Here is a 243,793-nt window from a genome sequence, read left to right as displayed (position 1 = left end):
CAGCGACACAATCACCTGGGGGACAGCCTGGCTGTTTCTGAAACAAACATACTGCCCACAGGTCCCCACTGCTTCCCTCCCCAGTCACTACTGAGAGAAAAGATGTGTCAACATAACGATGTCTACTGTCGCTCACGGCACTCTGACCACAGAGAAGCCACTTCAGGCATCCGTTGTTAGAGTAGCTGATGAACAACCCATAGCGCATCCAACCACTGATCCAAGCAACAGGAACAAGTGCCGAAATAATTATGCTGGGTGAAGCAAGCAAACTCCAAGGTGTGCCGAGCCTATGATGGACACACCGACACATCTGTAAAGATGTCAAACAGCATCAGGGGTCGTCCGGGGGGAGACTTGGGGAGGGTGACGGCACTTGGACACTAGAAGGGACAGAGGCTGTTATCTTGTAGTGTAAGGACATGAATCCTCCAGGCTTTGTATCTTCAATGTGTGGGGGCTGTCAGCCTCCGTAGAACCACTCATTTATTATTTTGTTTGACCCTTTTAATTAACTAGTTAATTAACTTATTTATTTATCTATTTATTTATTGCGTCTGTATGACTTGGTACAACTTGAGGAAATCAGTCTTCTTCCACATAAGGGTGGAGGATCAAACTCAGGTCCTCATGCTTGGTGGCTGGAGCCTTTACTGAGGCATCTTGCTGGTCGTGTTTTTTATTTTTATTGTTTTGCCTTGAAAAGGGGGTGTTAATTGATGTGTGTGTGTGTGTGTGTGTGTGTGTGTGTGTGTGTGTGTGTTGTGTGTGTTGTGTGTGTGAATGTGGGTGGCTTATGCTGTCATGATGTATGCTGTTGTGTTCTCCTGTGACTAAGGAACCAGTTGCAAGATTTTTCCCTCCAGGAACCAGTTGCAAAATTTTTCCCTTCCGGGCCCACTTTGCCTGTAAGAGGAGGAAGCAGCCACAGGGGGGCGCACCGAGACGCTGTCTTCTGGGGAAAAAAAAAGACTATCAACTTGTTTAGAAGAGGGATCTGCGGGCTTTCCCACGTGATCCGACTTGAGGACACTCATAGATCTCCACCCTGGAGAGCACAACAATCTCACATCTCTGACCAGGCTGACACACACTGTAGCTCTGGAATCATCAGCGGATCACCTCACTTCTTTAATGTCCATTGACTCACTAGGGGATTTGCTCAAATGCAGAGCTTGATTTGCACAGTCAGGGATATGGCTGGAGGATGCTCCTGCTATGGGCTGGAGGACCACAAGCTTAAGGTGTAGGTCACCATCGGAATCTTCAAGAGGATTGGATTCAACCGCAGGGACCTGGTCTGCTGTAATCACTCTGTCTCCAGTTGCCTGCTCTAAGTGGTCCAGGGTTGCCTTGGGAACTCACTCTCCACCCTCGAGGGTTTGCTCCATCCACTAGGACCAAGATATCACTATGTCACTCTCCCAACACAGTTGGGGATTGGGAGGGAGTCACTGGGGTGCTGTACAGCCTTGGCTCCAAGGTCCACACCAAGTGTGAGTGCATTCCACAAAAGGGCAAAGTGTCACAAAAAAACAGTGAGGCTATGACTACTGTTCTGTGACTGCGACATCCCCAGCTCTGTTACTGGAGAAGAGGGCACTACCCAAAGAAGCATGCCAGCAGTCCCCCAGAGGGGACGAGTTAAATAAACTATAGTGCACCCAGAAACTGGAATGCCCAGCCACCATGCAATGACGTACATCTATGGAGATGACAGTAGGGTGCCATTTTTTTTTATTTGGGGGAAAATAATATCAATGAGCCACACTTCCCCTCCAATGACAATGCTGAATCTTAGAAAGCATGGAGTGGAGGAGGGGTTGTTAGGGTTAGGTGCAGTTTGGTATTGGGACAGGGTTGTGTAATTGGAAAGGGGTCCAGGTAAGATGAAAAAGGATAAACTGCAGCCCTCACCACCCATGGGACTCAGGATATCTGATGTCAGGGGTCGGAAGGATGGAGTCACACAGGGGGCAGGTTAAAGCCACATCCGACCACACTCTTTCCAGTTAATGCTTATCCAAGTCAGCTAGGAGAGGTGGTGGGTCTGTTGCCTTGTCTGTACAGCACACCCTCCCATTTCTAGAAACTTCAAACTGGTTTCCTTCTAGGAACAACAAAGTACATTCAGTCCCTCCTCTGTGACTGGCGCATAGTTGAGCACATGACCCAATGGTCTGTGTCTGACCAAGGGAGTTAGGCCTGTTGTCAAATCTTTTAAGGAATCTCTGCTTCCTACTGGCCTCGAACGTTTGAAGAAGTCGCCCGAGCTTTTCAGGATCCTGATGGAGAAAACGTTTGCTAGAGAGTGAAGATAAGATGAAGCCCAGCCTGAGAAGCGACACTGAGGCCGCCATCTGAGTGGCTGGAGTCTGCGGGGACCGAAGCTTTGGATTCCGAGCCAGCCAGCCTTCTTGCTCAAACTAGTTTGAAGTGAGCAGCTCACGCTCCTGTGCCAACTAATAAAGATACTTGGGACTCCGATGCAATGCCCATTGCCTGTTGTTTTTTTCTAAAACTTATTTTGAAAGAGCGGACAGTTAGACCCAGACACTCTTTTCTCTTATAAATATATTCACTTTTTACTGCTCAAAGGCAGAATTGTACCTGTGGGAGAGTAACCTCACCGTGTGGCTGTGTGCAGTTCCTCCTGCAGGCACAAGACCACTTGAGACAAATTCCAGCAAGAAGGTGGTGTCACACACAACGTGAGGAACTGTATTAAAGGGTCGCAGCATTAGGAAGGTTGATCTAGACTTTGGGATTCCTCTTGACACATAAGGAACTCCGGTCACTCGAGACCCATGTTCTGAAGTTGTAACAAATACCTGGGAGGGAATAGCTGGAAAAGGACCTGAGCTGTCACCATCCGGGTGACAGAAATCACACTGGCTGGGCTTATTCACACCGTTGCTTCCACCTAAAATTTCTTACTGTTTTTAGTGATGTGTGTCTGCACCTGTGTATAGGTATGTGCAGGTTACTACAGAGATAGGAGGCATCAGATGCCCATGGAACCCAGGTTACAGGTGGTTGTGGGCAACCTGATGTGGGTGCTGGGAACCGAACTCAGTCCTCTGGAAAAGCGGTATGTGCTCTTAAGCACTGAGTCATCTCTCCAGCCTTGCTCCCATTTTTAAAGGAAAAATTTAAATACAGTGGCATGATATATCTTAAGCTATTCCATGGTTTTTAATGGTGGAATGCATCTGAAATCTCAGTGCTGGGGGCGGGGGGCAGAAATAGGTGGATCCCTGGAGTCCACTGGCCAGCCAACCAGCCGAACTGATTGATAAGTTCCTGACTCACTGAGAGAGACCCTGTGATGGCTATCCTTGGTTGTCAACTTGACTATATCTGGAATGAACTACAATCCAGAAATGGACAGTATCGATTCCTCAGGAGTCCAAGGAGCTTTGCTATGTCCGGTGTGGGATATCAGGGGGGAAAAAAATCTACGTACACTATGTTCTTATGTCTGTTAACTTTATTCCTCTAAGACAACATTCTACCAATTCAGCTATAGCTCCACCAGGCATTCAAGGCAGGAACAACTCTAGACATGACAAGCTCTATATCCATCTACTCTATTTCTCTGGGATGAAACCCTGCCTCCATAACTGCAGTTCCGTCCAGCTCCCTAGCTCATAGCCCTGCTAAGGACTAACTCCTATGCTTTCAGGCTCATCTTCGTCCTCTGTGTCCTCTTTCTCCATCTCTGCTTCTCTCTACTCCTGGCACTCAGAAAACTCTACTGGAGATCTGTTTACCCTCTATGAAACCTCTGTCATCCACTCTTCTCTCTCGCCATGCTGTTCTGTCCTTGTCTACAGAAAATGCCTGCCTTCTCTTTCCCTGGGCACCTCATTCCCTGCCTCCTGGGGAATGTTGTTTTATCTCTCACCTTGATATGTAAAAACCTCTTTTGTTCTCAGTCAAAATGCTCTGAGAAAATCACCAGGCCTCCTCAAGGCGAGGGTCTGAGCTTCGTTAGCACAGGAAACAAAGCTAGGTGTCTCCTGCCAGCTTGTCTCCTAAACTCAGCGGGGTAGTTAGTAACTTAGTAGGTACAGCAGGTCTGGGGAGATGAGCTGTTTACCAACTGGTCTGGGCACGCAAGGACAGCTGGAATATTAAAGGCTGGGTAACACCAAATATTCATAATAAATGGCTTTACCTTTTGACAGACCCTTGGCTGGTTAAAGTTCAGCTTTAATACACAGCTGAATCTCTATGATATATTCTTGCGGCCCTCGAGAGGACAGCACATTTTTTAATCTGAATTTTTTTTTTTTTTTGGTTTTTCGAGACAGGGTTTCTCTGAGTAATTGTTCTGGCTGTCCTGGAACTCACTTTGTAGCCCAGGCTGGCCTCGAACTCACAGAGATCCACCTGGCTCTGCCTCCCGAGTGCTGGGATTAAAGGTGTGCGCGCCACCACCGCCCAGCTTGATCTGAATCTTGAGGCAAGAAGACAACATGCTTTTGATCCAGACCTTAAGGCGGGAAGGCACATCTTTAATCTGGGTCACGCCTTCTTCTGGAATCCTATGTAAGGACAATGGAAGAAGGAGGGGCTTGTTCTTTGCCTGTTTGCCCTCACCTTGTCAGCACATCCATTCCAGCTGAGACACCCAGCCTCGGGGGACTGAGCAGCTACTAGATTCTGGGACTTTCCGTTCACAACCAGCCTTGTCGTGCAGGACTGCAGCCTGTAAGTCATTCCAATAAATCCCCCCCCCTCTCTATATATATATTGTATTTATATCGATATATATTTGCTCCGATTCTCCCGCTGTCTCCATCCCAGACTATAATGCGGTCTTTCCAGCCTTTGAGCTTCCTGTCACTGGGGCATCACTTTTGATGATGCTCTTTCACTTTTGAAACTCACTGCAGACATTGTGAGTCTGCATTGGCTTGTGCCTGGTTTGTTGTCGTTTGCTTTGCTGTGCTGCGGACGGAATGCAGGGCCTGGCACACGCTAGGCAAGTGTTCTGCCATGGGCTCCACCCAGTCCAGTGGGCTCCCCCTATGTAGCTCTTTAGAAAGGTGAGCCGCTTCCCTGCTCTCCTGTTCCAGGACTGCTGTGTGGGGGTGTTTGCAGGAGGCTGGTTTTCATGCCTCTTGAGGGGTATCTCAGGGTGGAACAGCTGTATCCCGGGAGATACGTTCACCTGTGAGGGACATCTGGACAGTTCTGTAGGTAACATACCTGGACATTATGTTAAGTACAATAAGCCAGACTCAGAAAGACAAACAGCCAGGTTTTCTCTCATAAGTGGAATTCAGATTAAATATATATATATAATATATATATTATATATATATGTACCTTTGTATATGACAAGGAAGTAGAAGGGACCATCTGGGGGATGGACACATTCATTCTATGGAGGGGCGGGAGGGAGGAGCAAGAGCGGGTGATGGAGGCAAAGACAGGCACCGCACACACAGGTTTCTTCTTGCATGTGGAACATGGGTTTAAACTTACATATGTGTATGTGGGGGTCTAGAGACTGGGAACGGGGGGGGGCAGTCTTGAGAAGAGTTCTTTAAGGGAGGTAGAGGGAAGGAAGAGCAGGCAAGAGGCCACACGTTACAGATTTGGGAGAAGGAAAAGAGCCAGCTAGAGGCAGGCAAAGGATGACTTAGATGAGTGCAGTGACACAGGTATGGAAACGCCATTGTGAAGCCCATTGCTTTGCATGCTGTCTTAATTTTTAAAATGGAAGAAAGTATGTGGGGCATGTAGGGAAGGGAACGTGTGTAAAATGGGGGATGGAGACCGGGGAAGGTGAGGGGGGTTGGTGAATGAAAGTACAGCATACACATACAAAGATGCCTCAGTGAAAGCCATTAACTAAAAGATATAACATGAACAAAAAATAAAAAAAAGAAAAGCCACAGAAGTGGGGGCGGGGAGTGTGGATCACAAACCCCAATAGTTCTCTCCAACGGCTCTTCTTTATCATACTGGGTAAAGGCAGTGACGTCTGGCAGTGAGAGCAACTGTCAGAGGTGACAGCCCTAGCCGGACAGGACACCTCTGGCCCTCACATGTGACAATCATGAGCTTTGTAGAACATTCCTAAAAGGGGCCTAAATGGTGACGCCTTTGAGGCGTGGCTATCCCTCCCGCGGGGATACGCGCTCTGCAGTTGGGTGGCACCTCCCCATGTCCTGCTTTGCTAGATAAACAGGCTTTCTCTGAAAGCTCTTAGAACCTCCCTTCCCTCCACAAGATGTGCTCAAAGAAATTAGGACTGGATTGGGGCTGCCGTGTGTCATCCACAACAACTCACTTCTGTCCCTGGTGCTGGGTCCTCCAGCCACCAATCACAGGCCCCTGACCTCCCTTCTCAGCTGCTCCTTTCTCTCTTTCGGTCTTTTTCACTGGTCTCTGCCCTCCGGACCAGTGCATAGTACCAGGTCCAGCTGCACACGTCTCCAGGCCGCTGCCTCGGCCCTCTGAAGACTCTAGAATTCCTTGCTCTGCATTTACACCTTAGCTCTGCCACTTGGATGGACTAGCTGGATCCTCACCTTTCCCTACGGCCAGGAAAATGGGCACGCTAACAGGACCTGCCTCGGAGTCTATTGGAAATGTCCACACACACACACCAAGCACTTAGACAGAACCTGGTGCGGACAGACATAAGCTTGCGTGTCTCTTGCCTTAGGGCTACTCTGGGCCGGGGGCAGGGACGGAGAGAGAGAATGTAGCCACAGCTGCACTCCAGCTGTGACTGTCTTGTGATGCATGCCTGCTGTGGCCAGCAATTTGTATTATTCCAGAAAGGTGGGATATTCAGGCTGGGGTCTCAAGCTACGTTTTGGGGTGCTGTGCCAAATGTACCTGGCAAAAGCAAATTAAGCTGTGGTGATGAAGTGGATCGAGCTACAAAGCAGCGGCGGCAGCAGCATGAGACCCTAGCTGTGTGGCAGCCACAGTCAGGAGGCAGAGAAGGATGAATGAATGTGCTCAGCTCACTTTTTTTTTTTTTTTTTAGTGTGTGTGTGTGTGTGTGTGTGTGTGTGTGTGTGTGTGTGTGTGTTGTACAATGTGTGTGGGTGCACTCACCCTTGTACATGTGGGGAAGCCAGAGGTTGAAGTCAGGTACCTTCCTCTATCATTTACTACATTATGATGATGATGATGATGATGATGATGATGATGATATTTTTCAAAACAGGGTCTCACTATGTAGCCCTGGCTGTCCTGGAACTCACTCTATAGACGAGGCTGGATTCAAACTCACAGAGATCTGCCTGTCTCTGCCTCCCCGGTGTTGGGATTAAAAGCGTGCACCACCACACCCTTCTGCTACCTGATTTTTGAGGCAGAGTCACTGAACCTGGAGCTCATTGATTGGTAGACAGGCTGGCCAGTGAGCCCTGGGATCTGCTTGTCCCCACCTCCTAGTGCTGGGATTACAGACGTGCATGTGATGCCCAGATCTTTACATGGAAGCTGGGGATCCGAACTCAGGTCCCTGTGCTTGCACAGCCCTCCTCTCATGCTTTCTTTTTAACTCATCCCATAGGAGGGTGCTGCCCACATTCAGGGTCGGTTTCCCGGGTTACACCTCTCTGGAAACATGCAGGCAGACACACTGGCAGGTGTCTCCTAGGTGGTTTTTAATCCGGTAACACTGACAGTGAAGATTATGCACAGCAGTCTGCAAATGCTGGTAATTAAATGAAAATGTTTGCAGCCCTGAGCTGCTGGAAGCCTTGCAGCTCTTCCCCTGACTATCCTGGAGTACTGACTCCTATGTGAGCTCTGTGCATGGCTCAGTACCTCCTGACGGTTTGTCCAGATGCTGTGGGCCTGCCCTGCTTTGGTCTGAAGAGACGGAGAAGCGTAGTTACTGCTGCACTGGCTGCTACTGGCAGTGGTTGGGGCTGGAAAAGTCCTTCTGGGCATGTCCCTTTTGTCTCCTGCACCCCCCTCCTCCCCCTGCTCCTCCAGCTGTCCTAAGGCTGCCTACTCCCAGAGTGGAGGGGAGGCGGGAGAGTGGGTGAGCAAAGCAGCCCAGTGCCCAGGCTCTAGTCTCCCCTGCCTCTCCAGGCCATGGGCCCCCTGCCAGGTGAGGGCACTGGCCAAGGCCCAGTGAGAGCAGGGCAGGCCCCTTTCCTCGCAGGGGCCTGCTCAGAGTTCAAGGGTTCTGGGGAGATCATCCAGGCTTCCTTTAAACTGCTGCTGCAGCCGAGGCTGGAGTTTGGAGTTTGACCTGTGTGGAACTTTCTCAGCAGGAAGGCAGAACCACCGCTACCCTCTGCCGCAAAGGACAGGAAATCCCAGGGGTGTCCCTCCTCACAGTCCCTGAGAACCTAGGGCGGTAGGGTCTGCATCCAGAAGAAGGTAAGACCCCTCTTCCCCAAGATGCCCACTCTTCAAGCTGGGAAGCCCTTTGGGTCTGAGGACTGGACAACCACTCTCACAGAGATCCCATCTGTGAACTTCATGGGAATCAGAGAAAGTTGGTTTGCTCTTGGCCTACAGAGGTTGGTTTGGGGGTGTCAGCAGCTGACAGTATAGGCCAAGGCATCTCAGTTCTTCTACCTCATCAAGTTCAGGGACATTGGGGGATGGGAGCCCCGGGTTCCTTATCTGTCAAATGAGGATTTGGAGGTCAGCCTGGCCCAGCCCCCCAGGTGTGGCAGAGCAGGCTTCCCAGAGTTAAGGAAAGGGAAAGGAGCCAGAGCGGCCACAGGAAGCTGGAAGGATGTATTACTGCTGAAAATGAGCAAGGCAAAGCCATGGCCCACCTGCACAGCCCACCTGCACTTCTGGGATCTCTTCCAACTGCACAGCTGCCAGGGAGGGTGGGTGCACAGACATGCCCTAAGGCCCTTGAACAACTTGCTCAAGGTGACAGAGCATAGGGCAAAGCTGAGACCCAGCCCCCTGCGGCTATGAGCTGGTCAGCTCTGGGGAATGGTTGATAGGCGACTGTGAACCTCTGACTTTGAGAAATGCTGCCCTTGGTGGGATATTTGTTTGCAAGACCGGAGTTTATGGAGTGTCTGCTTTGGGGGCATGAGATGAGACAGACAAATTATCCCTGCTTTCCTGGTGCTTACAGTACTGTGAGACAAGGAGTTACAGGAGAGTCCTACAAACGGTGTGCCAGGCTTCATTAAACCACAGAGTAAATCACATTTGATATGAAAGGAAATAACTTGGGGGTCTGACTTAAGCTGAGGCCAGGAGAAGGCAGATGGGATGTATGTCAGTTGGCATCTAAGTAATGAGGAGGGTTTTGTGAAACTAGGGGAAAGTGTGTCAGACAGAGTGAATGGGAGCCAAAGACCCTGAGGTCAGGACAGCTTTCAAAGAATAGACAGAAGCAAGCAAGTGATCTGATTTGTGTTCAAATACTCTTTGGCTTCCATAGAAGGGAGAGGTTAAAGCAATCTAAATTAGCAGTGGGTAGGAAGAGCGTAACTCCTTACTGTGGGCTGGACATGGGTGAAGGTAGCAAGATGTTGGCGATTTAAGGGAAATGAACAGGTTAAAGGTATGTTTTGGAAGGAGAGGAGAACAGAACTAGAGTTGGTTAGATTCAGGGAGTTGAGAAGGACATAAATTATTTGATCAATGTTTGTATGCCATGACATCTTTGGTTCTTAGACACAGTGCTTGGCACACCAAGATGCTCATATTGTCACTTGTCGGATGGATGGATGTACAGATGGATGAATGGATATATGGATGGGTGGGTGGATGGGTGAATGGGTGAATGGATGGATGGGTGGATGGATGGATAGTTGAATGGGTGGGTGGGTGAATGGATGGATGGTGGATGGATGGATGGATGGGTGGTGGATGGATGGGTGGTGGATGGATGGATGGACAGATAAATTCTTGGGGTGGGGTAGATACATGCAGGATGGATGAACAGACTGGTGGATGGCTGGATCCATGGATGGATTTAAGGACTTAAGGATGCTTTGGGCTTTGGGTGTGAGTGGTTAGTGACATGGCCAAAGTGGCAGAGGCACCTGCATTTCTGATGAAGAGTTTGGTCTTTGGCCTGAACATGCTAACTTTGGATATCTGTAGGCATGCATGCAAAATGTCATGGTGGCATTTGAATGAACACGCCTGGGCTAAATAGATGATCTTGTGACTTCCACTCTGGTATTTCAGGGCAGGGCCATTCCTGAATGGGATGGGTGGATGGGAAGACTAGTTTCCTGCACTACCATTTGTTACCCTCTGTGGCCTATTAGGGAAAACCACCTTGCTCTGCCATGCTTAGAAATTCTTCCCCCACCACCAGAACTGTGGTTTTTCCTAATGGGCTGGGATGAGCCAGCCCAAAGTCTCAGTCTACCCATCAGCCCTTTCCACAGTCCTCTGTCAAGCATCAAGAGGTCAGAAGCCACAGAGGCCAGTGAGCCCCCTCTTGCATCAGCCCTAGGCCTTCTCAGTCTTCTTGGCTTTGCAGAGGCCTCTCTCTCCCTAGCTAGGCTGGTCTACCACCAACTGCCGTAGACCAGGCCAGCCTGTGGCTTTGAAGTGACAGGTTCCTCCACAGCAGTGAGGAAGGAGGAGGTTGTGAGCGACTCCAGGTCAAGGCTTGGTGCCACATCTGACATTCTCCTGCCAAGGGTTCCTGTCTTACAGAGGGGTAGGGGCTGAGAGATTGAACCCAGGCTGGGGCCTAGTTCAGTCATTTACCAGTGGCATGGCCTCGGTTCAGGCCTCGGCTTTACCTGTTCAGTGGGGTTAATCAGAGGCCTGACCTTACGATGCTGAGTTGCAAATGAGATTCACACCGTAAGCGGCCAAGTCTCCCTGACCACAAAGTTCACACTCTCCTTTCTCCCCCTACTGCATGTATTTGAAGAATGTGAACGTATCAAACGTCCTGTTCTCAACTACATGGCACAGCTCACTTGTTTACCGTGATGGACACCTGACAGTTGATCTCATGTTGTAGATGGGGAAACAGCCTCAGAGAGCTTATTGCTCTAGATCTCAGCTAGAGGAAGCAGAGGAGAGATTTGAGCCAGGGCTCCGAGGTTCTGAAGTCTGCACAATTGGTTTACAATGACGCATCTATTTCCCAGGGAGTCTTTTGCCCATGGTTAAAATTTGTAATTAAATGGTAGTTGTTGTTTTTTTTCTTGGTGCAAGGGAACCACTTTCTGCCTCATGTGGGTTTTTTTTTTCTTTCTTTCTGGGAAACTTGGCAGAAGTATCAAGCTTGACACTTGATGTCCAGAGTGTCTCTAACACACAAGGAAGGCGTTAGGCTGCGAGTCCTGGGACATGGCTAACACTTCTTTTTCACCCATTGTGAAAAGTTTGGAACACACATAAATGATTAAAAATGTGACCCTCGTCAGCAGGCACACAGAGGGCCCAGGCTGAGACAAGAAACGGAGCGAATACAGTTGGCTACCTGCGGCCCTGACCTCTTAGCCTAGTTTCCTGGTTTGCTTTTGTTTGTCCTTGCATTGTGGTGTGGAAAATTTTCACATCTCCCCTAGCACAAGCATTGAGTAGAAGGGCAGAAGGGAAGGGTGAGAGCTGTCCCTGTTCAACTGAGCTTCCTTTTGTGCTCTGGCCACCAGGCAACCTCAAGGGCAGCCTGTTCCCCTAGCAAAGAAAGCCTTTGTCAGAACTCGCTGCCCTCACCCCACCCCTCAGGAAGGGAGCTGGCAGGGGCTCTGAGAAGAGGACCTCAGGGCCCACCCATCACTTGGCCCTCTAAGGCAGGCTGGGATCAAATCACCATGGTGCTCTGTGCAAAAGGAGCTGGATGGAGGTCATTTTACTTACTTAGTGGTCTGGGTAGCCACAGCATGGCCAGGGCCTGGGGTGAAAACCCGTGGGGTTGGAGGCAAGGCTGCCTCCCTAGGTGTCCAGAGCTTGGCACACAGCTAGTACCTAAGAAATACTTGCTCCACTGAGCCCCGAAGTCTGATAGAGCTCACCATAGAGAGCCTGGCACACAGATGATATCTAATGAACGTGCCATTGAACTTCTGGGGCCTAGCCCAGAACCTGGCACACGGCCGGTACCCACTAAATGTCTTACTGAGGGGCTGGAGAGACGGCTCAGTGGTTAAGAGCCCTTTCTGCTCTTCCAGAGGACTTGGGTTTGGTTCCTGGTACCACACAGTGGCTCATAACATTCTATAACCCTGGTGCCAGAGGATCCAGCAGCACTCCCTTCTGACCTTATGAACATACATGGTGCACATATGCACATACATGCATCCCAGCATGCACACGTGAAATAAAGTAGATAAAACACTTTGAATGTCTTACTGCATGTCCAGGGCATACCATGGAGCCTGCCACATAGCTGGTGCCTAACGAATACCTTACTGAGTCCAAGTTCTGGCGCAAATAAGACACCCAGTGGCACCTAATGCGTTTTTGTGGGAAAAGAGCAGAGCGAAAGGGAAGTAAGGAGGGATGGGGGGGGCAAGACAGATAGCTGCATGGAGACTCCGACCTTCTGTCCGACGTTCCAGTAGCACCTGTGGCTTTGACTGTGGCATATCCAGGGTCTGACCCAGCTCACTTTGGCGTCTTGATGTCTTGTTTCTCACCCACGAGGTGAAGGTGTGGCCAGGAGGATGAAATGAGAGGACACAGGTGTGCGACACACGTTGCACCTATGCTAGTCACAGTGAGGTCACAGTGAGGTCACAGTGAGGTCAGAGCGGTACAGTGTGTTGAACGTCAGGGAAGGTGCGGGGAAGCTGCAGGTCTGGGTTCCCAGCATCCGTGGTCCATTTCCTGTCCCCACCATGAAGATGCAGTCTCCCAGCTCCAAGGTCTCTGGATCACTTCGAAGCTGTGCCAGCCTCCCCTGCAGTGATGAAAGACTTGTTTATCTGCAGGTCCCCTCAGTGCCTGGCAGGCAATGGGCGGGAAGGGGCCTGGGGGGCGGGGCCGGGGACGTGGATGGCCCTGAGGGCTCCAGCAGAAGGCTGCTGACCCTTCTCCCTTCTCGCTTCCCTTCCTTCCCAGACCTTCGGTTTTCTAGATCCATCTACCCCTGTCCCAGGTACAGCAACTATCCCACCTGAAGTTGCATCCTGTGCTTACCCAGGGTTCCCTGTTTCTGAAGCAGCGGGTCAGCCGAGCTGGGTTCCAGGCCCAAGTCATTGGCTGTGTGACTTCAGACAGGATGCTACATCTTTAGGACCGACAACTTCCTCACCTTTAAGGACAGTGGGGTTTTGACCCTTGAGATAACTCCCAAAGTCCGTGGAGCCCCCTCCTCCTCGAGCCTCTTTCAGAGCTGGAACCTACCAAGCCCCACCCCAGCTCTGAACCTTATCTCTGCTTCTCTTAATACCACAGCTTAGGTATCATCATCCCATTCTGACAGGAGCCAGGGATCGTAAAGTAAAATCCTGACCTCGCTGGGCCTCAGGGGAGGGCAGCACTGGATGGGCGTTTGCCTGCTCCTTCCTTCTGTGTTAGGACCCAAAGCCTCCCTCCTTGCTTCCTTCTTCACCACAAGGGCTTATATCTCACTGGCTCTTGTCTTCTCTTCCCTGGAGGGGGCCTCCTGTCCTCGGTCTGAAAAGCTGGGAACATCACTGCATCGACTAAAAGCAAGGTCCTGCCTAGGGAGAGACAGCCAGGGCTGGCCGAGAGGGGCCTTGCAGGGCCTGGAGGACCCTGGAGGCAGCATCTCCTGTATGGGTTCTTGCAGGAGACCTACTTCGGCTGGGGTGTGTTGGGGGAGTAAGGGGATTGGGGGTTCAGGTCCCAAAGAGGATGTGTGAAGTTGGCGGGGGTGGGTGGGGTGGGTGGGTGGGGTGGGGGGTGGGGTGAGGAGGTGGGGTAGGCGGGGGACCACACAATTTGAGGGTGAATTGGGATGGCTGCCAGCAGTGTTTAGTTGAAAAAAGACTACACTTTTTATACTCTGTTGTTGCACCTAGAGGATTAAACGGGAGACAAGAGGCATGTGAGCTGGTGTGGTTTGAGGTCATGGGTCAAGGAATCTAGCATTGACACTGACAACAGGCGCCAGTATGTTAATGAAGGGCCACAAGTTCCTTTTGCTAGAGATAAGGAGAAGACTGCTTAATCAAGCAGGAACTTTCCTCAAGCCCCCAAAGGAATGGAAGCCCTTATCAAATCGCCTGACCCTGGGAAAAGGACTTCTGGGGAGCAGGCAATATATTACAATTTCTTAGTCTTACTAGATGGGCCTGTTCCCCTCACAGGCTCCCAAAAGGGAAGGTCCTGATGTCTTACTCTTTCCCCATTATACTGCACCATTCTGATCTCTCTACACTTAATAACTGAACTCTTGCCCTTACTGGCCTCAGGCTCGGGATCTGAATTGCAGGCATTTCATCCTTGGGATCAGGTGTGTCTAGTAAATATCTAACTTTCCTGTTCCTGGTGTAATTAGGAGGGCACAATGGGATTCCTGGTTCCACCGTGGTGGGGATTTTTTCCCAAAGAGTTATTTTGTTTAGAGAGGCTACCATTGTACACATTTTCATACTTTACCAAAGTCCACAGAAAATTCCCAAAGGGAAGGGCATTAATAGTGAGAATCATTAAAAATGAAAGTTAAAAAGGTGCTGGATAAGTGTGGTCTGCAATGTTGAAGTGCTGGAACTTTGTCAAGCAGCAATGCTCACCATGCAGCCCACGCCAGGTTCTCAAAGAAGAGCCTACAATTGAGGGACCATTTTGGCTCTCACAACTTGGAGGATGCTCCGGGCATGTAGGGGATACAGACCAGAGATGCTGCTGAGCATCCCATAATGCCTATGACATTCAAAATGACTTCCTGGTCAAACAAGATTCCTATCTCTTACCTTAGACAAAAATTGTTATACCCAGATCTTGGGAACCCCCAAAAGACCACCAAAGAGACCAAATCCCGCATGTAAAAGCCAAGAGCCTTTATTATCTTCAATCTCTGAGCTTAGTCTCTCTGTCTGTCTGACTCAGGAGTGAGAGCAGAGAGCCCAGAGTCCAGGCAGGATGAGGTTTTTATCATATAGCAGAGGTCTGGGGTGAGGGGATTTTCTAGGTTCGGAACCCTGACTGGATGACATTTGTCTAGGGGTACAGGGACTGTTTGGAATGTCAGGTATTTCCTCTTAGATGCAGGCCCCACTGGGTGGGGTCAACTTATGGTTCTTCCTGGGTCCATGGGTTGCCTGCCAGAAACTGTGTCTGGGCCTCAAAGCCCATCAGGGCAGCTGTGTGATCAAGCTGTTTTGGGGCCCTTCTACAAAATCAGTTTAAAAATTGGTCAAAGACCTGATGTAAGGCATGAAGCTCTGAACCTCCTGGAGCAAAACATCCAAGAGGCAGGAGCAGGCAAGGCCTTTTCAAAAGCACTTCCGCCATGCAGGCTGACAAGAGGGATCAATGAGTAGGATTGCATGGAGTTAAAAAGCTTCTGCAAAGCAAAGAAAACCACTAGAGAGAAGAGACAGCCCAGAGAGTGGGAAGAAATGGCAGGGGATTAATATCCAGAATATATAAAGAGCTGCAAAGATTAAACACCAAATTGCCATAATCATCAAATCAATGAACAGGCAAAGTGAGCTGAGTGGACAGTTCCCTAAAACAGAAATATAAGTGACCAATAAGTATTTGAATAAATGGCCAACATCCTTCAACTAGAAGGAAATAAAAATCAAAACTCATTTGAGATTCCATCCCACCTGTCCAAATAAAACAAGTGCCCACAAACGCTGGCAGGATGTTCCAAAGAGGAACTCAGATTGCTGTTGATGGCAGTGCAAACTGGGGCAGCCACTTTGGGTGTCAACACAATGGTTCCTCAGAAAATGAAAAGTAGTTTGAGGCCAGCCTGGTCTACAGAGTGAGTTTCAGGATAGCCGGGCTACACAGAGAAACCCTGTCTCAAAAAACCAAGAAAAGAAAAGAAAGTAGAACTACCATGTGCTCCACCCCTGGCATATACTCAAAGGCTCAAAGTCAGCATTCCACAGATTCACAAGCATGCTGCGCTTATTGTTTTCAAAAGCCATCTCAGGAGCTAGCCTAGATGTCCATCAACAGAAGAAGATATAAAGACAATGGAATTTGGGGGCTGGAGAGATGACTGAGCAAGTACGAGCATGTACTTTCAGGGGCTCCGTGTTCAGTTCCCAGCACCCATATTGAACAACTCACAACCGTAACCTGTAACCTCAGCTCCAGGATTTGACTCCCTATTCTAGCCTCTGAGGGCACCTGCACTCATGTGCAGATGCCCACAGGAAGACACACAGACATAGATGCATAAATAAATCATCAAAAAGAGGAAGCGAAATTTTACCTAGCCATAAGAAGAATGAAACAATAAGATCTGCAGGACAATGGATGGAATTGGAAATCATCATGTTAAGCAAAATAAACCATACTCAGAGGGTGGTCATTGCACATTTTCTCACACAGAAACCAAACTTCATAAATATTAATGTGACATGAACATAGAAGGGGGGGACTGTAAGAGGGAAGAGGAGGTCAAAGTGGGGGAGAAAAAAGAGAGTAATGGGGGATGAAAGACAAAATGTCACACGTTTTCTTTCATGTGGAATCAAGATTTTCTATGTGACAGGAAAGGGGAAAGTTGAGGGAAAGAAGGAAGCCAGTATGAGGGATGAGGGTGGCCAGGTGATATGAGCACAGTACAACAATATATGTGGGTGAGAATGTCATAGTGATGCCAATTCTGCTATAAAAAAAAAAAGTGGATTAGGTCTGGAGAGATGGCTCAGCGGTTAAGAGTGCTTGCTGAACAAGCATGAGGATCAGAGTTTGGATTCCAGCACTCTTTTTTTTTTTTTTTAAAGATTTATTATTTATTATGTATACAGTGTAATGTCTGCATGTATCCCTGCAGGCCAGAAGAGGGCCCCAGATCTATTACAGATGGCTGTGAGCCACCATGTGGTTGCTGGGAATAGAACTCAGGACCTCTGGAAGAACAGTCAGTGCTCTTAACTGCTGAGCCATCTCTCCAGCCCCTGGAGTCCAGCACTCTTGTGACAAGTCATTCCTACAAAGGCCTGTAACTCCACACATGCATAGACACGTGTACCAGTACACACAGGTGTGATACAGACATATACAACACATAAATAAACCAGCCAGGCTAACATGTCAATAGTAGGCTGGGCATGCTGATTCAGGATCACAGCAGATTTAGAGCCAGCCTGGGCTACACAATAACTTAGGGTGTACTATATAGCAGGGTCCATTCTAAGAGTCCAAGCAAAACAAACAAACCACTCAAAAAGTCAATAGCATTGAGAAAGAGAAAGCCAGTTCTAAGGACCAAGAACACCCTGCTGAGATGCTTAGACCCTTTCTAAAAGTCTAAGCAAAACAAACAAAGCACCCAAAAAGTCAATAGCACTGAGAAAGAGAAAGCCAGCTCTATGCACCAGGTGTATCCTGCTCAGGTGACCAGGCCCTGGACTCTGTGCAGCTCCTAGCAGAAGCAGGATGAGTCTCCCTGTCCCATTTAACAAGTCTTATCAGCAAACTCCAAATAATTCCTCCACTCCTCTCCCTGTGCTGTGGTTAGAATGTGTGTGTCTCCCTAAGAGTCCATAGGTCATGCTGGGTGGCGGTGGCACAGGCCTTTAATCCTTGCGCTCTGGAGGCAGAGGCAGGAGGATCTCTGTGGGTTCAAGGCCTGCCTGGTCTACAGAGCGAGTTCCAGGACAGCCAAGGCTGTTACACAGAGAAACCCTGTCTTGAAAAACAAAAAACAACAACAAAAAGAGTCCATAGGTCACAACCCAAACCCCAGTGCTAAGACGTAGGGCCACTGAGAGATGTTTAGGTCATATAGCAAAACCCTCATAAACAGGGCTAGTTCCCTTATAAGAGAAGTTTGCTGGAGGCCGCTTGCTCCTTCCACCCTGGGAGGATGCAGAAAAAGCATTTAATGAGGATCAGCCTTTGCCAGATAGCAAGTCTGTCATCACCTTGGTCGGGGGCTTCTCGGCCTAGAACTGTGGTCAACAGAGTCATGCTATTGATAAATATTTCCAGGGGCCGATGACTCTGTCGTTAAGAACACTGGCTGCTCTTGCAAAGGACCTGGGTTCAGTTCTGAACACCCATATCAAGCAGCTCACCACCACCTGTAACTCCTGTTCCAACGGATCTGACATCTTCTGGCTCTGTAGACACCTGCATGCCCATGGTGCACACACATACACTCAGGCACGAGCATGTACACCTAAAACAAACCTTTAAAAATGTATCCAGGCTAAGGTGTTTTGTTATGGCTACAATAACAGACCCACCAGCCTTCTCACCCACTCTGTGCATTGCCCAGGCAGAGTCATGACCTTCACACTCACCTTCCTGCCCACCTCGGGCTGCTACTTGAGCCTATCTCTTCACTCTCGACTGCCCACGTTATTTTCTTATTATCACCATCAGCGTTATACTGCAGTGCTGGGAATGGAACCTAGGGTCTCGGGCGCACTAGGCAAGTGCTCCACCCCCGGGCCACATTTCCAGGCCCTTCATTTTTCTATTAGAAATTCTTTGACATTCTTTAGCCTGGAGCAAAGGTGTGCACTAGAGATATAGGTCTTTCAGGTTGTGAGAGAGCATTTTGATTGTGACCGTTTATACCACTGGACACCTGGTGTTGGTTTTCAATGTGGCGCTTGTTACCATGCGAGAAAGGTCACAAGGCACGACAAAACCCAGTATCAGAGCTTTATTGGGGGTGGGTGGGGGAACAGAAGAGAGTGACCAGGCCTATGAAAGACATGTGAGGAGCAGGGAGAGAGGGGGGAGGAGGAGAGAGCAAGGAGAAGGGAGGAGTCTGTGACAACTTTTTAAGGATTTCCCTGCACATGCGCATGTGGGCTTATGGAGCTATGCCAGCCATGCATGTGCAGATTGCATAATCATGCAGTGCACTGATGACCTAAGACCCCTTGCTTAGCTACTGAACTGTGCATGTGCGGTCCTATAGCTGGAGGAGTGGCAGAATCCTAACACCTAGTATGTAGAGACCAGATGCAACACATGCTGCCATGTGCAGAACTATTTCATAGCTAAGGTTTCCAGACATCCCAGACAGTCCATGGGGGCAAAAGACATGCTTGCACTATCTAGAACCTTCTCCAGTTTATGGAAGACACTTGTGTACTTGTTTTGTTTTGTTGTTATTTTTTTCTGAGACAGCATCTCTGTACATAGTCCTGGCTGTCCTGGAACTCATTACATAGAACAGGCTAGCCTCGAACTCTCAGAGATCCTTCTGCCTCCCAACTGCTGGGATTAAAGGCATGAGCCACTACTGTGTACTTGTTTTTAATATTCACAGTATTGTCTAAAATAATTTTCCTAAGACTCTAAAATTAGAAGCAAGGTATACCACAGTGATACTTTAGTTGTAAGTTTAATCACTTTCTTTCTTTCTTTCTTTCTTTCTTTCTTTCTTTCTTTCTTTCTTTCTTTCTTTCTTTCTTTCTTTCTTTCTTTCTTTCTTTCTTTCTTTCTTCTTTCTCCTTCCTTCCTTCCTTCCTTCCTTCCTTCCTTCCTTCCTTCCTTCCTTCCTTCCTTCCTTTCTGCCTCCCTCCCTCCTTCCCTCCCTCCTCCCCCACTTGGTGCACATATAAGTTCATGTGTGTGAGTATGTGTGCATGTGTGTGCATATGCAAGTGGATGCTACAAGTCAATTTGGATCAACTTTAGAAGTCTTACCCTCAAGAACCGCCCACCTTGCTTTTTCGAGATGGTGTCTCACTGGACCCGTGGCTAGCCTGACTGGCAAGCAAGCCCTGGAGATACCTCCTATCTCTGCCTCCCAAGAGCCGAGATGACAAGATTGTATCACTATGCCCAACTTCAAACTCAGGTCCTCATGTTTATGCGGAAAGCACTTTATTGACTGACCACTCCCAGCCCGAGGGCTTGAATTCTTTTTTTTTTCTTTCTTTTTTTTTTTTTTGAGATAGGATTTCTCTGTGTAGCCCTGGCTGTCCTGGAACTCACTCTGTAGACCAGGTTGGCCTCAGACTCACCGAAATCCGCCTGCTTCTGCCTCCTGAGTGCTGGAATTAAAGGCATGGGCTAACACTGCTCCTCGAGAGCTTGAATTCTTTAAAGATCTGGTTTGTCTGAGTCTCTGCATTTGTACCACACAGACCATCACAGAGTGTTGCTGTCTCTAGGGGATTTGTCCCAGCCTTGGGCTGCACACTGTTGATGGTGGGGGCTGGCCATTCCTGACTCCACGACTGACAGGGAATAGCATAACCATGCCCATGCCCCCGTCAGAACCACCTAAGGGATTTTGCTAGTTTCTCATCACTGCTGCAGCCAATTATCCCAGACTAGGTGGCTAAAACAATACATTCTTACCTGGAGTTTAAAGTGCTCGATGCTCAAATCTAGGTGTCAGCAAACGGCCGGGGCGATAGTTCAATGGGTAAAGGACTTGCTGTGCAAGCATGAGGACCTTAGTTCAGATCCCCAGTGCCCCCGTATAAAGCTGGGTGGTGCATGCCTGTAATGCCAGCTCTGAGAAGGACAGAGACGGACAGACAGATCCCTGGGGCTCGCTGGGCAGCCAGTCTAGGCACTGGGTGAGATCCAGGTTTAATGAGAGACCTTATCTCAAAAAATAAGGTGGAGAGCCGGAAAATGAAGACACCTGATGGTGACCTCTGCATACCCCGCAGACCTGTGCAGCGGCACACATCCAGGCACATCCACAGCTTGCACACCTTCTACCACACGCACAGGCACTCAACAGCACAGCTTGTCTATCCTCTACCACACACACAGGCCTCAGCAGAGCTGAATTCTTCCTGGAGGTCCTGGACCAGTCTGTTCATTTGTTTTAGTGGCTTCTGGAAGCCACTTGCATTCCTTGGTTCAGGACACCACCATCCCCGGTTCAAAGCCAGCAATGCTGAGCTGGACCTTCTAACACTATCACCTCTCTGGCCCTTCTGATCCGGTGTCATTTGTGATAGCATTAGATGCTCCCGGCTGAGCCACGCACTAGCCTATTTTAAGGTCAGCTGGCTAGCCATCTTGTTTCTTTCTGTGAACACCACATGATCACAGGTTTTGGAGATTAGATATACATACCTTCGGGGCCATTTATTCTGCCTGTCACAGGACTCTCTTAAAATGTCCATGGTCCAAGTGTAATCTCCATAGAAATGGTTTCTTTCTTTCTTTTTTTTTGTCTTTTCTTTTTTTTCTTTTTTTGGTTTCTCAAGACAGGGTTTCTCTGTAGTTTTGGTATCTGTCCTAGCACTCTCTCAGTAGACCAGTCTGGCCTCAAACTCATAGAGATCCACCTGCCTCTGCCTCTGAGTGCTGGGATTAAAGGCGTGCACCACCAATTGCCAGTGATAAATAAAAAGACTTATTTATTATGTATACAGTGTTCTGCCTGCATGCATGCCTACAGGCCAGAAGAGGGCACCAGATCGAATTATAGATGGTTGTGAGCCATCATGTGGTTGCTGGGAATTGAACTCAGGACCGCTGGAAGAACAACCAGTGCTTTTAACCTCTGAGCCGTCTCTCTAGCCCTCTTCTTCTTCTCCTTCTCCTTCTCCTTCTCCTTCTTCTTCTTCCTCTTCTTCTTCTGTCAATTCAACACACAGACACATCTAAAAAGAGACTTTCAGTTGAGGAATTGCCTTCATTAGATTGACCTGGGGGCAAGTCTGTGGGATATTTTCCTAATTGATGTGGAAGGGTACAGATCACTGTGGGCAGTGTCACGCCTAGGTAAGCGGTCCTGGGTAGTATAAGAAAGCAGGCTGAGCAAGCCAGTAAGCCCCACCACTCTATGGCCTCTGTAACAGCTCCTGCCTCCAGGTTCTTGCATGAGCTCCTGGCCTGACTTCCCTCAATGATGGGCTGTGACATGGAAGTGTAAGCCAAATCAACCCTTTCCTTACCAAGCCGCATTTGGTCATGGTGTTTATTACAGCTACAGAAAGCAAACTAAGATACCTAGAAAGATGAACTTTCAATGGAGGAATTACCTCCATCGGATTAGCCTGTGGTCATGTCTGCAAGGCATTTTCTTAATTGCTGATTGCTGTGGGAAGGCCCAGTCTACTGTGGGCAGTCCCCTGGGAGGTAGGCCTGGGCATATAGGAATGGTAGCTCAACATGAGCCTGGGAGGAAGCAAGCCAGGAAGCAGTGTTCCTCCTGGTCTCTACTTCAGCTCCTGCGTTGAGCTCCTGACTTTTCTTTCCTCAGCATGTAAGACTCTTTTCCAAGTTGCCCTTGGTTATGGTGTTTGCCACAGCAACAGAAATCAGACTAATACAGAAAGTGTGCTGGAACTTTATGTACCCTATTCTCTTTTTGATAGCATCTTGCTATGTAGCCCAGGTTAGCCTCACACTCAGTGATCCTTCCAACTCAGCCTCCAGAGTGCTGGGATTACTAACATGTCCCGTGTTGTCTGTACTCTTCCAATTGTTTGTTCTTTATATTTTGATGAACAAGTAGTTGAACTGTTAAAATGAAAACCAGCAAATCCATTGCAGAGATGTGAGCGCCTTCTATGTATTTTCTGGGTGGGTGAACGAGCGAATGGAAGGGTGGTAAGAGGGTCAGGGTCGGAGGGCTGGTCTTGACTTCCTGAAGCTGTCTCCACCACACCTTCATCCAGGCAGGTCTTTGTTGTTGCTGCTGCTGCTCCATCGGGGGAAGCCTAGATGGAGTGAGGAAAGAGGTTCTGGGATCTGGACTCTAACATTGCTCTGCTCTCCCCAGGACTGGGAAGTTCATTCAGCACCATGGAGAGCGGCACCATCAGCCCTCGACCTCCACAGTCTGATGCCCTGGAGGCTTTCCCCCAGAAGAGCCTGGAGCCCGGGGACATTGCTGTCTTGGTTCTGTACTTCCTCTTTGTCCTGGCTGTTGGATTATGGGTAAGCCAGGAGATAAGGTGAGAGATGGGGCGAGGAGGGAATCTCTGGTCAAAACCCCAGACTAAACCCTATCCTTTGGGAAAACAAGATACCAAGAGAGGAAGAAATGAACTACAGTAATTAGGACTTAAAATATGTGGAGGCAAGTGATCTCCATGAATTCAAGGCCAGATAGGCCTACATAGCAAGTTCCAGACCAGACAGAGATATACATTGAAACCCCGTCTCAAAAAAAAACAAAACAAAACAAAAAATCCCCCAAACTATGTGGAGAGCCTGGAGTACACGTCAGTGGTAGAGCACACTTGGCTAGAATAGGGGAGACTCTGGATTTTTTTTTTCTTAAATGCTACTGTGTGTTGACTGTGTTGGACAATAAGTCAATGCATGTATTACTTATGTTATTTCATGTAATTTGCAAGGAAGATCTCTTTTTAAAAAAGCAGTATTTTTCTTACTCTGTGTGTGTGTGTGTGTGTGTGTGTGTGTACCCACAGAAGTCAGAAGAGGGTGTGGGTCTCCTGAGCTGGAGTTACACATGGTTGTGGGCCACCTGATATGGGTGCTGGGAACTGCAAGAGCCGTATGCACTCTTAACCACTTAGCCATTTCTCCAGTCCCTTAAGGAAGATCTTGTACCCATTTTACAGACAAAGAAAACCTAGGCCCAAAGAATTTAGAATATATATATATATATATATATATATATATATATACATATACATATATATATTAAGCAAATAATATATATATATATATATATATATATATATATATATATATATAAAGCAAATCAGAACAAATTACATGTACTTTGGAGAGAAGGTCTTGCTACATCGCCCAGTCTAGCTTCAGATTTGTGATCCTCCTGCCTCAGCCTCTTGAATGCTGGGATCATAGGTGTGTGATACCACGCCCAGCCAGAGCAAACATTAGTGTACACATGCATACACACACATACACAAACACAAATTAACACATTAATAACTGTAATTAAAATTTTTAAATAAAAAAATAACTACTTATAGGCTAGCTCAGTTGGTAGAGTGTTCACCTAGCATGCGTGAGGCCCCAGGATCTATCCCCAGTGCAGCATAAACTGGGCACAGTGATGCACAACTATAATGCGGACACTTGGAGATGCAAGCAGGAGGATCAGGAGTTCAAGGTCACCTTCAGCTGCATGGGAGTTTGAGGCCAAGCCTAGGCTACATGAGCCCCTCATGTTGGAATTTAATCTCTGTGTAGTGGCAGTAAGAAGCAGAGCCTTCAGGAAGTGGTTGTCAGGAGGGTGGCAGCCTTAGAAAAGAGACAGGGTACTAGTCAGTCTTTTCTGTGCCTCTTCCTCCCATCACATGAGGGAGGACACAGAGGAGGCTCTCTCTAGAGAGACAAGCCCTCTCCACAGGTTGAGGCTGCTGGCACCTTGACCTTCGACCCCCAGCTCTCCAGAACCGGGAGACAGACATTTTGATGTTGACAGATCCCTCTCTCTGGGTTGTTTCAGCAGCACGGATAGATGGGGGCTTGAGCCTTGGTCGTTTCAACTGTGACACCAGCCCCCAAACAGCAACCCCATAGGGGCGGGTGGGGATTAAAAGAAGCTGCTGTTATTGGCTATGTACGGTACATGCCTTGAATCTTGGCAGCCAGACCTCTGAGTCATGCCAGCCTGGTCTACATAGTGAGTTCCAGGCCAACCAGGGCTACATTGCGAACTCGTCTCAAAATTTAAAATTAGGGGTTGGGGATTTAGCTCAGTGGTAGAGCGCTTGCCTAGCAAGTGCAAGGCCCTGGGTTCGGTCCTCAGTTCCGACCAACAAAAAAAAAATTTAAAAATGTAATTAAAAACTGTAATTTTAGGGGCTGGAGAGATGGCTCAGTGGTTAAGAGCACCGACTGCTCTTCCAGAGGACTCGGGTTCAATTCCCAGCACCCACATGGCAGCTAACAACTGTCTATAACTCCAAAATCTGACACCCTCACACAGATGTACATGCAGGCAAAATACCAATGCACATAAAATTAAAAAAAATTATTTTTAAAAACCTGTAATTTTAAATTACAGTTGTTAATTAATTAATTTAAAATGTAATTGTTTTAAATGTATCTGAGCTGGTGCTTATGAAATATCTCATAGGAACAGTTTCTAGAACATTGAAAACAATGAATCCATTATGAGCGGCCATTAGCAAGCCACAGCTCAGATGTCTAGAGGACCATGTAGGTTATCCCAAACTTGTGAAGTGGGGACTGACAGGGACTGGCCAGAGAGGAGGTCTGCTTTAAAGATGTTCACATCAAAGTTTCAGTCAGACGAAAAGAATCTCAGTCCAAACGAGGCCTCCCAGCTCACAGCCTCTGCCCTCTTCAGATGCCTGAGCGCTGGCGTTCTCCTCACCAGCCCTCTTTTTTCTTACAGTCCACAGTGAGGACCAAGCGAGATACAGTGAAAGGCTACTTCCTGGCTGGAGGTGACATGGTGTGGTGGCCGGTAGGTAGTCTCTGGTTCAGTCCATCATTTCTCAGGCTGGGGTGGAATTCTGTGGTAGATGTGTGCCTAGTGAGCACAAGGCTTTGGTTCCCACTCCAGCACTGCCAACAAATACGTTATTACGTCATTTCTCCAAGGCTCTTCGAGCTCTGACACTGTTTGCTCCATGTTGTCTTCAAGGTGGAGTGAGAACTAAAGAAAGCCTTGCTCCAATTCAAATTGATTTACACAAAAAGAATCTGTCAGCTCACCTATAGGATGGTTGCAGAGGCCCAACTTATCAATATTACTAAGGCCTGATGACCTAGTTTCTCAAAATATCCCTCCACCATCTGTTGATCTCATCTACCTTTGTCTATCAACACTCCACCTGTCATGCATCTATCCATCCATCAGTCCATCTGTCACCTGTCAACTTCGCTATCACTTATGTGCCTAGGCTTCTCCCCTGTAAGATCTCAATAGCCAAACACTTTCAACTTCATGGCAACAAGAGGGAAAACAACATTCCAGACTGTTCACCCTCTCCAGTTTCAGGCTAGCATGTGTTCACCCTCTCCAGTTCCAGGCTAGCATGGGAAGAGCATCGGCTTCCCTGGCAGTATCTGTGGAAAATGTTTTATCTCTGACGGCATCTCAGGTTCATCACTGTACCAGTCACCATGGCTAGGGTAGACTTGTTGCTAGAGTTTTCCTGCCTGGCCCACAGTCAGGACAAATCTCTGTCACTCACCAGTCCCACAGCTGCTCAGACCCAACCAAGTAAACACAGAGACTTATATTGCTTACAAACTGTATGGCCATGCCAGGCTTCTAGCTATCTAGTTCTTACATCTTAAATTAATCCATTTTTATAAATCTACACCTTGCCACGTGGCTTGTGGCTTACCGGCATCTTCACATGCTGCTTGTCATAGTGGCGGCTGGCAGTGACTCCCTCCGCCTTCCTCTTCTCTCAATTCTCCTCTCTGTTAGTCCCACCTATACTTCCTGCCTGGCCACTGGCCAATCAGTGTTTTATTTTTTGACCAATCAGAGCAACAGATTTGACATTCAGACCATCCCACAGCAGTAGACTGCTGTACTGCCTGGGCTCAAGCCTCGCTGTCATGCTCAGCACCTGCCCTGGGGAGTACATGCTGGGCTGCTAAAGTCTGAATGAAAATATGAGTCCATTCCTGGGACCAAGTACAGATAACAAATACAACAGTCCAATTAGCTATTCCTTTAAAGTGGATCTACAGACATTGTCTGTCAAACACACACACACACACACACACACACACACACACACACACACACACACACACACACTTTGTTGAGTCTCAAATTATTATGGTCCAGCCTTAATAATCTTCTTCCCAGGGGCCCAGAAGAGAAGCTATGAACTGTGCAAATTATTTTTGGGAAAAGAATCTAATTACACCAAGCTCTTAGTCCGTCTACTTTATTCTTCTGGGATAAAATCCTATCTACACAGCTTCAGTTCTGTTCTCATGCCTAGCTCATTTCTTCCCTAATTTCTCTCTACATTTATCTGCTGTCCTCTCTAAGTTCTATCTTAAGTCTCTCATCTTAGTTCTGCCCCATCTTGGTCTTTCTCATCTCATTTGTCCCCATCTGGCTCTTCCTCATCTTCCATCTCATTCTTCTAGTTCTCCATCTAGTTCTCCAGTCAAAATCCTCTCCCAGTCTCTGAGGTTTACAGTTATATACCCATGCAATAGCAGTGCTCTAGCTAAAGCAAGGTCACCAGGCTTGAATTCTTACAGGGTCATAAAGGCAGACAAGAGTTTTCCTCAGGCAGTGACCATCGGTTTCTTTTACAACCCAAAAGGGGAGTGGTAAGGGAGGAGGTCAACTAAGAGCTAAAATCTGTTAATATATCAGAAAAGGGAATTTATGTGCTCAAACTACATTCCTAGAGGTGGTTAGGTAAATGTTAGGAGTCTATAATGTTAGTATAAATACCACTAGGGCTGTATAAGAAAGGAGGGTGTGAGCTTAGTTTACCTTAATTCAGGAGATCTTTTGGCCTTGGATGCTTGATAGGTATTTTAGATAAAATACACTGTTAGTAGTTCTTGGAAGCATACACAGCATACAAGGAAGTCATTGCAGGAATCGGCTAATATATATACAAAAGCTAAAATATCACCAAGACTTCTTAAGCCATCACTTGACCTTCTGAAAAGTCCTTGACCTTTCCAAGTAGTAGCTTTTGTGATAGTAGCTGAATTCCATCACATTTTCCTGTGGCTTGCAGCAGTTGAGTTGGACACCAGAGCTGGTTTGCATCATGAAGTATTTACCTGTAATCTTGTCCACCACTGATGCTACAGACAGTTGTTCAAGCTGTCTACTGCACAAATATGGCATGTAGGATAGAATGGTCCCACATTCTCTATTTCCCTGCTTGTCTGGGTCCCTTGGAAGAGTGGTCCAAACTGGGAATAGGGACAATTTCCCAGGCCCAGCTCCAGGACCCTTCCCATTCATTTCCCTACAGGTGGGTGCATCCTTGTTCGCCAGCAACGTTGGAAGCGGACACTTCATTGGCCTAGCAGGGTCCGGTGCTGCTGTGGGCATTTCTGTCGCCGCCTATGAGCTTAACGTGAGTTTTGCCATGATACAGACATCTCCCCTTTGTTCTGCAGTAGAACCGGGGGAGGTGTGGGAATGCTTGGCACTTTAAAAGTGAAATGCGGTTTTAGTTAAGCAAACAGGCTTCAAAGGTGCTCCTAGCCAACAAAATTTACTTGGGTCTCCCTGTATCTGCTTGGTGGGGACCCATAGGGCCACAACCCTCAAAATCATGAGGGTGAGGGCTCAGGATGCTTCCTTGCATAAGTAGAAAATAGCAGGTGGCAGATGACAGAAGATATAGCTGTATATTTTAAGCATCCGTTGGCCATTACTGAAAGAGAATGTTCAGTGATGTGTGGCCTTCATGTCCCTAGAGACACAGAGATGCATTCTTCTCCATAGCAAGCACCTCAGAGCAGCTTCTCCTGTGGGTGTTTGTGTCATTCATAACCATGAACACTTTTTTTTTAAAGATTTATTTATTTATTATGTATACAGTATTCTGTTTGCATGTATCCCTGCAGGCCAGAAGAGGGAGCCAGATCTCATTACAGATGGTTGTGAGCCACCGTATGGGTGCTGGGACTTGAATCCAGGACCTCTGGAAGAACAGCCAGTTCATGAACACTTTTAAAGTGCTTGTCCTGTGCCAGGCACAGACACCTATGTCACATACACTCTCAGGCTAGAACCTACAGGCTAGAACCAGGTGGCCTCAGCATTCATGCTTGCAAGCAGTGTGACCTTGGTCAAGTTACTTGACTTTTCTGGACCTCCTGTGTACATTAGGGGTAATCATGGTCCCTGCCATGTAACATTCGTGTGTGAGGATTGATTAAACTCCTAATTGTGAAGGGTGTGGAAGAGAGGCTGGTATGGATTAATTAATTGCTCATTCAGCACCATTGGACTGATTGATTCTCCTGAAGCAATCTAGTGACGTCCTCTTATGTCTAACCCATAAAAGAAGAAGATGGCTCTTGAGACCTGTGGTAACTCTCCCAGAATCCTCAGCTCCCTGTTGGTATAGCCCACCACTGCAGGGGAAGAGGAGGTGGGTGCAGAATGGACCAAAGAAGACAGTGTGGTATTTAGGAGACAGAATTAGATGTCTCCAAGTCTTTATTCTCATTTTCTTTTCTCCTACTTAATTCTCTCTCTCTCTCTCTCTCTCTCTCTCTCTCTCTCTCTCTCTCTCTCTCTCTCTCTCTCTCTCCTCTCTCTCTCTCTCTCTCTCTCTCTCTCATTGAGAGTTTCTGTTTCATTTTGTTTTGAGGGTCTCACTATGTTCCTCAGACTAGTCTCAGACTCCTTGACTCAAATGACCCCATCTCAGCCTCCAAGAAGCTGAGACCTCAGGCACCCTGCCCTATGCTATTAATCTCTCATCACTTTAAACATGGAGATATAAAGGCCAGGGAAAGTGAACCACCTTAGCAAGGGTGGAGCACAGGCTAGACCAACTCAAGGCACAGGGGACTGGCTCCATCGTGTGGGCAAAGCAGCTCTGATTGTGTTTTTTTGGGGCAGGGCTTGTTTTCTGTGCTGATGCTAGCCTGGATCTTCCTTCCCATCTACATTGCTGGCCAGGTGAGTGTGAAGGGGGGCGGGCAATATGGCGTGTGAACACCCTTGGGAAGGCTAGCCCGCATCCTCTCCCACATGTGGATAGTCATCAGATAGCCGCTAAGTCACCCGGCACCGGGGACAGATGGTACACAGGTGAGAAAGAAGAAAGGAACCCCATTCCCACACAGATCTGAATGGTACCCGATATCCATAGCACACACGGGGTACTCAGAGGCTGGCCTCAGAAACATCTTTTCAATGACAGAACACAAAGATAAACCATGTAATCCCTTACATGCATAAGCCATAACGTGTTGCTTTTAGCTAAAATGCACGCACACATGTATATATGTGTGCATGTATGTGACACAGTGGTCCCTTTCCTTTCACACTCAAATCTATAATTGAGCTATTTCTGACTAAGATGGAATATCAACAGAGTGTTGCACAGACAAGATACCAACTTGTGTGTATGTGTGTGTGTGTGTGTGTGTGTGTGTGTGTGTGTGTGTGTGTGTGTAAGTGTGGGTGCATGTGTGCCAGAGAGGTTGTGGAGGTCAGAGGATAACTTTCAGGAACTGGTTCTCTTTCTTTCCGTGGGTTATGGGGATTGAACTTGAGTTGTTGTGTTTTGGGCTGCAATCACCTTTACCCACTACTAAGCAATAATTTTAGCTGATCAGACTTGGGGGAGAAGAAGGGGTGTGAGATGCAGGTTGTTCTTCCGGGCTGAAGGGGATTGACAGGTGTTCTCAGCGGATGGATCCCATTTTCTCTGACAAACAGAAAACTCACCTGCTGAGGAGTTGGCTGTGGGGAGTGGGGTGAGGTTGAGAAAAGTCACAAAGATCTGAGGTAACTCAGGCTGCTATAGCTGTTTGTAGTAGAGAAATCATCAATAGCCACAGTGCCTTCCAACCAAGAGGGGCCATCCTTTCCATGGTACATAAGGCCAAGAAAAGGGACAACGTGAACAGAGCTGGGCAACGCTCATACTGTTCTATAACAAGATGAAGTAAAGACTGTGGTGCAGGCCAATGGTACCTCGCTAGCCCCAACATGAGGCCCTGGGTTCCATGCACAGCACCACAAAATAAGGAAAAATCAAATAAAATTCCCGGGACTTTTTTTAGACATCCTTTGGGCGGCATCTTCCAAGTATTCACAGGAGAGGGTGAGCCTATGCTGGGTGAGTGCCATGGGACTGAGAGCATAAACCACCATCCAGTTTGCTTTGGTTGGAAGTAAAGGCAGGCTGGCAGGAAACATCCAGTAGAGCCGTAAAGCACAAATGTGTCACTTAGCAGACTGTTGTAAAAGGAACACCCACATCGGGATGGAAGCCTGCCTCTCTTCTAGATGCTTTCTTCTCCTCTAGTCATGGGCACTCACCTCCTGGCTTAGTGTTAACAGTTTCAGTTATGCGCCCTGCAAAATGGAGTTTCAATCAGTTGCTTTCACTCCTTCAAGCTGTGTGTGGGCAGAGTTAGGATGTGTGTAGCCACCCTCAGCTACGTAGTGAGTGGGATGAGAGGCCACTGCCCTAAGCACTGTGGGGTAGGGTGGGCTCCAGCTCCTGCCATTAATCCTTCTGCCATGTGTGGGCGTTCAGTTTATGCTATTGGGACAGCGCTGCTTAATGACACCTTCTTACATGTTATTTTGAGACAAGATCTTGCTCAGGCTAGCCTTCCACACACAATCCTCCTGCCTCAGCCTCCTGAGTACTGGCATTGCAGGTAGGTTCCTCTACTCCTGGCTTATACAAGTCTTGATGTACAAAAATACATGCTGAGGGGGAGAATCTTAAATTCACACGATGCTGTCAATCTTTCTCACAGAGCAGTTCCACTCCCCACACCTCCAAGTGTCTGGGAGCCCAAGTTGTCCAGTGCTTAACATCCTTGCCAACACTTGGTATTGTCTGATATCAAAAATTCTGTGCGGTGTGTGTGTGTGTGTGTGTGTGTGTGTGTGTGTGTGTGTGTGTACAGTGCCCATGCCCATGGAGGCCAGAAGGAGTCAGTTGGAGTGACAGGTGGTCATGAGTCACTCGATGTGACTTGCCGCAGGAGCAGTAAAGGTTCTTAATCACACGGCCATCTCTCCAGCCCCATCTCTGAACTTTCTATTGCCAATTCACATGGCTTTCTGGCCATTTGAATGTCATCTCTGAAGGAGCAGCTGGTAGCTACAGTCTAGGTCTAGAATGTCCCCAGGAGGTTAAAGTGTTACCCAGATCTCCAGGGAGGTGCCGTTACAGGAGGGTTTAAAATGTAGAGCCCTTGGAGAGGACTGCGGGACCATGTTCTCGGCCTTTTCTTCTCCTCAGCTTCCTGGAAGTGAAGAGGGCACTTTTGCTGGGCCACGGGCTCCCACCATGGTGCTGCCGCAAGTCTAAACGGACAGGGACAACACCAAAACCGTGAGCACGTGGATCGGGGTTACACTGTGAGCCTTCACGAGTCGATCCCCTTGAGTGAAGGGAGCCACTGTAGTCATCTAGGGCATTCGCCCATTTTTATGCTATTAAGCTGTATCACTTGTTTTATTGATTTATAAATTCTGCAGTTTACAAAGTCAGTTCTAGAAATAAGCTGTTGGGGTGCTTAAGAGTTGCAAACATCTTTTCTACTCAGAGGCTGGCCTTTTTTGCACCCCCTTCCCGTGTGTGTGTGTGTGTGTGTGTGTGTGTGTGTGTGTGTGTGTGTGTGTGTGTGTGTGACACCAGGGATGGAGCCTGGCCTTGTACAGGCCAGGGAGATATTCTATCACTGTTACACCTAGCCATTCATTTCATTCCTGGAGCTTCTCCATAAACAGATTTCCATCTTACCATAGTCCCATTTATCACCTTTCATTTCAATGTCTTGTTTAAAAATGTCTTTTCCTAGTTAGGTGTGATGGTTCATATCTGTTATATTATAGCATTCAGGAGGCTAAGGCAGGAGGATTGCCATGAGATTGAGGCAAGCCTAGGTTACATGAGTTCCAGGCTAGCTTGGGCTGTAGAGTATATAAACCTTCTCTCATATAATAACAACAAAAATCTTTACCTACTCCAAGGTCATTATGATATTTTTCTATAATATCTTCTAGAACTTCCCCACTTGCTGTTATCCATTGAGAATTGATTATTTATTCATTATTTGTATGTGGGTGTATATGCATGCTTATGCACATGCAGGCCAGAGTTCAGCCTTAGGTGTTGTTTCTCAGGAGCCAACACCACCTTATTTTTTAAGAGAGGAATTTTCACTGGGATCTGGGGCTCACCAATTCAAATAGGCTGACTGGCCGGGATCTCCTGTCTCTGCCTCCTCAGTATTGGGATTGCTAAGTGTGCTTGCTGCCACATCCAGTTTGTACACGGGTTCTGAGGATCGAACTCTGGTCCTCATACTAGCACAGCAAGATAGACTGAGTATCTCCCCAGTCCTACGATGCCACTGTATTTTACAGACTGAGACCTCCCCTTAGATGTTACTGTATATTTACCATGTTAGAGGACAGCTCAAATACTTCTCATCCTTAGAGCCTAGCTTTGCTTACGGACATGGAGATTGAGTCGTAGTTCTCAGGTGCCCGCCAAGCAACCGAAGTGCTCTTGTGACATTTCCTCTGTGCGTTCATCTAGTGAAGAGCCATGCATTCAGCTTCATGCAGGTGTCCTTGATTTCACAGGAGTAGTGAGGGGGTTCCCATGGGCATGGATGAGGGGCAGACTGGATCTGATCTGGAGAGAGGACACAGTCTCTGGACCCCCTCCAAAGATTCTATCATCAGTGGAGAATGTGTGTGTGTGTGATGCAGAGCCACCATCAGCCAGAGCCCTGGGAGCTGGAGTAGGAATCTCTAAGAGCGGCCGTCTTTTGTTCAGTTCATTTTGTTTTAGTCAGCTTTGGGAACAGTCTCAATATGTGGCCATGCTGATCTTGAATTTGTGATCTTCCTACCAGGATTTTGGGTATGTGCCACTGTATCAGGCTGCTGCATTTACTTCTTCTGCCCATTTAGCCAGCACCAGCAAGAGGGATGTGGTCCCTTGGGCCTTCCTCACTGAAGTCAGCTGTGGTTTGAGTCTGTAGTCAGAGTATTGTGGTCTTGACTTTCTGACTCAATAGGCCATTTCCTGAGTGGCTTGGACTTTGGAATAAGGGCTACCTTTGAGATCGGAAAGCTTTTTGTGTAGTGTGCTAACGAAGCAAGGTCTCCTTTGTTCCTTTCTTCCTCCTCCTCCACTTCTTCCTCCTTTTCTCCTGTCTTTTAATAACTAGAAACTTCCTGTAGCAGCTGTCCTGGATTGACCCCAGGGTCAACTGATAGTCAGAGCCAGCAGCCAATGAGAAGAGTCTAGCTCAGGAAGCAAGCCCAGATGGCAGTTGTCTTGTCATTCACAGATTAGATAGTGCTTGCCCAGAGTATCTTTTTGGCACGTTTATCTGAATGGACTGGAGTGCCCATTGTACTCTCTGATTAGGGCCCGAGTCCCACAGTGTACAAGGCTGTCTTCAACTCTCCTCGCACCATGCCTGACAGTGTCAGAGCTCAGTATAAAATACTTCTGCAAACTTCCTGCTGAGCTTGCCATTCAGCAAATCAGAGGACTCATGCAGGACATCCTTGCCTTTTGAGGAGAAGAGATGGATAAAGCAGCTTTATTGACCCTATTAAAAATAGCTATTGCTATGTTTATTTTTTGCCAATATTTTAATATGAAAAATTCAAACATGCATCAACATTCAATTTATCTTACCCGAAACACTAGAACATCCAGTCAGATTCTACTATGAACTTACTAGTTTAACTTTTTTTTTTTAAGATTTATTTATTTATTATGTATACAGTGTTCTGCCTGCATGCCAGAAGAGGGCACCAGATCTCAATACAGGTGGTTGTGAGCCACCATGTGGGTGCTGGGAATTGAACTCAGGTCCTCTGGAAGAGCAGTCAGTGCTCTTAACCGCTGAGCCATCTCTCCAGCCCCCTAGTTTAACTTTTTTGGGACAGATTTTTACCAGATAGCCCAGGCTGGCTTCAAACTGATAATCCTCCTGCCTCAGTCTCCTAAATGCTGGGATCACTGCAAGGACTTGGTATTCTTGAAGCAGGTCTGGCCACTCAGCCCTTGTTAATCATTTTTCATCACTTCAACATCATACCTGAGAGAAGGGGAGGGTTTATTTTCACATTTCCAGAGGTTTCAATCTCTTGTCCACAGGCTTCCTTGCTTTTAGACCCAGGGCAGGGCAGAAACATCATGGAGGGGAAAGGTGGTAGAGAAGGCAGCTCACTTCATGGCACCCAGGAAGCAGAGAGACAGGAAGGGGCTCATGACAAGATCTATCCCTCAAGGCGGGTCTTCAGTGACCTACCCCTCCAACCAGGCCTTCTTCCTAGCTCCCACCACCTTATGATAATGTCATCAAGTTATGAACCCATTGCTGGGTCAAAGCCCCCAGGATCCAATCACTTCTCTGACTGGATCCATCAACTGGGACCAAGCCTTCCACATGTGAGTTTTTGGAAGATGCTGTGAGCTCAAACCACAGCACAGTGCGCCCCCCCCCCTCCAAGTGTAGACATGTACCCATGAGTATCGTCACCCCATCCTTGCCCACCTGACACTGGGGACCTTGTGGGAGAACATCGGCATGTCAGAAGTCCCAGAGTGGTTGAGAGAGAACATTCATTGTTTTTTGAGCAACAGGTTCTTACTGTACAACCTTAAACTCTCAGTCTTCCAGCCTCAGCCTCCTGAATGATGGGATTACCAGCATATACCACCTTGCTTGGTGATTTTTCCCCTTAATTTTTGAAGTGAGTTTTATTTTGCTCTTACCTGACATGTAATCACTGTGCGTTTCATCTTATCATGGGACAAAGGGCAAAGTCTCGTGTGCAGCTTGGATGCCTTCAGCACTTCAGCAATGTTCCTCTTGCTCCTCTCTTCTAAAATCAAAAGTTGTTCTTTGACAGTTTCATGTGTGAATACATTTATTCCCCCAACTCCCCACCCTGGGTGGCCCCAATGTGTCCCCTTACAATTGTGTGCTGCTGCTGCCCCTCCTCCTAATACCCTGCTGTGTCCAGTCAGTGTTGCCCATCTGCTCACGGGTGGCTTCCCTCTGGCCCCATGAGCGGCTCTAAGCAACAGGAAGTTGCTAAAAGGGAACAGATGATCTCCTTCACTGCTCTGTTGTTCCTACATTCGCTTTTCTGGGTTCCCTTAAATTTGGGACTGATTTCTACTTAGCAGTAGCAATTCATTTTCAAGCGTTAGCATTAGCTCAGGGGGAAGAACACTGACCTAACATGCAAGAGGCCCAGAATCCAATTCTCAGAACTGCTTTTAAAAAAAAAAAAGTATCATTTTGTTGGATAAAGTTATTTAAGTAAAAAGGCAAGTTCGCTTAAATAGAAAACACTACGTTAAAGAAATCCAGCATACAGCAGAACTAGGATGGAGAACTAACTCCGCCTCATGTTCAGAAGCACAGTAGTTGGGGTGGGGTTGAAGGGGCTTGGCCGGGAAAGGTGTCTGCCGCCAAGCCTGACAACCTGAGTTTGAGCCCCAGGCCTCCATGGTGGAAGGAGCGTCAACTCCTGCAAGCTGTCCTCTGACCTCCACACTTGTGCTGTGGAATGCACTGATCACACACACACACACACACACACACACACACACACACACACACACAAATAAATAAACCTGAAACAATAGTTAGGTGCACAGCCCTGTATAGAACCCAGTCCACCCCCTCCCCAAGTCCTCTTCCTCCTTAAAGTCTCCCGTGGAGAAGCCCAAGATGATGCTCTGCTCATCTGACTTTGTGGGGATGGAGGAGGTGGCCAGGGTTGGTGGCCAGGCGGAGGAGGCAAATGCCCACAGTCAGTTGGGTTCGATAAAAACTGTTTCAACCTCCAGGTAACCACGATGCCAGAATACCTAAGGAGGCGCTTCGGGGGCAGCAGGATCTCCATCACCCTGGCTGTGCTCTATCTGTTCATCTACATCTTCACCAAGATCTCAGTAAGGCAGACACATGGCCTGGCCACCCCCCTAGAGTACTGTGAGGAGTTTCCTCATATCTCCTTCTCCTCCCCTGGGGCAGGTTTGATGTTAGAGGGAAGTCGAGGTAAGGAGGGCAAAAGAAGCACGTAGAAAGGACAGACAGAGAAGGACAAGGGATCCCTCCCTATGCCTGCCAAAGCTAGTTTGGTGACATCTCAGCATAATGATGGGGTCACTGAATAGAGATCCAAGAACCACCCCCACGCCCCTGCTCTTGGGTAGGACTGTGACCTACCTCTAAAAACAAGGGCGTGGTCAGATAGTAATCAGATGTATTGAGGGCAGCCAGGGCCTGCCTCACCCTGACCTTTGGATGGGCTGATCGGCAGGAAGGTGGCAAAGAGCAGATGCACTGTTACCTCCAAGCACGGGTTGCTCACCAGGCATGGCTCTGGGGGTGGCAATTATCTAGTCCCACATGGGGCAGGGGCAGAAGAAATTCCATTTGGTGCAAACAGCAGCAACTGACTGTCCGTGCTGCAGACTCAAGGCACTCCTTCTAGGATGCTTACTTATAGCCTGGTAGGGGGTGAGTGTCATCTTTGAAGGAATCCACCAGTTGGAAATAGGGGCATTGCCATTCCAGATGGCTGGACCACCACCAGCCGAAGCTGGAAGATGAATAAAAACATAATATATTGGGAGATGGACTGTTTCTGAAAGCCTGAGCCCTAGAAACACAGAGTGAATAAAGAACATGAGGTTAACAGCTTGCCGACTTTGAAGGGTCTGGTGTAAGCTCTCCCCCAGCCCTACGGTGGATGAGGTGAAAGCCACACAAGAGCTTTAATGGGGAGAAGGATGATACCATCCTGGGTGGAGCAAAGGCTGCAGTGTGGAGGAGAGTGGGTAGGAAGACCCACAGCAGAAGCGGGAAGGCCATGAGGTTGTTGCCAGAGAGCAGGGCAGGGCTCTCAAACTTAGCTGCCCACGGGGCTTCATTTCGAGTCCCCCAGTTTAGGATTAGATGGCTGAGGAAATTAATGTGTGTAGCTCTTCTGTATTTGTAGAGTCTGGGAGGGAACCTGCCCCTGGGGAGTTGTTGTGAATGCCATCATCTACCCACTCCCTCCTCCGTTCACTTATCCATTCCTTGGCCCATCAACCACCCACTCCCTCCTCCGTCCACTCATCCATCCATCCATCCATCCATCCATCCATCCATCCATCCATCCACACACGACTTCATGTGTCTACCTATTCACTCCCTCCCCCATCTGCCCATTTAGTCTCTCCCCCATCCTTTCTCTAGTCCACCCTCTCATCCACTCACCCATTGACTTCTCATCCTACAGGTAGACATGTATGCAGGTGCCATCTTCATTCAGCAGTCCCTGAACCTGGATCTGTACCTGGCCATAGTGGGGCTGCTGGCCATCACAGCTCTGTACACCGTTGCAGGTATCATGGGACATGGGTGATGCTCAGAGAGTTGGCGGGCAGGGCGATGGGCCAACCCACTTTATTCTGGCACAACTTCTGGTGTTTTAGTTTGCTAAGGCCATCTATTCACTAAATCTCACCCCACTAGCCTGAACAATGACATTTTTAAAAGCCTTATCCAAAGGAAAGGGGGTTACTTAATAAGAAAAGGGATTACTTAAGTGTACCACACAGAAGCCAGACGAGGTGGTTTGTGTCCATCATCCCAACACTCAGGAGGCTGAGGCAGGAGGATTCTGCATTTGAGGCCAGCTTGGGCTATGTAGTGAGACCCTGTTTCAACAAACAAGCAAAACATCCCACAGCTACACAATGTTTTCCTAGTCTCATATTCCAGAAGGACTAGTTGAGAACCTACTAAGTGCTAAGCATGTGAGTCCACATGTACGATACAAAGCTGGGCAATGAACAGCTGATTTTGACGCCTAAGTTCAGGCAGCTTTGTTTTTTTTTCTCTTAGATTTGTGTTCAAGAAAATGCCTAGCACATAGTAGGCTTTCAAGTAGTTGTTTTTTTTAAATAGTCACCTATTTAGCTTTGCACTTCTCTGCCACCCCTTGGTATAATTCATTCCACAAATGTACATGCATATACACATATTCACGCATGTGGATCACCTACTATGTGCCGGGCACCAGAGAAAATGGTATGGAAAGGAACCAGGAAGACAGTCTCTACTGTAAAGCTGGGTGTGTTGGCTTATGCCTATAATCCCAGAACTTGGGGGCCTGAGGCAGGAGAATGTTGAGTTCAAGGCCAGCTTGGACTATACAGAGAAACCCTATTTCTTAACACCCTCTCCTAACAAAAAGAAAACCACCAGAACCAAACTAATTACAAAACCCAAAACTGTTGTATGTACATGTGCACATACACGCACACACACACACACACACACGTACTCTAGTGGCTATGAGGAAACAAATGGACAAGGAAATCAATTGGTAATGTCAGAGTATGTTATTATACTTGATGAATGCGATCAAGGGTGAACCGAGAAGCTGGGGACCAATGAAGGGAAGGCTTTTTTAAAAACATAGACAAAGGCAATCTTTGTCTTTCAACCAAATTTAAGTGACATGAGAAGTGTGGAGAATTCCAAGCAGAGGGAAAGACAATTCTAAGGCCTATGGAATGAAAGCACACTTCCCCCAGCCATGGACTAGCAAGGGGGTCAGTGGCAATGACAATGCGCCTTGTATCCATTGAACTCTAGGGGGCGCTACTAAAGGGTTTCCTCAGACCCTAACTTCAATCGCTCTGAATAGGAACCAGCTAGGAGGCAGGGAAGGGACCAGAGCTATGCAGGCAATGAGAGGATCCTGGATTTTGCTCCAAGTGATATGGAACACCACTGGAGACTCTAATCAGGGAGGGGACACACAGTGAGAGGCCCCTGATACAGAAAGCCTCCTGGAAGGCATGTGTTCAGAGCAGGAGCAGAAGAGGGAGCTAATTGCCATGGCCAGTTCCTTGTTTCGAGGAGTCTGTCCTCTCTGTGAGGCTGGAGGTTCTATGAGAGCAGGAACATGCCACTTGGTGGGCACACAGAGCATGGTAGCATGCTCTCCAGATATTCAGTGACCAATTAAATGAAATCTTTAATTGTCTTTAATTGTGCCACAGTGCCTGGTAAGTGGGCAATATTCAGTAAGTCTTGATATAGAAGTAAGATGGGCTCAGCGGTACCAAATTTGTGGGCTTTTAAGACTTCTGGCTCACTGAAGGGGCATCAGAGAACTAGGGTGGGATTGTAAGCCAGGTCCCCTGTCACTTGAAAGAGGGCTCCATTATTGCTGACCAGGAAGGGGACGTTAAGGATACCATATTCTTCTACATGTTTTTCTTTCTTTCTCTTCTTTCGTTCCTTCCTCCCTTCCTTCTCTCCTTCCTTTCTTTCTCTTTTTTCTTTTTTTGAGACAAGGTTTCTCTGTGTAATGGCCCTGGCTGTGCTGGAACTCACTTTGTAGACCAGGCTGGCCTGGAACTCACAGAGATCCACCTGCCTCTGCCTCCTGAGTGTTGGGATTACAGGTGTGTGCCACCACCGCCTGGCTACTCCACACCTGGCTCCATGTTTTTCTTCATTGCATAGCAATTGCCCTCATGTGAACACGTTTGTATCAGGTCAATGTTCCTTTCCCATATGGAGGGAGACACTGGGGAGAGGCTGGGATCTTACTCTGTCCATGTTGATGGACTTGCAAACACCACAAAGATGTTTTGGGAGGGCAAATTCAATGAGGATCCTCTTAGGTAGCCATGATGGTGTTAAAGAAGCCTGGGTGGTGTTCTGGATACCTAGAACTCACATTCTTCTTCCAACCTTAAAAATAAGGGTGTTGGACCAGAGAGATGCCTCTGGGCGAAAGGTGCTTGCCACCAAATCTGTCAGAGTGAGTCCAAGCCCTGGACCCCACCTGGTGGAAGAAAATACTGAGTCCCTCAAGCTGTCTTCTGATCTCCACACGTACATGCACACACAAATAAACGAAATTCAATATTTTGAAATAAAGTATAATTCTTATAAAGTAATCGTCACAAATGTTGAAGGTATTCATGTAGGAAAAGCTGAAGTAAGGAAGAAGGAAGGCAAAGGGACATGGGACACGAAAGCAGAAAAGAAGCTGTGGCTAACAGGGGGCCAGGGTGACGTGCGGGGGAGGGAGAGGAGAATTAAGAATTAATTCTATTTGAATATTCCATAGTCAAACCTAATATTTGGCATGTTAATCTAAATTTTTTTTTTTTTTTTTAGTAAAAAAGGAAAACATTCAGAGTTAGGCCTGTAGTCCAAGTACCACTTCCTGTATCACTGAGGAACTGCTGTGTAACAAGCTACCCACATGCCATGTAACAAGGTATCCACACAGTGAGGGGCTTAAACAATGGCCGGTTAATCCCCATAGTCTGTGGGTTGCCTGGATGGCTGATTTGATGGTCTCACCTGGCTTTGTGGAACTATAGTTCAGTGACAGCTGGAACAGCTGGCTGAAACAGATGGCCTCCCTGGTGTGGTAGGTGGTTAGCTTGGGCTGTGGGGAGCAGTTTCCCTTCCAATGAGTTAAGTGTGGCTGGGGATTGAACCTAAGGCTTGGCAAGTGCTCTAACCCCCCACCCCCAGTTCCTTCCAGCTAGCTACCTTAGACTTGTTTGAAGACGTGGTCTTATGTTTCCTAGCCTGGCCATGAGCAAGCACAGTACTCCTGCCTCTCCCGTCTCCACTTTCCACATTCTAGGATTCCAGGCACATGGTACCACAGTTTCTGAAGCTTCTTAAAGCATGCTGTTCTTAGGGCAACAAAGTCCCAGAGCTCCCTGAGGGAAGGCCTGGAGCTACATACAAGCATGTCCACCCTATTCTTTTGATCACAGCGAGTCACAGGACCAGGCCTATACCACAGAAGTAGAGAAATCAACTTCAGCTCCCCATGAAGGAGCAGCAAAGCAGTGCTGTTACATGTTCAGAGTGCACAGGGAGCAGCTGAGGTGGCCATCTGGGCGACTCCTCAATTCTCAGAGCTCTATGGGATTTCCACCTTCTAGGCTCCCTCCAACTCAGAGCAATCCTCCCATGTGACCTGACCCTACTCTGTGCTCCCCCCTCCAGGTGGTCTGGCTGCTGTTATCTACACAGATGCGCTGCAGACTGGGATCATGCTCATAGGTGCATTCATCCTGATGGGCTACAGTAAGTGGAGACTGCGGCTTTCGTCATTTTGACAAGCAGACTCAGGGATCAGGACGCATGCTTAGTTACTTACTACCTGGTCCCTCCTGTTCCAGTGTGTGTGTGTGGGGGGGGGGGGAGAGTGAGAGAGATCATTTGCATGTGCGGCATCAGAGTTCTTTAGTTACTCTCCACCTTAATGTTTGGAGACAAAGTCTCTCACTGAGTCTGGAGCTCACTGATTGGCCTACACTGGCTGGTGTGCTCTGGAGTCGCTTGTCTCCCCCTTCCCCATGCTCTGGGGTTATAGCCATACCCCCAGCCCTGGAATTTACTAATTTCCTTTTTTTTTAATTTAAATTAAAGTATAATTACATCACCTCCCCCTTCCCTTTCCTCTCTCAAACCCCTCCTATATGCCCCTCCCGACTCCCTTTCAAATTTATGGTCCCTTTTTCTTTTTTCTTTTTTGGTTTTTCAAGACAGGCTTCTCTGTGTAGTTTTGGTGCCCATCCTGGATCTCGCTCTGTAGATCAGGCTGGCCTCAATCTCACAGAGATCCTCCTGGCTCTGCCTCCCAAGTGCTGGGATTAAAGGCGTGTGCCACCACTGCCCGGCACCTTTTTCTTTATTATTGTTACACATATATGTATGTATATAAATACAACCTGTTAAGTCTGTTTTCATTGCTTGTGTGTATATGATTTCAGGGATGACCACTTTGCATTGGATAACCAATGGATTTACTAATTTTCAAAGTGAAAATTGATATTTTCTGATACTGGTATGGATAAATGTTGGCATAAATCATTTATATATGAAACGGAGGGAGGGATAACTTTAACAGTCAGTGATGTTTTTGACCTTTTGAGATTATTTAGACACTGAAGACTATAACAGCAGAACAGTGTTTTCATGTACTCTGCACCCAGGGCCACCACCGTCTTACATGACATGCTAAAGCATGTGACATTTAGATATATGTCCATGTAAAGCTCGGGACAGTGACATCAGGAATCTTGGTTATTCTCTTTCTCTCTGCGTGTGTGTGTGTGTGTGTGTGTGTGTGTGTGTGTGTGTGTGTGTGTGTGTTGCATGCACTTATATATGCATATTTGCTTGTGTGTGGGCATATATGTGGGGGTGTATGTACTTGTATGTAGAAGTCTAAGGCTGACATTGAGTATCTTGTGTCTACATCTCTTCACATGAACAATTCTAGTATGGCTAGTCAGCCTGCTACGAAGATTCAGTCTCTGCCTATTACATGCTGACGTTACAGGTGGGTTGTGAAACCCAACTAGTTCATCCATGGCTTCTGGGCATCCAAGCTCTGGTCCTCATACTTGTATGGCAAGTGCCTTAGCTACTGAGCCTTCTTCCTAACCTGTTACTCTTTTAGATTGCAAAACTCAAGGTGATAACTGCTAAACAGCATGGCTGGTAGAGTAAGATGGCAGCCAGGTGTGGCGATGCACAGCTGCAGTCAGGTGTGGTGATGCACAGGTGCAGTCAGGTGTGGTGATACGTGAAGTCAGGTGTGGTGATGCACACGTGCAGTCAGGTGTGGTGATGAACACGTGCAGCCAGGTGTGGTGATGCACAGGTGCAGTCAGGTGTGGTGATGCACAGGTGCAGTCAGGTGTGGTGATGCACAGGTGCAGTCAGGTGTGGTGATGCACAGGTGCAGTCAGGTGTGGTGATGAAAACATGCAGTCCAGGTACTTGAGAACCCATGCGTTCAAGGTCAGCCTGGGCAACATAAATAGACATAATAAATTAAAACAAACACAAAGCTAGGCCTCAAATCTAGATAAGTGCCTTCAGACTTCAAACCTCAATCATCTTGCCGCTGGAAGTGAAACTGCTGCCATTCGTGGAGACACCTGGGAGTGGATACTAAAGGCACGTTTTGCTTTTAGCATTGCACAGGGCACATGTCTGTGTTTTGGACAGATGTCACTTTTGACTTTTAAATGAGATTTCAAAGAAATAACCATGGAGTAATACATTTGTGTCATGATTCACACAACAAAACCACTTGCTAGCTTTTAGCCAGGCTGTTCTGCATTCTTGTGAGAAAAAAAAAAATTCTTCATTTCTATTTTCTCTCCCTCCTGTAGTAAATTTTCGTCTCTCTGAAAACATCCCTGTTTATTGATTACTTTTGAAAAATGCCTTTACTGTATATAATAACCTCGGCTGTGGTTTGATTTCCCAGTACATTGGAGGAGCCTCTACTGCCTCCCGTACCACAGTGGGGAGGTCCGCGATTCTTACTTTCATTCCTCTGTGTGCCGTGAGTCCAACCCCCTACTTTGGTTGCCTTGATGGAAATGTTTCTGCTTCATCTTTTTTATTTTTTAATGTTTAACACCTTTTGCCTTTTCTGACAGCGTAGCTGAGGCTGTCTCTGAATGTCTGACCCTCCTCCTTTTAGCCCCCCGCCCCCACACACACCAGTACAGGGACAGTAGGCATGAGTCACTGTGCCCGGTTCCTTTCCCTTTCATTCCCAGCATTTCTAGTATGATAGATGAAAATGGGGGTTGTGTTTATCCTGATTGAGAGTCCTGAGATTTTGGGAATTGTGATTTAATAGCCATTTTGAGAATAATAATTTCTCACCTCTCTTCTTGCTTCCTCTCTTCTTCTTCTTCTTCATCTCCACCTCCCATCAATGTGTTTTTAGTCTTTCATTTTGTTGTTTTTTGTTTGTTTGTTTCTTGCAATTTTTTTTTTTGAGACAAGGTCTCTCTCTGTGTAGTTGGGGCTGTCACGGGCTTGCTATGTAGACCAGGCTAGCTTCCATCTCACAGAGACCCTCCTGCCTCTGTCTCTTAAGTGCTAGGATTAGAGGCGTGCATCACCACACCTGGCTAGTGTCTTTTACTCTTGGAACTCCAGTGTCACCAAATTGCCCATATGACACCATCTCATGGCCTCTTTTCTTTTGTATTTTGGAATGAGTTATTTCTATTCACCTGTTTTCCAGCTTGCTGATGGCTTCTTTGGCTGTGTTGTCTGTTGATGGGCTGACTGATGAGAGATTTGTCATTTCTGTTACCATCTCCACTATATCCTTTCACCTTTTCCTCTCTCCCCCTTCTCATTCACTTCTCATTCACTTTTCAGTTATTGGGGGAGCAAACCCACCTCCTCACGCTCGCTAAGCATGCACTCTACCACTGAACTGCACCCCCAGTCCCATTCAGTCCTGCCTTGTGTATCTCTTTGCTGAGATCGTCCATCTAGTCATGAATACTGCCCATGTTCCCACTACAGCCTATAACCTATTAATCAGTTATTTTTCATTTCCTGTCTGACAGTTGCAACATCTGGGTCACCTATCAGTTTGCCTTTATCACTTTGTTTCATAACGGTAGGTCATTTTTCTTTCTTTCTTGGGTAACTCATAATTGTCTTCCATGTTGGACATAATATATAAGACAGTGAGATTGGGGTAAATTGAGTTTATGTTCAGATACAAGCATAGCTCTTTAGTCAAGTTGCTAATGGAGAGGTCAATCTGGTCAGGGGCTGAGGTGGAGTTTATATTTTTCAGTGATTGCTCTGGTTGCCTTTTGTGGACCTTCAGCTTCAGGTGTCTTGGGCATTACCTGTGCTGTGATAGGGTCTGCTTTTCCAGAAGTTTTTTTCTTCTTCTTCTTTTTTCTTTAATGTCTGTGTTAGCTTTCCTGTGGCATGCCTGACATGAACAACTTAGAAACAGGAAAGATTTGTTTCACAGATCTGGCTTACAGTTTCAGAGATATCAGTTTGTTATTGTGGGGAAAGCCTTGTGGAACACAAGTTTTCATCATTACAGTCAGGAAGCAGACATATGATCGGAAACAGCCAGGGCAAGAGACAGACACCATGCCTTGCTCATATACAGAGTGTGACATTAAATTTGACTCAGGATAAAATAGGAAACCTTGATAATCTTATTCCTAAAGAAGAAGCCAGACCACTTGACACTAGAAGCCTTCCTAAGTAAAGGAATGTTCTCATTACTTCATGACATATAAAATATAAGATACCTATTGAAATCAACAAGTAAAGTTATTTACAGATACTGATATGATTGGCTGTTTAAAGACCTGGAAAAATGACCAGGAAAGGAGTTGAGTAGATTAAAACTAAAATTCAAAACCATTATTCCTTACCAAAGTGGAACTTCATTTGGTACCCTGATAGTGCCTACACTGTTGCTACTCAGTGTTATCCATGGCCAGCAACCTCAGTGTCACCCTGAAGCTCATAAAAGGAATTCCAGCTGCCAGCCAGATCTGCTGAATCAGAATCCTCACTTCAATAATCAGATAGAATCCCAGGTGCCAGCCTTCCCTCTGGCCCATAGTCTGTACTTCAATAATCACCAAGTGATTCAGTGTTAACTTTAGGAAGCTTGATCCCACTCCTGTTCCAATTCTATACCCAACTGTTCTAGCTGCTGTGATCTATCTGTTCTCAAAAAAATTTTAATCTCTTTTATGTGTGTGGGTGTTATGCCTGCATGCATGCCTCTGTGTGTGTGTGTGTGTGTGTGTGTGTGTGTGTGTGTGTGTGTGTGTGGTGTATGTGTACATGTCTATGGGTATGCTTGCTCATGAGCATGCATGTGGAGGTCAGAAGCTGATGTTAGGTGTCTTCCTCAATCCCTTTCTACCTTTGTTTTTGTCCTCATGTTTGTGAAGCAAGGACTTCATCCTCTGAGCCATCTCCCCAGCCCACTGTGATCTGAATACCTCCGTGTGTGTGTGTGTGTGTGTGTGTGTGTGTGTGTGTGTGTGTGTGTATACACAATCCTCTGTGCTTTATATTATGCATTTAGAGTTGGTAGTCAGAGTCAGTGAGATGATTCATAAAGACACTTGCTGCCAAGCCTGATGATCTGAGCTCAATCTCTGGAATTCACAGTGGAAGGAGTATTGACTCCTACAAGTTGCCCTCCGATCTAACCTTGACACACACTGTGGCATGTGCACATGAATACAGCCACACACCCAAGTCTCTGCTTGTAAATAAATAAATTTCAGAGAGAAGTTATTCTGAGACACCATCTACAGTAGCTATCAAAGGCACAAGAGAAAAAGGACAGAGGTTAAGAACCCTTAAGGGGACACTGTTCCTCAGTAGCTCCGCCCCAACTAGGCCATCATCTGCCTCTACCTTGCTGCAGGCTCCACGAACTCCTGGCAACCCTAGACTTCCTCTGCATCCTAGGTTTTGCAGCTGTTGGTGGGATGGAAGGCCTGAAGGACCAGTACTTCTCAGCCCTGGCTAGTAACCGGAGTGAGAACAGCAGCTGTGGGCTGCCCCGAGAAGATGCCTTCCACATCTTCCGAGACCCAGTGACCTCTGACCTCCCCTGGCCTGGGATCCTATTTGGAATGTCCGTCCCATCTCTCTGGTACTGGTGCACAGATCAGGTATGAGAGCTGACTGACTCCCTGATGCTTCTTTGCCAGGCTGGCTGACTTCAGTGGAGTGACTTTGCTGTGTGTGTTCCTCTGTCCCCATACCCCCATTCCTTCCATCCTCTCCTCTACTCAGCCTGATGTTTTGCTTCTTACTCTTGCAAATGCTAATGGTGAGTCTGGAGCTGCTGATTTTTGCAAAAGGGGGAACTTAACATACCCTGCTTGCCTGGGAAGAGTCAGTCATAAACTCAATCGTATGAAGGAGATGATACATTTCATTTCATGATTTGCAACGCACGTCATTTGTCCAGCAGACACCCCAGATGCGCCTCTGGGTACTTGAGCAATCTGGAGCCCATATGGAGCTGCCCTGCTACTGCCTGGGAGAGACAGAGAGATGATAAATAAGCATCTCCTGTGAGACATTAAAGGGTGTCACCTTTTAAAAAGGAGGGTGAGGCAGAAGAAGTCCGAGAGTGAGGGAAATGCAATTTAAAATAGGGTTGCAAGAAAAAGTGGCTGAGGAGGGACCTGACCAAAGTTGCTCTCTGACCCCCTCCCCCCACCCCCCACAAACAAAAACAAAAGAACCACTCAATTGCTACAATTTCTATCGTTTTCAGAATCTGAAAGTCACAGACTGCTAATGTCCCGGTCATGACCAGGGCTTTTGTGAATTCTGAATGGATGAATCCCTTGAGTCCCAACACTTGTCCCCGGGCTCAATATCTGTCACTATTTCTGCAGTTGTATCTTTAGAGAGCATTCTGTGTTTAACTGTGAAACCTCTGGAAGTCATCTGATGAGGTTCAGGCTCTTCAGAGAAATAGGCCTCAAAGTGGCATCTCTTTTGCCTCATATTTGTGCACAGTGTACTGTGAAATCTAACAGAACTCAGGGGAGTGGTACAGAGGTGAATAAACCCCATCTCTGGACATCTGTAGCTGAAAGTTTTCCTGTGCCCGCCCAGCTCCTACGGCCTCGTGGTCCTGCAACTGCTCAGACCCAGATGAACACACAGAAGCTTATATTAATTGCGAACTGTATGGCCTACTGGCTCAGGCTTCTCGATAGCTAGATCTTACATCTTTTTTTTTTTTTTTTTTTTTTTTTTTTTTTTTTTTTTTTTTTTAAAGATTTATTTATTTATTATGTATACAGAAGAGGGCGCCAGATCTCATTACAGATGGTTGTGAGCCACCATGTGGTTGCTGGGACTTGAACTCAGGACCTCTGGAGGAGCAGTCGGTGCTCTTAACCTCTGAGCCATCTCTCCAGCCCTAGATCTTACATCTTAAATTAACCCATTTCTATAAATCTGTACTTTGCCACGTGGCTCATGGCTTACCATTATCTTTACATCTTGCTTCTCATGGCTGCAGCTGGCAGCGTCCCCTCTGTTCTGCCTTTCTCCTTCCTCCTCTCTAGTTAGAATGTCCCACCTATCCCTATTCTGCCTCACCATTGGCCAAACAGCTTTATTTATCAACCAATCAGAGCAACATATTTTCACAGCATACAAAAAGACATTCCCCCATCAGACATCCTTCTTATTAAGGGTGTTGATTGAGTGAAGACTAAATTTAGTAAGGAAAATAATAATTTAAACACAAAAGGATATTTTAAAAAAGCCCTTCCATGCCTAGAAAGCTAGAGACAAATTATGGCAATTATTATCTATGAGAAATTACTATGTGTTAGATGCTATCCTAAGTATTCCAAATGCTTCCGCTTTACTTAATTTCTTGCTTTTTGTTTTTGTTTTTCAAGACAGGGTTTCTCTGTGTAGCTTTGTGCCTTTCCTGGAACTCACTCTGTAACCCAGGTTGGCCTCAAACTCACAGAGATCTGTCTGCCTCTGCCTCCCGAGTGCTGGGATTAAAGATGTGTGCCGCTGCCACCAACACCGCCTGGCCTGCTTTACTTAATTTCAAAACAAGCCTAGTATTAGCCCCATTTGGTCAATGAGAACCCTAAGGCTAGAGGTGACACCCGGTGCTCAGATTCACACAGCCAGGCAGTGAGGAGACAGGATTTGAACCCAGGCTGGCTATCTCCACCTCTAAAGTGCATTCTGTAGCCAGAGCTAAATGGAAGGACTCATCCCACACCATTGGAAGCCCTTTCTCTTTCTCTGCCTCTCTGTTTTCCGAGGTCACTTCATTCTCAGAGAGCCTTACCATGTGACGTCAGGGTGCAGACTGCCAGTCCGTGTCACCTCCACAGTTAGCAACCCCACCGGAGGCTCTCCTTGCAGGTCACCTCTTTCCTTTGCCCTTCTAAGCATTTATTCACTTTTATTTTATGTCTATGTATGTTTGCCGGAATGTATGTCTGTGTACTGTGTGTGTACCTGGGTACCTGTAGATGCGAGAAGGCGTCAGATCCCCAGGGACCAGAGTTACAGATGGTTGTGAGGCAGCAAGTGAGTGCTAGGAACCAACCATGGTTCCTCTAAAAAGAAGCCAGCACTCTTAACCGCTCAGCCATCTCTCCATCTGCCCTTTGCCTTTTTTTTTTTTGTTAAATAAGAAGTTGTTCTACTGAGAGATTAAACTGGATTGTCTTCAGTACATGCTTTTACCTAACTCTGGTAGCCAAAGAAGTGGATTAATTCTGGAGTGAACTGTACCTGACAGGGTCTGTATATAATAGGGAGGGGACAGTGATGGCCACCCCAGTTGGACCTGGGATAAAGGTGAGGAGAAATGCTTTCTTATAAGCAAGGCAGGCAGACCCAGGCCTCAGTTCCACCAGGGCTACTGCGAAGCTACACAGGGCCAGCGAGCAAACCGTCCTCAGCTTCCAACCCCTTCACCCTGCTCCAGGTGATTGTTCAGCGGAGCCTGGCTGCCAAGAACCTGTCTCATGCCAAAGGAGGTTCCCTGATGGCAGCGTACCTGAAAGTGCTTCCTCTTTTCCTAATGGTGTTCCCTGGTATGGTCAGCAGAGTCCTCTTTCCAGGTGAGCAGGTTGCTGGGGGCAAAGGTCGTCTGTTTGTCCGCAAGTCTCAGGCTCTAGGTAATGTTCTCAATGTGTCACTCAATGTCCCACAAGAGTAGGATTAGAGTCCCGGCCTGGTGACTAGATAGAGGGTTCCCATCCATCTATTTACTTCATGCTGCTGTCCAGCACTGACTCAGCAGACAAGACCCACTGGTATTCCAAGATGAGGGAGTGGATGCTTCCTGGGAGTCTTCCACTGTATCTTCAAACCACAAACTAGTCCAAGGTTCTGTGGTTCCACACGCTTACTCCCACAAGACAAGTCATGTGCCCATGCTTTAGGGCTCAAGCTCAGTGTTCTGGTAACTTTGGCCTCCTGTGACAGGAAATATCAGGGGACATAAATAACTCTACAGGAGTGCATGTACACACACACACACACACACACACACACACACACACACATGCAGGAGCTTATGTGGCCTAGGCTGGGCTTGAACTTATGATGCTCCCATGTCTGCCTCTCAAATGCTGGGATTACAGGTGTGCACTACCATGTTTGGCTAGCTTTTTCTCTTTCAATGCAGTCAAGAGGCTTCTACATATACATAAACAATACTTCGTAGGTGATGTGACCAGGAGTCTCTGGTGTCAGGAGCTGGTGATCTGCACAGAACAAACCTGTTTCTTCTTTAAGCAGTGAGCATTCCTCTGTAAGCACCAAGACCATAAATCAGATCCTCCCAGAAAGCATCCTCTTGTTCCTCATCCCCACAGGTTATACTAGTGGTTCTCAAGATGTGGGTCGTGACCCCACTAGGGTTGCGTATCAGATTATGTGACATTATGACTGATAACATTAGCAAAGTTACAGTTATGAAGTCGAAATGAAAATTTTGTGGTGGTGGTCGCCACAACATGAGGAATTGTATTAAAGGGTCACAGCGTTAGGAAGGTTGAGAACCACCAAGTTATAGATGCAAAGGAAGAGTAGGATGGCTGGGTAGTAGTGGCTCACACCTTTAATCCCAGCACTCGGGAGGCAGAGGCAGGTGGATCTCTGTGAATTTGAGGCCAGCCTGGTCTATAGAATGAGTTCTAGGACAGCCAGAACTATATAGAGAAACCCTGTCTCAAAAAAAAAAAAAAATAGGGTGAATGACCATTCATTAGCCAGTCCAGTTAGGTGGAAATCATTCAGAATCTTTAGGAATTAAGGGGGAGTTGGGGGAAGGACACCGACCATGGTGTTGAATTCTGAAAGCTTGCCTCTTTAACCCAGATGGGGATCATGGGTCATGTCTCCACGCAGGGGGCACACAGCTTGGGAAAAGCGTGAGGGGGCAAGATCTGAGATCTTGGCTTCTTAGTGACTTGATGGAAAAGCACGTGACTGCTGTAAAGCCTGACAGATAACAACAGGCATGGTTTAAAGGGACCACACTGACTGCGTGCCTGCTAAGGGCAAGTCCCTGTGGACAGAGAGGTGCTGATGGTGGGCTCTGTTCTAGAGGACAGACAGGGGCTGGTGGTGGGCTCTGTTCTAGAGGACAGACAGGGGCTGGTGGTGGGCTCTGTTCTAGAGGACAGACAGGGGCTGGTGGTGGGCTCTGTTCTAGAGGACAGACAGGTGCTGGTGGTGGGCTCTGTTCTAGAGGACAGACAGGGGCTGGTGGTGGGCTCTGTTCTAGAGGACAGACAGGGGCTGGTGGTGGGCTCTGTTCTAGAGGACAGACAGGGGCTGGTGGTGGGCTCTGTTGTAGAGGACAGACAGGGGCTGGTGGTGGGCTCTGTTCTAGACTACCTGTGCTTGAGCCTCAGCTCTGCCACGCAGGAGCTACGTGGCCTTGAATACATCATTTCACCTTTCTTTCCTTTGTTTCCTCATCTGTAAGATGGGTGGGGATGAGGTCTGCATCAAGCAAACTTGTTACATATAAATTCTTGGTTAATTAACAGGTAACAATGTTATTGAATGGTGTGTTAATTATCACAGGGCTGCTGGAGTCAATTAAAACTTAGTTGAAAGGCCGGGCGGTGGTGGCGCACATCTTTAATCCCAGCACACTGGAGGCAGAGGCAGGCAGATCTCTGTGAGTTCGAGGCCAGCCTGGGCTACAGAGTGAGTTCCAGGAAAGGCACCAAAGCTACACAGAGAAATCCTGTCTTGAAAAACAAAAACAAAACAAAAACTTAGTTGAACCAATTAATTTCACCAAGGTGAACAATCTCTCTCTGTCTCTGTCTCTCTCTGTCTCTGTCTCTCTCTCTTTTAGTGTGTGTGTGTGTGTGTGTGTGTGTGTGTGTGTGTGTGTGTGTGTGTGTGCAGGCATGCGTGTGTGCAGCAATGGTTGATCTCTAGCACTCTCTACCTTACTTTCTGAAATGGTCTTACTGACCCTGGAGCTCACTGATTCAGCTGGACTAGGGGACACTGAACCCCAGGGATCTGCCTGTCTCTGCCTCCTCAGCTCTTGGATTACAGACCTGCACTGTGCTCAGCCTCATATGGGTGCTGGGCACCTGAACTCAGTCCTCATGCTTGTGAAGCAAGCGCTTTCCCAACAGGCCACTTCCCTGGCCCCGAACATACTCTAGGAAGAACACTGCGTTCTTCACTGAACGTGTAAACTTTGCTCCAGTCAGGTGTCGCATGCTTGAAGGTTGCATTCTTAGCAGGAAAAACCCTTTGTAGTTAATGGTTAAATGTCCGTGAGAGGACCCTGCTCCTTCTCAGTCTGCGTGGAGAAGGGGAGCTTCCCCAGAACAGAGTGAGGCACACAGGTTTAAACTTCAGCAATGGGAGGCTTCTGGGCTCCAGCAGTGAGAATGTTGAGTGTTTTCTTCTCCGCTGGTTTCCTCAAAAGCCCTTGATTTTTCTGAGGGGTGGAATGTGTATGTATGTGACATATGGGTGGATAAGTTTTTGCGTGTGTGTGTAGGCACACATACATATGTGTGCATGTACATGTGGTGGCCAAAAGATGATACTAAGTGTCTTCCTCAGTTGCTATCTTATTTTAGTAGAGACGGGGCTTCTCAGTGAACCTGGAGCTCACTGATTGGCTAGGATGGCTGGCCAGTGAGCTCCAGGGATTCTCCTATCTGCTTTCCTACCCCTCGTTCCTATGCTGGCATTACCAGTGTGCCCCACGGTGCCAAGCTTTTCACATGGGTGCTGGGAGCTCAACTCTAGTTCCCAAGCTTGTTCAGCAAGCATGTGACTGACTGAGCCATCTCCTGAGCCCAGTCTTAACCCCAGTCTTAACCCCTTCTGAGGGACACACCCCCAATGACCTCAGGACCTCCTACTAAGCTCCGCCTCTTAAAGGGCCCCCACCACCTCCCAATATTGCCACACTAAGGACCAAAACACCCAACACATGAACCCAAACCACACCCTAGCAACAGCAGAGGTGCACTGTGGAGACGAGCCAGAGAACCAGGATGGGTGGGCGACTTCACACTGGAGAGACCAGAGAACCAGGATGGGTGGGCAACTTCACACTGGAGAGACCAGAGAACTGCTGGGGAGAGGAAAGAACTGAAAAAAGATGCAGAAAGAAGGGGCTGGAGAGGTGGTTCCTACCGAAGATCTTAATGCATTTCCAGAGGACCTGAGTTCAGTTCCCAGCTCCCAGGCTGGGCAGCTCACAACTGCCTGTTGTAACTCCAGCTCCAGGACACCCAATGCCCCTTTCTGGCCTCTGTGGACACTTGCATTCACGAACACAAGACCATACACAGACACATACATGGACATATAATTTGAAAATACAGTATTTTTTCTAAGAGAGAAAAGATCCTCAGGGTTTGAAACTCACAATGAGCTTGAATCTAACATGAGCAGTGGGTGGCACCAGAACCCTAGAACAGCTGTGGGAGGCAGGGGAGGAGGGGGGTTGAAAGTACCGACAGGGCCGGCATGCATCTCAGTAGCAGTGGAGTGGGCACCCAGTGTGCACAAAGCCCTGAGTTCTGGATCCAATGCCAAGAAGAAAAAAGTTAAGCATTTTTTAAAAAGTATCATGGAGGGACTTCACTGTAGATCACTGTGAATCACTGTCCCCATAGCAGCTGAGAAGATGAAGTCTGAGGTAGGACTCTACCCATGACTGGCTATTAGGTGTCACAGCTCTCTTTGGGGTCCAATGAAAATGGTGATGTGTTTTTACTATGTCATGTATGATCACACTTGGGCTGAAGTTTTAATGTGCATTATCTCAGGCAATTGTCATACTCTTTTTTTCCATTGACATTATTATTATTAGTAGTAGTATTATTATTAGGTTTTTCAAGACAGGGTTTCTCTGTGTAGCTCTGGCTGTCCTGGAACTTGCTCTGTAGACCAGGCTGGCCTCGAACTCACAGAGATCCACCTGTCTCTGCCTCCTGAGTGCTGGGATTAAAGGCATATGCCATCACTGCCTGGTTCCATTGACCTATTTTTTAATCGTTATTTGTGTGTGTGTGTGTGTGTGTGTGTGTGTGTGTGCGCGCACACATAGGCATGCAAGTGTGCCATGTCACCTGTGTGAGGTCAGAGGACAACTTGCAGGAGTCAGTTCTCTCCTTCTATAATATTGCACATTAGGATTGAACTAAGGTCATCGGGCTTGCCGGCCCTTCATTTAACTTCTGAACTGTGTGTATATGGGGGGTGGAGTGGGGGCAAGTGTGTGTGTGTGTGTGTGTGTGTGTGTGTGTGTGTGTGTGTGTGTGTGTGTGTGCGCGCGCACGCATGTGCACACGCATGCGTGCATGAGTGTGCATGCATTATGAAATTCATGTAGAGGTCAGAGACCACACATGGGCTTTGGTTCTCTCCTTCCACTACATGGGATCTGGGGATCAAACAGGTTGCCAGCCTTGTCAGCACTGACCAAACATCTTGCCAGCCCCGTCGTTCTAACCTTATGGAACAGTTTCTTAGCAGTGTGGTTTCAGACAGCAGTCATGCTAATGTTACGAGGTAGTTATGTCATCACCCAGTTCTATAGATGGGCAGCAGGAGCTCAGAAACCTGAAGGGGCATGGAGTTGAGGCTCTTTTCTATTTCTCTCAGCTATAAGCTCATAGACCCTTCTTTTGGTGCTGGTCTGGTTCTGGCACAATTGTAGCCAGGCCCGGGCTCAGGACCTGTCTGCCTCACTTTGGGCTTACATTTCCTCCATAGATCAAGTGGCCTGTGCTCATCCTGACATCTGCCAGCAGGTCTGTAGCAATCCCTCTGGCTGTTCAGACATCGCATATCCTAAACTTGTGCTGGAACTTTTGCCCACAGGTAATGTCCCCTCACCCCTATACTTAGTCTCCTGGACCACCTAGAAAAGAGGATAGTGCCTGGGTGCTGATCTGAGGTAGGGACAAGATGTAAGAGCTACAGGCACCCAAAGGCCAGAATTTGGGAGGCCCACAAAGTCTTGTCTGACTACCCCACCAGCAGGTCTACCTCAGAGCTGAACCATCGGGATCAGCTAGCTTTAGGCCTGGGGTGACAGGGTCACAAGAGAAGGCAGAAGCTGTCAGGAGAAAGCCCAAGGCCTATAGACCTCCCTTCTGCCCCCAGGACTCCGTGGGCTCATGATGGCTGTGATGGTGGCGGCTCTCATGTCCTCCCTCACCTCCATCTTTAACAGCGCCAGCACCATCTTCACCATGGACCTGTGGACCAACATCCGGCCACGGGCATCTGAAAGGGAGCTCATGATTGTGGGCAGGTAAGGCCATAGAGAGTAGTGAAAAGCCCGGACACCTAGCAAGGAGGGAATTGAGCTCACAGACAGGCAAAGCCAATGTGCCCAAGCTTGCTCAGCCTCTGCTGTTGACAACAAGGAGCAGGAACTCCGCATGAGTTAGTCATACATTCAAGAGATGTCCTGTGAACACCTGCTGTGTTCTAGGACTTAAAACAGTACTTTAGAGCCAGGCGGTGGTGGTGCATGCCTTTAATCCTAGCACTCGGGAGGCAGAGGCAGGCGGATCTAATCTCTGTGAGTTCGAGGCCAGCCTGGTCTACAGAGCGAGATCCAGGAAAGGCGCAAAACTACACAGAGAAACCCTGTCTGGAAAAAACAAAAACAAACAAACAAACAAACAAAAAACAAAAAAAACCCCAGTACTTTAAAAAGGTTCCAGTATTTAAAATCAGTCCTCTAGTAGTAGAACACAGAACTAAAAGAAGTGTGTCTGTTGGCATGGTGCTGGAAGTAGGGGAAGGAAAAGTCAAGCAGACAATCAAAGCCCTGATGAGTGTTCCAACTGGGAATCAGGAGACCTAGACATTCAGATGGGAAGCACCAATCTGGGTTGGGATCTGGGGGATGGTAGGAGGTAGCTGGGTAAGACAGGGGTGGGGTAGGGGCAGGTTTCTGGAGTGTGGGGGACTGATTTCTATTCCAAGACTCCTACAAAGTCCTGAAGTCTAGTAAGAGAGCAGAAATGAGCGTCATGAAAATAGACACAAAAAAGCTGCTCCTGTCACTCAAAAAGATGCATGTAGAGGGATGTCTCAGCCATCGTCCAGGGAAAGAGTGCTTAGACATGACCCTGAATGTTAGCCCACTAAAGGAAAGCCAGATGCACTGCACTTGACCACTCGAGAAGACACCGTTAAAGAAATCTAAAGATGTGCCACAGATTGGTGAAATTATTTGCAGGCCACATTACATGCTTAAGAATCTAGAAAATGGGGGCTGGAGAGATGGCTCAAAGATTAAGAGCACTGGCTGCTCTTCCAAAGGTCCTGAGTTCAATTCCCAGCAACCACATGGTGGCTCACAACCATCTGTAATGAGATCTGGTGCCCTCTTCTGGCCTGCAGGGATGTGTGCAGGCAGAACACTGTATACATAATAAATAAATCTTTAAAAAAAAAAAAAAGAATCTAGAAAATGTAAAGAACTCTTGGAACATAATGTGACCAACCACCAAAACAGCGGAACAGACATTTCACCAATGAAGATGTAGAAATGGCTGCAAGCCCGTGACAAGATGCTCAGCATCATTTATTACATGAGGTACCACTTCTCCCCACTAGAACGCCAGTAACAGCCAGGCACAGTGGTGCATGCCTGTCATGCCAGCGCTTGGGAAGCTGATGCAGGAAGACCTTGAGTGTGGAACCAGCCTGGACCACACAGCAGGTTCTAGGCAGTCTAAGATGCACAGTGAGGCCCTGTTTCCAAAAAAAAAATTTTTAAACAAAAAGAGACAAAAAAGTGGAGATACTAGAACTCCTATACAGTACAGATGGGACTATGAATGATTCTATTTAAAAGCCTGTCCTACAGTTCCTCAAAACGTTAGGCATAAACTTACTAGATGATTCGACAGTTTGCACTCCTAGAAATGAGAACATATGTCCAAAGACCCGGATACAGACGTTTACACAAGTCGTTTACAGTTGCAAAGAAGGGGGCAGAAATTCTTTCATCAACTGGTGGAAGACAAGCAGTGGGAAGAAACGGTGTGTTCATGATACAGCACTTTTCAGAAGCGATGAAATGGTCTGGTGAGCTGGCTTAGCTGGTGAGGGCGTTTACTACCAAGTTCGATGGCCTGAGTTTGATTCCCAGGCACCACCTGGTGGAAGAAGAGAACCCATAAGTTCTCTGACCTCCACGTGAGGGCCATGCACCCTGAATGCCCCCTACAAAGTAAGATTTTGTTTTTTTCCTTTGCCTCCTGAGTGCTGGGATTAAAGAGTGTGCCACCAATGCCTGGCTCAAAATAAGAATTTTAAAGATTTATTTACTGTGTATGACTGTTTGGTCTACATGTATGTCTGTGCACCATGTGTGTGCCTGGTGCCCTTGGAGGCCATAAGAGGGCATTGGATCTCCTGGAACTGTAGGTACAGACAGTGGTGAACTGCCATGTGGGAGCTGGAACTTGAACCCAGGTCCTCTGGAAGAGCAGCCTGTGTTTTAACCACCAAGCCATCTCCCCAGCCCCAATAATTTTTTTTTTTAAAACTCAATGAAATACCCTGGTGAGTTAGCACATGCATGTAATCCCAGCTCTTGGGAGGCAGAGGCAGGAGGGTCATATATTCAAAGTCAGCCTGAGCTACACAGACAGTCCCTGTCTCAGAAAAGGAAGGGAGTATGAAATATGGATATGTGTTACCCCTTATATGGACCTCAAAGACCAATATGCAGCTGAGCCAGCAGCTGAAGGTCACATTCCGTATGGCAGAGAGCATTTGTAGGGAGCTCCAGGAAAGGTGAACACAGAGGGGGCAAGCATATTCATGACTACTCAGAGGCAGGAGGAATAAACTGTAAATTCTGGGAGGGAACATTTCAGCATGATGGGTGTGCTCAATGTCAATGGTCGTTTGGGTTGCACGACTCTGCAGATTTAGTGAAGGATACTGGATCATACACTCAGGACTGATGGGTCTCATGTAACTTACAGCTCAGTGAAGCCGTACAATAAAGGGAGGAAAGCAGGTGTTCAGAGGAGACAGCTGTGTTGCCCTCTCTCCTCACAGGGTGTTTGTGCTTGTGCTGGTGTTGGTCTCCATCCTCTGGATCCCTGTGGTGCAGGCCAGCCAGGGAGGCCAGCTTTTCATCTACATTCAATCCATCAGCTCTTACCTACAGCCACCGGTGGCTGTGGTCTTCATTATGGGATGTTTCTGGAAGCGTACCAATGAAAAGGTAAATCTGGATCGGCAACACAATACCCAGGTGCTGCCAATGAACACTGGGAGAAATGGTGGGAAATGGTCTGCCTGTGTGGGCTAGACTCTAGTGTCACTAGGGAGAACGAGCTCTGTGTGGGAACACGTAGGAAGGGGCCGTCAGGCTTTTGAAAAGATGTGATGGGCGTTCTCAGATGTGTCTTTATGTGTTTTGTTGTTTTGAGTCAGGGCCTTCCTATGTAGGACATTTCTATTTCTGTGTTAAAACATCCTGGCAAAAAAGCAACTTAGAGGAGAAAGAGTATGAGCTTGCAGTTCCAGGTCACCGTCCGTTACTACAGTACAGTCAAGGTAGCAAGTGCTTGAAGCAGGCAGTCACATCACATCCAGTCAAGAATAGGAAGTGTCTGAGGGTTTCTATTGCTGTGAAGAGACACCATGACCACAGCAACTCTTGTAAAGGAAAACATTTCATTGGGGACTGGCTTACAGTTCAGAGGTTTAGTCCATTGTCATCATGGTGGGAAGCACAGGCAGACATGGTGCTGGAGAGGTAGCTGAGAGTTCTATATCCGAATCTGCAGGCAGCAGGAAGAGACTGTGAGACACTGGGCCTGGCTTGAGCATCTGAGACCTCAAAGCCCGCCCCCAGTGACACACTTCCTCCAACAATGCCACACTTACTCCAACAAGGCTACACCTCCTAATAGTGCCACTCCCTATGAGCCTATGGGTCCATTTTCATTCAAACCACCACAGAGAAGATGATATACACATGCTGAGTGTCCAGCTAGCCGCCTGCTCTAATACAGCCCTGGGCCCCAGAACAGGAAATGTGCTGCACCTTCAAGATGAGTCTTCCTACCTCAAGACAATCCTACAGACAGACCCACAGACAAACCTGGTCAAGACAGTTCCTCACTGAGCCTCTTTTCTCAAGTGAGTCTAAGTTCTGTCAAGTTGACAAACCTAACTACCACACTCAGGTTGACCTCCAACTCACAATCTTCCTGATTATGGGTGTTACAGGTTTTAACCACCATACTTGGCTTCATGACACACTCTTGCCAGCACTAGAGAAGCCAAGTTAGAAAGGAGTGAGTGTGTCATATGTAATCAGTTCATTATAGTTGGGCATCTGCATCTGTGAGTTCAACCAGATTCAACCAACAGCAGAATAAAAATATTTGAAAGGAAAAAAAGTTGTGTCCCTACTGAGCAAGTACAGACATTTTTTTTTCTGATATTAACCTCTAAATTAATGGTTCTCAACCTATGGGTGATGACCCCTTTGGGAGTCAAATGACGCTTTCACAGGGGTTGCCCAAGACCATCAGAAAACAGATATTTACATTAAAATTCATAACAATAGCAAAAAAAATTATGAAGTAGCAATGAAAATAATTTTGTGGTCGCCACAACATGAGGAATTATATTAAAGGTTCACAGTATTAGGAAGGTTGAGAACCACTGCTCTAAATAATATAGTGCACTGACTATTTACATAATATTCACATTGCACTGGGTATTATATGTAAATTATATGTATCTAAAGACGATTTAAATTATGTAAGTGGATACGCATAGGCCACATGCAAACACTATGCCATTCTATACAAGGGACTTGAACAGCTATGGACTTTGTTATCTATGGGTCCTGACCCTTTAGGATACCAAAGGCTGACTGTATTTGTAGAAGATGAACAGGTATATAGTTCCACATCTTTGCAATATAGTGAGCATCATAAGAAAGACAAGCTCTTGAAATGGCTTCTTGAAGTTTTGGTGCCCTTGGCGTCCTTAAGATGGCTTTACTCTGGTTTTGCAGGGTGCCTTCTCAGGTCTGATCTTGGGCCTGCTGCTAGGATTGGTCAGGCTGGTCCTGGACTTTATCTACGTGCAGCCTCGGTGTGACCAGCCCGATGATCGCCCAGCTGTGGTGAAGGATGTCCACTATCTCTACTTCTCCATGATTCTGTCTTCTGCCACCCTCATCACTGTGATCACCGTGAGCTGGTTCACAGAAACACCCTCCAAAGAGATGGTACATTTGGGTTGACAGGCACAGCCTCTGAGACACACCAAAAGGGACAGAATGGGGACTCTGGGCTTAAGCAAGATAATTGAATGTTCAGAAAGTCCAGAGTGGGGCTTTGGGGACATGTCGATGCAGAACTCAGAAAAGATCATCAGACTCCATTTCTCATTTCTGCTTCAATTCTCAGGCCAAGGAGTTCCGAGGGCTGTGCCCCCTACCTTTTTTTTTTTTTTTTTTTTTTTTTTAAGCTGCCATTAAGTAAAGCCATAAGCAGTCCTGATCCTGGTTCTTAGCAGCTCCAATCAGCTCAGGTGCGACCTTGTTCTTGAACCAGAAGAAAGGCTGAGCTGAAGGGCCAAGTCTATGGCTCACACAGTACCCTAGGGCTAGGACAGAGGAGGGCTATCAGAGGACAGGGGAGCAAGAAAAAGGTACAACCTTTGGCTCTGAGGAGTGGAGGGAATTGAAGCTGCTTGGAGGAGAAGGCACACCATGAGCAGTCGGTGTCCAACATGAAGGCTGAGGTAGATGCTGGGTTGGGGGAAGGGAGGAAAAATGGCAGCTTCCATCTGAGTTTCACATTGCCTCTGCTTCTCAGGTCAGCCGCCTGACTTGGTTTACTCGTCATGAGCCTGTGGTCCAGAAGGAGCCAGTGCCACTGGCAAACCCCCTGACTACAACCCTTCCTCAGAATGGGACTACAGAGGCCGCCAGCACCAGCATCCAGTTGGAGACAATTCAAGAAAATAAGAGCAAAGCCCATAGCCGTGAGTTGCCTCTGGTCTCGGTTATAGTAGAGCTTAGGAACCATTATGCATTCAGGGAAGATTATGTCAGAATTTCAGCATCCCCTGGCTCTGATGCCTGGTCTTCCCCACCCACCAGAGGGGACTCCCCAGAGACACATGAACAGCAAACCCAGAGCCTAACAAGACTTCATGAAAACCTACACCATAGGGTGGAGACTACAGTAATCTTCAAATCACTTATTTCAGTTTAGCTCACTTATACAATGTGAGTTAACATTTTAAAATGTGGAGACTTCACATGAGATCCTAAATTTCCATCTCTTGAACCATGGGAAAATCTGGCGACACCAGGCTTCCATGTTGACACGGCAAGTTATCTCCATGGTATGAAGGTTCAGGTTATCATTAAAAAAAATATCATGGATACTAACCTATGTCAACTCAAGGTAAGAAACTCCACAGGTATTTTTTTTCTTGAACTTTTCTTTTTTTTCTTCCAATGCTAGGGATTGAACCAAGGGCCTTATGCATGCTCGGCCACTCAGCCTAGAAAACAGGAAACTCCAGGTCATAGATTTTCTTTGCAGAAGTGAAGACACTGTCATCATTTTCTATGTGTAAACAAACTTCCCCTCACTCAGGTGTAAGCTTCTGGGTGTGCAGCCTGAGCTCCACAGAGAGAAATAGCATTACACAAAGTGCCCCAAGTTCTTCATCCTCTCCCAAGGCATTGTGATACAGAGAGGAACAGAGCTAGGTCCTAAGCCCATCTTGGCCACTACCTGCCATGTGGCTTTGCTAAAGTTAGTGTGAGCCTTGATTTCTTCATCTGAAGACAGTGATAATCTTATAGACTTAAGGTACTAATGGATTTAGTTGTTCCTCAGTGCCTGAGAGAATCTGATCCCAGGACCACAGGGGTCCTCAAATCTGTAGATGATCAAGCCCCTTGTATGGAACGGCAAAGCAGGGGCTGGGAAGATAGATGCCAGTAAAGTGCTTGCCTTGAAAGCATCAAGATCTGAATTTGATGCCCCAAACTCATGTTGAAAAAAAAAAACCAAACTACAGGGTTACGGTGGCATGTGCACCTGGAAGGTGGAGCCAGCCCCTGCCCTCCCAAAATCAGTGGGGCTCATCTGCCAGTCAGCCTAACATACTTACTGAGTTCCGGGCCAGTGAAAAGGTGTCTCAAAAAACAGAAAGGAACCCAACTCCAGAAGAATGACATAGGAGGTTGTCCTCCGGCTCACGTGCAGGCAATACATATACACTCACACACATGTGCACCCACAAATGCCACAGCATTTGCATATACCATGTGTACATCCTGTGTATTTGAACTCATCTCTAAACACCTCATACAAGGTCAGTGCTGTGGAAGTTATGCTGTATTGTTTAGGGACGGATGATGAACAAGTCTGTACTCCTCTGAATTATCCTGCTCATGTTCGGTTAAACCTCCAAATACGAAGGCTGACCATGCCTTCCAGCAGAAGAACATGGATTCCATATCTCAGTGCATGAACACATGTTGTCGATCCTCTTCTTCCTCCTGAGGACAGGCAGCTCCCTTGTGACCTTCCTTTGCTGGGTTCTTTCTAGAGGATGTGTCCCGCAAACAGTCCAAGGTGCTGAAGGCTATGCTGTGGCTCTGTGGAATGGAAAAGGACAAAGAGGAGCCCCCAAGCAAAGCAGAACCTGTCATAGTTTCCTTGGAGGAAAATCCCCTGGTGAAAACCGTGCTAGACGTCAACTGCCTTGTGTGCATCAGCTGCGCCATCTTCCTCTGGGGCTACTTTGCTTAACACGGGGGAGTCCGGGGAATCCAAGCTCTCTGTGTGTTTTCAGTGCCTTGTTATTTTTTTTTTTTTAACAATAGAAAACAAAATGATAATAAAGCCTGTGTTTGTTTGTTTGCCATAAAGCTTCAGAGGTATTGCTGACGACCCTATTGGCATTTTCTTCTTGAAAGGAACGGCTGGCCCTGGAGCTTTTCTCACTGTGGTACTCGTCCTGCTTAGAGTTTGTGGGAAACACACGTGTGCAGTGCCCTGAAACCTCAGGCACTAAAACTCAGGGGCTGCATGGTGGCACGTGTCTGTAATCCCAGCCCTTTCTGAATTAGGATTCCAAGTTTGAGGTCAGTTTGGGCTACATAGACAGACTCTGTCTCAAACAAGAAACAAAACAAAAACACAAAACACCTGAACAGTGGTGCACATCTGTAATCCCAGCACCTAGGAGGTAGAGGCAAGAGGAACAGGAGTTTAGGGTCAAGGTCAGCCTGCCTGGGCTACATGAAACCCTGCCTCAAAATATATATATATAAAGAAAAGAAAAGGAAAAAAAGATGAGGTAACTGTGTGCACTTCTTGAATTTTAGCTTAGTGGCTGGAGAGATGTCTCAGAAGTTAGGAGCTCTTTGCTGCTCCTGCAGAGGACCAGATTGGTTCCCAGGATCCCCCAGTAACTCCAGCTCTAGGGATCCAACACCTTTGTGTGGCCACTCCAATGCATTTGCATATATGTGCACACACACACACACACACACACACACACACACACACACACACGCGCGCGCACACACACACACGAACACACACATGTACAAAAATAAAAATAAATCTTTCTCAAACATTCTAGCTTTGAAAAGTTGGCTTCTTAATTCCACAGGAAGAGCCTTCTCAGCAGACAGCTGGGAAGATCCACCTGCATGAAGCCTCTGGTTGGGGGCCTGGGATGTCCAGGACCTCGGTCTGTGTGGGGCCTTCTCCAGCAGCTTCTTTCTTCTGGGCCCTGATGGAATGATTCAGATTGGCTTTTGCAGTGTACAGGACAGCTAAGAGCAATGCCACCTCTGAGGTATCCCTCAGACACAAGCTGTCCAGACCTAATATAAAGAGACGATGGGTGGAGCTACTTACAGGCCCCACCCAACTCTCCTGAGACTCTAATTTCCAGGGATTTCAAAGGAAAACAGGAGTCACTTGGCCACCTACTCATCCAGTGAGTTTCTAGGTGATAGCCATGGCGACAGGGACCAGCTGGCCCAATGGGAGTCATTAGTCAGTGTGTACCTTTAACACTAATCCAAACAACAGTCTGGACAAAAGGCTCCCTAAGACCTCCCAGAAGGGCACGTGGGGAGCTTATGGCTTACACAATTCCTAGCCAGACCCATAAAGCTGGATCCTGGCAAGAGCCCAAGATGACTTGGGAGGCAAAAGGGCTCAAGGGTTAAGTCCACAGAAAAGAGTAAGTCTTCCTCTCCAGGAGCCAAAGGAGGGAATGGTCCTCGGTTCTCGGAGGACTGGCAAACTGAGATGTCTCCTGAGAATTTGCATTTGGCATTGTCTCTTTGGGGAGCTTAGATAAGAGGTATTGGTATATGGAAATTGATTTGTTAAAGGTGTGAATTGTGTAACAATAAAAAGGCCCTTTGCTAAGCCAGTGAGTCAGTCTGCCAGAGGCTGATCCCTCTGCAGCTGGAAAAAAGCTAAAAATAATCCTTAGAGTGCCTTTGTGTCTTTTTTCCACGGACCCACGTAAACCCACATCCAATACAACAATCCCTCCTTTCTCTTCTACCTAAATCCTACTCTAGGATTTAGACACGTACAGACATCACTTCTAGAAAGCCTTCCTTACTTAGCGCCCTCCGATGGCATGTGCATTCAAAATATACCAAGGGCTTGGGAAGAGAGCTCAGTCAGCAGAGCACTTCTGTAGAAACACGAGGACCTGAGATCACAGTCCCAGCACCCACCTTAAAAGCCAGGTGTACATCCATAATCGCTACATGTCTGCTACAGAGGCGGACAGGAGGATCCTTGGGGCTTGGTGACCAACCAGCCTAGTCTAGTCAGTGAGTTTCAGGTGCAGTGAGAAACTATATCTCAAAACATAAGATGGAAAAGCAATTGAAGAAGACACCTGATATTGGCCTCTGGATGCACATCTACAAACATGAGCAGCCATCACACACACACACACACACACACACACACACACACACACACACACACACACACACACAAATATTTAACTGCTCAAATGCAGTGAACATTGATTGCATGAAGGCAGAGGGTGTCATACTGATGTCTGGAATAGCGTCTGCTGGGTAAATGGGTGGCAACCTCAAGAACACACATGTAACCTGGCTCCATACCTTCTAGCTACCACCGATCACCTTTAGCCAGCCTGTCTTCTCACTCCTGCCCAAGTCCCTTATACCATGGAACACATGGTGGTGATATTGTGTTCCCCAAAATATTGTGCACCCTAATAAACTTATCTGGAGTCAGAGGACAGAACAACCACTAGATACAGAGGCCAGAAAATAGTAGCACACACACCTTTAATCCTATCACTTGGGAGCAGAGATACATCCGGATCTCCGTGAGTTCAAAGCCACACTGGAAACAGTCAGGCATAGTGACTCACGCCTTTAATCCCGGGAAGTGATAGCAGAAAGCAGAAAGGTATATAAGATAAGGCGTGAGGACCAGGAACTAGGGCAGGTTAAGCTTTTAGGCTCTGAGCAGCAGTTCAGCTGAGATCCACTTGGATGAGGACTCAAAGGCTTTCAGTCTGAGGAAATAACACACGCTGAGGCATTGGTGAGGTGAGGAAGCTGTGGCTTGTTCTGCTTCTCTGATCTTCCAGCGTTCACCCCATACCTGGCCTCGGATTTTTTTTTATTAATAAGACTGTTAAGTTTAGTGCTACAACTATGTCTGTGCCAGCGTAGTAACCTGTAGTCAGAGCTCATGGAGGAGACCTTCCAAGTCCTTCATTATAACTGGGCAGCTCTTACAGTCAACTCTCAAGTCTGGGGAGGGCTCAGAATCAGCCAGATCACGCTACTTCTGCCTCCCGAGAAAAGTGCCCAACTGTCCACTCCCCACTGTCCTTAACGTGGGCCAATGTCAGCACCAGTTCTAAAGGGGTCTCCCCATCCAGTCTCACCTCCACCCAGGTCTGTTTCTTCTACAACATAGGCTTGTGGAGATGTAAAATACAAACCTTCTCTCCCCAGCTCTTCACCGCACTCTCCTTGGGAAGCTGATAAACTCCCGGTACAGGCCCTCCATGCCCAGCTCCTCCTGCCCTCACCAGCCTCCTCCCTTGCCTTTTGCTGCCTTCAGCCACAGCCTCACCATTTTCTACCCCTTCTCCTTGGCACATTCGCTGTTGTTTCTGAGATAGGGTCCCACTGTGTGGCTCTGACTCACCTGGAACTTGCTTTGTAGCCCTGGCAGGCCTTGAACTCAGAGAGAGCCCCTTGCCTCTGCTTCTTAAGCCTACCACTTCTTAAAGATTTATTTTTATATATATGAATGTTTTTCCTCACGTACATATGTGTACCACCTGTGCAAGCCCAAGAGGGGCTCAGAACCCCTCCTCAACCACAAACTGGAGTTCCAAATGGCTGTCAGCATTCGCATGAGCACTGGGAACCGAACCCTGGTCCTCTGCAAGAGCAGCTACCGCTTACTCTAGCCCCTCCTTCTGCTCTGGTTTTACTTCCTGATTCCATCTTCCTCTGACCTCACTCCCCCCACCCCCCACCCCCATTGACTCCATCTCTGTCACTCATTGTCTTCACCACCTCTCACTGATTCCTCCTCTGGTTGATTCCATCTCCCACTCTGGTCTCATCTCCCAACTCTAGCTCCACCTGCCGCTCTAGCCTCATCTCCCTAGGTCCACTTCACAGCCATCCCTCCTCAGGCGCCACCCACTTGAGCTTTTTTTCTATTGTATATAGTTATTGTACTTATTATATATAGTGCTTCTTATATTAGTTATAACTTTTTCTAATTTTTTTTGTTTTAGACAAAAAAGGGGAAGTGTGGTGATATGTTGTGACCCCCAATATTGTGCAACCTAATAAAGAGGATCTCCAAGTGGTGAGACTGTGGCTGGCTTCTTTCTGCTTTTCTGATCTCTCAGCTTTTTACCCCAATATCTGGCTCTGGGTTTTTATTACTAAGACCGAATAGCAATTCATCTACATTTTTCTTTTTCTTTCTTTCCTTTTTTTTTTTTTCCTCACTCAAGTACAGTTTGTGTACAAGGAATGAACGTAGATTCAGGCAGAAAGGATGGAAACAAGCTTGATGAAGCACTCCCCTTCTCAAATACAGCCTCATGTGTCATTCGTGGTGACCTTTAATGTACTGGCGGATGGATGGATGAAGTTCAGTGGTCCTTTTCTGCCTTGTTCCCTTCCTTTGCATGTGGGAAGAACCTGTGACTTGCCTGTAAACCACAGACGATGGCAATGGCCATGGGATGTCACCGCTATGTCTTATGTGTAATGATTAGATTGTACATGACTGTCTCGGGCTGAGGAGACAGCTTAGTTCATACAGTGCTTGACATGAGTTTGAGCCCCAGAACCTGAATAAAAGGCCGGGCATGGGAGTGGACACTTACAATCCTAGTTCTGGGGAGGTGAGACAAGCAGACCCCTGGGGCTCACAGGCCAGCCAGCCCAGCCTATGCAGAGAGCTTCAGGCCAATGAGGGACTCGTCTTAACAAGGTGGACTGCTCCTGAGGAATGTCAGTTGTTCTCTGGTCTTCATGCCCACACTCACCCACACACACAAACACACTCACCTGCACGTACACCTGCACACACACACCTGAACACTCACCTGCACATGCAAACACACTCACCTGCACACACACACACCTGAACATTCACCTGCACACACACACACCTGAACACTCACCTGCACACACAAACACTCACCTGAACACTCACCTGCACACACACGGCCACATTAAGTAATGACAAAAAGCCTGCTGGGCTGGAGAGATGCCCAGCAGTTAAGGGCACCTGTGCTTGTAGAAGGTCTAGTTTGGGTTCTCAGAACCCACATGGTGGCTCACATTCGTAACTCCAGTTTCAGGGGACCCAATACCCTCTTCTGACCTCTGTGGGCATCAGGTACACATGTGGCAACACAAGCAGGCAAACACTCATACTCACAAAATAAATAAATCTAAAATAAAAACACTTAAGACAGTCTTGTTAGCTGACTCACTATGGAGACTCCTTGGCTTGCTGGATGAAGCAGTCACTGAGCCATGCAAAACAAGTCGAGGAACTGAAGCCACTTCCAGGAGCTGCCACCTCCAAATGAGGGCCAAAAAGAAGTCAGGGCCTTAGGCTTGTGGCCACAAACACCAAGAAATGAAGTCTGACAACCTGCCTGGGGTGGGGAAATCTTCCTCCCCCAGTACCGCCTCCCGATGAAATCCCAGCCCCTACCTGACACTTCACAGCAGCCTTGAGACCCCGAGCAGAGGTCCTAGCTGAGCTTTGCCTAGCCCCTGACCCCAGGAGCTGGGATGTATGTGGTCATCTGTCAGAGAACCATCACTGGCAGGTGTGAGGTGTGAAGGGGACAGGTTGAGCGATGGGGAGTGGAAGGAAGTGCAGGTGACTGATGGCTGTGTGGGGTGGACAGGCCACGGGAAGCCTGCAGATGGGAAGCCCTCAGTTTCTCCAGACTAGTGAGTAGGAGGCATTTGGTAGGCTGCAACAAGAACCAACGCAGCAAACTTTATGCAAAACACAAACAAAATAAATAAAGCAACTTACTGTGAGGAGATAGCACAAAACAACCCCAAGGACATGTGGAGACTCTTGGAAACCCCCTTCAGCTTTTCTACCTGCCTCCCAGTACAATTATAGATTCCTTCCTTCACAGGCTGGTTTTCTCTGGCATGCATGGTAAGTACTGATTGTTACCTAGAGAGCCTAAGCACTGTGCCAGGAGAGATGGCCCTGCCTTCTGGATAAGGGGCTTGTGAATGTTCACAGCTGTGCAAATCCACACTGGCCAGAGAGGTACACTCACTGGAGTGTGGACAGTTGGTACTGTGTGGCTGCCCAGGGCCAGTGGCTTCGCCCTGCCGGCCCATTTCTCCTCCTTCCTAGCTCCACCAACGTTACACAATAAAAGTGGAAGACACTGGTCTAGACGCTAGTGAAGACTGTGAGCCTGAGAGCCCATGTGGACTCTGGTGTAATGGGATGAAGCAGCAGAATCTGGAACAGGGTGGAGGCTCTACAGCATGGAGGGAAGGCTGAAGGCAGACCACAGACAAGCAACCAGAGGAAGCTTTGTCTCAACACCTTCAAATGAGCTCACATTGCAGGGTGGAGCCCTAAGAAGAGGGATCTATTCCCACCAGGGAACCAGTTCTAGGGAGCAGATCACCTCTGACATCTGGTGGCTTTCACTGAGTGGGATCAAGAGCAGGCTCCTTCCAGAAGGCCGAGTGGGCATTGGAGAGTGGGAAGAGGAATAGGTCCATGACCCTGGTGTTATGTGTGGCCATAGAGCATTCTGAGCACACAGCCCGAGCTCTTGAGAAACCGCGGAAAAGAGAGGGAAACCATCTGAAAGGCAGATTCCAGAAGCATCGCAGATTCCAGAAGCGTATTTCGGGAGACCATCATTTTTCTGAACTGCCGGAGATGCCGCCGCGGGACAGACGGGTAAGCACTCTGCTACGTGCAGTGCCATGAAAGGGCACAAGCAACTCCCTCTGCAGCTGCAGGAGGCATTGCAAGTCCTTATAGAGAAGGAAAGAGAGCCAGGTGCCATGCTTGGTTCCGCATCTGGAGAGCCTTGGGTGTAACTCTGAAGCCTGAGCGCTGAGCCGCTGGGTGCCTGGCCCTCGATGAGGATGGATGGTAGTAGCTTCAGGTTTGTTCGCTCGTTTGTTTGTTTGTTTGTTTTGACATACGTGGAGTCAAACGTTCATATTTTTCTGAGGACTGGGCAGCCAAGACTTAAGACTGGGTACCACAAGCAAATGATGTGAATGTGGCATGTTGTAGAAACACAGACAGCAGGCACGAGGCACAGGCAGGAAGAATGAGTATGACCTGTCCTTATCCTCAGCCCTGGCCTCTCCCCAGAGTGACAGCTGTGGCATCACAGTGGGGTTATCGTCAGGGTGCTGCCGGCACTGCCCATGCAGAGCTCTCCACGGAAGAGGGTGCAATGCTAAGTACAACCTGCAAAGAAACCCTCCACAGGCTTGGCTGGTTCTGTAGTAAAGTCAAAAACAAGGGAAGAAGAGGGAGCCTTCAGCAGACAGAAACTTTAAGACTTATCTTTTTACAAGATTTATGTGTGTTTTGTTTGTATTCATGTATGTACACCACATGGGTGTCTGATATTCGTGGAGGTCAGAAGAGGGCATTGGATCCCCTGGATCTGGAGTTACAGACGGTTGTGTGCGCTAATGTGGGTGCTGGGAATCGAACCTGCATCCTCTGTAAGAGGAACAACTGCTCTTAACTGTTGAGCCATCTCTCCAGCCCCCAGGACACAAATTTAAAAGGTGGAGAAAAATGTTTCATATCTTCAGTGTAATTAAAATGAAGCGCTTTAAAGTACTTTGGAAGTGGAGGGAACTTTGAGGGAAGAGAAATACGATTGTTCTTGTTTAGATGTGTGTGTGTGTGTGTGTGTGTATAAAATGACACTACATACACATATGTATATTTATTTTGTGGGGTGGTTACAGCTCAGACTGGCCTGAACTCATGATGCTCTTGCCTCGTGAGTGCTGGGATTCGAAGCAGGCAGGTACTGTGCCCAGTCACAGTGTCTTCTAAGCCAGAGGAGGTCACAGATTATCTCAATTAATACGCAGTTCCAGGCATCTAACTCTGTCAGTGTCTGCCCCTCGCTGTTACCAAGAAAGCCACCCTATGTGGGCCACGGGGAGGGGTCACTGACAGCCTCACAGGTCCAATCCCCCATTCTGCTCTTCCCAGGAGTCTTACTCTTAGACAGGGCAGGAGAACGTCCAGGTTACTGGAAAAGAGAATTCCCATGAAAGTCACAGTTCCTGACACACACACATAGCCCTGAAAGTCACTGGGAGTCAGCTTCTCTGAGTCCAAGTCTGTCTGGACTCAGAAAGAGACGTCAAGACTGTGGGACCCCAATGCAGTCTTAACCATGGAAGGTTGCTACGGGATAACCAGGCAGCTGGGTCTTGGCAGTCTTTCCCACCAATGTGACTTTTGTCTCTATTCTTTCACCTTTCTGAGACAGGGTCCCATGTAGTGCATGGTGGCCTACAACTCATTTCTGTAGTTGAGGATGGATGACCTTGAACACCTGAGCCTTCTGTCTGTATCTCCCAAATGCTGGGAAAACAGGCATGTACCACCATACCTGGTTCCCAACTCCCAGTCTAGCTATGTAACCCAGGCTGGCCTCAACCTTTTAACTCTCTCTTCCGTAGTGCTGAAACTATCATGCTAGTGTCTATTCTTTCAAATCCATACAGACGCATGGGAGCAACACACACACACACACACACACACACACACACACACACACACACACACACGCCAAAGTTTACCTCCAAGAATTAGCAGGTTTTCATATAAACCACAGAATATATTTAATTCAAATTAAACACGAAACTAGAATAACATTCAACTTTTATCAAGTAGCAATTACGTTGTTTTGTTTTGTTTTGTTTTTTTAAAAAAGAACAGTATATTTCTCTCCATATTCTGGCAATCCACAAGGCACGACTCACATCCAGTTTGATGAGGCGACAGAGCCAGCAGTCGCCACCAATGCTCGAGGTTCTAGGGGTTGGAGGAGACACAGACTGGATTTAATACAAAAGGATTCTGCAGCAAGTCTGAAGGAACAGAAGCTCCCTCTGGTGCGTGATGACCAAAGTCCAAGTAGCAGGAAGTAGGTAACTTGCATAATTAATGTGTTTTATTAAATAGATAGGTAAGTCTCTTCTTAGTCACTCCAAGTTGCTGTCTGTGTTAACAGCATGGGCAAAGGCTTCCCATATATTTCTCAGCAGTAATAATACTCTTTCCGCTGTAGGTATTTCTTTGTTCTATCATTTTTGGCATGATTTTCGTCCATATATAAAGCAAGCCAACTTCTTCACGACCCAGGTCATTCAGCTTTGAGTACTGGCCCTTTACCTTCTCCTTGGGCCGTGGGAGTCTAGTCCTGTAGAGTCAGACCTTCCTTCCCCCACTGAAAGCTTTTCACTGTTTGGTCTGCAGGGACAGAGGCTTGCCTGACCCAGTTCCGCTCACCGGGACGGAGGGCCAAAGGCTGGCGAGTGGCTCTTTTCACAATGCGGTACTTTCTGTGTCATTGTCTATGTCCAGCAGAATGTGGCCAGGCACTTCTTTGCTTGCCAAGTCTGAATGTATTTCAGGAAAGATGTTGCGAAGTGATTCTGAAACCCTAGAATTGGTGTCTGGACAAAAACATGAAGAAACATGGTATCAGTGAGGGTCAGGTCCAAGAGGTCACCAAAGGCAGAGAGAGAGAGAGGCTGGAGGGTCTGAGTCAGCCCATGAATAAACACAGTCCCTTGAGAGAGGCTTCGGCAGCCACGAGAAGTCAAGCCCTTGAGACCCTAGACACAGTTGCCTACTCTAGCCGACTGGTACTCCTGACAGCCTGCCTGGGCAGCCCACAGTGATGCGACCCTTGAAACACGCTTGCTCTGAGTAAAGGAAATCCACTTTCACCTAGACCTCTAATCACCAACTATGGGCTCCTAACAACATCTAAGTTGAGGGGAAGAGCGCCCCGGGAGAACTCACTTCTGAGGCTACAGGGATTTCCTCCTGGAGATAAAACTGCGACCTCAGCCTCTACCTAGTCAAAGCTTGGACTGAGTCATTCTGAGATGCAGGACTATCCTGTGTACTGTAGGATGTTGAGAAGAATCCCTGGCTTTTGCCCACCAGATGCCAGTGGCATACAGACTATTGACCCCCAGAGTGACAACCTGAAATGTCTTCAGGCACTGTTGAGTGTCCCCCCATGGGGCACACTCACCCCTTATTGACAACTTAAGTGGACCACCAAATCTCTAAATCTATTTCTTCTAATACTAATACACTGAAATCTCTTTTCACGTCTTCTTCTGTTGACTGAAAATTCCTTCAGTAAGATGGCAAATATATGGTCCTTAAGCCACTGCCCCTCCCATTCCATGCTCACAAGACCCCTTCATTCACCACAGCTCTCTTCCAGATGACCACATGCCAGGTCCTGCTCTGCCTGCTGAGGATATAATAGTGAATGAGACAGACACAGCCTTGATGAAACCCATAGGTAAGCCAGGAGACTGGTTTCTGCCCCTTCCCTGAAAGCCCCTCCTAGCCTCTGTCTCTATAGTTTTGGATTGCGGTCTACTTTTTCCTGGGAGTATATTCTTTTTCTCTCAGTGACTCCTAGATCAAAAGACTTGTCCCTGCACCATAACTGGGGGAAATTCCTAGATTATAGAGGTGCCAAGGAGTTAAAGGGTCCAGACGCTCAGTGCCATTTTGGACAGTTCAGGTTTTATAGTAACTAGAAAACCAACTGAACGGGTCTGAATCTCATGGTTCAGAGACACAGTCAAGAGCAGTCTGTGTACACAGAATTAAGGATGTCTCAGACCTGTGGCTCACCCAGGGCAAGGGCACATCTGTCTTGTTCAGTGTTTACAGCCATGACTGGCACAAAGCAGACACTATAAACCTTGTAGCTGGGTAGCTGATGGGCAGATAAATAGTGGGCTGGTGCAAACATCTTTCCAACCCTCCCTTGTCACAGCCTCAGTCATGACTCAAAGGCAGCAACAAACAAGAAAACTATTGCAAATTCAGCCTCTTCCCCACTTCTCCTACCATAGATGGTACCGCCAGTCCAGAGAGTTCACAAAGCCCAAGGAACAGACACGAGCTGGTGGAGCATGCAGAATGCAAAGACATCCCAACCAGATTCCTGCTTCTCAGCATCTCTACTTGTGTGCCAGCCATCAAGCCTTTCTAGAGGACAATCTGGCTCTCTCTTCTCATCCATCAGACAAAGGGAGGTACAAAGGGACACCACTCTATCAAGGTGACAAGTCAGCATGAGTCAGGATGCCTGGGCTCTGGGACATTATGTTTCTCTACCTCCCCAAGCACTCTGTTACTCTTCCATGAAAGTCCTGAAGGAGAAGATTTTATCTGAGGAGACATTGGCTGAAGTCTTGAACACCCAGTTCATTGCAGCCAAGAAAAGGGTCACTTTAGAAGACACCCACAGTCTTTTTCCCCCCTTTTAATGCTTCTATACATCTCTAGGTATGAATTTATATGCTATCTGTATTCCAAGAAAGGCTGGTCTATAAGTTCATTACTTGGTGTTAAGTTCGTATTACAGATAATTTAAAAAATAACAAGAAATCCAGAAGAAAGCACCAGATAACAGGCCTTGGCCCCAAGGCACAGTGAAGACAGAATGATGGACTTGGGGCCCCAACAAATGGAACCCATTCTTTGTTGAATGAGTGTCTTTATATGGGAGACAGGCCCTCCGAGGGGCAGGACTGGCACTCTACAGTTTAGGGTATGGATCTAGAAGAATTTTCACTCCAATAAATTTGATTATGTGCTTTAGGCTGTAACCCTTTTCTTCAAAAATGCTATTTTGATAATGACTCGTACAAGTATCAGATCCAAACACCCTGGAAAGCAACACAATGCAAAGTGAAGCCTCAAACACTGCTGCCACTGGCCAGTCTCTGTCCTCAGCTCTGACAGCCTGGATCTTATCCCTTAGCAAGCTCTGATCTGCGAACAACAGTCAGCCTCTTAATACTCCAGCCCAGTGGTTCTCAGCCTTCCTAGTGCTGTGACCCTTTAATACCGTTCCCATGTTGTATGACCCCCGACCATAAAATTATTTTGTTGATACTTCATAACTGTACTTTTGCTACTGTTACGAATCGTCACGTAAATCTCTGTGTTTTCCAATGGTTGTTTGGGGGTCGTGACTCATAGGTTGAGAAACACTGGTTCTAGTCAAAGGGGAGACTATACTCAATCTCCTGAATACCTGAATTCCCATGAATATGCCATCTACAGACTAAACTGCAATCGGAAGCAGAAGCCCCACAAATGTTCAGCTACAAGCAGTAACAACACACGTGGTTGATGAAATAGTGCTATGTTACTATGTGGGCAATGGCACGAGATGTAAAGGGAAAGAAATCACAATGCTGGGAAGAAACCCTACAGGGCAAATGAGATCATGGGCCACGCTGTCTTCAGAAAACAAAACGAGACATCCTTTAAAGGCAGGCTGTACGCAGACTTCCACAACTATAATAAAGACCTTAACACCAGGGGGCACCCCTGACCTCTGGCTCTCTGGGTCCTCGAAGGCCTAGTCTGGCATGTGACATGACAATAGATAACTATCATTCGCCCACCCACTGTCTATTACGGGCTGTTTGGGCCTTTCTTATTCCATCTAATTAAATTCCTTTACCACTTTGTGCCCAATGCTGGCACTTAACACATCAACCAGGTTGCGCCTTCCCAAGAATGTCTCCAACTCTACAGCACGTGCTCTGTCTACTACATCTGAAGCCTGCTGGACAGAGGAAGGAATGCAATGAAGGAGTGATGAGGCCAGCCCAGTGACCACCTGTTACAAGTCTGTGAACACATTTAGTACTTAGAACAATGGACAGCAAGCATGGGTAAGGCCAGCCCTCCTTAGTGCATGCACTATTAGTAGGGATGCAGGCAGGCAGGGTTAGGGTGACTGGTTAGTGACAGCCATTAGTGCACAAATATGATCATAAAGTAGCAAAAATGCTTTGGCCAATCAGTTGCCTTTTCCTTACCATTAAACATTCCAATTTCAGTTCTTACTGAATATGGCAGGTCATACATCTAAATTATTTAATAAAATGTTTAAATTAGAATACTCTTTGCTAAAATCCTCCTGCTTTGCAGAGTTATAATGAGAGTTTGACATTCAGAATGACTCAGAATCCTTCCCTTCTCCAGAGCTCTGATACTGAACTTTGGGGAGAGGACTACCAAGTCAGCTTGGCAGCGTGCTCTGCCCACAAGCATTCACCTTAATCCCTTAAACCTTACTCCAGCTCTTTACAATTAAATAATCCAAATAGGTGAGATGTTTTCAGGAATCTTTCCAAAGTTCTCCAAGCTAAAGCATAACAAAAGACTGTGCTGCTCTTTCCTTTTTCTTGAAAACCATCGGCTATATCCAGGAAGAGTCACTAACAGCATGGTAAATGCTAAAGGATTCCTAGATTCCAAATGCCGGCCTTGTGTACATTTCCAAGGGTAGGCCAGGGGATGTTAAGATACTTTAGGTTAATGCTACAGTAATACAAAGGAAGTTACAGGGACCTTGTATTTCTTGTGCTAAGAAAATTTATAGCAAAGAAATTAAAATTAAAATTAAAAAATATAGGTAACACTTTAGATCATTTTTAAATGTAAAATTCCACCTATCTAACTGACTGATAAATCAATTAAAGCAATCTTGGCATACACCACCACAGGTGACTATGGAGTCAATTAAAGCAATCTTGGCATACACCACCACAGGTGACTCTGGTATTACGAACAGGCATAATCCTGGTTTGCAATCTTCTTTCTAGTCTAGATAAAAAGGACAGGACTGAGTAGAATTTGGGTGTTGTAAGTATTAAAGTGTTAAAAGGCTCAGTCTTAACTAAAGTTTAGTCACTCAACTACTGGATTAATCACCAGATCCTGAGGAAAGCGGATGGATGCCTATATCCTCCTCCATCATTCCAACTTGAACTAAGCCGTGGACACATACTGTATGTATCCTACAAAAGGCTAAGGGCTCTGATTAAAGCAACGCTACCACACAGGAGCCTTCTGCTGGCCCAGTACATGCCCAGAGATATGTTCAGAGGAGCCTCACTGTTTTAAATGCCCGTACAGCTTAGGAAAGCAAATGTAAGCAAGCTGGAACACAAAGGGGCTTAAAGGGAGTTCAGGGGAGGATTATTTGGGGAAGTTTGGAGGGGCTGAGAATTTTATACATCAATTAAGAAGCTCCATGCAGTTACCTTGCATTTAAAATACAAAATTAAAAATTCAAGCACAAAACACAGGGATGCACGACTGCCTGTGCTGATGGTTACCCTGGTCCTCCTGCTGGATGTTGATAAGCCAGTGACAGGGAAATGGTGCTGGGAAGAGCACAACACTGGGAGAGGCTCACCAGACAAAAAATGGAGCAACACAGCATCTTACTGAGGGCTTCAAACCGCGACCTCTGCCCGGTGAGAGCCACCTCTTAGATTTGGGGAAAGCCAAAGCTCAAGTGCTGTGGATGGGACCAAAGGCATAACTCTCTGCTACAGAATGGACGGCTGACTGATGGCCACGGCATGGACTCAAATGGCCACCCTGAGCACAAAGTCAAAAGCACACACACAGAACATGGCTAAGCGGGAGCGTTTGCAGCTGCAGTTGAAGCTGCTGAGGGATTACAGACCTTAGTTCTGGAAACCTTCCCCACCTGTGAGGGCACTAGGAAGGGCATCTAGTGGGAGACAAACAGCAAACAAACCAATGTGGCTTCGTGCTAATCAAATAAACATCCTGCTGTCATAGGAACAGTTATTAACTACTGGTAACATGTGGGTTAAACTAAGCATTATGTTCCGGAGTCAGTTAACTCATTATTTTGGGTACAGTGTTGGGTCATCATCTGTCGAGAAGTCCACTTGTGAAGGCTGGAGAACCAGAGGTACAGTTCAGTGGCTTCTACTAGCACGCTTTCATACAGGACAACCCACAGCTAGGCTGCTGTAATTAAAAGCAAGCTGCTGTTAAGAAGTGATGCACAGCCCAAATGACCATTACAAACACTAAAGAACCCATTCCTTTTCAAATTAAATAGCAAAGTCCAGTACCTGGTGTAGAAATATTCTTGATATAGTTAAATAAAATGTTTTATAGGATATCTATAAAAATATCCCACAAGGTAGCACTATAGTCTGTATCATCAACCCAATGCCTAGGGCAGATTAAAGGGGATGACAGGAAAATCTCTGCTTATCCCTGCCAAGCCATTTGAGGCTAGCACAGTGAGGTGATCTGCTTGGGAGATCTGCTTTTCTGCATTTGACTTAGCATATATGGTGCTTTCTATTATACCCGCTTCTGAAATTCTGCACTTAGGATGTGCCTTTTTTATTTTTAGAATAGTAAGTTCAGGATGGCCCAGGACTTGCTTTGTAGATGAGGCTCCTGATCATCTTGTCGCCAAGTATGGGCTACCGAGGAGGAATTTACTATGAACTCCACGCCAATGTCGTATGATACCTTCTACCTGGACTTAAATGCATTAGACTTTCCAGTATGTGAACGAAGATAAATCTTACACCCAGAAGAAAACTGCAAGCTTTATGATCTGTGCCACGGGTATTCATCTCTGCTGTCTTGGCATAAAAGCTGTGCAGGAGATAACTGCCCTCCAGAGAAGTCTGAGGGAACACTGGACCCCTTGCTACTCACCAGTGACGATTCTGGAGGCTGTGGGCGCTGTGGGCGCCGAAGGCACGAGGCTGCCATCCCCCGCGTGGGTGCCAGGTGGATGCGGGGGTGGCGGCACGCTTGGCCGGTTGCGAGGCTTGGGCACCGGTCGCGGCCTTGGGAGGGTTCCATGCAGCTGTGTAGTCTCACTGTGCGAGGGATTCTGCTTGGCCAAGGGTGGGGTGCTGGGTGGTGTGGGGGTCTGCGGTGGCGTGGGGCCCGGCTCTGGTCCCTGCTCGCCCAGCCGGGGCTGTGTGGGGGGCTGTGGTGGTGGGTGGCTGGGCGCCTGGATGGGAGGCAGGCTGCTGGAGCAGCGGCGCATGCCTGGGGCCTGCTGCAGGGGTGGCGAAGGGCTGCGTGTGCTCGGCTTTGGGGATGTGCCTGTGCCAGGAGAGCTCTGACCCCCAGGGTGGCCAGGAGGTGGGTTTCCTGGTTTGGGGGGTGCCGGGGCAGGTTTCTTCACAGCTGCACAGAAGAGTGAGAACAGGGTCAGTAAGGAGGGGATGCGGCTCAGCAGGACCTCATGCCCCCACCTGGGATGTGCCAAGAGGGGGATTGCTGTGTGAGCCCCCACCCCACCCCATGTACAACTAACAGCAACAGAAACACAAGTAAAAACCAAGCCCTTCCCGGCCTGGAGAACACTGGAGCCTGGAAGACCTCTGTGCCAAGGAAGTCCCTTGGGCGGGAACTGGAATGGAAGATGGCCGCTATGAACAAATAGAAAACCTGAACCCAGCGTGCAGTTAGTGACTACTGTCCTTGGTCTCAGTTGTGACAAATGCAGTGTGACGTCAGACAGTAACAACGGGGGTAACAGGGCCAGTTGTAAGTGGGAACAGAACTTCCCTGTAGACTTAAACTAGTCCAACACAAGGGATTTATGTAAAAAGCTAAGGGCATGATATACGTATAGGCCTTTAGTGACCAGTCATTTTATGACTTCAAAAGGAAGAAAACGGAAAACTTAGTTTTTAGGCTATACACCCATACAAAATAGTAAACTGTGGGCCCCTCAGGAGCCCTTTCTCCAGAGTCCCCTCATGACTTCAGTGTGGGAACAAACCAGGAGGGAAGAACAGAGAGGCAGTCCACTGCACTCAGAACTCTGCCTAAGGATCTTCAATAGGGGCCAAGGGGGTGTGGGGAGGAGGGTCACAGAGGACTGAACTCAGTCCGACTTTGGTTTTTACTCATGGAAATTCTGCCAATTCCAGGCACATACATTCTAGATAGATTTGATTATAAATAAAGCAGCAGCTGTGTCCCTAACATGAGCTGAATCAAATCCCTACTCTGAGGCCAGCTGAGATCTGAAGAGAATGGGGCGGTAAGAAAGAGAGGGAGGGGCAGAGTGGGGAACCCTGAACACATTTCTACTTCTCCTGAGGTCACACTGGTAACACCAAGACAGGAAGCAGAGGACAGAAGGGAGCAGCTGCCACTCCTGTGCACACACACATCTCACGTCATCTCACTAGCTCACTGTGGGGCTGGCCCACTCCTGTGCACACACATCTCACGTCATCTCACTAGCTCACTGTGGGGCTGGCCCACTCCTGTGCGCACACACATCTCACGTCATCTCACTAGCTCACTGTGGGGCTGGCCCACTCCTGTGCACACACACATCTCACTAGCTCACTGTGGGGCTGGCCCACTCCTGTGCGCACACACATCTCACGTCATCTCACTAGCTCACTGTGGGGCTGGCCCACTCCTGTGCGCACACACATCTCACGTCATCTCACTAGCTCACTGTGGGGCTGGCCCACTCCTGTGCGCACACACATCTCACGTCATCTCACTAGCTCACGGTGGGGCTGGCCCACTCCTGTGCGCACACACATCTCACGTCATCTCACTAGCTCACTGTGGGGCTGGCCCACTCCTGTGCACACACACATCTCACGTCATCTCACTAGCTCACTGTGGGGCTGGCCCACTCCTGTGCACACCAGGCCTTTCATGCACATCTCATGTGCATCCCAGTAGCTCACAGTGGGACTGGCCCAAAGTGGAAAAAGGAAGCCCAGAGCAGGCAGGCTGTTTTCTAAGCAACCCCGTACCTAGTAAGTGATGGAACAGATTCAAACCTATGTCATGCGGCCTCCCTGGATTCTTTTTCCTCTTCTTTCCCATACTGCTTCTCTTCCTATTTACAGGGCCCAGAACCCAAGTGGTGCCTGCTCTGCTAAACCGGCGTAGAACTCTGAGCCTAGCCACTCAGAGACCTTCCCCCACAGAAACAACCCATCATCTTACAAAGGAAAAGCTCTCTGGAGTATCAGCCATACTCTGGTTGATGTAAGCAATGGGAGGAGGAGGAGGGGGAGGGGGAGGGGGAGGGGGAGGGGGAAGGGGAGGAGGAGAAGAAGAAGTAGAAGTAGAAGTAGAAGTAGTAGTAGTAGTAGTAGAAGAAGAAGAAGAAGAAGAAGAAGAAGAAGAAGAAGAAGAAGAAGAAGAAGAAGAAGAAGAAGAAGAAAGGTCTGGTTTTCTGCTCTAAGCAGTAATCACTGTAAACTCACACTGAAGAACCTGTCATGCCTGACATTTACAATGCAGGAGACGCAGGAGAGGAAGCCTGACAACGGTGTACAGGGCAGTAGGACCCAAGGCAGGCCTGGGGAAAAAAGGGTCTTGTCTGGGACCATGTGGAGGTGTTGGGTGCTGAGGTGTCCTGTGGGCAGGCCTGGTGCTGTGCAGCCAACTCTCTGAAGGCAGAGCTACAGCTGAGCTCAGGCAGGGAGGCCTATGGGAAGGACGGCAGGACAGGACAGGGGGGCAGTTAGGATGAAGTGGGTGGGGGCCTGTCACCACACCAGTACTGAGCTTGCCTTCCTGCCCCAAAGATGCATTAATGTATATTAACATTTGTGGAGTGTATAGATAGATACACAATGTTACGGGTTGGGGAGGGAGAGTGGCACAAATCTGCAATCCCAGCACTCAGGAGGCCGAGGCTGGAGCACTTTAGTGTGTGAGGCTAGCCTGGGCTACACAGCAAGACTCTGTCTCAAAAAACCAACAATGAATTTAATACTTGTAATGCTCCTCTACTTTTGATCCTCCTATATCTTGCCCCTCTCTGTATTTTTATTTCTCTTATATATATGCAAGATCCACTAGGAAAGGTCGAGTTAGCATCCTGTAACCAGTGTGTACCTTTAAGCTAAAGCCAGAACACACTGGAGTCCAGGGCCTTTTCCCTCTTCTACATTAAAAGGTGGCATCAAAGACACAGGCCAGACCTCCCGCATTCCTCTCCTGCGGCCACTGCCAGCTTCCATGGGTCACTGCAATGGTCTAGTCAGCTTTTCTGACGACACTGCCTGTGAACTGCCTGTCCTCTCCCCATCTCACCCCAAGCAGCTCTACCGCTCAGCTGCCCTGCGCCAGAGTTCAACTGGCTTTGTGGTGGGAAACATTCCAACCCTTCCCAACCTGTTCACCTTCTTACTAGTCTGGATGCCTCTTCCAAGCAGTCAGTCCTGTGCCTCTTGTGTTCTCCAGTACAGAATGGTGCCAGAGGCATGTGCTTACCCTTCCTTGCATGTGAGAATCAAATGGCAAGAGCGTGGCCAGAAAGAAAGGGAGCAGAGCAAGAAGCAGAGTGGCCTGGCTGCTGTTCCTGGAGCCCTTGCAGCCCACATGCCGGAGTGTGAGCACCTTCCATGCTGAACACACACACTCAAGTCATCAACCGAAGAACTGAGATCTAGCAAGGGAAGAGGCTCTCACGTTGTCATGCTCTAGGGGCCTGATCCTGGACAAAGGGCTGCAACTTCTCTGGAAGTATGGTGGTTCCTCTCTTCTCTTAACCTGCCTCTCCCCGAGGGCCAATATGCATACTCTCATGAGCACATGTGCAAGAAGTCTATGCTATGACTTCAGACTCTGCTCCTAGTCTGTGTGTTGGCATCTCAACTCACGGTAGCAATGGTGGGAAGCAAGGCCGAGCGGGAGACCTGAGCAGGAGCCTCATGAATGGGTTCTTGCCTTTCTGGAAGGAATAGGTGCACTAAGGGAGGAGTCTGGCTCCCTGGCTCTCTTCTGAAGTCCCCTGCCCTTCTGCTTTGCACACGGCCCTCACCATAGGCTGAGCAGAGACTGGCACCATGTTATCCATGGATTTCCAGCCTCCAGGACTATAAACCCAAAGAAATCTTTTCTCTTTATAGGTCAGACAGTCTTAGTCTTAACACCCAGTTACCCTGGTGTTACCCAGTTACCCTGAGGTGTGACTTCTCTGCTGTATCATGCCTATATCCTCCTCATCCTTCCTACCTGAAGGTTTTCCAATGGTAAAGGACTATCTTTCCCTAGTATTAATTTCAGAGAGATGTTAAAAAAAAATACAAACTCAGAAACATACGCTTCACACAAGTGCCCCTTGCTATGATAAATTCACTGTTTCTTGTAATCAGAATTACAGGATACTGTGAGGTGAGGATCTTTCACACTCTAGTAAGTACTGCTTGGGAACAAAGGGCAACCTGGTCAACATGGAATTTAACTGGCTTGACCTGGAGTAAGAGGTCCCTGGTACATCTTTGTTGGAACACGTCCCTCTCTAGTCTATGGTTTCTCCACTTTAATACCACTAACAGAGAGGCTGCAAATTAGTTCAGAAGCCTGAACACTCTGGTTGCTCAGTAGCATCCCTGGCCTTTGTCCCCTAAATGGTTGTTACCTCTCTCCTTTTGTGACAACCAAAACCAGCTCCAGACATCAACAAAGGTTCAGAGTCAGGGACTGTGGTGTTTTGAATGAGAGAGGTTCCCACAGGCTCATGTGTTCAGAATGCTTAGTCACCAGTTAGTGGAACTGTTTGAAGAATTAGGAGGTGTGGCCTTGTTGGAGGAGGTTTGTCACTGGGGGTAGGTTTTGAGGTTTCAAAAACCAACCTCAGGCCCAGTGTCTCTCCATGTGTCTGCTGCCTGTAGATCAGGATGTAACGCTCTCAGCTACTGCTCCAGCACCAGGCCCGCCTGCTTCCTGCCATGATGATAATGGACTAACCCTCTAAAACTGTAAGCAAGCCCTCAGTTCAACGCTTTCTTCTCTAAGAATTGCCTTGACCACGGTGTCTCCTCACAGCAACAGAACAGTGACTAAGGTAGGGATAAAATTAGTCCCAGTTTTTCTAGACCTAGGAGGCACCCAGAGCCCAGACTACATGAGCTTACTGAGTGCCATCTCTGTGGCAGGCACACGAGGGGAGGATGCTGAGGGGCATGAGACAGCTAAGACCTGAGCTCACTAAGATCTCGGAGAGAGTGATAAACTAAACCAGATTTAAAGATTCAGGCTAAGACAAACGCTCAGTACCTAGGACAACACCTCAGGCAGGTTAAGCACTTGCTCTGCAAGTGCGAGGACCAGAGTCCACGTAAAGCCAGGCAACAGTAGCACACGCCTGTGATGCCGGCTCCACTGCAGGATGGGAGATGGAGACGAGAGAATCCCCACACGTTCCCATGCAGCTGGCCCAGTGTACACAGTGGAAAAACAGGAGACCCTGTCTCAAACAGGGGGAAGGCAAGGACCAACACCCAAGGCTGTCTTCTGACCTCCACATGTGCCCTGCGGCACGGGGCTCAGAGAGAACTGAAGAAGAAAAATGCTCCGGCCAAACAACAATAACAACAACAACAACAACATCCCCCAAACAGTGGCATGAGTGAACGACTTGTGCCTGTGCAGAGATGGATCTGGTGGCACAGCTTCTTTGTGTTTCAAAGCAATGGCCCTGGCTGCTGGGTTGAGGAGGGCAAAGGAGACAGGTAGGAACTGGTGAGATGATGTTACTCCAGAACCAGAAAACCCTGAGCCCTGAAGCTCTGGCTCACAAGGGTCAGTAGCAGAGAGGCTGCGGTAGTTCCCAAACACAGCACAGCTTGGGACACCAAATCCCGAGAAATCCAGGAGTGACTCTGCAGAGCCTTCTTTCTGCTGCTAAGCTTTATAGTTCCTGCTTTCTTTTCTCTATTTTTTTTTTCAGTTTCTTCCGATGTTTTTTCCTTTTAATGACTGATTTGCCTGCTTATTATTCGGTAACAGCCATGAAAAAGATTTCTAAGAGCTTTCATAACCGATTCTTTGGAGTACCTGCAGGAAGTTCTTACACCCTCCCCAAGTACAAGGAGTACAGGTCACTTACCTCGACGCAGAGTGTGAGGGCTGGGACCAGCTGCACTGTGAGGTGTGCCCACTGAGAGCTGATGGGAGCTGCCACCTGCCTGGGCCTGGCTTGGGCCTGTGGTCACTTGGTTGTTGTTTCTTCCTGGTGCAGGGACAGCTGCAGACACAGTGTCTTTGGGTTTTGGAGGACTGAGAGGGGTAAAGGTGAAGTTAAGATTTCAGGCATTCCCTGGTATAAACGCTAAGCATTCCATAAAATACAGTTGTTCCTTGGTATGGGATTTGGGGGTGGGAAGTTCCAGGACTTCTTATGGATACCAAAAGTCAAGGATGCTCAAGCCCTGTATGTAAAATGGCATTAGAACCTAACTGTCAACACCCTTCTGTATACATTAAGTCAACTCTCATAATAACCAATACAGTGGAGGAGCTATGGGAATGCTGGATACGGGTATAGTCTGGAGAATGGCAATCAAAAAGTGTGCAATGCAGTGGCTTGTTTTTTTTGTTTTGTTTTTAAGGGGTGTGTGTGTGTGTGTGTGTGTGTGTGTGTGTGTGTGTGTGTGCGCGCGCGTGCGCGCGCGCAGGTACTCATAGAAGCTAGAAGACTAGAGTTACAGGTGGTTGTAAGCCTGTGGGTGCTGGGAACTGAACTCTGGTCCTTTGGGAGGGCACCAAGTATTTCTAGCCACTGAGCCATCTCTCCAGCCCTAAAGAAACAGTTTTTAAAAATTCTCTGGACCACAGTCAGCTGGACCTGTGGATACCAGAACCCAGGGAGATGAGGGTTATTTGAAATTTAAATAGTTTGTATCGGGCTAGTGAGCTGATATTTACTCAGAGACAAGACATTTTGAGAGTCCCTGCAACAGACTCAGTTTCAGCTACTCTGCCACAGAAATGAAGGCTAGTCATTTCAGCGCATCCACAAGAAACCTCCAGTTCTGTTTTGCATGTACTTAAACTGGACATTATTTTAAGAAAACAAGGCTTGGAGATTTTTGCTAGCTACTGTACAAAACTAACAATGCAAAGTAACACTGATTAAGAAGGGCCTAGCTAGCATCAGTTATGTGGATCAAGGGAAGAGAAATTCTGAGACCTGCTTGATGACTCAGTCTAAAGCTGAGAGCAGCAGGGGACGAGCCGACTCAGGCTTCCTACTTCCTACTTCCTGGCTCACAACTTTCTATACCAAATATTACAATCATTCTGTCAAGTTCACCAAAGGGCAGGTGTGAAGTGTGCACAAAAATATCTCAAGCATTAACACAAAAGGGAGACTGATGGCTGACACTCCATCCCTCTTTCTGCAGCGAAGACTAACTACTTCCTTAAATAGTTAGCTTTGGTTATATAAACCGACTGTCACGAGGAAATGAAAATATGTGCATTTGCTTATACTCTCTTTCTCACATAAACAGAAAAATATTTACCGTAAAAACCAAGCCATGTATGGAAGAGTGGCCACTAACAGGCCAGCATGGCACCTAGAGCAATGCATACAACCTGGCCAAGGGCAAAGCTTCAGATCTCCTGACTGAAGATGAACTTCCCTAAATTACGGGGATCAAGGAGGACTCAGGAATGCACAACAGCACTGAGTCCAGCTATCAGAAGAGAAGAGAGTCCTGCCTTGTGCTTCTTTCTCTTTGGCATCTTTTGCCATACCATACGTCTTACTTCTGGTCAGTGCTCTGCCCTGAGTTACAGCCTCAGCCCTGAGTTTTAGTTTTTTACTTTGAGACAAGGTCTCACTGTTACCCAGACTGGCCCTGAACTTGTGAGCCTTCTGCTTCCCAAGTACCTTGGGATTATGGGCTGCACCACCAAGACCAGACAGAGTTCTATCTTGTTAACAACTTCACTTCCCTCAACCAAAAAGATGCAATGAGAGTTCTCCAAGGACAATCCATCTGAGTATGGTAAACTATGCATGGGTAAACAGGTTTTGTTTTGTGCACATTAACTTTATCTCGTATATGATCATATGGCACTGTGTGGCTGGCCGAAGAGGATTAAAACAATGACAATTAAAACTTAAGCACTCTCTGGTACGGCTCATCTTCTACAGCGCCATGAGTTCTGAATGAGAGAAAACTGTGGCCGCTGCCTGATCAGCACAGAGAACCGAACACCAACAGAATGAAAATCTCCAATCTGAAGGCATCTTCTCTTGAAGGTGACTCCCAGTGGCTTGTCAAAAGTTCAAGTGACGGAACAGGCCTTTTAAGAAAACACGCCACCTTATTTTCTTCCTTGAACCCATGTGTCAGCTCCCCATAAAACTGAAAGCCCTGAGTGGTGGAGGGACACTTAGTCACCCAGTGTGCTGGTGGCCTGGTGCAACAGCAGCCACTGGTGAAACTGCGCAACTGAATGTAATTACTGAATGAGTGAATGGATGACAAATGCCAAGAAACTGTGACTCGGCTAGCTCACTGCTTTCAAATGCTTCCTAGCTAGCACATGGAACGACAAGAGGCAAAGGGGAGGTGGACACTGACAGTTACACACCGAATAGGCTGAGCACACCGTTAGACACCGGTTAGTCTCTACTTTCCAGCATCAAAGCACACACACAAGTGTTGCTTCTTCTGAAAACAGAAAAGCAAACAAGCAATCTGCAGTCTTTTCTCTCCCCTAACCAATGGTGTGAAAGCAAATCTGACTCACTCTCTGCCACCACATTCTTTGGGCATGGCTACCATGCCAAAGATTGCCACCTGGAAGAAGGTAGGGGCATCTGGCCTTGACTGCCAGCAGAAGTGGGCTCCTTACCTGCTGTCACCTGGGCTCAGCCCCTGCTCCAATATGCCCGCAGAAGAGGGGACAGGCCCACCCCCTGAGCTGCTGTCAGCCCTAGAGCTCTGAGAAGGAGGCTCTGGGCCTGCTGGAGCCAAGGCGTTGCCATCTGTGGGCGGGAGTGGCGGCTGGAAAGCAGGGGACGCGTGCTTTCTATTTAGAGTGCCACCCCGCCGGTGGGCCTGGAAGTCCATAAGCTTCACACCAAAGCTACACAGAGAGAAGAAACAGTCAACACACCACGCAAGCCAACTAAAGAGACGGAAGCCCTCTAGTCCTCACAGGTTAAAACCACAAACGGGACAGCCACCCACGTTGCCCAGCATGCAGTTAAGTGGCAAGGTTGTGTCAGTGGTCATCCCAGTTACCAAAGCGAGCGCTCAGATCTAGTTTTAAACCTTAGCAAAGCCAACACCTCACACTCATCAGGTTGGTGTGTGTAGCTGAAAGCGAACAGGCAGGCCTCATGTTGAGTGACATGATGTTCTGTGTCGATTGCCCTAGTACCTGATTCCCATCTCAAACCTGTGTGTGGGAAGGAGGTGGAAACCAAGCCCAGAAGCATACCAGTGCTGGCAAGATCACACCGCACTGCCTCTCAACTTGCATGGAATATAGAAACATTTGTGTGTGCACATGAGGACACAGCTGAGAGTTACATACGGCTGGAAAAAAGAGTTGCTTTTGGGAGGGTGGCACCTGGAGGACGGGGCGGAAGGAAGACACTCTTCATCAAGACCATTTCTGCATGGACTTACTTCAGAACCTTTTTTCTTTTTTAATTAAGTCTGGAACATTAAGATACTGGACTCCATTAATTTACTGGGGAATATGCAGAGAAGACAGCTGAGAATTGTGTGTCATGGGCTAGTGAGACTTGTAATACCATATGTTATAACTTAAATTCAAAGGACTAACTCTTCTAATAGGCCATCAGGGAAGAATGGTAAGGACCTGGATGATGCTCAGGTATCAGAACTCAATGATAAAGGATGACGGTGTATTTCAGAGGGAGAGACTAGAGAAGTAAAGCTGAACAAGAGAAGCCCACTGTGAGACTGAGCCTGCCAACTCTGCCATGTGTATGAGGACAGCATGTTGTTTCACACAGCTCTTATGTGGAGCTACTCTAAGTTGCCTCACACAGGGATACGTTGCCCTCTAAAGGTAAGAATTATACATGGCCTAAATTAGCACTGAACATCTCATAAATTGCCCATAGACAATAGGATGGAAACATGCTGCCTCTAAGTTGAAAACATACATTTCCCCCTCCAGAACTGTCAAATTCTGGGGCTTCTTCACCTAAATGTTGGATTCAGCAGTTAGCAAATGTAGTAAGGCCAAGTAATGCCAAAAATACGTTTCTTCACAGCTCACTGGGAAATGTGGTTGTCCTTATATGATCCTCAGCCCAAATCCACGTGCTAATTATGTGTCTTTTCTTGTTTCCTAACGCTCAGCCATTTAGGTGAATTTAGTATGTGTGAGCCATCCTACTGCGGGGCACATAAGCGTGTCAAGTAAAGCCTGATGCACAGGCTTGGATGCTAACAGACTCTTTATCCCCACCCCCACCACACACACACTTTGTGGTCAGAGACTGACAGTCTGGTTTCTGAATGATCTAGACTCTGTGAGGCAGGATGACACAGGGGCCATTAAGCCAGTACCAGATCCATGGTCTACGACTTCTGTGGAAGTAACCGTTCTACACATACCTCTCCTTCTTGACTAAGTCCCCTTCCATCACCGCCATGCTGGCAGGTCGCTTCCTCTCCAGAGTCCCCGAGTCAGAGTCATTTCCAGTGTGGGTTGAGTGATTAGAATTTGGGGTAGCAAGAGGAACAAATGCTTCTGATACATTGAATTCTATCTCTGTCATAACAGAAATAAATAAATGTGAGACTGGTACACAAGGGGAGCTCTCCAATACTCCAGTGGAAAGACAGCCTCCATATTCCACAAGGGCAGCTCAAGCACTTTCATCTGAAGAACGGATCCTGTGACCCCAGTGGGAGGCAAGCCAAAAAAGGCCAGATGAACACACAGCTCTACTGCTCTTAAGAGAAATCTAAGACTTGAGAAAGGGACAAGGAGCATGGAGAACTTACTGAATCATTTAAAAAGTGATGGAAATCAAAGTCTTGATATAAAATAGAGATGAAAAGCATTATCAAAGGCTCACTGCCTATAGCAATTTTTTTTCTTTTTTGCAAGAATCATTTTCTTGAAGGAAATCCCAGGCAGCACATCAATCTTCAGTCTCCTACCCATCTTCACTAAGCAACAGCAACAAACGATTCTCAGAACAGGAAGACAGAAGAGAAGAACTGAGCCCAGCCTGGCCTGTGTCCCAGCTCACACTGCAGTGGACTGGGCAGTTGGGCTGCACTGAGAAAAGCAGGGCTGGGACATGTGGACTCAACACACGTGCAACCAGTTCCTGAAGAGGAAGCCATGAGAACCTCTGTGGATCCAGGAGCGCAACAAGAGAAACTGGAAATTCCACCAGCTACAGAACGAAGCCCTGACTCTCTGACTGCACAAACCAGCTCCGACCAGCCCGAGCCTTGCCTGCTTGAGTTTGTGTCTTTGCATAAAGCAAACAATGCTGCAGATAGTCAGGAAGAAAGCCCACTGAGGCAGGGCCTCTGTGCGGTCCGCGTCACTCCTGAACACAGATCCTGGCTCCCTCTTCTCAGCATCCGAGTTTGTCAAACCTTTCTCTCTCCAATACCCTAATTTACTACGTTATAAGTTTATTTGATCCGTTTGTGTGGCTGCCTTCTCAGGGAAGCCAAGTTCCTTCAGAGAACACAGTATACAATCATAGCAACTAGTAAGCATTCAATATATACTGTCTGAATATAGTGAAACTAAGGGAAATGGAAAAGAATATAATTATCATTATATCAAAATATAAATGCACATGAATGAAATCTAAAGGGAAGTATGAGAAAATGAAACCAATACATAATCATCAACATGTTTTCTTCTTTTTAAAAATGTGGTACACTACTGTCACATAGCTTCAGCAACCCATGAGACTGGCACCATGATTACCTCCAGGGAAGAACCAATCTGCATGCTGGATGATAGGTTCAATTACCGCGACCACGTGGACGGATGTGGCAGCTGCTATTTCAGCCAGTGTTCTGCAAGAAGTTCACACAATTAAAATGTTCCACCTTGACAGTCTCACATTTCTGTAAACTGCCAGGGATCTCAAAAATTGCTGGCAGATAAAATATTTACATACAGACACACAATTTAAACCCATAGGTCCTATGAGTATGCCTGGAATGGCCCAAGAAGAAAATTTACCTAACTACTATCAATCCTTCCCCAGCAGATTGTGATAACCATCATGTCTGATGCCTGGGCACCTGGGCACCAACACAAAGATGGGCTTCAAGTTGATTGGAATAGGGCTTGCATTTCCACACTGTATCAGCAGCACAGTTGGTAGGCAGACCCAAGATCACCCCAAACTATTGCTGCCCATGATGTCACCAAGTGTATGGATTTTAAGTATCCTCAAAATCCCTGCCTTCCCATGGCAGGGTGACATACATACATACATACATACATACATACACACACACACACACACACACACACACACACACACACACACACACACACATATATATGCTCTGGTTCCAAGGTGACAGACAGTCCAGAAGCTGAAAGGGTTTGCTACCAGGGCTTCAGAAAAAAAAAAAAAAAAACAATCACTATTACTGCCATCAAACTCACCACCGAGCCACCAAATCGAACAGCTTGCAATGTGCCGGATGGTTACTATGCACCCACAAAGCTTTAGGTTCTCAACAGACCTAAACTGATTTTCACATGTTAAGTTGTAGTTTAGACATGAAGTGTCCCCAAGTGTTTAAGGGCTGGTTCCCAAGTAGTGGATCCAATCTTAGAGAGGGACTAGAAAATAAGGGCTCTGATCTAATCAATGGATTCATAATTTGATGGTATCATTAGGAGTTGGGGCATGGCGGAAGTTGGTCACTGGAGTGTATGCGTCATGAGTTACTATCTTCTGAGCCAAGCAACATCTTGAGGAGTTCAGCTGCTCCCCTACCTCCACCCTGGCAAAAGATCAACCTAACTGGGTGTGTTGATGATGTCTACCCCTGCACAGAGGGGTAGATCAAGGCATGAGACACTCACCTGAGTATCCCGCTGCTCCTGACCCACCTGGGTCTACCTGAAGTGGCCTGGAGTGGGGGTGGGGGATGGAGTATATATAGGCTGAAGATGAGCACTGGAGCTCCAACTATGCGGCTATGGCAGGAGCCCTCATTTCTGAAGGGTAAGGCTTTCCAGGTGCAGCAGAGTGGGGGGAAGTGCCCACACCCCTACAAGTAACCCCCACTGTAGCATGAATCTTAAAGACTCTTATTAATAAAATCAAACCTGAGAGTCAGGTATGAGGGTGAATGCTGGAAGATCAGAGAAGAACAGGCCACAGCCACCTCACCTCACCAATTCCTCAGCTGATCCTGTTTCCTCAGACTGGAAGCCTCTGAGTCCTCATCCAGAATGGGTCTCAGCTGAACTGATGCTCAAAAGCCTAAAAGCTTAACCAGCTAGTTCCTGGTTTTCACGCCTTATATACCTTTCTGCTTTCTGCCATCACTTCCTGGGATTAAAGGCTCACTTCGTGGGATTAAAGGCGTGACTCACCATGCCTGGCTGTTTCCAGTGTGGCTTTAAACTCACAGAGATCCGGATGGATCTCTGCTTCCCAAGTGATAGGATTAAAGGCGTGTGTGCCACCATTTTTTTGGCCTCTATATCTAGTGGCTGTTCTGTTCTCTGACCCCAGATAAGTTTATTAGGGTGCACAGTATTTTGGGGAACACAGTATCACCACACCCCACCTAGGCTCTGTAAGGAAGAAAATAACTCATTGGTTCCCCAGAGTGAATTGTGGCAGAGTCATGCCTCAGTTTGTTGCTGGGACCTTGGGAGAAGGGACAGACACTGCTTTACACCTCTGGGAAGGAATTTTACCAACAGTGCCTTTAAAGATTTCTGGCCCTTCCCTCTCTGGTTTGAGCTCTGCTTCCTGGCCAGTACAAAGTAGGCATACTTTCTGCCACACATTCCTGCTGCCATGAGGGTCTGCCTTATTAGAGGCTCACAGCCACGGAGCCAGCTGATACCTCTGAGACCGTGAGCCTAAACAAATCCTTCCTACTGGATTCCTAGGATCCTTGATTCTCAGGTCTGACTGCCTCAAACCAACCTCTCCTGTCTTAATGTCATTTTGACCTTGGTCCCCATCAGACATTATTATGTATTTTCTAACCAAGCAAAACATACAGATCCTTTTGAATTCCAGCATAATGCAAGCTCTGCTGGCAAATTACCCTTCTACCCTTCCTCATGTGAGGATTCCGATCAGACTTCATGCTGAAGTGCCACACCGGACTGGGGGAAGTGTCCACGTGTGTTCTATTCCAACAATTCTTTTTAAAGAAAACTGCTGATTATTCACAAAGCTTTCTTTCAGGCCTTTTGCAGATTTTTGGAGCATCTCCTTCCTAGCTTTTGTCTATGGTGTTTCCTGACAAGTTTCTGGGTGTTAGAGAGCTGTGTCTATTACTGTTAAATGTACTGATTTTTAACCAGCTGAGCCACACTGCTTTTTGAAGTTTGACATTCTTGTCCCCGGAGTTAAACATTTACATCACTTTCTATGATGGTGTCTTTGGTCAGGGTTTATTTGCCATATGATCTATGCAGTTATCCTGTCTTCCTATTTATGCATAATTTTGTTTTATTACCCTCTATGCTTACAACTATTTTTTGAAACCAGACTGGGCACACTGAGCAAGTGAATGACTGATTTGAATTATGTCTTTGCAAAGTTGGCCAGCAGCAATGAGGCAGTGAGAGGTAAGGATACAGACCCTGTGACTAGCGTTTGGACCCCACCACTGCCCTGCCCTACAGCCCTACAGTAACAGGCACATTACTGGTTCTTTTCAGACTCAGCATCCTCATCGACGGATCTGAGAACAGCATTTACTGCAAAAGATAATGTGTGAGGATAGAGACCATGCTCAGATGATGACTGCTCTCCAGTTGATCCCTTGTGCCCACCTCTTCTACTTAACCCACACTGATCAATGCCAGCCAAAGCTTCCTAAATGCAACCCTGTGAAGTCACTCTGCTTAGGGCTGTATCAGTTACTTTTACACTGCTAGGACAAAAAGACTTAAGGAAGCAGAGGTTTGTCTTGGCTCATGGTTTCCATCATACCAAGGTGAAAGAACTATGGCAGCAGAATTGTTTTGCGGAAGATGTTCACATGGAGGTGATTAAGCAGGCTCCTAGGAACCAGGGGCCAGGCGTTACCTTCAAAGGCAACCCCTAGAGACCTACCTGCACCAGCCAGGCCCCATTTCTCAATAGCTCTACAACCCCATAAACAATGCCATGAGCTGGGAAACAAATGTTTAAAACATGAGCCCATGAGGGACTGAAGTCACCTGCAGTCCGAGATCGTGTCTCCTGAATGCCATCACTCCCCATGCTAATTGCCAGGAAGAAGAAACTTAAGCATGAGGTAGAGAAGAATCACTTACCCTTCTTGTTTGGCCCACAACAGGTTAGGGCCCAGCACAATGGCAATGTTGCTAGGAGTCATTTTATTTACATCACTGGTCTGGGCAAGCTTTGCAAGGAACTTGATTAAATACCTAGGAGACAAACAGAAGAGCAGGCGCATTGTCGGACACTGCGAGTGTCCCTGCCCTGCTGTGTGCCTGGCACAGACGACTCAGGCCCTTACTACAGGCTGCTGCCGACCTGGGGCCTGGCTCACGGATGGTGCTGCTCACACTTCTTGTGAACTTTATTTTTTATTTATTTATTTTTTTTTTTTGGGTTTTTCGAGACAGGGTTTCTCTGTGTAGCTTTGCGCCTTTCCTGGAACTCGCTTTGGAGACCAGGCTGGCCTCGAACTCACAGAGATCCGCCTGCCTCTGCCTCCCAAGTGCTGGGATTAAAGGCGTGCGCCACCACCGCCCGGCTCTTGTGAACTTTATTATAGACAGATTACTGAAGGCTTGGAAGGAGAAAACAGGTCCAACACCATCACACTGATTTCACCATATCTATTTCTAATTTAATTTTCCTTTATAATCTATTTCCTTTACTCCTACATTAATTACACTGTGATTAATAGTGGGCTTAATATATATTTAATAAAAATTGTTTTTAAAAAAATGAAACTATAGTTGAAAACCCTCATTTTAATTATGAAAATATCCAATTTACTACATAGACATATGCTGTTATACGTTTAGTATAAAAATGAAACAGTATGAACAAACCAGGTATCTATTAACAAGGAACAGGTTAGGTAAAGTGTAGCTATGTTGATCTACAGTAATGTCCTATACATACAACCACAAAAATCATGTAGTGATACCGAAAAATCTACAAGATGTATTAAACGAAGATATGGAGCAAAGCAGGCAAAGGAGAGATGGCATGCACAATGTATCCTATCCTCCAGGCTAAAAAAAGGAGGTTCAGGGGAAGAGGGAGGCGGGACATGGTGAGTACAGCCACAATGCATTGTATACATTAATGAAATTCTCAAATAAGAAAATGTTATTTTTAAAAAAGTGGGCAATGAAAGAAAAAATATGCATTATGAATGTACTTGCACATGGGCACACACACACATGCACACAGAGGCTCTTGTAGAGTGGACAGATACTGAAGAAATTGTAGATTCTGTATCTCAGAAGAACTAGGTGGCTAGGGACAAGAGATTTTTCAATGTAAATCTTTTTAACTTGGAATCATAAGAATGTCCTTAATTATTATATAAAAAAATAACAACAAACAAAGAAAAAAACCCACAATTAGTAAAAGTTACAGAGAAAAAGAAATAATCCAAAAGGTCAAACCCCAACACACTAAGGACTGTAACTGAGTTCCCACATCACCCCGAGGAGATTCCCATTGTCTGCCATTTCTGAGCCAAGTCTGTTACACTTTATCAACAAGGGACGTTACAGATACCACCAGCTCACAAGGCAAGCCAACCCTTCAGATGTGGACAGGGAATATCAGATGCAGCTGAGACAAAGACCAAGATCAAGCTTAAGTCAGGTAACATTTCACACAAATCACCTGCAAAATGGATTTTAAACAAATCTCTTAAGAAAAAAAAACGTCTGATTTGAAAGGTGTGTTTTTAAGTTTTAATAACATTTATTCCTGTGTATTAGAGGAAGAGGAGTGGGAGAGTGAGAGAGGACAAAAGGACACATCTTGCGGGAGTCAGTTCTCTCCCTCTTTCTTGTGGGTTTCAGGAACTCAGCCTGTCAGGCCCAGCAGCAAGGGTCTTTACCCACGGAGCCATCTTGCTGGACCCTTTGCTTGGTTTTAACAGACAATTAATTCCCTGGCGCTCCCTTTCCTCTACACCTCTGCCGAGCTATAGAAGTCCAAGGGAAAACTGCAGTCCCAGAAGTTTATCATGGGAAGTTTTCTTAGAGACATCATTTACTAGCATAATGAAATGTACTCTCCACTGTACAGTGACTTGAGCACTACTTCCTATGAAAGGGCACAGAAACAGTAACTACTGAGTAACCGTGCATTCACATAGGGCAGCTCGGACTGCAAACACAACGTACAGCTACGGAAGCTGCTTACAGCAATGCCTCTGCTAACAGCTGCAGTGTCCACACCATCAGACCACCTGCATATCAACATCACCCAAATGCTAGTGCACAGCAGCGCATGCACACCCACCCCATCCCAGCAGCTCTGTATTACTCTGCAAAGCCTTCTGAATGTGCCAAGCACGCTTGAGGTAGGGTCACCTCGGAAGAAACATATCCACTCCAGCGTCACTGAAGCTTCCTTTACAGAATCATATACACTCTGATGGCTAGTTTGATGTCAACCTGACACACCTGGGAAGAGGTAAGGCTGAGGAAAAGCGTCTAGCGGACTGGCCTGTGGGCATGTCTCCGGTGCTTTTTCTTGATTAATGACTGATGTAGGAGGCCCAGCCTACTGCAGATAGTGCCATCCTTGGGCAGGTTGGCCCAGGCTGTGATAGCTAAGTAGTAAGGCTGGAGTAAGCATAAAACAGTGTCTCCCACAGTCTCTCCTTCAGTTTGTGCCTCCGAGTTCCTGCCCTGCATCCTGCCTTGGCTTCCCTCAATGATGGATTGTAACCTTAAAGACAAACCCCTTCCCACCCCAAGTAGCTTTTGATTACGATGTTTATCACAGCAACAGAATATATCATACACATACCTAAAGTTAACAAAATTTTGTGGTGGCAACTTCTGACATGTTGTCCATAAATATTGAAGTTTTTTGTCTTGATCCTGCACACTAGGAAAGAAATATACACAAGAATTTATAAATGCACACATTATTAGTACCCATATTAATGTGTTATTATAACTCAGATTTGAAATGTCTCTTAGAGGTACCTGTGCTAAAGGCTTGGTTGTCAGTCTGTGGTGCTAGCAGGAGATGTTGGTACCTTCCTGAAGTAGAGTGCAGTTGGAAGACTTGGATCCTGGAGGAAGGTGTTAGGACCCAGTCCCCACCTGCTCTCTACTTCCCAGCATGAAGCGAACATGCTTCTACCACTAGAACGTATGGCGTAGCCATAAGCCTGAAAGCAACAGGAACTGAACCTTGGAACCCAAGAACCACAGCAAACCTGCCCTCCTTTAGGCTGATTATGCCACGTATTTCTTATAGCAGAAAGCTAATGCATGTTCTTTATCAAGTGAAGCTTGTCTGCAAGATAGCAATGATCTGGGAAATGAGCAGATCTGGAGTCTAATCCCAGTTCCATGCTATTTGACTGGGAGCAGGTACTTCATCTCACCAAGCTTTGCAGGACAGGGAAGAATGCTGATTCTGTTGAATGACCTCAAGGCTAGAGGCAAATCCTGTGAAATCACCATGCCCCAGGCTTGGCACAAGCAGATGCCACTGAAATTCTGTCTAGGCATGTTTATGTTAATTAGCAGCATTATGAAGCCTAGCTTTCCTTAACATAAAGGCAGCCTGGCCACAGATCAACTCCCAAGCTCCCAGGAGCCCAGACCTCAGGTCTCTCTTGCTGTCAACTCTGCTCCAAAGCTCCAGGCTGGGGCTAATTCCCATGTGGAGCAGGTATAAGAGTTCTGGCTCCACACAACTTTGATGGACAAACTTCCATAAACACGAGACAGGAAGGAAAGAACCCACAGAGCAACCACTCCGTCCTCTAGAAAGAGTGTAGCAGGTGCCCATGATGCTGATGAGTTCCAGAACAGGGAGTCACCTGATTACACTGGAGAGGCCAGGCACCAAGTCAACAGGATGGCTTTTTTCAACTACAGTATCTATGTGCAGCAGACAGACACCTCCTCCTAAGGAAGAACTTTAGAGTCTAGGAACCTAGGAGAGTTGAGGTGGAGACTACCTGATATAAGAAACCCCATTCATGTGACTGCTGATTCATTTAACTCAGTCCCAAGACAGACTAAGAGCTTGTCCTTGAACTTAAAACCTCATGGTCTATCAGGGAGAAAGTGTCTTGGTCCACAGTGATTGCAGATTCCTGAGAAGCCACACAGCTTCACCACAAATGGCTCTATCTACTCTATCTATGGTCAGTTCAGTAGGAAAGTGACAGGGTGAGCCAAGGGGGAGGGGCAGGAGTGGAGGTGAGACCAGTTCTTCCTTCCTCAGACTGAAAAATTAGGCAATTAAGAGAGGAAGTGAAAGGTAACAAGGAGATCACCTGGCTGGCCAAGACGCTGAGAGCATTTGACCTGGCTGGCCAAGACGCTGAGAGCATTTGAAATACACTGTCCTGTTACGAGGCGGGTTGAAGCTGAGGGTGGAGGACAAAATCATAGAATGGGTGGAGCCTTTGGGCAGATAGGTCTCCATCTTGGATGCCAGCCCTGACAATTTCTTGGCCCAGCTCCTTCCGAAGCCCCAGTTTCTCTATCTATACAATGAAGATAACATGTGCCTATTTTGGATGCTTGATGCTTATTAAGAATGGCAGGAGGGAGTGGGGCAAAGCTTAGCACGCAGTGGACACTGTTTTACTGCAAGTTACTACTGCAAGTAAGGCTCCCATTCCATTGCTGATCCACTGAGCCTGCAAACAGCCAGGAGCACAGACAGCTGCCCTCTAATGCATGACCCCAGTTGCAGAACTGCTTTCACTATAAAGGGGTTTGAGATCAGCAGTTCATTAATGTGGGTGAAGCCATACCAGTTCGAACAAAAGCATAATCCAGGAGCTTTTTATCCTAGCAATACTGAGTGTGTTCACTCTGGATGCAGGCAGAACAGGGACACATCCTTATGCATGCTATTTCAGTATCCCATGATTCCTAGAATACAAGGACTTACAAATGGGGCACAGTGGTTCATCGCTGCTTTGAACTTTCCAAACTCTGAACACTCTAAACTTACCTTGCAACTTGTGTCCATTCTTCATACAGACTGAAAGTCATCAAGGGCTCAGGCAATTCCCGCAAATAGGACTTCAAAGCACCTGAAACCATGAACACATCCTGAGTATGCAGTGGGGGCCAAAGCTGCGGCGCTCTGCAAACGAAAGTACCTCACGTACAGTCTTCCAAGCTGCACAAAACAAATCATAATTTGGCAGCAGGGCTTAGAGAATGAAACCTTGCAAAAGAAATTCAGTTCCTTGCAAAAATACACCAAGAGAGCAATGGAAAATAAAATTCGCTTTAAGGTAATTCTATTAACATACAAAATTTCTCCAGGCAAACGTAGGTCATGAGTGTGACAGGAAGGAAGAAATACATCTTCAAAATAAATACAAGCTACATCTGAGCACACTGTCTCAACCGAAAAGAAATTTACTCTGGCCATGCAAAGCAGTGCTGGCCTCGTGGGTAGAAGATAAGAAAGAGACTCGACCACATAAAAGAAAGACAATCCCTGGCATTCCAAGAAGATAGTCACAGCTATCTTCTTCACCTTTGCTTAGTAATAGGGAGTGAGGGGGAGAAGAGAACCCAGAAAGAAGCGAAAAGGCGTACATGGGTCTCCATTACATTTTCCTGTGGCTTGCAGCGCGCGCGCGCGCGCGCGCGCGCGCACACACACACACACACACACACACACACACACACACACACACACGGTGCATGTTACGAGATTTCATGGGGGGTCCTTTCATTTGACCAATCACTCCTCAAACGACAACTGTTCTTTCAGCTCGTGAGCTCACTAGGATTTGCTCACCACTGAGGACATCTGGGTTTGCAGACAGTCCTTGGAGCTCACCTGCTACAGCATGAGGATCTGAATAGAATTCATCCAGGTGAGATGTGGAGCAGTCCAGAGCAGCTTTCAACTTCTTTAATTTGGAGGCTCCAGCCCCAATCCGAAAAAGGCCCTAAAGACAATAAAAAGCCAGCAGCATCAAGTCAGAGCTGAGTCTCACCCTGGGGAACTTCAGCTTGCTTATGAGAGCAGCCACACTCCCCATCTTACAACACCATTCCAAGGAATGAAGAGCGCTGTGTGTGCCTAGTGTATGGTGACAGGCAGAACATAGACCTTCTTAATGCTAGTTCTTGATCTATGGAAAAGCTTTTCTATTTTCACAGTACTGACTACTGACTACTACATATCTTATAAATTTAGTTTTTAGTTATTTTTTTAAATGACATCAGTGAAAACAGACCAGACTGCATGTAACTTTCACTGACCTAATTGTGACTTTTTTTTTTTTTTTTTTTTTTTTTTAAAGAAAAACACATAAAGAACCAACCAAGACAGGTAGGTGTATAATGGATAGTGGACCAGGATTTAAGAGACTTGGACTTAAGCAATACGTCAGCAGGCTTCTCAACACTTTATACACCCAGTGATTCTTCACTGGGAATGAGCAGGTAGTGGTGGTAGGTGTTGATGACAATCAAAAGTGTCGTCACTCTCCTGGAGAGCAAAAGCAGGCCCCTTTGAGAAGCATGGACTGGGGCTTTTCAAAGTTGATGTTAGGTACCAGAAGCCATCATGAGAGCTTCCAGGACGGTCTTGATTTGGGCCAGATTAGACACCAAGGTTTTATCTGTGAAAAATCACTGTGTTGTTCATCTACAGAGCCTCTGTTCTTCTGTATGCATGTGAGACTTCAACAAAAGATTCTTTTTTTTAAAGACAGGGTTTCTCTGTGTAGCCCTGGCTACCTGGAACTCACTCTATAAGAGACCAGGCTGGCCTCGAACTCAGAGATCTACCTGCCTCTGCCTCCCAAGTGCTGGTATTAAAGGTGTGCACCACCACCACCTGATTAACAAAAGATCCTTTAAAGGACAAAGAATTTTGCATTTTAAATCTAGCTCTGCCCTGGCATGAACTCCTTGCATGCTTCCCTCTATGTAAGAGGAGAAACAAGAGCTGCCCTGCTTGGTTCATGCCAGTATTTCTGGTATGGATCACATAAAATACAATACATAATATACCCTTTAGAACCACAGCACACACGAATGCAAGACTGTCATAAACAAGGTCACGGATGTTCTCAGCCACCAGAGCATTGTCCCAAATCATAAGCAGAGATGGAAAGGAAAGAGGCAGGATGGTGAAAGGTCAGAGTGCACGGCAAGCAGAACAAGTGCACCTGTTCTGGGAGCCCCACTTCATTTACTAAATAAGGGTCCCGGGACTCACTGGGAAATATGGATCATGGGGACAAAGGTTTGAAAGCCAATGGTCTATACCTCCACAGTGGCTATAGAATAAAAGTGTGTGTGTATCAGGGGTGATCTGGACAGAAGAGGGTCAAATGATTTGGCAGGTGGGACCTGGGTGCCCCTCACCTCCTCCTTCATGCCAGTCTCCAGCAACAACATGACGCAGGCCTCAATAGGGAGAGCAATCTCACGCCCACTCCTCTTCAGGTGTTCCTCCAGGGGTGTCCCGAAGGCTGGTTTCTCTGCCCACTTATCTAGAGCAGGAAATAGTTGGTAAGACCTCTGGCCACCTCATGAATCTCTGGGGATTTTCCTTCCATGGCACCAAAGGGCTCCCTTGTAGACTGGTGGCTGGGGCTTGGGGAGAGGAGAAACACCCAGAAATTGCGAAGCTTTTGTCATTTACCAACTATGGGAGCACAGACCATGTGTCAGGCTGGGACAATCACTGGGGGACAGAGGCTCCTAGCATGCCCTATGGCATGACTTGTCTAGGGGAGATACTGATGGTGGCCTTGGACCTGCACCACGTACCATCAATACATGTGGAGCCAGAGGCCTTGCATTACAATGCAGGCTACATCTGAGCACACTGTCTTTACTGAAAAGAAATTTACTCTAGCTATGCACAGCAGTGCTGGCCTCGTGGGTAGAGAACAAGAAAGAAACTCCATCATGTGAAAGGATAACCCTTAGCATTCCCAAGAGGGGTGCCATGTTTATCAGACAAGACCAAAAAAGGTCAAGATGAACTCAAAGTAGGTAACACGCTGTGACATGCAGTACTCTCCACCAATCCCATCAAGTTTCAAAATCTCTGAGAAGAAAAACTTTGGTGTATGTGGTTCCCAAGCAGCTTGGGCTGAAGGTTGTGCTGATGGTGGCAACAGTATTTTATGACTTTTGGGTCACAGGCCTTACTTCAGACATTACAGATCAGAGGCAGCTCCGCGGAAACATGCACAATGAAGCAGTCATAGAAGAATTTGGAACATGGACGTGCTGATTTAGAGTATGAGGTGCTTGGCTGGCCTGGCCCACCGTGGGCACTGCAGAGATCTAGTGCTGCCTGGAAAGCACACAGACACCAAAGAAAGAACCAACATATGATCCTGTGAGCTAAGGAAGAGTACACATTCCTCCCAGCCTCTGCTGCATGCCTTCCCATCACCACCCTGCCACCGGAGGGCCGGATCTGGACAGGACTGTCCAGTGACTTTTCCCTCACCTCCATGCATGGGACGGGGCCCCTTACACCCTTGTAGAGAGGAAGGGAGAAAAACAAAATGCCACGGATGCACAGGCCTAAAAAATGTTTAAAAGTTTAAAATGACAGCAAGAAGAAGTGAAGAAAGATGAGAGAAAGGGATGGAGACAGAAGGCAGTGGATAAAAACACAGACCAAAGTATAGGCCACTCTCAGCGTCTCGCTTTTCGCCAGGTCCTAGTCCTGGCCCAGGGAACTTTCTAACAGAAAAAGTATCTAGAGGGCCTGTCCTGTCCCACAAGACAGAGATCTGTGACAGTTCTCTAGAAGTCTAGATCTTACCTAGACTACTCTGTCCCTTTTACCTGAAGCAATGACGGCCAATCAGGCTCCAAGTGGTCATGTGACCATTCTCTTAGTGTATACACGCGAGGCACTTGAGAGTTTTGCATATGACACCTGTAATCACCTCTACAACATGTCCAACCCTGGATGCTGATGTCAACAGGAGATAGACACAGGCTGGGAGGAAGGAGCTCAACATCCTGCCCAAGTCCTGTTTCCTGCCTCTGTAGTCTATTGTAAAACTATGGTCCCGGCCCTCACACTAAAAAAATCTCCATTTTTAAAATAGCAGAATATCTTAACTGACAGTCTTGAGTTCAACCACGGACCTTGAACAATCTAAAAGGGAGTTAGGGATGAGGTAACCAAGAGAACTGCAGCAGCATTTGGTGGCTGTGTCTCCTGTCAGTCAGAATGCCCCGTGGTGAAATGTCCTTGAGGCTGCACATGGGTCATTACTGCTACATGCAACACTAGGAGGGGGCCATTCTCCTACATGCATGCACCGACAAAGGGTCTGCATCTCTGCCCCTCTGTGAAGTTGTCCAGCGGGTCACACAAAGAACCCTAAAAGGGAGATCCAATCCACCATGGTCTGGGATGAGAAAAGGGCTGTCTTTCCCCACAAGTGTGCCACCTACTTCCTAACATTTAAAAACTTCAAAGCCAACGACATGGGGCCCACCATGTTGCTCCCTGCCTTTGCACTGCAGTCTCTCTTTGGAGTGCTTGTCCTCCCAAATAAACTTCTGCTTCATCTTTTCATGACTCACTTTCCTTTGAGAAGACAAGAACTGAGACCCCCATAACACTGAGAGATGGCCACACTCCAGTCCTCTCTTGGAATGTTGTGGTAAACACTGAGCAGAGTATGGCTTCCCACCTACTTTGGAGTGTCAGCAGCAGAGGGAACAAATGAGAACTTCTGACCTAGATACAACTCCAAAGGCAAGTTCCAGCTCAAGACCTGGCCTTCAACAAACAGGCCTACTATGTGTCAAGTACTGCAGCAGACATACACAATTCATGAGGACTCCCCACTTTCACAGTAAGAACAACTAGACTGTGAAGGACACATAAGACACACACATGTAACAGCTGTTACAGACAGGACATATTGCTAAGATGTGGCAATCAATGGTATAGACAAGGGTCGCAAACGCAGTTGTTGGGGGCGAGAGGTAGAACAGGTCTGTGGGTCAGGATGGAGAGTTTATGGCTGCAGCCACTCTGAGAGCTTGACAGAGGTTTCCACAGGGGAAAGCATGGTGTGCTGAGACTTTTGAAATGTCCAAGAGAAGCTAAGAGGTTAGGACTGCTAAAAATGATCTGGTTTTTTACCTAATGGTGGCGACTAATTTTTAAATAAATTTGAATGAGCTATGGCTGTTTGCGACTTCCAGTGTAGACCATCAATGTGAGAGCAGCAATTCAGAGACAAGGTGCTCAGTGCTGGCCGCAGTGGTTAGAGAAGGCTCCTCAAAGGACATGAGTGAGGCAGGGGCTGATGGGTGTCAGGAAGGAGACAAGCACACACGTGAGGGAGTTGGCTGGGAACAGCACTGAGACACAGGGAAATGAGAGTGCAGGGGGCTGATGGGACAGGAAGAGGGTGGCACTTGGTGTCAACCCCCAGAACTGGTCACAGATATGCAAGGGGACAGAGTGATGGCTCCCAGCTTTCACAGTTGCTGAGTTTAAAAAAGGGCAGTAATGGAGGATAAGGGGGGAAAGACAGCTGGCGTAGGAGGTCTCAGGCGCTAAGGTCTGTTGAATGCAAGGGAGCACAGATCCAAGGAACTAACTGATGGTGTAGTGCAGTTGGGGCTGGGGGTGGGGGGAGCTGTCAAGATGAAGGATTTCTAGAGAAAAAGGATGAGAGGGGAGAACGAGAGAGGAACAGAAGAATGAGAAGGGACCTCCGAAAAGGCTGACTGCCGGGCGGGAACAGAATCAAAGACATGTGGAATCCTAACCATGAAGGAAGAGTGAAATCAGAAAGAAGGTGTCCTCAGACAGTGCTGACCTGGGCTGTGTCAAACACCAAGATTTGGGGAAAAGGTCGCTGCTCCTTGGGGAACTGTAATTTCCTTTAATGGTGGAGTGGGCACAGAAGTGAAACTGCAAAGGGTTATGGGTAGGAAGGTGAACAGCGAAGTAGATATTGGAGTCCTCCAGGTATGGGGGCAGGAAGATCCCATTGCATGATTTTTTTTTTTCCTATAGATATGCTGCGTCTTTCTGAGAGAAGGCTATTGAAGAAAAGACAGACTAAAAGAAAGTAGGTACAAAGACAGGTGGAGGTGAGGGGGCCAGACTGCAGCCCGTGAGCGAGTGACTGAAAAAGAGCACACCTCTTCCGAGTGATGCTAGTCACACTCCAGCTTTCCCTCTTGCATCCTGAGCTCTTCTCTGCTCCCCTGACTTTCTGAATACTTCTCTGAGGAAGAACACCGAATGGGGATGACTAAGAAATCCAACTTTCTTGCTTCTGTTAATATTCAACTCTTCCCAACAGAGCTTTCCCCATTCAAAGGCTAGAATGACACCAACATCTTATCCCATGTAGGGCCCAACCAGCGGTGGACATCTCACAAAGACATGTTCTCAATGCTCTGAACTTGAGAGCAGTCTGTCTCTTGGAAAGGTGAGCCTTGCTGCTGAGACTCAACACATTGTCCAGGACTGGGAAACTGGGTGATTGAGAAAACACAGGCAGCCTGTCCTGAAAAGAACAGCCAGGGGAGGAGACACACTGCACTGCACGTGGGATTGCTCAAGACCCCATGCACTCAGTCAGGCTAGAGGCGCTCTTAACTCTACAGTGCAAAGCATCCAGGCACACGGAATAACTCATCAGGGCTTCCTGAAACTCAGGCAAAGACATGGCATTCCCTAGGGGCCCAGCTGCCCGCACATGAGTGAACACCTCCCATTTGCCCACCTTGTTCAGTCACGTTTGCCACACTCAGCACCTGGCCAGGTCCCCTTGCAGTATAAGCTCAATGGCTCCACAGGGGATGTACAAATGTCAGCTCGATGTACCAAACAAAACTAGAATCAGCTCTCCGTAACTGTGAGCGAACAGAGTCAACAACTGCAGACCAAAAGTATTTGGAAAGGTTGCGGGCACAGAGCACTTGCCTCAAATATACATGACCTTTGTTCCATCCCAGCACTACAAGGGAAAAAGAGAGAAAAGAAAGAAAGAAAAAGACACTGGAAAAGGCTGATCTGTACTAAGTATTCATTTTCTTGTTGTTATTTTTCAACAACACAGGATAACAACTGTTTTTATGTAGCACTGCACTATTATAACAGACGCTGTAAGTTATCTAGAGATTAAAAAAACATGGGGTGTGTGTGTGGAGGGTGTTTGCAAATGGGACTTTTGTTCTGGAGAGCCAATCCCCTCATGGACACCAAGGGACAAATGCTGTACAACTCAAAGATGACAGAACACTTCCTGCCTCGACAACTTCCGCCTGTAGCTGCTGACTCTAATGGTACATCAGCGAGAAGTAACCGCAAGATCTGGCACATCCAGAGCCAACACATCCAACTCAGAACTCCACACCAGGGAGCGTTCAACACACCGGCAGACAAAAGGGCTCCGTGCTTCAGCAGAGCAGACAAAGTATCAGAGCTGGTAAGAGAGAGAGAAGTGGAAGAAAGAACCTTTCCAACAGCCATGGCCTTGTGATCTGATCACAGTGACTGGCCTGTCAAAGTCTTCCTCGGTAAGTCTGGAATACCTGTTCTAAAACGGATGGATGCTCCCTACGGAACAAACATAGGACTGGAAAGGGTAATCAGATGGCAGAGGTTTTCAAACCTGTACAAGAAGCAGAGAGGCTGTTTGTCTTCAATGGAAGGTGTTGGAAGTGCAACGCTCCGTTAGTGTGTTAATTTGGGTTTGGAAGAAATTAGAGAATGCAGCAAGAATGAAATTATGCTGGGAAATGCTAGGCAGAGAGGCTTCATCTCAAGGAGAGGCATGCAGAGGCAGGGTGAAGAAGAACAGAGGCGGGGGCAGAGCAAGTGGGGGTATCAGCAGACACGCAGGTTACATTACCTTGATGGGCGCGCATTTCGGGAAGGGCCTTTTCTAAGACTGCTAATGCTTTTCTATGGTAATCTGCTTGGGCTTCTAATAACTGAGAACAGACCCACATTCAAAAACAAAAGTAACGTTAGCATTGGATGGACACAGACACAATGGTTGAGCAAAACTGAAAATGAACTCTTTCCATAAAGCTTAAATGATTCAACTTTTATAACATGTTAACATCCAGTCAAGGGAAGGGACTTACCGTCACAAAGAATTTGCCGTACTCCCCTTCTTTGGCCATGAAGTTGTACATATCTGCTGCGAGTTGATCCTGGGGAGAAGATGTGTCACTAACGTCAGTAAAGAAACTGGCACCTGACCACAACCTCTGGGACTTCTTAGATCAAACAAAGGGGATGAAAACAGCCACAGGTGAGACGTCTACTGACCGAGTTACAACTGTGCACGGCACACAGAAAGAACTTCCAGGTGGTGAGATGGCTAGCTGATAAAGCACTTGCCTCCCGAGTCTGAGAACCTGAGTGCAGTTGGGCACTAGGCATGCATCTGTAATTCCGGCACTCCTACAGTGAGATGGTGGCCCAGACAGGAGACTCTCCGGAGCTTGTGGGCCAACTAGCTTGGGTTACACAGTTGTAAACAGAGCCTGCCTCAGACACAATGGAAGGCAAGAACTAACAACTAAGACTGTCCTCTGACGCGCCCCACCAACCTCACCCACACTCAACAAACTCACCACACACTCACAAAAAAGGAAAGAAAAAAGAATCGGAAAAATGTTCCGGATTGGCATGGAAGGAAATCCAAGTGTTAGGGTTAGTGCTAACTGTCAATGTGACAGGATCCAAAAACCTGTAAGAGACAGGCATCCAAGCACCACCACCCCACCACCCCTGAAGGAATGCCTGCGAAGAATTATGTTAATCAGGCTGGGGTGGGAAGGCCTACCCTAAAAGTGGGTGGCACCATGTTTGAGGTTTGGGTCCTAGACTGTATAAAACGGTTAGCTAGGCAGCAGCATGCATTCTGCTTCCTAACTGTGGCTGTGATGGGATCAGTGGTACCTTCAAGTGTGAGCCAGAACAAGTTCTTTCTCCCCTAAGTTGCTTTTGTCAGAGGATTTTATCACTCAAATAAGAAAAGAAAATAAGTTACCAAGATATTTGCTGGTACACCTTTTAGAGAGCCAAAGTATTGAGCATAATTTGGCATTTATTATCATTTGGGGTCTGGGTAACAGAAAGGGGGAAAAGGTCATACTTCTATTATCATATAAATATAAAAATATGTATGAAAAAACCAAGATACTAGAAACAGTAGTTCTGTGTCAGCGGCGGTAAATGCTGGGCAAAGAGAAAGAGAAATGGAAGAACTTCACTCTGTAGTGACCCTTTTTAATATGTGAAGTAATGTAAATTAATCACTTATGTAAAAACTGCTGCTATTTTTATTAACTTGCAGCACTGGATTGAGGCTCAGACCTTGTACATTCTAGGTAAGCTCTCTATCACTAAACCTGATTTCTACTTTTTATTTTTAGACAGAAAGTCACAGAAGTCCTAGCTGGCCCTGAGTACTTTCTATAGCCCAGATTGGCCCTGAACTTATAATCATTTTGTCTTAGCCTCTCAAGTAGCTGGGATTACAGGACAGAAATTTAAAGGACAGATTTGGCATTTGAATATATATTTCTAATGTTTCTAAACATGTGTCTATAAACATTTTACATATATATTGGAAACACAGATATTAGAAAACTATACATATAGGTTGAGTGAGCTTTTTTGTTTTGTTTTGTTTTGTTTGTTTTTTTGAGACAAGGTTTCTCTGTGTAGCTTTGGTGCCTGTCCTGGATCTTGCTCTGTAGACCAGGTTGGCCTCGAACTCAGAGATCCATCCGCCTGGCTCTGCCTCCCGAGTGCTGCTGGGATTAAAGGCGTGCGCCACCACCGCCCGGTCTTAAGTGAACTTTTTAATGCACTATCTTCTATTTTTCCCATCAAGGTACACAAAGTAATATGAGGGCTCTCTTATTCAGGAATGCACATTAGGAGCAACAAATATCCCTTTAGAATAAATTACAAAGCAAGAAAGTAGATGTCCTGAGACCTTATCTTGCTCCTAACCAGAAAGAGGAGGAAAGAAAAATAAACAGTCAAATGCTAAACACAAACTAAAGCTGGGGACACCATGCTGGAATATAGCAGTCATTTGGCTCAAGGGTCAGAAAACTGTTAAGCATGGAACCTGGTGAGTTAAGGAAGAACTGCACACCCATCAGGCATAACAACAGTCTATCTTTTCTTTTTTGAAACGGGGTCTCACTACATGGCTTAGCTGTCTTGGAACTCACTATGTAGGTCAGGCTGGCCTCAAACTCAGAGATGCACCTGCCTCTGCCTCTGTTTCCAGAGTGCTGCAATTAAAAGGCTTGTGTCATGTCCAGTTTGCCTAAGAACAGATTTCTAAAGAATTATATATATTCCAACAAAGGGGAGAATTACAGTAAGTTCACTCATCAGCACATGGAGAGAACTGAGCAGTGTCTGTGGTCTGGGCTGAGTCTAGGAAAGATCAATGCCTATGAGACACTCACCCCAGTTCCCAGACCCCAGAGACAATGCCTTTCTCTACTGGTAAGCTGGTGGATCCATGTCCCTCTGAACATATCACACTCTTAGCAGTGTCACTTGAATATGACTTTTTTTCACATTCTTTTTTTGTTTCTTTCTCTCTGAGTTAGTCTCGTGTAGCCTACGCTGCTCTCAAGCTTGTAGCCAAGATGACCTTGAACTTCTGATCCTCTTGCTTCTACCTCTCAAGTGTTAGGATTACTACTCCACTTTGAGTGGTTCTGGGACAGAACTCAGAGCTCTGCGCATGCCAGGTCAGCACTCTACCTACTAAGCTAAATATGATCCTTTAACTACGGTGCAACTCTGTGGGGTACATTTTCATTTTTACCTACTATAGTCAGTATTTAACAGTTTAGAGATCAATAACTGCTTTTTTTTTTAAAGACAGGGTTTCTCTGTGTAGCCCGGGCTGTCCTGGAACTCGCTCTGTAGACCAGGCTGGCCTTGAACTCGCAGAGAACGACCTGTCTCTGTCTCCCAAGTGCTGGGATTAAAGACATGACCACTACCATCCAGCAATAATTGCTATCTTAAGGGAGGGATTATAACATGGCCTGAACAAACCAAAATGTAAGAGTTCCAACACAATCTACGAGGAAATGATCATTTGTGGAAAAAGACAAGTAACAGCAGGAAAAAAGAAAATGAAGATCCCAAGAGTCACCAATGACTGATTTCTTTAGTGCCTCTAAAAGCATTTGAATGAGGGTTTATTTACATGGTTAGACATGAGGAGAAAAATATCACTTAATAATCTAATCAGTATGGAACTTCTGAAAGTATTTTTGGAATTACTTTTTTGTGAGAGAAAATTATTATTCTCCCAAATTACAAACCAATTGTTATAGAAACATTAAAAAAAAATTCTTCCTCCCTGGAATAGTGACCCATGCCTTTAATCCTAGCATTTGGGAATAAGAGTTGAAGCCAGTATGACCTACATAGTGATTTCTAGAACAGTCAGGGCTACATAGTGAGACCCTGCCTAAAAACAAACAAACAAACAAAATCCTTCCCTTACTAAAGTAAATATGACCAATTTACTATATAATAGATGTCGTGTTTATATCAGAAAACCTATACTATTATACTGCTCTGTCTTTATACCACCACCTGTCATTTTAATTATAACTTTATATTATATTTAGTTTCTTTCCCTCTCTCTCAACTGGTTATTTTAAATAAGCCCAGTCAAGTTTTCCTTAAACATCCCACTTGCATTGCTAAGATTTATTTTATTTATTTATACTTATGTTAGCTATGTGAATGTGCTGTGTATGGGCATGAGCATTTGAGTGCAGGTGTCTGCAGAGGCCAGAAGAGGGTGCTACTCCCTAGAGAGGGAGTGGCAGGTGGTTGTGAGTCACCCAATGTGGGTGCTAGGAACAGAATTCAGGTCCTCAGCAAGAGAAATATGTACTCTTTAACCACTGCGCATCTCTCCAGACCCCACCTGGATTTTTAAAAATGTATTTTTTGATTATAAAATAATATATAGTATTAGAAAATAAAAACTAAAAAAACAAAAAAAACAACAAAAAAAACTAAACTGTGGTCAGGATATAATGTATGAGAGAAGAACAAATAAAAATAATAACAAAATAAAAACTACTTTTCAGTACCATTCATAGTATTCTGATATGAACTAGGTAAAACACTGAAGAATTTATAACATGACATTTTGCCCATTATTTATAGAAAACAACAAGCAGCTAAAGGTCTACCCCAACAAGGGAATTCCCATACCTTGCACTGTTCGACTTTATTCCCAGCTTCATCCATCTCTTCCTTTAGGGTGTCTATTTTGGATGGAAGCCCCTGAAAGTTGGTTCCTGAAGACTTGTGTGCTTGGTTCCACCTGCAAAACAGGAAGAGTCAGACTGAGAAGGAGCTGTGCAAATTCAAACAGGAGTCAGGCCTTGAAGCGAAGACCCTTCCCCCAGCCTGACTCCCCTGTGATGGAAGCTAACTCAGGCAGCCTTCCTCCTTCTTATGTTTAGCCTCTAGAACAGCAGCAGGCAAAAACAGGTGCTAGCTTCTCCACAAGGCAGGACTCCTGCAGTGCTGAGGAGTGGCCTAACCAAGCACATTCTGTGTCACACAGCGCCACTGCTGGAACACAAACTGTGGAACCTCTTCTGTTCAGGGCCCAATCATTGAGTCCTTGCCATGAAGCACATCTGGAATGTTCCCTATATTCTGAGAACAAGTCCCTGCTCTTGAGGATGCCTTATGATGCACCTTTCTATCATCTGAGACCTGTAACTGCTTTTAGCAGTAAAAGCTAGAACTTCAACCCTGCGGCTATGAAAGCATTTCAGACACACATAGTAATAGCAGAGGGGCAGATGTGAATAATGGATCTATACCATTATCTCTGGTTTTCAAATATGCTTTGACCCTCTGAACATAGATGGTCGGTCTCATTGAAAATGTAAATATCGATAGTATGCACATACAGCAAGAAAACACACACTAACATCTTATTAAGCTTCTTGGTCTGCTGCCCTGCCCTGCCAATGCCATACTGTACCTACTCCTCATTCCCAGGATGATGCACAGAAAGCTTTCCATGTCTACAGAAGTAAAATGGCCAGTGTGGCTTTGAGAAAAGCACAGAATTTGGAGTGTTGTTTGAGGAGCAGTTCCAGCTTATGGAGCTGTGTGACCTGAAGTCTAACCTCTGCCTGGGTTGTCTGGTCTGTTAGGTGAAGCTGATGGACACTGTCTACCTTGCAGAACTAATACAGGGAGTAAAAGAAGGGACAAGCAGCCGGGCATGGTGGCACACCTTTAATCCCAGCACATCAAAAACAAAACAGAAAGGAGGAATAGGCACAATCATTTGCAGAACATGTATCACAGAGGCTCACTGCATTAAGATCCCATTTTCCGCAGAGCCACAGGAACAAGTAAAGGCAAGTAAGGAATACTCAGCCACTGCAGTTTCTCCAATACCCACTTGAGTTAACTAAGTGAGTATGACTATGGACATAAGAATCAGGGTTGGATATCCTAGGGCACATGTGCTTGAGATGTTGATGCCCTGACAGATAAACCTCTCTATTTTGCTTAGTCAAACACAGTGAAGGGCACACACAACCTCACTTAATTAAGTAGCAGACATTCTTTCTTCTGAGCAAAAGTGTAGGTAGGGAGCATACTCCTGGTCTCACTATCATGCAGGGATCTAGACACACATGTATACACGACAAGGACACAGCAGAACTCTCCGTCCGAGCACTGGTCCTGTCACCTGCTATCTCTAGGGCATGGAGTAAATCATACAGACAGCTTGTGTTGGTCCCAGCTTCACTGTGAAATAGTCCCCTTCACAGAAACAGAGGATGTTTGTATCAGACCCATCCTGGTCTTTCCAGCTAGTTACAAGGGGCCTCTGCACTAAGTGGGAAGCAAGTAATATTTGCTGAAAAAAAAAGAGGAGGAAATGGAGGACCGGTAGGGAATCAAATTAGTAACAGATGGATTGACACCTGCCACGTGGGAAGTGACACTCAACAACTACACCTCTTATCATTTATTAAATCAGACACAGTGAACCACTGGTTTATGACTTTTTTTCTCCTTCACCCACACCCCATCAGTGGGTCCTGATTCAGAGATGTCTGAGAAACAGAAATGCAGCACAGCATAGCCACAGACTCCAGAGCAGGAGCTGCTCTCCGAGGCACTGCTGCCAGAGACCCCTTCACCCCCGCCCAGAGCCACCATAACTCACAGCATTCAGTGAGTCCTTCCCTTCTTGATCATGGAGGTTTAAGACCTGGGGAGGCTCTCATGAGCTGTCAGGATCACAGGTCTATTATCCCTCAACTCCAATGTCTTGAGAGCTGTGATCTTGGAAGTGTCAGGCCCCAGCCCTTTTCCTGTTAATACACTTAGTTCAGGATGTTCTAACAACATCCCCATTGCCACACTTGGAAGAGGCTGTGACCTGGTCAGTGACTGAGGTATCTGTCTGACAGGCTTGAATGCTGATCACAGAATTCTGCTGCACTCATCACTACCCTCACAGCATCACCTTACCTCGCTCTGACTGAATCCCAGTCCAACACCAATCTAGCAAGCTGTTTCCTTTGCTTTTGGATGTTGGGAATCTCCACCTGGAAGGAAGAACAGACCACATAGATACACCTGGGGATTTTAGCTGAATTCTTCCAAGAGCAAAGGTTTTCTTTTAGATACAAACTTCCCCTACTTTCCCAAAGTTCTACATTAAAGCTGCTGATAACTTAAAATTTTAGGCCCACACTAACCGTTTACTATCTGATCCCCGCCCTGCTAGGCAGCACAAGAACCCACCTCTGCTATGCTGTAGAGAGGGTCTACTATCTCCTTCTCCACAAAGACTTCGTGCTGGGAGAGCTCAAGAGCCAGCTGATTCTCAGCATCCCCACAGGTCTCCAGCATCTTCCTTTAGGGACAAGATACCAAACAACAACCATGCACTCATTAAAGCAGGTCTGTCATGTGGCTGTATTCTGCTCTGTGACAGGAACACAGCAGAGCACTTCCCAATAAAGCCTTTACAATGTATGCATGTACACTGTCACCTAAAATGCAAGGCCAGCTTTGTGCTTTCAAAGGAAATGAACTGAGACTGAAGGTGGCTCACTGATGCAGTTCTTGTCTAGAGTGTAGGAGGCCCTAGCTTCCAACCTGAGAACAGGAGGCTGGAGGGAGGGAAGGACTAGCTCTGGCATGGACTTAATGTGGAAGGAGAGAAAGTATGTGAGGTTACAACTCAAAGAAGTAGGCTCTCAAGTCAGATGAAATGAGTGTTCTCAAAATACCCTGAAAATTTTTAACATGTGCAAAAGGTTACTCACTCTGTGTGGTTCTGGGTCTGTTATTGAGTCTAGCCTTAGCAATGCTTCCTCTAGAGTTAACACCAAAACTTGGTCTTCAGCTTACCCAGTACAGATGTGGCTTCCTCCCCAACATCACCCAAAGACAAGGTTCTCAACTGCACATGAAATGGCTGACCCCACGGGCCAAGAACACAGTGTCAATCAAACATCACTACTTCTTTTGTTTTCCTTAAATACACAGGTGATGTCACTCCAGTGGCTCAGTCCTTCCTCTTGCCTTTCTTCTGCACCATGCCCCTCCAGCTCTCTAGGGAGCTCACTCGGCTACAGAAAGGGTGTGGTGTGGTGAGAGGTGGCTGTGGTAGCACAGCCACGCTGACCAGTTTGAATACAGGCTTTGTACTCTGCAGCTGTGTGGTCTTAGGCAGTCTCCCTACCCTTCTCTTGTCAGCGTCCCTCATCTGTAAAATGGAAGCATTAGGACTGCCTGCCTCTTAGGCTGTAAAGGCTACGTGAACTAGGACTTGGGGAGAATTCAGCACTGGGCTTGTACACAGCATCACTGCTGTGAGGAAATGACAGTAGTACAGGAAGCAAAGATGGAAACCTGCACAGGCTTTAACTTCAAAAGACTTGGAGAAAAAACTTAAAATGTTCTAAACACACATGCACACACAGACATGTGAGTGTGCGCTCGCGCGCACGCGTGTGTGTGCATGTGGTGATAAGCATTCCAATTATCCAGATATAATACATCATACCACCATAACCTATAAGTATACAATTAGCTATATGTCAATTAAAAATAAAAGTATATTTAGAAAGAAAATAAACTAGGTATAACATTTTGAAGTTAAAACAACCAAATAATTCAGGAAATTCATTCCTTTGAGACCACCACCACCTTCTGTGTTTTGACGGCCACTGTGAAAGTAAGTGAGTCTGAAGGACTGAGAAGGACTTGTACGTACTAACTCTGAGCCTACACTGGCATGGGCAAGTGCACAAGTTCATGTGCAAGCACCGGGGAACAACCCTGACCCTTGGGTGTGGCCCCTTTTTCACCCAATTCCCCCCAAGCTCCTAGTAGAGAAAGACACCCCCAGCACCCCAGCTGCTCCCCCGACGAAAGAGCCCCCACTGCTGTGTTCCCAATTCCTAGGGTGGCTGCCAGACACAACAGCTGCCCACCTCCCCACCTCCAGGCCAAGGGTCCCCAGAAGTACCGCTCTTACCCCAAGAGAGACTCTTCGAGCTGGGCTGAAGCCTCCTGCATGTTTTGGGCGAGCGCTGTCAGAGGAAGCTTTTTCTGTAAGGCAAAGACAAGGTGGGTTTTTATCTGATGTTTTGTTCTCACTGGGCTGCTTCGGGTCACTCTTGGTACCCTGCCCTCCAGGCAACCTGCACAAGGAAGAGAGCTGTCGCTGTGGCTCAGCCTGTGGCTGTCCTTGAACTAAACCAACTTAGGTGCCTGGCACACAGGGTGTGTTCAGCACATGGGGAGTGCCCCCACATGGGGTGTGCTCACCAGGGGCTCAGTAGCTGCTACTGTTGCTGCTGCTATTACTGTTACTAATTAATCAGGTGCATAGAGACTGAGTATCACTTATCTGAAATCTTGAGACCAACATGTGTTTCAAATGTTTAGACTTTGGAATATGTGCACTGCCTTTACTGGCTAAACATCCCCAACTTGAAAATCTAAAATGTGAAATGGTCCAAAGTCTGTACTCATAAAGGTTTTGATTTCAAGGCATTTTGGATTCAGATTTTAATTTTTTAATTAAAAGTTAAAATTATTAAAAAATAATTTGCCAGGTGGCGGTGGCACATGCCTTTAATCCCAGTACTCGGGAGGCAGAACCAGGTGGATTTCTGTGAGTTCGAGGCCAGCCTGTCTACAGAGTGAAATCCAGGACAGGCACCAAAACTACACAGAGAAACCTTGTCTCGAAAAAACCAAAAAAACAAACAAACAAAAAAAACAAAAAACAAAACAAAACAAAAAAACCTGCACCAATGCCAATGTGGAAGTCAGAAGACAGAGTCTGTTCTCTCCTTCTACCTTGTGGGCTCCTGGAACTGAACTCAGACCATCAAGGATAGCAAGCACCTTTACCAGCTGAGCCATCTTGCCAGTCCTTGTTTGTTTTTGAGACAGGGTTTCCTAGATCCTGAGCTGGCCTTGAACTCACTAAGTAGCCAAGGATGACTTTCAACTTCTGATCCCGGGATGCTATAATTACAGGCAAGTACTGCCACACCCAGTCTTCGTGGTGCTGGGGACTGAAACCAGGGCTTCATGCATGCCAGGCTAGCACTCTACCAGCTGAGGTAGAGCCCTAAGCCCCCAGATTCCAGAGTTTCAGATTGTGTTCTATGAACAGACCTTGTTCTCTAAATATCATCACAAGTAAATGTAATAAAACGCTCAACTGCAAAACTTAGGCTAGAACATTCTTAATCTGGGTCTTGATTTGGCGACAGTCCTAAAACTCAGCTTTAAATATCTAAAAATATCTGAATAACCTTTGTGGTGTTTCTAAGCACAAAGCCAATCACTTTTCTATCAGAGATCTGTTCTTTATCAGCAGCAGGATCATCTGACCAGGGAACTCAGACCCAGAGGAGAAGTGGCTAGACTGGAGCCTCACAGAGGGCACAAGTGCAGACCTCAGTAGTGATCAGCAACAGGAGCCCCAGTCTGGCTGGTGTTATCTCAGAGTACATGTAGAAGAGGTCTGGAAAGTAACAGAGAGGCTGCTTCTAACAACATAGTGCTTGCAAAATGATGCTTTCACTCTGCAAAGCCATCTCATCTGTCTTCCCAGGGAAAAGGACACACGTCAGAGAGTGCCTATTGCCTGCTTTCCTGCATGCACTGGCTTGTGCCATTTGGGAGTACTTCTAGACAGCTATCCAACAAAGTACCAATAGTGGTGGTTCTGATAGGGGAGGGAGGGGACAAGACTGGGACAAACTTCACTCATGTTCTTTTGTGCATTCTGAATTGAAGTTTATCCATGCGCTGGCTGGGGAGATGTCTCAGCAGTTAAAAGCACTTGTTGCTCTTCCAGAGGACCTGGGTTTGATTCCCAGCAACCACAAAGAGACCAATATTGGCTGCCATGCGCTCAGAGCAGAAAGATATGAGCATAACTAAGGATAATTCATGGTTTAGGTGAGCTCTTTTCATAAAGAGATGAAACATAAGATAAATGTAGTAATCAAGAGGCGGACTTCGTGCAATTCTAGAACTCCATGGGTCTGTGGAGGGAAAAATTACAAAGAACCTATTTTGTAAATGTCATTCACGGTCCCTAACTCTATAGCCGAGATTCTGTTTCCTGGAACACGTAAACAAGGAAATTCTGCAGGACGAATCATCTTATTAATGAAAGCATCTATCCACACTGAAACTCCAGAGAAGAACCAGGCTTCCTTCCCAGGGGTGAACAGCTCTTCTGTCACCAGAGGGGACTGAAAAGCTCTCCACTGGTGACATATGTGCCAACCGTACAGGAAGGCCAGCTGGGCGCTCCTACAGGCTCCCTTCGTGAGTTCTGCTGTCCACGGAGGCTCACAGAGCTGAGGAAGCTGCTCTCCATCTCTCTTCCCATCCTTTGTCTTCTCCCATGGGGTGGAGCCCTTTCTGTGCCCTCGGGAGTTGTATCTGTTTCCTGGAGCCCCTCTCCACGGTTTATGCTCTCCTGAGGATTCCTACTTTTTCTCACCACTGTCATGGCAACTCTTCTTGACTCTTCAAAGAGCCTTTTCTTTGGCACATTTGCTTGAGGTTGTGAAAAAACACTAAGGTACGAGACATTTCAGAAATGAGGTTGCAGCCCCTTGCTCCCACTGCTGGCATGTTCCCACTACCACCAGTAAGTCTCCTCTTCACAGCCAGGCACCGAGCCCTCCAAGAAGCCCACCTGACTACTTCCTCTGCTCTCTCCTCTCAGCCCTCCCAGAGCATCCTATGCACATTGTATTCACTATGTTGTTTCACAGTTACTCAATGGTGGCATCCATCACCCAAATGGGCCATGAGCATTTATCCATTTTGTATCTCTAGCACTCGAACACAGTAGGTATTTGATAAAAAAAAAAAATTCAGTTTGTTTTTAATGAATAGGAGTGACAATTGGGCAGACAACAGAAAAAGATGGGACATGGCTGTGTAAAGGACATAGATTTATGTCAGGACTGCTGGGTATGATGTGGCTGGACTGCAGTGGGAATGAGAAGAAGCAAGGAACGAAGAAGCTGTGAGGCAAAATGGGATTAGAATACAAAGAGTTTAAGTCATGCCAAGAGTCTGGATTGTATTCTAGGCAATGGTAACCAGCAGACCCCCTTAAGAGGTCCCACTAGTTTTCTGGGCACCTCCATGTGTCCAGGTATGCTACCAGCACCACAGAATATTCAGCATCTTCCCACCTTGGCAACTGACTCTGATAACCAGACTGAAGACTGACTGAAAAGGATGAAAACTGGAGGCAGGAAATAGGGTTCAGAAGGGAACCAGGATGACAGCCCACACAGTTCAGTTCAGGTATTCATGATAACTAGGTCTCACCTTACAGAGCAGGTAGGGACGAGGAATTTAAAGACATCCACAATGAGAGTCACAGGGCTGACTAGCAAGGCAGCTACAGGAGGGCGGAGACAAGGATGGAAGGTCTGTGGTGCAGAAGCCAGGCTAGAAGAGGAGCACTGGGGACAGAAGCAATGACTCAGTCTGTCTCTGGGAGGCAGACCAAAGCAAGCATTCCTGGACCCACAAGTGTATGCAAATGTCCACTCAATTTACATAATGGCAGAATCCTAACTGTTGTGCAAGCCAGGGAAAACCTTGCGCCCTGTAAGTAGCCGTGGGAAACAAAAGAAGGGTGACACAGATATTTGCAGCCAAGCTCTTCCTTCTGTGATGTCTGGTGATTAACAAAGCCACAAACGCAGGCTTCCTGGTGTGTCACTGAACTGTCATTTGAATGTGGCTCCCAATGCATCTAATACTCACATGTCTCCTCTCGGCATCGGTGCCATGCTGACCCTGGAAGCATGCTATCAAACGCTTATGTGAATGGTGGCACATTGACCGCACAGTGTCCAGGCGCCGTTCGATCTGTCAAAGCAGAGACAAAGAGTCATTTAAAGGTCTTAAGGAGAAATTTAGTTTCTTCCACGTTTGGTGTGTGCATGGAGGTAGGAAAAGCAAGCTGCAGTGAAACTTCACAGCTCTTGGGTGTTGACAGACAGCTCCTATTCACTCACACCACGGTTCTCGCTGCTGACACTTGATAGTCCTGGGTTGCAGGAGGCTGTCCTGTACGCTGTGGTGTGTTCAGCAGCATCTCTGGCCTCTACCTATTAGATGCAAGGAGCACTCCACTCCTCAAGATGTCAATATCTCCAGGAAAGCACAGAGCTGATTTCCTTATACTTAAATGTTCTAGACCCCTCCAAAGCTGAATTTCCTCAGGCTAAAAAGACAATCATGACTATGTCTACGAGGCCAAATAGTGGCAGTCAGTTTCCCGGCCAGAGCATCATCAAAGTTCTGGTCCAATCAAACAAACTCCTATTTACAGTCACATGGGAAAAGTCAATAGCAGCACCAGAAGCATGGGCAATGGGGTTTTTCCCACAGGGCAGCAGACCCAAAATCCATGTAGCACAACCAAAACAAGATCAATATTCAAAACTTTCTTCCATATTAGGTTTCAGATAGGTTTTGGTTTCTGTTTTAAAGGGACCCCCTCAGCAGAATGGACACCCAGCAGTAAGAAATACTGATCCAGGGACCCACACATCTTGAACAGCCTCTGAAAATAAGACTGCTGGGATATAGCTGTTTATGGCAAAGAGGGCTGCTTGTTACAAGAAGGAATGCCAAAAATGTGTGTTCTGATGACTCATGAAGAGTGAGAGCAAGCCTCAGGGACGCTTTCTATTCTAATGAAAAGTCAGCAAATTCAAAGCAGAATACATTTGGATCCCTAGTCTGCTTTGTGCCTGTTTCTCAAAGGTACCTGGACACTAGTAGCTTCTCTTCAGGCCCAAGCCCCATTCATCAGGACTGTGACCTGTAGACAAGTTGACATTCAGGAGCACATGCCATAGCACCGCCCCATCTACAGTGGCCACTGGTCAGAGCATCAGAAACCTAGCAGTCTCCATCTGCCACAAGAGCAAATGAATCACTGGACCCCTGGACCTTTTTACCAACATGTCAACACCATGAGGACAGGAATCCTGTCTGTTTTGTTCACTGGTCTCCCCCACGTGCCTGGTCCAGTGGCTGCCACAGGATCAGAAGGTTTCTACTTTTGACTATGGTGGACAAGTACCTAGTACTCTCCTATGCCTGGTATTAGAAAAACAACAGGGAATACATTCCAGTCTCTGCCTGCTGAGATTCACAGCCTCCTGGGGCATCACCATACTACTAAAATAAAAGGCAGCCCTGGCAGACAGATGGGGGAAGAAGGCAGTGTTACCTTAGAGGCAGGCTGGCAATACATTGCTGGTGGCCTGGAGTATCGAACAGAGCAAAATCAAACCCCCTCTCTCAGGCTCCAATGTCAGGGCTCCCCACCATTTGGTTCATTTTCTCCTTAGTCCTCTCATTAACCCATGGGGCAGAGACTGTCAACATCCTCACTGGACAATGGTGGAAACTTAGACACTGGGGGACTAACTCAACCCTAGGCCACAGGGCCAACTGGAGGCAGACCTGGTAGTACAGTTAGCACTGGAAACCATTGGGTTTTGTTTTTTTTTTGTTTTTCTCCTTCAAATTAAAAACAGCAGAAAAGAGAGATGGAAAACATCTGTAGCACTTTAACAACAGACAACAAAGAACAGTCTATGTTATCAAACCAGTGTGTTTCAGAGGGGGCAAAGCTTTCACAGCCCACAAACAATACTGGACAGCTACCCCTGAGTGCCATCAGGCCTTGGTCCTCCTTCAGCTACAAGGGCCTAATCTCAGAACTTCAAGGATTAAATGAGATCATGTATATTACTGGGGCAGGATAGCATGAAGACCTAGCTAAAACTTGGCCAACACAAACAGTACTTCAGGAAGTCAGAAAATGAATTTAAGATACATGCCCAAAACTAAGAACTGTCAAGAATGTAATTCTTTTTTTTTTTTGGTTTTTCGAGACAGGGTTTCTCTGTGCAGCTTTGCGCCTTTCCTGGAACTCGCTTTGGAGACCAGGCTGGCCTCGAACTCACAGAGATCCGCCTGCCTCTGCCTCCCGAGTGCTGGGATTAAAGGCGTGCGCCACCACCCCGCCCGGCCAAGAATGTAATTCTTTAACAAATCTTTCTTGTTTTGTTTTCTGAGACAAGGTCTGACTATATAGCAGAGGCTGGCCTTGAACTTAAAACCTCCTTGCCTTTAAAAAAAAAAAAAAAAGAGCTTTTAAAAATGTACCAGGCTAGAGGGAAAACACAGGCTTAGACTGCTCTAGGTTCAATTCCCAGCACCAAAACCCAGCTCAAGTGGCCCTCCACATCCATGGATTTAACACCATGGATTAAATAACATTCAAAGAAAAAATTTTTTTTGCAAGATCATGTGTGTACTTTTGCTGCTGTTCTCTAAACAACACAGCATAAGAACTATGTACACAGTACTAACATCGTTTAAGGCTCTGTGAGTAACCAAGAGGGATTTGAAGTACAGACAAGGCTGGGGTGAGGCTAAGTGGCCGAGTACTTGCCTACTGTAAGTGAATAAATAAATAAGGATGCCATCAAAAGGATGTGTACAAGCGAAATTCAAATGTTGCATTGTTTTGTATGAGGACATCCAGAAATTAATCTGTCCATGGAAACCAAAATGACTATATTCCACCTGCAGGTGGCTGACACAATTTGAGATGTTTGACAGGCTGTGGTGGAAGCCCTTTCTGACTTATCCCAGCCTCCTTTTCTCCATGGGAATGGATAGACAGTCTTCTGGGGCCAGACTCTTGGTCTTTAGAGCCTCACTTGAGTAGACAGACTGCTGTGTAAGCTAAGGAACCACAAGGCAAGCAGACAGGACAAACAGCTTAACACAGACTCCACGCAGCCGAGGCTCGACCACCCTGAGCCTTCTGTAGTTGGGGAGATGTGAACAGAGATGAAGCATGAAAGGCCCCAGTGTCTTCTCCAAGACCAAAGTCAGGAAAACTTCTTGACAGACGGAATACAGTGGCCCTGGCCAAAGTCTCCTGACAGGAAAAGGAAGGAAGGTCTGAGCTGACAACACGAAGTGTCCCAGACCTCCAGGTGATTATGCTAGATCTGGCCATATCAACACAAGCCTAAGCTCCCAAGACCCAAGCAGCCCAGAGATGGGGAGGAAACAGCATGAACAAGAGAGACTCGTCAAAGCTCTAGGTTGGAGCCACTGGGGGCCTCCAGCAGTGGGCAGGACCTGTCCCATCAGGGGAAACATCACAGTAGAGGATCAGGGTGGCAGCCTGCCCAGGGCCTGTGGCCAGGCCACCATGCCAGTGGACTGACCGGGCCCCCAGCCCATCCCAACACCTGGTACTTGGGAGCAGGACTAGCCCCATGTGAACTCCACAACATGACCGAGGGTTTCAGATCCCCTTCCTCTCACCATCCCACCCCATGCTTCTCTGTCTCTACTCAACCCCATGCTAATTAGTTATTCTCTTCCACCTAGAAAGAAGAAGTGAAAGGCCTCACAAGTGCCAAGTCTCCTCATGTCTATGTCACCCCCGGCGCCAAGTCCTCCCTTCGAACTACCCTCCTTTGTTAGGTTGGGAACCCAGGGCTTGTGCATGCTAAGGAAGTGCTTTATCAGAGTCACACTGCCAGTCCTGGATCTACCATTTGTTTTCATTTCATGTCTTTAAAGAGACAGTTTTAAGACAACTTTATATTGACAGGCCTGGAGGTACAGACCTCATCAGAGGCTAAGGCAGGAGGACTCGAGTTCAAGGCCTGGAAGGGCACAGAGTAAGTTCAAGGTCAGTCTGGGCCAAGCAGTGAGACCCTGTCTTAAAAAAGAAAAGAGCTGGTGGTGTAGCTCTGTGGCAGAGCGCTTGCCCAGCATGCATGCACACACATGGCCTGGGATGTGATCCCTAGTCCGGAGGGAAAAAATGTATTTTGTTACCTGTAGCAGATCTTCACTGAGGACTTCTGTTTTCTCAGCTCTATGGGAAAAATGAAATTCAGAATTAGAAGTGCTGGAAAAGTAACCCGTGAAACTTAAATATGGGTAACTGGGGATTTCCAACCGAACAGGCAGGAGGAAATTTACATCAGAGGGCAACTTTAGCGAAACCAAACAAAAAGACTGAGCAGCAATCCAACACAAGAGGCCATGGTGTGGGGCAGCGGCCCTCCGCCTGCTGTGGAGAGTCACTCACAGCCTTTCTCCAGGGCTGGTCACACAGATTCTAGACTGACTCTGTGTGTCCAGAGTGCGATCCTGCATTATGGAAATCCACACAGGCGGTGCTTTGAGAACCATCTTCTGACGGCTCAACTTCAGGCACTAAAATGATCATATCTAAGTTTTCACAGCCAGCCCTACGAGAAAAGTCTGTCCTAAATCTCCAAAGCTTGGGCCTCACACACCACAGTAGCAAACGTTCTTCAATTTCAAAGGGAAAGAAAGCTAGTTGCCAGGGTTCTCTCTGTAGTGCCCAGAGCAACTACTAGATTCGAAGAACTTCACAGAGAATGGGATGCTGCCAGCTATCAGAAGAAGGCATGCCTAGGCTGCTGGAGTCCAAAGCTGAAGAAAACTGCCCACAGACCCAATTGCTAAAGGCTGGCTGCCATTTTTAGGAAGGTAACTCTTAGTAGATCTGGCCTAGATGGAGAAGCTAGGTCACTGGGCAGCCCTTGGGTAAGATTTGGGGATCCCAGCCCTTTCTCATCTCTCTTGTTTATGGTTTTGTTTTGTTTTGACACCATGCAGTGAGCAGGTCTTGCCTGTATTCCCATGATATTCTGTGCCACCACAGGCCCAAAGCAACAGAGTCAAGCAACCAAGGACTTAAACCTATGAAGCCAGGAGCCAAAATATGTGTATATGTGTCCATGTTCCCAAGTGTATGGAAGCACATGTGTGCACAGGTACACATGCATATGAAAGCCAGGGGTCGATGCCTAGTGTCTTCCTCCATTGTTCTCCACCTTATATACTGAAGCAGTGTCTCCCACTTGAACCCAGAGCTTATGGATCCAGCTAATCTAGCAAGGAGTCTTGTCCTGAGGATGCCACATCAGGCTACCACACTCACCAGTTTTTTTACCTGATGGCTGGGGGCCTCAAGTCTGGTCCTCACAATCCCTTGGCAAGCACCTTACCCACTGAACCATCTCACCAGCCACTCTTTCCTCAAAGTCCTTGCCAGTACTTTGTCACAAGCAGAGAATGCTTCTGTCTGCAGTTCACAGGGCTGCTTATTGACATATAAAACCCGAAATTACTAGAGTCTAAAGTATTATTTTGGGATTGTGGTTAAATTAATGATTTGAGAAATTGTTTGCAATACCTACCAAATTTCCATTAAAAATGAACAAGGAGAGTTTCAAGGAAAAAGAAAATTCTGGTTAGGGGAGTTTAGAAGAGGCTCAATGAACTAGAAACTGGAGGCCCTCCCTGACTTTAAAGACAGGGTCTACTATGGAACACTGGCCTAGAACTTAAACTATGTAGACCTGGCTGGCCTCTATAATTAGAGATCCTGACTCCCAAATGCTGGGGCTAAAGGCATGCACCACATACCTTGCAGTTTTGGTGCCTGTCCTGGATCTCACTCTGTAGACCAGGCTGGCCTCGAACTCAGAGATCCACCTGGCTCTGCCTCCCAAGTGCTGGGATTAAAAGTGTGTGCCACCACCACCAGGCAGAAATGACTTTTTAATAAACCATGGCAGAATGTAGGGCTGCATAATCTTAGTCTTGACCCAATATAAAAGAAGGAAAAACTGGCCAAAAAGTGAGGGAGACCATTAGAACGACCTGAAAACATAACTCAGAGCAGCCCCATGTGTGAGCAAAGGAGAGAAGTATCAGTGCCCCTCCAGCCTACGCTGGGGCCAGTGGCATGTTTACTGCAATGGGCACTGCTACAGAAGATTCCAGCACCAGGTGTAATGCAGTGCCCCAGTTAACCTAGAGAGGCCTAGAGGAGTGGCTCACTTACCACATTCTGCAGGTCACCAGAACTCTGCCCTGATTCAAAGGCCTCCCTGGACCAGAGGAGCAAAGGCTGGAGAGAGAGCCAAAGGCCCAGTGAGCAGAAGTGGAGCTCTGAACTCCATGAAGGAGGTCCACAGCAGCAGTCAGCACTCTTAGCCTTGGCTTGAGTGGCTTGGACTTTGCTGAAGTGCCAACACTGGTAATCATCCCAGCCAGGGAAGTGCAACAGCACACACACACACACACGCACACGCGCGCGCGCACACACACACACACACACACACAACACACACACACACACACACACACGGAAATCAAGCATGTACTTCAAAAGAGGCCTGAGGTTAGTCTTGAGGGAGAGCACCTGGCATGAGACCCATCTCTTGCCAACAGCCTCATCCCTCCTTTAGTAAAAGACCATCCTGGATTGTATAACTTCTCCTTTTTCCTCTCTCATCAGGACCCAGAAATCTGTACAGGGCCCTGTAAGCTTCAGTCTGAACCTACTTCAATTCTGAAGCTGCTTAGTCCCAAGGCCTTAAACAGTCTCACAAATTTAAAAGAAGAGAGTAAAAGCGAGAAGAGCAAATCTGTTGTTTTACAAAACAAACATCTAACACATAATAAATAAGCAGAGTGAAACTTGTTCTAATCCCACTGTGGGCGTTCAAAATAACTTAGAGGGATGCTTTAGCTGGTCCACTGTGTGTGGTTTTCTCCACTTCCTTGTTCAGTGACCTCCTGTGGGTAGACTTGAAATCAAACATGAGGGCTGGGTACAGCTTAGATAAAGCCTGGGCATATACAAGGTCCTGGGTTCAACCCCTAGGACTGAAAGTACAAAAACAGAAAAATAAATATAATACAATCACCACAAACAATTCAAATTATTCCTTTTTAAATTTTTGGTTGCTTGTAATTTTTTATTTTTAAATTTGTTTTGGTATTGTTTTTTGAAGCAGAATCTTACGGAGCCCAGGCTGGCCTCATTATGCAGTTAGTATGGTCTTGAACTTCTTTCTGGTGCTCCTGCTTCTACCTCCCAAGTGTTGGGACTATAGAGGTATACTATCATACTGGTCTTTTTTAAATTTTGGAGATCTAGGTTTTTAAGATTTATGTATTTATAAGCACAGTTCCTATGAGGAGAGAGGGATAAGAAACTTTTAGATAGAAAGATAGTGAAGAGGAGAAAGAAACACAGGATAGCTTCGGGAGGACCTGGATCAAAAACCAATGGTCCCTTCTGCCTCTTCAAAAGGGCTTTTTATAACAATGCCAAGGGGCGGGGCAAAAGACCTCCTCCTTGCTAGATCAAAGCACACCGCACAACCAAGTGTAGACCCTTCCAAATACCTGGTAACCACACCCGTGGTCAAATCATCCCCTTATACAGCCCTGCCTCATAAAGCAAGCTCAGATTCTCAGACCCTGAGTAAGTTCTCACTAGGAAACCTCTGTGAGTCTCTACAATGACAAATAAAATTAAGCATACATAAACACAAAGCAAATAATACCTTTAAAAAAAAAACCCTAAAAATAAAAGGCCTATTAGGAAGACAGTCACAATACACTACTATACTGGGCTACAAATGATTAATTCTAATAATTCAAATATCAAATAGCAATATAGCCAAAAACTATACCATGACTGTACTGGGAGAATGGCGGAGCAGAAGTAGGGAGAGGGTCTACAAGAGTCCTCTAATCAAAGAATAGCAGTTTACACATACTGTTTATAAACATAAACAGAAGTCACTGTCATAATAAATGGCTATAATTCCTTACTAGCTGCTTCTGGGGCTGGAGACCCTCTAGAAAAGTAGAGGGAGAACCTACTGTATTTGGTGACAAGTCTTTCTCTCTTACAATTACATGCTTACGTAGTTCTCTCTCTCTCTCTCTCTCTCTCTCTCTCTCTCTCTCTCTCTCTCTCTCTCTAGTTGTGTTGAAGATCAGGCTTGGGGCTTTGCAATTAGGCAAACAATTTATCAATAAACTATAACCCTCACCCAAATGGTGGAGAGGCAGAGGTTGAGGTCAGGTGTCTTCTTTGACCTCCACCTTATTGTTTTGGATCAGAGCTCTCCAATTCTGCTAGGCCGGTCAGCAATCTCTACCTCCTCAACACTGGCGTGAACCACCACATTTGGCTTTTTCTGTGGGTGCTTGGGAAATCAAATGTAGATCCTCAGGCTTGCACAGCAAGAGCTTTCAAGACTGAACCACCTCAACAGCTCACCCACAACGACATTTTAAAAACAGTGTGTTGCTGGGTGGTGGCGGCGCCTTTAATCCCAGCACTCAGGAGGCACAAGCAGGCAGATCTCTGTGAGTTTGAGGCCAGCCTGGGCTACAGAGTGAGTTCCAGGAAAGGTGCAAACCCTGTCTCAAAAAACAAAAAACAAAAACAAACAAACAAAAAAACAAACCAAAACCAAACCAACCAACCAACCAGTGTGTTACTTTTATTTTTTTTTTTTTTGGTTTTTCGAGACAGGGTTTCTCTGTGTAGCTTTGCGCCTTTTCCTGGAACTCACTTGGTAGCCCAGGCTGGCCTCGAACTCACAGAGATCCACCTGGCTTTGCCTCCCGAGTGCTGGGATTAAAGGCGTGCGCCACCACCGCCCGGCATTATTTTTATATGGTGAGCTTTGTATGGTTAGAATTACCTGTTGCAATGGGTGCAACTATCAGTATCTACAAAAGCTAACAGAGTAACAAAATACTCAAGCCCTCAAAGTACCCCAAATAGAAAGGAAATCTACAATATTAGGATCATTTGCTTTAAATTTAGAGATGGAACAGCAGAGATGGCTCAGAGGTTTAGAACACTGGCTGTTCTTCCAGAGGGCTTAAGTTCAATTTCTAGCGCCCACATAACTGTCTATAACCCCAGTTCCAGGAGATCCAATGCCCTCTTCTGGCTTCCTCAGGCATCAGGTAAGGCACCAGATAAGCACATGGTATATAGATATAAATACAGGCAAAATATTCACATACATAAAATAAAATAATTTAAAAATAAATGACTGAATTTAAGGACACTTGATCTGTAAAGTATTGGAAGCTGAGAAATACAATGCATGTATTATGTTAAAGAGTTAACAACAAGTTGGGCGGTGGTGGCGCATGCCTTTAATCCCAGCACTTGGGAGGCAGAGGCAGGCGGATCTCTTTGAGTTCGAGGCCAGCCTGGGCTACCAAGTGAGTTCCAGGAAAGGCACAAAGCTACACAGAGAGACCCTGTCTCGAAAAAAACCAAAAAAAAAAAAAAAAAAAAAAAAAAAAAAAAAAAAAAAAAAAAAAAGAAGAGTTAACAACAAACTGTTTAAAAATGAATCTGCCTGTTTTTGTCTTTGTGGATACTTCTTACTACATTTACAAAATTACTTTTAGAAAATGAATCAATGTGGATCTTAGTCAGATACTAGAGTTCACTGAAATTATTAAAAATGACTGAGAAATTAGGAAACATTGTTTTAAATTGTTTATCCTGTTTGTGGATTGTAATTGGGAAATGAACAGCTTCCTCCACACAGTGATTCTCTGCTGGCCTGCGCTAGCTCTACTTCAGTTGAGAATCACTAGTGTCCTCACCACCAAAAATGGTCCAATGAGCCAGTCTGCCCCTCATCAAGGTGACGATGGTCCAAGGCTCTATGCTCAATTGTTTTTCATTAGTGTATATTGGTGACACTGTCCAACGTGTGTATGAAAGACTTCAGTTTTACTTACACTACTCAATGCATATTCTCCAGCCCTTCTTGGTGGTCCCTTCCTATTTCCTAACAGTCTCCTTTCTGTTTTTAGGAACAATTACTTAAGGCATTCATCTTTACCAGAGATGTAAAATTCTTACCTGGGGAAGGCCAGCAATTATTCAGAATCCCGGCCAAAATGCACGATCAGTAAGGAAGCAAACCAGCTATAAAAATTTGCAAGATTTCCTAAGATGTATTGTATTTATTGACTATAGTGCTTTCTCACAAGGTAAATGTGAATTGTGTAAACTCTGACTGGTTGTCATTATTTTTAACTTGTCAGAACAAAGATTGGGAACAATGGATTGAACTAAGACATCTAAAGGTGGGAATAAAAAAACAACTGTACAAAACAAGCCAATTGTACAAGACGTTTGCTAAGCAAGAGTTTTGAGCCAGACATCTTGCTACAGACTTCAACTCTGTACTGTCAGAGCCTCTTTGTGTCCAATGTTCTGTGCTTGAAAATACTCCAAAGTTTCCTGTCTGTAACTGGAAACAATAACACTCAGGAAGGAACTTCCCACTCGCCATGCTACTCTGGGGCTTGTTTTTTCCTATGCAGGCCACTCTGCCGTCTCACAAGGCATTCACATACAGCTTATTCCACACAGAGGATTTTTTTCTTTTTCTTTTTTTTAAATTTGTGTGTGTGTTATATGCATGAGCGCATACATCTGTGTATAGGGAGGCTAGAAAAGGACATCAGGTGTCTTCTATCAATGAGACCTGGAGGTCACAGTTCTGGTTGGGTGGCAATTAAGCTCCAGGAATCTGTTAGTCTCTGTGCCCCCTTGTGGGAGTTACAGACTTTTTTTTTTTTTTTTTTTTTTTTTTTTTTTTTTTTGGTTTTTCGAGACAGGGTTTCTCTGTGTAGCTTTGCGCCTTTCCTGGGACTCACTTGGTAGTCCAGGCTGGCCTCGAACTCACAGAGATCCGCCTGGCTCTGCCTCCCGAGTGCTGGGATTAAAGGCGTGCGCCACCACCGCCCGGCTTCCTGCCTGGGGAGGTAGTAGTTTAGAGTGATGTATGGTGGCTCAGCAGATCAGAGCACGTACTGAACAAACATGACCTTAGTTTGAATATCCTCAGCAGCCACATAAAAGTCTGTAACTTACAGACTTTTATGTGGCTGCTGAGGATATTCAAACTAAGGTCATGTTTGTTCAGTACGTGCTCTGATCTGCTGAGCCACCATACATCACTCTAAACTACTACCTCCCCAGGCAGGATTTTTCCCGTAGTTTTTCTAAAGTCTTAAGATTTCTCCCTATAGAACTCTCAAGGACTCAGAGTACTGTTGTGTGTGCCTTCACATGCTTTCCAGTCCCTGGGTCAGGTCTGGGAACATTCAGCCCTCCAGATATGGCCAATAGCAAGCTTTACTCAGCCCACTTACTGGGCAAAGAGAAAAACATGAGTATTTCCAAACTGAAGCATTCAACTTATAAAAGCAGAAAATGCTCAGAGTGGTGCATAAAAACCTTCTAGCTGGTTTGACAATGCTCGCGTGCAATCATGGACTGATGTCTGGTGACACCCACACACCAAATGCCACTGTTGTAAACTGCCCTCTCGTCTCCTGTGATGTGCACCACTACACAAGCACTTGCTTGAACATCTGTTATGGGAACCACAGGCTTCCTAGTCATGGCTAGTGACCCGGAAGTGCACACTGGTGAGCTTCCAAGCACTGAGCACTGCTGACCTGACTGTGGCATACCGTCTCTGAGAGCAGCCGTCACTCCTCCCGTGCTGCCCTGAGTGCAGAATTTACCTGCCACACAGCAGGGGCCGAGGGATCCTCACTGGATGATGGATGGGTTCTGCCAAAAACAAACTTTTACTTCAAAGGAGGCAATAAAAGATTCCAATGGAACTAGGCAGAAAAGCAGACACAGAGTAGAGGACTGCCTTCCCCAGTAAAACCCACAATGACTAAAACCCAACCAGGGCATTCTTTTTCTTTTTTTTTCTTTTTTTCTTTTCTTTTTTTTTTTTAAAGATTTATTTATTATGTATATAGCATGTATGACTGCAGGCCAGAAGAGGGCACCAGATCTCGTTACAGATGGTTGTGAGCCACCATGTGGTTGCTGGGAACTAAACTCAGGACCTCTGGAAGAGCAGCCAATGCTCTTAACCTCTGAGCCATCGCTTCAGCCCCAGCATTATTTTTCAAAGTAAATCTGTTTAAAAAATTAGGAGCAAAGAAATGAGGATGGTACTGCAGGCCTGAATCCAGTGCTCACACTGGGGAGGCAGGAGATCAGGGGTTCAAGGTCATCCTCAGCTAATAGCAAGTTTAATGCCAGCCCCAGCTGTATTAAGATTATATCTATCCTTCCCTGTGTTGCTCTAAACTTAAACTAGTGATTCCCAAGCAGAAGTGACTGTCACCTTACCACCACCCTAACACTCTGAGGGCATCTACTTAGAGCTCGTGCTGGGAGGTTGCAACTGGTGTCTAGAGAGTGGAAGATGTGTTGGCCAATGGTCCCAGCAAGCTGCTTTCTGCTAATCAGTGCAGAGAACCAGGGTCAGAGTCACCAGCTTGCATTAGCTCCCCACTGCTGCAGGAACAGACTGCCACAAACTGAGTAGCTTAAAAATACACATGTATTATCTTGTAATTCTGAAGGTCAAAAGTTCAAAGTAGGGCTCACTGGGCAGAAATCCAGGTGTTAGCACTGCCAGGCTCTTTTCTGGACACTCAGAGGAGAATCCACTTCCTTCCCTTTCCAGCTCCTGGAAGTCACCCACATTCCTTGGCCCTTTTCCTGTACTGTTCAGGCCAGTAACATGCAATGTGTACTCTGTGCTTTTCTTCCCAGTCACAGCCTCCTACACAGAACTGTCAGTGACCTCCTCCTTCCATAGTTACAGACCCTCTTGATGACAATGGGTTCACCTGTAAACCCAGTGTAATTGCCCCTCCATATGTGGACATCCTTGGCTCCCTTCTGCTCTAACCAAGTCACACATGCACAGGTTCTGGAGATGACGGTGTGGACGCCCGTCGAGACAGCAAGCATCCTTTTGCCACCACAGATTCTACATATGGCCAGTGCCAAGGCTGAAGAACCTGATTTCAATGACACACTCACACAAATATGGAATCACGCCTATATGACACCTACCCACATAGGTCCCAACAGGCAGACACAGCTGAGGAGCATTCTCACGGGTCAGAACCCTCAGCCCTACCTCATTGTTTTCATGGCCTAGCGTGTAAATGCCTACATGTGCTATCACCTGTTGAGACGCACTGATCGCCACTGAATAATTAAGGCAGTGTTCCCAAGTCCTCCACCTTTCTGTGGAGTCTACCTGACTGTGACTTAAGTCAGGTCCAGAGTATCAACCTCCATATCACAAAGACCTCTACAAAGGCTGTAGGATACCTCTAAGAGCCCCACTGGTGGCTGAGACATCACAGCTAACCTCCTGGGTATATCTTAGGCCCTGATGAGCTGCCCCACCTCTGGTCTCTCACTCAGTTCTTACAACTCTATGAGGTGGCAGCTACTACTACCTCCATTTCAGGATGAGCAAAGTGAGACTCTGGAAGTAACTTGCCTACAGCCACAGCATTAGAGGCAGAGATTCAAATTAAACCCAGCACACCTCATCCTCAAGTCTTAGATAGTGGTTTGTTTATTCCAGAGTTCAGCAAGCTACATCTGCATGCCAAAGCTAGTCAGAGAAGCTAAGAGAGTTTGTATTTTTAAATAGGAAGAAGAAGGAAGAGGAGGAGGAAGAAGAGGAGGAGGTTTTATAGTACTTGAAATTCAAATGTCAGCATGCATGATTGTGTGTGTGTTTGTATATGTGTGATGGTGTTAAACTTCAACTTGCTACAACTTGAAATCATCTGAGAAGAACGCCTCAATCATGTCTAGATAGGGTGGCTTGTGGGCATGTCTGTGGGAGATTGTTTTGATTGTTGGTTGATACAGAAGGACCCAGCCCATTGTGGGTAGCACCATTCCCTAGGCAGGGGATCCTGAACAATGTAAGGGGAAAAGCAAGCCTAGAGCAAAAGAAACAGCAATAAGCAGACAACATGGGGCACCCGTGTCTCTCTGCTCTTGACTGTGGATGTGAGGTGATCATCTGCTTAAGCTCGCAGCTTGTTTTCTCCTCAAGGATGGACTAGGACCTGGAATTACAAAACAAATAAACCCTTTCCTCCATCAATCTGCTTTTGGTCAGGGTGTTTTTTATCACAGCAACAGAAATGAGGCTAGGACAAATAAACATGGTCTATAAATAAAGTCTACTGGAGCACTGCCAGGCCTCACTGCTTTATACTACCTATGGCTGCTGGGGCAGAGCTGAGTTAGTGTGTCATCAGGGCTCCAGGTACTCACTATCAGGGCATTTACAGAAAGCACATGCCAACCTGGTCCACACAGCAACTTTAACTGGGCTCAGCAGAGACCTTGAAAGCTAGCTTTCTTGGCATCACTCTGTGGACTGGTATACGGGGCTAGTCTCAGTTCTATTTTCTTTCTCAATATTCTGCATTATATTCAAGACGTGCCTACTAACTACGATGAATGGCGGTGGCTGAACTACTAACACAGCCCCAAAGCAGAGGCACAGCTCAGGGCTGGAGATAGTGGTGACAAAATGGAATGAGGAAGTAGGTCTCTCCTCATTCCACCTCCCCATCCTTCAGCACACAGACAGTAAACTGTTTTCTCTCTATTTATTAACAAACCAGGACAGCTAAGGACTCAGCTCATTTTCTTCTGGAAAGACCAAGAAAGAAATGTTCCAGGCCTGCAGACCACACTGTGCTACAGTTGCTCAGCGCTGCCAAAAGTAACCATAGATAACACATGGATTTCACTGCCAAGACTTCACCAAATTGACTCTTTTCAGAGTCGAGGCTCATATTTCCAGCCCTGATGTGCTAACTGGGGTAAGCAGTATACAGATGGGGTACCAATACTAACACCAAACATCAAGGCCGTCCCATTGTCCCCGAGACCACACAGCTGCCTTCGGGTTATATGCTCATATGTAAGATCACAGTCCTGTCCACACATCCACTTTGATATGTAATGAAAAAGAACTACCACAGAATATTGAAATAATTTTTAATACACTGATTTTAATTCTAGTTATCCATGAAGAACAAGGAAGCTCTAGCCGATCAAGGCATCCCAGTGCTCTCCACAGCTGGACACGGCACACATGATGACAGACTGTGAAATCACAGGATAACTGCACATAAAGTGGGTTTCAGCCCCTAGAAATTCAAGTTTGTGCAACATTATCATCTCCTGTTACAAACCCTTCCAAAACCCAGAGAGCTGCAGGCGCGGGCTAAATTCTCACTGGTTTCTCTCACCAGCTCTGATGTCTTCTTGAGCTGCTAGGAGGAATCTAAAATCTGCTTAACTGGATTTTTAAAAATAAAAGTCCCTGTCCTACTCTAAGCATCAAACAATTTGTTATACATTCCACTAAGTATTTCAAAGTCCTGAGTTCGCAGAACTCTAAGGGGTCATAAGGGGGCGGGGGGGGGGGGGAGGGCAGGGAGCTCCCATGCATGACGTGTAAAGAGGAAGGTGCTTCTCCTGGGAAAGAGCATACAGAAAGGATGTAAGCGATGGCATGGGCAGAGAGCTAACACTTCTAAACTCTGAATCCAAGGCATACTGTTTGGTCAGCTTCTCTACACTGGAGTTAAACTATTTTACTTTTTACTTTAAAAGACACAAAGCCTTATCAGCCCTAACAATCTTTTCAGACTATTATCTGAATCTCAGTGAATGACTAAGCCCAACAGTGACATTTTAGCGTTCTCTTACATATGTGAGCATGTCCACAGCTTTCTGTTTGCTTGCTGGCCTTTTCCCCTCTGGCACATGAAGTGGAATCTATTTGCTAGCTCTACTCTAACCATGTGGCCTAAGTCTCAAAGCTCCACCAAAACTTCTTGCCTATGGCAAGGTCCAGGGCATCTTCTCTGCCACCAGCACACTGCACTTTTCTTGGTGGTGTCCTAGAGGATTCCCCAAGTACCTCATTCCCTAGCCCATGTCAGCAGTTTGTGTCACCTGCCTGGCCCTGGATAAGATTTTCAGATTGCAATTTTTCTTCCAGCAGTCAGAACAGGTAAGAAACACACAAGATGCTGCAAGGCAGAGAGAACACGGTCACCATAGCCTATGGGTGAAGTCACAGGAAGGGGACCTATTTATTGCTATGTAAGGCAACAAGAGGCCAGGAGGAACTGAAAGCCACACAGAAAATCTCCAGTAGTCTCTTAGTGGCTGAGCAATTACCTAGTATAGAAGAGATATGAGAGGCTCTAGGGTGTACACACACACACACACACACACACACAGCCAAAAGACCACAAATTTAAGTGTTCAGCTGTCCACCCCTAAGCAGCTAACTCTGTGCTGGTACATCTTGACTTTGGAAAGTGAGTTTCCACAGAAATCACGTTATAGATGACCACTGAGTTCCCAATGCAGCTCACAAAGCTTTAGCACACAGCTGATGTAAATGGCAGCCCTTGGAGCGGTCTACTGTTTTTAGTGAGCCACTCCAGTCCCAGAGAATAGAGATGAAAAACTAAAGAGAAAAACAGTGGCTCCACACCTGAATTGTTACCACTCCTGGCACTTTGAAATGGCCAGAAAAGGCCACTGACAGGAGCAGTAAGTGGATTAGCAGTTGGCTGCGGGGAATGGTTATTGGGTTGCACTCTCAAAGGGCATGAGGGATCTTACTCAGTCAGGGTGATGGAAAAGTTACTAGAATTCAGAGTTGGGCATGTATAACAAGCGGCTGTTAGGATCCCTATACAACCGTGTGTCTCCTAATGGCACTGCAATCGCTGATGGACCAACCTCATGCAGAGGGAAGGAGTCCTAGAAGACGAGCTAAAAGCCCATCACTGAGGAACAGTGCACCGTGGGAGCATTTCTCACATATTTGTAGAGATGCTGCTGCAAACACATCCTTGCTGCCAACCACAGGAAAAGAGAGCCCAGGCAATTATGTCCAGGGCACAGGACTTGATGAAGGAGGGCGCTCACCACTCGATGGATTTACTGTTGTTCTAGTTTCACTTCTGTACCGTGATAAAAAGCAACTCAAGGACAGGAGGTCAGAGGTTTGTATCAGCTTACAATTCCGGGTTACAGTCCATCACTGAGAGGAACTCAAGGCAGTTAACCATGTAACACACACAGTCAAGAGCAGAAAGAAATGGATGTACACATGCTCACTGGCTTGCCTGCACTCAGCTCTATTTCTCCATCCTTACACAGCCAGGGATCCCAAACCAATGGAATGGTGCCGCCCTCACTGGGCTCGGTCTTCCCACACTAATTAATTTAGGACAACACTCTACAGAAACGCCCACAAGCCAAGCAATGCAGACAATCCCTCATTGAGATTCTCTCCTAGGTGACCCTAGCTTATGCCAAGTTATGATAATTCTTATGATAATTAAAGCTAATCATCACAACTACATTTTCATTGTTATTTTAGAATGTACTTCTTAAGCCAGGCATGGTGGTACACACCTTTTTTTTTTTTTTTTTTTTTTTCCGAGACAGGGTTTCTCTGCGTAGTTTTGCGCCTTTCCTGGAACTCGCTTTGGAGATCCGCCTGCCTCTGCCTCCCAGTGCTGGGATTAAAGGCGTGCGCCACCACGCCCGGCTCAAGGTGGTACACACCTTTAATCCCAGCACTCAGAGGCAGAGGCAGGTGGATCTCTGAGTTTGAGGACAGCCTGGTCTATAGAGTGAGTGCTATAATAGCCAGGGCTACATAATAGAGAGACCCTATCCAAAAAAAAGAAAGAGAGGGAGAGGGAGAGAGAGAGAGAAGAAGGGAGGGAGGAAGGAAGGAAGGAAGGAAAAGAACAAAAAGAAAAGGAAAGAAAAGAACAACTTCTTCATTTACTATGGCAGCAGCCTCCTGCATCTCAAGTTTACTGACTCTCGCTCTGATCATTTTCTCTTGGGATTGACTTAATCTCATAGTATATGTTGTACAACAAAAGAACAGGCCATACCACACAGCCCAGGTACATAGCAGGTACATCATCTAGATGTGTAAGTATGCTCATAATGATTCCACAAAGATGAAATCACATTACACTTCTGAGATGTGAACCTGCCCTTAAGGGAAACATGGCTCAATATCCCCATGCCTGGACCCAACACAGAACCACCGAAAATTAGCAGCATATCCTACCTGCCTCCCCCTTTTAAATGTTCACAGTATGTATACATGTGCACATGTGCACACATGCACTTGTGTACAGCACTTTGAGCACATGTGGAGGCCAGAAGTCAATGTCAGGTGTCTTCTCTACAGCCCTCCGCCTCCCCTGTTCCTTTCCTTTAAAGAAAAAGCTCTGCAGCTGGTCCCCCAGCACAGCTGGCACGGGGAGACACTGTAGTAGAAGTCTCGAGGGAGAGCAGAGTCCTGAGGACAGAGCAGCGGGACCCTGCAGAGGATAGCTACGGGTACAGCGCCAGCCTAGAGCCTCCCATACACTGGGTAGAGAGCATACTCTTCCCAGCTCAGTGCTTCCCGGAGTACATCTCAAGTGTGTGACTCATGGCTGGACTACTCTTGCCTTCTTCTCTTCCAGGAAGTCAACCAGTGATAAGAATCTGGCTATGCCAGAGTCTGAGTTTCATTTCAGGGAAAGAAGGGATTCAGCATGTGACAGGAACCAGGAACTAGATCTGCGGGGTCTGATACCCTTGACTTTGTGTGAGTGTCCATTCCACTGTTAAAATGGTAGTCATCATTACTCCAAGATAGAAACAAAATAGCATCATACTGGTTCTTTAGAAACACAATCTTTCTGGGTTTTTTTCATACTTATTTATTTTTATTTTATGTGTGTGGGTGTTCTGACTACATATATTATACATAATACAATGTGTGTGCCTGGTACCTGCAGAGCCATTAGCGGGCACTGGATCTTCTGGAACTGGAGTTAAGGATGGTTGTGAGCCCCCATATGAGTGCTGGGAATTGAACCCAGGTCCTCTGGAAAAGCAGCCAGTGCTTTTGAACACTGAGCCTTTTCTCCAGCCCAACACCATCTCTATGACTACGTATCTCATTTACAATAGTCCCTGGCATTGTCATGGGACTGTCAGCTATTCAGAGGGGTACAACAAATTTGAACACCCTTCATATTAAAAACCACATCTTACTCAAAGATGACCTTTCTCAAGTTACCGAGCCATTCGAGTTTCTCTTGGGAAGAAGGTACTGTGCAAACGGTCTCCTACGAACAAAAGACAAGCTCTAACAGAGGGCAAGGGCAGACCAGATTTCAAGGGAAATAGAGGGGTGGGTGTAATGACGCCTGTGGAACGGAAGCCACCACAGGAACCACTGGCACACAATAACCAGGACATGGAGAGACAGGACTGGAGGTGCAGTGCAGTCCTCCATTAAAGCCTCAACATCTTAAGCTGCTGAGAAACATCAGCTGGAGGAGGCAGTTCCCAGGTAAGTGTTCACAGGGCTAGAGCCAGACTCTTCCTGGAAGCACCAGGCCCAGAATGAACTTGCCCTAAGGCATTCAGATCTTAGATCCCCATTCATTCACCCAGTATTTATGGAGGACACTAAATGTCAAGAACTGGAGAGGGGGAAAAAGACAGAAGTGAGTCAGTCCCCACCCTCGAGAAGTTCAGTAGAAAGACAGAAATGTCAACAAACCACCCCATTCACAGGAGAGTAATGGTCTGTGTGGATGGGACAGGCTTCCGAGGCAATGCCTGCAGACTTCAGATGGCGCTAGGAAAGGGCGTGGGCAAAGCCCTGTGGAAGGTAGGAGTCAGCAGTGCAGAGCAGGGCTCTGGCTACAAAAGCCTTGTCTTCTAAGGAACCAGGTTTTGAGCTTTTGAATAAAAACAAAATTTCTGACGGTGGCATACAAGAACGGAGGTAGGAGACTACTAGGCCTCTGCAGCTCTCGAGGCAGATTCAAGAACACTGACCCAGAGCCAACTAAGCAGTTATTTCAACAGTCTAGTTAGTACAGCAAATCACTGGCTGCAAACTACTCACCCAAGAAACCCTTCAGAAAGACGGGGGTGGGGTGGGAGGGACTAAAAACTCATGGCTTCGGAACTGGGATTCCTGGGCTAAGGGTATAATTCAGCTGGCAGAGTTCTGATCTAATATACATAAAGCATTAGACTTGAGTCTTTAAGCCAGAGGTTCTCAATCTGTGGGTCACAACACCTATGGGGGAGTCAAACAATCCTTTCACAGGGGTTGCCTAAGAATATCAGAAAACACGGCTATTTACGTTAGGATTCATAACAGTAGCAAAATTAGTAATGAAGTAGCAACAAAACTAATTTTATGGTTGGAGGTCACCAGAACATGAGGAACTGTATTAAAGGGTTGCAGCATTAGGAAGGTTGAGAACCACTGCTCTAAGCATTACACAAACCAAATGTGATGGTGCATGCCAGTAATCACAGGATGTGGGAGGAACAGGTGGGGACATCAGAAGTTCAAGGCCAGCCTGAGATATGAAACTCTCTGTTTCAACAATAAAAAGCCACACACCCCACTTAAACCTAGAATTCCTATCAAGAGAGCTCCCCATTTACTATCAGACTGCCAATATTAACATTCAGAAAGGTCTCAGGAGCCGGGTATGGCTCAGTGGTAGAACACTTGGCTAGCACATACAAGGTCCTCCTATCTACCCCAGCACTATAAAAAGAAGTTTAAAAACTTAACATATGACATTTATACATTATCATCTTTTATGAGAACAACCAATACACTACTAAAGTGATAAGAACCTTTACAGCCCAATCCTCACTAGCTGAGGCAGACACCCACTAGAATCATACCACGTGACCAGCCTCTGCACCTCAGGAAGAAGGGACCTCAGCATAACACAAAGTTGGGTTCCTCTTCTATTCTCATGACAGATTCTGCTGGTGACTCCACCACAAACTAAGCATATGGTCTAAAAATATAGCCCTTCACCTTCCAGCCTCTCATTTTATTTATATTTGCATGATCATTCCCACACAAACTTTAAGAGACTACAATTAAATAGTCAAAAAGAGAATATCCAAACCCGCTTTGAAAATGCAGGACCATCTCTACAAACAGTTTCAAGATGTGAGCAGTACTGAGAACCTGAATAACTGAGCTCACCTAGGTTTCTACAATAACAGCAAGTCACAGAAGTAACCCAGAAAGTTCCAAGATGAACATGCTCACAAAATGAAAGGAAAATCTGTTCACTTGGAAAATCGGGGTGAGGCTGCTCTGGAGGGATGATGGGGAAATTCTGGGTGTGCAATACTATAAATCTTGACTCGATTTTTCTAAAGTTCAGGGAGCACTTGGTGGATGAAGAATTCTGTAGACATTCAAAATAGAAAACTCATTCCAAACATGTGGGATTTTTTTCTCAAAAGGACCCACAGAAAAACTTAATGGAAACGAGTGGGGCTGTGGATTCAACCACAGCTGCTGTCATGCACACTCACCACAACCCTCTCATGATTCAGTAACTGAATAAATATTTGTTTAGTTCCCTTCCATGAGCCATGAGTAAGAGATATGGCTCCTGTCCTACCAGAGTGCAAGGACTGTCGAGGAAAATGAACGATTTTCTTCCAGGCAATGAACACTCCCACAGGGAAAGTCATGGCGCCCTGGATTCTCTCCACCATGACAGCTATCTACTGGGCCCATTCTTGTGGACTCCATGTGACCTAAGTGCTCTGTTGGAAATAATTCTGTTAAGCCCAAAATAACTCTGTGATGTAGGTATTATTCTTCCCACTCTATAGGTAAGGAAACTGAGGCACAGAGAGGTGGCCTGCCCAGGTTTCACCAGTGGGTTCTGACTCTGGATGTCATCACTGCAGAGTGATGCTCTTAACCATCTAATATACTCACCTGTTGTGCCTCAGAATAGTCTTGAGAGTGACACTATTTCTATACTCAGTTCCCAGATGAGACACCGAGGCACAGACAAGTTAATTAACCTGTAGAACAGGGGATGTTCCACAGGGGCAGAGTACTTGCCTAGCATACACAGGCCCTAGGCTCAATTCTCTGTCGATAAAAAATAAAATAAAAAATCAAAACCACTTGCAGAGAAAATTAGAAAACAGGAGGAACCTTGAACACAGATCCCAGATATCAAAAAAGGTTTTCTGAAAGAAGTGATTTCTGAGGTCCAATCTAATGGGAGAGCTGGAAACGTGAACAATGGATAGTACAAGTGCCACAGCTGGTGCCTAAGCTGAGGTGCATGGGGCTACCAAAGTCAGAGAGCAAGACAGGAAAACTCAGAGAGAGCTCCTATCCTGGCCATGCCCTGTGCAGAGGTAGCTGCAACAGACTGCTGGGGGACTGGCAGCGTTACCATCAGTTCATGAGGCCAACTGAGGCAATGGAATGCAGAGCCTGCTGAAGAACAGTGGGAAACCTGAGAGAAACACCGTGGGGCTCTGGACCTTAAAGTGAGTATCAGGCAGCAGTCCTCTACTGCACAAGGGCAGCAGGGCTGAGAGCGCTCTCAGTGATGGACACAAGGCCTGCTCAACTCTAGGGTAAGGCAGCAGAGCAAGGACACACAAGACTGCCCAAAGCATAGGGAGACTATGCAAAGCAACAACAAAGCAAGACCCAAACAACTGCAAGCTAAATGAAGACACTGACAGCCTAGAAGGGGCATGTCATTCCCACTTTCCATACACAGCTGGAATCTGGTCACAAACAACCACAGGGAAAAAACCCAGAAGACAGTATGACAGTCAACAGAACTGAACTCAGAGACAGCAAAGGTACTGGATGCAATTATCATGCAGGAACTTTAAAATAATATGATAAATACATAAAAGGGGTTAGTAAGAAGATGAACAAGGCCGGGCGGTGGTGGCGCACGCCTTTAATCCCAGCACTCGGGAGGCAGAGCCAGGCGGATCTCTGTGAGTTCGAGGCCAGCCTGGTCTCCAAAGCGAGTTCCAGGAAAGGCGCAAAGCTACACAGAGAAACCCTGTCTCGAAAAACCAAAAAAAAAAAAAAAAAAGAAGATGAACAAAACACATGAGCTGATGAGGGATCTGGAAATGTACAGGAATTCTCCCAACAAAACCCCAGGGAGAAAAAAGTAGAACAAAGTGCCCAGGATCTACAGGACAAAATCAAGTCTACCATTAATTCCTGGTAGGGAAATGAGTGCACAGGGACAGAAGAAACATTCTCTAAAGCATTTTCTAAAGTAGCTAAGGAGAGGCTGGAGAGATGCACAGTGGCTAAGAGTATCTGCTGCACAATCATGAGGAGTGGAGCTCAGGTGCCAACACCCAGTAACAAGCTGGGTGTCCCATTTAGGCTTGTCACCCCAACTCTGAGTGGGAGCAAAGAAGGATCACTGGGGCTTGCTGACTTCCAGCCTAGCAAAGGAAACACAGGGCCAGGTTCAGGGAGAGACCCTGCCTCAAATGGATAGGTGGAAAGTGATAGAGGACACCTGATACCCTCTCTGACACCCCCCACCCAAACACAACCACAAGACAGACAGACAGACACAAGTAGACACATCTTTTAAAATAAGTGAAGGATATTAACCTAAAGATCCAACAAGACCAGAGAACCTAAGCTGGATAAATATAAAGAAAAAATGTCAGTATTATAAAAACTGTTGTTGAAATCAAAGACCTGGAGTAAGTCTTCAAAGCAGACAGAAAGGGAAAGGACACACAAGGAACAAGAAAGAGAATGATGGCTATCCTGCAGAAACCCCAAGACCAAGGGACATCAGAACAGCATCCTGAATAACTGGACAAAAACACCATATTTAAAGAGACAAAGGCCAGAAGGCCATCTCCAAGAGCCCCCATTAACCCCTGGAGTGGGGAGAGAAAGGCCAATGAAGAGAAGCCAGGAAGAGCGCACTGACAGGGACCTACTCTGGGTGGGAAAGGCTCTTAGGGAAGGATGGCAAAGAGCTCTTAAAACACAAGCCAACTCCACAGAGGCTGCACGTAGACTCCAGGACAGAAAGACGAGAGTGGGAGGGGAAGGGAGGGAGTTCCAAAGTGGGTATTTCTGTTCAGGCAGTCACTCTTGCTATCACACTTCAGGGCCAACATGCAAGCAGATACGCAGGGAACAATGAAACAGTTTAAAGACTTTATCTACCTTCCAGGAGTTTCGCATGGTATGGCTTTTGAAAGATTACCAATTTTCAACTCTCAAGACTTGAACGTCTCTGGTCTCTGAGGTCTTGGGAGGTAGAGAAGCTCGGGCTGCTAGCCAGCTAGGCTCTTTAGAATTTTAGTGTTTCTCAAACCTGACACTGCTGACATTTTGATCTAGGTAATTCCTTCCTGTGGGGGCTGACCTGAGCACTGTGGAATATTTCACAGCATCCTGGCCTCTACCCACAGAGGAATGAGTGACAATGTGTTCTATTCTCTCCTTCCCCCACAGTAGTCACATAAAGAATGTCTGCAGATATTCCCAAACATCTCTGGGAGGAAAGGGGGCCAAAACTGCCCTCAGCATGACAATATTCAGAAAGGAGGTGTCTGTCTGTGGGTCGAGGTAACTGTAGTGGCCTGGCTGTTGGGGTTGTGCAAATCCGGGAGCCCTGGATCCTGGGAAATTAGAGGATATAAACACTTGCTTTATTTTCTGTGCACATTCCATTTCCTCTTCTGAACAGGTAACAGTGAGTTAGTTTTTAATTTGCATTCTGTTTAGTTGCCCACTTTTTGTTAAAGCCTGGGTACAAGGGTATTTCTGAAGTATGTCTAATGTCTTCCTCCTGATCTGGACCAAGAATGAATGAACAATCTGTACTTGACTTCCTTGTCCAGTGACCCACTTCTTAATAGGCACACCTGGGACTTCTGCTAAATGGCTTCCACTCTTTTTTTTTTTTCTATAACTTAAAAAAAAATCTTTTATAACATTTAATAGATTTTAACAAGGGAGAAAAAAAATAAATATGTTTAGCCAATCATCATAAACTAACACAGTGATTGTCATCCCCTTTGGTGGTCAAACAACTCTTTCACAGGGGTCGCCTAAGTCTACCAGAAAACACAGATATCTATATTACAATTCATAACAGTAGCAAAATTACAGTTATGAAGTAGCAACAAAAATAATTTTATGGTTGGGGTCACCACAACATGAGGAACTGTATTAAAGGGTCGCAGCATTAGGGAGGTTGAGAACTACTAAACTAACTGTTCCCCAATGCCCTACACTCCTCTCCTCACTGGGTTTCAGAGATGCACTGATAAAGACAGCAAGTCAATGTACTGTGCAGCTGCAACATGCTACTGTGATCATTATACGCCTGAGACTTTGTCAAAAACACATTTATAGCTGGGAGTGGTGGTGCACACCTTTAATCTCAATGCTTGGGAGGCAGAGGTAGGTAGATTTCTGTGAGTTCAAGGCCAGCATGGTCTACATAGTGACATAGTGAGTTTCAGGATAACCAGGGCTACATAGAGACCCTGTCTCAAAACAAAAAAAAACAAAAATCAGTCCATGAAGTCAATTAATAAACTGGGGGTGGGGGGACAGAGTGCTTGGCCTCCACGATTACTGGGGAAATGTAGCATTCCAGCATGTGTTATTTGGATGCTGTACAAATAAGATAATAGTTTTCTCTTGCAATCATGAGAACATCTTCAAATGTTCTGGTACAGTGCTGGTCCTTGATCATGTTAAGCAGAAACTCTCCTTCCCACCAGCCCCTGAACTCTTACATCTCCTTCAAAACTCTGAAGATGGAACCTAAAACACCCATAAGTGCATCTGCAGCTCCCCCAAGCCCCCAAGAATGTACTGGCACTGTAGGGTTGAGATATATCTAAGAGTTAAGCCTGGAGCCAAGTCCAACCACCACCAAAGACCTGAGCAACCACAAGCATATTACTTGGTATCTCTGTGCCTGTGCTTACTAGAAAATGAAGCTAGGAAGAATGAACATCTATCTTACAGAATTGAAAGATTCAAGTAGATACATAGGCAAAGTGCCTACTTCCTACAAAACACAAAAACAACAACCACCACCAACTGTTTTTGTTTAGTTGCAACATAAAGTAATCAAGGCTCTAGATTCTGGAACAAATGGACCAGGTCTGTGACCTGTGCTTCTGTCTTACCAATAAAAAGGGGTAACAGCAATCATTTCCCAGGATTGTTGAGTCTAAAACAAGTTGGTACATGACTAATATTTGGAACAGCGCTAACATCTAGTAAAAATCTATTAAGTATTAGCTATCACTACTGTAGCTGATTTTCCAGAAAGTTCTTCCAGGCAACTGTGTGGAAGATATGAGCAGGAATCACATATTGGAGGCTGTGCTGGAGAGTTTGATGTCAACTTGACAAAAGCTAGGGTCATCTGGGAGGAGGAAACCTCAACTGAGAAAATGCCTCCAAAAGATCAGGCTACGGAGCTGGATGTGGTGGCACACACCTTTAATCCCAGCACCTGGGAGGCAGAGGCAGGCAGATCTCTGTGAGTTCCAGCCAGCCTGGTCTATATGAGTTCCAACACAGCCAGAGCTACATAGCAAGACCCTGTCTCAAAAACAAAACTGTAGTAGGTAGCTGCTCCAGCTTTGACCTGGAAGTACCACCCCCACTGAGGCTTCAGTAACTGTTACACCTACAAGGTGGAGCTGAGAGAGAACCCCTGAAGACCCGAGATCTGGATGAGCCAGCTCTGTTGGTTCCTGGATCCTGGATCCTGGATGTTGGAGGTAGACCGAGCAGAGTTCTCCAGAGAACACCGCTGGACTGCACTTCACCTTTCCCAGACCCTGTTACCTATCTCTTCGCTTGTAAGTTACCCCAAAAAATAAACCTCCCTTTTAACTACATGGAGTTGCCTTGATATTTAAACCAATATCTGTGCCCAACCTGGGGCTCGAACCCACAACACTGAAATTAAGAGTCTCATGCTCTACCGACTGAGCTAGCCGGGCCGTGGTGGTGAGAGCACTGAATCCTAACCACTAGACCACCAGGGATATTGGGTCCTCTCTCGGCTCCGCCTTGTAGGCGTGACAGTTATCGAAGCCTCAATGGGGGTGGTAATTCTAGGTCAAAGCTGGACCGGCTACCCACTACACTACACAAAACAAAACAAAACACATCAATCAGGCCTTTAATCCCAGCACTCAGGAGGCAGAGGCAGGTGGATCTCTGTTGAGTTTGAGGCCAGCCTGGGCTACAGAGTGAGTTCCAGGACAGAAAAACCCTATATGGAAAAATCAAAACAAACAAATTAGTCAAAACAAAATTTTAATTCCAATTGGTTTGGGATTCATTCACTAAAACGGTATTTGTTTGATCCTGTGGATACAAAAATAAGCCAAATGGGTGTCAGAGGTCAAGATGCAGGCCAAGATGAAGTCAGTACCAAGGAGGGCAGGAAGAACTGTCACCCGCTGAGAAGACGGAGTTCTGCAGGAGGGGCTGCGCGGAGAGTGAGTCAGGACCTCGGGAGGCGGGAGGATAAAGACACAGCTGCCCAAAGGACGAGAACAGAGTCCCATCAACCAGACCTGAGACCAACAGTGGGACTTCCAGTTTCCTCTGGAAATTGGGAAGGTAACCCAAGGGGAGCGGGTGTGCCTGGGGAGGGTGGAGCAGCTGTGAGAAAGTGAAAGTTTGGCAAAGGCACTGGGGAAAATGGACTGGGCACGAAGCCAAGGATGGGGAGGCAGTAGAGCGGCAGGCAGTGAGGTCTTGGCAGCCCCAACCTGCACGGTTGGACTGTCTTTCCGGCTACCCTCCACATCCCAGGTACAGGAGAGATGCCAGAGGCGGGCACTCTGCAGAAGAGGTGAGAGAGGAAGGCTGGCTGGACGGAGTCTTGAAAGTGATGTTCAAGAGGAAATGGCGTGACTGACTCAGGACACACAGAAGCTCAGAGGGAACCGCCTGGGAAGGGGACTCTGAGAAGGGACAGACTGTGGTCAGAGCAGACAAAGGATCAGAGTGAAGCTTCCCACCAGCAGTGTATGACACAGCTTCTCACCGCGCCCACCCCACGACAGTAGCATACCATTACCTTGAACTTGGCCAATTTTACAGGTGAAAACTGAAGCTTTGCGTTTCTGAAAGTCACAGCAGGCACAGTGGCCATGCCTTTAATCTAGCACTTGGGAGACAGGAGGTGGACAGAGCTCTGTGAATCTCAGGCCAGCCAAGACCACACAACCACACTTAAGCCACCATCTCAAGGAAACAACAAAAAGGGGAGAGAGTGAGAGAGAGAGAGAGAGAGAGAGAGAGAGAGAGAGAGAGAGAGAGAGAGAGAGAGAGAGAGAGAGAGAGGAGAGAGAGAGAGAAGTTTCATCCAGTCCTAGTCATCTGTATGCAGCTATGACCCTTCTGTTTATCTGCTCATTAGGCCAGTGCTCTTTCAATTGAGAGCTTCATATACGAGGGTATTAGCCATCCATCGATTGTGGCTACTGTTTTTCCCAACTAGCATTCACCATAGCATTAATTATGATACCACAACAGACAAAGTTACTTATTTTGTGGTGCTGAGCACCAAAACCTAAGGCCTTGAGCACCCAGAAGTGCTCTGCCCAAAATTTAATTGCTTAAATCTATTTTTTCCACACTTTTATGCCAAGCCATGAAGTACTTTACTTTCTATGATAAGCTGCACTTATTTCTATTAATTTTTTTTTTATGATGTATTTCTCCTTATACTGGGCATTGAACCAGGGACTCAAAGCATGCTGGGCAAGTTCTCTAACACTGAAACTGCTCCCAGCCACTGTGTAAAACTCTTGATCCATTTGGGATTTACTTTGGCATACAACGGTCAGGTGAAATCTAACCTGACTGGTCCCCAACCAATGCGAACCTGTTGTCTCATGCCATTTCCTCACTGTCTTGTGATACTTCTTTATCACATGTCAATGTCTTAAACATACCAGGGCTCGTTCCGCTGTGGTGTCAAGAGTCCTTGGAGCAAAGCACAGAGGCTGAACAGGTGAGAGGGAGAAAGGGGGCAGAGTGGGAAAAGAGAGGGGGAAGAAGGGGGAATGGAGGAAAAGAGAGGGAGGGAGGGGCGAAAAGAGAGAAGAGATGAAGAGGGGTGAGGGAAGAAGGGTGAGGGAGAGAGAGTATGTGCTGGCAAGCTGGGGATCAGAATGGTGGCGCCTCAGCTCCTCGGGCTCAAGTTCAGCACGCTCACTACACACCACAGCCAGAGTTTTAAAACACCTCAGTCAGCTAACTGAGGAAAAAGCCATTTCTGATGGGAAATACCTGGAGGACTAGGAATTCTCCTCCCCGAGAGAACACTTCTGCTTTGAGGGGAGCTCACATTTAACACAAGAGCACGTGTTCTAGAGACTAGTGGAAGAGAAGACCCCCAATGGAAGTGACCACCGCTAAGGCATCTCTCCAGAGAGCAGCCGCAGCATGGAGCTCTGGCTGAGTGTCTTTGAGAACTGCTGGGTTTGCTGAGCAGCCAGACTGGAAGAGGGAGTTTCCTCACCTTGGAGCTCTTGTCCATGGCCTTGATACCTCTGGAGCCTGTGAAATTACATACAGATCCTCTCGGAGTGTGGGAGGAGTTCTGGCCCAAGAACTGTTACAACCTCCACCTAAAATCTTCAGCAAAGCCTCTCTTCTTAAAGAATGCCCAAGGAGTCAGAGCCTACAATTAAGTCTATTGCCTTGTGACTTGCTAACCACTTCCTAAAAAGCAACACGAACACACCACCACCAATAATCCGTTTCAAGTCCTTTGCCATTGCTCATCTTCCCCCAGGCCCTTGTCTGAAGTGCATTTGTGTTCTCCTTAGAACCAGACTAGGACAAGCTCAGCATCCAGCCAGGCAGCCACCCAGAACAAGTGGGCCCATGTAAAATGGACTCGGCCCATGGGACTCTCAGAAGAAACGCATAGTTCACAGCTGACTACGGTGGTGTGTGGCTGAAGGCTGAAGCAGAAGGGCTGCCATGAGTGCTAGGCTGGGCCAGCCTGGGCTACATAGTCAATCCCAAGCCAGCCTGGGCTATACAATGAGACCGTGCCTCCCACTCCCACCCTTACACACACACACACACACACACACACACACACACACACAAGTGTATGGAGTACAGAGTTACCCTCTCTATCTTCCTATTAAAAATGCATATTCTAAGCCATCATCAAGGAATGGTTCCTGGAGAGAGCTGGATGAGGATCACCTGGGATGTGAGAGAGTAAGTTCAAAAAGCAAAAAAAATGTCAAAAAGTGAGACACAAATCTGTCAGCCCAGTGGCCTCCTTACCAGGTCATGTTACCATTTCCACTCTCTGAGGACTGGGATCCAGTCACCTTCATGAAGGATGTTCTCTCTCCTAGTTTACAAATCCCACTTTCACCTGCCTCAGCACCAGACTGTAGTGGCCCCTCTCTTCAGTCCCTCCTCAACCCCTCCAAACGTAGGCAAGATTTGAGAAGCATATCTGCTATGTTCATTCTCAGACTGTACCCATAAGAACACCTCATTCCACTTGCAAACATGTTGGGCTCCCCTCCCCAGCTGGCTCTGAAAGTATCATTAAAGAACAAGTTTACTTTCTTCTGCAAAAATACTCACCTGTCAGCCTTATAAAGACTCAAATAGGGAGACACACTCACGCTGTGTCTTTGAAGAGAATGGACTGGTGCTTCCAGACTTCAAAAGTAACCCAGATTATAACACTTGCATTTCAGTAGGATTTGTGCTGGACAGTTTCATGTCAATTTGATACAAGCTGAAGTCATATGAGAGGAGGGAACATCAACTAAAAAAAATGCCTCCATAAGATGGCAAGCCTATAAGGCATTTTCTTTATTAGTGATTGATGGGGAAGGGCCTAACCCATTGTGAGTGGCATTATCCCTGGGTCCTGGAGTCTATATGAAAGCAGATTGAGCAAGCCACGAGGAGCAAGCCAGTAAGCAGCACCCCTCTGTGGCCTCTGCATCAGCTTTTGTCTCCAAGATCCTGCCCTGTTTGGGTTCCTGTCCTGACTTCTGTCAATGATGGACTACGACATAGAAATGTAAGTCAAATAAGCCTTTTCCTTCCCAACTTGCTTTTTGGCTATGGTGTTTCATCAAAGCAACAGAAACCCTAAGTAAAACAGGATTGAAGTATTCCTTACCATGTTTCTGCAAAGCCAGGCAGGAAAAGACTCACAGACCTTCCACACAACAATAATACCAATAAGGATACAGCAACACGTATCTTGGAGCCTGAACAATTAAATAAAGGATGGAAAAGAAATCATCCAAAGAAATAACAGGAAAAAGCCAGTCCACAATGGTATGTTCTATACAACTACTCTGAAAGATAAGACATGAAGATCACACAGGAACAGGAGCAGCAACTCTGTTCCCAAAAGGAGGGGAGGAAAAAAGAGAGCAAAGGATAGAGGAAGAATGAAAGAAACCGAAGAAAAAACAGAAACAACAGATGATCACACACACACACACACACACACACACACACACACACACACACACACACACTAGTGAACCAGAGATATAATAAAATGATCAATTGTAACTAGTCAAATATACATAGCATATTAACGTCACTCATGTTAACCAATAAAAGTAGTTAGGTCCTCAAGAAATAAGAAAACACCTGGTGGTGATGGCGCACGCCTTTAATCCCAGCACTCAGGAGGCAGAGGTGAGCAGATCTCTGTGAGTTCGAGGCCTACAGAGCAAGTTCCATGACAGCCAGGGTGGTTACACAGAGACACCGTCTCAAAAAAACAAAAACAAAAACAAGAAAGAGAAAACACATGGAAAGCACATAAAAGTCTGTGTATATAAAAGCACCCTATGGCCCCAGGTAGATTTTCTGCCTCTACCAAGTCTCCCTGGGGCTCAGCCCACAGATTACTAAACCATACATCTCTGGAAAATAAATTAATTTACTTTTGTATCAATAGGGCCTTAAACAGAGTAGGTACCCAATAAATATTACTACTGGTTTATTTGTTTTATTATTCAGACAAGTTATCACTAGCTCAGGCTGCCTGGAATTTACCATCCTCCTGTTTCCGTCTCCCATGTCCTGGGATTCTGTCATGTATCACTACCACACCTGGCCCAATTAATATTTTAATGAATAAATCTCCAAACAATCAGAATTTTAAATTCCCTAGAGGCTAAAAAAGAAGCATTATCAGCATACTTTTTAAACAAAAATTAGGGGGGAGGGTCTGGAAAATGATCGTATGAAAAGGACTGGCTAAACCCAGACTAAAAATCAATACACCAGATTATGACCACCAGTCACTGAGACAGTGCAGAACTGGCCCTCACACATCAGCAGATCCTGAAGCAGTGGGAGCAAGGAGGGCCAGCAGAAGACCCAAAGAACACGTAAGAAAGAGGAGGGAGTATTAGACACACAACGCAGAGGTGAAGAGTCACCCCACGGCCTATTTCAGCAAGGAGCAGCCAACTGTGCCTCGATGTCCTCGGCTTGCCTGTCCCTCTTCCGCAGCCTGCACACCATAGTACTGTTTTCCCATCGGTCTGAGGTGCCTTCACCTCAGGCCCGCTTATCCTCACCTCTCAGCCTGGCGCCACAGCCTCCTAGCCACTCTCCTGCACATCCTAGCCACACCTGCTCCCAGACGTGGAGCCCAAAAGCAGCAGCTTCACTTTCTGGGCTGCACACAGAAGGGCCCCTCAATTCGACTGCGGTCGTCGGCAAACCATGACCTCTTCAAATTGGAAAAGGAAATTAATGACAGGTTACCAAGAGGCACAAGCCATCAACACCGCCTGTCTCCAGGGGTTGGTGTTGGTCCAAGACTGTATTTTCATTTCACATCTGGGAGTTCAGGGAGTACATTATTAACTGTTAACATCCCCAAATGCAAACACAATGAGGGTATTACAATTATCTGAAGAGAGGTATAAACCTGCTGAAAACTGGGTCAATCACCATCATGCATGGGGAGGAATTTGTGAGGCCCCACTCACCACTGAAGTACTGTGGGCAGTTAATGGCTACTAGCAGAGGGGATATCATTCTTTTTAACCTATTCCTGCTCATGCAAACAATCATAATTAAACTCAGTGGGTCACACACAAAAGTTATGAAAGTAGGGGGTGGGGCTTATTGAAAAGAAGGGGTTCATTGGGAGGGGAGGAGGAGCGAGAGAGGGTAATGGGAGTAATAATGACCCAAAATCCATTATATATATATATATATATATATGTATGAAATTATTAAAGATATATTTTTAAAAAAAACAAGTACAAAAAAATTTTAAAGTGCGCTATGATAAATACAATAATAACACAACAGAATTTCAATGAGCAACCAAATTTCTCTTTGGAGGAAAGATGTAATCGGTTAACACCAGGTTAAAGAAAGGCGGAGGAAGGTCACAGCAATTCTAATGTTTCTGAAACCTTTCAAGAGGCAAGCTACACTATACCGACGGACTGTCAGTGCACGCCAACAGCCATCCTCTACCCGAGGGACCTGAAAACAAGATGCTAAGCAGCAGACCCAGCTGTCTTTCTGACGTATAAGCGGAAGGTATTAAAGGACAGGACAGTGTCAGGTCCCCTATGTTTACTTCTGACCTGCTGCTGCAATTCTGTTGTCACTTACTATCGCCATCAGTCTGTCATCAGGATGCCCAGGTGTTCTGCATCCAGAGAAGCCCTAACTGAACACGTGCCCTCCCCCCAGGCACATGGCAGAGACCCCTGTACTACACCCACCATCCTCAATCCTAGCACCCCCATACACAGTGAGCAAAATACTCTGGTGTATTCCCCCAGGTACGGCTGGGTTTAGTTTTAATCAGCCACTCCAGTCCACACATCTGCAAGTATCCAATGACCATGTGAAATCCAAGCTGGTGGATTTCTAAATGTTTACCCTGACAGGTGACAGGAAGCTGGAAGAATCTCCATGCATCTCTCAACATTTGTTGATATAAATATTTGTGTTCACCTGAGTCCCTCTTGACTTGCTCTATGATTTGTGATTTAAGGCATTTATGAGCATACATCTGACTGACTTGTGTGAAATAATATGAGAAAGTAAAGAAGAAATGCTAATGAAACATTAAAGGAGAGATCAAATGGACGGCTAGACCAAAGGGCATCTCTGATAAGGCAGACACTGAAAAAAGAAAACTGTGGGAAGGGAGTGGAAGGGAGAACTTCTTCGACAGTCAGCACCCACTAACAATTCCAAACCCTGCAATCAATGAGTCACCAGCCCTCACAACTAACTGAAAGAGACGGACACCGTTTTCAAACAGTCTCTCATTCCATTGGCAGCAGCTGGGATCTACCTACTCAACAGTTTCTCGGCTGGCACACAAGTTTTCCCCAGATCTGTTCTATCTTCTGGAATCTGTCTTAGACTCAAACTAGCCCAGAACACATTGCTCCACACAATTTACTGCTGCGTCCCGTAAGCCAGCAAAACCAACTGAAAGACAATCTTCAGTCCAGGTGAAAACTGAGAGGCTGACCAAGGTGACAGGAAGGATGCCCATCAAGAGCAGAAACCATGCTAAAGGATAAGAACAGGAAGCTGGCTGGGCGGTGGTTGGCGCACGCCTTTGGTCCCAGCACTCGGGAGGCAGAGGCAGATGGATCTCTGTGGGTTCAAGACCAGCCTGGTCTACAGAGCGAGTTCCAGGACAGCCACGGCTACACAGAGAAACCCTGTCTTGAAAAGAAAACAAAACAAAAAAAAAAAAAAAAAAAAAAAAGACTAGGAAGCTCATGACAGTGACAGCAGGATATAAAATGTAGGGGAAACAGGACTTGAAAATGGCTAGGGGTTATGGTGGCATTCACGTCCTTGGGGAAGGAAGAAAAAAATTGTTCTCTTTTATGGTCACTGGGGACAGAACTCTGGGCCTCACAAATGCCACACCAGCATTCCACTAGTGAGCTGCTTCCCCAGCCCAGCAAACTCACTGTAAACTCTCTGGGTTCTAAGGGCCACCCAGGGCATCTTTTTAATCACTCAACCCTACTATTGCAGTGTGTGACTGGGCTAGTTGCCTTCTTTGACAAAGCAGGATGGATTAGACTCAGCCTGTAGGCAAGTCTAGTGACTCATGGTGTAGGGAAGTTCAGAAAAGGAGGAGAATTTAAGGATGAAGGTCATAGTGAGTTCAATTTTTGCAGCGCACTTAGCCAGAATGTTCAAGACTAAGATGGAGTGACAGGAGTGGAGTGGAATGGTGCTAGGCCCAGAGCATAAAACTGCAAACCATCAACCAAGGGTGCGAGTTATGGGGCTGAGGTCACCCAGAAAATGGTGAGAAGAGAAGAGATCAACCGTGCTTCCTGGGGCCAGCACAGTTGGCCTTCCTCTGTATTCCCATCTGCGGGTTCAAACAACCTGGGTAAGAGATATTGGGGGGAAATTGCTTTCGTCCTAAACAGATTTTTCCTTTACCATTATTCCCTAAAATATACAGAGTAACATTTATTTATACAGTATTTACAATGTACTAGTTATACTGAGTAATCCAGAGATGATTTAAAGTACATAGAACAGTAGCAATGGCTATATACAAACAGTATGACATTTTATATGAGACCTGAGCATCTGAGAATGTTAGCATCCTAGACCATCCTAAAGGTACCCAGTGACAAATATACAAGGAGTGTGCAGTGCTACTTAGGACCATTATGGTCCTGGAAAGGTAGAATAGCATAACACAACCACCTTTCTTAACCCATCCTTTTGTTTTTAAAGGGCTTCTCATTTTTAAAGATTTTTTTTATTTTATGTCTGTGAATGCTTTGCCTGCTTTGCATGTATGCATGTTTGTATGTATGTATGTATGTATGTACATCATGTGTGTGTAGTGCCTCAAGGCCAGAAGAGGGTACTGGATCCCCTGGAACTAGAGTTACAGATAGTTGTGAGCAGACATTTCAGTGCTAGGAACCCAGTCCTCTGGAAGAGCAGCAAATACTCTTAAGGTCTGAGCCATCTCTCCAGCTCCAAGGGCTCCTCTTTTTAAAGTAGGCTTTTCACTTCATAAATAACATTATGTCCAACTGGTGGATTAAAAGGAAAATATCCAACTGGCTAGGAAGTAAGGTAGCTCTAAAATAAAATACCTACCAACGCTTTTCTTTTCTTCTTATTACAAGGTATTTCATATAAAAATAACATATGTAAAAAATAATAATGACTAACAAATTAGCCATCTCCATCTTAAGAAGTAGCTCACTATACCACCACTGACAACTTTTCATGCCCCAAGCAGTAGTCTCTAAGCTAGAGGTCAAAGCAGACTGCCTAAGGCCACATAAAGTGTGCAGATATGTTTTCTTTGGCTTACATGATAGATTCTTTTCCTTTCTTTTTAGTTGCTAACCCTTAAGTATCATAAAACTTTACAAGAAAATCAGCATTCTGGCACATCACTAAAAATGGGAGGCGTTAAAAGCATGCGGGAGGCAGAGGCAGGTGAATCTCTGTGAGTTTGAGGCCAGCCTGGTCCACAAAGTGAGTTCTGGGGGTGTGAGGGGGCTGGAGAGACAGCTGGGGAGGTAAGACCACTTGCTGCTCTTGCAGAAGACCTGGGTTTAGTTCTCGGCACCCACATGGTGGCTCACAGCTATCTGTAACTCCAGTTCCAGGGGATCTGATGCCTTTTCTGACCTCTGAAGGCCCCTGCATATGTGGTACACATTTATATGCACAGGAACACACACTTACAAAATATATGTTTGTCCCTCTTTTTTAAAAAGGGAGATGTGGCTAAACTATATGCATACTCACCAAGGCAACAAGTGGCTGGAGCTAGAAGTGACCCCCTCATTTAATGGATAAGTGTTCAACAGTCCCCACCATTCCCTGTTCTCACACCCACCTCCCACTTCATTTTTGCATCTGCCCTGCCACTTGAATTTGCAATCCCTGCTCATATACTATTAATTGTAGTTTCCGATCTCTTGGAGTATGGAAGACATTATTTAAAAGACTTACAGACATTCACATAGGTACATTACTACAACTAAAATAGATCCACAATCCTTTTCACTGGGGGGGGGGGCAAAAATGAAAATACAATTGAAACTCATTGACTATGAACTTGACCTGTGATGACAAGAAGCTACCATGGCAGCTACATTTTTATATATCCTTTGGGGTAATTATATGCACACGTTTTGCTAAAGATACACGCTGGGTTTGAAGCTGTTACCCCCAGACTCAGCTGGAGGTTACCTATAACACCAGCATATATGCACACTCCTTCTCCAGACACTGAAAAGTTCTGAATTCTGAAACGCATCTGAAGCAGACATGAAGGCATGCCCATCATCACAGCACTTAGGAGGCTGAGGTAGAAAGATCAAGAGTTCAAGGCCACACTGGTCTATACAGCAAGAGCCCTTTGTCAAAACAAAAACAAAGGCCTCAAGGGTTTCACATCTGTAAATGCGGGTCCTTCGGCCTTCAGGAAATTACATGCAGAGTAGACGGAATGTAATAACTTGATTCAATGGATTTTTACTTGGTTACCATGGTATCCACCTACGTTTGAGAAACAGAATGATACATACAAAGTATTCCATAGTCTGGCATGGTGCACCATGGAGGGTTCTGCCCAGCACCAGGAACTTCTGTCATGGGGGTGACTCATAACAGAGTCCCATGTTGCTGTCATAAATAAAGTTAATGCTAGGTGACCACATCCTTCTGTGGCTATTTTTTTACACCCCTCTTTGGAGGGGGGTTGATTTTCATACACCTGTCGATAAGCGGTCTACCATTCTAGAATTCTGCAACCTGCAACCCACCCAAGGTGGCCTCAGATGATCCAATTAAGAAGATACCCAGATGTAGATCTTTTCCCCACTCCTGCTGTATCAGAGGCTGGATGGAAGCCACTGGGCTCAGTACCTAGCTCAGGTACCCTGTTCAGAGATCTCTGGGGGAGAGGTAGAGTGAAACCCAAGGAGAGGAAAGAGGCTGTTAAGTCAGTGAAGGGTAGAGTGTTATGGCAGGCAAAGCGAGGAGCAAGTATGTGACAGGCCTGCATAGGAAGCGTTGCCTCACAGAGAAGTTCTACACAACATGGTACCAGGGGACCACTGTGAGATCAGCAGGTAGTCATGCACTTGGGCTAAAGTGAATTCCTGCTGCTGTAATGGACAGCGGCTTCTGCTCCTAGAGAGAGTCCTTAGATCTCAATGATTAGGACGAGGTCAGCAAGGAATATAGAGGTAAAGCCAACAAGCTACGGTCTACACACACAGGGAGCTGATGCCTACCCTGATATGAAAGCTGTGGCTTGCTCCAGGACCTGTACTAGACAGGGATATTCGATACTGACAGAATTTCCAAGATTCTTCTAGAAGAAGCATGAGATCCATATTTCTCAGATGAAAAGTACCGATTTTTTAACGTTAACAATAAATGAATAAGCACTGAATAAAGCAAACAGAATACATCTATGACCTGCAAGCTGACACTCTGCCATCTTTGGCTGCGACCATTCATGCAGCCAGAACACTCAAGAGAACTAAGTCAGGTTTCTAAACCTCAGCACTAATGCAGCTGGTACTGCACAATTCCTAGTTGGCACTGTTCAGGAGGACTCATAATCTCAACCCACCAGATGCCTGCAAAAGATGCTAGCAGCAACACTGGCCCCACCTTCCCAAGTCATGACCATCAAGAAGGCTGAAATACGGCTCAGGGTACAGCACTTGCCCTCAGCAAAGCCTCTAAAAAAGCCTCCAGATATGGACCAGTGTTCCCTGAGGAAACACAGCCTCAGGTTGAGAGCCACTAAATTACAGCAACATCACAGCTTCCAAGATTTGATGGAGGCAGCTCTGAAGATGAATGAAGTACCATATATATCTGCTTCAACATCAGACACCTAGTTTGGATCCACAACTCCGTCATGTACCAGCTCCATGACCTCTTTGATCTCTGGCTTCCTTATTGTTAAATCAGGAATAAACAACATCACTCCAGAGCTAGCTGCTGGGAGAATGCAGTGGAGTTCCTCATGAGAAGTGCATTGGCTTAATGATCATGGAAGATGTTGAAGACGTTTGTTCATAAACATGACACCTTTCCTGGTGAAAAGGCAGCCTGAGTTCTATGGTCAGAAGTACAGGGGCTGCGGGGGCAGAAGGCCCACACCACGGCCTGTGTGGGTCACTTAGCTGTGCCAACCTGGCGAGTCATTTGTCCTCCTTCATAAAATATAAATGGCAGGCGCCATGGGTGAGAACCAGGCCAAACAATGAGGCACAGCCCTTGGTAAGTCCCACTGTAGAAAGGTGAAATGATTACTGTGGCCCTACTAAAGATCTCAGCAAATGAAAATGAGCTCTCCAACAAAGTCAGAGATGCAGCGATGCCATGCTATCGGGTAAAGAAGGAACCAGGTCCTCTGAGGCATCTCCTAACACAGAGCCACAGATCACATCTAGCCTCAAAAAATCTTGTGTAATGTCAAAAAAGTGCTTGCTTAACCTGAGTTAAATGCCATCTAATGTTCACCAAAATTTACACTTTAGGCATCTTCCTGAGAACGCCAGAGGTTGGGACCCACATGCCCATAGATGCCCCTTAGTGGAACATGCCTTCCTTCAGGTTCTCTGCAATTCTTCCTTGGCCCTGAGAAGCCTAGGTTTGTAACCTTGACTTACCAAATGAAAGCACTCAGACCAACTCCCATTAGGGCAGACTCTCTGCCAAGGATGTACTCCTAGTTACAGCCCTCCAGGTCCGCTCTTGACACATGCATCTCCTAACTTCATACTTATCCTCCTGTACAGCCTCCTCTACTCCAGACAACATTCCCCCCCACCACCACCACCATCCTGAGGCCCTCGTGCACCATCTGCCTCCACTAGATTAGCTGAAGCAGAGATTCCCACGGAGAACGCCTCTCCGTTACCATGGCAGAACTGAAAAAGCCCTATGGGGTTTTTCTTGCTTACCTAATCAGTGTCTGCCTGTTCTCCTGCTGGTAACAGCACCCCGGTTTACTTTGGGGAACTGGCACTCCTACACTCTCTGTTTGGGTGGGGTTGAGTCCATTCCATTTCCCAGGAAAGGCATGTGACCCAGAAACAGAGCCAATCCTGGGATTTTGGCCACAGTCACAAAGTATTCTTTTCCTCTGAGACTTGCACTGAGGATAATGGAAGCCTGTGAACCCAGCCTGTCTAAAGAGCAAACCCTCCTGGATGCCCCCAAATCCAGCACTGGTATGGCTGGGGCAGGAGGACTGGGAATTCTGGGCTATCCAGTGAGACAGTCTCAACAAAAGCTGTGCTATGTCTGGACTCCTGCTCACAAGTCGATGAATTCCTTTGCCCTCAGGCACCTTGAATTGTATTTTCTCATCACCAGAAGAGACCTAATCCTTGCAAGACAATCTGAAAGCAGTACTTGAAGGTGGAAGGAAAACAGAAGGCTCTGCCCCCATCTCCAGTGTGCAGCTTCTGTGGCCTCCTCCATCCAGGGGCAGACAGGTTCTCCTCTGTGTACTTACCATCCTTTTGAAAGTGCTTATCTTATGTTTACAGTTATCTGGGGCTTGCCTATCTCCTCCATATATCTACTGAGCAGCTCCAGGGCAGAAATCTTTTATTTATCTGATTCTTTAATATCACACAGTGGTGTGCAGTGTAGCCTCAGAGATCTGACTCACAAAAACAACTCTCCCCACTACTCTTCTTTACAGCACCCACATCATGAGAGCACCTCATAAACCTTGCTCACATCACCAACAGACTCACCCATCCTCTGTACACAAATTACATCATGATAGCTCATTCTTTCTAGGCATTACTAATCATCTCCTTGCTGCCCCATGAAACTTCATGGTGGAGTTACGAGCATTCCATCCTACAGGAATACCTCACTGCAAGGTACCATCTAAAATTCTACAAACTGATAAACTAATGGTGGGCATTCACGTATATAAACTCCTTCTCTATACAGATCACAGCTGAGAGAAATCTGTGCTAGAAAAAGCATTGATCTTTACCTAAATACACCCATATCTGCTTCTGGTGCCTACCCATCATCTGGCTCCCCATCCAATAATAATTCTCAACCTCTGTCCTCCATTTTTATTTCTGCCCCTTAGGGTTACCTAAATAGGAACACACACACACACACACACACACACACACACACACACACACACACAAGCACACACATGCACACAAACACACACACACATGCACACAAACACACACACACATGCACACAAACACACAAACACACACACACATGAGCATACACATGCACACACACACACACACACACACACACACACACACACACACACACACACACAGAGAAAGATCTAGGAAATCAACAGCAAGAGAGCAACAGGTTTCTCCCCAGATGTTCTGACTTGAGTCTCATAGCTGCCACACCCTCACAGCGCTGCAAGAGCTGCAGCTTCCACTGGCATCTAGCAATAAAGATTTTCAAACAGTCAAAGGTCAGGGCCAGAATTACTGTCCCAGTATGAATCACCACTACTCTATCCTGTTCACATTTTCCCATACTTAATCCCACAGCACCAGGCAATGTAGTCAGAGCTAGACTCCTGGAATTAACAATTTCAACAGGCCATCTGTCATGGGATAGGAGTCACAGATCTCGGGAATCAAAGACCCACAGGGAAGACTCTCAGGGTGCTCAGTCAAAGAGCCGACACAAGCAGGTAAAGAGGCAGTTGGATTAAAGGAAAGCAGGTAGTGCATAGTATTATGACAGTGCCCATCGGGGACATCAGGGATCTTTCTAGGGCACAGAGACTATCACTGAGAGGCCTAAGGAATGAGTAAGAAGTATCTATCAGCGAGGTGTGGTGAGAGAGGCTTCCGGGATGTCCAGGAAGAGGATACTGCACAAGAAACAGAGGCCTCCCGTGGAAACTGAAAGTGGGTAGGGACAGCTGGAATGTGAACGTAGGAAGGGAGGCTAGGGGGAAGCAGGAGTCCACAGAACCCTAAACGGCTTTCAAGATAGAAAGCTCCCAGAACTTGACATAAAACAGCAATTGTCCCTTGTCCCACACAATACAAAACCTAATAAATAAATAAATAAGAATCTAACAAATAATATATCTTGGTATTCACTAAGTTTTGATTCCGCCATGCATACTGCTGAGAACTCTGAAAGGGGTATGAAATTCACACACAAAAAAATTATCACTTTTCATAATGTTTCTTGTTTGAGCCATTAGAATTATTTGCCTCGATTTTCCTCTTTCTTTAATTCTACACTCAACAGAAAAGAAGGCATGTCTGGATTTAAGGGGCAGGGATTCTGGATAAAGGGTAATGCATACCAAGACTACATGATGGGGATTTTTTTTTTTTTTGAAACTCCGTAACAAAACTTAGCAGAAAGTTGAGGGAAATGAAACATTCTAAAAAAGCAAATTTAGAAAACTCAAGAGGAAGTAAAAGTATTTTCCTACACATAAAAAAAGAAGTGTCTCACGTGCTTCAACCAAACCAAACTCCCCTTAACTGTCAGAGGAGGAGGGAAAGAGCGAGAGCTTTGAAAAATTCATCTATCTCCGTGCAGAATAAAGAGCAAATTGGTTCAGCACAGCTATCCGCCCTGCAAGACCTTGAAATATTTGTTCCAGATAGCACAGCACATGACAACAGCCTCCTAAAGCTCTAAAAACCGCAAATTGTTCCTGTTCTACAGCCTACTAATCTACAGTCCCTCCTGTATTCTTTCATTAAAAAAAAAAAAAATCAATGTTTCCTGTCAAGCACTCATGCAGTATCAAAGAAACGCAAAACATGTTTCCACATCCAAGGTGAGAAAAGACATCCTTTTCCCTTTCCAAACTTCTAAACGTCAAGAACTCGCAACAAGTTCCCAATCGTCTAGATTTTGAGATTGCACGTCTCGATTCTTCACAGGGATACTGAACTTCACTGGCCTAACAATCCTCCAGTTCCCTGTGACCAGGGAGCTCTCTGGAAGGAAAGCTGCAACAGCAGGTCGGCGGGGAGAGCCTGGGAACGCCGTCCCTGAGGCTGCGCGCCTGGCACTGCGTTAGGAACACAAGTTTGCGGAGTTTTCGCGGCAGGCGGCGAGCTCGGGTAGAGGCTCGCGTGGGTCCCCCGAGGACGATGTTCCTTCGGACCGGACAATGGGCAGCGCCCAAGCCACAGCTTGGCGCAGACCCCCGCCCCGCTGGCCCAGGCCGGGCCGCGCCCGGCTCTCCCGGTTCCCCGGCTCGTCGCGCGCAGGACCTCCCCGCCCCTCCGCGCGCCCCCCGCCGGCGCGCCCCGCGCACTCGCCTGCCGACGGTCTGGTTGGCCAGCTGCTTCATGCGGTTGAATTGCTTCTTCATGGCGGCGGCGGTGGCGGCGGCGGCGGCAGGCCGCGGGGCTCGGGCCGGGAAGAGCTTGGGACCGTCTGGCGGTTCCTACATCGCTTCCCGGCCCGGGAGGCGGCGACGGAGGCTACAATTCGGCCCCGCCCTCGCCGCGTCACTTCCAGCGCCGCCGCCCGCCCCTCCTGCTTGACCGAGTGGGGCCGAGCCGAGCCGAACAAGGCCGAACCCAAAGAGGTGGAGTCGAGCAGGTGAGAATGGACCCGAGATGGGTGGAGCTAAGTCAATAGGGGCGGGGACCACGGCGGCCCCGAGGAGGTGGGTGGAGCCGAACCGAACAGAGCCGAAACCAGATAGGTGGAGCCGAGCTGTGCGGAGGCCCGGCAGAAACCGGAGAAGTCTGGCGGAGCAAGACCAAGCTAAACTAGACGAACTTAATGGGTCGAGCCGAAGTAATCGCCCAGTGGAGGAGTTGAGCCAATCAGGATTGGACGAGCATGGCTCAGCCAAGAAGAGCGGGGCCAAGCCCTGCCGGGCCCCTGGACCTTGGCCGTTCTTAGCTAGAGCCTGGCGGGAAGGGCCGAACAGAGCCCAACCTGGGTGGCTACTCTAGTAGGGCCAGCTAGAACGTGGGGTGAGCATAGTAGATCCGGGCCCAGTTGCTCAAGGCGGAACACAGAGGGATGGTGCCTCACCCAGCCGGACCCGGGAGCCGAGCCAGCCTAGAGAGAGAGAGGAGCTGGCCCAAGCAGAATAGAAGGGGAGTTCTTAATCGAGTGAGGCCCAGTCAAGCTAGGGCGAGCAGAACCGAACTGAGGTTAAGCTGAGCTGAGTGGACCGAACTTAGAGCGGTGGGTCAGACCAGGGTATATCCTAGCAGAGCAGGAGCGAACTGAGCCAGATCAAGCGGGGTGAACCAGCCCTGCTAGGAGCTCCAGGCCCTCAACACCCATACCCCTTGCCCTCTGTCCTGCCCAAAGGGCAAAGTATCAGGAGAGAGAGTGTCATGGAGGCCTGCGACTCTTCAGGAGCTGCTCACTGGTCCATGAGGAAGGCTAAAAGAGTACGCTCAATCATATGAGGGCCACCTATAGAGTACACACCTAGGCCCACAGCCAAAGGAGACTGACCCTCACTAGGCCCCTGCACTGGTGAGTCTCTGAGTCCCTGCTGACTTAAATTACCATAGGGGTTCTGATTCCCAGCCCCGCAGGCACAGTGGGGCCGGGGAACTTGGTGGGAGATCATTTCACATTGCTCCAACTGAACCAGGTGAGTTTTATGACCTGTAGCCATGTCAACCTTACTTGGCAGCCCTGGCTCCGTGTAGACAATATTCCCTGCGTTCTGTGGGCTATGGCTTCCTTCACAAGCTATGGGATAGTTTAAAGTGTCAACTTGGCCGGGCAGTGGTGGCACTCGCCTTTGATCCCAGCACTCAGGAGGCAGAGGCAGGCGGATCTCTGTGAGTTCGAGGCCAGCCTGGTCTACAGAGTGAGTTCCAGGACAGGCTCCAAAGCTACACAGAGAAACCCTGGCTCGAAAAATAAAAACAAAACAAAACAAAACAAACAAACAAACAAAAAAAACACCTTAGAAACAAATCTCCGTGAAGAATTATCTACATTAGGTTAATTGAGATGGGAAGACCCACTGGAAATGTGGGCCACAGCATTCCATGATCTGTGGCCCCAGGCTGCATAAAAAGAGGAAAGTTAGCTGAACCAAGAGCCTTCATGGACTGAGTGGCCCTACAAGCAGGATCACACCCCTACTGCAGCACTGTCCTCATCAAGGTGGACATCCCTCCAACTGGAAGCCAGACTAAGCCCTTCCTTCCTCCCGCTGCATCTTGTCCAGCATTTGCTCACAACGGAGAGCAAAGTAACTGTAATACAGGGAACATCTGGAGATCAAGCACAGGAAACTTAAAAATCTGTAGCAGTCCCCACTCTCAAGTGTGGAGCCTTGGGTCAGGCAGCAAACGGCAGCTCATCAACCTTAGTTACAACAGAAAGACGAACTTAGGCTTTGTTTTTGAGAAGGAGTCTCGTGCAGCGGAGGATGGCCTGAAATTCTTGATCCTCCTACCTCCACCTGCCAAATGCTAGCATTACAGGCTTGTGCCACCCCCACCCAACAAGACTTCTTAAAGCAAGACAGATGGGGATTTGTGCCAAGTGTGTGTCAGCCACTGAGTCACTACATTCAGGTGCTACCATGAAACTCGACTGTGGTGACACAGGCCTGAAATCTCAGCTATTCAGGAGGCTGAGACGGGAGGATCACAAATTCCAGGTCAGCCCGGGGAACAGAGAGGAGTAAAACAACAACGAGAGACAGGTGTGCCATTGTGTCAGCGACCACTGTAGAGCTTTCATTCAGTTGTGGTGAAGCATTTATCTAATTATTCTTTATAAAAACTCCGGAATCAGATATGGGGTAAGAACCTGATTGATCAGAGAAACAGGTGGCGATGTGACCAGTAGGTAACCTCCTCTCTCCTTTCTTGATCCAGAAGGGCCCCTCCCCACTCCCTGCTGTGTCTCTCTATGTCCTCGGTCCTCCAAAACCTCCATGGCTAATTTTGGTCAGCAGCTCTGCCTTCTGATTCAAAGTAAACTTTATCATCAGTCCCTGGAGTGTCAGAGTGCAATCACAATATCCCACAACACTGTGGTACCTACCAATCATGCATTAGCTTTACAAGTGATGACATGGATTGTAATGTCAGTTTGGTCACAACATTGACAGATGAAGTTGGTTTTTTTTTTTTTTGTTTGTGTTTGGCTGGTTGGTTGGTTTTGGTTTTTCAAGACAGCTTCTCTATGTAGCCCAGGCTGTCCTGGAACTCACTATATAGACCAGGCTGGCCTTGAACCCAGAGGTCCGCCTGCCTTTGCCTCCCAGGTGCTGGGATTAAAGGCGTGCGCCACCCACCACCTGGCGGGACAGATGAAGTTTTAAGATGTGAGTCTGAAGCTGACCTTTGAGGTGTGTTGCTCAGCCTTCCGGTGTTGAAGAAAGAGCAAGTAGGTGGAAAATGAAATCTACCACCAACCAAAAAAAAAAAAAAAATCAAATGAATGTAAACAGAACAAAAGCCAGGGTATTGCTAATCATCAAATTTAACCATCAACCACAGGCGTCCAGAAAACCTCAGTGACTGTGAACCAAAGACGGAAGAGTTAGAAATCATCTTTCAGCCAAGTGGCTCAGGAATTGAAGTCACTGATCTCTAAACCTTGGACTGGTCTAGATCAGGAGAGCTAGCTCACCATGTAAAGATGCTTGCTGTCAAACCTCACAAACTGAGTTCTGTCCCTGGAACCCACATGCTAGAAACAGAGAACTGACTGCAGCAAGCTATCCTCTGACCTTCAAGTGCCCACTGTGGCCCATGTGTACCCACGCAACATCACACACACACACACACACACACACACACACACACACACACACACACACATAAACATAAACATTTTAACTGGCCTACCTACAAAAAAAAAGAAGAGTCAAGCCCCAAAACTAAAGAACTTGAAGACACATTTGAAGACTTAAATAAACTATGATGCCCTATAGAAAATAACAGATGGGGTTTGACACAGGAAGAACTCTTCTCTGTGCAAAAGAATCAGCCTTAAATATAGACCTTTGAAAGTACAGACTCACACGATAGAGCAAAGTGATACAGTTGAAGAAGAGGGGAAATTTGAAAAGCGTAAAGGAAGTTCAGAGCTTCCAAAGGAGTTCAATAAATACTTCTAAGAAAACAAAAGGAAATTTATAGCCAAGCACAGGAGAGAAAAAATGCCTTGCGTTCACAAAAGAAATGGCTACCTGAAAAAAGTGGAACACCTCAGGGAACAACAGAGTGGAGTGACCCTGTGGCTAATCCTGAAATACTGAGTGCTGTCACAGACCTACAAGCCAAGGTGTGTCAATCAAATGTCAGAAAGATGCACTCAAGGAGGGAGCAAACATCGGTAAAAATTACTGAATATAAAAAGCAGTGTAAGATGCGCCTGCTCCGATCTTTGAAGAGAAGGGGGCAGGGTTAGCTTAAAAACTGGCATGTGAATAACTGTCTCTCCTATACCCAGTTCTTTTCAGAGAAGGTTCAAGAAGCACAGCTGGGAATGTAGTTCTGTTGGTAGAGTGCTTGCCTAGAACACATGGGGCTCTGAATTTGAGCCTCAGCACTATATACATTGGCTATGGTGATACAGGCCTGCAGTTCAGCAGTTGGAAGGTAGAAAGAGAAGCGCTGGGAATCCAAAGTTATTCTTGGCTATATACAGAGTTGGAGACCAGCCTGGGGTACATGAGATCCCATCTCAAAAAAAAAAAATAATAACTTTTAAAACACAGTAGAAAGATAAAAATTCGACTGCAGGAAAAAGACAAGAGATTCAAACAGATTCTGATGTTTTTCAAATAGAAAAAGTCCAGTATCTGGATATAGAAACTAACGTAAAAGGAAGAAAAGAACAATCATTCCATTGTTCAAGTTGGAAACTCTTACTTGCAAATGGAAAGAATATGTCTCTTTTGAGCAGCAACCACAGACAAGCTAAGGCTCCTAAGTCAGCTTGAGTTAGATGACCTGATTAATTGCCTGCTGGGAGATTTCAAGGTGAAGGGTCTTCATTATTAGTTCATGTGCTCACTACTAGGCCAGGGCTCAGCTCTGGGTAGGCTGTGTGCTGAGAGACACAAGGAGCCTTTAGAGAGGGGCACCTAGAACTTTTTCTGCTTGCAAACCTCACCTGAGGAATTTTTAGGCCACCCTGGGTGTATAAAGGAGGTATGCAAATTAAGCATTTACTTATCATATCATATGTATATCATAAAGAATACATTTTAAAATACTTCTTTACCACTTGTTAAAGATGAAAGCAAATCATACTGTAAGGGTTTAAAACTAGCTCCATTTCAAACAATTTAAAACAAAGTTACTGTGTATAAAAGAAAAACTTAGAGGTTAGCAGGACCTTATTCTTTTTTTTTTTTTTTTTTTTTTTTAGGACCTTATTCTTAACCTAAGGATTGTTAACCACCAGATGTCTAGACCACGACCTAAGATCAAATCTGTCAGCAGTTGAGTCTTGACAGCAATCTAAAGAGGAGATTGATCTCAGAGCTACCTGGCTCATTTCACAAAAGTATTCCCCGTTCTCTTTATTGTATAATTATTATCCTAAAATACTAACCAGATGCTCATTCTGCTTCCGTAATCTTGCTTAACCACTGCTTGCTCAGAAACAAACAAACAAAAATGCAACCACAAAACAAAAAAATATAATGCCTCATAGAGCAGAAAATCCCCAGAGTTAAGACAGATATGGTTTGTTAAAAACTCAGCTCCCGTCTTCCCCTTTTGCAGCAGCTATCAGATTATCAAAGGAGGCTGTTGTTGCAAAGTTGCCATAAAAATAAACTTTTATTTTTTAAATTGAAAGAAGTTTTGTCTGGTGGGGTCTTTCCCTGGTGGTCTCAAACTCCACATTTTTGGAGGCCCCAGCAAGATTCCTGAGAGACCCAGCCTCGGGGCTCGGCATCATGGAGAGGCCCCAAGACATAGGAGTCTGAGGAACCTGAGATCATGGCTGCCGCAAATCAATGGTCACTAACCTGGGATAGGCCCCCCAAAGTGGGAGCAAATCTAAAGTAGACTTGATAGACCCTAGGCAGGAGCCCAGTCTGTGACCATCACAAATTTCCAAATTGAAGACAAAGTGAAAGTAAGGATTGCTGGCTAATGTGCATCTTAGACCGAGACCCGTCGTTATACTGTTTGGTTCTGTTTTGTGGAATCCAGCAATTTGGGGAGGTCTTAGGGTGAATCGGATGTTGTTAGTTGAGCTTCTGGGCAGAAGAGAATATTCTCTTACTCCCTGGGTTAGGAACTGCTGGGTGTATGAATGAAGGTGGCTACCACATGTCTGTTTCCTTTGGCTGCATGACTGTTCTGTCGTTTTAGGTTATTGTTTGAGGGACCTGTGTTTTCTTGTGTGCCCGTAAGTTTTTTTTTTGGTTTTTCGAGACAGGGTTTCTCTGTGTAGCTTTGCGCCTTTCCTGGGACTCACTTGGTAGCCCAGGCCGGCCTCGAACTCACAGAGATCCGCCTGGCTCTGCCTCCCGAGTGCTGGGATTAAAGGCGTGCGCCACCACCGCCCGGCCCTGCCTGTAAGTTTTGTTGCAGACACGGGAGCCATACTGAGCAAGCAAGGGAGAGACTGAGGGGGCGAACACAGCTGCCTCGAGAATGCTCCTCACTAGTGCTCTCTCAGCTCCCTCCTGCAGTGTCCTCCCTCCTCTCCCCCTAGGAACACCTTGCTCTGTCCTGCGACAGCTCTGGCTGCTGCCTCCCACTGCACTGACAATTCTTCAGGTGAGGCTCCCTACTTAGGTGATTCTAATGTGTGATAAGTTGACATTAAAAAAAAAAAAAAAACCACACAGTTACTTACCTGCTGACAAATGATGGCAGGAAAATTTTAAAGTCAGTAGTGAATTTTAACCTCAAAAATAGTGTCACAATGGGTGCTTTCACAACTCTAACCTTTGATGATGTTGGAGCCGTCTAGGGAGCAGGAGAACTAACGAGCAGGTACTCAACCAGGTAAGGGAGGACCATAGCGGGAGATGGACTAACTAATCTGATCTGGGCTTTCAAGATGTCTCCCTTTTGGTCTATGCAGATAATCAAGGGAGCTGTGTGACACTGTTGTAGAGACTGTATGTGCCCAGCAGGCATAACTGATAGCTGTGAGGTGAAGGTTGGGAAGGTTTGGGAAATGAGAGTAGTGTACAACCCCGGGGAGTTTTGGAGTAGCCTATAAACACCTCTTGGCCACAACTGGAAGTTTCAGTGAATGCTCATTTTGTTTATAGAGTTTTTGTTTGTGTGTTTGTTTGATGTTCATTTGTTTTGAGACGAGGTCTTTCTCCATAGCTCAGGCTGACCTTTTATATCTCAGGTTAACTTTAAACTTGTGATCCTCCCTCTTCAGCCTCCCAAGTGGCACCATGCAAAACAAGCTCACTGATCATCATCAGTGATATGTGGATTCTGAAGAGAATGGGAAGCCTCTGGCAATGCCACATGTCATGGCCTTAGAGAATGCAGAGGCATCTGTTACCTTGGCTTACATTTTAGGTATCTGTAAGGCAAGAGATAATCTGAGGTCTTCACTCACAAGGAGATAACTCTTAGGTGAACTCATGACACATGAGTTTCTGAAGAATACTCAAATGTAGCCATTTGTTGGCTGGGGCATTGCTCTGGTTTTGATATTTGTCTTTCCCTCAAACCCAAATTCAGATATTGACATCCTAAGCCATAAGGCAGTAGTGTTTGGAGACGGAGATTTGAGGACATGATTAGGTAATCTGGACAAAAAAAAGTCCCCATGATGGGCTTAGGACTCTTGTGTAATTGGATGTTTCTTGTCCCGACCTCCTGTTCCCAAATATCTGATAGCCACTTTCCAAATAATTGACTTAGAGGTTTAATGTTACTTATAAATGCTCTGTCAATAGCCCAGGCTTGTTACTAGCTAACGCTTACATTTTAAGTTAACCCATATTCCTTATTTATACTCTGCCACATGGTGGTACCTTTATTAGCATGGCACATTCATCTCCTGCTCCCTCTGCATCTGGCTGGTGACTCCTGACTCTGCCCTTCTCCTTCCCATCATCCTTAGTTTGGTCACCCTGCCTATACTTCCTGCCTAGCTACTGGCCAATCAGCATTTTATTAAACCGATTAGAGTGACAAATCTTTACAGTGTACAAGAGGATTATTCATAGCATTTTGTAAAAAAAAAAAAAAAAAAAAAAAAAAAAAAAGGTTGGGAGACCCCTGATCCAAGTTAGAACATAGTGAGAAGGCATGATCTTTGAGCTAGAAAGTTGCTCAATGGACACCAAATGTGGTCATGAACTTCCCAGTCTCTAAAACTGTGAGAAACAAACTTGCCATTTATGAACCACCAAATCTATGGTCTTTTGTTATAGCAGACTGATGGACTAAAACAAACACTCAGCACTCAGATGACTACCTGGAGTTTGACTGATTGTGCCCACTTTTGTGTCTTGTTTTTACTTTTTATAAACCTTACTATTTAAAATTGAAAAAAAAATCACGCACCAAGATTAACCAGACACAAAGTTCACAACTTAATGAACTTTTATATAGTTAGAAATGGCATTCCAAACAAGATCTGTGAAACCTCACATTAAATTTTATACTTTCAGTGTCTCATTTTTATAGAGGGTATGCTAGTGTGGTAGTTTGGAAGAAAATGCCCCCCAAAGGGAATGGCACTATTAGGAGGTGTGTATTACGATCAATCCACATGAGTCTATTAGATGGGTAACAGAATTTATTAAGATATAAATTGAGGAAATATACTCACGAACACAGAACAGAGTAGACAGCAGAAGTTGTCCTCTGATCTGACTGGGATCGAATCTACCTCACAGGCAGGAGCAAGGAGAAGGGGGCATGTGACCCTTCTCCAACTCCTTATAAGAGGTCATGTACGGGCTGGGGAGATGGCTCAGAGGTTAAGAACACTGGCTGCTCTTCCAAAGGTCCTGAGTTCAATTCCCAGCAACCACATGGTGGCTCACAACCATCTATCATGAGATCTGGTGCCCCCTTCTGGCCTGCAGGGATACACGCAGACAGAGCACTGTATACATAATTAATAAATAAATCTTTAAAAAAAAAAAGAGGTCATGTACAATGAATGGCAGGAAGCACCGCCTCCTTTGGGCCATATAGCCCAAGGTCATGGAGCAAATACTACTACAGGTGTGGTTTTGCTGGAGTGGCTATGGCCTTGTTGGAGGAAGTATATCACTGTGGGGTGAGTTTGGGGGCTTCCTATACTCAGGATACCACCCAGTGTGACTGTCATATGACTTCCTGCTGCCTTCTGGTCAAGATGTAGCACTCTCAGCTCCTGGACCACTCCTGCCTTCAAGCCTCCATGCTCCTGGTTGTTGTGGTATATTACTGTAACTATGTAAAGATTTCTTTATGCTGCATTTGTTTAACTATATAAATATGTGTTACATTTGTTTTTGCTGCATTTGTTTAATGATGTAAAGATATGTTGCTATTTTACCTTGCTTGCCTAAGGCACGTGACTGGTCTAATAAAAAGCTGAATGGCCAATGGGTATAGGCAGTAGAGGGATTGGCAGGGTTGGTGGGCAGAGGGAAGAGGAGAAATGTAGGCTGGAGAGAAAAGAGAATGAGGGAGAAAGAAAGGGAGACGCCTGGGGCCAGTCAGTCAGGCAGCCTCCAGCCAGCCAGACATGGAGTAGGACATACAGAAATAAGTCTAAACCAAGGCCAAGCATTCATAACTAGTAAGAAGTTCTCTGTGCCAAGATTTGGGAGCTGGTTTGTGGTCCAAGAGAAAACCTGCTACACCCTGTCATGTACTGAACTGAACCTCTGAAACTGTAAGCAAGCCACCGCAATTACATTTTTTTTTTTTTTAATAAGAGTTGCTGTGGTCATGGTGTCTCTTCCCAGTGATAGTAAACCCTAAGACAGCTAGCTATGGGAAAAATAATACTGTGATGAGTTTCATCAGCTATGATGGTGGCAGCAGCATCCATAAATTTAAAAATTTTTCAAGACAGGGTTTATTCTGTGTAGCCCTGGCTGTCCTGGAACTCACTGTGTAGGCCAAGTTGGTGTCGAACTCAGATATCTACCTGCCTCTGCCTCCCAAGTGCTGGGATTAAAGGGGTGAGCCACCACTGCCCGGCTGCACAGATACTCTTTATAAAATTTATGTATTTTTATTTTATGTACATTGATGTTTTGCCTGCATGTATATCTGTGTGATGGTGTCAGTTTTGGAGTTATAGACAGTTATTAGCTGTCATGTGGGTGCTGGGAATTGAACCCAGGTCCTCTGGGTAAAGTAGTCAGTGCTCTTAACCACTGAACCATCTCTCCAACTCACACAAACACTTATGGAAGTTCACTCAATTGATCCCCGGGTTTGTAAGGGATCTAAGGGAAGAGTGATTCTCCTGTACCACATCATCTAGCAAGGGACTGAAAACAGGAAGGCTACCCTAGCATCAGGTCAAATATGCTAGAGAGCACTATTTTGGCTCCAATTTGTAGGAAGGGTGTCTTCATGCTTAGTTGTTGCTGCTGCCTCCATGGCCCAAGGGCTAATGTGTATCTTGTATAGGTTCACAAGCTCAGGGTCTTTGAGAGCCTCCAGAAAAGCCCAGAATGTGGCCAGGATGTATGCCATTCTAATGGCAGTAGTACACGGCCAAGAAAGTGATTTGCATTAGAAGTCCATAGACAATTTATAATTACGTTGGGTTACCCAGAGACTCCAGGAAACTTGAGTGGATATCACTAAGGTCACTGAAGGAGTCTCTAACGTTAACAGCAGGAGTGCCTGTTGATTTTATTTTAGAGAAATTCTAGTGCTTTTTGTTGTTGCCACACCTATGCAAGGCAGGCTGAGTTGTTAGTAACAGCATAGGTGTGCTTAAGTTAAACTTCTAAACAAAGAATACATTCCCATGATAATCCAAAAAGGACTAGAAGATAGTGGTTTAATAAGTGTTTCACAGGAGACTGTCATAATGTAATGTCATCCTATACTCTTGGAGAAAGGCAGAGGTGTTAGGGTCATCCCAACAAAGGTTTTGTATAATGGCAGGGTTGTTCAGGTACCCTGAGGTATCCTGTCTCTTTCAAGGTGAAAGCAAATTGTGACTGAAGGGGCATTCAAAGAGGCAGAACATATTAATCAAATCTAGACTTACGGGACCGATATCCTGGACAACTTATTGTTGACATATTTATTACCTACTGACACCCACAGGTGATATACAGTCCCAAGCTGGGACTCTAAGCTTGTGAAATGTTTTGCAGAGGACCACTTCAGGAAAAGGCCTGTTTGTTTCCTGTGATGGTTAGTGTTAAATGTCAGCTTGACAGAATCTATAATTTCTTGGGAGATGGACTTCTGGAAATGTCTGTAGATGATTCTCTTGATGATATTATTTGAGGGAGAAAGACCCACACACTATGGGTGGCACTATTCTCTGGCTGGATCCTCCATTATATAAATGGAGGAATGGAGCTGAGCCACAGCATGTATCCACTGCTCTCTGCTTACTGATTGTGGATTCAGTGTGACCAGTAAGCCTCGTGGTCCTGCCAATGTGCCTTCTGTTGTTGGTTGTTTTTGCTCTTTTGGGGGGCCTGTCACCCAACTCTCCAAAAAATCACATATGGAGGCTTATTCTTAATTATAAATGCCCGGTCTTAGTTTGGCTTGTTTCTTTCCAGCTTTTCTTAAATTATCCTGTTTACCCTTTGCCTCTGGGCTTTTCCATTTTCTTACTTCTGTGCATCTTACTTTTACTCTGTAGCTACCTCCTAGCATCCTCCTCTCCTTCTCCTCTTGCTCCGCTCTTCTTTCCTCCTAGATTTCTCCTTCTATATGTTCTTTCTGCCTGCCGTTCCCGCCTTTCCTTTTTCCTGCCTTGCTGTTGACCATTCAGTTCTTTATTAAACCATAAGGTGTTTTAGACAGACAAGGTAACAGAGCTTCACAGAGTTAAACAAATGTAACATAAACAAAAATAACACACCTGAAAACAGTATTCTACAACAGCCTTCCCTGCCTATTTCCATGTCTTTCTTGCCATTGATCCTTCTGGAACTGTGTGATAGTTTGAGTAAGAATGACTCCATAGGCTCGTATCATATATTTGAATGCTTGGTTCCTAGTTGGTGGAACTGTTTTGGGAGGGGTTAGGAAGTGAGACCTTGTTGGAGGAGATGTGCTACTGGGGTGGGCTTTGAGGTTTCAAAAGTCTGCAGCAGGCCCAGTCTCTCTCTCAGTCACTCACTGGCTCTGCATCCATCCCTCCTTCTTTCCCCGCCCTTACCCTTCACTTTCTCTCTCTGCCTCCAACTTTCAGATAAGATGTAAGCTCTCAGCTACTATCCCAGCACCATGCCTGCCTACATGCTGTCTTGCTCACCACTATGATAGCCATGAACTCATCCTCTAAAACTGTGAGCAAGCCCTTAATTAAATTCTTTCTTTTATAAGCTGCCTTGGTCATGGTGTCTCTTCACAGTGATAGAACAGTAACTAAGACACAGTGTAAGCCAAAACACAGTATTTGTCCTTTAAGTTGCTTTTGTCAGGGTACTTTATCATAACACCTCACGATTATCTCCTACATTTCAAACTCCAGTTGTTTTATTGTCATCCCCCTGAAGTATCAGTGATTACTTGTGTCTCCAGTGAATAGTAAGTAAAACTAAATATATGAACACATATTTTGATTTATTATTTTCCTTTTTAAAAGACTGAGTCAGGATGTAGTTCAGTTGGTATAGTATTTGCCTAGAATGCACAAAGCTCTGGGTTTGAGCCTCAACAGTTTACAAATTGCATGTGGTGATGCATTTCTACAGTCCCAGTACTGGAGAAGCAGAGGCAGGAGGATTAGAAGTTCAAGGTCATTTTTGGCCATAGTTACAAGCCAGGCTGGGTTATAGGAGAAACCACCTACATTTAAAAAAAATTCGAAATGGAGTCTTGCTATATTATCCGTGTTGACCTCAATATGAGGCTCAAGGGGTCCTTATTACTCAAGTTTTCCAAGAACCTGGAGTGTGTGTCTGTGTTTCTGGTCTTAGACTCAAAACCTTGGAAAGGATGGGCAAGGGCTTATCACTGCCCTATCTCCACAGAATTTTTGTGGGCATGATTCAAACTTCATAAAACTAGAGCTTATCATTTACTCACTAACAAACAACAGACAAAATGAAACATACCCCCTTCAATTTTATTTAGAAAGTGTTTTATAGTGATGCATCATGAAATACTGTAATGCACATTTGAATATGCAGTTATGAAACATATATACTCATTTGAGAAACTGAATTCCCTTTCAAGTTTCACCGGCTTCTCTCCTTCTCCTACGTCCCTCATTTTATGTCATCTAAACCTTGATTCCTATTTACTAAGAATAGTATCGTTCCCATGTACTATTTTTATTACATACATGTTATCAAAAGTTATTTTTGCTTGGCTTAAACTTTATAAACATGTAAAATATCTCTCACGGAACATCCGTTGTTTCTGAAACAGAGGTCAAGGAATTTTTGTACTCCCTAGCCCTAGTTTACTGTCACGGTTACAGTTTTCCATGCTATTTTTTACAACGTTTCCCCTCCGTTGCTGAGAACCCTACTCAGGCAAACGTTCTGAGCTACATCCCTAGCCACTTCCTAACATCTCAAAGGCAAGGAACCTGGTACAGTGTTAACGCCCTCTAAAATTTGTTACATTGTTGAATGACACTGAGCCGCGACAGAAAGACTTTAAACTTGTTTCTTCTGGATGGGTTTTCTGCTCTTCATCCCAGTTCTAAGGATCATGCTCCCACTTCTGCTCTGAGTTGACCATATTTATAAAAGTTCCTGACCAGCAAAAAAAGCAAAAGGAAAACTCAGAGCACCTAACACTACATTTCCCAGAGAGCCTCGCGGCTCACCCAGACGCTCGGGGCTCTCTAGAAACTTCCGGGTTGTGTAGGCGGAGCCTAAAGAGCCTTCCAATGAGCAGCTCCGTGGCCTGACTGGCGAGGAGCTTGGTCTAAGAACGTCATGACCCAGGCGCCAATCAGCAGGAAGGTGTCTGGGCGGCCCTCGGGGGCGGCGTCACTGGGCTGCGCCCGCCTAGCGCGCCTAGTCCGTGCTTCTCTGGTCTGTGTCTGTGTTTTGCCGCGTCTCCCCACTGCTCGTGGTTCCCCGTTTCCATGTCCCTGGTGGGTGCCGCACCCCAGAACATCCCACGATCATGGCCACCAGCTCGAGGGAGTCCTCGTTCTCTTCCTGCGTTTCGAACTCTGACATTGATGACGAGGGAGTGCGCGGCACCTGCGAAGATGCTTCTCTCTGCAAGAGGTGCCTGGGGGCGCGGGGTTCAGGATGGGCGTCGGGGTCCCGGGCCTAGGTGGCAAGCGGGCCACTGTCCAAGGCACACGCTTGGACACTGGGAAGGAGCTGCCGCACCCACCTGGAGCGGCCCTCGCTTGACACCTGGGAAGTGCACGGAGCAGGGAGGGGTTCATTTAAGTTATAATTACCGAGCGTGTGTGTGAGTGAACCTGGGGTACCACGACTGGGAGTAAGGAGCTGAACAAAGCTTGCTTGATCTTGGCCTTCAGGTAAGACGGGGTGTGTTGCAAGTATTAACTACAGCTTTGATGGATTGGAAATGCAAATTTTCTTTGCTTTAGGTTACATCCTGTTAAAATTGGTCATGATTCCCCACTGTGCACTTGAAACTCAGGCCTGTGAGGATAGATGGTAGGTCCTGGGCTCCGCAGTGTGTGTTTGTAGAGTCAGTACTACACACATGCCACAGTATTTGTGCAGTGGTAGCAGATGGTGGTCGGGCATTGCCAGTGCAGGTGTGCCTAGAGAAAACACAAAGCTTGCATGTCATTCATTAATTTTTTTTCTTGCAGCGAAGTTATTGAGATATTACATTGTGCTAGGCCTTTACTTTGAGCTAATTGGTAGGGTTTCAGTGATTTTGAATACTTAAGGAGCAAAACAGATATGGTGTGGACCTACTAGACGACTCACAGCCTAGTTGGGAGGAAAAACTCATCATTTAGTGTTGGGCTCTTGGAGATTCAGCAGTGTCTTTAGAGTTTGAAATTTATACAGGGATGTTTAAACTGTCAAGAAAAGACTGAACCAAGGGAGTAGGACAGTGTTTAGAACAAGGGAGGAGTGTGGGCTTTAGAACAATTAGGACAATGCCCTGGAATAGGAGGAGTAAGCTGGGGGCCAGAGAGATATTATGAGTTGGGGAATACAAGCTTTTGAGTGAAGTCTTTTTGCAGGATCCTAGAAATTAAGCATAGGGATTTAAAACATCAATTCTGGAGCCAGACTTTGCCTAAGCTGTATAAACTTGGGCAAGTTCCTAACTTTAAAAAATGTGCGTGTTTGTGGTGTATGTGCACGGGCATGTATGTGTGGGTGAATATAACTGTGGATGCTGGAGGGGGATGTTGGGTGTCCTGCTCTATCACCCTGCCTTGTTCCCTTGAGATAGGATCTCTCCCTGAACCAGAGACTCACCTTTTTAGCTAGACTGGCTAGGTAGCCAACCTTAGCAATCTCAGCAATCTCATCCCTTCCCTTCCCCCGCAGCTCTCATGCCCTTCTTTTTAATGGGTGCTGGGGATCCAACTCAGGTCCTCACGCTTGTACAAAAAGTGTTCTTACCCACTGAGTCATCTCCCCAGCCCCCTAACTTTTTTTTTTTTTTTGGCCTTAGTTTTCTTGTCTCTGAAGTAGGGATGAAGTAGGGCTGGGAGATAGCTTAATTGGTAAAGTGCTGACTGTGCAAGCATGAGGACCTGAGTCCACATCTCCACCATCCATTAAAAACAACTGGGCATGGCATGCCTGTAACCCCAGCCCAGGGAGGTGGAGACAAGGAGATCCCCGGAGCTTACCGACCAGCTGGTCTAGTCAAATTGGCAAGTTCCAGGTTCAGTGAGAAACCCTGTCTCAAAAAATAAGGTGGAAAGTGATAGAGGAAGACACCTAACACCAACCTCAGGGCTGTGCATGTGCATACTTAGTTACACACACCTGCACATACAGGTACACACGTGTATATCACACAGTACAAAACAAAAAACGCAAAAGAAATTGGAGATGACAGTGCTGGTTTCTTAAGTGCTTTTGAAGATCTAGTGATATTTACTGTCTTTAGAGTAGTTGGGCATATAGTGGGCGGGGCTGGTGCCTGTGTTATGCATTCAGAGCTTCTCCGTCTATGAGAATCTGTATATTTTTAAAAACATCTATATGTGTGTCTATGTCAGTGCACACCGTGTTGGCAGGGGTTGCCTGCAGAGGCCAGAAGAGGGTATCCGGTCCCCTAGAGCTGGAGTTATAGGCAGTTGTAAACCACTCAATGTGAGTGCTGGGAGTTGAACTTGGGGTTCAGTATTTGATCTTAACCACTGAGCCATTTCTTCAGCCTCCATAAATTAATCCTTAAAGTATACTTGAGGATTCAGTGTCTTTGGTTTTTGTCATGCTGTGATCAGCATCCTTGAAATTTTTAAAAAAATTACATTTATTCACTTTGTGTACGTCAGCAGGTAGTGTAGGGCAGTGGCCCTCAACCTCCATGATGCTGCGGCCCTTTGATACAGTTCCTCTTGTTGTGGTGAGCCCCAACCATAAAATTATTTTCACTGCTACTTCATAACTGTAAATTTGCTATTGTTATGAATCATGTTATAAATATCTGTGTTTTCCAATGGTTTTAGGCAAGCCCTGTGACAGGGTCCTTTGACCCCTCAAGGGGTTGCAACTTGCAGGTTGAGAACTGCTGTTGTAGGGTGAGTCAGTTCTTTCCTTTTACCCTGTGGATCCTGAGGATTGAACTCAGGTCATCAGATTTGGTTGCAAGCTCCTTTTCTTTCTGAGCCATTCTTGCCTGTGAGATCAACATCTTCATTCAATTTGCCAAAAGTTGTGATATCACTTGATGATTGCTTTTGGGACATAGGAACAAAGGATTCTTCTCTTTGCCTAAATCTTCCTCTCTCTCTCTCTCTCTCTCTCTCTCTCTCTCTCTCTCTCTCTCTCTCTCTCTTTTTAAATATGGGGATCATACAGTTAACATATCTTTTGGATGTGAGGATTAAGTGAGATAATTGATGCCAAAAGAAGATTGATGCAAATGTACCAATTGATAATTTGGTACAAAGTGAAGTTGTCAAAAACCTACTGGTAATAGTTTGGATTTGATTTTTTTTTTTTTTTTTTGATTGAAGTTGCTGACCATGTAGTAGCAGTGGGTCTGGCTGGTTCCTGCCACCCTGAGTTATAGCACCATATCCTGAAACAACAGTTACAAAGTCCGCCCACCTCCCAGGGCCCCTACAGTTCTGTCCCTGTGTTTTGGTTTACTCCCTCCTTTGGTCCATGAAGTTGTGATGTGTTGTGTTGAAGTGGTGTCTGTGTCAGAGGTCGTAGTGAGGATTGAGTGGGGAATGTTTTCGGCAATGGCTGTAGCAGATGTTTCAGATTGTTGCCACTTTCACCCCTGTAGCCATCAAGCCATCAGCATCATGGCCCACTCTGTATGTCAGGTTTATGTTTACCAGTTGATTTGCTATAGCACCAGTCAATGGAAGACTGACCATCCTAGCCGACTCCCTGATGTTGAATGTGGTTTAGCTCCAATCAGGTTGACAAGGCTTGATTTCTGCTGTGTCACTGTTGGGAGAGGGTACCTTTGAGAACCATTGAGGTCTTTAAAAAGACAATGCGCCAGGCGGTGGTGGCGCACGCCTTTAATCCCAGCACTCGGGAGGCAGAGCCAGGCGGATCTCTGTGAGTTCGAGGCCAGCCTGGGCTACCAAGTGAGTTCCAGGAAAGGCGCAAAGCTACACAGAGAAACCCTGTCTCGAAAAACCAAAAAAAAAAAAAAATAAAAATAAAAAATAAAAAATAAAAAAATAAAAAGACAATGCATTTCTTTTCTTTTTTCTTTTTGGTGTGTATGTGTATGAATATTTGTGTGTCTGTGGGTGTTGGTATTGTGTGTGTGTGTGTGTGTGTGTGTGTGTGTGTGTGTGTGTGTGCGCTGGTAAAGGATGGAGACTGGTAAAGGATGTTGTAAATATTCTTTATCATGTCCTGTTCCTTTGAGGCAAGGTCTCTTGCTGAACCTGGAGCTTTTGTTTTCCAACTCGGTTTAGAACCTACAAGCTCCATCAGTCGCCCTCCCACCCTACCCTGGGATTACACGAATGTGCAAGACCAGGCTTGGCTTTTTGTGCGTGTGCTGAGGTGCTTGCTTTTAACACTAACCATCTCGCCAAACCTGGATATTATATTTCTTGAGGGAAGTTCTCATTCTTTGGGACTTGGTTGGTTGTTGTGAGAGTAGGCTGTCAGGAAACTCTCTTTCTCTTTTTTTTTTATATACCTTCTTCCCTATCCACTTCTCCACCTCACTATGACACAGTCAAGGGGTCCTTGCCAGACTGCTGCCTTGCTGTTTGAACTTCCAGCCGCCAGAATCATTTGCCAAAAGAACCTCTTTGCCTTTTAAGGTCCTAAGCCCAATTATTTTCTTATAGCAACATGTGTCTTCTCCTCATGTCCATCATGCTTGCTCCCAGTTGCTCTGGCTTTTGTTTACCGTGTCCCAGTGTCCACCATAGCTTCACTCACTATTCCCTCTGAGATGAATGCTCCATATTCAACAGCCCCCTTCAGTTCCTCAGCCTCTTTGTAGCCACTCGCTGTACCTGAACGTTGATGCTTCCCTATGGATGTCCTTTTCCTGAAGTCTTAGGTGGTCCCTCTCGTTTCTCATCTAGTATCCCCAAGGATGAGGTGTTTGAGATGTGTGTTCTCTGTGCTGTTTGTTACCCTTCCCATTTTCTGAGGTTCATTATGTCCAGCTGGATCACTTCCCCAATGGCTGTTGTTTACCCTTTCCCAGTTACTCAGCTGATTCCTTGAAGATTTGGGTGCATGGCTCACCTCTTCCACTCTTCCTTATTTCTTCTTTCTAGGCATGGGCCTTGGGGCAACCTCTCCAAATCCCACAGCTGGTTTTTGTCAGACAACCTTTATAGGAAAGGTACAAAATATGGAGCACTTCAAAACTTTTTGTATCCTCTTTGCACAAAGGCCATACTAACCTCTGTGTTGTTGCAGTTTTAGACTATGTAGTGCCGAAAGGAGCAACTTTCTTAATTCTTGATACAGCCCCTAGGTGAGCTCAGTGTCCCTGTAAGCACCCAGTGAATCCTTTGTGACCATCCTTTCCTACCAGGATATCCTGGATCTCCATCCTGGGGTACAACCTTCCTCCTTTGCAATTGGCTTGATCAGTTAGTTGTTGGATCTCTGCCCACTTTCCTCAGGATCATGCTTTCCCTATCCTCAAGTCAGAACCTAGAGTTCATAGTTCATCCTTTGGCAGTTGATTGGCAGTGGCCATATCTCTCTTGTCCTTTGGTCTTAGTAGACCTCTTCAGTGGAGTAGGTGAGTAGCTCCAAGGCAGACAATAGCAAGGAGTGGTCCTGCTGGGTATGGTGGATCTCAGAGAAATGTCACAACTTCTGCTTTTCATTTCTTCCTGGAATACTTGTAAAACACATAGTAGGGCAACTTGATACTACTGTGAATTTGTATCTGCTAGCCTTGTCTGCTCCCCTAACAGGTTGTTGATATAGTATGCTTCTCTGGACAACTCACTCTTACTCTTTTTAAAAAAATTCTGTTTGTGTCTGTGTCTGTTTGTGTACATGTGTGCATATACATGTGTGTGTTCTTATTTGTGTTCTGGCACATGTGCACATGTATATGCATGTGGATATCAGAGTTGGATGTCAGGTGGCTTCCTCTGTTGTAGTCCACTTTATTTTTTGAGGAAGAGTCTCTCACTGACTCTGGAGCTCACAGATTCAGCTAAATTCTCTGGCCAGTGAGCTCCAGGGGTCTACTTATCTTTACCTCCCCCAGAACCAGGTGGCAGTTGCAGTTTCTGGTTTTTTCCATGAGTGTTGGGGATCTAAACTCAGGCCATCTACTTTGCTTGCACAGGAAGAACTTCGTTTGCTAGGAACTCTGGGATTTAGATCCTCATGCTAGGTGTCTGGCTGTTTGTGTGTGTTCTGGGTCCTGGGGGTTAAAACTCAGACCCTCATGCTTGTGTGTCAAGCACTTTTGCCCTCTAAACCATCTCCCCAGCAGCTGGTGTGTTTGTTTTTGAGATAAGGTTTCATTGTGTAGCCCAGACAGGTTTTGAACTCCTGTCCCCTGTTTCAGTCTTATGAGTAGCTGGGACTAAATTTCATGACAACTATATCTACTTCAAACTTGACTTTCTTCCCCCTCCAGTATACTGCTTAACAAAGGCCACAGAAGCCTTTGAGTGGAACTGATTAATGTCCCTCCAGGAGCCTTAACAGTCCTTTCCTGTGGTGACATTTGTCTTTGTCCTGTAGAGCACACCTGTAGCCAGAGAAGATGAGTTTAATAGTTGTAGTCTCTCAATCAGAGAGGGTAGAAAATACTTCTTAGGATGTGTGCTTCAGCTGGGTTGTTTGTAGGAGGGTCCACGAAACAGATTTGCAGTGGCTCAAGAGCCAGGCAGCTCTGTTGGGGTGGGACACTCAGGCGTGTTAGAAGGTTTGTCTAGAGAAGGATTGAGACTGTAAAAGAAAAATTGTCAGCTGGGAGAAAGGGATGTTTGGTATTTTTGTAGGTGACACAGTGCCTGTGCTGGTTAGTTTTTTGTCAACTTGATGCAAGCTCGGGTCATCTAGGAAGAAGGAACCTCAATTGAGAAGATGTCTCCATGAGTTTGGCTTGTAGGCAAGTCTGTGGGGCATTTTTTGGATTCATGATTGATGGAGGAGGGCCCAACCCGCTATGAGCAAGTGACAGTGCTACCCCTGGGCAAGTGGTCCTGAGTTATATAAGGAAGCAGGATGAGCAAGCCATGGAGAGCAAGCCAGTAAGAAGCCAGGGCTTCTGCTTTGGGGCCTACCCCAACTTTCATTTATGATAGACTATGATCAGGGCATGTAAGCCAAAAAAATCCTTTCCTCCCTAAGTTGTTTTTGGTCATGGTGTTTTATCACAGCAATAGTAAGCAAACTAAGACAGTGATCTTGTTTTTAATCTGTGCTTAGAATTCAGCTGTGCACATAATCTGCATCACTTGTTACTCTTGCAGAATGCCTTGTGTTAGTGTTCTGTAAGATTGTTATGTCCAGCAGGAAAACAGCATGGCCTTGCTGTGGGTGCCAAGCCAGCTGCCCTCAGATGAAGGCCTGGCTCATGCTAGCCAGCTGGTTCCTAGAGGTCAAGGCTGCTTTCCTTGCACATTGGAAGAGGTGAATCTTCATGGTATACACAGAGGCTGCCAGGTATGAGAAGAAGCATGGACATTGAGGCAGAGCAATATGTTAGGGGAACTTGCCAGAGGTGGAAAAGGGCAGCAGGAGAGGATTCTGCAGAGGGATGATGGCAAGACCCACAGAGGGTGGACTCTATCCTCAGAGATGTAAGTGGGTGGACTGACATGGTCTAGCAGCACTCTTGTATTAGCTGTGCAGGAGGTGGCTGGTAACGAGGGAGCTCTCTCTACCACAGCCCAGTTCTTCACCTCCCTCACTCAGTCCCTGAATAAGTACCTTTATTCTGCCTGCTGGTCAGGGTCATTTTTATAGTCACAAATATTATCCTGTCACTTGAAAGTCTTCCAGATCTCAATCAACCACAAGGTACAAATCTGCATACAGTGCGATGTTTTGCCCACTGTGCCTTCTTATGATCTGCCGACTCTCCACTAGACAGCTGTCTAATTAGAAATCTCCACTCAGATGTCTCAGAATGGCCTCAGATGCCCTACTGCTAACCCCCTGCTAAAGATTACCCTAGCCTGTTCTTCCTGTGCTGTCCACCCCTCAGCACAGTGATCTCTGGTCATCAGTTCACAGGAAAACAGGGAGACATGGTCTTGGAAGTCCTCCATTTATATGGTCTGTTTCCGAGATCTGTTATTTTTCCTCCCAAAGTATTTCTGGAATCTTCTTCTTTTTTTTCCCACCTCTGCTTCTGGTTTCTCAGTGCAAGGTGAGGTCAGGTGTGATCAGAGTTAAGGCATTGGTCTGCCTCCTGGGCTTCCTTAGTCATTCTTTCTTCTAATATGTATGTCATAGTGAAGCCAGACGTCTATAAAAGACTGGATGGATCATATCCCTTCCAGGCTTAATGGTTTCCCATTGATAATGACCTTACCCAGTTGGCAGGGTCCTGCTTGTTCCGAACTGTGCCTCCAGCATCACTTCATCTGACTCTGCCTTCCTCTGTGCTCTCCTTCTTCAGAGCCATTGAACATGCTGGTCCCTCTGCTTCAGATGAGTTGATTTCATGTCATTTTACAGATTTGTACATTCATTCACCCAGAATTCTTTAGTGAGTGCTTGCTTCATTTATGGAAGTGGAGTTCTAGACTGTCAGTGCAGAAGTGAATAAACCAACTGGAGCTCTCAGAAACCAGACAGGAAACAAGCCACATACCTGTCATGCCAGAAGTGATTTGTCGGGAGGGTAACCAGAGAAGGTCCCACTGAGAAAACACATCTACAGCAAACAGTTGCAGAAGTTGAAAGAGTAAGCCCTGGGGATATCTGAGGAAACAGTATCCCAGGCAGAAAAGGCCCCCACCCCAGGGCATAGCCTGCTGGACCTGTTCCATAAACAGCAATACAGAGTGATTGAGAGGGAGAAGAGTCTGTGCATGATACATTCTCATAACTTCAAAACATTGTAAATTATTTTATATGTATGAGTGGTTTCCCTACATGTGTGTATGTATACCACATGCACCCCAGGTGCCCACCAAGGTCAGAAGAGGGCATTGGGTCCTGTGGAGTTTCAGATGGTTGTGGCTGATGGGACTCAAACCTGGGTCTTCTGGAAGAACAGCAAGTACTCTTAACCAGGGAGCCAGCTCTCCATCCCCTCTTGTAACCTTTCTCTTATGAGTTAGAGTCCTTAGAGGATTTTGAGCTGGAGAATGAATTGCTGATGGGTTTTAAAAGGATCAGGACAGCTTCTCTATGAGGAACAGACTGTAGTAGGCAGGGATGGAGGCAAGGAGATGAAGATTATCCCTGCCAGGAATGTCTTAAGCGAGAGCTGCACTGCAAATCTGTCACATTCTGGATGCTTTTGGAAGGAGGAACAACTGATAGAAAGGCCGACAGATGGATGTGGGCGAGACTGAGGACTCTTAAGATGATTCCAGGATGTTTGGCTTAGCTCAGCTGGGATGGGGCTCTCTCAAACAGATGCCTCTGATACCCATATGCCATGACCTGCATGGCTTTGGGATTGACCTGATTGGGGTGATAGGGAACGAAGAAATGACAGACTCATAGACATGTACAAAAAAGATGGAATTGGATGGGCCATGCTCTCTGAAAATACACCGGCAGCCCTGACACACCATGTGTTTTATTATGTACTGCTTAAAGAGTCAGGTTAGCTGATCTTTGTAGGAGAGCAGTCTCAGGCTGTAGTCACCCCAGAGGAGGAAGCCCTGGTTGATACTTTCAGTACACACTGTTGGCATTTGTACTAGGACCAGAAGAAGACCTCGCCATTCCTCCAAGCCTGACCTGGGCAAGGCCTTCCCAGTACCATGGATCTGAGGCATTAAGGTTCATGACATGGCTGTGCTCATATAAGCAGTAAACATTTACTCAGTACTTCATCTGTTCCCCATACCTGTAGTCCTAGCCTTCATCAATTGTTTGTCCAGCACCCCATGTTTGTATCTCCCAGGAGAACAATAAACTCAACCCAGAGCAGGGATGCATGCCTTTGAGCCACGCGGCACAGGAGCAGGTTATAGGGTTACCTGTAGGCAAAGCTAGATTTGCCCCTAGGGCTCTGGCCCAGGCCTTTCTGGTATACTCATTACATCTTTAGAGCTGTGCACCAGAGAGCAAGGTAGAGATTTGGATCTAAAATATTTTCAAAGCAGGTTCTACTTTCCATTTCAAGAGAAAATACACTAGTCTAGAAGTGGACCATTCTAGTGAAGATAAATGAGCTTCAAAACTTTCCCATGAATGAAGTAAATTACATCATGCTCCCACCTACCTGCCTGCCTTCCCTCCCTCTCTTCTTTCCTCCTTCCCTTCCTCTTTCTGATTTGTTTATCTCTGTAGCCCAGGATGGCCTCAGTTTATGACCTTCCTACCCAAGTTGGGAATGCATGCATACCTTCCTCAGCCTGCTTTGTGCCTTGTCAGACCTTTCTCTCTCTCTCTCTCTCTCTCTCTCTTTTAAATTTACATTTGTTTGTATATGTGTGTACATGTATTGGTGCTATGTGATACATGTAGAGGTCAGAGGATAATTGGTGGGAGTCAGTTCCCTTTCCACATGGGGATTGAACTCAGGTTGTTAATGCGTGGCAGAAAGCACCTTTAGCTGATAAGCTGTCTTACTGGTTCTTAAACTGTTAGTGGTGAGTTCTTTTTATATTCTGAATATCAGCCCTCTGTCAGATGTGGGGTTGGTGAAGATCTTTTCCCATTCTGTAGGCTGTCGCTTTGTCTTTTTGACCGTGTCCTTTGCTCTACAAAAGCTTCTCAATTTCAAGAGGTCCCATTGATTGATTGTTTCTCTCAGTGTCTGTGCAACTGGTGTTATATTTAGGAAGTGATCTCCTGTGCCAGTGCATTCAAGACTACTTCTTACTTTCTCTTCTATCAGGTTCAGAGTAACTGGATTTATGTTGAGGTCTTTGATCCACTTGGACTTAAGTTTTGTGCACGGTGACAGATACGGATCTATTTGCAGCCTTCTACATATTGACATCCAGTTATGCCAGCACCATTTGATGAAGATGCTTTCTTTTTTCCATTGTACAGTTTTGGCTTCTTTGTCAAAAATTATTTGTTCATAGGTGTGTGGATTAATGTCAGGGTCTTCAGTTCGATTCCATTGGTCCACATGTTGGTTTTTATGCCAGTACCAAGCTGTTTTTATTACTGTAGCTCTATAGTAGAGCTTGAGGTCAGGGATCGTGATGTCTCCAGAGGTTGTTTTTTTGTACAGGATTCTTTTGGCTATCCTAGGTTTTTTATTTGATCAGATGGCCAAACACCCTAACTGTTGTGGTAGAACTCTCATCCAATGACTGATGGAAGCGGATGCAGAGATCCACAGCCAGGCCCCAGGTGGAGCTCTGGGAGTCCAATCAGCGAGAAAGAGGAGGGATTGTATGAGCGAGAATTGTTGAGACCATGATTAGAAAAAGCATAGAGACAAATAGCCAAACTACTGGAAACACATGAACTATGAACCAATAGCTGAGGAGCCCCCAGCTGGATCAGGCCCTCTGGAGAAGTGAGATAGTTGATTAACTTGAACTGTTTGGGAGGCCCCCAGGCAGTGGGACCGGGACCTGTCCTTAGTGCATGAGCTGACTGTTTGGAGCCTGGGGCCTATACAGGGACACTTTGCTCAGCCTGGGTGAAGGGAGGAGGGGACTGCACCTGCCTTGACTGAATGTACCAGGCTGAGCTGAATCCCCAGGGGAGTCCTTGCCCTGGAGGAGATGGGAATGGGGGGGCAGGCAGGAGGAGGGAGGACAGGGGAATCCGTGGCTGATATGTAAAATTAAATTATATTAAAAAAACAAAGAAAACAAACTGTTAATGGTGAGCACTCCCTCCCTTCACGCCTTAATGTGAGCATTTTGTACCTGTGGTTTCACAACAATCTGCCTCATTCTCTTTAGCAGCTGTGCGGTGTCTACGGTATGTTGCACTTTGGTGCTTTTTTAAAAAACCTGTATTAAAATGGTTCCAGTGTTGCTATTAAAATCATACTGTGTAGCCGAACAGTCAAGAGCTCAACAGGTAAGAGCACTGGTTGCTCTTCCAGAGGACCTGGTGTTAATTATTGCGTGTGGGGGAGGGACGAGGGTATCCAGAGAAACATGCTGGGCAGGTACAGCAGTGGGCTGAGTAGATGCACGCTATGCGGGCAGCGGCAGTGGTAATTCACAACCCAGACCCTGCATCCACATGGAGAGTTTATTATAATAGAGAGATGAAGAGAAAGATAGGAAAGAGAGAGAGACAGAAAGAGAGAGGAGGGAGGGAGGGAGAGAGAGAGAGAGAGAGATTGAGGGTGCATACCTCATGGGAGGAAAAGCAGAAGAGAGGGAGAGAGAGAGAGGAAGGGGAGGAGTTTTTCTTAGAATGAGGCTTTTATGGCAGGATGCAGGATGCAGGGCCAAGGGGTGGGATTTCAAGGGGCGGATTCCAGCAACCACATGGCAGCTTACAACCACCTGTAACTCCAGTTCCAGGGAATCTGACACTCTTTTTCTGGCCTCTAAGGGAACTGCACACATGTGGTGTATAGACATATATGCAGAGAAAAGTCATACTCATCAAATTTCTAAAGAATAGAAAGGAGGAATAAAATCATGTTGTGGCCACCACTGCTTTTCCATTCGCTTTCCAGTAAAAGATTCCTGGGGTGAAGTTACAGAGTCATTTCAGAAAGAGGCTGTATGAGTTTGTCCAAAGTAAACCTGCTATGAGTTATGGAATATTCTCAGTTTCTTAAGTTGTTTATTAACTGCCAGGTAGAAAATAATCTCTCTTGTTAATTTGTAATGAGTAATAGCTCTTATTTTAATTTATAGTTTCAACTTAGAATGTTCCTTTTTTGATCTGCTCCCTGTTGGTTTTATGTAGATACTCACAATTTCATTTTTTCTATTGAATTGTCTTTTTCCTGCTCTCTGGTTTTGTTTTTGTTCTCACAGCATTGGGGATGCAACCCAGGGCCTTGGGTCAGTGCTAGGCAAGAGCAGTGTTGAGCTACATTCTTATCAGTGTTTATGATGCTATTCCTGACACTGGTTAGTGGGAAGAGAGAGAGAGGGAGAGGGAGAGGGAGAGGGAGAGAGAGAGAGAGAGAGAGAGGGAGGGAGGGAGGGAGGGAGAGCCCGAGAGTGCATATGGAAGCATGGAGCTGTCAGGTATCTTTTCTTGATCGCTCTCTGTCTTTGTTTTGTGAGATCGGATCTCATGGAGTCTGATGCTCATTGGTCAGTTAAGCTCTGGCCAGTGAACGGCAGGGATCTGCCTGTCTCTGCCCCACCCAGTGCTGGGGTTACAGGTATATGCCGTTGTGCCTGAGTTTTCACATGGGCCCTGGGGGTCTCCACTTGGTCCTTGTTGTGCACGGCAGGCACGTTATCGAGTGAGCCACCTCCTCAGTGCAATCTTTACTTTCTGACTAATCCTTGGGAAGGATTGCCATTCCTATGTGTTCTAAGAGTTGCGTTTTAGCATTTTGGTGGGTTTTATGTTTTGAAGTAAGATTGTATTATATGTGTAATAAGGTTACAGTGTTAATTTTGCCCCTTATCTACTGACTGTACTGATTTGAACCACAGGTTGTGGTATGTACTAAATTTTCATATTTTCATATTTAGTGTGTGTGTGTGTGTCTACCTTGTTTTGCAGTTGAGATTGCTTTTGTCACTTTGATGACTGAAATCATTGACCTAAAAGTTACTTACTTGTATGTTACCCAGAGGCCCTTCCCTTGTTTATAGACTTCTCCTAGTTCAGTTGAGGAGCTGTGGTTTAGGAAGGAAAAGCAAAAGCAGGAGACGCTGGCAGCAGATGTGTGTCTCGAGCCCCCTTCTTCAAGGAGCAGTATCCTTTGGGGAAAGCCGACTGAATAGACTTGATGTTGGTTTGAGACAGGGTCTCTCCGTGTGGCTCTGGCTGTCCTGGAGCTTCCTGCTGGCCTCAGACTCACAGAGATCCACTTGCCTTAGCCTCCTGACTGTTGGATTTAAGGCGTGTGCCACCCATCAGGGAGATAAGAGCCATATCCCCAGCCCTAGATTTGACTATTCTTGGATAGTCTATAATGAATCGTGTGATACATGTTCTTTCTTTCTTTTTTGACATGGGATTTCACTGTTTAGTCCTGGCTGGCCTGGAAGTTGCTGTATAGATCAGGCTGACCTCGAACTCAGAGAGTGCTGGAATTAAAGGCTTGTTCCAGCATGCTTTTGTATTCAATGTATTCTTTGAGGTTTGTTCATGTGTATAACGTCAAAGATAACACAGACACAGATAATAAAGTAGATTTTAATTGGGAAAACTCCTCCATTCCACCTCATTCCAGCATGAACTGAACTGAGCTTCTGGTTCCATAGAATTGACTGGCTGAGTGTTTCAAGGAAGAATGAGAAAACAAGGAAGTATGCAGATGCTCAGTGGGGTTGGGGAGTTGAAAATCACAAACTCTGGGAAGGCAGGGTTGGCTCATGTCAAATCTGCCTGGTTTTGCTAACTGATGTTTGTGAAGTTAGACGCCCTTCCTCCCCGCGCCCCCCCAAGGCTAGGAGACAGACGGCTCAGCTGGAAAGACAGTGACTTCTTTTAGCAGCCTCGCATTTTCTTAGACAGGTACCTAAGGTGGGTTAGGGTCATCCTAGAGATGGGTCCTTAAGCTGTCAGCAATAGATAGTGTTTGTTCAGATCTGTATCGCCTATGGCTAAGGCCTAGTCAGCAAGCTGGCTCAGGAGCCTGCTTGGATATTTGGTTAGAAGTCATCCGCTCCTGTCTCTGTTGTCTGATTTGTTCATTCACCTGCACTCAAGGGGTCCTGTATGGGCCGTTGTACATTGGCTTTGGTGAGCATAATTTTTTCAGTCTTCCATTTCTCTCAGATTCTTTTTGTTTCGGAGTTGCCCAGTTGTGGTGATTCAACATTCTGAAAATATCTCTTACATTCTAAGAGAATGGAACTTTCGCTGGACCTCACAGCCAGTTAATAATACACCTTGAGGTCACTTAAGACTTAAGACTGATAGCCTCTTGTGTACTCAAACTGTTTGTTTAACCTGCCTTTAGGAGAACAATGTAACAATCAACCTTCCTTGCCTTGGGTTCCCATGAAATCAGCTTTTACAACCTTAGCTAATGCATAGCTGCAATCTTAAATTATATACTCTTCTATCCCCCTGACCAGAGTCATGCACGTGAGTCATTAGGTGAAAGCAACAAATACAGAAGTTAGAAGCAACTCCCTAAGATCTACCATAAAGGTTAAAAGCACCCACTTACGGAGACTGGTTGATAAACAGTATTCGTTATCTGGTCAGGTGGGATCGGTTGGAGCCAGTGACTTAACCCCTGTAAAACTCCTGTTAAAGATTTCTGTCAAGTATCCCATTCCCTCTCCAGCTTTCTATGCTGTTCAGTAAGTACAGAACAAAGCCCTTTGTGAGGGACAGACACATAGACACAGATAGACACACACACAGACATAGTCACACATAAGGCAGACAGACACACACAGACAGAACATACAGACACAGGGACAGATTCACAAGACAGCCTTCATCAGGCACAGATTTAGACTCATACCACAGACAACAGAGGACAGAAGACACAGCACAAAGTAGAGAATTCAGAGCTGGCCTTGGTTAAAAGGCTCCAAGGGGAAGTCATTTTCCTTTTTTCCTTCATGCCACACGGATGCATTATTGGTGACTCAGTTAATCACTAGTGGCGTTATAATTGTCGAACCTAGTCATAGGGTAGGTTAATTTTCAACCACCACACTTCCCTCCAAACTTGCGTGTTTGCAAGTCCTTCCAGCGATGCACTAGAACTCCAGTCTCTCTAGACTGTCACATGTAGCTTCACCAGTGTATGTGAAATGCAGCTCATTATGGGTTTCAGTCATATTTTGCTGGTGACTAATGACATTAAGCACTTTTTTCTTGTATTTATTGGCCATTTCTACATCTTTTGTCTAGTGTGTTCAAATCCTTTGTCTGTTTTTGTTGATGTTATTGTTCATTTGTTGGAGGTCACATTATATAGTCTAGGCAGAATCTTTTGTCAGGCAAATATGTTGTGTGTGCATCTATTTGCATGCACAGGAAAATAAAATACTAGAATATCATTTATAATAGGACAAAAGATAAACTATGATAAGAATAAATCTAATGAGAGACGCGAAACCTCTCCACACAGACAATTGCAGAATACTGATCGAGATTAAAGATTTAAATGGAAATGTACTTTCTCACATAGGAAGGTAGGGTGTTGCTAAGATTTCTGAGTCAGGTGTGGGATCATAGCATAGATGAAGTGGAGGCAGGAGGATCAGGAGTTTAAGGCCATTTTCAGGTACATAGTGAGTTTAGGGCCAGCCTGGGACCATGCCTCAGGAACAAAATAAAACAAAAAGTAGATTTCTGTTCTATTCAGATTGATATATAGAGTCATTGTAGTCCAATCAAAATCTTGTCCCATCTTTTTTGAAGAAATAGCAGGTTCACTCTAAAATGCATATGAAAATACAAAGGATCTGGAAGAAAGATCCGGAGTGTCTTGAAAAGATCGAAATTGGAGAACTTACACTAACTGTAATGATAAAGCTTACTGTGAAACTGTGGAACGAACAGTGGCATACAGATAGATGAGTCAGTCAGCACAAAAGCCAGGCAGTGGAGAGAGATGAACTCAGTTCCCTTCCTTTTATTCAATTTAAAACCCCAGCCCATGGATGGCAAGGGTAAGGGAAATAGGCCCTCCTCCCCAACCCCTTGCCACCTGCAGCAGGCAGGAGAGCCGACCTTGGGAGCATGAGAATGGAACAGCTGTCCCTGCCCCTCACCAAGTGCTGCAATCCAGAGAGCAGGCCCTGCACCTTGCCTGGGCAAAACAGTAGAGCTGGCCCTGGTGGTGTGAGTGTGGGTGAGCTGGACCGAGGGTGTGAGGGCAGGAAAACTGGCCCCTCTCCTTGCTGTCTGCTACACTGGGTGAGCTAGCCAGGGCAGTGCTGGAGAGCTCCCCCGGGTGGTGATGATGAGGGAAAGCTGGCGGGCTGACCAACCCAGCTACCACCCAGGCCCAGAACTAGAACTGTAAGGTAGCCCACCCCAACACCCACCTCATCTATGAACTCTGGAGCATGTGAAGGAACAGACCTGCAGACCCAAAGCTACAGGATCTCCATGACACAAGACAGCCAAAGGATATCCAAGGGGAGTCCCATTGAGAGCCCAGTATCAAGGGTGCAGCAGAAGCCAGAGGCCTCGAACCAGACCAATGACTCATTGGAATGATCACTTACAAGTAAAGATGTACGGACTAAAGGGTATGCTGTGTGACTCACTGGACCACACTACAGCTTCCATACTGCGATTTTATTTGTTTTGTTTTTCTCTTTTGGTTTTACTTTTAAATTTTGTTTTGTGGGGGGAGGTTGCAGGAACAGAGGTTAGAAGCTAGGGGACTGGGAGATGAGTGGGATCAGGGTGCATGATGTGAAGTCCACAAAGAATCAATAAAAAGTTAAAAAAAAAAAAAAAACAACAAAAAAGCTCTAGCCCATGGAATGGTGCTGCCAACTTCTCTCAGTTAACCCAGTCTAGAAACTCCCTCAGGTATGCCCAGAGATTTGCTTCTGTGGTGACCCCATCAAGTTGACAATGGAGATTGACCATCACAGCATCTTGGCCTTATATTACCTCTTGTTTTGCTAAGTTGGAGACATTGTACCAAGGGACCTTTCTGGTTGAACTTGCCGTTGCAGCCTGCTGTGAACGTTGGTACTGTTTCTCGGTGTTCAGTGACTGCTTTCAACAGTGCATGGGTTCCTTTTCCATGACCAGATTGCCTGGTGTAGATAACTTAAGGGAAGAGAGATTTCTTTCGGCTCCCAATGTTAGAGGGTACAGTCCATCCATGATTTCTTTGCCACAGAAGCCTGAGTAGAAACATCATGGCGGCAGGAGCTTGTGGTGGAGGAGAAATGTTCTGGCTGTGGCAGACCAGGAAGCAAAGAGGGAAATGCCAATGCTCACTTGGCTTTTTTTTTTTTTTCTCCTTCAATTCCATCCAGGCCCCCAGCCAGCGGCCTGGCACATCCCACGTTTGGGTGGGCCTCTGGAGGTATATAGTTTCTTGTATGCTTCAAGAACTCATATCTGGCAGGTGCACTCAGCCCTCAGAAAATGCTCAGGTACAGCCTATGACCCTGAAGATGCTGCTTTCTGCTTTCCATTTATAAAGCAAGAGGAAAATGCTCAGGCAATGGAAAGGAAAAGTGAAATTGAAAGAAGTGAAAGAGCAGTAATAAAATTACAGTTGGAGGCAGTGAGAGGCCTTGGAGACCACAAGCAGAATGCAGTTCACATCCAGGGTTGAAGTTTGGTACCAAGAACAGTCTTTGCAACCAAGAATAATATGTGTGTTATTTATATATCTAGACAGACATGTGCGCGCGCGCACACACACACACACACACAGGTTTTCTACATTCCAAGATGTTCCACAGCTTGTGATGTGCACCTTACTTGCTGCCTGTAAAGCAATACCACCCTCCAAGGAGAGTGTCAATATTTGCAATAATGCCTGGCATGTGGTAAGCATTTGGGGAGGGTCCAAACAGTACTTGAGGCACCAGCCTTGATTCTCAGACTGGAAGGTCAGGAGGGCCCTACCCAGAACCTGTTAGAAGGGTTTTTGCACCTCTCAGACGAAGTACTCATTGTTGTAGTTGACACTCGGGCAAATTGGATATGGTCAGTAAACATTTCTTGAATGAATAGGTGGTTGGACTAGACTGGTGTTTCCCATGGGAACAATGGGAGGTGGTTTTAGGTGGGACACAGACATTTTACATCTTAATAAGTAAGTGTGTATTGCAGTGTGTGTTAGAAGAAAATACAAGGGAGCATGTCAGCTATGCAAAACAAAAAAGCGAGTCATTTAAAGACCTGCTGCATTGGGCAGGTTGTGGATGAGTGTTTAGAAATGAAAGCAAGAGTGAATTAAGTAAAGACGGGGCTAGCACTCATCCAATCTGAGAGCTCTGTCTCTTTGGATGTAGACTTTGAAAAGGAAGGTGGGGTCTGCAGAGAAATGTTCTGGGGTTTTGTGCAGGGGGAGCGCTGTGGAACTGGCAAGTAGAGTTGGTGCTTAGCATCATGAGTGGCGTGGAGTTAACTGCTGCTGACAGCATTGCAAGCGTTTGCTGTCTACTGGGGCAGTCTTGGGGACCTGTGGGATGTGGAGTTTTCATGGGCAGTGTTCTTACGGAAAACTCGTTGTGCCCATTCTTGCTTATTTTCTTAGGACAAAATCCTGCAGTGGGATTGTTGGCTCACCACGTATGTGTGTATTCCATGCTTTATATTCCGGTTGGCACAGCATCTGTGGCGGAAGTGTGCCCAATCACTGCTTGGCAGGGGTGCCTGAGCGTCCTCTTCTTTCTTCTCTAAACCCAAGGTCCACTCAAATGCTTTTGTTGCCAGTTTGAAAGAGAAATAGCACTCTATGTGAGCTTTTTTTTTTTTTTTTTTTGAAGATTTATTTATTAAGTATACAGAAGAAGGCGCCAGATCTCATTACAAATGGTTGTGAGCCACCATGTGGTTGCTGGGAATTGAACTCAGGACCTCTGGAAGAGAAGCCAGTGCTCCTAACCTCTGAGCCATCTCACCAGCCCCTTGAGCTTTTATTTTACCTTTAAAAATTATTACTGAGGCTGAGTTTTTTGTGTTTGTTAATTAGCTGTATTTCTTTTGTGAGTTGCCCCCAAATATGTCTTTTCATCCATTTTTGTTTCTTCTGAGAACTCCGGGGTGTTTTCTCCTTAATTTTTGAGAGTTCTTTATTTTTGAGGATATAAGTGCTTTGTGATGGGCTTTTGGTAGTTCTGGTTGAATCCTTGCCTTTTCGGTTTATTTGATAGTCAGGCATAAGTGTCTCCTGTGGGGAAGTCAACTATTGGATTCTGTGATGTGCAGGTCTTTGCACTTTACCCCTTTGGAGTCCGATACCGTTTATCCTTTGTGTGTCTCACGGTCTCTGGCAGTAAGGGCCGCCATCACCCGTGCCTGTAGGTGCAGCAGGTGTTTGCTGGCATGGCTGGGCAGTTGCCACTGTAGCCCCTGGTGCCTTTCCCAACATAGTGTTTAAGGCCATCGAGCACAGGCCTGAGTTGCTGTTTGAAACTCCGTGTTGATGCCTTCTGACCCGAGCCTGATGAAAGAGCTAATATCCAAACTCACGGAGTGAGAGTCAGAGAGTACAGCGACACCTGCTTTAAAGGCCCCCGAAAATCATGGATTCTGTGCACTGGAACCAGTAAGCATTTCTTTTTGGAAATACACCAGTTCGTTTAGCTAATCTCAAATTGATGGCCTGCAAATCCTGGAATTTGACGTTTCTCTTCCTTCCTTCAAGATTCTTCTTTTCCTTCCTTACCCATCATGTGTTGTAAAGTCCTTGTGTGTTGGCTGTTGTGCCAGATCAAATGGTGAGGTCCTGATCTAACAACTCAGTCTAGACATTCCCTTCCCCTTCCCTGTGGTAAGGATCGGCAAGAACTGTTCTTGCTTCAGCTAAAGATATGCTTTTTGCCACTAGATGGCACTACAAGATTCCTCTGAAAACTCAGATAACCACCCACAGTGAGAAGACAGATCACTGCAACTCAACGCAGCTTCAAAACTTCTGGAAACAATCTTTGCCCTTTCTATGTGTAGCACATGGTGGTATTTTCTATTTTATTCTCTTCTTCATATTTAAAAAATGGAGATTTGTACACTCTTTAAATGGAATTTGATAGTAATGAGTCACACATTGTGACCATACTGTTTAATTTTTTGTTTTTATTTATTTATTTTGTGGTATTAGGATTGAATGTAGTTCCTTGGGCAAGAATGGTTCCACTGAGCTGTTTTGTGTTTTCACTTTCTGAGACAGGATTTCACTATGTAGCTCTGGCTGGCTTGGAACGCACTATGTAGATCAGGCTGGCCTAGAACTCACAGAGATCCATCTGTGCCTCTCCTTCCCAAATGCTGAGATTAAAGGTGTGTGCCACCATGACTGGCTCTACCACTGAGCTTTACCCACTGTTTAGAGACTGAGTAAACTCACTGTGGTCTAACTGTAAGTATGCTGTTTGCTTTGGACTGTGTAGATATATGTAGCAAGGCCTGGGCATTAGTGAGTATTTTTGCATGCGCTATTAAATACCTCACTCCACATGCTTCCTCATGGTATCTGCACATGTGCAAATACCAGTGAGAGACAAGCTTATACAGAATATAATACCTACTGTGGCAAGGCAGAAGTCAACCTTGTTACTTCGTGTGGTGTCACACATCTGTAACCTCAGCCCTTGGGAGGATGAGGCAGGAGGAATGCAGGTGCTGAAACCAGCCAGGATATATAGGAGATCTTGTCTCAAACTCAAAATCAAAAAAGAAAAACAAGTCTTACTGGTAGCTACAAGGAAAAGATGTAGTGTCTGCTTCTGGTGACTTAGACTGTGCCCCTTGGAGATGTACTTACTGCACACACCCTGAAGTCTTGACGTAGTTATTAAGGAATGTGGGGTTGGAGGTATGAAGACTCAGGGTGGCAGTTAGGAAGCTTTCTGTTATAACTGACAGTCTTGACATCACAAATCCATGTGAAGGGTGAGATGAGGTTATTTTTATTTAGGGTTTAGGGTCCTGGAATTAGTAATGTGAAGAAGAGAGGTGAGACATGATGAAGTGGGAAACGTTCAGAGTGGTGTCATGTTAGTGTGAAGATGGTAGGTGGGTCTTGTTAGGGGGGTTGTGAGGGAGTCCATGTCCGTTTCTTGGCCCTTTTGAAGTAGATGATTTCCCTTTGGATTCTCTTCGTGGTTCTTGGGAACTTGACAGTGGTACCCAGGACTGGACAATCCGTGCTCACTACCTGCCTTTTCAACTCTTCCAGGTTTGCGGTGAGCATTGGCTACTGGCATGATCCATACATCGAGCATCTTGTGAGGCAGTCTAAAGAGAGGAAGGCTCCTGAAATTAGCAGAGGTAAGTGGCCATCTCAACACCATGAGCCCTGAGGTTTTATAGATTCATTCTTAGAGAGCATTTCAGGGTGTACTCTTTACACAGAATAGGGAAGGTTTTAGTTCCCAGCGTCCTCACCAACATGGTATGCTATAAAACTTTTTAATCCCAATCTGATCATAAAAATGGTGTTACTGCAATTTTGTTGTCTAATTCTCCCATTTATAAAAGGGACTACATTTTCCTGTTTAAAATCTATTAACAGCTGCAGATGTGGCTAAGTACAGGTGCAGGGGTTCAATCCCTAACACTGAAAAATATGTACACACACACACACACACACACACACACACACACACACACACACACACACAAAACCTCTTTATAAGCCAAATGTAGTGGGGCATGCCTGTATTTCCAGCACTCTGAAGGCTAAGGTGGGAAAATTGTGAGTTTAAAGCCATCTGGGATACTCAATAAGGCCCTGTCTTTAAAAAAAACAAAACAACACCAAAAAAAAACATTAAGCAGAAGAAAACTGTCGTATTTTTTGCTATGAACTGTCTATGTGAGGGTAACCTTTTGTGCCTTTTTATAATGTTTAGTAACACTGTTGGACTTTTAAATAATTTCATTAAGGATTTGAGGCAGAAACATGATTTACTTTCTGTCCCAGTGAAAACTGACTGAGTGATCTTAATTCATCTGTGTGCAGTGTCGGGGGACTCTTGGCCACTAGAGGTAGGTCCTTGCAGATAGTTTCTGTGAGCAGTGCAAAGAGATTTAAATACCGTGGGTCCCGACGCAAGGCCATGGTAGTTCTCTTGGCATTCTTCCCTGTGGTCTTGAGGCAGATTTCCTAATGAATGTGGCAGAGCCAGGGACCCTTGTGGTACCTGGTTCTCTGATGGCTTTGAGGGACAATGTGTTGTCCCTGAGTGACTGACAGCTTGTTTCTCTGGAATTCTCTTTAAGGATATTTTGCTCGAGTTCATGGTGTCAGTCAGCTTATTAAAGCTTTTCTCCGGAAGACAGAATGTGACTGTCAAATTCTCAACCTTGGGGCTGGGATGGACACTACCTTCTGGAAGTTAAAGGTAACAAAGGTTCTACTGCAGCTGCTGCAGTTTATTCTTTGAAGATGACTACTTAATGTAAAATTTAATAATATACTAAAAGGGGGCTGTCTCAGCTGGTAAAGTATGGAGACCTGTATTCAGGCCCTAGAAGCCATATAAAAAGCTGGGCATAGTGGCTTGCTCTTGTAGTTCCAGCACTGCTTAGTGGGGGGTGGGGGTGGGGGGGGGGCGGCAGAGACTAGTAGGTCCCTAGAAGTTCTTGGGCCAGCTAGCTTAGTCTACATGGGGGATTTCCAGGCCAGTGAGAAATCCTGCTTCAAACAAAAAGTAGAATGCATCTGAAGGAATGACATTTGAGGTGTTCCTTTGCCTCCACATGTGTGTGCACACAATATGATCATGCAAACACATGTGAACATATGCACATGCATAAATATGCACATGCATATAAATTTAAAATAGAAATATATTAAAAGTAATTCAGTGGTAGACTTTTTCATCCCATTCTATCTGCCTAGATGTGCCTCATAGTCCCCTTATAGTAACTGTCAACTCTTTGTTTTTTTCCTCAGGGCCTAATAAGTTAGATTGTTTCTAATTGTTATTTCAAATGGGATTATACTAAAAATTCATGTATTTTCTTCTGTGTGTTGATATACAGCAGGAAGAAAAAAATCTTCCACTAGAATCACCAAGACCAAATCTATGAATTTGTTAGTTTGATAGTAACTAAGATCTGTTGACCACGTAATGTCGTTTTGAGTAAGATTTAGAGATTTGTGAGATGGACGAGCAGGCTATGACGTTAAGCCTGTTGTGGTTGTTCTGGTTGGATCTCTGGCTACCCTGAGGGGTAGAGAGGAGGTTGATCGTATTCACAAGGAAGAGGACATGATTCTGCTGAGGTTCTGCCTTGACTCTGTGGCCTGGCTTTTCTGTGGCATGTCCTCTGTGTTACATGTTCTTTTTACAGGTTTTTGCAGATTTCTTGACTTGTCTATGAGGTGAATCATGTGCAATAATGGGTCTGTACATTTCCCTAGGTTTCCTTGTAAGTATAGAATAAAATAAATAAGAATGTATATACATAACCCTTAGATCTTTGGCCCCACCTAATCAGGTCACCTGATAAGGACTTTGGTCATCACAGCTCCCAGCTTTTGTTTTACGTGAGAAACCAGTGGTCAGTGTGATCTTGGTGTTCTTGTTTGTGTCTACGTTTTTCCTAGGATAAGATAACTGGCATTTATGAGAACTTTTATGTAAGAGTTCTGTGAGGGGTTTCACGGAAGGTGGAAGAGGGGCTGGGACAGAGTGTCTTCTGGGATCCAGCAGCCAGTGGCTTTAGAATGGGGACACACATTCAGTGAACTCATCAAGCCCTTGTTTACACACAGTGCCGTGGTTGTTCAAGGAGGCTTTTTTGGTGACATCTTTTCGGTAGGCCTGTTTTGTCTTTGTAGCAGAATGTTGCATGGTTGGTATAAGGAATTTGAGCAGATTCTGGGTAAAGGTGTTGCTGTTAAGAGATCCCTCCACTGGGCCCGAGATCCCTTGATCACATGGGTTGCTTTCTTACCCCTTCTTGTAGATAACTTGGTAATTAATAAATCTGAGATTTTTATTTATGAACAAAGTTCACCTCTTCTAAGAAGAAAATTGCCTGTCAGTAGTAAGAAAGGAAAACGGCAGAAAATTTGAAAGTCCTTTGTGGAAAATTTCCTATTTTTATTAATAATCATGTTGGTCTGGAGCACTTTTTTCTTAAATCTAAAGTTCTTTTTTAAGGATATTATAGATATTTTCTTGTTTGTTCTTTCATTTTTAAAAAAAATTTATGTGTGTGGATGTTTTGCCTGTATGTATGTTTGATACCAAGTGAACGTCTGGTGTCCACAGAAACCAGAAGAGGGTCTCAGATCCCCTGGAACTGGAGTTACAGATGGTTGTAAGCTGCCTTGTGGGTCCTGGGAGTTAAACCCATGTCCTTTTGAAGAGAGGCCAGTGCTCTTAACCGTGGAGCTCTCCTTCCAGCTCCCTGTTTGCTCTTACAGAGTAGGAGTTGCAAACTATAAGCTGTAGGCTAAATCTGGCCCATCACCTGCTTTTGTAAATAAAGCTTTATTGGAACAGTAACTTCCATTTGTTTGTATATTGTCCACATTTAACAGCCATAGACTAGGTGACAATAGAGTTGACTAGTTACAACAGAGACCATCTGGCCTGAAAGGGTTAAACTGTTTTCTGGTTCTTTGCAGAAAAGAATTATGATTCTATGCTTTAGAGATGTATGCCTTTCCATAAAAGTATAGGAAGAGCCTATCCATGCTCTTACTGTGTCTCATACCTTCCAGCTAGAAAGACTGAATCTTCAGAAGTGAGACTATTATATGGACTTCCTGCTTTCTGTATGATCTTAGGAGCCCAAGACCCTTTGTATAGTTGGGGGTTTCCTTATAGACAGGAAATCTAGGACTGTCACAAGAGAAATAAGGTTGAAGGGTGAAGCCCTTTAAGGTACCTTACCTTAATGTCTCTTTAGTTGTGTGGAAGGAAGCATGTGTGAAATGGTCAGCTGTGGTGGCTTCCCTCTGCATCTGAGTGATGCTCTTCCCGGCTGTCCTGTGCAAGCCTGACCCAGGCTTGGGGTCTTCTGTACCAGCTCATTAACTAGGAGCTCTTTAGGCTTGCGGTGTTGATGCAGAGAATTGGAGCATCCGTGATTGAAGTGTGATTTGCCATAGTTGTTTTCCCTTCCACTGGGAAGGAAGCAAGGTGGCTCAAGAGAGGAAGAGCGTGGACTAGCCCTTGAAAGAGGACACTGTCCTGTGAGTTATAGGTCGTTGTAAACTACCGTGTGGGTGCTGGGAATCAAACTTGGCTCCTCTGGAAGAACAATCAGTGCTTTTAACTACTGAGCCTTCTCTCCAGCCCTCGAAAGTGATGACCCCTTGGCCCATTCAGATAAATGTGGTGGAGCTGGGATCTAGAAGAATAGTTATTGCTCCTAACCACTGAGCCTTCTCTTCAGCCCTGTCTTCCCTTTTACGTGATGACCCCTTGGCCCATTCAGATAGATGGTGGAGCTGGGATCTGAGCCTACTCTTCATCAGGCTTTGTTGTAACAGCAGAGAAATGATGCTAACCCTGTGCATGTGATGTTTCCTCACAGTAGCTGTTCATTCTAAACGAATCCCTAAAACGTTGGTCAGTACAAATTCTGCATTGACTTCCTGATGGTCTCTGATTGTTCCAAGTGCTTTTGGAAGAATATTGTGTATACTGTGTTTAGACACCTCACAACTCCTTTCCTACCATCTCAGCTTCAAGCTCTATAGATCTTACCTGGACAAATACAGAAACCTCTTTTTCTTGTATTTATTTTTAAATGCATGTATATGTGTGTTCTTTGTGTGCATGTGTGTGTGTGTGTGTGTGCCCCCACGCGCGTGTGCGCGCACACATATGCATATGTATACAAACACATTTGAGGGCCAAAGGACAACCTTGGATTGTCCTTAGGAACACTGTCCACCTCCTTTGAGACAGGGTTTCTCACTGGCTTAGAGCTCAACTATTAGGCTAGACTACCTGGCCAAAGAGCCCCAGGGATCCTCCTGTCTTTGCCTCCTCAGCACTGGGATTACAAACTCACAGGACGGTGGTTGGCATTTTTACATGGGAATTAAACTCAGGTCCTCACACTTGTAAGACAAACACTGCACTAACTAGCTCCTAGCTTCTGATTTGTTCTTGTTCCTCTCAAATACATTTTATTTTTGTTTGTTTTTTTGAGACAGGGTTTCTCTGTGTAGTTTTGGTGCCTATCCTGGATCTTGCTCTGTAGACCAGGCTGGACTCTAACTCACAGAGATCCACCTGGCTCTGCCTCCCAAATGCTGGGATTAAAGGCGTGCGCCACCACTGCCCGGCTCAAATACATTCTTAATGATACCATAATAATTTGAAAATATTCTTCTGGGGCTGAAGAGATGGGTTACTAGCTAAGAGCACTTACTGTTCTTGGAGAGGACTCAGGTTCAATTCTCAGCACCCACATGGCAGTTCACAACCATCTTTAAGGGCAGCAGGCACACACACACACATACAGGCTCAGCAAATATTCATACACATGAATAAAAATAAATAAAAGACTTCTGATCCCGTGAGTCCCCCGACCTAAAATCCCTAAGTACCCCCATTGCTGTTAGGCGCTTAGTGCTTGCCTGCTACATGCAGTGACTATGTGAGTTAAGGATTGATTCTGTGTGGTTTTCTCCAGGATGAAGGTCTTCTCCCAAAGAAATATTTTGAAGTCGACTTTCCAATGATAGTCACGAGAAAGCTGCACATCATCAAGTAAGTGTGGCTTTGTTGGGGGACAGGATGCCAGCTGGTGGATACTCAGCTCATGGTGTGGTGGGTTGACTGTGAGAGACCTCATTGCAGAGTGCTGGCTTTCAGTTCCATCAGCCCTGCATGAGGTGTGATCTTTACCATTCAGTGTCCCTTCTGCCTGACTCTCCTTACTCATCAGTGTAACTTCTCTGAACACTGAAGGTTGACCTATGCAGAGCAAAGTTGAGTGCTCTGAATTTTTTTGTGTATTTCCATTACTGCTTTATCCTGGGGCATAGACAGTAAGTAGCCTGGCCCTGAATTAATGTAGTAATTTCTTTCTTTAGCATGTGAAATGCTGTGATGGCTGTTCTGAGGGACTTGCAGAGCTCAGGATGATGCGTTTTTCTTCGCCTCTTGCTGTCTTGAGTGCTTTTTTTTTGGGTGGCTCACTCCTCATGGTAGACTTGGGAACTGAGTGCTCAGAACCCTTTTTGGAGATGAAGAATCTTCTGCTCAGAGATGTTGACTTGCCCAGGGACATCTGGCTAGTGTGGGTGGAGCTATCTAAACCCCGACTTCCAAAGCCCTCTGTCAGGACTTGTTTGTTTTTTTTACACCCCTACCCCACTTTAAGTAGTTATTTAAATAACAGCCTAATTATTATATTTTTAAAATTCCATAGACATTAAAACTTTCGGTTTATTCTTTAGAGCTATTGCATTCCTGTGCAGTGGGAGTGTTTTCAAGCTTCTCATGGTCTGTACTATGAGTTTTCCCGTTTTTTTCTAAATATTAAGTACATTTTATATTAAAAGGCTTTTAAGATGGTGAATGGTGACCCTTGGAACTGTGTAGTTCTGCTGAGCTCATTAGAACTCTGGGTGAGGTGGGCATGAGTGGACCCTAGATGAAGCTCAGGATGGCTTCTGGAAAGAAAAACAGGTTTTACCTGTGCATAGCTGTGTGGTTCTCTGATTTCTGATTTTTTTCATTTGTTGGATTATAGGAGTTACTTTATAAAGATTACTGAACTTTAAGTCAGTTTTTTGTATCCATGAGACAAAGAACAGCCAGGATCATAAGATATAATTTTGTTTGAGAATAAGCAAGAAACTGGAGGTAGCTGGAAAATCTTGGGACATTTAGAAAATTTGTGTTAGCCTACTTTTAGCTATTTTTAAATCAAATTACTTGGTGATCAGTGTGTGATTTAACTGCCAAATGCTATAGTGCAGAGCTGATCTAACCTGAAGCTTGTGTGGACTGAATTGCTACTGTGTACACAGGGCCAAATGTAGGTAGACTGAAAGGCTTCAGAGGTGGCCCTTGTTCTGCACATAGCAATACACCAAACTTCCCTCTCCAAAAATATGAAATAAAAATGCTCCACAATCAGAAACATTTTCAGCATCATGTCCAGTTAGGAAAGTATAACACTAAAGTCTATGCAAATATTACAGAATCTCACAGACACCCCAAATCCGTACAGTTTTTGGTCCTAAGCATTTTGCATAAGGAATATTCAGTATGTACTCACAGTTTGTGACAGACGCCTTCATCTTGGCAGTAAATGCACTCAAGAGTTAATTGACTCTCTTTTCTCCTCTTTTCCATCTTCCCATAGAAACAAGCCGCTTCTGTGCAGACCCATCTTGGAGTTACACCCTGAGGACACTCTGCAGTTAGGCAAGTAGCCTTCTGAGCAGCACATTGGGGATCCTAACACATTTGCTTGTTTGTGACAGGGTCCCTCTCTTCAGCCCGTTCATTTATGCTAATCTGCCCAGCCCTGGCCATAAGTATTGTAGCTTAACAGTTTTCTTTTTGGTAGTGCTGGGGATCAATTCTAGGACCTGCTACATCCCTGGACTCCCATGTAATTATAATTGTTTCTGACACATTCTTTCAGTGCCGCGCCTTCTGGATTGTGGGTGGGTTTCGTGTGTGTGTGTGTGTGTGTGTGTGTGTGTGTGTGTGTGTGTGTGTGTGTGGTGTGTGTTGTTGTTTTTGTTTGTTTTAAAGATCCTTACCAAAATTTTCCATTATGTTCAGTTGTGGTTGACAGAGAAGGTCTAGGGGTTTAATAGTCATTCAGGCTTTGAGAGTGGCCTTCTCTGATTATCAACACAGTAGCCTTTAGGCACCCAAACAGACCTCCTTTTGTGCATACCTGCAATGCCATAGTCACGTTCCCTGTGACTGGAGTCTTGATTACATTTCTGCATAAGTCTGTGTGGCTGCCAGCCTTTGTTTCCCCATACAAATTGGCTGTACCTGTTGTGACCATTCACATTTTAACAGTTTTCTACATGCTTGGTTAATTGGTGTCACATTAGGGTCTGTCATGAACATCCTTGCACTTGGCATTACTTTGATCAACAATGTGAAAATGTATGAAGCAGTCTCTTCCTATTGTACACACTCGACAAGTACCATTACCATGCTTGGATGTGTTCATTTTCGCCTCTCTTTTTGAATTATAAGCCCCATGATTACAGGGGGTTTATTGTTGGTTGGTTTTTGTTTTTTCTTCAGGATCCTGCTGGGTAGCTTGGGTTGACCTAGAACTCTCCTCAGAGCTGGGGTCACAGGCAGGCCATCATGTCTAGCTTAGACCACATCTTCTTGGCATCCTTGTAGTCCCAGAATTGGCTCAGTGCCTTGTACATAGTGTCAACGAATTATCAGATTAGTGAGCGGATAGGTAAATTAATCTTGTATATAGTCAAGAAATCCACTTGAGACGAATTCCCTTTTATTTAAAACAAAAGTAAAACCTAAGTGTTCTGGGAAAATCTCTTATCTAAAAAGAGCATTTACAGTCTTTAATAAATTAGTCTCTCAGCCGGGCGGTGGTGGCGCACGCCTTTAATCCCAGCACTCGGGAGGCAGAGCCAGGCGGATCTCTGTGAGTTCGAGGCCAGCCTGGTCTCCAAAGCGAGTTCCAGGAAAGGTGCAAAGCTACACAGAGAAACCCTGTCTCGAAAAACCAAAAAAAAAAAAAAAAAAAAAAATTAGTCTCTCATTGAAGAAGTAGTGGGTTGGATTGGTTGAGTTCAGCCCAGATCAGCATGCTTTTTGAAATGCTTACTTGAAAAATACCAGCACTGTTGACTCACTGTTTGTACATGTGTGAGTGTTATTTATAGACCATGTAGCATTGCTCAGCTCTTCACTTTGCTCATGCCTCTTCCTGAACTGTAGCTTCAGGCAGCAGTTATCAAAGCCTTTATCAGTTACTCTTTGCTCTGTAAGAAACCACTGCAAACCATGTAGCCCAAAGCAGCTGCCCTCTGTTTCACTCACAATGTGGCTTGTCTCTTTGAATTTGGTTCATTTGGGTAGAACTTCGTAGCTGGGCTCTTGTCTTTGCTAAAGGCCTTCAGTGTGTGCCCAGGCATTGAACTGACCCTGTCTCTTTAGAAGTACAGTGCCTTGAAGGTCTCAGTAACTTCACAGTACCCTAGGCCAAAAGACATCTTTCACATTTCAGTTTATTAATTAGTTGGGTTCAGACATCTTAAGTATATATGTTGTAGCAATTTATTAGTCATTTGAAAAGTAGTTGACAAGTTGCACAAGCACTATTCATTCATACATTTAGACAATTCTTACTATATAGCCAAGGCTGCCTTAAAGTTGTAATCTTGCCTCTGTCTCACAAGTGCTAGGATTCCAAATGTGCACCTGTGCTTCATGTGTGACTATTTCATTTTTAAAAAACTACAGTTACTGATGAGACCTGTGTACGTGTTTGGTACCTCACAACTTCACCTTGGAATCAGGATAGGTGTCCCTCCTGTGTCCACATTGACATTCACAGTTTTGACTTTTTATTCAGGGCATACAAGAGCTTAGATTCCCAGAGGGATGATAACCCTGGAGGGATTCAGAGTGATGTGGTGTTAAAACTGTGCTTTTTTTCTAGTAGTTTACTCCTGTCTGACTGATGTTGAGTATCCTTGTTTCCTGCAGAAAATCAAAACACTCTGCTTCATCCCTGTGAATTTTCTATGCCACCCAGGGTACCTCAGTACACATTTAGGAACCTTGAGCTCATCAGTTAAACATCTTTAATACAAAAGATAATCATTTGAGATCAGCACTGTCTACATTTTATGATTAAAAGAGAGGTAGTCACATGCTTATATTATTTGCTCAGAGACACAGGCTGGCAGTGGCTAAGTTGAAATGTGACCATATGCTGTAAATTCACTTTTTGTGTTGGTGTGTGATCTGCATAGACCACAGTGTGTTGTGTGATTCCTCCATCACAGAGTATTTAGGACTTTTGAAGGATTGTTTGTTTTGTTTAAGGTGAGTCTCGCCATGTTGTTCAGGCTGATGTCAAATCCCTCCTGAGTAGCTGGGACTCGGTGTTACTTAAGGACTTTTTAACCATGTAGATCTTGAATTTTCATGCCTCTCTGTATGTCATGGTCTCTGTGTCTTCATTACTGAAGAACCTAAGGGTCTGATTCTGCCGTGGGGTGAACCTGCTCATCATGGGATACTTCCACAGCACATCCTTCAGTTGTGACAAACAATTAAGTCTTTAGGTATTGCTACGTGCTCCCGAGTGGCAACGTTGCTCCTGGTTGAGAACCACTACTTAAACTGAAGAATGGCTAAGCTTATGTAATGAGGCTTTTCATAATTGTCTCTTCAGTTTGGCCCTGTATAAGCTAGTTCTTAATTTTTTAAGCCTGATTAGTTGTATTTTCAAAGCTTTTCTTTTGTTAGTCCTCTTAACAGCAAGTCCTCTAAAGGAGTTTTGATTATAAAACTACCAATAGTAATGCATAGGTGTTATTTTTAATTTTTTTCCCCCAAGACAGGTCTCATGAAGCTCAGGCTGGCCCAGACTCACTATATAACAGAGACTGTCCTTCAACTCTCAGTCCTTCTGCCTCTACCTCCAAGTGCTAGGATTTCAGGCTTGTACCCCCTTACCCAATGACAGGTTTTAAACCAATGTTGATTGGCTTTCCAGACCTGGATATGCTCATTCTGTAAGCATCACACAAAACACTTTGAACCTCCTCCCATGTTCTCTTATCAAAACACCTAGAAGAAAAGGAGGGATGCAACTCCCATGTCGTGGGCAAGTCCTTCCTGTCATCTTCTCCGGGGAGCGCTGCAGTATGCAGGGCTTTCTGCTTAATCCGTGGTCTCTGGCCACTGCTGGATTTCATGAAAATGTCTGTTTTCTCAGACTAGTAAAACTTTGGAACTTGCACTGAGTCCACGTCCCCCACAGGTCCATTCTGTTCTCTGTGACATAGTGGAGAGGCTTCCTCTGAGGACAGACAATGGGCCTCGTATATCTAAACAACTGGAACAGTTTTGACTTAGAGATAACTGCATGTGGTGCTGGTATGTGCTGTTCCAGTCCTCAGATTCTGTCACGTCAAAGGCTCATGGTCATGTCCAGGGCTTCCTGCCTATTGTGTGGAATGCCTACTTGACACAGTCTGGGGCTGAGAGCAGAGCCTCTGATCACTGTGTGCGTTCACATCTGCTGTCCTTGGTCACTGTTGGCTTTTTGCTGTTCCATACTGGTCCCAGTAAGATAAGTGTCTCCCAAACCGCTTGGTTGCCTCTTTCCACCACTGTATTCCATATTAGAGAACTGCATGCCTCAAAATTCTGTTGTGTCTCTTTTGGGTTTTGGTCAGGAATGGAAAAACTCATTCAAGACTTGCTTCCCATCAACGTATTTTTTTAAGAAGGCACACAGGCATATGGGAATTGTTTGTTTCTATTACAGGCAGACAGGTACTTTTGTATTCTTTATATTATTTTCTTGATCCAGCACTGCGGTACCCTGGGGCTGACTCTGGGTTTCTTGTTTGTCCTTTATTGCTTTACTGACATCTAAGGGGTTCCCAGGAGGTGTTTATATTTTCTTTCAATATGTTTGACCAAATGGGCTGATGAAGACGAGAAGGGGACCTGCTTACATGCTATAGTTTTTTTCCTTAGTCCTGGGAATTGAATACAGGGTTTTATACACGCTAGACAGGCACACTGCCATTTCCAGCACCTTTTGTGAGGGTTCTCAGAGCTGGAACGTGAGTCAGTAGCAGTGGTTCAGGATGGCTGTTGTTTATCTCACCTTTCCACATGGTCTGTACCAGTGAGAAACAGTAAATAAGGCTTGTGTAGAAATAGCATTGATCCGGGCATGGTGACACACACCTGTCATCTAGGCATTGCTGTGAGTGCAAAGCCAGTCTGAGCTAAAGAGCAAGGCCTTGTTTGAAAAACAGACAAAAGCCAGTCATTTGATAATTGAAAGCGTTTCTAAGGACACACTAAGGTATCATGACTACATTGATGACCCTCAAAGGCCAGTGTCATGGCATTCGTATCCATGATTTTGTAAGTGTAGTCTCCAGACTGGCAGCATTAGAACCACCTGGGAATGTGCTAGAGATGCAGACTTCTGCTGTGGGGAGGTCTAAGCAATCATAACTCTGGGTGCAGCCGTAGGGTGACTGTGATGGTCCTAAAGCTTGAGAACCACTGCAGACACCATTCCATCCCACCTCTGGCACATCTGAAAACTCATGTTCTTATTCATTTGTAAATGCATTGCTACATAAACTCCTTTCTTTTAAACACAACACATTACAATGGTGTAGTGTTTGTGGAACCACCCACCCAGTATTTAAATAGCTTAGTCTTTGACTTCTTAATTCCACTCACATTCCTCTGCCTTGAAGAAGTGACTGACAGGTACTTCATCAGTACCAGAATGCTCATTGCAGTGTCTCAAATGGAGAAAATTTGGCAGTACCATGTGTCCAGTAGTAAAGGATTGGCTGAATACGAGGTGTTTTTGTTTGGTCATCCCCTATGTCCCCTAGTGAGGGATTGTGTTTTCCTTTCAGTGGCACGCTAGAAAATCACTATAGAAAGTGGTGCCCAGGGCTGGGTGTCCTCTTCTGTCTTTCTCCACCTTATTGTAGCGAGACAGGGTCTTTCACTGAACCTAGAGATTGCTGTTTCAGTAATAATAATAATTATTATTATTATTTTAATTAATAAATATTTTTATTAGTATTATTATTTTTGTTTGTTCTGTTTTTTGGGATAGAGTTTCTCTGTGTAGCTCTGGCTGTCCTGGAACTTGGTATGTTGAGCTAGATTGGCCTTGAATTCACAGAGATCCAGCTGTCTCTGCCTCCCAGGTGTTAGGATTAAAGGTGTGCACCACCATATCTGGATTAAGTTACTTTTATCTTGAAAAAGCTGTATCTAGGTTGGAGAGATCCTCAGCATTAAGAGCACTTGCTATTCTTCCAGAGGACCGAGGTTTGGTTCCCAGCATACGAAAAGGTGGCTTGAAACCATCTGTAACTCCAATTCCAAGGGATTTGATGTCCCCGTTCTGGCCTCTGAGGACACTAGGCATGACCATGATATACAGGCAAAACATCCATACACATAAAAAATTTAAAATAACCTTTAAAAAAGAAAAAAAAAAACCCCATGTCCATTAAAAGAATATCATTGGCTTGTGTTAAAATAAGAATTATTTTTATTATTATTATTATTATTTTTGTCTTTACAGATGGGCACATGCTGGATTCAAAGAGATATGCCATCATTGGAGCAGATCTCCGAGACCTTTCTGAACTGGAAGAGAAACTAAAGAAATGTAACATGAATACACAGTGAGATTTGTTTTTAACCCCTTATGTGTTTGTGATTTCATGTGAGTTATAAGTTGCAGTTAGTCATTAGTACAGATCGATACTCGCGATACTTTCTTGTGCCATTGCTACTTAGGTAGTTTTTTGAGATTTTCGTTTGTTCTTTTGTTTGTTTTTGTTTTTTGAGACAGGTTTTCTCTGAGTAGCTTTGGTTGTCCTGGGACTCACTCTGTAGACCAGGCTGGCCTCGAACTCAGAGATCTGTCTGCCTCTGCCTCCAGAATGTTAGGATTAAAGGCATGTGCCACCACTGCCTGGCATTTTTTTTGTTTTTTTTTTAGATTTCAAGGCAGTCTTTTTCTCAAGTCTGCTTTCCACCTGTGACGCCTTTTAAAAATGCTGTCCTCAGGCCGGGCGATGGTGGCGCACGCCTTTAATCCCAGCACTCGGGAGGCAGAGGCAGGAGGATCTCTGTGAGTTCGAGGCCAGCCTGGTCTACAAAGTGAGTTCCAGGAAAGGCGCAAAACTACAGAGAAACCCTGTCTCAAAAAAAAAAAAAAAAAAAAAAAAAAAAAAAATGCTGTCCTCATATAGTAAACTAAATGTGAGAGAGCCTATAACTACATGTAAAGGAGGAGCTACTGTCTAGAATACATGGAGACCAACATGTACCAGGCTTTTTCTTTTTCTCTTAGGCCACCAACTAGCTCCCAAATCATGACACAGAGACTTCTGATTAGTTATGAGTGCTCAGCCTAGCTTAGGCTTGTTTCTTAACCAGTTTCTTATTAGCTCTTTTAACTTAGCCAGTTTCTCTTTATCTACCTTTTCTTTCTGTATGTCCTACTTTTCCTGCTTCTTCTGTGTCTGGCTGGCTGGTGGCTGCCTGGAAGGCTGGCCCTGGGTGTTTCCTTCTCTTTCTCCCTAGTTCTCTTCTCCTCCTTCTTCTCTCTTTCTTTTTTGCCTAGATTTCTCCTCCTATTTATTCTCTCTGCCCGCCAGCCCTGCCTATCCTTTCTCTGGCTAGCTATTGGCCATTCAGCTCTTTATTAGCCCAGTCAGGTGCCTTAGGCAGGCAAGGTGAAACAGCAACACATCTTTTCATGATTAAACAAATGCAGTATAAACAAATGTAACACATCCTAACATCGTTACACAAATGCAGCATAAACAAATATAACACATCTTTACATAGTTAAATATTCCACAACACCAGCGCTCATAAAAAGTGCTTCCATAAATGACTGAAGATGGGTGGATAGTGAATGTGACAGAATGTCAGGATATATGATGTCCGCATATCACCCAGGGCTATCAAGCCACAGTAGCCATCAGATGAAATTCTGGTTTTCTCCTACCAGGGTGGCAGAATGTAAATATGGCTGTATATAGTGTTGGTAAGGATGTGGGTGGTAGGGAGTAGGCTGCAGTGACTCACCAAGTAGGAGCGAACTGGCTACAAGCCGTGGTGAGGCGCAATGGGAAGTAGCTAGAAGAGTTGTAATGTGATACCAAAGTTCCACTTTGGGTGTATTTTCCAAACAAGGTGCTTCATGCTTAAGGTGGGTGGGTGTTCATTGCAGCAAGCAGTGTAGCAGCACACTGGAAATGCCCACTAGAGGATAGTGGATAAATAGAACATGGAGTGCATGACTCAGATCAACATGGATGTAGCATGAATCTTTGGTTTTATTAATAAAAACAAACCTGGAGCCAGGTATTGGGGTGAATGCTGGAAGATCAGAGAAGCAGAACAAGCCACAGCTTCCTCACCTCGCAATTCCTCAGCTGATCCTGTTTCCTCAGACTGGAAGCCTCTTTGTCCTTATCCAAATGGATCTCAGCTGAACTGCTTCTCGAAAGCCTGAAAGCTTAACCGACCTAGTTCCTGGTTTTCATGCCTTACATACCTTTCTGCTTTCTGCCCTCACTTCCTGGGATTAAAGGCGTGAGTCACCATGCCTGGCTGTTTCCAGTGTGGCCTTGAGCTCACAGAGATCCAGACGGATTTCTGCCTATGGAATGTTAGGATTAAAGGCCTGTGTGCCACCATTTTCTGGCCTCTATATCTAGTGACTGTTCTGTTCTCTGACCCAGATAAGTTTATTAAGGTGCACAGTATTTTAGGGAACACAATTATCACCACACATGGAGACAACTCAAATTCTAGCAGTGAATTAAAAATCAGGTTGCAGAATAATGCCCTCATTGTGAGACCAGATGTGTAAAGCTCACACCTCCAGATCACCGTGTTTTCATAAGCATGTGCTTACATTGCAGAAATGGCTTATAAGTGATGAGAAGGGTCCGCACCACACCAGTTTCTGAGAGTGCTCCTCTCTGGAGAAGAGGGGAATGATGGGTGGATTTAGAACCAGGATGCTGGTCAAAGTCAGACTGCAGTTCAGCACGTAGTGGGAGGTGTCTGCACAGGTGAAGAGGACATTGGGGTGAATATTTGAAGTTAGTACACAGGAGCACGTTTAGAGGGAAGATGTGGTGGAGGGAATGTTACTAAAAAGAGTAAACCAAGGCAAAGCATCCATTGCAGAAGGTAAGAAATGAGTAGCTGGGGAAATAAGTGCCAGGACAAGTGTATTGGGAATAGAGATGAGGATGTGCAGAGCCTGGGCTGAGCTTAGCCATCCCTGGGTTCTTCTAAGGTGAGAGGAGGGTAAGAATGGGCATTAAACATGGACAAGCTCTGGGGAACAGATGGAGAGAAAGGGAAGCATCAAGTCTTTTTTTTTTTTTAAGATTTATTTATAAAATATCTTTAAATCCATAGATAGTGTTCTGTCTGCATGTATGCCTACAGGCCAGGAGAGGGCGCCAGATCTCATTACAGATGGTTGTGAGCCACCATGTGGTTGCTGGGAATTGAACTCAGGTTCTCTGGAAGAACAGCCAGTGCTCTTAACCACTGAGCCATCTCTCCAGCCCCCTTCATGAATTTTCTAACTCATCTACTGTCAGTGTGGGAGCTGGTGTCTCTGCACATTGACACTCTTCTTGACCTATTCGGCCTACACTCAGCAGCAGTGTTATTCTTAGTAGAACTTGTAGGCTCACCTGTCCCATTTGAGAGACGGCTTGTGGGGGACCAGCCCCCACACTTATTTACCCCAGGAACTCTTGAGGATTGAGGGATAAGAGACTTAGTTAGAAATAGTGAGGTGAGAGAACAGAGAGAAAACACAGGATAGACTTGGGTGGAACTGGATCCTTATCCACCGGCCCAGAACTTTATTCCAAAGGTCTCTTTATAACAATGCCAAGGAGTGGAGCAAAAGACCTCCCCCTTGCTAGTTACAGTCACCTGGTACCCAGGCCCACAGTCCATTCAACCTCTTATGCAGTCCTGCTGGGTACAGCCACTAGCAAACCTAGTGGGCTCCAGCAATGGCTTCGATGGCCTCGTGCTGCCATGGAGTCTTTGTCTCACTGAGTATTCCGAGAGCACTGTTGGTTCCCAGGCCATGGCGCTGTTAGGAGGAGGACGTGGACCTAGGAAGGGGAACTTAGTAGGAGTTCAATTGGGAGCATGTTCCTGAAGCCACAGTCTGTTCCTTCCTCTGCTCCTGGCTATGAAGTGTACCCTGTTTCACCATTTTTTTCTGGCTATATGGAGCCTGGCCATGAGCCCAAAGCAACAGAGCCAACTGGTCTTGGTTGGAAAACTCTAAAACTGTGCCAAAGTAAACCTTTTCTCTTTATGAGTTGGCTCTCAGGTATGTGTTCAGGATGAGAGAGAAGTGAGTCAGTGAACACTGAGTTCATGCTTCTTGTCCCTTGGGTTTCCCACTGCACAGTTCTCAGATTATAGCATGTAGCATATTCTTCCTTTGGCTGAATGTATGTATTGTTATTCAAGGACCCTGGTTTCCTTAGGTTTGTGCTTTGAGAGGATGCTAGTGAGCGAGTCACCCGTGGATTGATTGGCTCAGATCTCCTAGGTAACTGTGGCACCCTCGCATCATCAGGAGTATTAGCTCAATCAAGATAATTCCCCATAGGTATTATCAGTGGCCTGTCTCCATGGTGACTCTAGATTCTGTGAAGTTGACAACACTCAGTCTTTTTCATGAAGCTTCCCTTCTATCCATAGCTTATGTAATAATGATTGCCTTTTACCACTGAGCCTGGCAACCTGAGTTTGATCCTTAGGACTTACATGATGGAGGAAGAGAACTGATTCCCACAGATTGACCTCCACATAAACATAAATAAGTGTAGTTAAGGATTTTATTTTTAAAGCTTGGGCTGTATTTCTTTAGTCATTGACTTATTAGATAAAATAAGGTAATACCGTTTTTCTCATTTTCTGTAACCTTTCTAATAATATGAGATTTTGTTTTGTTTTGTTTGTTTGTCTTGTTTAGTTTTGTGTCATGATTTTCATGTACCCCATGCTGGCCCTGAACTTGCTGTGCAGCCAAGGATGACCATGAACTTCTGATCTTCCTTTCTCCACCCCTGCAAGTGCTGAGATTGCAGGCATGCACCGCCATGCCTGGTCTGTGTACTGCTGGAGAACCCAGGGGATGCTAGCTGAGCTCCCCCCCCCCCCCCAGACCATGTAACTTAAGGTTGTAGATTTAGCTTATTTTATTAGTTTGGAAAAACAGTCTTCCTTTCAGTGGTTTGCTTTCTGCTAGTCCCCATGTTTGCAGCAAACTTAACTTCTGTCCCCTTGACTCAGTGTTTCCGCTTCTATGCTGTGATTCAGCTGCATCAGGTTGAAGATGTCTAGTGGAGCTGGGAAGATGGCTCAGTGGGTGTGAGCCTGTAACCTCAGTGTGATGGGGAGGAGACAGGTAGATCCTGGTGTGATTGGCTGGCCAGCCTAGCAAAAAACGAAGAGCTTCTGGTTCTGTGAGAAGCAGTAAGGTCAGAGTGAATAGAGGAAGACTCCTGGTGTCCTCTTCTCTGTGCCCACCCACGTAGACACACGTGTGTGGAGACTGGCCAGTGTTCCTGTGAGCATTGGATGTGCATCTTAGCTAAGTGGAAATAAACGTCATTTCACTGTATAAAAAGCCAAAATGGAATCCAGGGGAAACAGTGGCCGGTTGGTACTATCAGGTTAGTGCCAGACTTCGCTGTGGACACCGTTTCTTTTCTCCCTGGTGGCAGTTGGGAGTATAAGTGCCATGTCCTGTAGCTGGAGAGCTTCTCTCCAGGTCCTACCAAGCTCCGGCAGTCCGACAGCCCACTTATAAAATAAACACACAGATGCTTATATTATTTAAACTGTTTGGCCTAATGGCTCAGGCTTCTAGCTATCTAGTTCTTAAGTCTTAAATTAATCCATTTCTATAAATCTATACCTTGCCACGTGGCTCATGGCTTATCGGCATCTTCACATGCTGCTTGTCATGGTGGCGGCTGGAAGTGTCTCTCTGACTCAGCCTTCCACTTCCCAGAATTCTTTTCCTCCTTGTCCCGCCTATACTTCCTCCTGCCTGACTACTGGCCAATCAGTGTTTTATTTACTAACCAATCATAGCAACACATTTGCCATACAAAACATCCCACAGCAATGTCCAGTTAAACAGATTGTACTTCTAATAGCAGTGTATACTAGGATGTGATTGTGAGCAGCTTATTTCACCGCTGTATTTCTACAGTTTTCTCTCTAGGTTACTGGAATAATATCAGAACCCAGCAATCCATGTTACAAGTTTATAGGAACGGTAACTGGGTTTTAAAAATCTGAGAAATGGGGCTGAGGACTTGCCTAGCATGCACATGGCCCTGGGTTTAGTCCTCAGTACTGAAAACAGAAAAAAAGAAAATGAGAGAACTGGCTGGGTGTGGTGGTGTCTACCTGTATTACCAGCCTTAGGCTGGAGGACCATCACCAGCCTGGTCTTCAGAGTGAGACCCTGTCTCAGAAAACAAACGAAGCTGGAGAGACAAGCTACGTTTCTCTAATTTTAGTTGTTGCTGATGGTTCTTAGAGGAGAAGTTACGAATAACTTCTAATTTGGTGTGTAGATATTATTACAGTTTTTGTAGTAATAGATTAAAAATACATTATGTTCTTTTTTACCCGCTTCTGATTTTTTATCATTTGATTTCATGTAGTTTATTTGTTCCACAATCTGAAATTAAAGACAAAAGAAAGGCACTTAATTTTGGAGAACTAGCCAGTCATGGAACTCTAGTTACTTACGGTGAAGGGAGGGGTGGGGCCTAGCAAAGGAGTCAGAAGGAATGTAAATGACTAAGAACAGACCAGTGGGGATGTTCTAGAAGCACAGCGGAGTGTGTGGCAGTATGCTGGATGTGGGTCCACCCTAGACAAGTCACTCCTACCACCTTGCTAAGCCTTAGGGTGTGTTGTAGAAGAGGGGGTGGAAGTGTGTAAGAGCCAGGAAACAGGGTAAAGGGCTAGGAAATGCCACACTTTGGGCTTGATACAACTGTTCCAGTCATTAATTCGCATCACCTGGTTTCTTGCACTTACTGATCCACACAGCACCACTCCTGTCAACAGCCGGTCCAGGGAGGAGGAGGGGCTCACAGAGCCCTACCCTCTACCCTGAACTACTGGTATTGATAGATTTGGGGAAAGAAGTGATTGCTGTTTATAGTTGTAGATCTGCTGCTGAGCCCATCAGGCTCCAACAGACACCTCCAAACCCATGCTCACACTGATGGCCCTGGTGAGTCTTGGTGGATCACAAAGCAAAATGAACAAACACGAATGTGAGAGAGAAATTTGTTGGAAGTTGGGGAGGGGAGAGGAGTGGTGATGGGGTGAGAGTGGCCAGTATGCAAGGCATACGTATGTGAAGTTGTAAAAAAATATAAAAAGGATTATACTTTCTGAATTCTGTAGGGATGTATTGTTTTTACTGTTTCATAATTTATTGTTACTTTGTGTCTGGTAGATCAGCGCATACTATTAATGGAATTTCTTAACATAACCATTCAAAACAACATTGTTTTTAGCTTTTAAAATTAATTATTTTTTATTTGGTGTTGGGGATGGAATGTAGGGCCTGATACATGCTAGGGCAAGCACTGAACCACTGAATTATACTCCAAGTCTTTGTTTTTCAGCTCTTTATGGCAAGCCTTCACTTAAAAGGGATTAGATTCTGTTAAGTGAATATTAGAAATTTCTGCATATCTCAGTTCAGGGGTTTGAAACAGCTCACATGTGGCTAAGGATCCTGTGAGTTGGCGGTGGATGCTGGCTGAATTGGTTAGCTCTTTCTTGGGTCCAGGCATGCTGATAGCTCCAAAGGCCCACTAGAGCGACCAGCAGACTGGCCAGCTAGCAACCATCAGCCAAGATGCTTCCTTCTCTTCCCATCACCTGGCCACCTGGAGTCCACTCATTTTCTGTCAGGATTCCATTGTAGGAAGAGGTCAGGCTCCATTGTGGGTCATCGCCGCACTGTCTGTTTTTGCTGCTGTCCTTATGCCAGAACAAGAGCCTAAGCAGCACCAGTTCCAGGGAAGAAGAATAAACTCCTGTGATAGGAGAATCTGCAGGGTTCCATTGCCCCAGGACAATAGGTACACAGCAGCAGCAGATCTGTCTCCTTTTCTGCAGTCCACCCCATGTACCAAAGAACTCACTTTCATAAGATAGACGGACCTCCGCTCCTTGTTCTCTCTTCTCTAGTTGTACTAGACATTGTACTAGACACTGACCATACAGTGCTTGCTGTGTCTGGATTCTTGAATATGAACTGCCAGTGCTCCAATGTTTGCATAAGTTGATGTCTTGACTTGATGAAAAACATATTTACCTCCTTTCTTTTTCCTTAAGGTTGCCAACACTCCTGATAACTGAATGTGTGCTGGTTTACATGACTCCAGAGCAGTCAGCCAGCCTCCTAAAATGGGCAGCCAGCAGTTTTAAAACAGCCATGTTCATAAACTACGAACAGGTAAGAGTCTCCTGAAAGGTGGATTCTACATGGGCTTCCGGTGTAGCTTTGCCTCTGTCCTTCCTTGTTCAGTTCCTTCTGTCTGCAGTCATCAGTCTGTCTGCAGCCCTTTTCTCTTAGTTTCTTGACTGCCCACCAGCTATTAGCAGAGATTTTGGAACTTGATTCTTGGGGAAAGTTTTCAAATTTTTATTTTATCATTGTATGATGGGGGAAATGTCTTTCTGTACACAGCGAATATGTGTTGCTCTAATTGGTTGATAAATAAAGCTGTTTCACCTATGGCAAGGCAGCTTAGAGGCAGGTGGGAAATTCAAAGAGAGAGACAGGAAGAAGGCAGGGAGAGACGTCAGCCAGCCACCCAAGGAGCAGCATGTAATGGGACACAGGTCAAGCCACAGAAAATGTGACTACTTACAGATTGATAGAAATGGGTTAATTTAAGATATAAGAACTAGATAGCAAGAAGCCTGCCATGGCCATAGTTTAAAAATAATATTAGCCTGTATGTGTTTATTTGGGTCCGAGTGGCTGTGGACCAGGTGGGATACAGGAAAACTCTCAGCTATAATTGTATTATCTACAGAGGCAAAGAACATGGCTTAAGGTAATTTTGGCTGTATTAGGAGGAGGAGCAACTCAAAGGCCCTTAGACAAGCAGGAATGTGAGTAGAAGACATTGACTGTTTGTGACTGGTGTGGAAGGATGGGGACGAAGGGACCTGGGACTGCCACTCATGAGTAGTGTGGAAGGTATGACCTGAGGGGGCTGGAGAGGCTACTTGTGAATGATGTGGAGATTGGGGACTGAGGCAGCCTAGAGTGGCCACTTGTGAACAGTGTGGAGGGATGGGGGCTTATGGGTCTGGAGTGGCCACCCCTTAGGTCCAGCCAGGAGTTTCATGTGGGCATTTGATATACTCCTGTATTGTAGTGTAAAATGCCCTGTTCCTACAATCACTGACATTGATCTAGTGGCTGCAGAAAAACAAGACAAAACAAAACAAAAACCCTTCGGGAGCTTTGAGATGATCCGGCTTGAGTCTGAGTCCTGTATGGTGAGGACAAGTTGCATACACTCTGTGTGCCTTTGTTCCCTTGATGGAGAATAGTGATAGCCCTGCCTCCTAGTGTGTTGTGAGGCATACGTGAGTTAGTCTGTGTATTTGCCCCTGCGGCACTGCCCCAGTTCAGTAAGTGCGGGCTGTTCGAATTCCTTCCTCGGTGTTCCAGTTGTTTCCTGCTGGGAGGCTGGCCCCGATTATATACCCGTGAGCACCACGTGGAGGCCTCTGTTGCTTCTGCCGGGTTCTCCTGAGATGGGGTCTCTCGCTGAACTTGGAGCTTGCAGGTTTTGGCTAGGCCGAATGGCCAGCCTAGCCCCAGGGATCCTCCCATCTCCAGCCCCCAAGCACTGGATTATAGTTGCATGTGGTCAGACTGGCTTTTTATGTGGGTACTGAGCATCTGAACTAGATCTTCAGGTTTGTGCAGCAAACTCCTACCCGTGGAGCCACCTTCCTAGTCACAGTTCTTTGCTATTTAGTGTTTACCTTGTAGAAATTCATGAGATGCTGTACAGCAGTAGGCAAATAATAAGCAGAATGTATGCTAGCTGTTTTTATTATTTACTTACTTAGTTTTTTTGAGACAGACTCACTGTGTACCCTGGCTAGCTGGGAACTTGCTGTGTAGACCAGGCTAGCCTCATACTTGGGTGATCGTCCTATTTCTGCCTCCCAAGTGTTGGGATTCCAAATGTGCACCCCAATAACCAGTTTTTTTTTTTAAATTCTCTTTTTAATGGGATCCCACTGTGTTGCTCTACCTCAACCACTTTATCATTTCCTCTTTATTTCATTGCATGTAAGAGCAGCAAGAAGACTTGGCCATATAATATAATTGTGGGCCGGTCCAGGCTAGACTGGGGTTCAGTACCTCCTTCCCAACTCCAGTCTGGGTTTGGGTTCTGGAGTCGCTGGTTCTTGGTTGGCTGACTGTCCTCCTTCCCACTTTAGAACTGCAAACATTCCTCAGCCTGTCTTCCCTCCAGGACCACTGCTCATGGAAACCAGCCCTCAGCTTTCTGTTGATGTCTCCGGGGCATGGTCTGCTTTTAGCATGCACACCCGTGGTGAATGATTGCCACATGTCCGTCCTGTGTGTTCTGCTTTGTTCGTGTGCCTCTTCTGTACTCTGTCCAGAAGCATTTGTCTAGCATGCACTGGAAGGTGGTGGGTTGATTCTGACTCAAGGCCTTCCACTCTGGAGCATGCCTGGAACTGTGCCAGATTTCAGTGTACTGTCCTGCTGTCCTGCACCTGGTTCAGCTCCCACCACCTTCACTTTGTCAATAGAAATGAAACTTAAATCAGCAGTCATCAGCCACCAGCAGCCTCACAATGTAGATGAGTTGCTTACATGCTTTTCCCAGTGTATTGTTTACAGTGACAAAGCCATGTTGGTAATGGGGTGATAACAGCACACTCTGGGCTTTTCACATACCTGTGCTCGGCACTGCTGTAAGTTCTCCATGTATTTGCTTGCTTCGTTGTCATACAAATCCATAAGGCTGGTGTTAGTACTGTCCTGATAGAGTTAAGTTGCCCAGTTTCTCCAGGGTCACAGCTATTGTCAAGCCAGGATTCAAACCCAGGTAATACAGTGAGGAAGAATGTGCTCAGACACCTTCTGCCCTGAGGCACACGAGAGAGGCTAGCATTGCTGCTGGTCTGGCTTTGGAGGAGGGACTCTTACTGGTAAAGTGATGCCTTTTTATTCCCTTGTGTGTGACAGGGTTCTGGGGTATATGCTATGACACTATACAGTAGCACCATGTCTTCTGGCCCTCAGGAGGCTGAGGCAGGAGACACCAATTTAAGGCCCATTTAGGCAAGAGACTATCTCAGGGCCAAAGACCAAACAATAAGAAAGGTTCTATCAAGACAAGCAGATCTCTCTCTGACCCTAGACCTTAGTCTTCTGCCTGGGAAACAGTGCTGCCTGCTGTGTTATATGCTTGTTAAATGCAGTAAAGACGGGTTAGTTTGCCTCTTGAAAGCACATGGTAACGTTCCGTTCAGATTTCTCTATGCCTGGCTTCTTCTTAAATTGTTTTTTACATTTATTTACTGTATATGTTTCTGCAGGTATATGGGCACACATGTGCCATGGTGAGTGGGTGTGTGAGTGTGTGTGTGTGTGTGTGTGTGTGTGTGTGTGTGTGTGTGTGTAAGTCAGAGGATAACCTGCGGGAGTTGGTTCTCTTCCACCATGTGGACCCTGGGACTGAATTAGGTGGTCAAGCTTGGCAGCAAGTGACTTCACCGCTGAGCCCTCTCACGGGTCCTGTACTTTGCTGCTGCTTTTTTCTCTGTTTGTTTCTCTGTTTTCTCTGTTGGTTTTTGGTTTTTGGTTTTTCAAGACAGGATTTCTTTGTGTAGCCCTGGCTGTCTCGGAATTAGTTCTGTAGACCAGGCTGGCCTCGAACTCACAGAGATCCACTTGCCTCTACCTCCCGAGTGCTGGGATTAAAGGTGTGTGCCACCACTGCCCGGCTATATTTTGCTCTTAAGAGTTTATCTTAAAGTCATTCTGTGCCTATCTCTATATTTTTCTTGCCTGTTTTCACAGCTATATGATAGTTCATTTTATGAAGGTAATGGAATTGATTGAACTTAATAGGTATTTCTTCCCATAGTCTTCCAGTTACACACAGCTTGCATCTTTGAACATGTATGTGAGCCTCTCTGGCAGCAATGGAATTGTTGCACTAGGCAGGCATGTAAGTGGGTGTGTGCTGCTCTGGGGAGGGGGTGCAGCAGCTCAGCTTATGTCTCACAGCCCTGCTGAGCTGCCGCCGGGCGTGCCACCAAATGCCAGCCTTGACTAATATTGTCACCTTTAAGGTTGTGGCTAACCAGCTTTTCCCTTCTCAGGTGAACATGGATGACCGGTTTGGGCAGGTCATGATTGAAAACCTCCGGAGGCGACAGTGTGACCTGGCAGGAGTGGAGACCTGCAAGTCACTGGAGTCGCAGGTCAGAGCAGATGCCGAGCACTTGCTCCTTCATTAGCCAGCAAAGCAGGACACTCTCCATGGCAGATACACCATGAAAAGCCCTGTTCTGCCTGTGACACAGGCAGAGTGCTCCTCATGGTAGGAAACCTCAAGTCCTGCCTGCCCTCTTGCTGTAGAAAACACAAATTTACAGTCCCTACAGCTCATTATTTTCATTATGCAGGTTTTTTGCACAATTTATATTATGCAAAACTTCAGACAAGCATAAAAGTAGAAAGCAAACGCTTATATCCTATCACAGCTTCAGTAATTGTCAGTATTTTCAGTATTGTCTCATGCCACCACCGTGATGTTATTTGTTGGTGCTGTCAGAATATTTTTAGACATACTGGACGATATGTGTTTTCACCCTAAATGCTTGTTAAAGACCCTCCTGCTGAAGCCGGGTGGTGGTGGTGCATGCCTTTTAATCTCAGCACTTAGGAGGCAGAGGCAGGCGGATCTCTGTGAGTTCAAAGCCAGCCTGGTCTACAAAGCAAGTTCCAGGACAGCCAGGACTGTTAGAGAAAAAAAAAAGGCCCTTCTACTGTTGGACTTCCTTCCAGGGTAATGTTACTGTGATCACCCCTCAACTCAACAATAGCTCTTTCATGCATCTGATTCTCAGACCAGCTTCAGCTCTTCCTGAGAGTTTACAAGCATGTTTATAGTTAGTGTATTTGACTTGGCATCTAGCCATGATCTACACTTTATAGGTGATTAATACATTGTCTCTCTTAATCTGTAGTAGTCCCTTTAAAAAAGAAAAGGTCGTTTATTTCCTGGAGATAATATCCCGTACCTGATGCCATTTAAATAGACTTTGTCCCATGACTACTAAATGACATGTTGCTCAGGTTGAGTGTAGTAGCTCACACCTGTAATCCTACCCCTTGGTAGACTGAGGCAGAAAGATCATATGTTTGAGACCAGCCTGGGCTAGCAAGCTCCAAAACAGTGTATACTGCATGGCAAAACTCTGAAACCAGCCATCTGTCCAACCAAACAAATAACTGTTGTTCATAGAAGAATTTTTTTCTTTGTGTCTCTACACTCTAGTGGGTTTCCCCATGTGCATATAGAAATGGCAAACCGAAAAGAAAATGGACTGGATATGGGCTTTTGAAACACAGCTCAGAGAAATTCTGTGTGCCTTAGAGTCTCAGGTACATGCTGAGAATCATCCATGTCTCTCCACCCTCTTTCAGAAGGAACGGCTGCTACTGAATGGGTGGGAGACGGCATCCGCAGTGAACATGATGGAGCTGTACAGTGGGCTTCCTCGGGCAGAGGTGAACAGGTATGTGAGTGCCGAGCCCAGGCTCCAGATGATTGGGAGTCAGAGGCTGGCCGACTGTGTTCTTTAATGTGAACAAATCTAACCTTAACCACACGTATTTTGGACTAAGGTAAATATTGGTAAAAGCTTGATAGAGTAACTCATTAGCCACTGGCTGAGATAGCACCCTTGCCAAAGCAGATGATTTGAATGGAAATAAGCTGTTATACCCGGAAAGTTCCCAGAGCCACCACGGCAGTGGAAACTTTGTGTAATCCCTGTTTTGGAGAGAAGATGATGCCGCCCACAACTTCTAAGAGATAAGACCTAGGATGACACTTTTAAACAGACTCTTCCTTTGTTATGAAAGAAAGATAGATTCACTGTCCTAAAACTATTTCTTGCTGAGGGCATGAAGTCTTGTACGTTTACATGGTTCAGTTAACTCTTATTAACAAGTTGGGCCTATTCTCCAATGGTCCCTATACACAGGCAAATATTTATTTATTTATTTACTTATTTTGTTTTTCGAGACAAGGTTTCTCTGTGTAGCTTTGCACCTTTCCTGGAACTCACTCTGTAGCCCAGGCTGGCCTTGAACTCACAGAGATCTGCCTGGCTCTGCCTCCCAAGTGCTGGAATTAAAGGCGTGCACCACCACCCGGCTTAAATATTTATTGATACATAGACTCTCTTTCTAAATCAGTGGGTTCATACTATATACAGTAGTCTCAGAAGTCATATTCCCTTTTTAAAGTTTAATGGATCATATTTATATTTGTAATATCAAAATATTGAGGCCTCCATATTTTGTTTACATGTTTGCATAGCAATGTCGATAAGAATAACTGATACTGTGGTAAATTTAAAGAAATTTTTTTTTTTTTTTTTTTTTTTTTTTTTTTTTTTTTTGGTTTTTCGAGACAGGGTTTCTCTGTGTAGCTTTGTGCCTTTCCTGGAACTCACTTGGTAGTCCAGGCTGGCCTCGAACTCACAGAGATCCGCCTGGCTCTGCCTCCCGAGTGCTGGGATTAAAGGCGTGCGCCACCACCGCCCGGCAATTTAAAGAAATTTTAAAATGGCCAGTTCCAGACATTTCCTTGTGTGGTCTTGCGTCTCATTTGTTTCAGTGTCTCCATTAAGACAATGCTCGGGAACACAGCTGTGCAGGCGTCCATCTGTGTTGTTGCCGGCTTGGTTCATTTCCTGGTGGCTCTGTGCTTCCTCATAGGTCCTATCCCCTTTCCTTTGGGGTCCGCTAGAAGATCATGTGAAGAACTTTTGGCCTTGCTCTTCCTTAGATCTTACTGACATTTAGAAAAGTATCGTTTCTTTGTTTTTCTTGTGTCCAAGTTTCAGTTATCTAGGTAGTGAATGCTTTGAGAGTGCTGTCTCACAGGCTGATGCTTTCTGGATTCTTGTGGAAGCTTCTTTTTTGTCAGGCTGGCTTCCACTTGCTAGGTGTCAGGGTGACGTTTCGAACATTCCTGGTCTGACATCTATAATGCTGTGGCTCTGGTAAATTTACTCTAAACAGCCAGGGGGAGTCTGCAATGGGCATCAGCCACGGAGAGAGGAACTCCTTTCTGGGCAATCCTTTGTCTCATGCAGCCATGGTCTTTTGCAGACAACAATATGTAACCCTAACAGAGACCAGGTGTGACAGGAGATGATGAGCTTTGCTCTGTCTACCCTGAACAGGCCTCCTGACTCTGAATGTCACATGGGTTTTGTCTGCATTTTCTTGTCTGAACAAGGAATACCGGATCCGAATTGGCCCCGAATATGCCTGTTCTCAGGCGTTCACGGCTAGTGAACAGCTTGGGCTGAGTTCTGTCGGTTCTGTTCATTTCACTCTGGAGCCTTCATTAGGGCATTGCTTTCTCTGTTCTGGAACCTAATTAGGTAGTGTGCCCTGGATGTTTTGTTAGTCAGCGTCCATTACTATGACACAGCTCAAGTCAACTTAGAGGAGATGCATTTTGCTGCACAGTGTGGAGACTGATCCATGGCTGACTGGCCCATGACTTTGGGACTGTGAACTGTGCAGCAGAGCACACTGTCCTCTCATGGCCAGGAAACCAGAGAGGACGACAGGCAGCTGGTGCAAGCAGGGGGGGTTTGCCTTTGCATCTGTATGTCTTTGGACTGGGATGTCTGGGATTGACCCGCACACTGAGACACTCTTTGAGGTGTCCTTCCTGTAGTCTCTGGGCAGCACACTGGCTTTCTTTATTCAGGTGCTAATAGCTGTGCTTTGGGCCCAGTTACCCTGGCTCTTTCTCTATACAGCCTGCCCGTTGTTTTGTTTTTTGATATTAGTTACTTTCTGCCGCTGTGATTAAAAAAAACACTCAGACCAAAAGCAACTTGGGGAGGAATGGGTTTGTTTGGCTTATACTTTAAGGTTGTAATCTATCCTTGAAAGAAGTCAAGGCAGGAAATCCAGACATGAACTGAAGCAGAAACCATAGAGGAATGCTACTTACTGGCTCATTCTATCACAGGTCCATGCCCAGGACCACCTGTCAAGGGTTGGTACTGCTCATGGGGCTGGGTCCTGCTACTTCAATAAACAATGGAGACAGTGTCCCATAGACATACCCACAGGACAGTCTGATCTACACAGTTCTTCAAGGTTCTCTCTTCATGGGTGACTCTTCATTGTCTCCACTTGACAATAAAAACTAACCAGACCATTTTTAAAATTTTATTTTTTATTTACATGTACATGTGTCTATGTTTATGTATGCTGTATTTGTATGGGTGATTGTGGAGGCCAGAAGAGTGCATAGGATCCCCTGGAGCTGTATTTACAAGCAGTTGTGAGCTGCCCAACCTGGGTGCTGGGAACTGAATTCAGGTGTCCTCTGCAGTGAGTGCTGAGAACTGGACTCAGGTCCTCTGGAAGAGCAGGAAGCAGTCTTACCTGCTGAGCATTTTCCTGGCTTCTGGGCTGCATTCTTTTCAAATCTTTCTACTCCATTGCTTTTGGCTTCTGAGTCTCACCATGAACAGTCTTGCTGCTGCTGCATATCATGTGCTTGGCTTACCTGAAGGTTCCACCACCAGGTAAATCAGTCCATCATTTTGCATCTCTGCCACACACAAAGTCTCTGGCATGGGCAAGATGCAATCAGATTGTCTGTCACAGTGTGACAAGGGTGGCCTCGTGTCCAGTTCCCAGTCCGTTTTCATTTCCACAATAAACTTCCTTGGCATTGCCGTGTTTTCTGGGTTTTTACCAGCATTCTGGCCTCACTCTGGCTTGCCTCTCTACACTTCCCGCACTCCTCTGGCACACCATCTCCAAAGGTCATTCAGTAATCAGGTCTGTGGCAGCAGCAAAAATCTGTCTTCTTCTCTAGGCAAATTTTCTGCACTAGTTAGCTTTCTGTTACTGTAACAAACACTGAGATGGACGACCCATGTCTAAAGTGAAAATACTTATTTTTCCTCAGAGTCTGAGTCATCCAGTCTGTGACTGGTGGGCCCCACTACTTTTGACCTGTCATGAGGTCACATGATGACAGGAGCATGGTAGAGCAAAAGTCACATGACTCATGACCTTGAAGCAAAAGGAAGATGAAGGGACTGGAGCCTCACAGTTCTATTTGGGGACACACCTGCAGTCATTTAAATTCCTCCTGCTAGGTCTCCCCCTTACAGGCTCCTCCACTCTCAGTAGCACCACCCTGGGAACAAGCCCATCACTCTTCCTCAAACCATAGTAGATGCCTTTAAGTTCAGCCATAGTACACTGGGGAGGGGCATACTCCCTCCAGATGTGGTCCTTCGGCTCACATGCCATGATAGAAATGATCACACAGCTACAGAAACATGCATGTGCACACAAAGATTGCAAATGGCCTAAGGACATTACTAGCAGAGGCTGTTGCAAATAGTGGGGGTGTGGATCTTTTTTTTCTTCCTTTCTTCCTTCCCTCCCCTCTCCCCTCCCTCCTCCCCCTCTCCCCCTTTTCTTCCCTCCCCTCTCTCCCTCCTCCTCCCTCTCCCCTCTTTCCCTTCTCTCCTCTCTCCCCTTTCCCCTTTTTGGTTTTCTGAGACAGTGTTTCTCTGTGTAGCTCTGACTGTCCTGGAACTCACAGAGCTCTGCTTGCCTCTGCCTCCTGAGTTCTGTGATTAAAGGTGTGTGCCACCACTGCCTGGCATGGGGATGTGGATTCTTGTTTACTTCATTCTGATACTCTGGTTGTACCTTAGTTTCCTTCACAATGTGAACATACTCCAGTGGAGAGATACAAGGCTTATTGCTATTTTGTTTGTATATGTTTCTGTATATATTTATTTATATTTAAAATGCTTGTTTGGTAAAGTCATACTGTATATCTGATTTTTCAAATAACGAAGTGTTACACATTAGAAACCAAAGGAAACCTTTCCTTTCACCCACTGCCTGTTTCTTTTACTACCCATCTCTTCAGATAACTGACTTTTCTAGTTTTGTTTGCATTTCCCCAAATTATTCTGTGCTCCCTGAAACATGTGCACCCCACTTTCTTGGCACCGATGGTGGTACACTAAGCACACATTCCTTGATAAACACCCTGTATGAAAAACTCCAGGATTTGTCTTGGAAGTTATCCCATGCTAATCTGTGGAGCTCTGCCCTGGTTCATAGTCTGGCTGTAGAGACCTGAGGTATGAGCATGCTGTAGTTCATACAAATCGTCTACTATATTCAATTTTTGCTTGTTACTAGATTGGAACTGTTGTGCTGTAGAAATGCTCTTGGCCATTTATCTTTGCATATAGGGTCAATTCTTAAAGAGGCAGGGTGGATCGCAGGGTCAGAGGATGTTCTTTCTCTGTGTTGAAAGAGACAAAAGTGCCCTCCAGGAAGGCAGTTCTGTTTGGTCATCTTACTAGCAATCAAGAAAGTGCCTTTTCTTCTGTGTTCAGCTTTCGGTCTTCATCTGAGTGTTGAAAACTATTGTTCTGTCTAGTTTTATGTTAACTTGACACAAGCTAAAGTCATCTGAGAGGAGGGAACCTCAATTGAGAAAATGCCTCCATAAGGTCAGACTATAGACAGGCCTGTAGGCCATTTTCTTAATTAATGATTGATGGGCCCATTCCATTGTGGGTAGGGCCATCTGAGTCCTGGATTCTATAGGAAAGCAGGCTGAGCAAGCCAGTAAGCAGCACCCCTCCATGGCCTCTGCATCAGCTCCTGCCTCCAGGTTCCTGCCATGCTTGAGTTCCTGTCCTGGCTTCCTTTGGTGCTGAACAGCAATGTGGAAGTGTAAGCTGAATAAACCCTTTTCCTCTCCAATTTGTTTTTGGTCATGGTGTTTCATCACAGCAATAGAAACTCTAACTAGGACAGCTATCTTGTGTTTTCATTTATATTTATTTTCTCATAAATGAGTTTGAAGACCTTTTGTTTTTCTTTTCTGTTAGACTGATCTTTTCTTCATCTTTTAATGTAAAAGCTTTTCATACTGAAATTTTAGAAATCTATAAAGAGTTACAGGGCAAAGAAAGTAGTCCTTTGCCATTAGCATTCCAGAGACCTTTCTAGTTTGTCTCGACTTGAGGTAACCCTTCCTCCTCCTCCTCCTCCTCCTCCTCCTCCTCCTCCTCCTCCTCTTCCTCCTCCTCTTCCTCCTCCCACCCTTCCTTGTCCTGCGCCTCCTCTTCTTCCTCCTCCTTTCTTCCCGTCCTCCTCCTCCTCCCTCCAAGACCGCACATTAAAGTGTATGCTGTTCCCACGCTAAACTCCCAGCACTCTTTCTTCCTTTTGAAAATCTATCTTAATTTCATGTGTGTGAGTGTTTTGCCTGCACGTGCACATGCAATGTGTACCTGGTGTCCCCAGAGGCCAGAAGAGGGAACCAGATCCCCTGGAACTGGAGTTAAAGGACAGTTGTGAGCCTCCATGTGGGTGGGTGCCGAAAATTGAACCTGACTCCTGGAAGAGCAACAAGTGCCCTTAACCACTGAGCCGTCTCTCCACACTCCCCAGCCCCTTTCTTCTTGGCCACAGCATGCATGCTGTTGTGTATCCAGATTCTTTCCAGGTGGTGTCATGTCATAACTGTGGACCAGCATCTTCCTTCCTAACTGTCATCTCCATCTCCTGTTCTGACTTCCGCACAGAATAGAATCCCTCGAGTTCCTGGATGAACTGGAGCTTCTAGAGCAGCTCATGCGACATTACTGCCTGTGCTGGGCCACCCGCGGAGGCCAGGAACTCGGTAAGAGAGTGCTTCTGTCCCCTGGGCTGGGGGCAGGGCAGCTTTTTTCTCCCAAGAATGAAAGGCACACCGAGCAGTTCAGATTCAGAGAACTGGAGAAACATGTATGCATACTCACAGTGTGTCCAGAGAAGTCATCGTTTGCTCTTGAGGTTTTTATAGCACAGAATTAGGGACATTCTTTGAACCACAAATCCTCAAACAGCCAGCCAGCCCTTGTCAGGCCTGCCATAGGGTTTCTGCAGTTGGGAAGGTTGAAAACCTTGAGAGGTTAAAGTAATAATCTTAATAAAAATAACCAGAGTTTGCCCTCTCACCAGCTCGTAACCATGTTTACTAGATGCTAATACACGGGCTGTTTGATTTCTCAAAGGCCCACTCAGCGTCCAGGCAGTTTCTCCCTCTCTCTAGGGCTGAGTGTAGTTTCCTGACAGGCACGGTAGACCCCAGGGTTCAAGCAAGGACCCCAGCACCTGGCTCTCCGGGTTGGGTCCAGCCTCTGCTGACTCCTGCCCCGTTCGTTGTTCTGGCTCCCAGTAGCTGGCTACTCCAGAGCAGAAGAGCCCAGCAAGACCACATCAGATTCCAGGTCTCCGGTGCCTTCCAGCTTCCCACAGTGTGGTCTTAGTGACAGCTGGTAGACAGGCAGCTGACAGTCCAGCCTGCTTGGCCGCCGAAGTTCAGCTCACAGAGTCCTTCCGACGTGGTTTTGGATGGAAATCCTTTTGTTGCTGTGTTTTATATTGGAACCTCCTAATAATAAAGGGAATTGCAGTTAGAACTTGGGAAAATTGTAAAAAGTAGAGCACAGAAGCTCTAGTGATGCTTCCTCTACTGTTTTTTTTTCTCTTTCTTTTTTTTTTCTCTCTGTTTTCCTTTATTCACAAATTTTAAAAAGCAGTAAAATGCTTAGTTGTCCTAAAATATTGAGTTCCTCCTCTACTGTTTTCTGGATAGTGTCATTTATTTTTAAAAAATTATTTATATATATATATTATTTATTTATCTATTTATTTACTTGCCTTTTTTTGTTTGACCATTTGAGACGTGTAAAGCAGCCTGGCCTTCAACTTGGCATTCTTCCTACTTTAGCCTACCAGAATTACAGGTGTGCCTCACCTGACTTCATGTTTTGAGGTTTCAAGATTTGAACCCCGGAACCTCACACATTTGAAAGCAGTGAACCACGAGGAGGGTGTGGCACTGCCCGGGCTACACCTTCTGCCCTTGTGCTGAACTCTTGTCTTATCTTTAGGAGAGCTGAATTTACGTGTGCATATAACTGGGCTCCTGCATTTTTTTTCAGTTTAATCATGTGACATAAACATTTTCTCCCTTGCTACTAAACTTCTTGAAGAACATAACTGTAATGAGTGTATTAAATTCTGTCACAAGACTATGGCTGAATGTACTTGACCTCCTCAAGCTTTTGGAAATACAGGTTTCTTTTTTTTTTTTCTTCAATTTGACACACAGTTACCTTTTACTAAATTATAAACCGTAACCTTTCCTTTCTTCTCCATTCCCCAAACTTCATATTAACATCTTAACATCAGGAAATACAGGTTTCTAATGAGTTTAAGTTAACTGTTGTTAAACAGTAAGTTGAACTGCTTTCATTTTTGTTTCCCTCCTTTTTTGGGGGGGTGGGGTGCGCTTTGGGAACAGGGTGGTCTGAAACCCAGGCTGGCCTCACACTTGTGGTCCTCCTGCTTCAGCCTCCCGAGTGCTGTGTTTGCAGGTGAGCACCGCCACGCCTGGGCGGGTAGAATAAACAGTTTAGTGTCAGGCTTCTTTGGTGTGTCAGCACACAGTGAAGAGCCAGCTCTGTGTTTGCTCAAAGTTCAGCAGTCAGCAGGTAGATTTTGGACATTTACTGCTGAGAGCCCATAAATTGTTATGAAATGCTTTCTTAATCCATTTTAAACCACCCATAAACCAAAGCTGGCCTGACCTCTCACTTTCTTCTGAAATCTTGTCTCACACTGGAAGAGTGCGAGGTCCAGCAGTGAGTTAAGCTGGTGCCCAGGGGCCGGCACATGGACACGTAACAGTGTCCCCCACCCCAGTTCCTTTGCTCTGCCACAGGCATCTGACTGCATCTGTGTTCCTCCCCTTAGGTTTGAAGGAGATAACCTATTAATCTGCTGAAGGTACGAACCTGTTGAAGGTGGAGGCTGAAGTCTCTAGCAGAGCCAGTGCCCTGGGCCCCCTGAGGGATGGGTGGCTTCATCTCTGTTGTTGGCCCTGTTGCACACCCAGAGCCTTTGGTTACAAAGGTGGTCACGCCAGATCCTGTTCCTGTCCCTTATCATTGTTTAAATAAATCTCACTTGCCACTTGTCTGTGTGTTGGACTTGGCTGGCGACCGTTGACATTCTTGGCTCTGTGGGGGTGGGCCAGGGTTCACATCCATGGCAGCTAAAACCCAGGATCCTGAGTCTTACTTGGACCTTGGTTTATCCTGTGAGTCAGAATCCATTTGGGAATCTACTCTTCCCTGTGCTCTGTATTGCGACACTTCATGGGCCCTGACCCTTGACCTGCCGCCGATGCTGGAGCTCTTCTCTGGTGTTGCTGCTGCCTTGGCTGGCTAGCCTGCTTCCTTGCCTCTTTATTTCCAGTTACCATGGCGGGTTGGACAGTGTCTCCTTAAAATGCCCTAGATCCTCGGAACCTGTACACATGTCACCTGCTGTGGCAAATGGGCATTTTGCCAATGAGATTAAGCTAAGGGTCTCACAACAAGATTGTCAGGGGTCATCTGGGGCTCTGATACAATCACCAGGGTCCACATAAGTCAGACAAGAAGACACAGCCAGACAACAGGCAGTGACAGAGATTGTGGAGAGATGGATTTTGAAGATGGTGGAAAGGGCCAAAAGGTAAGGAACCATAAGCAACTTCTAGAAGCTAAAAAGGCTGGGGAGATGACTCAGAGTTAAGAGCACACACTGTTCCTGCAGAGGAACCAAGTACAGTTCTCAGCACCTGTACTGGGCGACTCATGACTACCTGTTACTCCAACTCCAGGGGATCTGAAGCCCCTGTTCTCTGGGGGTACCTGCACTCACATGCACATAACCACACATGAGCACACACATACATTGATCGCTAAAATTAAATCTCTTTAAAAGGCCAGGAGTCCCTAGAAAGACACCCCCACCCCCCACCTGCAGAAAACTTGACAGGCTGAAGTTATGGATTTCTTCTTTCTGACCTCCAGAACCATGAGTGAATCAACGTGTGGTGTTTTCAGGCTCTGTGAGTATGATATGCCACAGTGGCAGTATGAGATTAATATAGTCATTATGCTGCAGATTAGAGCCCCATAATTTAGAAGAAAACTCCAGCCTGATTCTGGAGGTGCATGAACAGGAATGGCTGTGGGGAAGCTCTGGCATGGTCCTCAGCTGAGGTCACAGTCCCCTGCTCCCCTCTTAGGACACTCACTTGTGCTTTACTTGCAGTGTGCCTGTTACGGGAGCAGATGTATTGAGACAGCCTGAGAAGAAAGCGGAGTGTCCAATGAGAAGGCTGTTCCTTTCTGGTCACTTTCACTCTCAGGACAGGAAGGTCTCGGGTTTGTAATGATGTTTCTTATTTTCTTGAATATTCTTAACAGTGTATATGAAACCCTGGGGCCGTAGTGGGAAGCTCAGTTTAGTGGAGCAAGTCTGTGATATAATAAGATTAAGGAATGGACTAAACATAAAAGCACATTGCCACTGGTAAATGTGGGCATTGTTTTTGTTTGTGTAGCCTGTGGTAGTTTGAAAGAAAATGGATCCCCATTGGCTCATAGGGAGTGGCACTATTAGGAGGCATGGCCTTGCTGGAGTAGATGTAGTTTTGTTGGAGGAAGTGTGTCACTAGGGGGTAGGCTTTGAGGTCTCAGATGCTCAAGCCACGCCCATAGTAGCATTCTCTTCCTGCTGCCTGAGGATCCAGATGTAGAGCTCTCAGCTACTTCTCCAACATCATGTCAGTCTGCATACTGCCATGCTTCCCTCCATGATGATAGTGGACTAAACTTCTGAACTGTAGGCTAGCACCAGTTAAATGTTTTCCTTTATAAGAATTACCTTGGTTATTGTGTCTCTTCACAGCAATAAAACCCAAACTAAGACATAGCCTTTTTCATTTTTAATGTTTTCTTTTAAGTACTTATTTTTTGAGACAAGGTCTCACTATATATCTCTAACTGGCCTAGCTTGATGTGTAGACCAGGCTGCCCTTGAATTCACAGAGATCTGCCTCCCTCTCTCCTACGTGCTGAGATTAAAATTGTGCGCCATCATGCAAGACTTTTTCTTTATTTTTTCTTTTCTTTTTTTTTTTTTTTTTTTTTTTTTTGAGACAGGGTTTCTCTGTGTTGTTTTGGTGCCTGTCCTAGATCTCGCTCTGTAGACCAGGCTGGACTTGAACTCACAGAGATCCACCTGGCTCTGCCTCCCGAGTGCTGGGATTAAAGGCGTGCGTCACCACCGCCCGCCCGATTTTTCATTTTTGAAGATGTTTTAGGGTTTCGTATGAGTATGTGTGAAGGTTAGAGGACAAATTGGAAGTTGGTTCTTTCCAGAGTGGGTACCAGGGGTCAAACGAGTCATCAGGCTTGATATAGCAAGAGCTGTGTCATCCACGTCACCTCGCCAGCTTGCCTTTCTCACTTCACACGTGCATTTGTGCACTTCGTGAGTTGAAACTATGTTCTGCTTTTCTCCTCTCACTGTAGGTTGGCATCAGTCAGTGATGGATGGGTGGGTCTCATCTCCAGTCTTTGTCCCCTGTCCCACCCAGATAGTACCTAGCTAAAAGTCAGGAGCCTAACATGTTTATTTTATTTCTTCTTTGCCTTTTATTTATGTCTATGGACTGTCTGTTCAAGGAAAGCAATGCTTCATCACCTTTAATGTCAGTGTTATGAAATGTCCCTCAAAATACCAATAAAGAGCACTTCCCTAACACACTGAGTTCCATCCTAGCACAAAAAACAAGAAACAATTTTATTTTTAAAACTGAGTTTATTTAGGGGCTGAAGAGATGGGTCAGTGGGTAAAGTACTTGCTGCACGAGCATAAAAACATGGGTTGAGATCCCTCACACCCATGAAAAACTAGACACATTAACCTCAGCACTGTGGGATGAGGGGATGGAGACAAGGGATCCCCAGGTCTTGCTGGCCAGGGCAAGCCAAAATAGCCCTAGGTTCAGTGAAAGGTGGAAAATGATAGAAGATACCCAAAGTCAATCTCTATACTCCCAGCCAAGTTCTAATGAACACTGAAATGTGATTTTGTCTCCATAAAATCATGGCTAGCCACAGCTCAAAAGAAGCACAACATTTCTCTCTTCCTGCCAGAATTGTAGGGAATGGTCTGAGCTCCAGTGAGACCCATGTCTGCTCATGCTTAGAGACCTGAGTCTCCCTGCCCAGGGCCCCTTCATGCAAACCACTGACTTAATACAGAAATGAAATTCATAAAGCCAGTTCTAGGACCTCAGGACAAAACAGTCCAATTTTTATAATGTGGGAAGCTGTATCAAATCAAGAGGAGGATTTTGAGAACGTGCAGGGATGAAAGCTGCAGAGTAGATGTGCCTAAACGTCATCTCTGAAACCCAAGTATTTTATATGAAATTCCATGGCAATGAATTTGAATTAAGAACCTTTGGAAGAAATGTGAAGACCAGACTGGTGGAGTGGCCAAGATCTAAATGCTTTCAGAGCTAGCCCAGTGGTAAGGAAGCAGGATTATATTCCTCACAGGAAGATGAGAGCATGCCTCTTAGCAGGACTTCTTCCCGAGTGAGTTGCTCCAAATGTAGGATGGACCAGCCAATATTATCTTAAGCCCCCAGCATCCCCATTCTTCTTGGTGCAAGCTTTAATTCCTCCCCATCCCTTTAAGTCCAAGACCCTAAATGTCACCCTACCTCACCTCCCACATCTCCAATGTCACCCTCCCCCGACTGCAATACTTTTCTTTCCTGGTTCCTTTTCTCCAACCTACCAGGCTTCCTCTAAAGGTATGTGCCACCTGCGGTCCTTTTCCCCATCAGCATTATTTCATTATTTCATAAAGCATGACTTAAACATCTCCTCCTCCTCACCCTGTGTAAACTTCCACTCTGGTTATGACCTAGCATTCTATCCTGTCTGTCACTTTCTTGGCCTTTGCCTGAATGTGTCATTTTTAATGTATCCCACAAGTACTCCTCAAGCACCAATTTTGTTTTGGGCATTGTCCTAATTGTCACAACAGCATATAAAATTGATTGGCTCCTGTATCTGGGCACATTCCATCTACAGAGATAGACAGTGAAAACAATGAAGAAATAACAAATCCCAGTGGACAACCTGAGAGTGTGGAAGGTGATATGGTCCTACCCGTAGCTGAATATGTGACTTAAGGCTGTCTGAGAAAACATGCTTGGGATTCAGTTGTGGAGGACCCAGCTATCACCAGCAGTGGTCACTGCATTGATTTATGGGAAGGATTGTTTGTGTCTGGTTCCCATATAATATCACTGAACTTGGAGACCACAAGACCACACAAGAAACAGCAAAGATATGCCAGTATTATCTGAGGCTATCCCAATGCTACACCACCAACTCTTGCTTAGCCCCTGGTAGGAAAGGCAGATGGTCAGGAAGCTACTTTGCCTGGTCTGAAAACAAGATCTTGCTCATTTCTGAAGCAGAGATGTCATGTCATCAGCTGCGGCTGCTGACAGAGCTTGCTGAACTCTTGATGAGTGATGAAGTTGCCAGTGAGAGCTGGGGGGAATGCAGCTAAGGCCCATCACCTCCAGCGTTTGGCCACCCATGGTTTCTCAACTGGGTGAATTTAGGGCATAAAGGTCTGAAACCTGAGGGTGGGTCATGGCTTCAAACCAGGAGAAAGATGGAGGATGTAGAGATACATGGAGATGGGAGACTCAACAAAGCAAGCGAGAGGGTCCCTGAGGACTGGTACTCGAGGAAGGGGACCCTAGAATCCATCTGTGAAGTACTGTTAGAACAGACATTCAGGCCATGGGAAAGTACTCCCAAATGGCAGCTTCGACCTCACTGAGGAGGTGGGGTACCTGGTGCTGTGGAATGTGGAATTCATATGAGTCAGTGGAACAAGAAGAAATGCTAGCAGCCACTGGAATAGTGATTTGCAGTGGGTAAACTAGAGAAGGGGAAACCCTTCTCTAGTCACTTTTGTGACCTGGGTGACTGCTGTGTGACGAAGACCTATGCAGACCATATGAGGCACAGCTTTACTGTCCCAGATGAGGCCTTCTCTACCTACATCCCAACCCCAGACCACTCGAGAGCTGACCACAGATGTAGAAGCATACCAGGAAAGAACAGCCAAGCCATCCTAGACAAGAAGATCCACCAGTGGCCTCTCAGAATTGTGAGCCAGCTCAACAGTGGTTGCTTTAAGCCACAGTATTGGGGGAGAGTTTATTACCCTAAAGAAACTCACTGACACATGCAGCTGGGAGGGAGGGAAGAAAGGGAAGTGATTGACTGGACTTGAATGCTTATTTGGTGCTAGGCTCTGTGCTGAGTATAAAGAGGCAACAAAGGACTCAGGAGGCACTTCCCTCTTCTCAGGTACCATTCTTCCTGCAATAGTATGCACAAATGAACAGGCCCTGCCTGTAAGCACCTTGAGGCAAGCCTAGGAAGAAACTGGAAGAAGCTGCAGTGTAAGCATGCTGTGTTAGAGTTGGGGATGAGCCAGGTGAGGGTTGGCAAGTGAAGGAAGTTTCTAGTAAACTTAATGTTGGAGTAGCCAGGCTAGTCATTTGTGACTGCAGTGGTGCTTCTCACATGCATATGTTTAATTTGGAGAGCAGCAAAGGCTTCCCAAGGGAGCCAAAAGTGCCCTGTGAAAGCATGCACACATAGGAGGGCCATTCAGCACTTGAAAGGGCAAGGCTGGAGCTAGGCAATCTTCGTTTTTCCTCCTCACCTCTAATTCCAATCCCCTAGCCTTAACCCCAGCTTTGTAGCAGACCACCTGCTCTGGCCTCTCCTTCCTCTCTTCCCCATTCCCAGGGGTCTAGAAAGACCCTGGCGGCACACCCAGCTTTTTTCTTTCCTGTGGACCCTCTTAACACTTGCTTCTAGTCCATCCCCATTCCCTAGTGTCAGCTCTCAATACCTAGAAAGACATTCTACCTAGGACTCCCAGTGGCCACAGCTGGCAGGATCACAAGAAGCATTTTCTACCAGGCACCCCACAGCCACCACACTCCTAAGAACCAGAAAGGGCAATAGAAACCAAAGAATGGAACACCCACCCAGCAAACACGAGACAGGATATCGGTATCTAGAATTACAATCATCCCAAACCCAGATGACCAGCAGAAAAACACAGTAACAGCAAGGACAATATGTCTCCACTGGAGCCCAGCAACCCTACTACAGTAGGCCATGAAAAAATACAATACAGCTGAATAACAGACAAAGATTTCAAAATAGCTTTTATGAAAATGCTCAAGAACCTTAAAGAGGATATGAATAAACCCATTAATGAAATTTATGAAAATACAAACAAACAGTGGAATGAAATGAAAAAAACTGTTCAAGACATGAAAGTAGAAATGGAATTTTGAAGTCCAAACTGAGGGAAATCTGGACATGAAAAGTTTAGGAGCTCAGACAGGAACCTTAGAGGCAAGCCTTATCAATAGAAAACAAGAGATGGAAGAGAGAATCTCAGGCATTGAAGTCAAGCTAGAAGAAGTGGATACCTTGGTCAAAGAAAATGTTAAATAAAATCAAGGCAGGTCTACTCACACCACTTGGAAGAACAGGTACGTGACTAAGGTTTCCCAGCTGAACTGCCCCAACCTCCGGGCCCTAAGTCCCAGGGCACAGTCCATGCCCCCCCACCTCAGCCCCACTGCTCTGGTGGAACCCCACTGCTCTGGTGCAGACCCCAACAGCTGGCCAGCAGGTGAGAGATCCTGGGTAGTTTGCATCACCACTGCTGCCACCCACTGGATTCTGTTCCCACAAGACCCACTCCGCCACCCAAACCCACCAACCTCATCATCCTCCCCTTGGCCAACCATCCCCTGCTACATCAGCAGCCCCTGTAGGCACAAGCACCACCTACACCAGTTGGAAGAACAGGTGAGTGACTGGTCTCCCAGCTAAACTGCCCCAATCTCTAGGCCTTAAACCCCAGGGCATATCCCGTGCTCCCCTCCCCCAATCTCAGCCCCAGCAAGGCAGCTGGGCCCTGCCCCCAACTTTGGTGGACCTCCACTTCTCTGGTGCAGTCCCCGGCAGCTGGCCAGCAGGTGAGAGACCTGTGGTCAGGCTGCACCACCACCCTTGCCACCCACTGGACTCTTCCCACAAGACCCACTGTGCCACCCAGTCACACCTACTCCAGCATCCTCCCCAAGAACAACCCTCTCCAGCAACATTGGCAGACCTTCCCTATAGGCACAAGCACCATTCACACCAATTGGAAGAAGAGCAGCCCCTATAGGCACAAGCACCATTTACACTAGTTGGAAGAACAGATGGGTAAATGCCAGTGTAAGAATACATTCAACAATATAAAGGGCAATATGGCACCACCAGAACCCAGTGATCCTACAACAGCAAGACCTGAACATCCCAACACAGATGAAGCAGAAGAAAATGACTTTAAAAATAATTTTATGAAGATGACAGAGGCCCTTAAAGAGGAGATGAAAATTTTCCTTAAAGAAATTGAGGGAAAGACAAACAAAAAATTGGAAGAAATCAATAAATCCCTTAAAGAAAGCCAAGAAAAAATAATCAAACAGCTCAAGACTTGAAAATTGAAATAGAGGCAATAAAGAAAACAAACCAAGGGAATTTTGGAAATGGAAAATCTGGGTAAGTGAATAGGAGCTACAGATGCAAGGATAACCAAGAGAATACAAGAGATGGAAGAGAGAATCTCAGATGTTGAAGATACGTTAGAGGAAATAGATTCATTGGTCAAAGAAAATGTTAAATTCAAAAAAATTTTAACACAAAACATCCAGGAAATCTGAGACACCACAAAAAGACCAAATCTAAGAATAAAAGACACAGAAAAGGGCCGGGCGGTGGTGGCGCACGCCTTTAATCCCAGCACTCGGGAGGCAGAGCCAGGCGGATCTCTGTGAGTTCGAGGCCAGCCTGGGCTACCAAGTGAGTTCCAGGACAGGCGCAAAGCTACACAGAGAAACCCTGTCTCAAAAAAAAAAACAAAAAAAAAAAAAAAAAAAAAAAGACACAGAAAATATATTTAACAAAATCATAGAAGAAGACTTTCCCAACCTAAAGAAGGACATGCCTATGAAGGTACAAGAAGCTTACAGAACACCAAATAGACTGGACCAGGAAAAAAAAAGTCCCCTCACCATATAACAATCAAAACACTAAGCATACAAAATAAATAAAGAATATTAAGAGCTGCAAAGGAAAAAGGCCAAGTAACATATAAAGGCAGACCTATCACAATTACACCCAACTTTCCAATGGATGATCTAAACGCCAGAAGGTCCTTAGACAGACATTTTGTATACACTAAGAAACAACAGATGCCAGCCGAGACTACTATACCCAGCAAAACTTTCAATTACCATAGACAGAGAAAACAAGATATTCTATGACAAAACCAGATTTAAACAATACCTATCCACAAATCCAGCTGTACAGAAAGTACTAGAAGAAAAACTCCAACCCAAGGTAGTTAGCTGCACCATGAAAACACAGGCAATAGATAATCTCACACCTGAAAATCCCAAAGAAAAGAAACACACACACACTACCACCACCATCACCCAAACCAAAAAATAACAGGAATTAACAATCACTGGTTATTAATATCCCTTAATATCAATGGACTCAATTCACCTTTAAAAAGACACAGGCTAACAGAATGGATACAAAAACAGGATCCATTCTTCTGCTGCATATAAGAAACATACCCCAACTTCAAAGACAGACATTACCTCAGAGTAAAGAGTTGGGAAAAGATTTTCCAATCAAATGGCCCTAAGAAGCAAGCTGGTGTAGCTATCCTAATATCTAACAAAACAGATTTCAAACTAAAATCAATCAAAAGAGATGGAGAAGGACATTTCATATTCATCACAGGAAAAATCCATCAAGATGAAGTCTCAATTCTCAACATTTATGCCCCAAATATAAGGGCACCCACATTTGTAAAAGAAACATTACTAAAGCTTAAATCACACATCAAACCCTACAGGCTAATAGTGGGAGACTTCAACATCCCATTCTCACCAATGGATAGGTCTGCCAGACAGAAACTTAAGGGAAATAAGGGAACTAACAGATTTTATGACTCAAATGGACTTAACAGACATCTGTAGAATATTTTACCCAAACACAAAAGAGTATACCTTCTCAGCACCTCATGGAACCTTCTCTACAATTGACCATATACTCAATTACAAAACAAATCTCAACAGATACCAAAAAAATTGGATTAACCCCCTGTATCTTATCAGATCACCATAGCTTAAAGCTAGAATTCAACAACACAAATTGCAGAAAGCCTATAAACTCATGGAAACTGAACAACTCTCAATTGAATCACCACTAGGTCAAGGAAGAAATAAAAAAAGAAATTAAAGATGTCTAGATTTCAATGAAAATGAATGCACAACGTACTCAAACTTATGGGACACTATGAAAGCAGTACTAAGAGGAAAGTTCATAGCACTAAATGCCTACATAAAGAATTTGGAGAAATCTCACACTAGCAACTTAACAGCACATATGAAAGATCTAGAAAAAAAAGAAGCAAACTCACCCAGGAGGAGTAGATGGCAGGAAATAATCAACAAAATGGAAACAAAGAGAACAATACAAAGAATCAATGAAACAAAGAGTTGGTTCTTTGAGAAAATCAATAAGATAGACAAACTCCCTTATCCAAACTAACCAAAGGCAGAGAGAGAATATCCAAATTAACAAAATCAGAAATGAAAAGGGGTACATAACAAAAGACACCAAGGAAATGCAGAAAATCATTAGGTCATACTTCATAAGCCTGTACTTCATAATATTGGAAAATCTAAAAGAAATGGACAATTTACTAGATAGGTATCACATACCAAAATTAAACCAAGACCAGATAAACAATTTAAATATACCTATAACCCCAAAGGAAATAGAAGCAGTCATAAAAGGTCCCCCCAAAAAAAGCACAGGGCCAGATGGTTTCAGCACAGAATTCTACCAGAATTTCAAAGAAGAACTAATTCCAATAGAAACAGAAGGAACATAGCCAAATTCTTTTTATGAGGCTACAGTTATCCTGATACCCAAATGACACAAAGATGCAACAAAGAAAGAGAATTACAGAATAGTCTCTCTCTCATGAACATTGATGCAAAAATACTCATTAAAATACTGAATATCAAATATAAGAACACATACAAAAAATCATCCACCATGATCAAGCAGGCTTCATCCCAGAGATGCAGGGATGGTTCAACATATGAAAATCTGTCAATGTAATCCACCATATAAACAAATTGAACGAAAAAACCCAC

General features: G+C 45.9%; 3 protein-coding genes and 1 non-coding gene across 16 annotated transcripts; 2 read left to right on the top strand and 2 right to left on the bottom strand.

Moving 5' to 3' along the window:
- Nucleotides 1-7,986: 7,986 nt before the first annotated feature.
- Nucleotides 7,987-67,482, top strand: Slc5a11 (solute carrier family 5 member 11). Of its 5 annotated transcripts, none has more exons than XM_052712321.1 (16): nucleotides 7,987-8,095; nucleotides 8,259-8,370; nucleotides 22,763-22,920; nucleotides 25,343-25,414; nucleotides 27,924-28,028; nucleotides 29,531-29,590; nucleotides 36,498-36,602; nucleotides 37,940-38,045; nucleotides 41,698-41,778; nucleotides 46,987-47,192; nucleotides 50,012-50,147; nucleotides 55,306-55,413; nucleotides 55,699-55,849; nucleotides 58,627-58,795; nucleotides 60,608-60,823; nucleotides 61,416-63,165. In XM_052712321.1, the coding sequence occupies exons 3-16, from the start codon at nucleotides 22,786-22,788 to the stop codon at nucleotides 61,815-61,817; spliced, it is 2,052 nt and encodes a 683-aa protein (XP_052568281.1). In that variant the 5' UTR covers nucleotides 7,987-8,095; nucleotides 8,259-8,370; nucleotides 22,763-22,785; the 3' UTR covers nucleotides 61,818-63,165. The 5 variants fall into 5 exon arrangements, with proteins under 5 accessions (XP_052568281.1, XP_052568282.1, XP_052568280.1 ...); XM_052712322.1 differs by having other exon boundaries at nucleotides 7,999-8,095; nucleotides 8,262-8,370; XM_052712323.1 differs by adding an exon at nucleotides 63,172-67,482 and having other exon boundaries at nucleotides 8,001-8,370; nucleotides 61,416-61,584.
- A 4,520-nt stretch (nucleotides 67,483-72,002) lies between these two features.
- Arhgap17 (Rho GTPase activating protein 17) lies at nucleotides 72,003-163,324 on the bottom strand. 8 transcript variants are annotated; one of them, XM_052760056.1, is made up of 21 exons: nucleotides 163,112-163,323; nucleotides 123,928-123,967; nucleotides 119,803-119,907; nucleotides 116,015-116,088; nucleotides 114,271-114,382; nucleotides 113,995-114,071; nucleotides 111,694-111,805; nucleotides 107,553-107,621; nucleotides 107,315-107,396; nucleotides 101,814-101,941; nucleotides 100,273-100,384; nucleotides 99,427-99,508; nucleotides 97,246-97,326; nucleotides 94,545-94,658; nucleotides 90,996-91,087; nucleotides 89,651-89,807; nucleotides 87,906-88,139; nucleotides 85,144-85,313; nucleotides 78,963-79,445; nucleotides 77,938-77,985; nucleotides 72,744-72,856 (listed from the first exon to the last, which is right to left on the bottom strand). In XM_052760056.1, exons 1-20 carry the CDS (start codon nucleotides 163,162-163,164, stop codon nucleotides 77,939-77,941), a joined length of 2,424 nt encoding a protein of 807 aa, XP_052616016.1. In that variant the 5' UTR covers nucleotides 163,165-163,323; the 3' UTR covers nucleotides 72,744-72,856; nucleotide 77,938. The 8 variants fall into 8 exon arrangements, 7 of the variants coding, with proteins under 7 accessions (XP_052616014.1, XP_052616019.1, XP_052616018.1 ...); XR_008222804.1 differs by having other exon boundaries at nucleotides 72,746-72,856; nucleotides 76,277-77,985; XM_052760054.1 differs by lacking the exon at nucleotides 77,938-77,985 and having other exon boundaries at nucleotides 72,003-72,856; nucleotides 163,112-163,321.
- A 13,552-nt stretch (nucleotides 163,325-176,876) lies between these two features.
- Lcmt1 (leucine carboxyl methyltransferase 1) lies at nucleotides 176,877-233,573 on the top strand. 2 transcript variants are annotated; one of them, XM_052762872.1, is made up of 11 exons: nucleotides 176,877-177,141; nucleotides 198,608-198,699; nucleotides 199,654-199,775; nucleotides 204,040-204,116; nucleotides 205,723-205,784; nucleotides 211,678-211,780; nucleotides 219,549-219,669; nucleotides 223,608-223,709; nucleotides 224,938-225,029; nucleotides 231,132-231,229; nucleotides 233,350-233,573. In XM_052762872.1, the coding sequence occupies exons 1-11, from the start codon at nucleotides 177,035-177,037 to the stop codon at nucleotides 233,370-233,372; spliced, it is 999 nt and encodes a 332-aa protein (XP_052618832.1). In that variant the 5' UTR covers nucleotides 176,877-177,034; the 3' UTR covers nucleotides 233,373-233,573. The 2 variants fall into 2 exon arrangements, with proteins under 2 accessions (XP_052618832.1, XP_052618833.1); XM_052762873.1 differs by lacking the exon at nucleotides 176,877-177,141 and adding an exon at nucleotides 177,386-177,404.
- Nucleotides 181,877-181,981, bottom strand: LOC128095781 (U6 spliceosomal RNA). Its single transcript, XR_008213385.1, has one exon. It is a non-coding gene; the product is annotated as a U6 spliceosomal RNA (small nuclear RNA).
- Nucleotides 233,574-243,793: the final 10,220 nt, after the last annotated feature.

This window comes from Peromyscus californicus, unplaced genomic scaffold (genome assembly GCF_007827085.1).
Source record: "Peromyscus californicus insignis strain IS unplaced genomic scaffold, ASM782708v3 Scaffold_4__1_contigs__length_199733344, whole genome shotgun sequence".
NCBI classification, from domain to species: domain Eukaryota; kingdom Metazoa; phylum Chordata; class Mammalia; order Rodentia; family Cricetidae; genus Peromyscus; species Peromyscus californicus.
This window is presented reverse-complemented; position numbering and strand designations above follow the sequence as displayed.

What these genes read in the sequence shown, in the direction of transcription:
- Slc5a11 (XM_052712321.1), top strand. Translation starts at nt 22,786, where the DNA reads ATGGAGAGCGGCACCATCAGCCCTCGACCTCCACAGTCTGATGCCCTG. An exon ending in CCATCTACATTGCTGGCCAG is followed by an intron (nt 29,591 to 36,497) that starts GTGAGTGTGAAG and finishes TTCAACCTCCAG; the next exon opens with GTAACCACGATGCCAGAATA. An exon ending in CAGCAGAGTCCTCTTTCCAG is followed by an intron (nt 50,148 to 55,305) that starts GTGAGCAGGTTG and finishes TTTCCTCCATAG; the next exon opens with ATCAAGTGGCCTGTGCTCAT.
- Arhgap17 (XM_052760054.1), bottom strand. Translation starts at nt 163,164, where the DNA reads ATGAAGAAGCAATTCAACCGCATGAAGCAGCTGGCCAACCAGACCGTC. An exon ending in TCAGTGAAGATCTGCTACAG is followed by an intron (nt 119,908 to 123,927) that starts GTAACAAAATAC and finishes CTGCTTTGACAG; the next exon opens with ATCGAACGGCGCCTGGACAC. An exon ending in CTCTCTACAGCATAGCAGAG is followed by an intron (nt 114,072 to 114,270) that starts GTGGGTTCTTGT and finishes TCTTCCTTCCAG; the next exon opens with GTGGAGATTCCCAACATCCA.
- Lcmt1 (XM_052762872.1), top strand. Translation starts at nt 177,035, where the DNA reads ATGGCCACCAGCTCGAGGGAGTCCTCGTTCTCTTCCTGCGTTTCGAAC. An exon ending in TGAGGACACTCTGCAGTTAG is followed by an intron (nt 205,785 to 211,677) that starts GCAAGTAGCCTT and finishes TTGTCTTTACAG; the next exon opens with ATGGGCACATGCTGGATTCA. An exon ending in CCTCGGGCAGAGGTGAACAG is followed by an intron (nt 225,030 to 231,131) that starts GTATGTGAGTGC and finishes ACTTCCGCACAG; the next exon opens with AATAGAATCCCTCGAGTTCC.